This window comes from Ranitomeya imitator, chromosome 2 (genome assembly GCF_032444005.1).
Source record: "Ranitomeya imitator isolate aRanImi1 chromosome 2, aRanImi1.pri, whole genome shotgun sequence".
Taxonomy (NCBI): domain Eukaryota; kingdom Metazoa; phylum Chordata; class Amphibia; order Anura; family Dendrobatidae; genus Ranitomeya; species Ranitomeya imitator.
Window position 1 is genome coordinate 33,845,371 of NC_091283.1, and position 288,358 is coordinate 34,133,728.

The following is a 288,358-nucleotide window of genomic DNA, read 5'->3' on the forward strand; positions in this document are numbered from 1 at the left end:
TACAGCCAACTGTTTCCTAGACCGTGGGCTAGGCAGAACTGTCCCAAAATTGCTGTCCCCTGTGGACCCTGCATCCACCACATTCACCCAGTGTGCCGTGATGGACACGTAACGTCCCTGGCCATGCCTACTGGTCCATGCATCTGTTGTCAGGTGCACCTTTGTACCCACAGATTGCCTGAGTGCATGGACGATGCGCTCTTTAACATGCTGGTGGAGGGCTGGGATGGCTTTTCTCGAAAAGAAGTGTCGACTGGGTAGCTCGTAGCGTGGTACAGCATAGTCCATCAGGGCTTTGAAAGCTTCGCTTTCAACTAACTGGTAGGGCATCATCTCTAACTAGATTAGTCTAGCTATGTGGGTGCTCAAACCCTGTGTACGCGGATGCGAGGCTAAGTACTTCCTTTTTCTAACGAGAGTCTCATGTAGGGTGAGCTGGACTGAAGAGCTGGAGATCGTGGAACTAGCGGGGGTGCAGGTAGACATGGCAGACAGAGAGACGGTTGGAGACGGTATTTTTGCCGGTGCCCTACATGCAGTGTTTCCAACTACGAAACTGGTGATTCCCTGACCCTGACTGCTTTGGCCTGGCAACGAAACCTGCACAGATACTGCAAGTGGTGCGGAAAATGGTGGCCTTACAGTGATGGAAGGGATGTAGCGTTGCTGACTAGCTTCATTGGCCGAGGGTGCTACAACCTTAAGGGACGTTTGGTAGTTAGTCCAGGCTTTCAAATGCATGGTGGTTAAATGTCTATGCATGCAACTTGTATTTAGACTTTTCAGATTCTGACCTCTGCTTAAGGTAGTTGAACATTTTTGACAGATGACTTTGCGCTGATCAATTGGATGTTGTTTAAAAAAATGCCAGACTGCACTCTTTCTAGCATCGGATACCTTTTCAGGCATTGCAGACTGAGCTTTAACCGGATGGCCACGCTGTCCTCCAACAGGTTTTGGCTTTGCCACGCGTTTTGGGCCAGATACGGGCCTGGCAGATGGAACCTGTTGCGATGTTGATGCCTACTGCGGCCCCTCCTCCTCCGCTTCAGAACTACTGCCGCCTGCACCCTGTTCCCCCAATGGCGGCCAATCGGAGTCAACAACTGGGTCATCTATGACCTCCTCTTCTATCTCATGTGCAACTTCGTCTGTGTCACCGTGTAAGCCGGTGGTATAGCGTTCGTGACGGGGCACCATAGTCTCATCAGGGTCTGATTCTGGATCAGTACACTGCGAGGGCAATGTTGTGGTCTGAGTCAAAGGAACAGCATAGTAATCTGGCTGTGGCTGTCCATCTGTGCACTCCATGTCCGATTCAACTTGTAATGGGCATGGCCTGTTAACTGTTTCACTTTCTAACCCAGGAAAGGTATGTGTAAAGAGCGCCATTGAGTAACCCGTTGTGTCGCCTGACGCATCCTTCTCTGTTGTTGTTTTGGCTGAAGAGGACAAGGAAGCGACTTGTCCCTTACCGTGAACATCCACTAACGACACGCTGCTTTTACATTTACCAGTTTCAGAAGAGGAGGCAAAAGAGCTAGAGGCTGAGTCAGCAAGGAAAGCCAAAACTTGCTCTTGCTGCTCCGGCTTTAAAAGCGGTTTTCCTACTCCCAGAAATGGGAGCGTTCGAGGCCTTGTGTAGCCAGACGATGAACCTGGCTCCACAGCTCGAGAATTAGGTGCTATATTGTTTTTCCCACGACCACCTGATGCTCCATCACCACTACCATCATTACCAGCTGGCAATGAACGCCCACGGCCACGACCTCTTCCACCAGACTTCCTCATTGTTTTAAAAACGTAACCAAAGTAACGGTATTTGTTACTGTTAAACAACTTACAAGGTGAACTCAAACTTCTGTAGGATTTAGATATCCCTTTATAGGTGGGTGAGACTGCAAGGAAAATCAGGCACAATGTTACACACTCGGTTTTCTGTGGCACAAAATGAGAGAGATGCCACACACGCAGGACTGTCACTTAAGCACAAATGCCCATATTAATCTCCCACTATTTTTTAATTTTTTCAGGGAGAATTTAAAAACCAAAAAAAAAACAGACACTAGGCTTTCTGTGGCCCACAATTTTAGAGAGATGGCACACAGGACTGGCACAGAAGCACAAAGGCCAATATTAATCTCCCACTATTTATTTTTTTTTCAGGGAGAATTTAAAAACCAAAATAACCAAAAACAGACACTAGGCTTTCTGTGGCCCACAATTTGAGAGAGATGGCACACAGGACTGGCACAGAAGCACAAAGGCCAATATTAATCTCCCACGATTTTTTTTTTTTTCAGGGAGAATTTAAAAACCAAAATAAAAACAAACAAACAGACACTAGGCTTTCTGTGGCCACCAATTTTAGAGAGATGGCACACAGGACTGGCACAGAAGCACAAAGGCCAATATTAATCTCCCACTATTTTTTTTTTTTTCAGGGAGAATTTAAAAACCAAAATAACCAAAAACAGACACTAGGCTTTCTGTGGCCCACAATTTGAGAGAGATGGCACACAGGACTGGCACAGAAGCACAAAGGTCAATATTAATCTCCCACTATTAATTTTTTTTTTTAGGGAGAATTTAAAAACCAAAATAAAAAAAAAACCAGACACTAGGCTTTCTGTGGCCCACAATTTGAGAGAGATGGCACACAGGACTGGCACAGAAGCACACAGGACTGGCACAGAAGCACAAAGGCCAATATTAATCTCCCACTATTTTTTTTTTTTTCAGGGAGAATTTAAAAACCAAAATAACCAAAAACAGACACTAGGCTTTCTGTGGCCCACAATTTGAGAGAGATGGCACACAGGACTGGCACAGAAGCACAAAGGCCAATATTAATCTCCCACTATTTATTTTTTTTTCAGGGAGAATTTAAAAACCAAAATAAAAAAAAAAGACCCTAGGCTTTCCTTTCTCTGGCCCACAATTTGAGAGAGATGGCACACAGGACTGGCACAGAAGCACAAAGGCCAATATTAATCTCCCACTATTTATTTTTTTTTCAGGGAGAATTTAAAAACCAAAATAAAAAAAAAGACCCTAGGCTTTCTGTGGCCCACAATTTGAGAGAGATGGCACACAGGACTGGCACAGACGCACAAAGGCCAATATTAATCTCTCACTATTTTTTTTTTTTTTAGGGAGAATTTAAAAACCAAAATAAAAAAAAAACAGACACTAGGCTTTCTGTGGCGTACAATTTGAGAGAGATGGCACACAGGACTGGCACAGAAGCACAAAGGCCAATATTAATCTCCCACTATTTTTTTTTTCAGGGAGAATTTAAAAACCAAAATAAAAAAAACAGACACTAGGCTTTCTGTGGCCCACAATTTGAGAGAGATGGCACACAGGACTGGCACAGAAGCACAAAGGCCAATATTAATCTCCCACTATTTATTTTTTTTCAGGGAGAATTTAAAAACCAAAATAAAAAAAAAAATAGACACTAGGCTTTCTGTGGCCCACAATTTGAGAGAGATGGCACACAGGACTGGCACAGAAGCACAAAGGCCAATATTAATCTCCCACTATTTATTTTTTTTTCAGGGAGAATTTAAAAACCAAAATAAAAAAAAACAGACACTAGGCTATCTGTGGCCCACAATTTTAGAGAGATGGCACACAGGACTGGCACAGAAGCACAAAGGCCAATATTAATCTCCCACTATTTATTTTTTTTTCAGGGAGAATTTAAAAACCAAAAAAAAAAAAAAAAAAGACACTAGTCTTTCTGTGGCCCACAATTTGAGAGAGATGGCACACAGGACTGGCACAGAAGCACAATGGCCAATATTAATCTCCCACTACTTTTTTTGGTTAGGGAGAATAGCCACGAAATCAGGGCCAGAATTACACACTAGGCTTTCTGTGCCCCAAAATTGGAGAGAGATGGCACACACAGGACTGGCACTCTATCAGAAATGCCAATCTTAATCTCCCACTATTTTTTTTTTAGGGAGAATTAAAAAAAAAAAAAAAAAAAAAAAAGGATTATAGACACTAGGCTTTCTGTGCCCCACAATTGGAGAGAGATGGCACACACGACTAGCACTCAAGCAGAAATGCCAAGATTAATCTCCCACTATTTATTTTTTGTCAGGGAGAGTTTAAAAAAAAAAAAACAGGGACTGTCCTACAATTACTATCTCCCTGCAGTAATCTCAGCCAGGTATGGCAGGCAGCAATAACAAGGAGTGGACTGCTGCACAAATTACAACAAAAGTGTCGACAAACAAACAAGATAGCTGTGCAGAAAGGAAGGAACAACAGGATTTGTGCTTTGAAAAAAGCAGTTGGTTTGCACAGCGGCGTACACACAGCAATGCAGCTATCAGGGAGCCTTCTAGGGCAGCCCAATGAGCTACAGCGCTGAGGAAAAAAAATGTAGCTTCCACTGTCCCTGCAAACAAAAGGTGGTGTTGGACAGTGGAAATCGCTACAGCACAAGCGGTTTGGGGGTTAATGGACCCTGCCTAACGCTATCCCTGCTTCTGACGAAGCGGCAGCAACCTCTCCCTATGCTCAGATCATCAGCAGTAACATGGCGGTCGGCGGGAACGCCCCTTTATAGCCCCTGTGACGCCGCAGACAGCAAGCCAATCACTGCAATGCCCTTCTCTAAGATGGTGGGGACCAGGACCTATGTCATCATGCTGCCCACACTCTGCGTCCACCTTCATTGGCGCTTTTCGCGTCATTGAAACGTGACTTTGGCGCGAAAGTCGCGTACCTCATGGCCGACTCCGCACAGGGATCGGGTCGGGTTTCATGAAACCCGACTGTGGCAAAAGTCGGCGACTATTGAAAATGAACGATCCGTTTCGCTCAACCCTATTGGATACTCTTTACAGATAGCGTATGGCTTCAGGGGAGCGGTTTATAAAGCAAAAGGAGCAAGGCTATTATATTTTTATATATTTAATCCAAAAAGTGGGCAGTAGGAAGGGCTCAGGAATCCCCGTCAAGATGAGCTATCATTATGTTGGCATGGAAGACCTTCTGACTCTTCCTGGCATTGTCAATGGCGACCACATAATTCATGTCATTGAGACGCTGATGCACAAGGTATGAATCTTACCAGGCCGTCTGAAGTTTGTTCTTTGTCATTGGGATTAGGAGGACCCACATCTTCTGACCCACGTTGTACACCTAGTGTACCAGTCATGCCAAAGCTTTTGTCAGGTAAAACAGAGAGATCACACAGATCACACCACTGCCACTAATTTATCAAGGAACCAAGAGAAGGAACCATGCAGATCTCCCGACTGGTATCAATTTGTCAAGTACAAGGCTCCACTACTAGAGATGAGCGAATATGTTTGGAAAACTATCGCCAAACATAAATTCGGCACGGATTTGTGATCGGTAACACAAGCATTTTTCTTAAAATTGGAAAAAGTCTGTAACATTCGTTAAAAGAGAGAATAAAAGCCGGCAATTCATGTGCCGCGTACAGTAAAATCAGTAAGAAATTACAGTAAGGATTGACAATACATCTATATTATAATTGAAAACTGTCTCCAAATTTTCAGGAGGCCTCCAGGTAAAAATGAGATCTGTTGGATTCCTGTAACAGCTGACAAATCTCCCATAGTGGAGCAAGTAGGAGTCTGAGAGTTCACAGTGAGATCTTAGTGCTGTGAAATAGGTCTACCTAACAAGTAAGGCTACTTTCACACTAGCGTTGTTTGCTGTACGTCGCAATGCATCGTTTTGGAGTAAAAACGCCTCCTGCAAAGTTGTCCGCAAGATGCGTTTTTTCTCCGTAGACTTTCTTTAGCGACGCATTGCGACGTATCGCCACACAGATACATGTAACTGTTTTTGTGCGTCGAGTTTGCCATTTCCGACCACGCATGCGCGGCCGAAACTCCACCCCCTTCTCCCCGAACCTTACAATGGGGCAGCGGATGCGTTGTAAACTGCATCCGCTGCCCCGTTGTTCATTTTTTTTGCAGTTTGCGTCGGGAAGCGACGGCCCCGTACCGACGCTAGTGTGAAAGTAGCCTAAGTGGAGCAAAGGCCTGGATGATGTTATGCTGTATACTCGGCACCACCTGGTGCTTGCAGTAAGCTAGAAAACTCTTGTACCAATCCAGATAATCAACATTGGGACATTTAAGCCTTGCCCCATGATTGCCCACTAAATGCCAAGAACAGCGTTTCAAAGAGCCTAGAGATTTGCACAAATTCAATCTGTAATGTAAACATTGTCTTTTTGTCTTGATTGACAGCACCAACGTTGTTCGATATAACTTGAAGATAGTGCAGCGAGGGACAAATGCATGGTAAGGATGAATTCAAGCTAGTTTTCTTCATTTGAGGCAGGCAATCATAGTGGTTACAGTCTATCAATGAGGACACGGGCATAACAGCATGGGAACAATACTAGTTGGTTACACTTTAATATTGAGTCATTGAGATTGGCAGTTGCACGATAACAGGAACAATCTAGGCTTGACGGTTACACTTCAGGACTGGAGTATACAGCTTGGTAGTTGCACACCTAGTAGACATGGAGCTTGGTAGTTAATGGAATATATAAGAACAGTTTATTTAACCCTGGTGGTTTTTCTGCTTGGAATTCAGTTTATCTGCTTGGATATTCAAGCAGCTACCATGTACCACTTTTCAGTATATTACACACCGGGGTCTCGTTCAACAACTGTCCATAGCGAGCTACAGTATTTTAGATGGAGACTGTCCATAGTGAGCTACTATAGCTGGAAAGTAGACCAAGTTTCAGAGATGCACAACATCTTGACGGGTCTTTCAGTGCAAGCCAAATTGACGCTCACCGTCTCAGGAAGGCAAAATATTCATGTCTATGCTTATTAACTGTTAGGATCACCTGGTGAGGTGGATTCTCAAAGTCCAGGGTCTGGGTAGGCACAAAGGCCACAAGCATGGGAAACAGGTAACTGCAGTACCAGGGACAGCAGACAGGCAGGAGACTGGGAACAGGTAGTAGAGGTCATGTAGGGAAACTGTTTGTTCCTGATAGATGGATTAGTAAAGTGATTTCTGAGGTTCATTGTTCTGTGTTGGCTGGCCATCCTGGGATTTTTGGTACCAGAGATTTGGTGGCTAGATCCTTTTGGTGGCCTTCTTTGTCACGGGATGTGCGTTCTTTTGTGCAGTCCTGTGGGATTTGTGCGCGGGCTAAGCCTTGCTGTTCCCGCGCTAGTGGGTTGCTTTTGCCATTGCCGGTCCCTGAGAGACCTTGGATGCATATTTCTATGGATTTTATTTCCGATCTTCCTGTTTCCCAAAGAATGTCGGTTATCTGGGTTCTCTGTGACCGATTTTCTAAGATGGTTCATTTGGTGCCTTTGCCTAAATTGCCTTCTTCTTCTGATTTGGTTCCGTTGTTTTTTCAGCATGTGGTACGTTTGCATGGTATTCCGGAGAATATTGTGTCCGACAGAGGATCCCAGTTTGTTTCTAGGTTTTGGCGGGCCTTTTGTGCCAAGCTGGGCATTGATTTGTCTTTTTCCTCTGCATTTCACCCTCAGACAAATGGCCAGACTGAGCGAACTAATCAGACCTTGGAGACCTATTTGAGATGCTTTGTGTCTGCTGATCAAGATGATTGGGTGGCTTTTTTGCCATTGGCAGAGTTTGCCCTTAATAATCGGGCTAGTTCGGCTACTTTGGTTTCGCCTTTTTTTTGTAATTTTGGTTTTCATCCTCGTTTTTCTTCTGGGCAGGTTGAGCCTTCTGACCTTCCTGGTGTGGATTCTGTGGTCGACAGGTTGCAGCAGATTTGGGCTTATGTGGTGGACAATTTGATGCTGTCTCAGGAGGAGGCTCAGCGTTTTGCTAACCGTCGTCGGTGTGTTGGTTCCCGGCTTCGGGTTGGTGATCTGGTTTGGTTATCTTCCCGTCATGTTCCTATGAAGGTTTCTTCCCCGAAGTTTAAGCCTCGATTTATTGGTCCTTATAGGATTTCTGAGATTATTAATCCGGTGTCCTTTCGCCTGGTGCTTCCGGCCTCGTTTGCTATTCATAATGTCTTCCATAAATCTTTGTTGCGGAAATATGTGGAGCCCGTTGTTCCCTCTGTTGATCCTCCGGCCCCTGTATTGGTCGATGGGGAGTTGGAATATGTTGTTGAGAAGATTTTGGATTCTCGTTTTTCGAGGCGGAAGCTTCAGTACCTTGTCAAGTGGAAGGGTTATGGCCAGGAGGATAATTCTTGGGTTTCTGCCTCTGATGTCCATGCCGTTGATTTGGTTCGTGCCTTTCATCGGGCTCATCCTGATCGGCCTGGGGGCTCTGGTGAGGGTTCGGTGACCCCTCCTCAAGGGGGGGGTACTGTTGTGAATTCAGCTTTTGGGCTCCCTCTGGTGGTTGTAGAGGGTAACATAGTAACATAGTAACATAGTTAGTAAGGCCGAAAAAAGACATTTGTCCATCCAGTTCAGCCTATATTCCATCATAATAAATCCCCAGATCTACGTCCTTCTACAGAACCTAATTGTATGATACAATATTGTTCTGCTCCAGGAAGACATCCAGGCCTCTCTTGAACCCCTCGACTGAGTTCGCCATCACCACCTCCTCAGGCAAGCAATTCCAGATTCTCACTGCCCTAACAGTAAAGAATCCTCTTCTATGTTGGTGGAAAAACCTTCTCTCCTCCAGACGCAAAGAATGCCCCCTTGTGCCCGTCACCTTCCTTGGTATAAACAGATCCTCAGCGAGATATTTGTATTGTCCCCTTATATACTTATACATGGATATTAGATCGCCCCTCAGTCGTCTTTTTTCTAGACTAAATAATCCTAATTTCGCTAATCTATCTGGGTATTGTAGTTCTCCCATCCCCTTTATTAATTTTGTTGCCCTGCTTTGTACTCTCTCTAGTTCCATTATATCCTTCCTGAGCACCGGTGCCCAAAACTGGACACAGTACTCCATGTGCAGTCTAACTAGGGATTTGTACAGAGGCAGTATAATGCTCTCATCATGTGTATCCAGACCTCTTTGAATGCACCCCATGATCCTGTTTGCCTTGGCAGCTGCTGCCTGGCACTGGCTGCTCCAGGTAAGTTTATCATTAACTAGGATCCCCAAGTCCTTCTCCCTGTCAGATTTACCCAGTGGTTTCCCGTTCAGTGTGTAATGGTGATATTGATTCCTTCTTCCCATGTGTATAACCTTACATTTATCATTGTTAAACCTCATCTGCCACCTTTCAGCCCAAGTTTCCAACTTATCCAGATCCATCTGTAGCAGGGTAATGCAGTTGTGCCTGGATTGCAGGAGTGAACATGTGTATCTACTAATTGCAGGACTGACTGGGGTATATAGCTTTGCAGGATCCTTTAGTCAGTGCCAGTTGTCCATTGTTCTTGAAGGATTCACTTCCCTGCTGGTCTCTCCAGTTTGCTGTGTTTTTCTACAAAGATAAGTCCTGGCTTTGTTTTTGCTGTCCACCTGCAGTGGACCTTATAGTTCTGTGCATTTTCATGTTTTTGTCTTGTCCAGCTTGGTCTGTGAAGTATTTTTTGCAGCCTAGCTATTTCTCTGGAGATGCAGATATACCTCCCATGTCTTTAGTCAGATGTGGTGATCCGTATTTTCTGCGGTGGATATTTTCTAGTGTTTGTATACTGACCGCATAGTACTCTGTTCTATTCTTTCTTTTTAGCTAGTATGGCCTCCTATTCTAAAATCTGATTTCATATCTGCATATGTTTGTTCCCTCTCCTCTCACAGTCAATATTTGTGGGGGGCTATCTATCCTTTGGGGATTTTCTCTGAGGCAAGATAGGTTTCCTGTTTCTGTCTTTAGGGGTAGTTAGATCTTTGGCTGTGCCGAGGGGTCTAGGGAGTGTTAGGTACCCCCCACGGCTACTTTTAGTTGTGCTGCTAGGTTCAGGGTTTGCGGTCAGTACAGAGACCACCTTCTCCAGAGTATGTCTCATGCTGCTCCAAGGCCACCAGATCATAACACTGTAGACACCCAATTATTTCATCAGGAAGAGGAGTGGCAAATTCCTGCGAGATCCAGGCCTGGTTCATTTTCAGAAAAGTAAGCCGGTCAACGTTATCGGAGGATAGTCGCATGTGACGGTCTGTTAGTACACCACCTGCGGCACTAAAGACGCGTTCCGATAAGACACTAGCCGCAGGGCAAGCCAGCACCTCCAATGCATACTGGCATAGCTCTGGCCATTTATCCAGCTTAGAGACCCAAAACTTGAAAGGGGAAGAGCCGTCTGGGAGTACAGTAAGAGGGCAAGACATGTAGTCTGTCACCATCTGACGGAACCGTTGCCTCCTGCTGACTGGAGCCGCCGGTGATGGTGTAGACATTCGGGGCGGGCACACAAAACTGTGCCACAATGGGCCATACTGGTCTTGCCTTGGGCAGAGGCACTGCTTCTGCTCCCTCTTTATGCAGAGCCTCCTCCACTGCCTCGACGCACTGAGCTGCTTTGTAAAGCACTAGCAGCACTCCTCTCAGTTGGACTGGAGAAGATGATGGAATTCACCAGTGTGTCTTGGTACTCCCGCATTTTACGCTCCCGGGTCAACGGTGTGATGAGGTTTTGTATGTTGTCCCGGTAGCGAGGATCGAGGAGGGTGTACACCCAATAATCAGCCATGTTGAGAATGTTGTCGATGCGGCGGTCGTTTCTCAGGCACTGCAGCATGAAATCAACCATGTGCTGCAGACTGCCAACTGGCCAAGAAACGCTGTCCCCTGCTTGAGACATGATCTCTGCCCGCTCTTCATCACCCCACCCTTGCTGTACACACTGACTACTGGACAATTGTGTAACTCCCTCCTCTGGACGGATGTCTTCCTCCTCCATTGACTCCTCCTCATCCTCCTCACAAAGTGTCCCCTGCCTATGCTTTTGTGAGGAACCACGTGGCACTGACTGTCCAGAAGCTGATGGAAATGGTGAATCCTCATCCTCCACCTCTTCCACAACATCATCCCTTAGCGCTTGCAGTGCTTGTTGAAGCAGGCAGATAAGGGGGACAGTCATGCTGACTAGTGCATCATCTGCACTCGCCATCCGCGTGGAATAATCGAAGGGATGCAAAACCTGGCAGACGTCCTTCATAGTGGCCCACTCTGTGGTTGTGAAGTCTGAACGGCGCGGATTGCGACTTCTTTGCGCCTGATGCAGCTGGTACTCCATTACTGCTTGCTGCTGCTCACACAACCGCTCCAACATATGTAACGTGGAATTCCAACTGGTAGGTAGGTCACATATGATGCGATGTTCCGGAAGGCGGAATAGGCGCTGCAGAGCTGCAATGCGCGATCTTACCGTGCTGGAACGCCGCAAGTGAGCACACTCTAGGCGGACCTTGTGCAGCAGTGCATCAAGATCCGGATAGTCCCTCAGAAAACTCTGCACAACCAAATTGAGCACATGTGCCAGACATGGGATGTGAGTGAGGTTGCCAAGGGCCAAAGCTGCCACCAGATTTCGGCCATTGTCACACACTACCGCGCCTGGCTGGAGATTCGCTGGCACAAACCACACATCGCTCTCCTGCTTGATGGCATTCCAGAGCTCCTGCGCTGTGTGGCTTCGATTCCCCAAAGAAACTAATTTCAAGACGGCCTGTTGACGTTTGGCCACGGCTGTGCTCATGTCGGTCGTAACAAGTAAACGTTCACGGGTCCATGTGGAGGTGGACTGTGACGGCTCCTGCAGCGATGTTTCTGAGGAACTTGTGTATGAGGAGGAGTCAATGCGTACAGACTGGATTCCTGCAATCCTTGGAGTGGGCAGGACACGTCCTGCGCCACTCGCACGATCTGTACCCGGCTCCACAACATTAACCCAATGGGCAGTGAGGGAAAGGTATCGCCCCTGTCCATGTTGACTGGTCCATGAATCGGTGGTGAGGTGGATCTTGCTACTGACGGCGTTCAGTAGCGCATGTTTTATGTGTCCCTCCACATGCTTGTGCAGGGCAGGGACGGCTTGCCTGCTGAAATAAAAGCGGCTGGGCACATTGTACTGTGGGACTGCCAATGCCATCAAGTCACGGAAGCTGTCAGTCTCCACCAGCCTGAATGAGAGCATTTCCAGTGACAGAAGTTTGGCAATGCCTGTATTCAGAGCCTGTGCTCGGGGGTGGTTTGCCGAGAATGCCCGCCTTTTCTCCCATGCCTGTACTACCGATGGCTGTAGAGTAGACTGGGAGTGTGAGGATGACTGGGAACGTGGTGCTGTGGGTGGAATTACAGTGGGTCTCTGGACAACAGTGCCAGAGGTTCTTCCGTGGCGATCCTGTGAGGAAGCCGAACCAGCTGTGTGTGAGCTGGAGGAAGAGGCAACACGAGCTGAAGAGGTGGTAGCTGCCGCTGTTGGTTGGCCTAGGTCTTCAGTGTGTTTTTGTAACTCCACCGCGTGCCTCCACATATTTGTGGTATTTAGGTTGCTAACACTTTTCCCTCTTTTGACTTTCTGATTACACAGCTTGCATTTGACAAAACAAATGTCATCTGCAACTGTGTCAAAAAAGGACCAGGCACTGCAAGTCTTGGGAGCACCCTTTTTGGCTTTTGGAAGAGACATGCTCCTAACGGGGGCCGAAGTGGAGGCTACAGGCTCCGCAGTCTATCCCCTCCCTCTCCCTCTTTGGCCCGTTTGGGGAATCTCTTCCTCTGAGCTGCTCCCACCACCTTCCTGTACCTCACGCCATGATGGGTCAAGGACCTCATCATCTACACTACCCTCTGCCATCAACTGCTCCTCCTGGGTAGTCTCGGCAGCACAGTACGCACCAGAAAGTGGCACCTGAGTTTCATCATCAGATGCGTACTGCGGTGTGGTGACCGGAGGCACTGGCCCACCCGCCTCTTCAGTGTCAGAGAGACAAAGCTGTTGGGCATCACTGCACACTGCCTCTTCTTCCATTTCTCCAATGCTGCTTGGCTGGCCCCCTGTTTCCAAGCCAAGAGATTCAGAGAACAAAAGTAGAGACGGCTCCTGTCCTAGGCTCTCTGACTGCCTGGGCAATTTGGCAGGTGGTGAAGAGACAGATGGCTGCTCTCCAGTGCTCTCTGCCTGAGAGGATGTGGCACTAATTGAAGTCGATGCGTTAGCTGCCATCCATCCGACAACGGCCTCAATTTGATCTTCACGCAGCAGCGGTGTACGGCGCTCTCCTACAAAGCTGCGCATGAAGGACTGTTCCCTGCTGAAACTGGGTGATGATGAGTCACCAGTGCCCGCAGCAGGCACAGAATCACCACGTCCTCTCCGTGCTCCTCTCCCTGCTCCGCGCCCACGCCCACGTGCCTTACTCCCTGCCCTCTTCATCTTGGTTGACAGATAAAGATAAGCAGAAAAGTACTAAGGCCTTAGTGTGCTTATTCCTGAACAGCTCCTCCTAACAGGTATAAGAAACACTAATTTTCTAAAGTGTGGACTAGACTTTAATATGAGCTAATTTGGCCTACACAAGTGTTAAGTGGTGTGTTTGGTGAACTTTTTTTTTTTTTTTGGGAGGGGGGCAGATCTGACTACAGAGCGAGTTGCACTCACACGGAGACCGGGCAGACATCCGTAAACGGTGCTGCAAGGCCCAAAAACCCTCCTCTATGTTATCCTATGTAGTGTTTTTCCACAATTTAGCTGGATACGGGTGGAAAGCCACTAATAGGAAATATTTGAAAAAAATGTGCAGCAGGCTGCACTATTAGCAAAAAAGGACAATGTATTTTACGGTATGAGTCAGTAACGCACCCTGAGCTGTATACAGCCGGCTGTGGCTGCACACAGACTACAGGGCGAGCTGCACTCACACGGAGACCGTGCAGACAGCCGTAAATGGTGCTGCAAGGCCCAAAAACCCTCCTCTATGTTATCCTATGTAGTGTTTTTCCACAATTTAGCTGGATGCGGGTGGAAAGCCACTAATAGGAAATTTTAAAAAAAATGTGCTGCAGGCTGCACTATTAGCAAAAAAGGACAAGTTTTTTTACGGTATGAGACAGTGACGAACCCTGAGCTAAATACAACCGGCTGTGGCTGCACACAGACTACAGGGCGAGCTGCACTCACACGGAGACCAGACAGACAGCCGTAAACGGCGCTGCAAGGCCCAAAAACCGTCCTCTAGGTTATCCTATGTAGTGTTTTTCCACAATTTAGCTGGATACGGGTGGAAAGCCACTAATAGGAAATATTTGAAAAAAATGTGCAGCAGGATGCACTATTAGCAAAAAAGGACAATGGATAGAACAGTATGAGGCAGTGACGCACCCTGAGCTGAATACAACCGGCTGTGGCTGCACACAGACTACAGAGTGAGCTGCACACACACACACACACACAAGAGAGACCTTGCAGAACGCTGTGAAAACAGCGCTGCAAGGCAAGAGCAAGGTGAACACACAGCGGTTGCTAAATTAGCCTGGGAAAAGCGCAATGAAGCAAATCGCTATCTCAACTGGCCCTCAGTTAGAACACAGCGTTCTGTCCCTAACTGAATTCACAGCAGAGTGAGCGCAAAATGGCGTCAAGCATTTTTTTATAGTGCATCATTTCAGCAGCCAATCACAGCCTTGCCAGTAGTTACATGCCCACCATGCTAAACAGGATGTGCCCACACTTGCAATCATTCCTCAATGGCTGAAATCGTGCAGTTTGAATTCTGGGAACTTCCGATTCCGGTATCAGATATGCGGTAAATATCGGAAATTGGTATCGGAATTCCGATGCCGCAAATATCGGCCGATACCCGATACTTGCGGTATCGGAATGCTCAACACTAGTCATAAATACTCTGAGACCACCCAAGCGTGCTCGGGAAAACGCGAACAACGAGTACACTCGCTCATTACTAATAGATACCTTATAGATAGATAATAGGTAGATAGATAATGGATAGATAATAAATAGACATATAGATAGATAGATAGATAGATAGATAGATAGATAGATAGATAGATAGATAATAGATAGATGATAGATAGATGATAGATAGATGATAGACAAATGATAGATGATAGATAATAGATAGATAGATAGATAGATAGATAGATAGATAGATAGATAGATAGATAGATAAAGAGAAATATTAGAGCAGCACAAAAATACAAAAGAAAAATCGGGTGCAGAGCCCCCCAGGCATAGACCAAACCTCAGTTATAGGAATCCAAAAAATGGAGGCAGCACACCATAGATACAGATAGATAGATAACAGATAGATAGATAGATAGATAGATAGATAGATAGATAATAGATGGATGTATAATAGATAGATGATAGAGAGATAGATAATACATAGATAATAGATGGATGTATAATAGATAGATAGATAAATAGATAGATAATAGATAGATAAATAGATAGATAGATAATAGATGCAGTAAATATATAGGAAATAAGTAGATAATTAGTAAATGAATGAGACTAGTAACATAGTAACATAGTTAGTAAGGCCGAAAAAAGACATTTGTCCATCCAGTTCAGCCTATATTCCATCATAATGATGACTGATGACTGATGATGAAAATACGAGTAGAAACAGATAATGTACAGCATCTCTTTGATCTCCTGTGACATAGTTTCTGAATAAGCCTACAATTAGCAGCTGTGGAAAAATATAAGGAGCTACACTCGGATATTTGGAATGCCGGCATTTATCCTCTGACCCATCATTGTTTGTCATGCATGATGTCATCAACAACAGAAACAATAAAGACTAGGCGGTGAACACCTCATACAGCAGTGCTACCTGAGAGTATAAAACCCCACATGTATCCAGTGTCCTCACTCCAGTCTACAGCAGCCGCACTCCAGCTCATACTCAACCAAGAAGGACTGACTATGGCACCTAAGGCTGTGTCTCGGGGACTGATTCTGCTGGTGTTCCTCACCTTACAAGCAAAAGGTAAGTACAAAATCATTCTAAAAGTTCATTGAAATCTACCACTAAATTGCTTTTCTTTGACATAATGTTTTGAATAGGACAAAATAGTTTTTTATGATATTTCAACTACTAACACTAATATATTTGATTGAAAAAAATGTGCAATTAATCCTGTTTGAAAATCTTGTACCGTTTTGTGCATACAGCTCGTATGCAGACCTAACTATCTTCCTTCTGCCTCCTTTTCTCAGCTAGAACCAGTGATGTTGGATGTAATGATTATTAACAACTGGCTGAAGAGCCCAGTGTTGCCTGGGCATAGTAACTAACTGTGGTTAGTTATAACAAATTATAATGATTATCCTCCATCCCATAGTCCCGTGCCCATATACCCATCATACATATCCTTCATCCCATTGTCCCGTGCCCATACACCCATCATACATAACCTCCATTCCAGAGTCCTGTGCCCATATACCCATCATACACATCCTCCAACCCATAGTCCTGTGCAGGGCTGCCACTAGAAATTTCGGGGCCCCATACTGGCAAAATTTTCGGGGCCCCCTTGAGACTCCGCCCAGGGCTCCACCCCAGCCCCGCCTCCACGCTCCACCCCTCGAACTGTCCACAGTCCCACCGCTCTATCTTGGAAAATCTCCACTTCTCACCTATCACACATTAACAGTTCCCATCACCAGATCACACATATAGCCGGCAGCTTTTGTTTTGGCCAAAAGATTTTTTAAGCCGCCACCATAACATGGTAGACACTTTTGGCCGGGCCCTACTTTGCTGTAAGCTATTAAATATTTGTTAAAATATGCAATACAATTTAGGTATATTTTAATTTATTTTTAATATCACATACAAAGAACAAATACCGCTACACCATGTCAAGACCACATATTACCACCACAGTGATCGAATAATATCACATACAAAGAACAAATACCACTACATCATGACCAGACCGCATATTACCACCACATAGTGATTGAATACTACAATTCTGATCAGTAATAAAAAAAAAGCACCATACTATCACCATAAGTGCCATTATACACAGGAGATCTGTACTTAGTGTGCAGTGTCTGTGTACCCATCACACTTCCTCCATCCCATAGTCCCGTGCCCATATTTCCATCACACATCCTCCATCCCATAGTCCCGTGCCCATTTTCCCATCATACATATCCTCCATCCCGTAGTCCCGTGCCCATATACCCATCAAACATTTCCTCCATCCCATAGTTCTGTGCCCATATACCCATTATGACATCATCTTCGCCATGGCAACCATTATGACATAACCGTCACCACTACAACCTATTATGACATCATCATCACCATGGCAACCATAATGACATAACCGTCACCTTTGCAACCAATTAGGACATCGTCAGAAATGGCAACCATTATGACGTCATCTTCACCATGGCAACCTTTATGATATCATCGTCGCCATAGCAACCATTATGACATCATCGTCGATACACACACATATACACACATACACTCGTTTTTATATATAGATAATTTCAACTTCTGTATGCTAGAGATGATGATATTAATCCCTACAGTGCTGGAGATAGCCCTCCTGCCCAGGAGCTGTGGTGTGATGAGAACATGTTCTTGAATGGTCAGACGACACAGCAGGGGGCACATTTATAAGATTATCTCAGCACAGGAACATTTTATTTACACACATCCAATTGTGGAAATTATTATTATTCCAAGATTTAATGATTAAAATCAACTTTTTGTTCGAGGCAAAACAAACTATAATTGCTATTTAAGTTTTACATTATTACTAAAGTAAATCAGCTTTGTACATGAACTAATGGTTTTCTTGTCCTTCCTTTCTTACAGTGTTTTGTCAAAGTAAGTGCACATTTATAAATTCTTACTGCCACGGAGACTGTGTGTTTAGTTGGGGCAAGTTAGAAAGTAGATCTGAGTTGTTGCAGATGTAATTATTATTATATAAAGGCCTTCGACTCGATCTCGAGCCATGGCGACTTGATGAATGAACGCTCTGTAGGAAGGACAATCTTGTGCGAGCCTAGATAGGTCCACCAGGGTCTTCTCCGCCTTTATCTTGATTCTATTAGGCCATCGAGTTACTGATCTTCCTCTTCGCCTTGTTCCTTCTATTCTTCCTACCGTGTTCTCCTTTTCCAGTGTTTGTTCTCTTCGTATGATGTGTCTAAAGTAAGCAAGTCATAGCTCGGTGATCCTTGATTTGACTGACAGGATGTAATACAGTCCCTAAAATGCGGACAGGGAGAGTCAAGGGAGTAACAAACTGGGTATTTGCCAAGATCTTCCATTTTGTATGGGGTCTCAAAGTTGGAAATGTAAGAAGTAAGCAAGTTATAGTTCCCACTGATTCATTTTTTTATGGTCTGTCTCTCGAAATGGGTCTCAAAGTGTGAAGGGATTGTGCACATTTGCGTTTAAGTTTCCCATCTCCCCAATATGTAGTAGGTGTAATAATGATAATATTAACAAATACCTCAAAATAGGAATGTAGTATAGTTTTTCTGATTTACTTTGCCTCTTTCCTCAGATTGCAGGACCTTAGTTATCCATGGTTACAACCATTAGCAACTAGTTAACTGTCACTTATCAGTGGATGTAACCATGGATACCTAAGGTCCAGCAATGCCCCGCACATGAGGAAAGAGACAGCAAATCAGAAAAACTATACTACATTTCTAATTGTTGGAATTTGCTATTATTATTAAACCTACTACATATTGGGATAGGATCTTGGAGATGGGAACACTCCTTTAAAGCGTCCTGCCATTCAGAATGCAAATGTTGGGTATGTGTATGATGACATGTTATGTGGGAGCTATATGGCAGGAATACATGCACTATTTAGATCTACATATAACACATATTTGTCCCCTAAAACGTTCTAACTTTTTGTATATATTTATATCTATTTTGAAATAACTAATTTTCTATTTTATTTCTTTTTTTATGGACTCAGGTACAACCGGTAAGTATATTTTACCTTACTATTACTCCTCATCCTCTTTTTTTAACACTGGGGTTGAACAATTCTCAGTAGTCAAGTAGCCCATGTGCCTAGAGGTGCAACCTGCTCCGAAAATCTATATGGTACTTTACAGCCATTTGTTCACCCTGTCACCAACCTATACCTTGGTGCTGTACATAAACATTAATCACTCATTAGCTATATCATTGCCTTTTTGCACTCAGCGTACAGACATTTAACGCTTTCATTTATGTTATCCATAGCAGCAGCTACAACAACTACAACAGCAGCTACAACAACTACAACAGCAGCTACAACAACTAGAACAGCAGCTACAACAGCAGCTACAATAGCAGAATGTAAGTATTTAAGCCTGTACCTCTGCAGCCACCATATCATTTTGTCAGAGCGTAGATATTTATCTCATTATTACACTTCCTAACGTTATTAGAATTAATATTGATCTTCCTACGCTTCATGTATCACGCGGCAGTATTATCTCTTTACCGTTTGGCAGTATAATGTTGAAAATGTGCCAGGAGGGCAGGGCTTTATTTTCTACAAAAACATCCATGCGTTGTGATTATCTGTTGTAACTTTTCATCTCTTCTTTCCGCAGCAACTATTACTCCTGCAGAAACCGCCATCATTGTCATGGTGGCGCTTATTCTATTTTTCCTTCTTTTGATGACTTGCATGGTAAGTAAATATGTCATACTTGTATTTTAATGTGAGTTGAATATAACCTATATTTGTCACAAGAGCATCAGTAGTACAAGGGCATGTGGAGGACCTCACTATGGACCACCCTGGAGAGCTACTGCAAAGGCTTAAATATAAGGAGCACCCAGGACTTGGTGCCTAAGGGGATCCAGTCTAATAAATGGCACTTGGTCAGGTTGAGGTTTAATTACCGTTTTTTTCATTGAAGTCCAGAAGTTTTGAGATTCATCTCTGGACATAACACAACCATAAGCTATAGCTGACAACCAGAGGGTTCTTATTTCGGTGTTAAAATAGACTAAATACTAATGCAGAGAAAGGGACTATAGGTATCGCAGGGTTGTAGACATTGAGATCACAACTACGGCCCGGCTTAATCATTGAACCTGTGGATCACAATTATGAGTGATGTATGAAAATTGGTGCACTATAGACCGAAAGCTTAATGTTACATCTTACCCATTTAAGGATTTTTGCTTTTATAGAGTTGGGCCCCCTTCCAAATACCATAAGTGGTGGGATCAACTGCAAAGAGCGTCTCCTTATATTTATTATTATTATTTATTTATATAGCACCATTGATTCCATGGTGCTGTACATGAGAAGGGATTACATCAAAATACAAATATCACTTACAGTAAACAAAACTAACAATGACGGACTGGTACAGAGGGGAGAGGACCCTGCCCTTGTGGGATTACATTCTACAGGATTATGGGGAAGGAGACAGTAGGTTGAGGGTTGCAGTAGCTCCGATGGTGTTGAGGTGGCCGTGTGGTCTTTACAGGCTGTAAGCTTCCTTGAAGAGATGGGTTTTCAGGTTTCTTTTGAAGGATCCAAAAGTAGTGCATAACGGAGATTACGTGAGGGAAGATATTGAGAGATTAGTGTGGAAATATACAGAGGAGAAAGGTTATGGTTGGCTTTGTAGGTCAGTGTTAGTAATTTAAACTGGATACGCTGGGAAATTGAGAGCCAATGAAGGGATTTGCAAAGAGGTGAAGCGGGAGTGTAGCGAGGAGAGAGATTAATTAGTCGGGCAGCAGAGTTAAGGATGGACTGGAGGGGTGCGAGAGTGTTAGAAGGTAGGCCACAGAGGAGGGTGTCGCAGTAGTCGAGGCGGGAGATGATTAGGGCATGCACGAGCATTTTGGTAGAGTGAGGGTTGAGGAAAGGACGGATTCTGGAAATATTTGTGGAGGACATAGAGATTTCAGGAACCCATTGATTAAAAAAAAAAATGCGCACTGCTTCATTTCCAATCATGAATCATATACATCATGAATATGTATATATTACATCATATGTCTCGGCTATATGGACACAATCAATGGAGGTGCCGTGTCCCAGGTGCCAGATTTGTAGAAGTGAATCATCTCTAACCATGAAGATGCATGTTGAAGTCTTGCCATATTTGTTCTGGAGATGTTGAGTTGGCACTGAAGTTATGAAGGGGTCTGGTCATCCACAGACCTTTGATTTGTATTTATTTCTTGTAATTTAAAATGATCCCCTGTGGTGGCGCTGTATCGAAAGTGTACACTTAATACCAAGCAGTGAAGCTGATCACTAGTGGTCTAAGCTTATCATAATGGGACCTTTCTAGAAAATTAGTACAATCCTAGGGAGTAAAACTCCTTATACAGGGACTGTCACATTAATGACAGTTACATATAACATGGCGCCCTACGAAGTCTAAAAATACCTATATAATACATGGTCCTGATAAGTCCTCCAGGGTGTCAGTTACTTTTATGAGTCACTCTTTACCTTGGGAAATACAAAGGGTTCTTGGGTGAGGATGTGTCCCCCATGTCATCTGTATACTCTAATAAAGTATAGTGAATGAGGTTTTACTGAGAGATCAACATGGACACACAACAACACTGTACTTAGTAATTACTATAGTTCACTCCATCAACACTCCAAAAGCCGAATGGTCTAACAATTTTTTTTTTTCAGTTTTTCATTTTTCGACGCAGAAATAATTGAAGACTCTTGTACCAGAAAACCCTCATGAAGAACCCTAACCTTGTACAGTGCATCATGAATATGTGTATATGATATCATATGTCTCGGCAATGTGGGCACAATCAATGGAGGTGCCGTGTCCCAGGTGCCAGATTTGTAGAACTGATTCATCTATAACCATGAAGATGCATGTTGAGGTCTTGCCATGTTGGTTCTGGAGATGTTGAGTTGGCACTGAAGTTATGAAAGGGTCTGCTCATCCACAGACCTTTGATTTGTATTTATTTCTTGTAATTTAAAATGATCTCATAATAAATTATCTAAAACACTTTGATGTGGTGTTTGTTTCTGAAGGTAATCCCCAGTAATATGACCACCACGATAAAACATTACATATAAAGGGTTAATTCTAGAGGTGAAGTTCACAATATAGTGACTACCATGACTCATTGAGGACTATTAAAAATCCACAAAAGTTTAAGTTACCATAGGATGAATCTTATAAAACTTCAATCTGTATTCCAATCTGTCAGAGATAATAGCTGAGAGATAAAGAAGATCCCACCGCTGTCACCAATTTTATCAAGAGATACAACAGGTAAAATCAGGCAGATCTCAAGGCCAATAATTTGTCAAGGAACAAACAAGTCCAATTCCATTGCATGGAATATAATGCATGGAATATATATATGAATATACACTGTTCAAAAAAATAAAAGGAACACTAAAATCCCACATCTTCGATATCACTGAATGAAATATTCCAGTTGTAAAACTTTATTCATTACATAGTGGAATGTGTTGAGAACGCTAAAACCTAAAAATGGTCAACATAAACCACAACAAATATCTCACGGAGGTCTGGAGTTAGAAAATCAAAGTGGAAAATGAAGTTACAGGCTGATCTAACTTCAGTAGAAATGCCTCAAGACAAGGAAATGATGCTCAGTAGTGTGTGTGGCCTTCACGTGGCTGTATGATCTCCGTACAATGCCTGGGCATGCTCCTGAGGAGGAGGCAGATGGGCTCCTGAGGGATCGCCTCCCAGACCTGGAATAAAGCATCCGCCAACTCCTGGACAGTCTGTGGTGCATTTTACAGGGCTCTGGCAGTGTTCCTCCTCTTCCTCGTACAAAGGCTGAGGTAGCGGTCCTGCTGCTGGGTTATTGCCCTCCTATGGCCCTCCTCCACGTCTCCTGATGTACTGGCCTGTCTCCTTGTAGCACCTCCAGCCTCTGGACACTACACTGACAGACACAGCAAACCTTGTTGCCACAGCTCGCATTGATGTGCCATCCTGGATGAGCTGCACTTCCTGAGCCACTTGTGTGGGTTGTGGAGTCCGTCTGATGCTACCACGAGTGTGAAAGCTCAACCAACATTCAAAAGTGACCAAAACATCAGCCAGAAAGCATTGGTACTGAGATGTGGTCTGTGGTCCCCACCTGCAGAACCACTCCTTTATTGAGGGAGTCTTGATAATTGCCAATAATTTCCATCTGTTGTCTATTCCATTTGCACAACAGAATGTGAAATTGATAGTAAAACAGTGTTGCTTCCTAAGTGGACAGTGTGATTTCACAGAAGTTTGATTCAGTTTGAGTTATATTCTGTTGTTTAAGTGTTCCCTTTATTTTTTTGAGCAGTGTATATATATGTACTCAACAAGAAAGTATCTTCAGTGGCAAAACATTTCATTCAGAGACGTGCTGGTAACATTTCCTCACCGCAAGTCTGTGGACTGGAGAAGGTTAATAACTCACTAGTCACTACGTGGTGGAGATGTCAGACACCGACTATTAACCCGAGAAGCCTACTGGATTTATTACCTATGCATCACATTTCCAGACAGACTGAATGGACGCAATGAAATTATGTTTCATTATCAATGAATTTGTCTTTTATTCATTTGCTTTGTATATTGTTTTTTCTAGGAGTGTTTTTATCTCATTTTTGTATATTTTGTATATTCTGTTTGTTCACAATCAATGTTGTAGGACATTATGTGTCATGTGATTTGTGACTCTGAATGGATTGGTTCAGTCTGTATATATATATATCCTTCATTTGTAGCATATAGCAGCTTTGATAAAGATCGCTCTTGCGCTCGAAACGCGTCACCTGCTGTTTCTGTGTGCATATGGTGCGGTCTTGGAGCATGCCTTATGTCAATTTTAATTGATGAAATACATTTTGAAGATTTTATCTAAGGAGCTGGAACAAAGACCCTTTTTTCTTTTCTCTCTCTATATGTACCTCATTATGGTGACTGCCTACTCCACAATAACAAAAGGAACCAGCTGCCACCACCAATTGTTTATACAAGTCGATTGGACACCCTTTACAGATAGTGTATGGCTTCAGGGGAGCGGCTTAGAAAGCAAGAGGAGCAAGGCTATTATAATTTTATATATTTAATCCAAAAAGTGGGCAGTAGGAAGGGCTGAGGAATCCCCGTCATGATGAGCTTTCATTATGTTGGCATGGAAGACCTTCTGCCTCTTCCTGGCATTGTCAATGGCGACCACATAATTCATGTCATTGAGACACTGATGCACAAGGTATGAACCTTACCAGGCCGTCTGAAGTTTGTTCTTTGTCATTAGGATTAGGAGGACCCACATCTTCTGACCCGCGTTGTACACCTAGTGTACCAGTCATGCCAAAGAGAGATCACACAGATCACATCACTGCCATTAATTTATCAAGGAACCAACAGAAGGAACAGAGGCGTAGCTAGGGGTTCAGCTCAGGGGGGGCGAAACATGTGAGTGGGCCCCTAACAGGCGGACATCATTAGTGCAAACTATGCGGCAGCACATGGACCCAAGAGTTAAGGGGGCCCTTTTCTACCTCTAAATAAGGTGCAATTTTGTATTTTTAGAAGTTCTTAGGCTGCAAAGGGCCCATATATTGTTCTTGCACATGGACCCTTTTCTGTCTGTGTCCATCTGTGGCCCTTAACTAGGTAACCATGATTGTAACTACGGTGGTATAGGGGAGCCTCAGGAGATGACCGCACTGTTATTGAAAATAAATCTCTATACAATAACCAGCACTGATATTACCGCCATACGGTAATACCATATAGTGGTAGATACCAGTCCTGCATGACATAGAGAGATCACAGTACAGTTGTAGATGGTGACTTACAGAGGACGTTCTTTCCGGTGGAGCCATTCACTTTTCCCATCTGTGTATACTATTACTTCCACATTTTTCAGTCACCGCTCTGTGTATAGAGAGCGGCGACTGTAACTGATGCCCCGGGACAGACTGACAGCCGGTACAGCACTATCTGCCACCCAGTAGTTAGGCTTCAATGCTTCGTAAGTGCCTACTTAATATTTAGGAGCCCCCCTATGTCCAGTAATAATGGCCCCAACATCGCTGATGAGAGCAGGAGGTCATGTGACGATTTTCTTCTATTGAGAGAAGTCAAACTTGTCTAGTGAACACGTGCAAATAGCAAACGTGGTCGCATGACCGCCTGATCACACCAGTGGTCTTGGCATGAGCGCCTGATCACACCAGTGGTCTTGGCATGAGCGTCTGATCACACCAGTGGTCTTGGCATGAGCGCCTGATCACACCAGTGGTCTTGGCATGAGCGCCTGATCACACCAGTGGTCTTGGCATGAGCGCCTGATCACACCAGTGGTCTTGGCATGAGCGCCTGATCACACCAGTGGTCTTGGCATGAGCGCCTGATCACACCAGTGGTCTTGGCATGAGCGCCTGATCACACCAGTGGTCTTGGCAAGAGCGCCTGATCACACCAGTGGTCTTGGCATGAGCGCCTGATCACACCAGTGGTCTTGGCATGAGCGCCTGATCACACCAGTGGTCTTGGAGTCTCATGACGGCAGGTGCACCCCATCATGGTTTGGCAGTCTGTAGAGTGACTGCAGACAATTATCCCAAGCCTTTAATAACTTAAAGGGAACCTGTCACCCCCCCAGGGCCTATTAAGGTAAAAGAGCCACCTTCTCCAGCACTAAGGCTGCATTCTGTGAAGGTGGCTCTTATGTTTATCCCTTATAATAACGCTGAAATATTCACTTTTATAAATTGTGCGCCAATACCTGTATTGAGTCCGGGGGTACGTTTTCTCCCCCTGACTCAGCCGCCTTGCAGCCGTCCATCATCCCACTGAGCACCGCCTCCTTTCTGTCTTGTGCCGTCACCGGCGCTCTGCAATAATTTCTCGAGCATGCGCCGTGCGCGCTGCCCTGGAACTTATATCAAGTGATGTAAGTAGATCGCACCTGCGCACTGCGACAGATTCCAAGCCCTGCAGTGTGAATAAATCATAACACACTGCGGGGCGGGATCTCGGGCCTCCGCTACACGCAGGCGCAATATCAGTACATCAGCTGATGGGAGTTCCAGGGCAGCGCACAGGGCGCATGCCCGAAAAATGAGAGCCCAGGCATCGGCGCCCGGTGGGATGATGGACGGCTGGGAGGCGGTTGTGTCCGGGGACAAAAGACATATCCCCGAGACTCAATACAGGTATGGCACACAATTTATAAAAGTGAATATTTCAGCGTTATTAGGGAACAAAAACACAAGAGCCACCTTCACAGAATGCAGCCTTAGTGCTGAAGGTGGCTGGCTGTATTACCTTAATAGGCCCTGGGGGGGGTGACAGGTTCCCTTTAATAATTTAATTATAAGCAATGTATTCTTATAACATAGAATGCAGCCCGTGGTTACTGTATTGTTATACTTGTTAGGGGGCAGACAGACGGTCATATTTCTCATGTGAGGATCGCATCGCAATCCTCGGACTGACTGTCGGCTCTCCTGACCTGAGGCTGACAGTTGCATAGTAATCTATCACGCTGTCACACTTATGTCAGGAGAGGTGTCAGGGCCAGTCCGAGGATTGCAATGCGATCGTTGCATGAGTTATACAGTGTCTATCTGCGCCCTTATGTTAATACTTATCCTTGTTATAGTAATATTAACCTTCTTTGCTATGCTTGTTTTACTAATACTTATAAAAGACCCAGCTCACAATAATAAAAAGCCCCCGACCTCCCCATCTCCAGCCCCCAAGACAGCAACTATTAGGGTATGTTGCCAAGGGGTGTATTGCTTGGGGTTTTGCTGGGGATTGGATGCTGTGTACATCCGCAGCATCGAAATTGCAGCTTCCAGATGTTACAGTATAGTGGAGGGGATTTTATGAAATCCCATCTCCACTATGCGTACATAGACGCAGGTGGCAGACCTGCGTAACCGGACATGTGGCGCGTTTTTCTAGACAGCAGCATGTCTATTGATCTTGTGGAGATGCTCCGTCTCCACAAGATAAATAAAACAGTCTATGAATAGGATGCGGTGATTCCACCTGTGTTCAATGAATATATGCGGAATCACCGTGCGTACAACAGGGGGCAGCGCTTTAGGCAGAGCGGGGTATCTGCTGTGTCCAGAGCGCTGCCAATACACCTCGAGGACACATACCCTCAAATATGATGGAGTGAATATCTCATAACATTAAACAGTATAATAATAATCAGCCCCCCAGTGCCCCCTCACCCACGTCAGTGCTCATAATACCCTCAAACTCTCCCATTCACCCCCAGTACCCTGTCCCCCTCCCACAATACCACCACCCTCTCTCATTTACCCCACAGTGCCGTGTCTCCCTCCCACAATACCACCATCCTCTCACATTTACCCCACAGTGCCCTGTCCCCCTGCACACCCACAATAACCCCCATGATCGTTTCACATTTACCCCACAGTGCCCTGTCGCCCTGCACACCCACAATAACCCCCATCGTTTCACATTTACCCCACAGTGCCCTGTCGCCCTGCACACCCACAATAACCCCCATCGTTTCACATTTACCCCACAGTGCCCTGTCCCCCTGCACACCCACAATAACCCCCATCGTTTCACATTTACCCCACAGTGCCCTGTCCCCCTGCACACCCACAATAACCCCCATCGTTTCACATTTACCCCACAGTGCCCTGTCCCCCTGCACACCCACAATAACCCCCATCGTTTCACATTTACCCCACAGTGCCCTGTCCCCCTGTACACCCACAATAACCCCCATCGTTTCACATTTACCCCACAGTGCCCTGTCCCCCTGCACACCCACAATAACCCCCATCGTTTCACATTTACCCCACAGTGCCCTGTCCCCCTACACACCCACAATAACCCCCATCATTTCACATTTACCCCACAGTGCCCTGTCCCCCTGCACACCCACAATAACCCCCATCGTTTCACATTTACCCCACAGTGCCCTGTCCCCCTACACACCCACAATAACCCCCATCGTTTCACATTTACCCCACAGTGCCCTGTCCTCCTCTCCCACTTCAGCCCCTACAATACCACAATCCTCTCACATTCACCCCCACAGTGACCATGATATGCCTAACCCGAATTACTCTAACAAACTCCATCTCCACTTACTGATGACGTTTTCAGGCAGACAGTGAGGAGAACCAGGAAGTGTCCAGAGAGATGCAAGGAGGGCACTAGGACCCAGCGTGCCTCAGCCAAACCAAACATATAAGTAACTGCATCTGCTGCTGCCAGCCAGGAAGAGACTCCTCGGGTGAGACCACATCACACTCTGCACGGAGGGGGGCTCTGCAGCCAGCATTGTGCTGCTCTCTCCCTGACACCTCACACTCAGCAGTGTATCTCCCAGTGGGCCCCTTCAGGTGACTGGGCCCGGGGCAATGGCCCCCTCTGGCCCCCCAGTAGCTATGCTACTGAGAAGGAACCATGCAGATCTCCCGGCTGGTATCAATTTGTCAAGTACAAGGCTCCACTACTAGAGATGAGCGAATATGTTTGGAAAACTATCGCCAAACATAAATTCAATTCGGCACGGATTTGTGATCGGTAACACAAGCATTTTTCTCAAAATTGGAAAAAGTCTGTAACATTCGTTAAACGAGAGAATAAAAGCCGGCAATACATGTGCCGCGTACAGTAAAATCAGTAAGATATTACAGTAAGGATTGACAATACATCTATATTGTGGAGACCAGACTGAACCAAAGGATCCATTTTGTCTCCCAGATGAAATCTGCTTCTGCACAGCAAACTTGACATTTCCTTTTATAGAAGTAATCACGCGCGCATTTCTCCTTGATATTGTAGCCTTTCACCCACATACCAGATATTGTAACTTTTCACTAGTATAGATTTGCTTTGTAAGTGATTATGAAATATGAGCGCTTGTGCGCATGTCTGTAAATGCCTAACTTCTTACTATATAAAGAAGGGGCAGCGCCCAGTGAGGCAGGCGTGCTCCGGGGCTACCCCTGTTTATGAACACACAACCTTTGTGCTGCGTGTCATTTACTTGGATTCCTCAATCCAGGAAGCCAGGGACGGAAGAGGACTCAACATTTCTTGGCGCCCGAAACAGGGACCCGAGGCGAGAGTGTCTACTCGAGATTCACCTACGGATACGGACAACGGAGATCTGGGATAATGGACGGCAAATGAATTGAAAAACCTGGCCAGGTAAGAGACATTATTAGTTCTCTTTTATCTGCCCTGTATTATCCGAAAGATCTCTACGAGCCGTGTCACGCTGGGTTAGTCTAGTAGTGAGTAGATACCTATAAAACTCGGGTTACCATATTGTATAGATTTATGAGTCCTGTCCCTGGCAGTGTGTGAACAAGTGTGAAGGTTGTGGCATGTTATGAAAGAAGGATAAAAGTACGTAGAACAATAAGCCGAAATTGTTAGGACAAGTCTTATTAGTGAAGTCAGCCTAACTGGGTCATGTGGTTGCGTCCTTTCGGGGAGACCTCCGCCCATGCTTGACTCTCTTTGAGAAACTTGTTCCTTCATTTTTGGATAAGAGTTTGATAGAATGAGCCCAGGACACGAGTCCATGAGCCTGGGACAAGTATGATAACAGAGACGGAGAGTTTGGTGATCTGTTTGGTGTTGCTGATCCTGTTTGCGTGCATTGTAGGAATCAAGTTTATTCTGCACATTAGAAAGAACGGAGCAGATCAGCCCTTCAATATCTTAGCTCCCTAGGAGAGAAGGCAACGAGACATCACTCCAGAGAGGTGGTTGTCCAAACGTCACCTAGGGTAGATACAGCTATTATTGAAAAGAAAAATGGGAAATAAACAGACAAAATCCGTCTTAGGACAAGTAGAAGCAAAAGATATCATACAGGAAAGATGTGGAAAGACAGTCAGAAGGCAGATCAGAAGGGTAAGAGAAAAATTGGGAATTTCAGAAGCACTTATGTTTAGCACTGAATGGGAAAGACTGAGTAAAGAACGAGGTGGAATTATCAAAGACAATGGGTGGGAAGAAATCATACACTGTATGATAAAGGTCTCAAAAACAGCTAAAGAGGAGAATTGGAAGTATGATCCAGACACTTCCAAATGGAGTATGGGTACGGGAAAATGTTGTGCCACGACTCATTCAGTTCCTCCTCCTTACCTAGATCCGAATGTTCAACCATTTGTACCTTCTGAAGGAGGACAAACCAAACCAAATTTATATCCTGTGTTAAATGGGGTGGAAGGATGGGTGTGCAAAAATTGTGGCCAGCAGAATCCAGACTGGAGAACTGAATGTTCTGCCTGTGGGGCCCCCAGAGGTCATCAATTGTTAGCTCCTGTTAGGATAGTACCGAAACCCTTCAGAGAAACTGGTGTAGATGGAGCAATGGCAACTAGATATCACCAAACCCGACAATACTTCCCTTGGTCCCCCGCTGAAGGAATGTCTCTTCTACATAATGCACCAGATCCTACCCAGTACCCAGTTAGATTCGCACAGTACAGTATATACAGCAAATTATGCAGACTCATGCAGGAGTCTGGGCAGATGGAGAGGAATTATGTAGAATGAAAATGACTCCTGGTCTCTTCCAGGAACTGCTAACACATCTACAGGGACACAGGCCACAGGTGGGACAGGAGCTACAAGAGGGACAAGCGGGACAAGGTGCCTTACAAACGATAGAATCAGGAACACAATTTGTAGACCATTTAATAGTTTTCATGAGGCAGAAACAGAGGCAGAGAGGAACAACGGGAGTGGTGGCTCAGAGACCTGGACAATCGGTAGATGAATATTATCTAGGGGTAGAGAATAATTTTAGAGATGAAGGAATAGATCTAACCGCTCCAGGAATGATGAGGTTAATTACAAAAACCTTTATAGATGGATTGTCTCCAAAAGTAAAGGAAAAACTTAAGGCTGCAACTCCTGATTGGAGAACCTTGGAAGACCCACACTTGGCCAGGCAAAAAGCCGTAGGGATAGAGTTGGATTTAAGAGAAAATCATAAGCCTGTCAGAATAGCGCAAGCAAACACAACAGGTGGAAGGGCAAGACATAATTTTCCCTGTCATTACTGCAAGAAACCAGGACATTTCCAGAGAGAATGTAGAAAGAAGCAGGCAGACATAAAATCAGGAAAATTTGTACCAAAGAATAAGCCCTCAGACATCCAACAGACATCCATAGTGGATGGTCCCATACCAGACTCAGATTGACTCAATGTGTTACAAACTTCCCTACCAGCTAGAAGACCTATAATACAGGTGAATGTGGGGGGAAGAGAGATTCCATTCTTGATAGATACAGGTGCAACTTCCTCAATTTTGAATCAAGATTTTCTTCCAAACCCGGAAGATATTTCACAACAAACAACTTTTGCTGAGGGTTATGATGGTGTAATTCAAACACTACCATACACTGTGCACCTAGAGGTCTCCTTAGGACCTAAATGTTTTGCATCCAGATTTTTGTATGCCAGAGGTGCCCCAACATGTTTGTTGGGAACTGATGTCTTGAAGAAATTAGAAGCTAACATCAATTTTAGGGAAGATGGCACAGTCATGCTGACTATCCCTGATGATGCAGAAACATTAGAACAATATGTCAGAATTCAGGCTTTTGAGGATTATACTGAAGAAAAAGAGTACACCACAGATCTAGACCTCTCAATGGTCCCAGAAACACTGTGGGCACAGGGTGACACCGATGTGGGACTATTGCATATCTCTCCTGTAAAACTATCTGTGCAACCAGGAACTGTTCTCCCACAGCTCAGACAATACCCTGTGAGTGCCCAGCAGGAACTAGCGATTACAAAACAGATAGAGGGATATAGAGAGAAAGGGGTTTTGGTAGAGATATAATCACCTGCTAACACTCCTCTGTATCCAGTCAAGAAGAGAACTCTTGATAAGGGTTCTATGCCCAAATATCGTATGGTACATGATCTAAGAGAAATAAACAAAGTTCTAGATCCAATCACCCCAGTTGTACCCAATCCTCATACGTTACTATCACAGATACCAGCCAGTTCTCAAGTGTTTACTGTAATAGATCTTTCAAATGCATTTTTCTCGGTTCCTTTACACCAAGATAGTTGGCATTTGTTTGCATTTACATTTAAGGGCAAACAGTTGGCGTGGACACGCCTTCCACAGGGAATGATACACTCCCCTACTCTTTATTCAAATGCCCTACAAACAGTCCTTCAGAGGTTTGAACCCGAACCACAGGTAGTAATTTTGCAGTATGTGGATGACCTACTACTTTGCTGCCCAGATCTAGAAACTGCAGAAAGGTCCACTGTGAGTTTACTATGTTTCCTAGAAAAAGAAGGGTGTAAAGTGAATCGACAAAAGCTACAAGTTTGTCAGACCAAAGTGGTCTTTCTAGGTCATTGCATTTCTCAAGGTAAAAAGCATCTTACACCTCAAAGAACTGAAGCAATAAGACAGATGAATGAGCCTAGAAATCATAAACAGCTACGAGCATTTTTAGGAATAGTGTCTCATTGTAGACAATGGATTATACATGCCAGTCAACTAATGCAACCACTGTATGACTGTGTAAAAAGTGAACCTTATTTGTTGACAAAAGAAGGTCAGATTTCGTTCCAACAATTAAAAGATGCCCTTGTTTCAGCTCCAGCGTTAGGGCTACCAGACTACACCAAACCGTTTCAGCTTATGGCTGCAGAAGTTGATTCCCATGCTACAGGAGTTCTTACCCAGAAGCATGCAGGGAAACAAAGACCAATTGCATATCTTTCAGCAAGGTTAGATCCCGTAGCTAGAGCAGCGCCAACCTGTGTACGTGTAGTTGTTGCTGTCTCACTATTGTTGGACAAAGTATCAGAAATTGTCCTAGAGCATCCACTCACAGTTCAAACTACACATGATGTTTATGGGATATTAAACCAGGTCCAACCAAAACACATTTCCATGGCCAGACATTTGCGGCTACAGTGTTCTTTGTTGCTCCCCTCTACTATCACATTTGCTAGGCTTCAGACTCTCAATATAGCTACACTGCTACCTCTCGAGTCTGAAGGGGGGAATAAGGACACTGATCCATACGCAAATTTTTTCCCTACAGATACACATGATTGTACAGAGCTCATTTTACAAGAAACGGTAGGCTTACCCAATGTATCCGAAACACCACTTCAAAATCCAGATTTAGAGCTGTTTATAGATAGTAGTAGGTTTGCAGATGACACAGGTAACTTCCATACAGGGTATGCAGTTGTGTCAGGATCTGAAACTCTCAAAGCAGAACCGCTTCCACCGAAACAATCTGCACAAGAAGCAGAACTAACAGCATTGATTGAAGCTCTAAAAATAGCTGAGAATCAGACAGCCAATATATACACTGATTCTAGGTATGCACATGGTATTGTGTTTGATTTTGGAGTAATCTGGAGAGCTAGAGGTTACATGACAGCGTCAGGACAACCTGTAAAACATGCTTCTCTGATCAAACAGATCTTAGAGGCTGCACAAGAAACAAAAGAAGTAGCAGTAATCAAGGTAGCTGCACATGTGAGACTCGACACTAGGGAATCTAGGGGAAATGATAGGGCTGATAAAGCAGCCAAAGCAGCAGCAGTCAAACCCTTACAACAGGTTCATACTGTAAATCCCACGGAAAATACTGAAGATAGACTGAGACAAGCACAGGAAGATGCAGGAGAAGAGGAGAGGGACAGGTGGAAAAAGGAAGGGGCAGAAGAACAAGAGGGAATTTGGAAGAAAAATGGACTAATATGTCTACCTAGAGCCTGGTACCCGATAGTAGTTGGTGGATTACATCACCCTACGCATGTGTCTGCAAATGCAATGACACTACTGGCAAAGCAAGTCTGGTTGGCTCCAGGTTTTGGCAACTACGCAAGAGACTATTGTGCTGCATGCGCTATATGCCTGACACATAATCCCGGACAGACAGCAAAGACCCCTATGAAGCACCACGTCCGACCTCTCTACCCGTTTCAACGGTTGCAGATAGACTTTATCCAGCTGCCAAAGAGTAATGGGTATGAGTATGTGTTGGTGTGTGTGGACATGTTCTCGGGGTGGCCAGAGGCCTATCCAGTTCGGAAGGCTTCAGCTAAAAACACTGCTGTAAAGCTAGTTGCCGAACTGATACCCCGTTATGGTCTCCCTGAAGTGATCGAGTCAGATAGGGGTACTCATTTCACTGGAGAAATATTTCAAAATGTACTAAAAATGTTGGGTGTTGAAAGTCAGTTACACACTCCGTATCATCCTCAAAGTTCTGGTAAGGTAGAACGCATGAATGGAACTTTAAAATTAAAAATACAGAAAGCCATGGCTGAAACAGGAAAGCCTTGGACAGAATGCCTTCCACTGGCCCTTTACTCAATACGCAATACCCCAAGGGGTAAGACTAAACTGTCTCCATATGAAATTTTGTTTGGCAGGACTGCCAATTTAGGATGTTATTTTCCACAGCAACTTGTGTTAAATATTGAATCACTGACTTCCTATGTGCAAAATCTTCAGAAACAATTAACTAAGGTGCATGCACAAGTTTTTGCTTCCCTTCCAGATCCTGACAACACTGAAGGAAGTCACAAGTTGGAACCAGGTGATCAAGTCTATATAAAAAGACACACCAGAAAGGCTCTTGAACCAAGATTTGACGGACCCTTCCAAGTCCTGTTGACAACACCTACATCAGTCAAGCTTGAAGGAAAGGCATCATGGATACATGCAAGCCATTGCAAAAAAGCAGTATAAAACTCATGATATTGATGTTAATAATGTTAACCACAACGAAGGCATGGGAAAGACTAAATTCTTTAGCCCCTTTGAACAATAGATTCGTACAACATCATAGAAAATTAGTGCACGACTTGTTAAACAATACACAAACCCTGACAGATTGTTGGATCTGTACCCATTCGCCGGTATCAGCCACAAGTATACCTTTTCTAGCAGTTCCCGTATCAGCAGAAGAAATATTCGCTTGGCCTAATTGTTCAGACAACCTGGCCAACAACCAAACTGGTAATACTAGGCTATGGAATACTACAATCGCCATACCAATTGTGGGATGGGTAGAATTTCCTTGGTGGCAGGGTAATCTCTCAGGGAGTAGTACACATCTACAATATTTGGCCTATAAGGGTGGAGCCTGGGTCCCTAGGAATAAGACTGGATTAACTAATTTAGGACAGGTCCCCACAGAAAATCTACAGCTCAGTTTCAGTACAATCGCCCCTTCCTCTGATGCTTTCAAACCTGTAGTATTGGAAAGATACATACATAATAGAAAATGGGAACATTCTGAGTTGTTCCCCCAAGGTGATGATAACAGTTGTACAAGTAAGCCGGGGAACCTGGTTTGTAATGAATCCAATGAGTATGTCAACGGAATGCATGTATGTGGGAATCCCGCAGCCGGGTACTGTAGCCCCTTGGGACAAAAACCATCTTGGTGTATGCTTCAGAATGTATCTAGATTTGTGGATTTGGCTCACAGATTGGTATTGCAGCACTCAGCTCTATGGGATCTGCCTGAGGGTACATTTTGGATATGCGGAGAAGGAGCATATAAATGGCTTCCCGTAGGTATAAAGGGTACTTGTACATTAGGACGCCTAACGCCAGCTACTTTCATAATTTCAAATAAACAAGTGAATATGCAAGCCGTGCCCAAGCACACACTGTATAAAAGAGCTGCAGATAACTCACCACGTCCCTCGGGGAGGCCGCATATAGTACAAATGGGAATTCCCAACAAAATTGCTAGTACCATTTTTATTTATCCTATGTTAACACAGATGTGGGATAAATTAGTTAGAGCCACGGATTATCTAGATGATCAGATCTGGGATATATTGGATATACTAAACACTAGTATAGCTGTACAGAATCAGCTTATAATAGTCACTAACCAACATACCCTGGTATTGGATTACCTAACTGCCTCACAAGGGGGTATGTGTCAAATCATCGGACCCACCTGCTGTCATTATATAGACCCGAATAGTACTATGAGTATGACATTTAAATTAAAAGACGTACAACGACTCAGAGATCAGTATGACAAAGACAATGACCAGAATAAGGATAGCTGGTGGTCAGATACCTTTTCTTTTCTTAACCCAGCCAACTGGTTCAGAGGGATCGGTGGGTGGGTTGCCGGGATTATGCAGAGCATAATACATATAGTTATGATTATTGTAATCATATATGTGTTATTCAAGATTGTACTCAAGGGTATCTCAGTATGCACAAATAAATTTTGTGTAATAGATGCAAGAGTATAAAGTTTATTATTGCCGTACTAATTTTCTTTTATATTTTAGTATACTGCCGCATAAAGAAGAAAATGCACAAGCTTCATGCAAAAATTTATGACAAATTATAAAAGAATATGTCAAAGGGGGGAATTGTGGAGACCAGACTGAACCAAAGGATCCATTTTGTCTCCCAGATGAAATCTGCTTCTGCACAGCAAACTTGACATTTCCTTTTATAGAAGTAATCACGCGCGCATTTCTCCTTGATATTGTAGCCTTTCACCCACATACCAGATATTGTAACTTTTCACTAGTATAGATTTGCTTTGTAAGTGATTATGAAATATGAGCGCTTGTGCGCATGTCTGTAAATGCCTAACTTCTTACTATATAAAGAAGGGGCAGCGCCCAGTGAGGCAGGCGTGCTCCGGGGCTACCCCTGTTTATGAACACACAACCTTTGTGCTGCGTGTCATTTACTTGGATTCCTCAATCCAGGAAGCCAGGGACGGAAGAGGACTCAACAATATTATAATTGAAAACTGTCTCCAAATGTTCAGGAGGCCTCCAGGTAAAAATGAGATCTGTTGGATTCCTGTAACAGCTGACAAATCTCCCATAGTGGAGCAAGTAAGAGTCTGAGAGTTCACAGTGAGATCTTAGTGCTGTAAAATAGGTCTACAAGTAAGGCTACTTTCACACCAGTGTTGTTTGCTGTACGTCGCAATGCGTCGTTTTGGAGTAAAAACGCCTCCTGCAAAGTTGCCCGCAGGATGCGTTTTTTCTCCATAGACTTTCATTAGCGACGCATTGCGACGTATCGCCACACGTCGTGCGACGGATGCATCGTGTTTTGGCGCACCGTCGGCGCAAAAAAAGTTACATGTAACCTTTTTTGTGCGTCGAGTCCGCCATTTTCGACCGCGCATGCGCGGCCGAAACTCCGCCCCCTCCTCCCCGGACCTTACAATGGGGCAGCGGATGCGTTGTAAAACTGCATCCGCTGCCCCCGTTGTTCATTTTTTTCGCAGTTTGCGTCGGTACGTCACTTTAATATTGTGTCATTGGCAGTTACACGATAACAGAAACAATCTAGGCTTGCCAATTACACTTCAGGACTGGAGTATACAGCTTGGTAGCTGCACACCTAGTAGACACGGAGCTTGGTAGTTAATGGAATCTATAAGAACAGTTTTTTTTAACCCTAGTGGTTTTTCTGCTTGGAATTCAGTTTATCTGCTTGGACTTTCAAGCAGCTACCATGCACCACTTTTCAGTATATTACACACCGGGGTCTCGTTCAACAATTATCCATAGTGAGCTACAGAATTTTAGATGGAGACTGTCCATAGTGAGCTACTATAGCTGGAAAGTAGACCAAGTTTCAGAGATGCACAACGTCTTGACGGGTCTTTCAGTGCAAGCCAAATTGACGCTCACCGTCTCAGGAAGGCAAAATTTTCAGGTCTAAGCTTATTGACTGTTAGGCTCACCTGGTGAGGTGGATTCTCAAAGTCCAGGGTCTGGGTAGGCACAAAGGCCACAAGCATGGGAAAAAGGTAGCTGCAGTACCGGGGACAGCAGACAGGCAGGAGACTGGGAACTGGTAGTAGAGGTCATGTAGACAACAGACAGGTTGGAGAGGTTCTGGAGATCATAGAAAGGTATCAGAGGTTTTGGAGACCACAGAATGGTAGCAGAGGTCCTGGAGACCTCAGGCAGGTTTGAGAGGTTCTGGAGATTGCAGACAGGTATCAGACGTCAAGGAGACCACAGACAGGTAGCAAAGGTCCTCAAGACCACAGGATTCTGGAGCACTTAGAAGCCTTAATATCAAGGTACATGTGAATGCTTTGGTAGCTCTTACGTAGGCCCATGCAGATGACCACATAGGAGCACGCCAGGCGACTTGTAAAGTTCGACATGGAGCACAACAGAGTTCAGCATGCCATTACACAGCTTCCCTTACTGTCTGAGATAACTTGCTTTCCGAAATGCAATTGTGACGCCCGGAGACCGGGATACCCAGCACCGGACCAATGGAGTCTGTCTCTTGAGGGGGATGTCACGGGTGGCTTGACCCGGTGCTGTGGCCTCAGGCAATGCACAGTGTAAGGGGTATCATGAGGGGACAGGCACTTACTTGATCAGCAGCAGGTTCTCCCAGCGGTGACGATCTCGATCCTGGATAGATGGCTATTGTCCAAATGAAAGACTGAGGCACTGAAGCGTTTAACCAGTTTACTTTAACAAAAAAGGATTTACAACCAGTCCTGTCACCGGAGTCTGTATGGGAACTCTGAGTTACTTTGACCCTGCCGGGGTCTTCACCTCTTATTGTGCGCAATTTCTGTGTGGCCCTGCTGCTGTATGTGAACTGGCTGCCGGCCCAATCTGTCCCCTCCGGGTCCTGGTTCGACGGGCAACCCGAGTCCTTTTATCGGTTTACCCCCTCTGGGAGTACCGCTGAACTCTGTGTCTGTTGCTGCATCCGACCCTAGTGAAGCTGATATCACCTCACGTTTTTCCGGTTGCTGTATTATATATAATGAATACAGCCACGGATCCGGTATCCGTCTTTGCGCCTGTTCTGGGTAGTGATTAATGCTACCCGGTTCTCACAATGTCCTTTTTCTCTATCCCTCTTCTCCTCAGGCCGGTGATTTAGGCCTGGTAACAGTCACAGGGCTGTTAGAGATTCAACTGTATGACCTCTCACTATCAGCTCCTTGGCCCAACTGCCATTTCTTCTCTCAGACCAGAATGGATCAAGGGGAGTCTCTGGAGCTCCCCCTTCTGGCCGGAGGTGGTAGTGCAGTCTTGCTATTTTAGTATTTGTACTTACTGTCAGTAACTATTTTTGTGGCAAATACCCCTAGGGGTGCCACATTCCCCCTTAGTTAAGAACAGTACTCCGGGACTGTGGGACAATAACATTTTGAAATAACAATTAATATGTACAGAGTCTTAAAAATGAAAAGTTACAAAAACCACTCAAGGAAACAAAAATAGAGTTCTGTAAAAAGTCACTTCAAATAGCGTCCATTAATACAGTTCTATCCTTGAAGGTATTAGGAACGGCACTGTACTTAGTGTCCAGGAATTTAGTTCCATTTTTCCAACGGAGTTATCAATATAAAGTCTAAAGAAAGTTCAAAAAGAGCAAAAAGCAAAGTTCAAAAAGCAGTCTTTCCGGAGCTTTGATTTAGTGCCTCCGGGCTGATAAAAAGTTCAAGAATATGCAATAAGTTCATACAGACAAGTCTCTGTAGGCACTGGGCTTAAACGTTGCAGACTGATAGCAATGACTATACTACATTTTCTGTTTAACTATATACGGCATAACATATATACAATTCACATTATGAGCTTTATAGTTGGTAATCTGCATACCTGGCCGGTAATTGACCCTGGGTACTACGCTGTGATCTACGTAATAGCGGTGTCTCTTCATGTGGTGTACTACTGTCTACTGCGGATGTAGTATCTGCCCGCTCTGCTAAAGATAATTCCACGACTATGGAGTTGGCAAGTCCACCGTGAATGGGATTACTCTGACCAGGAATCTGTTCTTCCTGGCCTGGAACCTCCTGTAGTACGGGGTCAGCCTCTTCCTGTCTTGGGACTTCTGGTATTGGGTTCGGTGTTGGATAAAAGGCCACCATGGGAACCACTACTGCACCATGGTATGTTAGTAGGGTTTTGGGAAAGTCTCCTATACAGGTGTGATACACTTCCTCTTCTTTTTCCTTTACTGGTTGAACCTGTATGGGTTGAATAACTTCTGGTTCTGGCTGGACAACGTCTGGCTCTTTCAATGCTTCCGGACATAATTTAAGATTGTCTCTTGACACTAGTACAGATGTTAAGCCTCCGTTTTTGCTAATGAGACACATTTTAGGATTATCCACTCTTGTTGGTAAAACTGTGTAGGGTACGGCTTCCCACTGATTGTCCAGTTTATTGGTTCGACGATTTCTCTTGAGCACTTGGTCACCCGGTCTTAATGGGGTCGCTAGAGCATTCTGGTTGAAAGTTCGCTCTTGTCTTTCTCTAGTTTGCTGAAGGCTTCTTTCCACACTCTCTTGCACTTGGCGATACTGCTTTTGCCGTATGATATCCCAATTGGAGTCTTGAACTTCTGCGTCTGGTTTCAGAATTCCCATTTCTAGATCGATTGGTAATTGGCCGGGTCTTGCACGCATAAGGTAAGCTGGGGTGCAGTTGGTGGAGCTCACCGGGACATGATTATACAGATCCACCAAGTCAGGCAATTTCTCTGGCCATTGATTCCTTTCTGTCTCAGGTAAAGTCTTTAGTAGGTCTATTACAATATGGTTCATCTTCTCGCATAAGCCGTTTGTTTGTGGATGATAGGCCGTCGTCCGGATCTTTTTGCAACCATACATATTACAGAATTCTCTGAAGATCTCTGATTCAAAGGCTGTACCTTGGTCGGTGAGAAACTGTTCCGGATATCCATGGGGTCTACAAAAGTACATTTGGAACGCTTTGGCTGCTGTTTTTGCTGTCAGATCTTTTACGGGTACTACTACCAAGAAACGTGAATAATGGTCCACGATGGTCAAGGCATAGACATAGCCGGACCGGCTTGGTGTCAACTTCACGTGGTCCATGGCTACAAGTTCAAGTGGTTGTTTGGTGATTATGGGCTGCAGTGGTGCTCTTTGGTTCTTTTGATCGTTTCTTCTGAGGTTGCACGGGCCACAATTTCTGCACCACTGTTCGATTGATTTTCTCATCCCGACCCAATAAAATCTTCCTCTTAGAAGTACTTCTAACTTTTTCCAACCGAAGTGACCAGCACCATTATGGTAAGCTTCGAGGACCATCTTCACATCTTGTTTAGGCACAATAATCTGCCAAACCAATTCATGTGTTTTCGGATTGGTGTATCTTCTACAGAGCTTCCCTTGATACAGGAACATTTTGCCTCTCTCTTTCCAGAGTTGATGCGTCTCTTCTGGGGCATCCTCATAGGGATATGCACTTTGCTCAGTCAACAGTTCCTTCACCAACTTCACAGCCGGATTGCTGTCTTGGGTGTCAGCCTATCTATGGTGTGCTAACGGATTAAAATTCACCTCTTGTTGTTTCTGATAGGTACTTGACTGATGATGTTTTGCCTTGGGACGATGGAAGGCTGGTAGTTCAATTTCTTCAAGCTCCCCCGTTTCCTCTTCTACATCTCTCAAGTGTGGCATCCGGGATAGGGCATCGGCATTTCCATTCTTGCGACCTGCTCGATACTTGATTATGAAGTTGTAATTAGATAACCGGGCTATCCATCGCTGTTCTAACGCACCTAATTTGGTTGTGTCCAGGTGGGTCAACGGATTGTTGTCAGTATAGACAATAAATTCTGCAGCGGCCAGATAGTGTTTGAAACGCTCCGTCACAGCCCAAACTACTGCCAGTAGTTCCAATTTGAAGGAGCTGTAATTTTCTGAATTTCTTTCAGTAGGCCGGAGCTTTCTACTTGCAAAGGCGATGACTTTCTCCCGACCTTCTTGCTTTTGTGACAGCACCGCTCCTAGTCCCACATTACTGGCATCGGTGTAGAGGATGAAAGGTTTATGGTAATCTGGGTATGCCAGAACCTCTTCTCCGGTTAGTGCCTTCTTTAGTTGTTCAAAGGAGTCTTCCCTTTCGTCGTTCCACTGAAAAGGAGGGTTTCGGTTTGAAGGTTTCTTCGTCTGCCCAACCAAGGTGTCTTGCAAGGGTGCTGCCAACTTGGTAAATCCTTTTATAAATCTGCGATAGTAACCCACCAATCCCAGGAATTGTCTCACTTCTTTTGCGCTGGTAGGTCTTGGCCAATCCCTTATGGCGCTTATTTTCTCGGGATCTGGTGCTACTCCCTCCGAACTCACGATGTGTCCCAGGTACTGTACCTTTGGCTTGAGAAGGTGACATTTGGATGGCTTGACTTTCATGCCATACCTGGATAAGGCTTCGAACACTTCTGCCAGGTCTATTAAGTGTTGTTCGTAAGTCTTTGAGTAGACGATCACATCATCTAGGTACAGGAGGACGGTCTCGAAGTTCTTGTGTCCGAGGCAGCATTCCATCAGCCGCTGGAAGGTACCGGATGCGTTGCAGAGTCCGAACGGCATGCGATTAAATTCACATAGACCCATTGGTGTGGTGAATGCCGTCTTTTCCTTATCTCTCTCAGCCACAGGGACTTGCCAATACCCGCTTGTTAAGTCTAAGGTGGAAAAATAATTAGCAGATTTCAAAGCAGTTAAGGACTCTTCTATCCTAGGCAAGGGGTAGGCATCTTTATGGGTGATGTTATTAATCTTCCGGTAGTCTACGCACATTCTCATGGTTCCGTCCTTTTTTTTGACAATCACTAGAGGGGCCGCCCAGGGGCTACAGCTGTCTCTTATTACCCCGGCCTGTTTCATTTCCCTCAGCATATCTTTTGCACATTGATAGTGAGCGGGCGGTATGGGTCTATATCTTTCTTTTATTGGGGGATGGTCACCTGTGGGGATTGTGTGTTCTACCCCTTCTATCCGTCCGAAGTCCAATGGGTGTTTACTGAAGACTTGTTCATATTCCGTCACTAGCCTATACACCCCTTGTTTTTGATGGGTAGGTGTTGAATTTATGCCCACGTGTAGCTGTTGGCACCAATCCTCCATTTCTCCATCTGAGCCATTGCCTTCCACCTGACAGGTTGGTTCTAAGGGCTCAATGGTTGTGATGGCATTGTTGTCAACAGTATATAGCTTTGCCATTGTAGCATACCTTGGCAAAGTGACCTCTTCCTCTCCACAGTTCAAAAGTCGTACCGGCACTCGTCCCCGGTGTACCTCGACTATCCCTCGTGCTGTGAGTATAGTGGGCCTGCTGTCGGTGTACACTGGTTCTATTAAGGCTTGATAATTTCGTCCCTTAGTACCAATGGCTGCTCTACACCATACCAGCATTTCTGTTTTTGGTGGGATTACAATAGACGTTGGATCACTTACCCTCACACTGCCGATTTCTCCACCTGCAACTTCTACCTGTTGCCTTAACATCAATACTTTTATTTCCCTCCGGAGAACTCTCTGCTGGCAGGATTGGGCAGTTTCAGCAATTTGCTGTAAGACAGAAATGACTTCGGAAAAGCAGTTCTCTAACACATTCATTCCTATCAATACAGTTGGTTCACAGTTCCGCAGGTCAACATCAACAACAATTATACCCTGTTTCTTCAGTTCTAATTTACCAATCTTTATGGTCATCTCCCTGAATCCTAGTTTCGGTACCAACTTACCATTACTGGCCCATATATCTAGTTCAACATCAGAGGGCCCTTTATCAATATCTGCATCAGCCCAGTACCTCTTATAAAGGATATACGGTATAGATGAAATCTGGGAACCTGTGTCCAGCAAAGCGTTGAGGGGCATTCCGTCCAGCACGATAGGGATAATGGGTCGTCCTCCGATGTACCTGTCGTGCCAGGGTGTTGGGCCTTGAAAGTTCATTCCTGCGAAGCGGCCCGCATTCCCAGGGGATTCCCGTATAAATCACAATCTCGTGCAAAGTGGCCCGGCTGCTGGCAACGGCGGCAAATGGGCTGTCCATCCGGTTGGTAGCGGTCGCGGGGTCGTCCTCTCCATGTCGGGTATCTCCGGGGTCTCATCCATGGAACATCCTCTCTACAGTTTGCCAACTCCATCTTGTGTCCTCTCATCTCCTGCATGGTTTTAGCCATTGAAGCAACAACATCAGCTAAAGAGTCAAGCTTTTGTTGAAGAGCCTCATTAGTACTGGGCCCCAGGGGCTTAGCAATGGCCCCAGACATAGCTGATGTCACTGGCACTCCCTGTTGTTGAGGTGCCTCTGCCATGGGTTGCGCAGGATCCTGATCCCGAGGTGCCTCTGCCAGCTGGAGACGTATAGCGCTCTCCTTTAATTGGGCAAATGTCAATTCAGGGTTCTTAAAAACAAGCATGCTCACATGCCCCCGGTGAGAAGGGGTGTAGAGTCCCTCAATAAATTGATCTCTTAGCAGTTTATCCGCTCCGGTGTTAAAAAGGGGTTCAGCCAGTGTAAGTGATTTAAGGGCTTCCTGCAGGTTTAAGGCAAAGTCTTTCACGCCCTCATTAACTTTTTGTTTGCAATTAAAGAATCATACTTTAGCTTTGCTGCTGGCAGTGGTTTCAAATGTAGCTTTTAATCCAGCAAATATGCGTTCAACAGTGCCTTTTAGATCAGCTGCCCATGCTGTGACTTCTCGCTTAGCATGGCCACTTAACTGCATCATCAGGAGACTAACACGCTGAACTTCACCCACAGGGAACATGTCAAAATGGGCCAGCATCTTTTCTCTGAAATCGTCAAGGGTATTAGGCTCACCTTCATACATTGGAAGCCATGGGCCACCCGGGGTATATGGCATCAGCACCGGCATGATGGGCGCCACTCCTTGCACCGCCGCGCTGCCGGACTCTCTATTGACACTCTGTCTTTCAGCTGCATTAGCGTTGCCGAGTGCTGCGGCGTCTCCGTGCTGCGACATACTGTGCCCCCTTAGTTAATCCGGACCCTTCCGGTCCTCCGCTTCCGTCGGGATAGTGTAGATTCGTTCCGCTGTGCAGCAGGATCGATTTTCCCCTTGCTCTGATGTCAGAGCGCTCAGCTTGGTGCCGCCCACAATGACACGCCCCCTGCTGCTCCCACCCACCGCGCTCTGTAATGGCGGATTCTGAAGTTTTTCAGTTAGACTGGGGCTAAGGTGATGGCGTAGCTCAATTAACAGTCTCGTGCCTAACGGTTATGAAGTGATTACCTCAGGGGATGGCGGCCATCTTTACTCCATTATAACCAATGGGGAAAAGTCACTTTCAATAGTTTTCAATGGGGAATGGAATTTTCTTTAATAAAGTCAATTTTCAAGATTTTTCATCCCAGTTTTCACAGTTTTGGGCTCCAATCACGGCACACAATACCTGGTATACGGGCTGGCTAGATCCTGTTCGTGATGCCAATTGTGACGCCCAGGAGACCGGGATACCCAGCACCGGACCAATGGAGTCTGTCTCTTGAGGGGGATGTCACGGGTGGCTTGACCCGGTGCTGTGGCCTCAGGCAATGCACAGTGTAAGGGGTATCATGAGGGGACAGGCACTTACTTGATCAGCAGCAGGTTCTCCCAGCGGTGACGATCTCGATCCTGGATAGATGGCTATTGTCCAAATGAAAGACTGAGGCACTGAAACGTTTAACCAGTTTACTTTAACATAAAAGGATTTACAACCAGTCCTGTCACCGGAGTCTGTATGGGAACTCTGAGTTACTTTGACCCTGCCGGGGTCTTCACCTCTTATTGTGCGCAATTTCTGTGTGGCCCTGCTGCTGTATGTGAACTGGCTGCCGGCCCAATCTGTCCCCTCCGGGTCCTGGTTCGACGGGCAACCCGAGTCCTTTTATCGGTTTACCCCCTCTGGGAGTACCGCTGAACTCTGTGTCTGTTGCTGCGTCCGACCCTAGTGAAGCTGATATCACCTCACGTTTTTCCGGTTGCTGTATTATATATAATGAATACAGCCACGGATCCGGTATCCGTCTTTGCGCCTGTTCTGGGTAGTGATTAATGCTACCCGGTTCTCACAATGTCCTTTTTCTCTATCCCTCTTCTCCTCAGGCCGGTGATTTAGGCCTGGTAACAGTCACAGGGCTGTTAGAGATTCAACTGTATGACCTCTCACTATCAGCTCCTTGGCCCAACTGCCATTTCTTCTCTCAGACCAGAATGGATCAAGGGGAGTCTCTGGAGCTCCCCCTTCTGGCCGGAGGTGGTAGTGCAGTCTTGCTATTTTAGTATTTGTACTTACTGTCAGTAACTATTTTTGTGGCAAATACCCCTAGGGGTGCCACACAGTCTCTATTGCTGCCTTAGGCCAATCTAACCAATCTAATACAAGTTGTCTCTGGGAAAATGGGAGCACCCCATAGCTTCAAATTACTTTAGACCACCTCTTCGAATGTCTCTCATTTGACCTCTGTGATTCGCTGCAGTGGTGATGCACAATGTAGTTGTGACTTTACAGTTGCAGCCCATAATCAAAGGCTTGTATAATGGGGAGAGTCAGTGTTAGTGAGTCGACCGCCTGGGCCGTGGGGTACTCGGTACCGGGTCTGGTCTTAAAGGGGATGTCACGGTGACTGCGACACGATCCGTGGCCCTGTGCGCCCAATAAAAGGGGAAAGGTCATTTAACGGAAATTGTGGATAAAGTCTATTGTTCGTGACGCCACCTGTGGTTCTCAGTCAATAGGGACCGACGCTGCTTAAAGGGGTCCTCTGGGGTGATGTTGTTGCAGCAAGATGGTAACTCTTCCCACAGGTGAAGCGGGGTCCCCAGGGCTTCCCAGGTGTAGGGCACCGATGGTGTTCTGGATGGTGTGGCAAATAACGAGGACACACATGACCTTCGCAGAGGTGGGAAGCAAGGCACACGCACGTGAACAAGAACAGTGGATGACAGTCCCTGCAGCAAAGGTCCGGAGTGGGGAGGTGGCTGTGAATGCAACTGTTGAACCAGGATGGGCGGAAGATTTACGAAAAGAGATCCAATCGATGAGGGAGGATCTGATCAAGACTAAAAGGAAGGTGACTTTGATAAGTACACCCGGAAGCAAAACCCTCTCAATGCCACATAAAGATGAAAGAGGCTCTCATCGGAGAGAGACCCTAATGTGTGATCTTTGTGGAGAATTAGGACATATGGCCTGGGTCTGCCCACAATGTGGGTGGCCCCCAAAACATCACCCGATAAACTAAAGTGCTCCGAGTTACATCAAGTGGCTACAGAGGCACATGAAAAAAGGGCTCAATTCAGTCCAGAAAAAACCTTTCATTCGCTGCAAAAGCTAGTGTACCATCCACTGTTAAAAAATAAAGGTGGAAAAAGTCTGCCGACTCCGTAGGAACAGTGAGCAGGCCAAACCTCCGGAGCAAAGGGCCCCCACACAAACCATCATATCCTCCACTCCGTTAGAAGTATTAATGATCTATTATTTAACAATAGGCCTAGTCCATCAAGGGTATGAATATTGTTTAGTAATGGTCGACCACTTTACTTAGTTTGCGGTAGTGACCCCGACTCGAGGCCAAGCTGTCGAGACTGCAGCTTACGCCATCTGCAAAAATTTCATTCAAGTGTATGGCTGCCTGAAGAGAATTCACTCAGACCAAGGTGCTTGCTTCTTAGGACGAGTTATGGAAGAACTGCATCAATTGCATGTAATTGAGAATTCTCGGATGACCCCTTATTATCCTCAGGGCAATGGAGTGTGTGAACGGTTCAATCGAACCCTCATCCAAAAGTTGAGAACAATAGAAGAGGATCATAAGGCCCGCTAGCCAGACTATGTAACAGAACTAATGTGGGTGTATAACAATTGGGTACAACACACCACCGGATACACACCCCATACTCTGCTTTTCGGCTGGCCAGGAAAAGAGACCCTGAGGAGGACTTCCCAAGGATGGGGGTGTCAACCTGGGTCCGAGAGCGTTGTCATCGACTACAAACTCTACATCGTTTGGTACAGACCTGTTTTCGAGAGTTGGAACATCCAGAGACGGCTCCTCTATGGGGGACAGTTTTACGGGTCAGAGACTGGGTGTTAGTTAGAGAGAAGCGTCCTCGAGACAAATTAGATCATCGATGGGAAAAGACACCGTACCATGTACAGCGACGAGTCAATTCTGAAGGACCTGTTTATGAAGTCCAGCCCAAAGGGCATGACGATACTTCTACTCGTGTTGTACAATGAAACATGTTAGGCCCCTGCATGTCTAGAAACCCCATGCGAATAGAGAAAAAAAAGCATGATGCTTTTGAGGATCCTCTACCCATGGCTAGTGATGAACAAGATGATGAGTACGCTGAACCTATAGGCATAGAATCAGAAAAAGAACAGAAATCTGAGACCCCAGAGACTTCTGAAATTCCTACAAGGGCTGTTCCTCCAGGGCAGAGCGAACCGCCACCTTTGTCTATTCAGCCTAATTCAAGTAGTCATAGATCCCGTGGCCCACTGTGAGTCATCGTAGGTGTTGTGAATTCTGCTCTTGGGCTCCCTCCGGTGATTATGAGTGGTAGTGCTGCGGTAGTTGGATCGCAGCATTTATCAGGTGTATCCATTTTTTGCAATCTGGGCTGGGCTATTTAAGTCCTGCTTTATCCTTTAGTCAGTGCCAGTTGTCCATTGTTTTTGGAGGATTCACATCCATACCTGGTCTCTCCTGGTCTGCTGTTCATTTCTTCATAGATAAGTTCTGGCCTTGTTTTTGCTGTCCACCTGCTGTGGACCATATAGTTCTGTGCATTTTCATGTTTTGTTTTGTCCAGCTTTGTCTGTGAAGGATTTTTTTGCAGCCTAGCTGTGTCTCTGGAGATGCAGATATACCCTCCATGTCTTTAGTCAGATGTGGTGTTTTGTATTTTCTGTGGTGGATATTTTCTAGAGTTTTAATACTGACCGCATAGTACTCTGTCCTATTCTTTCTTTTTAGCTAGTATGGCCTCCTATGCTAAATTCTGATTTCATGTTTGCGTATGTTATTTCCCTCTCCTCTCACAGTCAATATTTGTGGGGGGCTATCTATCCTTTGGGGATTTTCTCTGAGGCAAGATAGGTTTCCGGTTTCTGTCTTTAGGGGAAGTTAGTTCTTAGGCTGTGTCGAGGGGTCTAGGGAGTGTTAGGTACCCCCCATGGCTACTTCTAGTTGCGCTGCTAGGTTCAGGGTTTGCGGTCAGTACAGGCACCACCTTCTCCAGAGTCCGTCTCATGCTGCTCCTAGGCCACCAGATCATAACAAGTAGGTCATTATCCCTCTGGACGGCATCCCTTGGTAGTGCTTGTCCAGGTGACCAATTATTATGTTCTTAGCCCACGAACTGAACCATCTCCTCTCTTTAGTCTTTTGGAAACCCTGAGGTGTAGGCCGCTCCTAACCTTTGGTCCCTGTCTGACTGGTGGAGCCGACTTGTTCCTGACCCTCGCTGCAAGCTCCTGCCTCATCTGTAAGTGAGCTAGCCAGCGCCAAGTCTTTGGCACCTCCTTCCACCATCATGCTTTCATGCTGCCTCCCCATCAACTTACCATCCAAAAATGGCACCGTCTCTTCCACCTCCTGAGGCTCATTATGCCTAAGCCGTTCGTGTGGTGTGGTCCGCTCTGACTCACCATTCCGTTTATTGGTCATATCAGGCCATTTCCATGGGTCATACTTTACTGGGCAGGCCTCTTTCAATTTTACTTTAGGGCAACCATCACTCCACACTGTTTGTCCTGATGATAAACTTTGTAGTACTTCGAAACACGTCAGCTACATGAAGAAACCACCAATACCACCTGTCTAAACGTGGATCTATTACATTGTTGAGCAACAGCGTAGATCATCCACAAATCCCATTTTTCTGTGCACAATACCTTGGTGGAAAGAGAAAACATCCAACATTAGACCATAGATAACATCCTAGATAGATAATAGATAGGTAGAGATACAGATCGATAATAGATAAATAATAGATAGATGGATAGATAGATAAATAGACAAATGATTAATAGATAACAGACAGATAATAGATATAATAGATGATAGATAGAAATATAGATGATAGATAGAAAGATAGATAGATAGATAGATAGATAGATAGATAATAGATATATAATAGATAGATAGATAATAGATAGATAGATAGATAGATAGATAGATAGATAGATAGATAGATAGATAGATAGATAGATAGATAGATAGATAGAAATATAGATGATAGATAGATAATAGATAGATAGATAGATAGATAGATAGATAGATAGATAGATAATAGATAGATAGATAGATAGATAGATAGATAGATAGATAATAGATAGGTAGATAATAGATGCAGTAAATATATAGGAGATAAGTAGATAATTACTTAATGAATGAGACTGATGATGAAAATAGAAACAGATAATGTACATCATATCTATGATCTCCTGTCACATAGTTTCGGAATGAGCCTACAATTAGCAGCTGTGGAGAAATATCAGGCGCTACTTTCGGATATTTGGAATGTCGGTATTTATCCTCTGACCCATCATTGTTTGTCATGCATGATGTCAACAACAACAGAAACAATAAAGACTAGGCGGTGAACACCTCATACAGCAGTGCTACCTGAGAGTATATAAACTCCACATGTATCCAGTGTCTTCACTCCAGTCTACAGCAGCCGCACTCCAGCTCATACTCAACCAAGAAGGACTGACTATGGCACCTAAGGCCGTGTCCCGGGGACTGATTCTGCTGGTGTTCCTCACCTTACAAGCAAAAGGTAAGTACAAAATAATTCTAAAAGTTCATTGAAATCTACCACAAAATTGCTTTTCTTTGACATAATGTTTTTTTAATGATATTTCTACTGCTAACACTGGTATACATTTGATCGAAAATTTTTTTACAATTAATCCCGATTGGAAAATCTTGTACCGTTTTGTGCATGCACCTCCTATGCAGACCTAACTATCTTCCATCTGCCTCCTTTTCTCAGCTAGTAAGAAAAGGTCAGAAATACAAGAACCAGTGATGTTGGATGTAATGATTCTGAATAATAATTTTAACTTCTGTATGCTATAGATGATGATATTAATCCCTACAGTGCTGGAGATAGCCCTCCTGCCCCGGAGCTGTGGTATGATCCCACCATGTTCCTGCACGGTCAGACACAGCCATGACACAGTACACAGCAGGGACACATTTATAAGATTATCTCAGCACAGGAACATTTTATTTACACACATCCAATTGTGGAACTTATTATTATTCCAAGATTTAATGATTAAAATCAACTTTTGTTGGAGGCAAAACAAACTATAATTGCTGTTTAAGTTTTACATTATTACTAAAGTAAATCAACTTTTGACGTGAACTAATGGTTTTCTTGTCCTTCCTTCCTTACAGTGTTTTGTCAAAGTAAGTGCACATTTATAAATTCTTACTGCCATGGAGACTGTGTGTTTAGTTGGGGCAAACTAAAAAGTAGATCTGAGTTGTTGCAGATGTAATTATTGTTATTTAAAGGCCTTTGACTCAGTCGAACCGTGATCATGATTAAGGGTGTGTAGTCACCTGAAACGCGTCGATGTCGCATATCATGTAACTGTCAACGCTGATGTTGTTTTATCCGCTGCTGAGCACCTCTTGGTGAATAAAGAAGGAGTTTATTCACAAGTTCGTTGAGCTGGATTTCTCATGTTTTGACTTGATGAATGAACGCTCTGTAGGAAGGACAATCTTGTGCGAGCCTAGATAGGTCCACCAGGGTCTTCTCCGCCTTTATCTTGATTCTATCAAGCCATCGACTTACTGATCTTCCTCTTCGCCTTGTTCCTTCTATTCTTCCTACCGTGTTCTCCTTTTCCAGTGTTTGTTCTCTTTGTATGATGTGTCTAAAGTAAGCAAGTCACAGCTCGGTGATCCTTGATTTGACTGACAGGATGTAATACAGTCCCTAAAATGCGAACAGGGAGAGTCTAGGGAGTAACAAACTGGGCATTTGCCAAGATCTTCCCATTTTGTATGGTGTCTCAAAGTTGGAATTGTAAGAAGTAAGCTAGTTATAGTTCAGACTGATTCATTTTTTGATGGTCTGTCTCTCGAAATGGGTCTCAAAGTGTGAAGGGATTGTGCACATTTGCTAAAAGTTTCCCATCTCCCCAATATGTAGTAGGTGTAATAATGATAATATTAGCAAATACCTCCAATTAGGAATGTAGTATAGTTTTTCTGATTCGCTTTTGTCTCTTTCCTCATGTTCAGGCATTGCAGGACCTTAGTTATCCATGGTTACAACCATTAGCAACTAGTTAACTGTCACTTTATCAGTGGATGTAACCATGGATACCTAAGGTCCAGCAATGCCCCGCACATGAGCAAAGAGACAGCAAATTAGAAAAACTATACTACATTTCTAATTGTTGGTATTTGCTAATATTATTATTATTAAACCTACTACATAGTGGGATAGGATCTTGGAGATGGGAATACTCCTTTAAAGCGTCCTGCGATTCAGAATGCAAATGTTGGGTATGTGTATGATGACATACTATGTGGGAGCTATATGGCAGGAATACATGGACTATTTAGATCTACATATAACACATATTTGCCTCCTAAAACTTTCTAACATTTTTTTATATATTTATATCTATTTTGAAATAACTAATTTTCTATTTTATTTCTTTTTTGATGGACTCAGATACAACCGGTAAGTATATTTTACCTTACTATTACTCCCATTCCTCTTTTATTGACACTGGGGTTGAACAAATCTCAGTAGTCAAGTAGCCCATGTGCCTAGAGGTGCAACCTGCTCCAAAAATCTATATGGTACTTTACAGCCATTTGTTCACCCTGTCACCAACCTATACCTTGGTGCTGTACATAAACATTAATCACTCATTAGCTATATCATTGCCTTTTTGCACTCAGCATACAGACATTTAACGCTTTCATTTATGTTATCCATAGCAGCAGCTACAACAACTACAACAGCAGCTACAACAACTACAACAGCAGCTACAACAACTACAACAGCAGCTACAACAGCAACTACAACAGCAGCATGTAAGTATTTAAGCCTGTACCTCTGCAGCCACCATATCATTTTGTCAGAGCGTAGATATTTATCCCATTATTACACTTCCTAACGTTATTAGAATTAATATTGATCTTCCTACGCTTCGGGTATCATGCGGCAGTATTATCTCTCTACTGTTTGGCAGTATTATGTTGAAAATGTGCCAGGAGGGCAGGGCTTTATTTTTTACAAAAACATCCATGCGTTGTGATTATCTGTTGTAACTTTTCATCTCTTCTTTCCGCAGCAACTATTACTCCTGCAGAAATCGCCATCATTGTCTTGGCGGCGCTTATTCTATTTTTCCTTCTTTTGATGACTTGCATGGTAAGTAAATATGTCATACTTGTATTTTAATGTGAGTTATTATTATTATTTATTATTATAGCGCCATTTATTCCATGGTGCTTTGCATGTGAGGAGGGGTATACATAATAAAAACAAGTACAATAATCTTAAACAATACAAGTCATAACTGGTACAGGAGGAGAGAGGACCCTGTCCACGAGGGCTCACAATCTACAAGGGATGGGTGAGGATACAGTGGGTGAGGGTAGAGCTGGTCGTGCAGCGGTTTGGTCGATCGGTGGTTACTGCAGATTGTAGGCTTGTTGGAAGAGGTGGGTCTTCAGGTTCTTTTTGAAGGTTTCGATGGTAGGTGAGAGTCTGATATGTTGTGTTAGAGGGTTCCAGAGTAGGGGTGATACGCGAGAGAAATCTTGTATACGATTGTGGGAAGAGGAGATAAGAGGGGAGTAGAGAAGGAGATCTTGTGAGGATCGGAAGTTGCATGCAGGAAAGTACCGGGAGACGAAGTCACAGATGTATGGAGGAGACAGTTTGCGGATGGCTTTGAACGTCATAGTTAGGCTTTTGTACTGGAGTCTCTGGGTAATGGGGAGCCAGTGAAGGGATTGATAGAGGGGAGAGGCCAGGGAATAGCGGGGGGACAGGTGGATTAGTCGGGCAGCTGAGTTTAGAATAGATTGGAGGGGTGCGAGAGTGTTAGAGGGGAGGCCACAGAGCAGGAGGTGGCAGTAGTCAAGGCGAGTGAGTTGAAAATAACCTAGATTTGTCACAAGAGCATCAGTAGTATAAGGGCATGTGGAGGACCTCACTATGGACCACCCTGGAGAGCTACTGCAAAGGCTTAAATAGAAGGAGCAACCTGGACTTGGTGCCTAAGGGGATCCAGTCTAATAAATGGCACTTGGTCAGGTTTAGGTTTAATTACCGTTTTTTTAATTGAAGTCCAGAAGTTTTGAGATTCATCTCTGGACATAACACAACCATAAGCTATAGCTGGCAACCAGAGGGTTCTCATTTCGGTGTTAAAATAGACTAAATACTAATGCAGAGAAAGGGACTATAGGTATCCCAGGGTTGTAGACATTGAGATCACAACTGCAGCCCAGCTTAATCATTGAACCTGTGTATCACAATTATGAGTGATATATGAAAATCGGTGCACTATAGACCGAAAGCTTCATGTTACACCTTACCCATTTAAGGATTTTTGCTTTAATAGAGTGAAGCCCCCTTTCAAATACCATAAGAGGTGGGATCAACTGCAAAGAGCGTCTCCTTATATTTGTGGAGGACCTAGAGATTTCAGGAACCCATTGATTAAAAAAAAAGTGCAGTGCTTCATTTCCCCTGTGGTGGCGCTGTATCGAAAGTGTACACTTAATACCAAGTAGTGAAGCTGATTATCAGTGGTCTAAGCTTATCATAATGGGACCTTTCTAGAAAATTAGTACAATCCTAGGGAGGAAAACTCCTTATACAGGGACTGTCACATTAATGACAGTTACATATAACATGGCGCCCTACGAAGTCTAAAAATACCTATATAATACATGGTCCTGATAAGTCCTCCAGGGCGTCAGTTACATTTATCAGTGACTCTTTACCTTGGGAAATACAAAGGGTTCTTGGGTGAGGATGTGTCCCCCATGTCATCTGTATACTCTAATAAAGTATAGTGAATGAGGTTTTACTGAGAGGTCAACATGGACACACAACAACACTGTACTTAGTAATTACTATAGTTCACTCCATCAACACTCCAAAAGCCGAATGATCTAACAATGTTTTTTTTTTTCAGTACTTAATTTTTCAACGCAGAAATTAGTTGAAGACTCTTGTACCAGAGAACCCTCATGAAGAACCCAAACCTTGTACAGTGCATCATGAATATGTGTATATTATATCATATGTCTCGGCAATATGGGCATCAATGGAGGTGCCGTGTCCCAGGTGCCAGATTTGTAGAACTGAATCATCTCTAACCATGAAGATTCATGTTGAAGTCTTGCCATATTGGTTCTGGAGATGTTGAGTTGGCACTGACGTTATGAAGGGGTCTGGTCATCCACAGACCTTTGATTTGTATTTATTTCTTGTAATTTAACATGATCTCATAATAAATTATCTAAAACACTTTGATGTGGTGTTTGTTTCTGAAGGTAATCCCCACCGCTGTCACCAATTTTGTCAAGAGATACAGCAGGGAAAATGAGGCAGATCTCAATGCCAATAATTTGTCAAGGAACAAACAAGTCCAATTCCATAGCATGGAATATATTGCATGGAATATATATATATATATATATATATATATATACACACTGTTCAAAATAATAAAGGGAGCACTAAAATCCCACATCTTAAATATCACTGAAGGAAATGATGCTCAGTAGTGTGTGTGGCCTCCACGTGGCTGCATGATCTCCCTAAAATGCCTGAGCATGCTACTGATGAGGCGGCGGATGGTCCCCTGAGGGATCTCCTCCCAGACCTGGAATAAAGCATCCGCCAACGCCTGGATAGTCTGTGGTGCAGCGTGACGTTGATGGATGATGCGAGACATGATGTCCCAGATGTGTTCAATCAGATTCATGTCTGGGGAACGGGCGGGCCAGTCCATAGCTTCAATGCCTTCATCTTGCAGGAACTGCTGACACACTCCAGCCACGTGAGGTCTGGCATTGTCCTGCATTAGGAGGAACCCAGGGCCAACCGCACCAGCATATGGTCTCACAAGGGGTCTGAGGGTCTCATCTCGGTACCTAATGGCAGTCAGGCTACCTCTGGCGAGCACATGGAGGGCTGTGCGGCCCTCCAAAGAAATGCCACCCCACACCATTACTGACCCACTGCTAATCCGGTCATGCTGAAGGATGTTGCAGGCAGCAGATCGCTCTCCACAGCGTCTCTAGACTCTGTCACATCTGTCACATGTGCTCAGTGTGAACCTGCTTTCACCTGTGAAGAGCACAGGGTGCCAGTGGTGAAGTTGCCAATCCTGGTGATCTGTGGCAAATGGCAATCATCCTGCAATGTGTTGGGCTGTGATCGGTAACACAAGAATTTTTCTTAAAATTGGAAAAAGTCTGTAACATTCGTTAAAAGAGAGAATAAAAGCCGGCCATTCATGTGCCCCGTACAGTAAAATCAGTAAGAAAGGATTGACAATACATCCAGGTACAAATGAGATCTGTTGGATTCCTGTAACAGCTGACCAATCTCCCATAGTGGTGCAAGTAGGAGTCTGAGAGTTCACAGTCAGATCTTAGTGCTGTGAAATAGGTCTACCCGACAAGTAAGTGGAGCAAAGGCCTGGATGATGTTATGCTGTGTACTCGGCACCACCTGGTGCTTGGGGTAAGCTGGAAAACTCTTGTAAAGGTATTCCACTTACCAATTCAGATAATCAACATTGGGACATTTAAGCCTTGCCCCATGATTGCCCACTAAATGCCAAGAACAGCGTTTCAAAGAGCCTAGAGATTTGCACAAATTCAATGTGTAATGTAAACATTGTCTTTTTGTCTTGATTGACAGCACCAACGTTGTTCGATATAACTTGGGGACAGTTCAGTGGGGGACAAATGCATGGTAAGGATCAATTCAAGCTAGTTTTCTTCATTTGAGGCAGGCAATCATAGTAGTTACAGTCTATCAATGAGGACAAAAGCATAACAGCATGGGAACAATACTAGTTGGTTACACTTTAATATTGAGTCATTGAGCTTGGCAGTTTCACGATAACAGAAACAATCTAGGCTTGACGGTTACACTTCAGGACTGGAGTATACAGCTTGGTAGCTGCACACCTACTAGACACAGAGCTTGGTAGTTAATGAAATCTATAAAAACAGTTTCTTTAACCCTGGTGGTTTTTCTGCTTGGAATTCAGTTTATCTGCTTGGATTTTCAAGCAGCTATCATGTACCACTTTTCAGTATATTACACACCGGGGTCTCGTTCAACAACTGTCCATAGTGAGCTACAGTATTTTAGATGGAGACTGTCCATACTGAGCTACTATAGCTGGAAAGTAGACCAAGTTTCAGAGATGCACAACGTCTTGACGGGTTTTTCAGTGCAAGCCAAATTGACGCTCACCGTCTCAGGAAGGCAAAATATTCTGGTCTAAGTTTATTGACTGTTAGGCTCACCTGGTGAGGTGGATTCTCAAAGTCCAGGGTCTGGGTAGGCACAAAGGCCACAAGCATGGGAAAAAGGTAGCTGCAGTACCGGGGACAGCAGACAGACAGAAGACTGGGAACAGGTAGTAGAGGTCATGTAGACTACAGACAGTTTGGAGAGGTTCTGGAGATCATAGAAAGGTATCAGAGGTTTTGGAGACCGCAGACAGGTAGCAGAGGTCCTGGAGACCTCAGGCAGGTTTGAGAGGTTCTGGTGGTTGCAGACAGGTATCAGACGTCAAAGAGACCACAGACAGGTAGCAAAGGTCCTGAAGACCACAGGATTCTGGAGCACTTAGAAGCCTTAATATCAAGGTACATGTGAATGCCTTGATAACTGTTACGTAAGCCCATGCAGATGACCACATAGGAGTATGCCAGGCGACTTGTAAAGTTCGACATGGAGCACAACAGAGTTCAGCGGACTGGGCCGAAGGCAGTAGAGTCCTGACAGGTGTGTAACAGCATGCCATTACACAGCTTCCCTTACCGTCTGAGATAACTTGCTTCCCGAAACGCAGCTCCTATCACCGCCTTAGGCCAATCTAACACAAGCTGTCCCCGGGAAAATGGGAGCACTCCATAGCTTCAAATTCCTTTAGACCACCTCTCAGAATGTCTCACATTGACCTCTGTGATTGGCTGCAGTGGTGATGCACAATGTAGTTGTGACTTTACAGTTGCAGCCCATAATCAAAGGCTTGTATAAAGGTGGAGAGTCAGTGTTAGTGAGTCGCCCACCTGGGCCGTGGGGTACTCAGTACCGGGTCTGGTCTTAAAGGGGATGTCACGGTGGCTGCGACCCGATCTGTGGCCCTGTGGGCCCAATAAAAGGGGAAAGGTCTTTTAACGGGAATTGTGGATAAAGTCTATTGTTCGGGACGCTACCTGTGGTTCTCAGTCAATAGGGACCGACGCTGCTTAAAGGGGTCTTCTGGGGTGATGTTTTTTCAGCAAGATGGTAACTCTTCCCACAGGTGAAGCGGGCTTCCCAGGTGTAGGGCACCGATGTTGTTCTGGATGGTGTGGCAAATAACGAGGACACAGATTTGCAGTCTTTACCTGGTTTTCTGTAGCTTCAGGCAACCGCAGTCCAGGGCACCAGATCACAGGATAGGCAGGGTTCGGACGGCTTGGAGGCAAGTCCAGAGTTCCCTTCACCAGGCGGAGATCAAAGCCTTCCTCCAAGTGCAGTGGTGATGTAGTCCCTTACTGCCTTAGGCTGCCGCCACACTAGCAGTATTTGGTCAGTATTTTACATCAGTATTTGTGCCAAAACCAGGAGTGGAACAATTAGAGGAAAAGTATAATATAAACATATGCACCATTTCTGCATTTATCACCCACTCCTGGTTTTGGCTTGCAAATACTGATGTAAAATACTGACCAAATACTGCTAGTGTGATGGCAGCCTCAGGCTTCACAGTTCCTCTCTGTGCCCCATGAAGTTTAGGACACAACCCGTATGACAGGTGAACTGGGCCTTTTTACAGGGTCTCTCGGATGATCCGGGCCCTATAATTATCCCTGTGTCTCCCGGGTATCAATACGGACAGGTGATGTACAATCCAGCTGTCCTGCCGGTTTCTGCTATGCCACTATAGAGTTCAGCACGGCCACGGTTTTCCGGCTACCGGAATCTGCACTAACCAGGGAGGTAGCCTCTTCTCAGCTCTGCTCCACTGGTGTCTCTATCCTGTGCTATCTCCCTCCTGTTCTCGTTCTACAAGCTGTCCGTGCTTTCTGTTCTCCAGCTCCAGGAGCAATGGTTCCTCAACCCCACACGGCTCCTTCAGACTTTTCGACCCTGCTCTCTTTCACTGTCTCTCTCAGACTTCCTACTCACTTCCCCTCCAGCCAGAATATAAGGACGTTCCCCTTAATCCGGGTTCAGAGCTCCCACCTTCTGGTCTGGAGTGTGAACGTGTTGTATGTGAGATTTACCTGGTGAAAGATATCCTTCACCGCTCCCAAGCGTGACATCCCTCTCTCCAAAGGGAAAGCAATGCCACTGTGACGACCAGGACCCTTGGGCGCGACATTAGATCCTGGGAAGGTGAATGCCTGCCTTATTTGCAATATTATTTGTAGACTAACAATTGGGGACCTGTTTTTTGAAGATGATAAAAACACCATTAACAGTAATAGCATAATCTTATTCAAGTTATCCAGTTCGTTCACTGGTCCAATTCATTTCATAGCTATGTCTTCTGTGAGGACTTGTGAGGAGATGTCTTGGTTTAGCCTCCTAACAGATTGGCCTCTAAGCCTCTTGTGCAGCATGGTGCATTATATACTGTAGTATATAACAGTATGGTACAGATTATTTACAGTATAGATTATATATTACGGATTAGTTCCATATGTTAATCACACAGGATCACCTTCTTTTGGCCGGAGGTTAGATAAACACAGCCCATTTTGGTCAAGGACAGCCGTGAAATTGTCAGGACTGTGTCCATGCATTTAGGACATTTGGACAATCGTGGTAAAGAGCTGAACTGTGTATTACTGCACAATATATGGTAAAGTACACAGATGCCGGCACCAGGGATGTATCGCGGACTCATCTACATGTGACTCAGCCGGTCTCAATGAAGGATTGCTGAGCATGAGAATAATTACCTGTGGTCGTATAGTGACACCTGATGGAAATAAAATGACATTGAAATCACAGTATCATTAGAGGTATTTACTCATTTAGGAATAGTAGACAAGTAGATGATAGGGCTAGAGGCTGGATCCCGGTATGTTTACATATCGGCATCCATATAATATCCTCTGCAAGCTACATGTATGGGACACGGAATTTCTGTGTGTGAATATAACTTTATTAAAGGCAAGAAAGATCATTGCTTCCTTCAGTGGCAACACTATACTCATTGCCAAAAGATAAACTTATACACAGTTATACACTAGTTATAGACTGCTTTGGGGGTTCAGAGATAGAAGTCACACTTGGTCCTTTATGCCGGACCAGGCTAATGATCTTTAAGTTATTCCCGAGATATAGACCATGTTATACTCAAGAGCTGCACTCACTATTCTGCGGATCGAATCACTGTGTACATACATTACATTACTGATCCTGTACTGATCCTGTGTTACCTCCTGTAGATCTTGTATTATAAAAATGAAAAACATAACATCAATAATAGCAGAAAACATAACAAAAATATTAGCCAGAAAATAATCAGCATACTGAACACTGGTCCAGCCGCTCATTCTCTCCTCTCACACATATTATACAGTATATACAGAATAACTACTTTGACTCTGGTCCGGTCACCAAACAAAATAATAATAACAAATAAAATAAACAATGGCAAACAAAAACTATATACATTAACTTTTTTTTTTTTTTTTTTAAATAAAATAACTACAAATTAAACAAATATATACAATACTAAGCTATCCTCCATTCCCAACCTCCTGCACTGACCTGAGAGCTGGTCCTGCGTCTCATGCCTCAGTCCATGTCCAACGTCCATAGGCCAGATCAGGCAGTGCTAGTTTTCCCCCAAACAACCCAGTGTCCCATAGTCCCACAAGATAATCCCACCTCCCCCCTTTTCCCACAACCCAACCTAACACCTACACCCAAATCTATATCCCTATATACAATATATACATTATATACAGCAGCACACACCCCAATAATTACAAATCACGAAGCCCAAGTTCGGCGCCTGCAGCCCTACATCACTGTATAATGATCAAACAAAACAAAAATCTACAGTGTCAGCATCAGCCCACCACCAGGAAAGGAGATGACCAGACTAGGGCACACTAAAAGAAAAGCCCCTCCAGAGGAGAGCGGCCCTCCGTGCTCCCAGTCTCCCATACTCCAGAGAGCGCACCTTCACCAGGTCACCAAGTATGGTCCTAAACACATCTTCCACTGGGACGATTTTTCGTTGCGTCGATACTAAGCACCGTGCGTTCCACGTGTGATACCTAACCACTAAGCTAACTAGAAATAAGGTGCAGCGGTCCCGACCACCAAGGTCTCCGAATGCTCCATAGGCCCATTCCGCATAGGAGAGACCGGCCAGCTGAGACCAGCCAATGAAGGCGCCCACCCTGTTGTACACCTCTGTGTTGAAGGGACAATGAAGCAGGAAGTGGTCCATGCTTTCCAGCAAGGTACCACAATGCTCCCAAGGACAATTCCTGTCCTCAGAGCACCTACACTTCAGATTGTCCCTCACACACAGTTTCCCATGGAAGCAGCGCCAAGTCCCAAAACTTCGAGGGGATCCTGATGGAATTCAAAAGATGCAAACCCACCCCAAGATCCCGACTTGGGCAGTCCCTGAGCACCAGAGGCCTCTGGAAATGGGTCAACAGAACCCTATTGTCAAGGAGTTTCCTTGGATGAGTCCTGATCTCCCACATTCCCAGACCCCACCGACAAATTACCTTCAGAACCAAGGTAGCGTAAGCCAGAAGATGTCCATGCGGTGTGCGAAGATCCTTCACTTGCCCTCCTGTCTCCCATTCCTGGAAGAAAGGCTGAAACCATCCCCTACAGGAGAATACCTACGGAGGAGCCCTCTCTTTCCGATCTTAATGAAGGTATCCACAAGGAATACCACAGGGTTGACCATACCCAACCCTCCTAGTCTCCTCGTACGGTAAGTAACCTCCCTCTTGACCAGGTTCAGTCTATTCCCCCATAACAGTTGGAAGAACAAACTGTAGACCCGAGTCCAGAGATATTCCGGCAAGATGCATACACTGCCCAGATAAATCAGTAAAGGGAGCAGGTAAGTTTTGATCAGGTTTACCCTTTCCCTTAGGGTCAAAGACCAATCCTTCCATTGGTTCACCTTCTGAATGGCGATCTCTAGCCTGCTGTCCCAATTTTGTTTGGGGTAATCCCCCTGGCCAAATTCGATGCCAAGGACTTTTGCAGAGACTTTGGGTCCTGGAAGGGTGTCCGGGAGATCAAAACCAGGATCTCCTCCTTCCAGCCAGAGACTCTCACACTTATCCCGGTTGATCTTGGACCCAGATGCCTCCGAGTAGCGATCTACCTCTGACATCAGCCACCCTGCCTCCTCATGAGAGGAAACAAACACAGTGACATCATCAGCATACGTCACCACCCTCAGAGTGGCTTCCGATGCTGCCTGGTCCATCCCGATCCCCGCCAACGGTCCATGCTCCACCCTCCTAAGAAGAGGGTCAATCGCAAACATGTACAGCAGCGGGCTCAAGGGACAACCCTGGTGAACATTCACAAGCGGGAAACTCTCTGCCCCACTGTACAAGGTCTTAAGCCAATCAACAACCCCCCCGCAGGCCATATCTCAGAAGGACGGACCAAAGGTACTCAAGATTAACCCGATCAAACGCTTTTGCCTGGTCCAGTGACAGCATGTACCCCTTCCAATGACCAGCCCTACCCTGCTCCACTGCCTCTCGGACACAGAGCACCGCACTAAATGTGCTGCGGCCTGGAACAGAGCAATGCTGGGCCCCCGAAAGGAGTCGGGGTGCAAATTTCACCAGCCGATTAAACAGCACCTTTGCCAGAACCTTCCTGTCTGTATTGAGAAGTTCTATGGGACGCCAATTCTCAATGCAAGATGGGTCCTTACCCTTTGACAAGATGATCAGAACAGATCTCCTCATTGACTTTGGCAGAGTGCCCGAGGAAAGACACTCATTGAATACCTCAGTCAAGAGGGGAACCAAAACGTCCTTAAAGGTCTTATAGAATTCAGATGTTAAGCCATCTGGACCAGGCGATTTTTTGGGGGCAAGCCCTTCAATCGCCAACTGAACTTCCTCTTCCCTGATCATTTCTGTCAAAACGTCAAGAGAGGGGTCTACCCCTGGTTCGGGTACAGCTTCAGCCAGGAAAGCCGACATCTCATCCCATTCAAGATCCCTCTTCCCCAAGAGGAGCGAGTAGAAGGATCTGACAACCTCCAGGATCCCTGATCTGGATTGCCTCAGGGACCCCGTAGTGTCAACCAGTCCTGTAACCACTTTACTATTCACTGACATCTTGCAGTTTCTGTAAGGGTCGGGCGAGCGGTACTTCCCGTAATCCTTCTCAAAAACCAAAGATGCGTGTCTATCGTACTGACACCTCATAAGCAAAGATTTCACTCTGGAGATCTCCTCGCGTCTACCTCCAGTTGAGACAAGATGCTCGAGTTTACTCCTCAGACCCTGATACAGGTGGTACCTGCTCAGACTCCTGAGGCTCGAGAGCTGGCGGAAGAATCTTGCCACCCTTTCCTTGCGCATCTCCCACCACTCTGACTTACTACTACAAAGATCCAGTAATGGTACCTGGCTCTGAAGAAAATCCTCAAAGGACTGTTTTATCTCCGCTTCTTCCAAGAGAGACGAATTGAGCCTCCAAAAGCCTCTCCCCATCTGGAGGGTCTCTGTAACATTCAGAGAAAACAAAATTGAGCAGTGGTCAGAGAACTCCACCTCAATAACAGACACTGCTGAAGAGACAGCTTCCTCCTTTAAATAAAATCTATCTATTCTGGACCTACAGTTACCTCTATGATAGGTGAACCCCTCGTGGCCTGGAGTGTGCCGAATGTGGACATCCACCAGGCGAGCCTCACTAGCTATACTATTAAGGGCGACGCTATCATAAGTCAGCTTGTCTCTGGAACCTCCTCTATCTCGGGGCCTCGTGACAGCATTGAAGTCCCCTCCAAAGACAACCTGCCGACTTGTAAAAAGGTAGGGCTTGATCCTCATAAAGAGACACTTCCGGTCCCACTTAGATTGGGGACCATAGATGTTAATGAGCCGGAGCTCTTGTCCCTTCATGAGGACATCTAAGATCAGGCACCTCCCCATTTCTAACTCAATAACCTGTCGGCATTCTACCGGTGCGGTAAAAAGGACCGCCACTCTGCTATACGGCTCGGCCGCAAGAGACCAATAGGAGGGCCCGAGTCTCCACTCCCTCTTAGCTTTAAACACATCTGCCATGTTTGGCAGCCTGGTCTCTTGCAAAAAGAAAATGTCAGCTTCAACCCGGCTGAGAAAATCAAAGGCCGCAAATCTAGCTGTATTTGACTTTATGCTGGCGACATTAATGGGTGCCAGTGTCAATGGAGTTGGTTCCACCATCATTGGTGATTGAGTTAGATGGCTTTCTTTTTCCCACTCCCCTTATCCTCTGCCTCAGAGGAGGAATCCTTCCCCTCTTTAATGACAATGAGGTATCCATTCCCACGTGTTTTTTATTTTTTTCGTCCTCGTCTCCGGACTCTGGGCCAGTCCTTCCCTCCAAGGATCTTACATTCCCAGAAGGAGGAGACTCGGCGTCCCCTGTGAGCCCCGCCGAAGCCAGAACATCACCCTCAGCTTCCTCCTTAGAGGAAGAGATGTTTTCAAGGGCTTGGAACCAGTTAGAAAGACCAACCAGAGGGGAGTCGGTTTTTCCTTCCTTAGGTACCTTGGTCAGAGCGGGAGAATATTTTTTATCTCCCATCTTTCTCTTCTTTTTGGTGCTGAGCTTACGCTTGTCCTCTATCCACTGCCTATTATCCTCATCCATACTTTCATAATGGGAGGACTCTGAGGCAGTGGCACTTTCCTCCCTGTGGATCCTCCTGACCTCCTCATCCAACTCATCATCCCTTGAAGCCTCAGCAACAAGACTAGCATCCAGGACAGGTGCCGCCGTAGTAGCACGAGGCTCGCCCAGCTCCCTATCCTGTCTGCGCTTGTCTAGACGCCTTAGCTGGGCAGGCGTCTTTTTATTGTTTTTCTTCCTTGGCCCCTCAGCTCCCTCACCCCTGCTAGTCCCTTCCCCAGCAGAATCAGCCTCACGGCTTTCTCCCACCGGGGTCACGACTGCATTAGCGAAGGAGCGAGGACAACGGCTGAATGGGTGACCTAACTCACCACACAGGTGGCACCTCATCTCCACACAAGATGCAGCAAGATGGCCGATATCCCCACACAATGCACACTTCTGCACAGTGCAGTTTGCGCTGAAGTGTGTGGGGTCGCCGCACTTGTGACAGAGCTTTGGTTGCCCCCGGTGGAAGACCTGGATATGATCCCCACCCAGGAAGGCAGATGATGCTATGTGGGCAACCGTACCACCTGAACGCTTAAGTTTTACCATAAACGTCCAGGCCCCTGACCAGATACCAAACTCGTCACGGTTTTTCTTTGGCATCTTCACTACCTCTCCATACCGGCCAAGCCACGTCATTATGTCATAACAAGAAAGCGACTCGTTACATGTCATCACGGTCACTTTCTTGACTTGATTTTGGCGAGACATTGCCTAAACGGCAAAGTCTCGCCAGCCGGGCTCATTTTTTGCCAACTCATAGTTCGACCAGAAAAGTTCAAGCCCCTCTGGCCGAACAAAGCTGACATCAAACTCAGGTGTGGAATAGGGATGTATCAAGGGGTAGATGTCAATCGCCTTGAAGCCCATCCTCAGCAGGAGCTCCACAACCTTCGACCTTGGAGGACATGCATCACTGCCCCTCCACCGAAGACTGACCACATTCCTACGCACACTACCTGGCCCAGCTTTTGGGAGGGACCACACTGTATCCCCCACTCTTTGCTCTCGGAAGGCCCCGAGGCCATGCCTCTCTATCCAGAAAGGATAGATCAACCTCTCGACCCTCTACCATTAGTGATCTCTCACTCTTCTTTAGAGCCTCCAGGAGACGCCGTTGCAACATGCCATCCCCAGAGCCCAGAGACGAGGAGGATGCCCTATTTCCCCCGGAGGTGACAGCAGCATAACTCCTGACAGGTGCTGCCACCACCGGGGGGGTCAACCGGACCAGCGACCAAATCCACACCAACAGCATCACCATTACCCACCTCCATAACCCCCTCACGCTCCACCAAACCAGCAACCACACCACTAGACAAAGAGTTTTCCGTATCCATACCCACCACATTCACTCCTGCTGGACCAGTGAAAACAGGGGGTGACACTTTGGCCTCCGCATCATCAGGCACAAGGTGCTGAGTCTTCTTCACAGAACTGGAGGTGACCTCACCCCTGGTTTTATGTGTGCCCTCCGCATCATCAGTTGATATTTTCCACTGCTTCATGGTTGCTACCAGGCGCCATTGATCTTTAGCTGCTGTGAGGCACCGCTGATTCTTAGCATCAGGATCTTGTTGACCAGCGGCGCCAACACAGAACAGGACTTTGGTGGGAGGACCGGAACTCCCAGCCCCGGTAATCCCCTCACACCGCCGCTGCCCCTTAACTAAGTGATCAGCGGCAACAGTATTCAGGGGCACCGAGGCTACCGAAGCTGCCCCCGACACTGGGCCGCTCCCCCCTCCCACTGAGGAGCGGAGCACAGTATCGTGGCCTGACCGTTCGCCCACCGCTGGGCCGCCCTCACTGTCCAGCCTCTTGGCTGATGCACCTGCTGCTACGTCCCCGCTACTACAAGCAGAGACGGAGCTCTGCGCCTCATTACCGTGCTCTGTAATCTCCCCGCATCTTTGCACTGGATCCACAGCAGAAACCGGGCTGGGCTGGGCAATGGGGCTTATACAGCGAGCTGACCCTGAAGCCGACTCAGGGGGTACAGGGAGGGGGGCATATACATAGCTAACCGCTTCCTGCAGCTTAGGTTTGATCTTCTTTGACTTTTTCTTCTGGCCCCCAAGTGCCTCCTCTGTTAAATCATCACCAAGATGGAAGTTCTGAAGGCACACTGGGGACTCCAGGAGCTTGATCTCTGCCATTAGCGCCCCTCCCTGGCCGATGTCACTGTCCTCCCCAGAGCCAGCAGAACTGCGATCAGATGTCATTGTCGCCTGTCCTGCAGGGACCTCGCTGCACGTGGCCTGTGAGTGACTAAACAGGCTGCCAGGTGGGGCTTTCTGCTGGTCATCCTTCTCCTCATCATTATCATCATCATCCACCTGGCTCTCAGGCTGCAGCCCCATCTGCTTTTGCTCTCTGTTATCTGCCATTTCTCTGAATCGGTCTTCATTTATAAGCTTTTCTTTAAATGGTCCACTTTTTTCTCGAATAAATGCTTTTCTTACCTCCAGGTCGTTAATTTCAAGCTTCAGGATCTTTACCTCTGCCTGGAATTGCGTCTTTCTGGGTCTGGAGGCGCCTGCAGCTTTAGCGCTTGTGCAGCGCAGCTCCACACGGAGCCTTCTCAGGGTATTACTAGCCTGTTCATGCTCACGGAGGTGGCTCATGACCCGGGAGGCATAGGTGGACACAGACTCCCGGGGTCTCTGCAGCGCCCAACCCTCCTCAGTGAGGTCGGCCTCACCTCCATGAGCACTCAGCTCTCCTCCGGAAGGACCGCTATCTTGGACGCTAGCAGGCTTCTCCTCCATGGAAGCCTTGCGGCTTCTCTGGGTCTTTGCAGACCTGGGGGCAGTAGGAGCCACATTGCTGCGACTCCTGGTGGAGCGTCTCACCCCCGAATCTTCTGATGTGCAGGCTGGTTGCTGGTTCCTTCTGCCCCCCGCCAGCCTGGTCCGGGAAGCAGAAGCCTGGGACTTGGCTCCCTCACTCATCCCAGGAAACCCACTCCCTCCCTGGGTAAGAGAGAGAGCAGGTCCTCAGGTGGAGAGGTGGTGGTTCCCAGGAGCTCAGGAGCACACAGCAGGTTCAGCAGCGACCGCACCCACAATCAACACAATGAGCAGCAGCCGAGCAGAGCTGCACCCACTATCCTTCTGGAGCAGTCACTGTGTACATACATTAAATTACTGATCCTGAACTACATCCTGTATTATACCCCAGAGCCCCACTCACTATTCTGCTGGTGCAGTCACTGTGCACATACATTACATTACAGGAGGGGGCAGGAATAAGCACAGCTCAATGTAGGCCCCCCATGACTGTACTTGGCCATAGGCATTTTTCAAAAGCTGGGGCAGGAGAATTATGATTGGGTGGAAGGGGGAGCGTAGGGAGGGACTGTAGTGGGTATAAGGGGAAATATGCGGGAAAGGTGTCACTTGCTATCGAGGCGCCAGAGGTAAGAGAGAGAGGGATGAGAGAGAGCAAACCCCCCGCAGCTTTAGGATTACCTGATGGAGTCGGTGAAGGATCTGGTCAGGCGCCTGAGGGACATCGTCCAGAAGGGGAGGATGGCTTGAGGAGCAGCTCGCTTCTCTGCTTGGAAGTGCTAGAGCACAGGACACCGGCGGCAGGCGGACGAGGCCCCCACAGAAACTTTCGCCGGAGGTGAGCACACGCGGCAGGCGCAGGCTTAGAAGCCCCTCCGGGGACCCTGTGGAGGCCGGGAGCAGCGGTGCGGCATCCCCCCACTGCACCCCCTCCGGCAGGAAACCCACTCGCCGGCCGGCAGGCGTTGGTCGACGGAGAGCAGTGGTGGAGAAGGCCGCACCAGAAGTGAGGGCCGCACCGGAAGTGACGCCTGCAGCACCATGGCAGGTTGCATCGCGGGCCCGGGGCGCTGCGGGGAGATGAGCGGACTCCCGGAGCAGCATAGCTACACCGCTGTTAGGCAGGCGCAGGCCTGGAGCGTCGAACACTGAGCTAACAGGCGCCAGAGCGGTGGCTCCCGGGGTCAGGGATTGCGTCACAACCGGTGCCCGAACCATTTAGACTGGTGGGCAGTCGGTGTCTGGTGTATCCATATCCGTGCAAAGGATCAGGGGGATGCTTTGAAGTTAGATGATAGGGCTATGGGGGAGGTGTACGTAAGTTTTGAAGGGCCGTTGGGGGCTCATTTGAAGAAGTAGGTCAAAGAAAAGATTTGGCGGGACGATTATGTGGAGATTTTTTCCCTACTCCTCTTGGAGAAGTTTAATCTGGACAAGGGAATAAAGGATGACAGTAAGAAAGAGGAGGAGGAAAAGAGGAGGTGGCGGATGATTCCACAGACGTTTGTTAATTGGTTGCAAGCGTTTGCAATCCTAGCGAGTGTAATAGGTGAGAAGCCTCCTGAGAATTGTTTTGGCTTATTTTGTTATCTTGATGCGATTGGGGAAGCGCACCGTACTTATGGAGGGCAGGCATGGTTGCGCTATAATGAACAGTTTAGACAGAGGAAGGCGGCCAGGCCTGAGATACGGTGGGACCAAAAAGACATCGGAGTTTGGTTGAAAGTGATGGCGCCAGTCAGGTACGGGTAGTCCTTTCACGGGAGCGGGGGCAGCGGCACCCAGCCGGCAGGCCATGGGAGTTGTGGGCAGGGGTCACAGGGAGCAAAAAAGAGGGCAGGAACATGCTGGCAATTCAACGAGGGCCAGTGCAAATACGGGAATACCTGCAGGTTTAAACATGTGTGCTCCCACTGCAACGGAAGTTCTCATGGGGCCTCCAAATGCTTTAAGAAAGCAAGAGGGAAGCCGGCGGTGGGTGCCGGTCAAGGGGGAGACGCTGGTGAGGCTTCAAAAGATGGCCCCCCTTCTAAGTAGGTACCCTGATCGGGAGAAGGCTGGAGTCATTAGTAGGGGTTTTGCTGAAGGTTTTCATATCCCCCCCCTAACCACGTGGTTCCTTTTTCGGTTAGGAATTTGAGGTCGGCTGCGTTACATGCAGCAGTAGTCAGTGAAAAGTTGAAAAAGGAGGTGAAATTAGGGAGAATGGCGGGTCCGTTTTCAGGTGTACCTGTTTAGGGGATGATTGTCTCCCCGTTGGGGGTGGTCCCAAAAACGGAACCGAATAAATTTTGTTTAATTCAGCATTTGTCGTACCCGAAGGGGTTGCTATTAATGATGGCATTTCTCAAGAGTTATGTTCCGTGGTCTATACGTCATTCGATATGGCGGTGCACTGGGTGCGCAGTTACGGCACGGGAGCTTTGTTGGCAAAGACAGATGTAGAGTCGGCCTTTAGACTATTTCCGATTCACCCAGACAGTATTCCGTTGTTGGGATGTTTTTGGAATGGCGGTTATTATTTAGATAAATGTTTGCCGATGGGTTGTGCCATTTCATGTTCCTTGTTCGAGACGTTTAGTACCTTTCTAGAATGGGTGGTCAGAGATGTGGCTGGTGTCCCGTCCGTCATTCATTACTTGGATGATTTTTTGTTTATAGGTCCTCCAGATTCTAGTGTGTGTAGAAATACTTTGGCCGCCATGGAATGGGTGGCGGAGCTTTTTGGTGTACGCTTTGCTAAGGAAAGAACTGAGGGCCCTTGCACTGTTTTAAGTTTTCTGGGTATTCTGATTGACTCGGAAAAAATGGAATGTCGGTTACCAGAGGATAAACTGTTATCCCTGAAACAGGAAGTTGATCGAATTGTCAGGCTCAAAAAGGTGACCTTGAAAGAGCTGCAGTCTTTGCTCGGCTGCTTGAATTTTGCATGTAGGATCATGCCCATGGGCCGAATTTTTTGCCGTAGGCTGTCCAGTGCGATGGTGGGGGTGCGGGCTTCGCACCATTTCATTCAATTGCGACAAGATCATAAGGATGACTTGTTGGTGTGGCAGCGTTTTTTGGTGCAGTACAATGGTTGCACTCTGATACAGCAGCAGATGGTGAGTAACTTTGATTGCGAGATTTACATGGACGCAGCAGGCAGCGTTGGTTACGGGGCCTATTGTGCAGGGTGGTGGAGCGCCAGAACGTGGCCTGACTGGTGGCAAAAGAAGGGTCTCACAAAAAATCTCGCTTTGTTGGAATTGTTCCCCATTGTGGCGGCGGTTGTAATTTGGGGTGATGTGTTGGCGAATCGCAGAATTAGGTTTCATTGCGACAATATGAGCGTGGTGACGGTGATCAACACTCTGTCAGCGTCCTCTCCTCCCGTGATAAAGTTGGTGAGAGAACTTGTTTTACAATGCCCTGGCCGTTATTTGTCTTATGTACGGCACTAAGTGTGGTAGCTTTGTTGTGGGTTGGTCGTCATTTAACGATTACTGTTGTTATATATTTCAGGTCGGGATCCATATGTTGCTTGGATTTTTGGACATTCGTTTGTCTATTGGGGGGCGCTCCAGGCGGATGTCAGGCCCGACGGTAGGCAGTTAGGTTTCAGTAGGGAGCAGGTTTTCGTTCGGTGGCTCAGTTTTCGGGGGATAGTTTGGAGCAGGGCAATTTCTTATTTTTTGCAAGCTTCCCGTTTGGATAGAACACCCAATATCTTGGTGTTTCATTTGGAGGGGAACGATTTAGGCTCCAAACCGGTTAGAGATTTGATAAGGGACATTCTATTTGATTTTCTCCGGTTATGGACGTCGTTCCCGGGGGTGTTAACGGTCTGGTCAGATATTGTTCCTCGTCAGAAGCGGAGGTTCGCGCGATCATTTAAGGGGATCAATAGGGCTAGGGTGAAGTTGAACAGGGTAGTTGCGAAGTTTGTATCCAGGAACGGGGGTGTAAGTGTGAGGCATTTTGAGTTGGAATCGGGTGTTGTAATTTTTGGAGGGAAGACGGGGTTCATTTGAATGAGATTGGCATTGACTTGTGGGCCCTGTCAATACAAGAGGGAATTGAGAGAGCTGTGGTGGCGTTGGGGCACTCACGAGCCTGAGGTGTTCAGGGCTGTGAGTGTTGTGGCCGGGGGTGGGGTTCTTGGAGTTGATGCTGATTCAGCGGGGAAGGAATTTTTAAGTAAAATTCCGGACAGTTAAAATGGTGTTTGGTGATCTGGCATTTTGGTTACAGGCTCTGGACGGGGTTTTTACCCTGGGAGCTGGTGGTGGTTAATTTTCCCCGGAACGAGATTTATGGTGCCCTCGAGCTGGTGGAACGGCTGAGGGTAAAATTGAGGTGTTTAAGTTCTTTTTGGTTTTGCCAAAATATTTTAAGGCAGAATTTTTCCGGTGGGGCTCCAAGAACCCTCCCCTCGAATTCTTTGCATAAAAATGTATATTATTGCTGAAAGTAAATGTTTGTTATTATTTGTTAATAAACTGGCCGCTGTGGCCAAAATTATTCAAAAAGAATTATTGTGTCTTGTCTTATGTAAAGTTTGATGTTTTGTATGAGCGGGGTAGCGGGTGGTTGATGTTATGGGAAGTAAGTAGCCATATTGGCCATACAAGGTCATGATCCTGAGTTACATCCTGTATTATACTACAGAGCTGCACTCACTATTCTGCTGTTGCAGTCACTGTGTACATACATTACATTACTGATCCTGAGTTACATCCTGTATTATACCCCAGAGCTGCACTCACTATTCTGCTGGTGCAGTCACTTTGTACATACATTATATTACTGATCCTGAGTTACATCCTGTATTATACTCCAGAGCTGCACTCTCTATTCTGCTGGTGCCGTCACTGTGCACATACATTGCATTACTGATCCTGAGTTACACCCTGTATTATACCCCAGAGCTGCCCTCACTATTTTGCTGGTGCAGTCACTGTGTACATACATTACATTACTGATCCTGAGTTACATCCTGTATTATACCCCAGAGCTGTACTCACTATTTTTGCTGGTGCAGTCACTGTGCACATACATTACATTACTGATCCTGAGTTACATCCTGTATTATACCCCAGAGCTGCACTCACTATTCTGCTGTTGCAGTCACTGTGTACATACATTACATTACTGATCCTGAGTTACCTCCTGTATTATACCCCAGAGCTGCCCTCACTATTTTGCTGGTGCAGTCACTGTGTGCATACATTACATTACTGATCCTGAGTTACATCCTGTATTATACCCCAGAGCTGCACTCACTATTTTTGCTGGTGCAGTCACTGTGCACATACATTACATTACTGATCCTGAGTTACATCCTGTATTATACCCCAGAGCTGCACTCACTATTCTGCTGGTGCAGTCACTTTGTACATACATTATATTACTGATCCTGAGTTACATCCTGTATTATACTCCAGAGCTGCACTCTCTATTCTGCTGGTGCCGTCACTGTGCACATACATTGCATTACTGATCCTGAGTTACACCCTGTATTATACCCCAGAGCTGCCCTCACTATTTTGCTGGTGCAGTCACTGTGTACATACATTACATTACTGATCCTGAGTTACATCCTGTATTATACCCCAGAGCTGCACTCACTATTTTTGCTGGTGCAGTCACTGTGCACATACATTACATTACTGATCCTGAGTTACATCCTGTATTATAACCCAGAGCTGCACTCACTATTCTGCTGTTGCAGTCACTGTGTACATACATTACATTACTGATCCTGAGTTACCTCCTGTATTATACCCCAGAGCTGCCCTCACTATTTTGCTGGTGCAGTCACTGTGTGCATACATTACATTACTGATCCTGAGTTACATCCTGTATTATACCCCAGAGCTGCACTCACTATTTTTGCTGGTGCAGTCACTGTGCACATACATTACATTACTGATCCTGAGTTACATCCTGTATTATACCCCAGAGCTGCACTCACTATTCTGCTGGTGCAGTCACTTTGTACATACATTATATTACTGATCCTGAGTTACATCCTGTATTATACTCCAGAGCTGCACTCTCTATTCTGCTGGTGCCGTCACTGTGCACATACATTGCATTACTGATCCTGAGTTACACCCTGTATTATACCCCAGAGCTGCCCTCACTATTTTGCTGGTGCAGTCACTGTGTACATACATTACATTACTGATCCTGAGTTACATCCTGTATTATACCCCAGAGCTGCACTCACTATTTTTGCTGGTGCAGTCACTGTGCACATACATTACATTACTGATCCTGAGTTACATCCTGTATTATACCCCAGAGCTGCACTCACTATTCTGCTGGTGCAGTCACTGTGTACATACATTATATTACTGATCCTGAGTTACATCCTGTATTATACTCCAGAGCTGCACTCACTATTCTGCTGGTGCAGTCACTGTGTACATACATTACTGATCCTGAGTTACATCCTGTATTATACTCCAGAGCTGCACTCACTATTCTGCTGGTGCAGTCACTGTGCACATACATTACATTACTGATCCTGAGTTACATCCTGTATTATACCCCAGAGCTGCACTCACTATTCTGCTGGTGCAGTCACTGTGTACATACATTACATTACTGATCCTGAGTTACATCCTGCATTACACCCCAGAGCTGCACTCACTATTCTGCTGGTGCAGTCACTGTGCACATACATTACATTACTGGTCCTGAGTTACCTCCTGTATTATACTCCAGAGCTGCACTCACTATTTTCCTGGTGCAGTCACTGTGTACATACATTACATTACTGATCCTGAGTTACATCCTGTATTATACCCCAGAGCTGCACTCACTATTCTGCTGGTGCAGTCACTGTGCACATACATTACATTACTGATCCTGAGTTGCATCCTGTATTATACCCCAGAGCTGCACTCACTATTCTGCTGGTGCAGTCACTGTGTACATACATTACATTACTGATCCTGAGTTACATCCTGCATTATACTCCAGAGCTGCACTCTCTATTCTGCTGGTGCACTCCCTGTGTACATACATTACATTACTGATCCTGAGTTGCATCCTGCATTATACCCCAGAGCTGCACTCACTATTCTGCTGGTGCAGTCACTGTGTACATACATTACATTACTGATCCTGAGTTACATCCTGTATTATACTCCAGAGCTGCACTCACTATTCTGCTGGTACAGTCACTGTGTACATACATTACATTACTGATCCTGAGTTTCATCCTGTATTATACCCCAGAGCTGCACTCACTATTCTGCTGGTGCAATCACTGTGTACATACATTACATTACTGATCCTGAGTTACATCCTGTATTATACTCCAGAGCTGCACTCACTATTCTGCTGGTGCAGTCACTGTGTACATACATTACATTACTGATCCTGAGTTACCTCCTGTATTATACTCCAGAGCTGCACTCACTATTCTGCTGGTGCAGTCACTGTGTACATACATTACTGATCCTGAGTTACATCCTGTATTATACCCCAGAGCTGCACTCACTATTCTGCTGGTGCAGTCACTGTGTACATACATTACATTACTGATCCTGAGTTACATCCTGTATTATACCCCAGAGCTGCACTCACTATTCTGCTGGTGCAGTCACTGTGTACATACATTACATTACTGATCCTGAGTTACATCCTGTATTACACCCCAGAGCTGCACTCACTATACTGCTTGTGCAGTCACTGTGTACATACATTACATTACTGATCCTGAGTTACATCCTGTATTATACTCCAGAGCTGCACTCACTATTCTGCTGGTGCAATCACTGTGTACATACATTACTGATCCTGAGTTGCATCCTGTATTACACCCCAGAGCTGCACTCACTATACTGCTTGTGCAGTCCTTGTGTGCATACATTACATTACTGATCCTGAGTTACATCCTGTATTACACCCCAGAGCTGCACTCACTATACTGCTTGTGCAGTCCTTGTGTGCATACATTACATTACTGATCCTGAGTTACATCCTGTATTACACCCCAGAGCTGCACTCACTATACTGCTTGTGCAGTCCTTGTGTGCATACATTACATTACTGATCCTGAGTTACATCCTGTATTATACTCCAGAGCTGCACTCACTATTCTGCTGGTGCAGTCACTGTGTACATACATTACTGATCCTGAGTTACATCCTGTATTATACCCCAGAGCTGCACTCACTATTCTGCTGGTGCAGTCACTGTGTACATACATTACATTACTGATCCTGAGTTACATCCTGTATTATACCCCAGAGCTGCACTCACTATTCTGCTGGTGCAGTTACTGTGTACATACGTTATATTACTGATCCTGAGTTACATCCTGTATTATACCCCAGAGCTGCACTCACTATTCTGTTGGTGCAGTCACTGTGTACATACATTACATTACTGATCCTGAGTTACATCCTGTATTATACTCCAGAGCTGCACTCACTATTCTGCTGGAGCAGTCACTGTGTACATACATTACATTACTGATCCTGAGTTACATCCTGTATTATACCCCCGAGCTGCACTCACTATTCTGCTGGTGTAGTCACTGTGTACATACATTACATTACTGATCCTGAGTTACATCCTGTATTATACCCCAGAGCTGCACTCACTATTCTGCTGGTGCAGTCACTGTGTGCATACATTACACTACTGATCCTGAGTTACATCCTGTATTACACCCCAGAGCTGCACTCACTATACTGCTTGTGCAGTCACTGTGTACATACATTACATTACTGATCCTGAGTTACATCCTGTATTATACCCCAGAGCTGCACTCACTATTCTGCTGGTGCAGTCACTGTGTACATACATTACATTACTGATCCTGAGTTACATCCTGTATTACACCCCAGAGCTGCACTCACTATACTGCTTGTGCAGTCCTTGTGTGCATACATTACATTACTTATCCCGCACTGATCCTGAGTTAAATAGAGGTATTTCAGATTTTATTGTAACACAAAGTACAATGGCCATTTTTTGGGAGATTAGTGTTTATTAAATATTTTCAAATTATAAAAAAAACTATAAATATATGAAATGTACAACAAAAATATTACGTCAAATACACCAAACAAAAATAAGTCTTTACATGTACAGATTTCAATAAATAAATTAGACATGTTTAAAAGTCTTTAAAATACCCCTAAAGCCCTCTTGTCTCTCCTTTATGTCATATTTGTAGACAGCATTTTCATTTTCTTATTCAAAGTAAAAATGTAAATTTCACTTTAACCCCTTCCCGACCTGTGACACAGCGTATGCGTCATGAAAGTCGGTGCCAATCCGACCTGTGACGCATATGCTGTGTCACAGAAAGATCGCGTCCCTGCAGATCGGGTGAAAGGGTTAACTCCCATTTCACCCGATCTGCAGGGACAGGGGGAGTGGTAGTTTAGCCCAGGGGGGGTGGCTTCACCCCCTCGTGGCTACGATCGCTCTGATTGGCTGTTGAAAGTGAAACTGCCAATCAGAGCGATTTGTAATATTTCACCTAAAAAAATGGTGAAATATTACAATCCAGCCATGGCCGATGCTGCAATATCATCGGCCATGGCTGGAAATACTAATGTGCCCCCACCCCACCCTACCGATCTCCCCCCCAGCCCCCCGATCTGTGGCCCGCTCCCCTCCGTCCTGTGCTCCGCTCCCCCGTCCTCCTGTCCGCTCCCCCGTGCTCCAATCACACCCCCCCGTGCTCCAATCAAACCCCCCCGCACTCCGATCCCCCCCCGTGCTCCGAACCACCCCCCCTGCACACCGATCCCCCCCCCCTGCACACCGATCCACCCGCCCGCACACCGATCACTCTCCCCCTTGCTCCGATCCCTCCCCCCCCGTGCTCCGACGCCCCCCCGTGCCCTGATCTCCCCCCCCTGTGCCCTGATCTCCCCCCCTTATACTTACCGATCCTGGCGGGGTCCGTCAGTCTTCTTCCCCGAGCGCCGCCATGTTCCAAAATGGCGGGCGCATGCGCAGTGCGCCCGCCGAATCTGCCGGCCGGCAGATTCGTTCCAATGTGAATTTTGATCACTGTGATATAATCTATCACAGTGGTCAAAATAAAAAAACAGTAAATGACCCCCCCCATTTGTCCCCCATAGATAGGGACAATAATAAAATAAAGAATTTTTTTTTTTTTTCACTAAGGTTGGAGTTAGAACTAGGGTTAGGGTTATGGTTAGGGGTAGGGTTAGGGGTAGGGGTAGGGGTAGGGTTAGGGTTAGGGTTAGGGTTAGGGTTAGGGGTAGGGTTAGGGTTAGGGGTAGGGTTAGGGGTAGGGTTAGGGTTAGGGGTAGGGTTAGGGTTAGGGTTAGGGTTTCGGTATGTGCACACATATTCTGGTCCTCTGCGGATTTTTCTGCAGCGGATTTGATAAATCCGCAGTGCTAAACCGCTGCGGATTTATGGCAGATTTACCGCGGTTTTTCTGCGCATTTCACTGCGGTTTTACAACTGCGATTTTCTATTGGAGCAGTTGTAAAACCGCTGTGGAATCCGCAGAAAGAAGTGACATGCTGCGGAATGTAAACCGCTGCGTTTCCGTGCAGTTTTTCTGCAGCATGTGTACAGCGATTTTTGTTTCCCATAGGTTTACATTGAAATGTAAACTCATGGGAAACTGCTGCGGATCCGCAGCGTTTTCCAAAGCGTGTGCACATACCTTTAGAATTAGGCTATGTGCACACGGTGCGGATTTGGCTGCGGATCCGCAGCGGATTGGCCGCTGCGGATCCGCAGCAGTGTTCCATCAGGTTTACAGTACCATGTAAACCTATGAAAAACCAAATCCGCTGTGCCCATGGTGCGGAAAATACCGCACGGAAACGCTGCGTTGTATTTTCCGCAGCATGTCAATTCTTTGTGCGGATTCCGCAGCGTTTTACACCTATTCCTCAATAGGAATCCGCAGGTGGAATCCGCAGGTGAAATCCGCAGGTAAAACGCAGTGCCTTTTACCTGCGGATTTTTCAAAAATGGTGCGGAAAAATCTCACACGAATCCGCAACGTGGGTACATAGCCTTAGGGTTAGGGTTGGGTTGGAATTAGGGTTGTGGTTAGGGTTAGGGGTGTGTTGGGGTTAGGGTTGTGGTTAGGGGTGTGTTGCGGTTAGGGTTGTGGTTAGGGTTACGGCTACAGTTGGGATAAGGGTTAGGGGTGTGTTGGCGTAAGAATTGAGGGGTTTCCACTGTTTAGGCACATCAGGGGGTCTCCAAACGCAACATGGCGCCACCATTGATTCCAGCCAATCTTTTATTCAAAAAGTCAAATGGTGCTCCTTCCCTTCCGAGCCCCGACGTGTGCCCAAACAGTGGTTTACCCCCACATATGGGGTATCAGTGTACTCAGGACAAACTGGGCAACAATTACTGGGGTCCAATTTCTCCTGTTACCCTTGAGAAAATAAAAAATTGCTTGCTAAAACATCATTTTTGAGGAAAGTAAAATGATTTTTTATTTTCACGGCTCTGCGTTGTAAACGTCTGTGAAGCACTTGGGGGTTCAAAGTGCTCACCACATATCTAGATAAGTTCCTTGGGGGGTCTAGTTTCCAAAATGGGGTCACTTGTGGGGGGTTTCTACTGTTTAGGCACACCAGGGGCTCTGCAAACGCAACGTGACGCCCGCAGACCATTCCATCAAAGTCTGCATTTCAAAACGTCACTACTTGACTTCCGAGCCCCGACATGTGCCCAAACAGTGGTTTACCCCCACATATGGGGTATCAGCGTACTCAGGACAAACTGGGCAACAATTACTGGGGTCCAATTTCTCCTGTTACCCTTGAGAAAATAAAAAATTGCTTGCTAAAACATCATTTTTGAGGAAAGAAAAATGATTTTTTATTTTCACGGCTCTGCGTTGTAAACGTCTGTGAAGCACTTGGGGGTTCAAAGTGCTCACCACATATCTAGATAAGTTCCTTGGGGGGTCTAGTTTCCAAAATGGGGTCACTTGTGGGGGGTTTCTACTGTTTAGGCACACCAGGGGCTCTGCAAACGCAACGTGACGCCCGCAGACCATTCCATCAAAGTCTGCATTTCAAAAGTCACTACTTCCCTTCTGAGCCCCGACGTGTGCCCAAACAGTGGTTTACCCCCACATATGGGGTATCAGCGTACTCAGGAGAAACTGGACAACAACTTTTGGGGTCCAATTTCTCCTGTAACCCTTGGGAAAATAAAAAATTCTGGGCTAAAAAATTATTTTTGAGGAAAGAAAACGTATTTATTATTTTCACTGCTCTGTGTTATAAACTTCTGTGAAGCACTTGGGGGTTCAAAGTGCTCACCTCACATCTAGATAAGTTCCTTTCGGGGTCTAGTTTCTAAAATGGGGTCACTTGTGGGGGGTTTCTACTGTTTAGCCACATCAGGGGCTCTGCAAACGCAACGTAACGCCCGCAGAGCATTCCATCAAAGTCTGCATTTCAAAATGTCACTACTTGACTTCCGAGCCCCGACATGTGCCCAAACTGTGGTTTACCCCCACATATGGGGTATCAGCGTACTCAGGAGAAACTGTACAACAACTTTTGGGGTCAAATTTCTCCTGTTACCCTTGGGAAAATAATAAATTGCAGGCTAAAAAATCATTTTAGAGAAAATAAAATTTTTATTTTATTTTCATGGCTCTGCGTTATAAACTTCTGTGAAGCACTTGGAAGTTCAAAGTCCTCACCACACATCTAGATTAGTTCCTTTGGGGGTCTAGTTTCCAAAATGGGGTCATATGTGGGGGATCTCCAATGTTTAGGCACACAGGGGCTCTCCAAACGTGACATGGTGTCCGCTAATGATTGGAGCTAATTTTCCATTTAAAAAGCCAATTGGCGTGCCTTCCCTTCCGAGCCCTGCCGTGCGCCCAAACAGTGGTTTACCCCCACATATGGGGTATCAGCGTACTCAGGACAAACTGGACAACAACATTTGCGGTCCAATTTCTCCTATTACCCTTGGCAAAATAGGAAATTCCAGGCTAAAAATCATTTTTGAGGAAAGAAAAATTATTTTTTATTTTCATGGCTCTGCATTATAAACTTCTGTGAAGCACCTGGGGGTTTAAAGTGCTCAATATGCATCTAGATAAGTTCCTTGGGGGGTCTAGTTTCCAAAATGGGGTCACTTGTGGGGGAGATCCAATGCATAGGCACACAGGGGCTCTCTAAACGCGACATGGTGTCCGCTAACAATTGGAGCTAATTTTCCATTCAAAAAGTCAAATGGCGCGCCTTCCCTTCCGAGCCCTGCCGTGTGCCCAAACAGTGGTTTACCCCCACATATGAGGTATCGGCGTACTCGGGAGAAATTGCCCAACAAATTTTAGGATTCATTTTATCCTATTGCCCATGTGAAAATGAAAAACTGAGGCGAAAAGAATTTTTTTGTGAAAAAAAAAGTACTTTTTCATTTTTACAGATCAATTTGTGAAGCACCTGAGGGTTTAAAGTGCTCAATATGCATCTAGATAAGTTCCTTGGGGGGGTCTAGTTTCCAAAATGGGGTCATTTGTGGGGGAGCTCCAATGTTTAGGCACACGGGGGCTCTCCAAACACGACATGGTGTCCGCTAACGATGGAGATAATTTTTCATTCAAAGAGTCAAATGGCGCTCCTTCCCTTCCGAACCTTACCATGTGCCCAAACAGTGGTTTACCTCCACATGTGAGGTATCGGTGTACTCATGAGAAATTGCCCAACAAATTTTAGGATCCATTTTATCCTGTTGCCCATGTGAAAATGAAAAAAATTGAGGCTAAAAGAATTTTTTTGTGAAAAAAAAGTACTTTTTCATTTTTACGGATCAATTTGTGAAGCCCCCGGGGGTTCAAAGTTCTCACTATGCATCTAGATAAGTTCCTTGGGGCGTCTAGTTTCCAAAATGGGGTCACGTGTGGGGGAGCTCCAATTTTTAGGCACACGGGGGCTCTCCAAACGTGACATGGTGTCCGCTAAAGAGTGGAGCCAATTTTTCATTCAAAAAGTCAAATGGCGCTCCTTCCCTTCCAAGCCCTGCCGTGCGCCCAAACAGTGGTTTACCCCCACATATGAGGTATCAGCGTACTCAGGACAAATTGGACAACAACTTTCGTGGTTCAGTTTCTCCTTGTACCATTGGGAAAATAAAAAAAATGTTGCTAAAAGATAATTTTTGTGACTAAAAAGTTAAATGTTCATTTTTTCCTTCCATGTTGCTTCTGCTGCTGTGAAGCACCTGAAGGGTTAAAAAACTTCTTGAATGTGGTTTTGAGCACCTTGAGGGGTGCATTTTTTAGAATGGTGTCACTTTTGGGTATTTTCATCCATATAGACCCCTCAAACTGACTTCAAATGTGAGGTGGTCCCTAAAAAAAATGGTTTTGTAAATTTCGTTGTAAAAATGAGAAATCGCTGGTCAAATTTTAACTCTTATAACTTCCTAGCAAAAAAAAATGTTGTTTCCAAAATTGTGCTGGTGTAAAGTAGACATGTGGGAAATGTTATTTATTAACTATTTTGTGTCACATAACTCTCTGGTTTAACAGAATAAAAATTCAAAATGTGAAAATTGCGAAATTTTCAAAATTTTCGCCAAATTTCCGTTTTTATCACAAATAAACGCAGAATTTATTGACCTAAATTTACCACTAACATGAAGCCCAATATGTCACGAAAAAACAATCTCAGAACCGCTAGGATCCGTTGAAGCGTTCCTGAGTTATTACCTCATAAAGGGACACTGGTCAGAATTGCAAAAAACGGCCAGGTCATTAAGGTCAAAATAGGCTGGGTCATGAAGGGGTTAAACCTTCAATATTCAAGTATCAGTTTCCAGACTATTCATAAATGTAGTGAAAACATTGTATTAATTTTCAGTTCGAGAAGCTTACTAGAGAACGAAAACTTGAAGATGTTGTCTTCTTCCTCCTCCTCTCATTAAAGTTTTCATCCTCTTAATATATTTCACTCACTATATTATATATCACTGTGTACAGTACATACAATTGCTCATTTTTCCTTTCTACCCACTTAATTCTTCTCTTTTCTCTGCTTTACGTAGAAAAAGGAAGTATCTTGCCCCTGCATTTATCATTCACCTCTTCAACTCCTGACCCAGCTGCTCTGCTCCTCCTCCCTGCCAGGGACTTTTGCAGTGACTCTTGACTTATGCAGAGAAGATTAATCTCCTGTTGCTACATAGAGCTTTGAAGGATTCAGGTAGTAAGTTTTAAATAACATGATGTCATAGACTTAATGGAAAAGAGAAGAATTAATCAGGTAGAAAGGCAAAATGAGCAATTGTAAGTACTCTATGCTATATAATATGATGACTGCAATATATTAAGAGGATAACATTTTTGATTGCAGTGCTTCTTTAAGGTCTATGCTTAAAATAAGCCGTCAATATGTGAATGGTGGAAATCTGTCTCCACGGATTAGTAGAGTCAGTGGTCTGGTTTGTGGAGGCTCGGTCAATGATCATTACAATAGTGTCACATCTGAAATCGGCTATGGCTGATACCATAGTTCAGCACTTTCTGATCTGCTAATCATCAAGGTCCTGTGGGTCAAGGCCCCCCTGGTTCTGGAAACCCCTTTGAAGAACCTTTATTTCAGTTTGGACCAGTAGACATGATGATAACGAGGCTATGAAATCTCAATGACTACTTCTTCTCTTGTTGTTCCAATTGTTGTTGGGTCACTCCTGGTCCACATTCTTCCGAACGATTCCCATGTGTCGCTCGGTTGTGTGAAGTAGGCCACCCCATAGCATTTAATACACTTCATGATCTGTGGATTGTAGAGAGAATGTCATTGTCAGGGTATTTCAAGTAATTAATATGGAGCACGTTGTTTCTTACTATATTTCCAAACCAATAGACAGAAGAGTACCATTTCTTCTCGAGGAGATGGCTACCAGATGGTGTAACCGGTAGCACGGGCTAGGCAATAACTGGTGGGATAAAAGTATACTTGTCTCTCCTAAACAAGGAAGAGAAACGTCTCCTGTGGCACCAACGGAGTAACTATAAAGCTGTCCATATATGACATAGCTTTTTTCGAGTTAACAGCTCTCTCTTCCAACTCCCCGATACACTGGAAGGCTGAGCACTCCTGAGTCTTTTTTGAGAGAACCGGTGCCAAACTCCTCTGAAAGCGAGTTATCTTCTCATCAAGCAAAAAGATTTGATAATTGAAATACAACTGGCTTGATCCTTCTCTCCTCAGACATTATCTGTCGGGGGAGAGTCGAGAGACCTCCATATACATTACTGGGCGACCATTCCGATGAAAATCAAAATCAGGGCATTTGGCTGACTTTTCTCGAATGCATATGTGTCTGCCTTAAGTCAGTTTAAGACTCTTGTGACACGACTAAAGATATTGGCCACACCAGAACCCTACGAAAAGGAAATACGTAGCTCATAGTCATGAGACCATCCATACTGACTCTGGATCATGTCACTGCCAACATGTGAATATGGAGAATTGATCAGCTGGGGTATCCTGCAGTCAGAAAGCAGTCAGTCATAGGCTGACTTCCATCTTGAAAAAATTCAATACTTTAGGTTCGTAGGCCATAATTCATCATTTGCGTTTTTTAAGTCACTCTCCATTTCTTTCCCGTGATTTTAGTGCCATTTTTGGCCCAAAATTCAGCAAAATGGCACACACGATTGATGAATTTGGGTCAAGTTGAAAAATGGTCTTTTTTTTCCTGTCTTCAATTAGTTTTTTGAATTTTGACTCCAATAATTGCACCAAAATTATTCCAGCATACTCAATAACATACTGGGGGTGTGAGTCAGGCTGGATGATATTACACCAAATTTTGTGACATTTTAAAAAAGTTGTAATTGACGAATCAAGCAAAACCATCTGGAGTCACTACACTATGCCCAAAAGGCAGAAAAGAAACAAAACAAAATAAAATAAAACAGGTCAGCACACATAAAATAGACTTTAAAAAAGGTATAAATAGTATCATGAATTGGGTCCAAACAAAAAAAAGGGTCAAAACTGGGCAAAAACCAGGTGCGAAGGCAATGATGAATCGTGGACGCAGTGTTTACCGTTCCATCTATTTTTAAGAAAACCAACCATGAAAATTAGAAAAATAAGTACACCTCCTGGACTAGTGATTTTGGGTGAGAACAGGGCAGAGTGACTATGGACTTTAAGAACTGTTATAGGCTTACTATGCAGTACTTGCCATATCTTGTCTATAGTAAAGTTTGACGTAAAGTTTGTAAAAAGACACAACCTACTGCAAAACTTCTACATTTTTGTGGTACATGTTTTAAACCATGCTAATATAAAGTTTTATTGATAAAGTTAATAAAAGACTTACCAGGCAGTATATACAAAGTAGGGCAGGTACAATAATTGAAACAGCCAACGCAATGAGAAGAAATCCATACCATGGCACAATAGGTCCTGTAGGTTCTACATAGAACAAACATGGGTTAGAATTTAAAAATTTGGATGGATTCTTTTCGGCAAATTAGTAGGATCAAATATAAATGATTTTAATTAAATATAATGCAAAATCTTATTTTTTTTTTGTTTGTGCATTGTGAAAATGAATGATTGTCACACTTGGAAATGTTATAAACTCTCACTTCAATCACACCGTTGTTTTTTCATGTACAGCGGTGTGTAAAAGTTTGGGTGCCCCCGGTCAAAATGACTGTTATTGTGAACAGTTAAGCAAGTTGAAGATAATTTCTAAAAGGTCTAAAGGTAAAAATGATTCATATCCTTTGTATTTTAGATCAGAAGCAAATTGGTCATGGGATTAATCTGATGGAATCATGGGATTAATCTGAAGAAAACCTCTCCATTTCGTGTATTTGATACCAAAGAAGTTTTTCAGAAGATTCCTTCCATGATTGTACTGAAAATGCAAGTGCCATTCACAACGTGCCACAACTAACTTTAAGAAGTTTCCTCTTCTATGTGATCTCAAAAAGCTCCTTCATTTAAATTTTTTTTTATAAAAAATTATTTTACGTTCTGAAATATCGCCAACCAACAAGAAGAACATTTTCTCAACATCTCATTTACATGGTTAGTCCCGAAATTCAAGGTTTAGAGAAGGAACCTTAGGTTCTCATGGAGGATTTCTGAGATGCTTTAGCCTTTTTTGCTGAGTTTTTTAGGCAAATTAAAAGCAGCTTTTTACAGTACCAGCAAAAACTGTGAGATTTCAGAAGTCTCATGCACGCTCTTATTTTTTTTTTCCTGATTGAAGTTGTGAACTGAAGCGTGTCTGAATTCGGCATTATGCACGTAGAAAAGCCGCGGAGACACCATCACGTGTTTCTCAACGCAAGCAATAAATCTTTCACCGGGAAGGAACAACCACGGGAAGGGTAGCATCCAAAAAGGAAAACCACCTATGCCAAAACTTGGTGTCCATTCACAGACAGCTGTTTCGGGGTATTTGCCCCTCATCAGTGTGGAGTAGGAAACTGGCTATTAGGAGCAGGAGCTATTATTTGAATTCGGCATTATGTCTGTTCTTTCAGCATTTTTGCAGCATTTTTTTTCACCTAGAAAGCTAGGAACCAATGGAATTATGTAAAAATGCTACAAAAAACTCAACTGAGTTTTTCGTGACATTTTTTAAGCACCTTTGGTGACTAAAACTGACTTTGTTAACCCTTTTACCCCAGAAGGTGGTTTGCACATTAATGACCGGGACAATTTTTACAATTCTGACCACTGTCACTTTATGTCAATAGCTCTGGAACGCTTCAACGGATCCTGGTGATTCTGAGAATGTTTTTTCGTGACATATTGTACTTCATGATAACATTTCTTTGATATGGCCTGCGCTTATTAGTTAAAAAAAAACAAATTTGGTGAAAATTTTGAAAATTTTGCAATTTTCCAACTTTGAATTTTCATGCTCTTAAATCACACAGATGTGTCACACAAAAATACTTAATAAGTAACATTTCCCACATGTCTACTTTACACCAGCACAATTTTGGAAACAATTTTTTTTTGTTAAGAAGTTATAAGGATTATAAGATGACCAGCGATTTTTCATTTTTCCAACACAATTTACAAAACCATTTTTTTAGCGACCATATCACATTTGAAGTCACTCTGAGGGGTCTATATGATAGAAAATACCCAAAAGTGACACCATTCTAAAAACTGCACCCCTCAAGGTGCTCAAAACCACATTCAAGAATTTTTTTTAACCATTTAGGTGCTTCACAGGAATTTTTGGAATGTGGAAAAACAGGGGCAACGGGAAAAATGGACCCCAAAATTTGTTGTGTAATTTCTTCTGAGCATGCCGATACCCCATATAAGGGAGAAAACCACGGTTTGGGTGCAAGGCAGGGCTCGGAAGGGAAGGAGGATCATTTGACTTTTTTAATGTAAAATTTCCTGGAATCATTAGCGGACGTCGTGTCCCGTTTAGAGAGCCCCTGATGTGCCTAAACAGTGCAAACCCCAACAATTTACCCCATTTTGGAAACTAGACCATTCAAGCAATGTATTTAGATGTGTGGTGAGCACCTTAAAGCCCCAGGTGCTTCACAGAAGTTTACAGTGTTGGGCTGTAAAAATACTATCACATTTCCCCCGAAAAAAATATTTTTCCCAAAATTTTGCATTTTCATACTGGTAACAGGAAAAATTGCACCATACAATTTGTTGTGCAATTGAATATGCCAATACCCCATATGTAAGGGAATATTACTTTTGAGGCACAGTGCAAAGCTCAGAAGGGGAGAGGCGCCATATTGGAGTTCAGATTTTGCTGGAATGGTTGATGGTGCCATGTTACATTGTCAGAGCCCCTGAGGTGCCAGAGCAGCAGAATCCCCCTATATGTGAACTCATTTTACAGACTACACTCCCCAATGAATTCGTCTAGGGGTGCAGTGATCATATTAACACCACAGGTGCCTCACAGAACTTTTTAACCACTGAGCAGTGAAGAAAGAATAAATTACATCCTTGGGCCAAACACCCATCATTTGTCCTACAAAGTTTACTATATAGTAGTAAGTGTGATAGTTATGTCTCCCAACTGTCTTCTAGATCCAGCAGGACTGTCCCAAAGTTGGAAAGCTGTCCTGCTTGATGTAGGAGTTACGTCTGTGCTTCAGATTTTAATGTCTCCTCAGGTTAATGATAGAATTTAATATAATGGTGGAGCAGGGATCCAGATGATCCCTCCTCCACTGTTCGGTATATAGGATCTTTGAGTCATGTGACATTCTCAGGTCATGTGACAAGGCAGAAAAGATGCGGAGCATGATGCACATGGAAGGTGTGTGCATGTTCTAATGTAGCAAAGCTGTGTGTGTTGATGTAACGGAGCTGTATGTGTTGAGGTACCAGAGCGGTGAGAACTCTTGGCCACCATACTGTCTGTAATGGGGTCTAGGGGCATCACGCTGTGTTCTCAGCTGTGAGTCAATATGCTGCTTTGTAGGCATCATCCCGAGTGTGCGTGTGTTGGGGTGGGGGTGTCTGTAGGAATCGTGCTGTGTGTGATGGATTGTAATGTGGAGGCATCAATAATGCTGAGGTAAATGCTACTTATGTGGACATTGAAACAGTATAAAAGGACATAGAAAACTATACTGCATATCTGCATTATAATTTCAAGGAAGGCACCAGCATTATTTCATTGCTATGTCGAGAAGGCATGAATATTTTTATCATCATCGTTCTTTATACAGGATGGAGCAAAGGAAGGAGACAAATAGTAAAAGAGGGTAGGTTGTGTCAGCAGCATTGGATTGATATTTCAAAAAGCAAATTTTGGTGGAGAATCCCTTATATTAAAAAGAAGCCAGACAGCGAGGCTGAAGAATCAAAACCTTTGATAAGTGTAGTAAGTTGGGTGATGTACCTTCAGTAGTAGGTGTCTTGGTTGTAGTTGTTGGCCGTTGTGTAGTAATAGGTGGCGTGGCTGTAGCTGGTGGATGTTGTGTAGTAGAACTGACTGGCGCTGGAACAAAACAAAGCAAAAACATACAAAATAGTTAAGATTGTTCATGGTGGTCAGTTGGCACATGACACGTGTGATTTAGACAGTAACATAGAGCAAGTCAACCTTTAATGCAAACACAACCTTAGTAGTGTCAGTGACCTCACCAAAGAAATAGATGGTAATGTGGTAGTAACCAACAGGCCATTTCATAGCACAGTGCAGTTTAGACTTGTCATGTCTTTTAAAATCAAAAAAGTTCAAAAAATTATCCTTCTGTGGCATTTGTGATCAAGTAAACTATTCTGAGCAAGCCACAGACTCTAACTGACTGTGTCACTGCCAGAGGTAACATTATCCTGCTGAGACTGAGAGATTGTAAATTCTATAATGTTCTCCGCTTCTTCCCCACTAAGGCTAGTTTCACACTAGCGTTTTGAGGAGCTGCGGAGGGCTGTGGACTTCCTCTGTGAAGCCCTGCCCTCGACCGCTAGCTCTGCCTACTTCTGTATGCGGCCTGCGTACCTATCTTTAACATTAGGTATGCAGGTCGTGCCGCTGTATGCGGATGCTTCCACATGCGTCGTTTTGACGATGCGAAGAAAAAAAATTGCTACAAGTCAAAACGACGCATGCGGAAGCATCCGCATACAGCGGCACGACCTGCGTACCTAATGTTAAAGATAGGTACGCAGGCCGCATGCAGAAGTAGGCGGAGCTAGTGGCAGAGGCGCGGCCGAGGGCGGGGCTTCACAGAGGAAGTCCGTAGCCGTCCGCAACGCTAATGTGAAACCGGCCTAACTTGCTTACCATACAAAAGAGCAGGCCTAGTGTAGCTTTCATTTGGTTGCACCACTTCCCTGCCTGCAGCTTCTGTCAGTGCTAATGATTATACTTTTGCTGGCACAGGTCGTTCACATATTCTTATCCACAGTAAGTTTTTTTTTTAAATTTCGCTTTTAACCTACCACATCCAAATGCGTTACCGCTTTTCTTTTACCATACAATTTATATAATACTATAATTAACGTTTGACAATCTTTTCAACCCCAACTATTCAAACCTTACCAAATATCACATAAGAAGAAACACTATATGCAAATGTGCACATGCAGAAAGCAAAATATGGCGGTAAGCTGCAGTGTTAGTGTGGCATGTGCTGTTGTCAAATTGGACTAGGAAAATAGGTGGGGAACAGTAGAAATGCACAAATAAAAGGCTACATTTTTTTTCAATTTTTGCTTTTATGTTTTCAAAAAAAATGACAAATTAAGAAATTTTAGGTAGGTGCACATCCAAACATCCATCATCTGCAACAGGGTGCCATCTTGACATTGATGTGGTGTTTAAAAATGTAAAATTTGACTTTGAAAACAGATAGGCAAAAACAAATTGATTAAGACATGCATACATTGAGGCTACACAGTCACAGTTAAATATCTGGATTTTAGGGAATAACATTTTATATATAAAAAAAAAAGTATTTCCTCTTCACATGAAGGACTGCACAAGAAAGGTAAATATTCAGAACAGACTCTTGTGAGCACTTGTAAGTAGATTGTGCTGGCCTGCTTATTAGTTCAAGTACATCTGTCACTAAGATTTTGATTCATGATCAGAAAGAAGCATGAAGGAGGGGAAAAGAGTCTTGTGGTTACCACTTTCTGGGCTGCTGCTGTGGTTCTGATAAAGCTACTCCTCTCTTTCCATCTCCATTGCTGAGCTGTGAGCTTTGACATCTTCTCACGCTCCTAAAATCAACCTCAATCAGCTGCTGCATTCCCTGCCTCAGCTTTTACACAGGCTATGATAGTCTCTCCTGATTGGCTGCTCTGTTCTTTGTAATGTAATAGCTGCAAGGCATTATGGGGAAGCCTGCGCGGGTCGTGCCTGAAGTCATGTCAGCCTTTCATGATTGATATACTCTTCTTCAATGTGTGAAAAGGTGAAGAACATTTTTGGGGGCGTTTCACAGAAATTGATTTGCAAATTTTTTGAATTCTCCGGGACCAACCGGTTTTTATAAAATTTGAATTGAATTTGATTCGAGCAGAATCGATTCCATCATCTCTAGTGGTCCCAAAGAAAAAATATTTGACTTATATTCCTCTTTTCCTCTTTCACTTTCCATTCTGTTCATTGATAACATATACGGTTATACTATTATTTTTGAAGCATTCTCACTTTGCAGCATTTTTTCCACAACTTCCTACACTTTGCACAGTACTGTACAACAATATGTCCAGAAGTGAGTCAGAGCAGATAACTGCACCTATATCGATTCAGTACAACATAAAAATTGTAAAATTCTGCCTTTGAAAAATCACAGAGATAAATAATATTGAGGCAAATCTTACTTACGTGGACATTCACACGGTATCAGAGGACACAGATAACTGTAGTACATTTCTGGGCTGCAGTGTTGAGGAAGGCACCAGCAGTGATTCTTTCCTAAGTTCAGAAGTCATAAATATTATTATCATCATCATTTTTTATGTAGGTGAACATGATCTGTCAACTTGGCCAAGGAAGGAAGCAAATAGAAAAATCAGTTGCATTAGGTTGATTCCAAAATTAATTTTATTAGAAAGCCTCTTCAAATGGAAAAATGCTAGATAGCAAGGCTGAAGAAACAATACCCTATGGTAAGCTTCATAAATTAAGTAACATACCTTCAGGAGTAGATGGTATGGTAGTAGTTGTTGGGCGTTCTGTGGTAGTAGATGGCATGGTTGTAGTTGTTGGGTGTTCTGTTGTAGTAGATGGTATGGTTGTAGTTGTTGAGTATTCTGTGGTAGTAGATGCCATAGTTGTAGTTGTTGGGTGTTCTGTTGTAGTATATGGCATGGTTGTAGTTGTTGGGTGTTCTGTGGTAGCAGATGGTATGGTTGTAGTTGTTGGGTGTTCTGTTGTAGTAGATGGCATGGTTGTAGTTGTTGGGTGTTCTGTGGTAGTAGATGGTATGGTTGTAGTTGTTGAGTATTCTGTGGTAGTAGATGCCATAGTTGTAGTTGTTGGGTGTTCTGTGGTAGTAGATGGCATGGTTGCAGTTGTTGAGCGTTTTGTGGTAGTAGATGGCATGGTTGTAGTTGTTGGGTATTCTGTGGTAATAGATGCCATAGTTGTAGTTGTTGGGTGTTCTGTGGTAGTAGATGGCATGGTTGTAGTTGTTGCGCGTTCTGTGGTAGTAGATGGCATGGTTGTAGTTGTTGGGTATTCTGTGGTAGTAGATGCCATAGTTGTAGTTGTTGGGTGTTCTGTGGTAGTAGATGGCATGGTTGTAGTTGTTGCGCGTTCTGTGGTAGTAGATGGCATGGTTGTAGATGTTGGGTATTCTGTGGTAGTAGATGGTATGGTTGTAGTTGTTGGGTATTCTGTGGTAGTAGATGCCATAGTTGTAGTTGTTGGGTGTTCTGTGGTAGTAGATGGCATAGTTGTAGTTGTTGGGTATTCTGTGGTAGTAGATGCCATAGTTGTAGTTGTTGGGTGTTCTGTGGTAGTAGATGGCATGGTTGTAGATGTTGCGCGTTCTGTGGTAGTAGATAGTATGATAGCAGTTGTTGGAGGTTGTGCAGTAGTACTTACTGGCCCTGGAGCTAAACAAAAATTGGAAAATAAATAAAAATAAAAATTATTCCTAAGAAACAAAACAATGTAACAATGGTCAGTGGGCACATAGCATATATGATGTGGACAGTGACATGTCGAACATAGAGTAAGCCAACCTTTGATGCAATCACAACCTTAGAACAGAATCAGAGCTCCTATTTAGATTCACTACTACATGTAAATTCTAAAATTCTGCCTTAATGTGGTCACAGTTAAATAATATTGAGGTAAATCCTACTTACGTGGACATCCACATGGTATGAGGTGATATAGATGACTGTAGTACATATCTGGGCTGCAGTGTTGAGGAATAGAGATAAGTGAACCTTCCAAGGTTTGGTTCAGTTCTCCGAACGTCTCAATGTTCACCAAACATGTTTGCCAAATTTATACACAACACAATAATGGGTGCCAAAAAGCTTCCGAAACAGCTCAAATTAGGGGCAGACAGGGTCTTGGACCAGCATTTCCAGCTGAAACATTGATCAGGTGGATGTGTGAGGTGTAGGCCTGGTGCTCTGAGAGCCCTGCCAAATTCATGCATCAAACACGAAGGAGACCCAACTTGGATTCCAAACATTTCCAAAAATTATGGGCAGACAACAGGAAAAGTGACATGAATTGACCCACACTAGAAATTTTCTAATGGCATAGCAGCAGTCAACTACGGGCCGTGAATGAGGTATCAGGGTCTGGGCCAGAATTTAGAACTTTGAATTGAAGTTTCAATTAAGACCTGGTGGTTAAGGGATCGGTGTAAACTTATTTATGTTACCTCATGCAACATTTTTTTCAGCCACACTTAGATGGCACAAACATCAGTTTCATAGAGTACTATTGGTAGAAAAATGTAAGGATAGTAACACAAGAAGTTGAGTGAAGGTAAGTGCAGGCCTGCCTGTCTGGGAACTCTACTGCTACAGGCAGCATACACGGAGGAAATCCAACTTGGATTCTCCACATTTCGAAAAATTATTGACATACACCACTGAATTGGCATCAATTTCTACAGAGTACAAACAGTATATTAGGCCTATGACACTCCTTCCACTAGAGGCAAGCCACCAGATGGAGATCCAACTTTGAGTCTTCAAATTAAAAAAAAATTGTCTGTAATATCAGCAGCAGTAGCAGCAGCAGACACAGAAGCTATGACAAAGATGCCACAGACTACAATAACGCAAGATCAATGAGTGACACTAAAAAGGACACCTTAGCCTAGTCTTGCCAGTCTGCAACTGGGACACTAAAGTCATTGGAGATCCATGACTTATTCATTTTAATGAAAGCTATGCAGTCTACACTGTCAGGGGACAGCCGGATATGCTTAATGTTGGCTGCCGGGCATGACAAAACCTCCAAGGTGTAACAGGCGAGCTCAGGTCACGCTTCCATTTTTGAAGACCAAAATGCAAAAGGGTCCAAATTCCCCCTGATGGCACGGATATTGAGCTCAAGATACTCCTGCACCATCCTCTCCATTTGTTCACAAGGAGTCAGACTTGTACTCTGTTCTGCTGGTGCACAGGCTGGTCTAACAAATGTGTGAAACGACTCACAGAAATTGCTTATGCCACTTACAGTGATTCTGCTGCTAAAGTTTTTGCGATTATGCCTTGATGTTCCCAGGGATTTACATCTAGAACTGGGATGCACACTGTGTGCCTCACAGGTGTCTTGGGGAAAACCACTCTTAAGATTGTCTACAAGCGTGTTTTGATACTCCAGCATGCACGGCTCCCTTTCCAGGGAGGAAGCATCAAGCTAAATGTACTCTTGTACCGTAGATCTAACAGAGTGGCAACCCAGTAGTTGGCACTATTTCTAAACTGAAGAATATGGTCATCATGTTGAAGACAGTGCAACAAGAATGTGCTCATGTGTCGGGGCTTCCATGAGGTCCAAGTCCATGGTGTGTTGGTGGCGGGGTAACCATCAAGGTTGCTTTATCCGTCCCCTCCCACAACCATGGAAAACAGAGAGGGGATCTTTATCCTCTTCATCTCCTGACTGCTGCGCGTCCATCACCTCATTCTCCTCCATTTGTTCCTTGGTTCCTGCACATTCACTGACAGTTTGTGTGGTAACATGAGCTTTCCTCAATCACTAGTACACAGTATGGCTTGGTGACCTGTGTACAGGTACCTCGTACAGCGGTGGGGGCACTGCCATCACCATGTGTTGTGGTCAAGAAAAGGATATCCCTCTTGTCCTTGCACTTGACCACTAGCAGGTTGTCTCTACATTGGGCTCTGCTCTTACCCTTTCTGAGCAGCTTCCCAATTAGCATTAGGGAGGTCTCTCTGATTTTTGTGGACAATACCGCAGGCTGCGGTAGCTCACACAGAGAGGGACTTAAAGAGTGGGATGCTGGAATAAAAGTTACCTATGTAGAGGACTGATAACTTTATCCTGAAATGGGTGCTTTTTTTACTCACTCCCAGGACAGAGGGGCATTCAGGGGCTTCAATGTAGCTGTCCTTCCCTTCATAAACTCTAAACCTGTGGGTGTACCCTGAGGTACTACCTCAGAGCTTGCAGAATTTAATTCCATACCTTTCCTGGTGAAGTGTCACTGGATGCGCTGCTGATAATTATATCCAACGAATATTTTTCTTGAAAACTTTATTTTAGCTGGTTTACAAAGTCAACGCGTTTCAAGGGCAACACAGAACCTCTTCGTCAGCTTAACTTTGAGATTACGGTCAAACTTGGGGTCATTTCGGGGAATATGACTTTGTTTCATAGATATCAAAGTATCACTTTATTCCGCTTCCTATGACCTGCATGCCCATATAGACGGAGCAGGAGGGTTGATCCCACTGACAGATTCCCTTTAATTTGTCACCTTATGGCACCTCCATTTTGCACATATTTTCCTTCAAAGCAATGATACTACGGGTAAGTAACTCTAAGTAACTCTGGCACAGAAAGGAACATTTTACATTTAACCACCGACAAGCTCCCTGTAAGCTGCCCGATATGTAATAAAAAACTCAGCAAGATCAGAATTTCACTTTAGTTATTATTCCCCACAGAAAGTAAGAAGAGTTGTAAAATTCTATTTAAAATTGTTGTGCTGAAAAATATGGCTCATTCTCCAAAAATAGAGGACAATCCTTCCTGAGGAAGACAGAAAAAAAGTCATGGCTCTTGGAAAGCAGAGATTAAAAATATGAAACAAAAAAGTCTTCACATATAGGCTGAAATAGATTGTGTCCTTAAAGGGTTAATGTATATGTATTATGCAGTGAGTTTAAACAGAAGCTGAATCTTTGGAGTGAATCTCACTTACGGGGACAGTCACACGGGATGAGGCGGCACTTATAATGGTTGTGGTTGGGCATAGTCGGATTGCAGTGTCGAGGAAGGCACCAGCAGTGTTTCTTTTCTGCATAGTGTTAAGAAAACACGATTGTTATCAACATTATTTTTATATAGTGTTTACCTTTATTATACATTTATTACATAAGCTGAGCTTAACATTTGTCAAGTTTCTCACCGCTAGGAGATATTTTCCTAATGGATATTAGTACACAGAAAGAGGAATATTATGGTACAAGAAAATTGATTTAAATTGCAATCGAAATAGAAAAAAAATAGGGTTTTCAAATAACAATATGCTTAAAATAGGCCGTGTCCTTAGTGGGTTATATATCGGTCATCTCATTATCATCACAGACAGGATTAAAATAAAAAGTTATACCTCAGTATACAGAGAGAACAGATAAACGGAGGCGTATATTGAACAATTCAAGTAAAATACTTTATTCCAAATGTTTAAAATATGACAAACAATTAATTAAAAAAGAGCCAATAGTGCGTGATGATGAGCTAAGGAAAACTAAGTGGCACCACCAGATGGCAGGCAAGAACACTATCTGATAATAATAGACAATGTAATCCACAACATTACAAAGTAAACAGCAGAGCACCAATGACGAATATGTAAATATCCATATAATGTGTATTGTACATTCTGATCACTTAATATAGTTAGGGTGCCTGTAGTATCAACAAGGTACATTGCTCAAACAAGATTAATAATAACCCATAATGTCCTACATTTATGTAAAAACCAGAGTCAACATATCTTACCAAAGTCCATGCGATGGTGCCACTTCCCCACTTTACCTCTATATACAGTAGATAACACAGGATCCTCAATTCACAATAGGTGATGTCACAGCTCACCTCCTCCTCCTGTACAATGACTGATAACACCTCTATATACAGTAGATAACACAGGATCCACCATTCACAATAGGTGATGTCACAGCTCACCTCCTCCTCCTGTACAATGACTGATAACACCTCTATATACAGTAGATAACACTGGATCCACCATTCACAATAGGTGATATCACAGCACACCTCCTCCTCCTGTACAATGACTGATACCACCTCTATATACAGTAGATAACACAGGATTCTCCATTCACAATAGGTGATATCACAGCTCACCTCCTCCCCCTCCTGTACAATGACTGATAACACCTCTATATACAGTAGATAACACAGGATCCTCCATTCACAATAGGTGATGTCACAGCTCACATCCTCCTCCTCCTGTACAATGACTGATAACACCTCTGTATACAGTAGATAACACAGGATCCACCATTCACAATAGGTGATGTCACAGCTCACCTCCTCCTCCTGTACAATGACTGATAACACCTCTATATACAATAGATAACACTGGATCCACCATTCACAATAGGTGATATCACAGCTCACCTCCTCCTCCTGTACAATGACTGATACCACCTCTATATACAGTAGATAACACAGGATCCTCCATTCACAATAGGTGATATCACAGCTCACCTCCTCCTCCTGTACAATGACTGATAACACCTCTATATACAGTAGATAACACAAGATCCACCATTCACAATAGGTGATGTCACAGCTCACCTCCTCCTCCTGTACAATGACTGATAACATCTCTATATACAGTATCCAAGAAGTATCGTTTCTCCTTGTGGAGAGTGACATGATAACCATGTCGAAGTGAGGAGACTTAAAGCCGCAATGCTCCTCTGGGAAATATGCAAATTTTCTCTTCAGAGAGGAAGAGGACTAGAACTCTAGTGCCACCTATTGCAAGTAGCAATCCTAACAGTCAATGTCGACCCTTTAACGAGCCTTGTCACATGACTTAGGATAATAGCCAAACCAGAATCTCAATTTGCAGACACTGTGTTTCGGGGTACTGCCCCTCGTCAGTGCAAAGTCTGCAAATTGAGATTCTGGTTTGGCTATTATCCTAAGTCATGTGACAAGGCTCGTCAAAGGGTCGACATTGACTGTTAGGATTGCTACTTCCAATAGGAAGTTTTTACCCTTCTGTAAACACCGCCTACCTTTTTTGGAGTAAAATATAAAATTACTAGCTTTATCTCTCCTTGCTCTATAAGGAACCGTCACGTCCTCTGAGGTGAATTACGCTAGTAATCTGGGTTGGCTCCGGACCCGTTAATAATTAAGAAATCGGAGCTGGTGGCGGCTGATTTGTCCTGTGCGTTTGGGAGTCTTTGTAGCAACTGGCGGCGTTGATAATTATGATTCCCGCCTGAGTGGAAGTAGTTACATAACCCTTGCTGCAGCTTGCCCATTAGCCAGTACAAAGTAATGCAGCCTTTCTGGCAACTAATTACCTTAGGTGCAGTACCCTGACTGACCTGAAGGTAAGGGGGCACCAGAGAGCTGCAAGTTCAAAACCGGAACTGGGAAGTGGGATATAGATAAATCCCCTTCAGAAAGAACCAGGGGCAACCAAACAACCCCCAGTTCATGACAAATTGGTGTGAGTGGTGGGGATGATAAAGGTATCCCCCCAGTGAACAGTGACAAGAGACATGATGGCTGCTTCCATAAGCATGGACACTGTATAAAAGAAAATTGCAATCTAAATATAAAAACAGATTATAAATATCAGTACTATGAATATTAATTCTTATTAGTGAAAAAAAAGAAAAACTTGTTACATTTCCAGTAAGAAATAAATAAGATTTGTCCATGTTAGATACTCACTCGTAGTCACAGTTGTTGTTGTTGTGCTTGGCTTTTTTGTTGTCATTGTACCTGAGCCAAAATTATCAAACAGATTAGTGGTTTCGTCAGACTAGTGGTGGCGGCCTGTCCCCACTGTCCCCTGCCCTCCCTCTGGAGCTGGTGTCACGGGGCTACCGCGACAGAGAGGTTCCAGAGAACCGCAGCACTTTGGGCCTCGTTCACACACAATGAACAGGAGCTCTTCTCCTGAATTCTGACCTGGCTGCCTTGCGCCAGCAGGGCAGGAGTTAAACCTTGTTACTGAAGTTACTCAGAGCTATGTCTCTCAGCTGATTTGGTTTTGGTAATCTCCGCTCCTATATAGACTCAGCTTTGTCTACAACTGTTGTCAGTGATCAGTTCTGCTGCCTGGCTTGGAGTGTGAAGGAGCGTAGTGTTGGAGTTTGGAGGTTTATTTACAGAGATTGGTGTCTACTGTTTTGGTTGCATGTTAAACCTGTTTTCCTTCCTAATTTTTTCCTTCTCTTCCCTTCTCTGTGTTTCCTCTGTGGTTGTGTGAGCATTTGGTGAGTTTGAGACTTTTAGTTACCTTGTCTGTATACCCTGTCAATTGTTGTATTTATACACTGGTGCAGTCCACCTACCTTTGGGGGAGAGGGGGCCGCTGATAGGGCCTGCACAGGAGACAGGGATACGCTGGCGGCTCAGGCCTCCTAACCATCATAGGTACCCCTGAGATAAGGGAAATCCAGGGCCCCATTATAGTGGCAGGGACAGGTGCGGGTCCCAGTACGCCGTCCTGCCCCTTTATCGCCGTTAACGGCGTGACAGCTGGACTGACCAGTCTCTACCTATACACATAGTACTTCAGACGAGGAGAAGTCCTCACATTCCTCCGTGACTTGTACTCATCAGCATGTTTCCGTCTGTTTAAAGTTCTGCAGCGTTTCAGACTTTTTAGCAGATTAAATTCCCGTGTATAGAGAGGTCACTTCCTTTTTTTAACCTTTCACATATGTTTCTCAACTTTGGTGGGAAAATAAAACCTTTTCAGTGAAGTAACCCGTGATGTGTCAAGAAATGTACCAAAAGTTATCAATACATTAAAATATGTTTCAGTTGAATCTACAGGTTTTCTTCTTTCTTCCCAGACATTATTTTATTAGAAGAATATATAAAAGCATGAAAACAGCGACAAGCAAAGTGATTCTAGTTGGATTCTGCGATCTATTGTAGGTTAAGCTGTGTCACAAAAAGTATAATTACAGCTAAACACAACCTGAATTCTAGTCAAATAATAAAAAAAAAAAATACTTTTTTCTCTATATCAAAAGTATTAAACACTTACTTGTAGTGGAAGCAGTTGGGGTTGATGATGTATCTGGAACTATACCAGAATTAAGGAAAGTTACGAAACAATATAATTTTAAAAAAATTACAATTTTCCCATGATGGAGTACGCAATGTAATGTAAACTGACACCAAAAACGTATTATTAGTAGTTGGAATTGTTGGGCTTAGGTATGTAGATGAAGATGGAGCCATACGAAAAGGAATAGTTTAAAGGGAACCTGTCACCTGAATTTGGCGGGACTGGTTTGGGGTCATATGGGCGGAGTTTTTGGGTGTTTGATTCACCCTTTCCTTACCCGCTGGCTGCATACTGGCCGCAATATTGGATTGAAGTTCATTCTCTGTCCTCCGTAGTAGTGCAAGATTGCCTTGCGCAGGCGTGTACTACGGGGGACAGAGAAAGAACTTCAATCCAATATTGCGGCCAGCATGCAGCCAGCGAGTAAAGAAAAGGTGAATCAAACACCTGAAAACTCCGCCGATATGACCCAAAACCAGTCCCGCCAAATTCAGGTGACAGGTTCCCTTTAAAAACTTGGCAATGTGATCTATATAAATTGGATGTTTTAGATTAATCACATAAAAACATTATTCTCTGTCAAGATATTGGTTAAAGGGGTTGTCCACTACTAGGATAACACCTATACTCACCTCCCGTGCTGTTCTAGCAGTGTCAGCACTCGCGTTCCTGGGACTCACATGAGGTTGTTAAATCGCGCAAGCCATGCGCCCAATGTCAGGATTCGCCGGTGTTGCTACTTTGAGCGGGTTTGAGGTCACCACATGTAGGCGATTTGCATACGCGCAGTTATGTCCTGAGTATACTTGCCGGCCCTCACACCTTTCACTTATATTAAAGCGAGGCTGAAAACGTCTAGTCGGAATGTGACCAGAAGGATCCAAATTGCAAACTTGTGGTCACTTGACCACCAGCTTTTGGCAGCAACACTGAAGAATCCTGACAGTGTGCGGTGTGCATGCTGTAAGGATTCAAAAGTCTGCAGTCACATAGAGTGAGACTATTACTAGAAGACCGGACAACCCCTATAACACAATATGTAGACCATGTCACAAAACTATCGATGAGCAGATCTGACAAAATTCGAGTTATCCAAATTATGAACATTTTCTCAGGAAATTCATTTCTCAGCAAAGTTATTCTCCACAAATTGAATATATTTTATTATACTCTGAGTTCTCATCAAACCCCGAAGCATAGTAAATGTAAGATGGTTAAAAATGATACTCACTGCTCACCTGTCTGGACCCTTCGCTGCCTGCCATCTGTCCCTCAGAGTCGCCTCTTTCCTCCATTGTGCTCCTCATCTATTGCAATGCACAGTGAGGTCGCGGCTTAAAGTCAAAGCCTAAATTGAACAGGCTGTAAAATATGGTGTAGGAAGGCAGTGGAAGAGGCCTTCTTTGACCTATTCACTCTAGGACAGGACTTCAGGCTGAGACCAGGCCCCAGAGGTCACTGCACGTCACTCATCCATGACATCATGTTGTCTGATGCGCAGAGACCTCTGAGGCCTGGTCACCCAGACTAAGCTGGCCGAAGACACAACTGTGGAAAGAAGAGGACCGGACGGTGGGCAGCATGAAGGGGGAAAGAAGAAGCAGATCTGATGGCCAAATGACGGGCAGCCAGTGGTAGAGTAAAAAAATAATTAAATCTTGACATTTTCAAGTCTTACATTTTTTACCAGAAGTATACCAATAGCTTACCAGCAGTGAGATGCGGAGTGGTGGTTGAGCTTTTTGATGTAGTCGGAGCTGAAGAATAGAAGACTGAGTTAACAATAACCGTCATAACTTCTTGCTTTTGATTTTCTTACTTAATTTCTATCCATAAACGCAGACAAGGGGTGGTGGGGGGGCATATATAAAAAAACAAGTTGCTAGTTTCAGTTGCATTAGGTAGATGCCAATATTAATTTTGGTAGATAACGTCTTCAAATTGAAAGATGCTTCCTGTAGATAGCAAGGCTGAAGAACCAATGCCCTATTGGTGAGTTTAGCAAATTGAGTTACATACCTTCAGTAGTAGGTGGCATGGTTATAGCTGTTTTGTGTTCTGTGGTAGTTGGTAGTATGGCTGTAGTTGTTGGTCGTTCTGTGGTAGTTGGTGATATGTTTGTAGTTGTTGGGTATTCTGTGGTAATTGGTGGTATGGCATTACTTGTTCGGCGTTCTGTGGTAGTTGGTGGTATGGTTGTATTTGTTGGGTGTTCTGTGGTAGTTGGTGGTATGGTTTTAGTTGTTGGGTGTTCAGTCATAGTAGGTGGGATAGTTGTAGTGCGTTCTGTGGTAGTTGGTGATATGTTTGTAGTTGTTGGGTGTTCTGTGGTAATTGGTGGTATGGCATTACTTGTTGGGAGTTCGGTGGTAATTGGTGACATGTTTGAAGTTGTTGGGCGTTCTGTGGTAGTTGATGGTATGGTTATAGTTGTTGGGTGTTCTGTGGTAGTTGGTGATATGTTTGTAGTTGTTGGGTGTTCTGTGGTAATTGGTGGTATGGCATTACTTGTTGGGCGTTCTGTGGTAGTTGGTGGTATGGTTATAGTTGTTGGGTGTTCTGTTGTAGTTGGGGGTATGGTTGAAGTTGTTGGGTGTTCTGTTGTAGTTGGTGGTATGGTTGAAGTTGTTGGGTGTTCTGTGGTAGTTGGTGGTATGGTTCTATTTGTTGAGCGCTCTGAGGTAATTGGTGATATTGCTGCAGTTGTTGGGAGTTCTGTTGTAGTTAGTGGTATGGTTGTAGTTGTTGGGATTTCTATGGTTGTAGGTGGCATGGTTGCAGTTGTTGGGCTTTGTGTGGTAGTAGGTGGCATGGTTGTATTTGTTGGGGTTTTTGTGCTAGTAGTCTGCATGGTTGTAGTTCTTGTGCTTTGTGTGGTACTAGTTGGCATAGTTGTAGTTGTTGGGTGTTCCGTGGTAGCCGTTGACATGGTTCTAGTTATTGGGTTTTCTGTGTTAGTGGGTGGCATGGTTGCAGTTGTAGGGCTTTGTGTGGCAGTAGGTGGCATGGTTGTATTTGCTGGGTTTTGCATGGTAGTAGTTGGCATGGTTGTAGTTATTGTGCTTTGTGTGGTAGTAGTTGGCATAGTAGTAGTTGTTTGGTGTTCTGTGGTAGCCGTTGACATGGTTGTAGTTGTTGGGTGTTCTGTTGTAGTAGTTTGCATGGTTATAGTTGTTTGGTGTTCTGTGGTAGCAGGTGGCATGGTTTTAAGTGTTGAGCTTTGTGTGGTAGTAGGTGGCATGGTTGTAGGTTTTGGGCTTTGTGTGGTAGTAGGTGGCATGGTTGTAGCTTTTGGGCTTTGTGTAGTAGTAGTGCCTGGACCGAGAAAAGAAAACACGCCAACCAAAAAGTTATTTCACTCCAATGAAAGATGAGTATGTGATGTTGGGCAATTGGCACAAAGCAAATGTGATATGGACCGTGACATGCCCAACGTAGCTGATGACATGTAACTTTGTTTATCTTGAGTCTGGTACAACTTCTATTACTAACTCTTCCCAGTTACTGCTGTAAGTAACTGTTACTACATAGTTGTAAATGAGACGGACAGAGGGGTACATAAAAATCATGGGGTCCTGAAGCAAAAGTAAAAATTGGATGATACCCCAAAATAATAAAAATACTCGGTGGAGTCTGTAGGATAGTGGTGCTTAGGTGAAGTCACAGAAGGACATACTGTACCTTCCTATTTTTTAAAGACAGGTAGAGGACAGTGCGTGATGCCCATATGGAAGCCTCTTAATGCTCTGTCCCACTGTGACATCCCTTTCATGGCCACCATACAATATTATGTTCTGAAATCCGCCCCCCAACATACACCATATGGTATAAACCACAGTCAATCGTCAGCACAATTTCTCCCCACAGTACCCCACACATGGATTCTTCCACAAGCAGTATGAAGCCCTCGGAGTAATCCCCCTACATAATATGAAACCCAATGAGTTTCTTCTTATGAGGCCTTTCTCACTGATCTCTCCACAATATTATGTCCAATAGTGATCCCCCCACTGTTCCTGACATACTGATATACTGATTGATATCTGCAATCCAATGTCTTATTCCAGAGAAAAACAAGCTTTTCTTAATATGTAAATTATTTGTTAAGATCTATGGGCCAGACATAGATCTCCCTGATAATCTGCCTACAAAGCTTTTTCTGAAATGACAGGGGCGATAATTAGTATGAGACATGTAGATTAGGAGAGCAGACTGTCAGTCATTACATGTCTCACACTGGTGATGCCAATCTCTGAGGGCAGATTGTCAGAGAGATCTAAGTTCGGCCCATAGATCTTATCTACTCATTTGCATATAAGAAAAATGTAAATTCTCTGGGATAAGACAACAGGTCACAGATATCAGGGTATCACTTTATTCCGCTTCCTATGACCTACATGTCCATATAGATGAAGCAGGAGGGTTGATCCCACTGACAGATTCCATTTAATTCGTCACCTTAAGGCACCTCAATTTGGCACATATTTTCCTTCAAAGCAGTGCTACTATGGGTAAGTAATAGTGATGAGCGAATATACTCATTGCTCGGGTTTGCCCGAGTACGCTCGGGTGGTCTCCGAGTATTTCTAGTGCTCATAGATTTAGTTTTTGTTGACTCAACTGCATGATTTAGAGCTGCTAGCCAGGCAACCCCCACATGTGGGGGTTGCCTGGTTGCTAGGGAATCCCCACATGTATTCATGCAGCAGAGGCAACGAAAACTAAATCTCCGAGCACTAACAAATACTCTGAGATCACCCGAGCATCATTAGTAAGTAATAGTGATGAGCACGCTCGGGTGGTCTCCGAGTATTTATGACTGCTCGGAGATTTAGTTTTCATCACCTTAGCTGAATGATTTACAGCTACAATCCAGGCTCATTACATGTGGGGATTCCCTAGCAACCAGGCAACCCCCACATGTACTCAATCTGGATAGTAGCTGTAAACCATTCAACTGAGGTGATGAAAAGTAAATCTGAGCAGTCATAAATACTCGGAGACCACCCGAGCGTGCTCTGGAAAACCCGATCAACGAGTACACTCGCTCATCACTAGTCTTCACATATGGGCTGAAATAGATTGGGTCCTTAAAGGGTTAATGTATATCTATTATGCTGTGAGTTTAAACAGAAGCTGAATCTGTTATCAGTTATCATTACCCACAGAAAGTAGGAAGAGTGGTAAAATTCTATGTAAAATTGTTGTGCTGAAAAATATGGCTCATTCTGCAAAAAAAGAATAATCCCTCCTGAGGAAGACAGAAAAAAAGTCATGGCTCTTGGAAAGCAGAGATTAAAAATATGAAAAAAAGTCTTCACATATAGGCTGAAATAGATTGTGTGCTTAAAGGGTTAATGTATATCTATTATGCAGTGAGTTTAAACAGAAGCTGAATCATTGGAGTGAATCTCACTTACATGGACAGTCACACGGGATGAGGCGGCACTTATAATGGTTGTAGTTGGGCATAGTCGGATTGCAGTGTCGAGGAAGGCACCAGCAGTGTTTCTTTTCTGCATTTTGTTAAGAACACACGATTGGTATCAACATTATTTTTATATAGTGTTTACCTTTATTATACATTTATTATATAAGCTGAGTTTAACATCTGTTAAGTTTCTCATCTCTAGGGGATATTTTCCTAATGGAAATTAGTATACAGAAAGAGGAATATAATGGTTCATAAAAATTAGTTTAAATTGTAATCTAAATAGAAAAAAATAGGGTTTTCAAATGACAATATGCTTAAAATAGGCCGTATCCTTAGTGGGTTAAATATCGGTTACCTCATTATCATCACAGATAGGATTAAAATATAAAGTTATACCTCTATACACAGTAAATAACACAGGATCCACTAATCACAATAGGTAATGTCACAGCTCACCTCCTCCTCCTGTACAATGACTGATAACACCTCTATATACAGTAGATAACACAGGATTCACCATTCACAATAGGTGATGTCACAGCTCACCTCTTCCTCCTGTACAATGACTGATAAACCCTCTATATACAGTAGATAACACAGGAGCCACCATTCACAATAGGTGATATCACAGCTCAACTCCTCCCTCTCCTGTATAATGACTGATAACACCTCTATATACAGTAGATAACTCAGGATCCACCATTCACAATAGGTGATGTCACAGCTCACCTCCTCCTCCTGTACAATGACTGATAACACCTCTATATACAGTAGATAACACAGGGTCCACCATTCACAATAGGTGATGTCACAGCTCACCTCCTCCTCCTGTACAATGACTGATAACACCTCTATATACAGTAGATAACACAGGATTCACCATTCACAATAGGTGATGTCACAGCTCACCTCCTCCTCCTGTATAATGATTGATAACACCTCTATATACAGTAGATAACACAGGATTCACCATTCACAATAGGTGATGTCACAGCTCACCTCCTCCTCCTGTATAATGACTGATAACACCTCTATATACAGTAGATAACACAGGATCCACCATTCACAATAGGTGATGTCACAGCTCACCTCCTCCCTCTGTACAATGACTGATAACACCTCTATATACAGTAGATAACACAGGGTCCACCATTCACAATAGGTGATGTCACAGCTCACCTCGTCCTCCTGTACAATGACTGATAACACCTCTATATACAGTAGATAACACAGGATTCACCATTCACAATAGGTGATGTCACAGCTCACCTCTTCCTCCTGTACAATGACTGATAAACCCTCTTTATACAGTAGATAACACAGGAGCCACCATTCACAATAGGTGATATCACAGCTCAACTCCTCCCTCTCCTGTATAATGACTAATTACATCTATTCATACAGTAGATAACTCAGGATCTGCCATTCATGATATGTGAATCAGTGATTGTCCTAAAAGAGTGGTAATACATGGTTGAACATCCAATTGTAAAAGTGTTTCAAGTTGGGTACTACAAACATCTGTCCTGCCCAGGTGTTGTTTCTTTTTATAAAGGATCTAGATAAGCAAAGTGAAGGTAAAATGATCAGATGTGAGTATAGTAATAGATCACAGACTGAACATGAGTCAACAGTGTGATGCAGAAGCAAAAAAAGGCAAACGCAGTTCTAAGATGTATTAAGAGAAGCATAGAGTCTAGATCACATGAAGTAATTATCGTCCTCTATTCCTTTTTGGTCAGATCCCATCTGGAATACTGTGTCAAGTTCTGGGCACATGTTAAAAAATACATCGAAAAACTGGAGAAAGTTCAGGGAAGAGCTACCAGGATGGTGAATGAACTTCAAAGTATGCCCTACGAGGAATGGTTAAATGATCTGGGAATGTTTAGCTTACAAAAAAGAAGGCTAAGAGGAGACTTAATAACTGTCTATAAATATCTGAAGGGCTGTCACATTGTAGAGCGATTATCATTATTCTCATTTGCACATGCAAACACGAGAAGAAATGGAATGAAACTGAAAGGGAGAAGATCCAGATGAGATATTGGAAAAAACTTTTTGACAGTGAGGGTGGTCAATGAGTAGAACAGGCTGCCAGGAGAGGTGGTGATTTCTCCTTCAATGGAAGTCTTCAAACAGAGGTTGGAAAGAAATATGTCTGAGTTGGCTTAGTGAATCCTGCATTGGACACGGTGACCATGGAGGTCCTTTCCAACTCTAACATTCTATGATTCTATGTCATATTTCACCTCCTCCCTCTCCTATATAATGACTGACAACTAGTGATGAGTGAATAGATTTGGCACTATTCGTTACTCGCATGAATAGTATGCTATTTGGGCTATTCATTACTTAACGAGTAATTAGGTATTCACCTCGGTATAATCGAGTGACCCACCCAGCATGTTTGGTGCTTTATTTGCAGCTAATGAACATGCTGGGCTGGCTTGCCAATCACTGTAATGCCGGCACCATCTTTGGTGCCGACATCACTGTGATTGGCTGGCCTTCCAGCATCATAGAGACTATTTAGAAGCTGTTGGCGCCATCTTGCGCACATTGCAGCTGGAAACAGCGTAGGGAAAGCGTAATTTCACCGTTGGGACAGTGAAAATAGCTTATGGCAATTTATAGGAGTTTACAGTGAGCGTTATTTCTTCCAAAAAGCTCTTTTAAGAGCTGAAGATTGTCAAGATTAGTTGTTTGTTCGGTGGGGATTTAGTAGGGAGAGATTTAAAGGAGGGAGGGTGTTGTTAATTCTGTTGTCGGGCTCCCTCCTATGGTCATGAATGGTACTTCGGCTGGTTCTGTCCATGGACTTCCTCTGGTGGGTGTTTCTGAGTTTCACAGGTGACGAGGTTAATTCGTTAGCTGCTGCTCTATTTAACTCCACTTAGATCTTTGCTCCATGCCACCTGTCAATGTTCCAGTATTGGTCTGTTCACTCCTGGATCGTTCTTGTGACCTGTCTTCCCATCAGACGCTAAGTTCCAGCTTGTATTTCTTTGGTTTGCTATTTTTCTGTCCAGCTTGCTATATAATTTGTTGTCTTGCTTGCTGGAAGCTCTGGGACGCAGAGGGAGCGCCTCCGCACCGTGAGTCGGTGCGGAGGGTCTTTTTGCGCCCTCTGCGTGGTCTTTTTGTAGGTTTTTGTGCTGACCGCAAAGTAACCTTTCCTATCCTCGGTCTGTTCGGTATGTCGGGCCTCACTTTGCTAAATCTATTTCATCTCTGTGTTTGTATTTTCATCTTTACTCACAGTCATTATATGTGGGGGGCTGCCTTTTCCTTTGGGGAATTTATCTGAGGCAAGGTAGGCTTTATTTTTCTATCTTCAGGGCTAGCTAGTTTCTTAGGCTGTGCCGAGTTGCATAGGGAGCGTTAGGCGCAATCCACGGCTATTTCTAGTGTGTTTGATAGGTTAAGGGATTGCGGTCAGCAGAGTTCCCACGTCCCAGAGCTCGTCCTTATTATCAGTAACTATCTGGTCATTCCGTGTGCTCTTAACCACCAGGTCCATTATTGTCCTGACCACCAGGTCATAACAGGAGGGAAGGAGGGAGAGTGGGTGAAAGGCAGGCACCTGGGTGTTATCATCGGAAGTACACGCTTCAGCTCCGTCCTAGTTTCCACTTAAAATATCTAATATTTGTCTAGCAGTTGTGCGACTGGCGCAATCTGGGTAGAGAAAACCGCACGTGATAATTAAGCAGAGGCAAAAATCTTCATTACTCCGCTCTTGGAGTATGTCAGCAAGACGATTGAAAACAAATCTTAATTTTCTATTGTTTTAAAAAAAATAGCGTATCTTTATCTAGCAGTTGTGTGACTGCCGCAATCCTGGTACAGATAATCTTACGTGACAATTTAACAGGGGCAATAATCTTCATTACTCCGCATTTGCAGTGTTATAGCAATCTGATTAAAACAAATCTTAATGTTCTATCGTTCTAAAAAATAGCATATTTTTATCTAGCAGTTGTGTGACTGGCGCAATCCGGGTACAGATAATCTTACGTGACAATTTAGCAGGTGCAATAATCTTCATTACTCCGATATTGGAGTGTGTCAGCAAGAGAATCGATAGAGAGTACAAGTTTCACCATTGCACAATGTGCCAGGTTTTCACAAAGTGCAACACATGAGCCATGTGGGGTATACATACATGATCACAAAGTACTTGTTGCAGAAGCAGGAAGATGAGGAGGAGGTGATTTAGTGAAAAATTGGTTTTGAATGGTAAGGGATGGATGTGTTAAGACAACTTCCCAAACAAAACATTTGGGCTGCTTTTACGTTACGTTTCTTTCATCCATAGGGATAACAAAGTTGCCAGAAATCCAGTCCTTGTTCAATTTTAGAAGAGTCAGCCTTTCTGCATTTTCCGTTGACAGGCATGTGCGCCTATCTGTTATGATTGCATCAGCCAAACTAAAAACCTGCTCAGACAACACATTTACAGCAGGGCAGGGCAGCACCACCAAGGTGTAAAAGGAGAGGTCTGGCCAAATGTGGAGCTGGACAACCAATATTTAATCCTTCAGTTCTGTTTGGGTTTATTGAACCTGGAAAAGTATATATACACAAGTGTGCAGTCAATGTGAACAGAACAGCAGGAATAAGGAAGGACGCTGGTATGGTCACTTAATAAGTAGTCTTTCACCATCTTGGTCAATTTCTCCCTCCTCGTCATATTTACACCCCCTGTAATCCTTGTGGGTGAAAACAGCCAGTACCTCTGCAAGTGTTCCACAACGGCCCTCTAGCATAAATGCACTGAAAGTGGCAGGTCTGACTCCGTCATGATAGAATCAAATATCTACTTATACCGTGGGTCAAGAAAGGTGCACAGCCAGTATTTCATGTTGGTCAAAATGTGTTTCACGCAAGGGTCTTGGGAAAGGCATCTGGACATGAACTCTGCCTTGTGTGGCAGAAAACAAAGAGTCAAATGTTCAGTGTCCCCACCTGATAGAAGGCTAACCATCCTCTCCTCCTCATGATGCATAGCCTTCTCCTCCTTCTCCTCTTCAGGCCAACCATGCTGGACAGGTATGAAGTTGGGATTGGTAGTCCCCTCTGTAGCGCACACCAAAAACTCCTGTTCTGCCTCCTCCTCCTCCTGTTCCTCATCATTACCCAGTGTGGCCTGAGAATATAGTGTTATGCTGGGCTGTGTGGTATCAGCCATTGTAAAATCTTGCTCCATAGCCACCTGATTGGCATTTAAATCTTTCTCTTTGAGATTATTCAGTGAATGTTTTAATAGACAGAGCATCGAGATGGTCACGCTGACAATAGCATCACCAGCGCTCACCATCTTCATGCAGTACTCAATGTTTTGAAGAACCCACTCAGAAGTTGTTATATGTGGGGGCTGAGTATTACTCTGACGGGCATTGAGAAGCTGGAATTCAGACACTGCTCTCTGTTGTCACTAAGCCTTGCCAACATATGAACTGCCTTCCGCCTCAACACATTTATCTAACTATCCCTGTGATCACCATTCAAAATTTTCAATAGCATACCTTCAGTAGTGGTTGGCATGGTTGTAGTTGTTGGGCGTTGTGCGGTAGCAGGTGGTAGAGTTAAAGTTGTTGGATGTTGTGTAGTAGTAATGCCTGTTCCAAGAAAAAAAAAGAAAATTTATTCCATTGAAAAAAGAGAATGTGATGGTGGTCATCGGTGGTGGTCAATGGGCACTTATCATACATGATGTTAAATATCTAATATAGAGTAAGACAGGTAACTTCGTGTCACTCAAGTCTGGTATTAAATTTATGTCTAATCCCTGCATAGTTCCTTTTGCAAGTCACTGTGGGCTACACCCTTCCCATGACCCTTGGGCCAAGTCCACCACACTTTGTTTCTACAGAGAGGAGTCATGCAGCATTTTACTATGTAATAACAAATGTGATGGGACCAACTGGGGATTCCTTCCAAGAACTGAATAGATGTATTTATTATTGGAATGCCCTTACTTGTAGGGGGTGTCGATTATTTAAAGAAACCTATTATATTCCATAACTCACCAGTTCCAGTTCTACCAACCATCTCTCTCGCATCTTTTTTTATTTTTGGTGGAATGCACAGCTGGAACCATTATTACAAGTATACTTTAATGTATGATTAGATAACTATCATGATGCCCATTAAAATCAATACGTCATCAATGTACCTTCTCAGCGAGAGCAACTTTATACAAGATATAAAGGATTTATCATTAGAAATGAGTAAATCGATGTGCCAATCAGGAGGGACTATTACAACCTGTATAAAAGCAGATGTAGGCAATACAGCAGCCATTTTGTTGTGAATCTAGATTGTGAGGGGACTCACAGTTCACATAGCCGCAGAGATAAGGAAACAAAGCCAAAAAACACCTCATAGTGTTATTCATGTCCTTTCAGGGCAATTGGAGGCTTTCGAGGACTTTCATGGTAATTGTATTCACAATGAATGGAATTTCATCTCAAAATTCATCAAATATTTCAAATATACAATTCAAAAGATTTGCTCATCTCTACTGATCACACAATCTCTATAACATTCAGGTAAATCATACTTTGATTGACAATCACATAGTATATGAGAACATACTGTAGACAACTGCAGTAAATTTCTGGGTTGCAGTTTTGTGGAAGAAACCAGCAGTGATTTATTCCTATGTTTAGAAGACATGAATATTATGATTATTTTTCTTTGTACAATGAGAGAGTTATCTGACAAATCAGCCAAGGAAAGAGGTGATTAGGAAAAGCAAGTTTGCACTTTCGACTGCATTGATTTGATTTAGCAAAAAATTAATTTTGGTGGAGAACCACTTCCACTGGAAAGAATCCAGATAGTGGGACTGAAGAGCTCATACCCCTGATAAGTTTAGTAAGTTGAGTAACAAACCTTTGTGAGTAGATGGCATGGTTGTAGTTGTTGAGTGTTCTGTGGTAGTAGATGGCATGGTTGTAGTCCGGCTATGTGTAGAAGTAGGTGGCATGGTTGTAGTTGTTGGGCTTTGTGTGGTAGTAGTTGACATGATTGTTGTTGTTGGGCTTTGTGTGGAAGTAGGTGGCATGGTTGTAGTTTTTGAACTTTCTGTTGTAGTAGTTGACATGATTGTAGTTGTTGGAAGTCTTGTGGCAGCAGTTGACATGGTTGTAGTTGTTGGCATTTGTGTGGTAGTAGTTGGCATGGTTGTAGTTGTTGGGATTTCTGTGGTAGTAGGTGGCATAGTTGTAGTTGTTGGGTGTTCTGTTGTAGTAGTTTGCATGGTTGTAGTTGTTGGGCTTTGTGTGGTAGTAGGTGGCATGGTTGTAGTTTTTGAGCTTTGTGTGGTAGTAGTTGACATGGTTGTAGCTGTTGGGCGTTTTGTGGTGGCAGTTGACATGGTTGTAGTTGTTGGGCTTTGTGTGGTAGTAGTTGGCATGGTTGTAGTTGTTGGGATTTGTGTGGTAGTAGGTGGCATAGTTGTAGTTTTTGAGCTTTGTGTGGTAGTAGTTGGCATAGTTGTAGTTGTTGGGCGTTTTGTAGTAGCAGTTGACATGGTTGTTGTTGGGATTTGTGTGGTAGCCGTTGACATGGTTGTACTTGTTGGGCTTTGTGTGGTAGTAGTTGGCATGGTTGTAGTTGTTGGGATTTCTATGGTAGTATGAGGCATGGTTGCAGTAGTTGGGCTTTCTGTGGTAGTAGTTGAGATGGCTGTTGTTGGAATTTGTGTGGTAGTAGTTGGTATGTTTGTAGTTGTTGGGCGTTCTGTGGTAGAAGGTGGCATGGTTGTAGTTGTTGGGCGTTCTGTGGTAGTAGGTGGCATGGTTGTAGCTTTTGGGCTTTGTGTAGTAGTGCCTGGGCAGAGAAAAGAAAACACGCAAACCAAAAAGTTATTTCACTCCAATGAAAGATGAGGATGTGATGTTGGGCAATGGGCATAAAGGAAATGTGATATGGACAGTGACATACCCAACGTAGGTGATGACATGTTACTTTGTTTAACTTCAGTCTGGTGCAACTTCTATTACTAACTCTTCCCAGTTACTGCTGTAAGTACCTGTTACTACATAGTTGTGACATCCCTTTCATGGCCACCATACAATATTATGTTCTGAAATCCGCCCCCCAACATATACCATATGGTATAAACCACAGTCAATCCCCCGCAGAATTTCTCCCCACAGTATCCCACACATGGATTCTTCCACAAGCAGTATGAAGCCCTCACAGTCATCCCCCTACATAATATGAAACCCAATCAGTTTCTTCACATATATTATGAGGCCTTTCTCACTGATCTATCCACAATACTATGTCCCTTAGTGATCCCCCCACAGTTCCTGAGATACTGATATACTGATTGATATCTGCAATCCAATGTCTTATTCCAGAGAAAAACAAGCCTTCCTTAATATGTAAATTATTTGTTAAGATCTATGGACAAGACATAGATCTCCCTGATAATCTGCCTACAAAGCTTTTTTTGAAATGACAGAGGCCATAATTAGTATGAGACATGTAGATCAGGAAAGCAGACTGTCAGTCATTACATGTCTCACACTGGTGACGCCCCCATTTATTTAAAATAAACCCTGGGGGCAGATTCTAAGGGAGATCTAAGTCCGACCCATAGATCTTAACAACTCATTTGCATATAAGAAAAATGTAAATTCTCTGGAATAAGACAACGGGTCACAGATATCAGGGTATCACTTTATTCCGCTTCCTATGACCTGCATGCCCATATAGACGGAGCGGGAGGGTTGATCCCACAGACAGATTCCCTTTAATTTGTCACCTTATGGCACCTCCATTTGGCACATATTTTCCTTCAAAGCAATGATACTATGGGTAAATAACTCTAAATAACTCTGGCACACAATGGAACATTTTACATTCAGCCATCGACATGCTCCCTTTAAGTTGCCCAATATTTTTCGGACTATAAGACGCACCGGACTATAAGGCGCACCCAGGTTTTAGAGGTGGAAAATAGGGAAAAAAAATATTTGAAGCTAAAAAATGTGGTAAAATATTTAATAACATAAATGACATACTATTATATGTGGTGTTATTATATATAATAGTATGTTATTATGTTGGAAGCTGCGGGACCAGTGTGGTGTCTGTAAAGCACTATATGAAGATGCTGGAGGGTGAGTATAAGAATGGGGGCACAGGGCTTATATTTAAAGCACCACTCCAGCACTGCAAAATAACACTGGAGTGCTGCTTTAAAATCCCATGGGAGAACTATAACTCCCAGCATGTCCTGCAGATCCTATGACATGCTGGGAGTTATAGTTCACCAAAGGAGTGGCAGAGTGCTTTATTGTGTTTTGTAAAGACTAACCTCTTAATTGTGGCAGCCAGCCACACTGTGGTGAGGTTAAAGCTGGACCATGACTGCACCCAGAGCAGCTGCAGATTCTAGTGGAGACTGGAGAGCCTGAAGGACCTGTGATGATGTCAAGAAGAGGGAGGGCTCTGAGCTGCCATGTGATGCTCCAGCCCGCCCACTCCTGACATCATCACAGGTCCTCCTGCACAGAACTCAGCGTCCAGCCCAGGCATGGCAGGCAGGTATGCAGCGATCTCCTCTCTCCCTTGGCCCCTGCTGCTGCCTCCTCTCCCCCAGACACACAGACCTGCCCAGCTGCTGCAGGAATCAGCGCTGGAGAAGCCATGTGTGTCCCTGCTTAAGCATTTGCTGCTCTGGCTCACCACTCAGCTGATAGGTGGGCGGGGAGCAGCTAATGAATATTCACTGCACTTAATCATCGGGAGCACATGGTTTCTCCAGCACTGATTCTGGGCAGTGGGGACATCCTGAAGTGGGATAACAGTGCATCCCACTCACTGCTGCCCCCCTCCCCACATGCTACATCCGTACCATAAGACGCACCCACACTTTCCTCCCAAATTTGGAGGAAAAAAGTGCGTCTTATGGTCGGAAAAATACGGTAATAAAAAACTTGCAAAAACAAGATCAGAATTTCCCTTTAGTTATCATTCCCTATAGAGTTAATAACCTATATGTAAAAAATATGGCTCATTCTGAAAAAAAGTATAAGCCCTAAGACACAGATTAAAAAGAAAAAAAGTCTTCCCATATAGGCTGAAATAGATTGTGTCCTTAAAGGGTTAATGTATATGTATTATGCAGTGAGTTTAAACAGAAGCTGAATCTTTGTATTAGACAACACTGGAGTGAATCTTACTTACGTGGACAGTCACACGGGATGAGGCGGCATTTATAATGGTTGTGGTTGGGCATAGTCGGATTGCAGTGTTGAGGAAGGCACCAGCAGTGTTTCTTTTCTGCATTTTGTTACGAACACACGATTGTTATCAACATTATTTTTATATAGTGTTTACCTTTATTATACATTTATTATATAAGCTGAGTTTAACATCTGTTAAGTTTCTCATCTCTAGGGGATATTTTCCTAATGGAAATTAGTACACAGAAAGAGGAATATAATATTAAAATAATTGGTTTAAATTGTAATCTAAATAGAAAGGAATAGGGTTTTCAAATGACAATAGGCTTAAAATAGGCCATGTCCTTAGTGGGTTAAATATCGGTCACCTCATTATCATCACAAATAGGATTAAAATATAAAGTTATACCTCTATATACAGTAGATAACACAGGATCCACTAATCACAATAGATGATGTCACAGCTCACCTCCTCCCCCTCCTGTACAATGACTGATAACACCTCTATGTACAGTAGATAACACAGGATCCATCATTCACAATAGGTGATGTTACAGCTCACCTCCTCCCCCTCCTGTACAGTGACTGATAACACCTCTATATACAGTAGATAACACAGGATCCACCATTCACAATAGGTGATGTCACAGCTCACCTCCTCCTCCTGTACAATGACTGATAACACCTCTATATACAGTAGATAACACAGGATCCACCATTCACAATAGGTGATGTCACATTTCACCTCTTCCTCCTGTACAATGACTGATAACACCTTTATATACAGTAGATTACACAGGAGCCACCATTCACAATAGGTGATGTCACAGCTCACCTCTTCCTCCTGTACAATGAGTGATAACACCTTTATATACAGTAGATAACACAGGAGCCACCATTCACAATCGGTGATATCACAGCTCACCTCCTCCCCCTCCTATAAAATGATTAATTACATCTATTTATACTGTAGATAACTCAGGATCTGCCATTCGTGATAGGTGAATCAGTGATTGTCCTAAAAGAGGGGTAATAAATGGATGCACATCCAATTGTAAAAGTGTTTGAAGTTGGGTACTACAAAGATCTGTCCTGCCCCAGTGTTGTTTCTGTTTTATAAAGGATCTAGATAAGCAAAGTGAAGGTAAAATGATCAGATGTGAGTATAGTAATAGATCACAGACAGAACATGAGTCAACAGTGTTATGCAGCAGCAAAAAAGGCAAACACAGTTCTAAGATGTATTAAGAGAAGCATAGAGTCTAGATCACATGAAGTAATTATCGTCCTCTATTCTTCTGTGGTCAGATCTCATTCGGAGTACTGTGTCCAGTTCTGGGCACCACATGTTAAAAAATACATTGAAAAAGAGGAGCAAGTTCAGAGAAGAGCTCCCAGGATGGTGAGTGAACTGCAAAGTATGTCCTACGAGCAACGGTTAAATGATCTGGGAATGTTTAGCTTGCAAAAAAGAAGGCTAAGAGGAGACTTAGTAGCTGTCTTCAAATATCTGAAGGGCTGTCACATTGTAAAGGGATCATCATTATTCTCATTTGCATATGGAAACACGAGAAGAAATGGAATGGAACTGAAAGGGAGAAGATCCAGATGAGATATTGGAAAAAACTTTTTGACAGTGAGGGTGATAAATGAGTGGAACAGGCTGCCAGGAAAGGTGGTGATTTCTCCTTCAATGGAAGTCTTCAAACAGAGGTTGGACAGACATATGTCTGAGATAGCTTAGTGAATCCTGCATTGGATACGATGACCATGGAGGTCCTTTCCAACTCTAAAATTCTATGATTCTATGTCATATCTCACCTCCTCCCTCTCCTATATAATGACTGATAACTAGTGATGAGCGAATAAATTTGGCACTATTCATTACTCGCATAAATAGTATGCTATTTGGGCTATTCATTACTTGGCGAGTAATTAGGTATTCACCTCGGTATATTCGAGTGACCCACCCAGGATGTTTGGTGCTTTATTTGCAGCCAATGAACATGCTGGGTTGGCTTGCCAATCACAGTAATGCCGGCACCAGCTTTGGTGTTGCATTACTGTGATTGGCTGGCCTTCCAGCATCATAGAGGCTATTTAAATGCTGCCGAGAGCATAGTTCCAGTGTAGGGACAGTGACAATAGCTTAGGGCGAGTCATAGGAGTTTACAGTGAGTGTTATTTCTTCCAAAAAGCTCTTTTAAGAGCTGAAGATTGTCAAGATTTGTTGTTTGTTCAGTGGGGATTTAGTAGGGAGACATTTAATAGGAGGGAGGGAGGGTAAGTGAAAGGAAGGCGCCTGGGTGTTATCATTGGAAGCACATGCTGCAGCTCCATCCTAGTTTCCACTTAAAATATCTAATATATGTCCAGCAGTTGTGCGACTTGCACAATCTGGGTAGAGAAAACCGCACGTGACAATTTAACAGGGGCAATAATCTTCACTACTCTGATATTGGAGTGTGTTAGCAAGAGAATCGATGAGTACAAGTTTCACCATTGCACAATGTGCCAGGTTTTTACAAAGTGCAACACATTAGCCATGTGGGGTATACATACATGATCACAAAGTACTTGTTGCAGAAGCAGGAAGATGAGGAGGAGGTGATTTCATGAAAAAAAATGGTTTTGAATGCTAAGGAATGGATGTTAAGACAACTTCCCAAACAAAACATTTGGGCTGCTTTTACGTTACGTTGCTTTCATCCGTAGGGCTTTCAAAGTCGCCAGAAATTCAGTCCTTGTTCAATTTTAGAAGAGTCAGCCTTTCTGCATTTTCCCTTGACAGGCATGTGCGCCTATCTGTTATGATTGCATGTGCTAAACTAAAAACCTGCTCAGACAACACACTTACAGCAGGGCAGGGCAGCACCACCAAGGTGTAGAAGGAGAGGTCTGGCCAAATATGGAGCTTGGACAACCAATATTTAATCCTGCAGTTCTGTTTGGGTTTATTTGACCTAAAAAAGTATATATACACAAGTGTGCAGTCAATGTGAACAGAACAGCAGGAATAAGGAAGGACGCTGGTATGGTCACTTAATAAGTAGTCCTTCACTATCTTGGTCAAGTTCTCCCTCCTCGTCATAGTTACACCCACAGATAGCCCTTGCTGATGTGGCGGTCTTCTGAAAGTGTGTCAGTTGGTTGACGTTCCCCCAACCCAGAGTTGCACTTGGTGTGCGTGGCCCTCCCTGTAATCCATGTGGGTGAAAAGAGCCGGTACGTCTGCCACCAGCCTTGTCTGAGGGTAATTCTTTTAGCAAGTCTTCCACAACGGCCCTCTGACATAAATGAACTGAAAATGGCAGGTCTGACTCCGACATGATAGAATCAAATATCTTCTTGTACCGTGGGTCAAGAATGGTTCACAGCCAGTATTTCATGTTGGTCAAAATGTGTTTCACGCAAGGGTCTTGGGAAAGGCATCTGGACATGAACTCTGCCTTGTGTGGCAGACAACAAAGAGTCAGATATTCAGTGTCCTCTCCAGGAAGAATGCTAACCATCCTCTCCTCCTCACGATGCACAGCCTCCTCCTTCTCCTCTTCAGGCCAACCATGCTGGACAGGTATGAAGCTGGGATTGGTAGTCCCCTCTGTAGCGCACACCACAAACTCCTGCTCTGCCTCATCCTCCTCCTGTTCCTCGTCATCACCCAATGTGGCTTGAGAATATAGTGTTATGCTGGGCTGTAATGATCCCTGAAACTAACCCCTACCTACCAGCGGAGGTTGGCAACCTATTGTAAATTACGAGAATGGCGCCTCCGCTCAACGATGGCTGACCCTGATGTCCTGTGCGTCCCTCCTTGTAAGTGATAAATATACACCCAGGATGTCCAAAGGGGACAAACAGTCACACTAATTGCTGAAGGGGCAGCGAAAAAAGGGGGGAAGAAAGATAAATATATGGTCAGGGATAATGACCTGTATTGTACAGTGATGAAAAAAGATAAATATCAAATACAAAAAACCCCTCTGTACTGAACCTACGCTGCGCCCTGCCTACACAGCAGAGGTTGGCACCCTTGAGGTCACATGACATGTATCGGATAAGTACCCCTCTGATTTGATTATTATGTGCTATTTCACATCTCACTGATACATCTAGGCATGGTCTATATTTTATGGACTTGGTTTCTGAATATCATTTAATATCATATTGGAATATCTGGTGATATTTATTGATGTTTAATCAGTGGAGAGTTTGACACTGCATATATTATTTGATCATTGGTATTATATTGGCACCCACATGCCCTCTGTCTCCACATATAGCATTTTTTCAACCCGTGGTTTATTGGTTTACTAGGGCCTTTGAGGGATAGCCATCGTGGAGCGGGGGCACCATATCCGCTGAAAAGTAGGGTGCCAACCTCCGCTGTGTAGGCAGGGTGCAGCGTAGGTTCAGTACAGAGAGGTCTTTTGTTTTTGATATTTATCTTTTTTCAACACTGTGCAATACAGGTCATTATCCCAGACCATATATTTATCTTTCTTCCCCCCTTTTTTTCGCTGCCCTTTCAGCAATTAGTGTGACTGTGTTTGTCCTCTTTGGACACCCTGGGTGTATATTTATCACTTACCAGGAGGGACGCACGGGACATCAGGGTCAGCCATCGTTGAGCGGGGGCGCCATTCTCATAATTTTCAATAGGGTGCCAACCTCCGCTGGTAGGTAGGGGTTAGTTTCAGGGATCATTGTTAGGGTGGACCTAGTATGCACTTTTTGTATGGTGTGTGTTATTATGTGTTGTTTGTCTCCTCTTTATGATTTATTAATAAAGATAAAAAAAAATCTGTATTTAATGAGGTGTTTTTATGATAATTGCAATTAAAATCCTTCATCAGTTTTGAAACCACTTTGTCATTGGTTGATGGGCATGCATGCGTTGGCCAAATTATGTGCTAAGCATCCCATTTTTTTTCCTAGTATCCAGAAGCCGTATTGCTATTCATGCTTCATATAGTTCACATTGACATGATTTAGCACTACAGTGTGCAACTTTTTTTGTTTATTGTATTTGGAGGTAGCTGCTCCTAGTTGGCACCTGTTCACATGAGCTTGGAAGTGCCAGTCAGTCTTTTTGTCATTGTATATTAACTTTCTGACCGAACACGCCACCTTTCAGCATGTGGTGGATTTTAATTGCAGCAAGGTCCTACCTACCCATAAAATCAGACTTGGAAGAGAGGTTTTCACAACTACCCAGGAATTCACACTTCAGTCTTAGAGAGGTATTCACACATTAGGACTAGTGATGAGCGAATATACTCGTTACTCTAGATTTCCTGAGCACGCTCGGGTGTCCTACGAGTATTTTTTAGTGCTCGAAGATTTAGTTTTCATCGCCGCAGCTGAATGCTTTACTTCTGTTAGCCAGCATAAGTCCATGTGGGGGTTGCCTGGTTGTTAGGGAATCCCCACATGTTATCAAGCTGGCTAAGAGATGTAAATCATTCAGCTGAGGTGAGGAAAACTAAATTTCCGAGCACTAAAAAATACTCGGAGGACACCCGAGCGTGCTCGGGATATTTCGAGTAACGAGTATATTCGCTCATCACTAATTAGGACCCATCAGTTTTGAGACCACCTTGTCGTTGGTTGATGACCATGCATGAATTGGCCAAATTATGTGGTAAGCGTCTCATTTTTTTCCTAGTATCAAGAAGCCGTATTGCTATTCATATTTCATATGTTTCACATTGACATGCTTTAGGACTACAGTGTGCAACATTTTTTGTTTATTGTATATGGAGGTAGCTGCTCCTAGTTGACACCCGTTCACATTAGCTTGGAAGTGCCAGTCAGTCTTTTTGCTATTTTTAAGCTGTGTCGCAAAAAGTATAATTACAACTAAATACAACCTAAATTCTAGTGAAATAATAAAAGACATAACTTTTTTCTCTATATCAAAAGTATTAAACACTTACTTGTAGTGGAAGCAGTTGGGGTTGATGACGTATCTGGAACTATACCAGAATTAAGGAAAGTTACTAAACAATATAATTTTTAAAAAAATACAGCGTTCCCTTGATGCAGAAATAATAGTTTGCTTTTATTTTCATGTTTATTTTAAAGCAAATTGACACCAAAAACTTATTGTTAGTAGTATGTTGATATAGATGGAGATATATAAAAAGAATGAGTCTGTGACCAGAAGCATCCAAATTGCAAACTTGTGGTTACTCGACCACCAGCTTTCGGCAGTAACATGGAAGAATCCTGACAGTGTGCGGTGTGCATGCTGTGAGGATTGAAAAGTCTGCAGTCTCATAGAGTGACTGCTGACATTTGGTAGAAGACCGGACAACCCCTTTATCACATTACACAACATTTAAACCATGTCACAAAACTATCGATGAGCAGATCTGACAAAATTTGATTTCTCCAAATTACGTAAATTTTCTCAGGAAATTAATTTCTCAGCAAAGTTATTCTCCATAAATTCAGTTTCTTTTATTGTACTCTGAGGTCTCATCAGACTCAAGAGCATGGTAAATGTAACTAGTGATGAGCAAGTACGCTCGTTACTCGAGTTTTCCTAGCAAGCTCGGGTGTTTTCCGAGTATTTTGGGCAGGCTCATAGATTATGTTTATGTCCCCGCAGCTGCATGATTTTCGGCTGTTAGACAACCTGAACACATGCAGGAAATGCCTGTTTGTTAGGGAATCCCCACATGTATTCAGGCTATCTAGCAGCCGCAAATCACGCAGCTGCGGGGATTCAAACATTATCTACGAGCACGCCCAAGATACTCGGAAAACACCCGAGCATGCTAGGAAAACTCGAGTAACGAGCACACTTGCTCATTACTAAATGTAATATGTTGAAAAATGATACCCACTGCTCACCTGTCTGGCCCCTCTGCTGTCTGCTATCTGTTCCTTAGAGCCGACTCTTTCCTCCGTTGTGTGCGCACTATCTCTTCAAATGCATAATGAGGCTATGGCTTAAAGTCCCAGGCTAAATTGAACAGGCTGGAAAATGTGGTATACGAAGGCAGTAGACAAGGCCCAGAGAACAGTGCACCATCCAGTTCTATGCATTTTGCTATAGCATCTTTGACCTATTCACTCTAGGACAGGACTTCAGGCTGAGACCAGGACCAAGAGATCATTGCGCGTCGCTCGTCCATGACACTATGTTGACTTATGAGTAGTGACCTCTAAGGACTGGTCACCCAGAGTAAACTGGTCAAAGATGCAACTGTGGAAAGAAGAGGACCGGATGGTGGGCAGCATGAAGGAGGAAAGAAGAATCATCTCTGAAGAACACATGACGGGCAGCCAGTGGCAGAGAGGTTGGGCAGATTAGGTTCAGCAATATAGCTGAACGGTTCCACAGTTCAGCAATATAGCAACCAGCTGGAAGCCATTTTTCTGAATTCGTTCAAATTTACAAAAATCCATATTCTCAAATATGCAGATTTTGTTTTGTATATTCCAGTAGATTGAATTTCACTCTAAAAAAATAATTAAATCTTGACATTTTCAAGTCTTACAATTTTTACTACAAGTATACCAATAGCTTACCAGCAGTGAGACGTGAAGTGGTTGTTAAGCTTGTTGATGTAGTTGGAGCTGAAGAAAAGAAGACTGAGATAAGAATATCAATCATAACTTCTTGCTTTTGATTTTCTTACATCATTTCTATCCACAAACGCAGAAAAGGATGGAGAAATGTATAAAAAGCAAGTTGTTAGTTTCAGTTGCATTAGGCAGAAGCCAAAATTAATTTGGCTAGCCTCTTCAATTTCAAATATGTTTCCCATAGATAGCAAGGCTGAAGAGCAATTTTAGTAAATTGAGTATCATACCTTCAGTAGCAGGTGGCATGGTTGTAGTTCTTGGGCGTTCTGTGGCAGTTGGTGGTATGGATGTAGTTGTTGATTGTTCTGTCGTAGTTGATGGAATAGTTGTAGTTGTTATGTGTTCTGTGGTAGTTGGTGGTATAGTTGTAATTGTTGTGTGTTCTGTGTTAGTTGGTGGCATGGTTGTAGTTGTTGGGTGTTCTGTGGTAGTTGGTGGTATGGTTTTAGTTGTTGGGTGTTCTGTCATAGTAGGTGGGATAGTTGTAGTTGTTGGACGTTCTGTGGTAGTTGGTGGTATAATTTTAGCTGTTGGGCGTTCTGTTGTAGTTGATGGTATAGTTGTAGTTGTTAAGTGTTCTGTGGTAGTTGATGGCATGGTTGTAGTTGTTGGGTGTCCTGTGATAGTTGATGGTATGGTTGTAGTTGTTGGGTGTCCTGTCATAGTTTGTGGAATGGTTGTAGTTGTTGAGTGTTCTGTTGTAGTTGTTGATATGGTTGTAGTTGATGAGCTTTCAGTTGTAGTTGGTGGTATGGTTGTAGTTGTTGAGCGTTCTGTGGTAGGTGGTGGTATGGTAGTAGTGGTTGGGTGTTGTGTCATAGTTCGTGGTATAGTTGTAGTTGTTGGGTGTTCTGCGGTAGTTGGTGGTTTGGTTGTAGTTGTTGGGCAATCTGTGGTAGCTGGTGGTATAATTGCAGTTGTTGGGCGTTGTGTGGCAGTTGGTGATATGGTTGTATTTGTTTGGCGTTGTGTCATAGTTGGTGGCATGGTTGTAGTTTTTGGGCATTCTGTCATAGTTGGTGGTATATTTGTAGTTGTTGGGTGTTCTGTCATATTTGGCAAAATACTTGTAGATGTTGGGCGTTCTGTTGTAGTTGGTGGTATGGTTGTAGTTGTTAAGTGTTCTTGGGTAGTTGTTGGTATGGTTGTAGTTGTTGGGTGTTCTGTGGTAGTTGGTGCTATGGTTTTAGATGTTGGGTGTTCTGTGGTAGGTGGTAGCATGGTTGTAGTTGCTGGGAGCTGTGTAGTAGTGTTGTCTGACACCCGGAAAAAAACCCAATTATTTTATTCCAAAGAAAAAGGGGAATGTGGTGGTGGGCAATTGGCATATAGCATATGAGATGTGGACATTGGCATGCCTAACATAGTACAAGGGATGAAATGCTTTGTCCCTGGAGTCTCGTTCTACAGCTTTAGTCACCTCACCCAGTTCCTGCTGCAAATCCATGTGGGTTCCATCATTTCAATGACCTTTGGGCCAAATACCCCACACTTTATTTGCTGCTTCTCTAAATGGAAATCTTACCGAATTTTAATATATATTAGCAAGATGAATGAGGCCAACTGGAGCTGGAGTCCTTTCTTCTTAACAGAGATGGTCTACAAAAAGTATAGCTATGTCTAAAGTTGGTGGTGTCAATTGTTTAAAGAAGTATAATTCTTTAAAGGTTGGGCCAGTTCTTCCAGCTACCTCTCTCACATCACTTAAATTTTTGGTGGAATGTAAAGCTTGGACCATTATTAGAGGTATTCTTTAATGTATGGCTGGACTACTATTATTTGGACAGGTATAATCGGTGTGTCAAAGTCCTCCTATAACTAGAGCTGCTTTATGCAGAGAAATGATTGATGTAAGCAATTCTATCTTCACATTGTTTGTCATGAACGCATCCCAGTAGTTAGGATTTATTATTTGAGAACAAATAGGTAACTGTATAGTTATTAAAAATAACCTAGCCAGAAAAAATACCAGTGTAGTTTCATATAGTGCTTTATCATAGAAAAAATACCCAAAATAATATTTATTAGATATGCCTTAAAACGATGATATCACTCAAAAACAGACATATATACACATAGGAGATGAAAAATAAAGAGAAAAGTGCTTGCTACCTATGTCCTACACTATAACATATACTCTCGCCTACCTACCAGTGGAAGATGGCAGCCTAGGGGACATGATAGTGGGGCACTCCCACTCCTCAGCAACTCTCCCTGTTAACCCTAGATGACCCTAATAAAGGGAAGAGATAAAGAAGTAGGTGGAAATAGGGATCCTATGTATATCAACCGGACCACCTGTATAACCTACCTATGAACCCATGCCGGAAACACATGTGGCAACCAATTTCATGGAAACTGGCAGGTCTGTCTAGGCAGCTTTAGGATGAGGGGTAACCTGTTGATGGTAGGCGTATGCCAATGTTAGTGAACCCCCAGTACAATACTCAACTATTTTAACCCTATATGCACCCTGAGGTTTATACCTGCCTATCAGCAGAGGTTGGCACCCTAGCCTAAGCGTCAGTGGTTTCATCGCTCCTCAACGGCTGCCCCTACTGTCACTTTCAAAGCTCTGGTTTCTTAAAGAGTAAGGACCCAACAATGTCTAAGCAGGTGGCAGAGGTTAATGAGATATTATGGCTCCCGAAACCATCATTGATTGTGGAAACTTCACACTAGTCATTGTGCAGGAGGAGGAGGACAAGGTGAGCTGTGATATCATCTTTTTGTGAATGGTGACAGGGCCAGCATTAGGGGAAGTACCTGGCAATTGCTCAGTGCACACACTCCCTCAAGGGCCCCCAGAGCCTACAGCAATTAGATTGATAATAATTCTGCATTATCAATCCAATAATCTAATTTCCAATGTTGAGACTGCTTACGGACCTTCGGGGACATCACAGTCATGTGCCCATGATGTAACCATAGGCCCCCTACTGTGCTGGAGTTTAAAAGAATGGAAGAAGAGGAGACTAGTAAGTGTTATATTGTGTATGTATGTGTATGTGTGTGCATACATGTCTCTGTCTCTGTGTACGTGCCTCTATGTACATGCATGCATGTCTCTCTATGTATATGCCTGTGCATGCATATTTCTGTATGTTTGTGCATGCAGGCATCTTAATTTGTGCCTTTGTATACATGTAAATGTATGTATGTGCATGCAAGTCTCTGTATGTATGAGCCTGTGTATACATGTCTCTGCATGTATGTGCTTTGTGTATGTATGTGCTTTGTGTATGTTCTTCGTGTATGTATGTGCTCCATGCACGAATTTATTTGTATGTAGGAGCTTGGGTTTTCATGTACCTGCTCTGTGCATACAGTACATGTATGTGTGCATGTGCTCTGTGCATACATGTGTGTGTGGCACCCCAGGAGTTCAGGTACCATAGGGATGTTGCCTTCCTCTTGGGGAAGGTAGTGTCATGCCTGGAGACAGAAGGGATCACTTTTGCAGGTAAGCTTTACATGCAACACATTCTGACTCCAGGCCAGAAGGGGGAGCTCTAAACCGGGTTTTAAGGGAGAGCTTCCCTCCATTTACTGTACATCCTGGTCTGGAGGAGGAGTTAATTAGTTGTTCCAGGGAGACCAGAGAGAGCACGTGTGTGGTGCAGACGAGAGAGTGAGGGAGCACAGAGGAGTGATTAGAAGCTTGAGGAGGACTGTGATTGAGCCCCTCAGAGCTGAAGCCCAGAGGCCAGGCACCAGGAGCCTGAGGCTGTGTGGAACTGCAAGTCCCACAGCAGAACCAGAGGGCATTGGACTATACGTAAATTGCCCACACCACACCTGAGGTACATCAGCATTCTAGAGCCTGAAGTCACCATGAAAAGAGACCCCAGAGAACGAGGACCTTGTTAGGACACTACAGACAGCAAGGCACCAATAGACCAGTGCAAAGTGGAAGGCTCCAAATTGACCTGTCAAGGTGGTTTCCACCTGTCTTCAGGCTGCCTGGACTCCATCTACACCTGTTGCCGGTACCCTGGACTGTGACCTGCTACCATCAGTAAACCAGGTAAAAACTGCAACCCTGTGTCCTTCGTTTATTTACTGGCAACCCACCATCCTTGTCCACTATACTGGGAGCCCTGTGGACCCCACTTCACCTGTGGGAAGCGCCACCATCTAAGCTGCAGTAACATCACCCCAGAGGACCCCTTTAAGTCCCCTCTGACTGAGAACCACAGGTGGCGTCACGAATACAGACTTTATTCACCAAACCCTTAAAAGACTATCCCCCTTTTAGCTTGAATGCCCAGGGAACGGACCGGGTCGCAGCCACCGTGAGATCCCCATGAAGTGCGACTGGCCCCGGTACTGAGTACCCCAAGCCCTGGCGGGCGACTCATGTGCTACATGTATATACATATATGTGTGTGTAACATGCAATGTTTGTGCCACATACAGTGTGCGTTTATGTAGCATTTATAAATACTGGTAATGAAGATGAGAGTTCATAGGTGTAAACATCGCCCAACAAACGAGCGAAATTCTGCTTATTCAAAGGATTGTTTATGCCGGAATAAAAATCACTGCCCTCAGCAGCACATCACCGGCGTAAACTGCAGATACTGTATGGGGACAGATTGGTCTACTAGTGATTGTTCTGTGCCCATCATTCTACGTAATCTTCTGTGAAAAGTGAGGTAAATAAGCACCTAACTACTTCAATATTGTCCATCATACTTGTTTATTGGCTGGATAAACCGAAATGTTTCCTTGTGATGATGCAACATGTTAGTATTTGGTGCCGCACTTTAAACTTTTTTCTAGGGCCTCACATTGTCTAAAACTTGCACTGATGGTGAATCATGTTATATCTACTGAATATAGAGGTGTTGTCAGTATTGATGAGCAAGTGGATTTAATGCAAATCAAATGTGTGCTCCAATCAAGTAATCAAGTACTTTCGATTAGCAGTAAAACTAATTTCTTGTGAAAATTTAGCAAAGGTGGTGACTTCAAATTTCAAAAGATTTTCTCATCTCACCACATGTGCGCCATAATATTGAGGTAAATCTTACTTACGTGGACATTCACATGGTTGTTTTCTGGTAAGTTTTAGTAAGTTCAATAATCAATAGCATACCTTCAGTAGTAGTTGGCATAGTTGTAGTTGTTGAGCGTTGTGTGGTTGTAGGCTTCAGGGTTGTTGTTGTTGGACGTTGCGTGGTAGCAGGCGGCAGGGTTGTAGTTGTTGGATGTTGTGTGGTTGTAGGCTTCAGGGTTGTTGTTGTTGGACCTTGCGTGGTAGCAGGCGGCAGGGTTGTAGTTGTTGAGCGTTGTGTGGTTGTAGGCTTCAGGGTTGTTGTTTTTGAACTTTGTGTAGTAGTAAGGTCTGTCAACAGAAAAGAAAAGTAAATGTATTCCAATAGGTGTCTCTAGTGATCACATGTGCTCCATAATATTGAGGTAAATCTTACTTACGTGGACATTCACACGGTATAAGAGGACATAGATTACTGTAGTACATTTCTGGGCTGCAGTGTTGAGGAAGGCACCAGCACTGATCATTTCCTGTATTTAGAAGACATGAATATTATTATCAAATTGTTCTGTATACATGATCAACATAATGCTACATGTAGCTAAAGAAGTAGGCGAATAGGAAAAGCAGGTCGGTAGCTTTGGCTGTGTTGGGTTATTTTTTTGGTAATTCAGTAAGTTCATTATCATACCTTCAGTAGTAGTTGGCATAGTTGTAGTTGTTGGGCGTTGTGTGGTAGCAGGCGGTAGAGTTATAGTTGATGGACGTTGTGTAGTAGTAATCTCTGACACCAGAATAAAAAGTAAACGTATTTCAATGAAAGAAGAGAATGTGATGGTGGTCATCGGTGGTGGTCATCGGTGGTGGGCAACGGGCACATAGCATACATGATGACACATGTCTAACATAGAGTAAGACATTTAACTTTGTGTCACTCAAGTCTGGTATTTAATCTATTTCTAATCCACATACATGTCCCGCTGCACCTGCCTGTGGCCTACATCCTTCTCGTGACTCTTGGCCTAAGTCCACCACACTCTGTTTTACCAGGGAGGAGTCATGAAACGTTTAACTATGTAGTAACAAATGTGATGGAACCAACTGAGGATTCCAAGAACTGAATAGATATCTTTAAGGTCTGTATGCTCTTACTTGTAGCTGGTATTGATTATTTAAGGAAACCTATTATTTTCCATAGCCCTCCAGTTCTACCAACCATCACTCTCGCATCATTTTTTAAATTTTTTTGGAATGCACAGCTGGAATCATTATTAGAAATATAATTTAATGTATGAGATTAGATAATTATCATGGTGCCCACTAAAATGATTATATGATTACTAGATTGTGGCCCGATTCTAACGCATCGGGTATTCTAGAATATGCATGTCCCCGTAGTATATGGACAATGATGATTCCAGAATTCATGGCAGAATGTGCCCGCCGCTGATTGGTCGAGGCAACCTTTATGACATCATCATCGCCATGGCAACCATTATGACATCTATGTTGATACTGTGCCCGTCGCTGAATCAGAAACGTGGGATTTCTACGTCCTTTATGACATCATCGTCGCTGTGCCCGTTGCTGATTGGTCGAGGCCTGGTGGCCTCGACCAATCACAGACGCGGGATGTCTACGTCCTTTATGACATTATCGTCGCTGTGCCGGTCGCTGATTGGTCGAGGCCTGGCGGCCTCGACCAATCAGAGACGCGGGATTTCTACGTCGATACTGTGCCCGTTGCTGATTGGTCGAGGCCTGGCGGCCTCGACCAATCAGAGACGTGGGATTTCCAGGACAGACAGACAGACAGAAAGACAAACAGACAGACAGAAAGACAGACAGACGGAAAAACCCTTAGTGATTATATGACTACTAGATTGCGGCCTCGACCAATCAGAGGCGCGGGATTTCTACGTCGATACTGTGCCCGTTGCTGATTGGTCGAGGCCTGGCGGCCTCGACCAATCAGAGACGTGGGATTTCCAGGACAGACAGACAGACAGACAGAAAGACAAACAGACAGACAGAAAGACAGACAGACGGAAAAACCCTTAGTGATTATATGACTACTAGATTGCGGCCTCGACCAATCAGAGGCGCGAGATTTCTACGTCGATACTGTGCCCGTTGCTGATTGGTCGAGGCCTGGCGGCCTCGACCAATCAGAGACGTGGGATTTCCAGGACAGACAGACAGACAGACAGAAAGACAAACAGACAGACAGAAAGACAGACAGACGGAAAAACCCTTAGTGATTATATGACTACTAGATTGCGGCCTCGACCAATCAGAGACGCGGGATTTCCAGGACAGACAGACAGACAGACAGACAGAAAGACAGACAGACAGACAGAAAGACAGACAGACAGACGGAAAAACCCTTAGACAATTATATATATAGACTAGATTGTGACCCGATTCTAACGCATCGGGTATTCTAGAATATGCATGTCCCCGTAGTATATGGACAATGATGATTCCAGAATTCGCGGTAGACTGTGCCCGTCGCTGATTGGTCGAGGCAACCTTTATGACATCATCGTCGCCATGGCAACCATTATGACATCTACGTCGATACTGTGCCCGTCGCTGAATCAGAAATGTGGAATTTCTACATCCTTTATGACATCATCGTCGCTATGCCCGTTGCTGATTGGTCGAGGCCTGGCGGCCTCGACCAATCAGAGATGCGGGATGTCTACGTCCTTTATGACATCATCGTCGCTGTGCCGGTCGCTGATTGGTCGAGGCCTGGCGGCCTCGACCAATCAGAGACGCGGAATTTCTACGTCGATACTGTGCCCGTCGCTGATTGGTCGAGGCCTGGCGGCCTCGACCAATCAGAGACGTGGGATTTCCAGGACAGACAGACAGAAAGACAGACAGGCAGACAGACGGAAAAACCCTTAGAGCAGGAGCGGGTATTCTAGAATATGCATGTCCCCGTAGTATATGGACAATGATGATTCCAGAATTCGCAGCAGACTGTGCCCGTCGCTGATTGGTCGAGGCAACCTTTAGGACATCATCGTCGCCATGGCAACCATTATGACATCTACGTCGATACTGTGCCCGTTGCTGATTGGTCGAGGCCTGGCGGCCTCGACCAATCAGACGCGGGATTTCTACGTCCTTTATGACATCATCGTCGCTGTGCCCGTTGCTGATTGGTCGAGGCCTGGCGGCCTCGACCAATCAGAGACGCGAGATTTCTACGTCGATGCTGTGCCGGTCTCTGATTGGTCGAGGCCTGGCGGCCTCGACCAATCAGAGAGCCGGGATTTCCAGGACAGACAGACAGACAGACAGACAGACAGAAAGACAGACAGACGGAAAAACCCTTAGGCAATTATATATATAGATGATTCTATGATTATACTCCATGATTATAAAATCAATATGTCATCAATGTACCTTTTCAACAAGAGCGGCTTTATGTAATATATAAAGGTTTTATCACTAGAGATTAGTTAATTGATACAATGCAAATTGAATTCATATAAACATTTTTGAAATTTTTTGAACCAGGCGAATTCAAACAATTTTGGATTTGGATTTGTTGAATCAACAAAATTGGCCACAAACATTTCACATATTGCAGAAGAATGCATCAGCCAGAGATGGATCAAAAGACCTTAGACACAGCTGGGTTAGTTTTCCCCATAATGTCTCATAGATATCACATTACATGGTATAACACAGCCAATCAGGAGGGACTATTGCAGCCTGTATAAAAGCAGAGGTAGGAAATACAGCAGCCATTTTGTGGAGGATCTAGGAAAGGAAAGAGGTGATTAGGAAAATTAAATTGATAGTTTCGGCTGCATGGGTTTGATTTAGCACAAAATTATTTTTGGTGGAGAACCTCTTCCATTGAAAAGAAGCAAGATAGTGAGACTGAAGAGGCAATGCCCCTGGTAAGTTAGTAAGTTAAGTAATGTACCATTAGCAGTAGGTGTCATGATTGTAGTTGTTGGGTGTTCTGTGGTAGAAGGTGGCATGGTTGTAGTTATCGGTCGTTGTGTGGTAGTAGATGGCATGGTAGTAGTTGTTGGGCTTCCTGTGGTAGTAGGTGCAATGGTTGTAGTTGTTGGGCTTTGTGTGGTAGTAAGTGGCATGGTTATAGTTGTTGGGATTCCTGTGGTAGTAGATTGCATGGTTGTAGTTATTGGGCTTTGTGTAGTAGTTGGTGGTATGGTTGTAGTTATTGGGCTTTGTGTAGTAGTTGGTGGTATGGTTGTAGTTATTGGTATTTCTGTGGTAGTAGATCGTATGGTTGTAGTTGTTGGGCTTCCTGTGGTAGTAAGTGGCATGGTTGTAGTTGTTGGGCTTTGTATGGTAGTAAGTGGCATGGTTGTAGTTGTTGGGCTTTCTGTGGTAGTTGATGGCATGGTTGTAGTTGTTGTGCTTTGTGTGGTAGTAGATGTCATGGTTGTAGTTATTGGTATTTCTGTGGTATTAGATGGCATGGTTGAAGTTGTTGGGCTTTCTGTGGTAGTTGATGGCATGGTTGTAGTTGTTGTGCTTTGTGTGGTAGTAGATGTCATGGTTGTAGTTATTGGTATTTCTGTGGTAGTAGATGGCATGGTTTTTGTTGTTGGGCTTTGCGTAGTACTAGTGCCTAAACCCAGAAAAACAACCCAAAACAAACAAAAATGTTATTTTATTCCAATCAAAGATGAGAATGTGGTGGTGGGCAATGGGGACATAGCAAAAGTGATATGGACAGTGACATGCCCAACATAGGTGATGATGATGACATGTAACTTTGCTGAACTTGGTTCTGGTACAACAGCTATTACTAACTCTACCCAGTTACTGTTGTAGGTACGTGTTACCACATAGTAGATGGGTAGAGGGGTACATAAAAATAATGGATCCCGGAAGACAAAGTCATAATTGGACCATACTGTAAAAAAGGAAAATGTTCGGTGAAGTCGGTAGGGTAATAGTGCATCATTTTTGCAGTCACAGAAGGGCCTACTGTACCTTCCTATTTTTTTTTAAAGAAAGGGGAGGATAGTGAATCATGTTCCAATTAAAGCCTCTTATGCTCTCTTCCACTGTGATATCCCTTTCATGGCTTCTGTACAATATTATGTTCTGAAATCCGCCCCCCCCCAAAACATGCACCATATGATGCAATCCACAGGCAATCCCCCGCACAATTTCTCCCCACAGTATCCCACACATGGATTTTCCCACAAACAATATGGTGGATCCTGTGTTATCTACTGTATAAAGAGGTGTTATTGATTGTATTGTACAGGAGGATCACATGTGCTCCGTATTATTGAGGTAAATCTTACTTACGTGGACATTCACATGCATAAAGAGGACATAGATAACTGTAGTACATTTCTGGGCTGCAGTGTTGAGGAAGGCACCAGCACTGATCATTTCCTATGTTCAGAAGACATGAATATTATTATCTTCATTGTTCTCTATACAAGATCAATATACAGTGGGTACGGAACGTATTCAGACCCCTTTAAATTTTTCCCTCTTTGTTTCATTGCAGCCACTTGGTAAATTCAAAAAAGTTCATTTTTTTCACATTAATGTACACTCTGCACCCCATCTTGACTGAAAAAAACAAATGTTGAAATTTTGCTAATTTATTAAAAAGAAAAACTGAAATATCACATGGTCATAAATATTCAGACCCTTTGCTCAGACACTCATATTTAGGTCACATGCTGTCCATTTCCTTGTGATCCTCCTTGAGATGGTTCTACTCCTTTATTGGAGTCCAGCTGTGTTTGGTTAAACTGATAGGACTTGATTTGGAAAGGCGCACACCTGTCTATATAAGCCCTCACAGCTCACAGTGCATGTCAGACCAAATGAGAATCATGAGGTCAAAGCAACTGGCCAAAGAGCTCAGAGGCAGAATTGTGGCAAGGCACAGATCTGGCCAATGTTACAAAAAAATTTCTGCAATACTCAAGGTTTCTAAAAGCACAGTGGCCTCCATAATCCTTAAATGGAAAAGGTTTCTGACCACCAGAAGTCTTCGTAGACCTGGCCGTCCAGCCAATCTGAGCAATCTTGGGAGAAGAGCTTTGGTGAGAGAGGTAAAGAAGAACCTCAAGATCAATGTGGCTGAGCTCCAGAGATGCAGTAGGGAGATGTGAGAAAGTTCCACAAAGTCAACTATCACTGCAGCCCTCCACCAGTCGGGCCTTTATGGCAGAATGGATTGACAGAAGCCTCTCTTCAGTGCAAGACATATGAAAGTCCGCATTGAGTTTGCTAAAAACACATGAAGGACTCCCAGACTATGAGAAATAAGATTCTCTTGTCTGATGAGACGAAGATAGACCTTTTGGTGATAATTCGAAGTGGTAAGTGTGGAGAAAAGCAGGCACTGCTCATCACCTGACCAATACAATTCCAACAATGAAACATGGTGGTGGCAGCATCATGCTATGGGGGTGTTTTTCAGCTGCAGGGACAGGACAACTGGTTGTCATTGAAGGAAACATGAATGTGGCCAAGTGCAGAGATATCCTGGAGGAAAATCTCTTCCATTGTGCTTTGGACCTCAGACTTGGCCGAAGGTTCACCTTCCAACAAGACAATGACCCTAAGCACACAGCTAAAATAACAAAAGAGTGGCTTCAGAACAACTCTGTGACCATTCTTGACTGGCCCAGCCAGAGCCGTGACCTAAACCAAATTGAGCATCTCTGGAGAGACCTGAAAATGGCATCCACCAACGTTCACCATCCAACCTGACGGAACTGAAGAGGATCTGCAAGGAAGAATGGCAGAGGATCCCCAAATCCAGGTGTCAAAAACTTGTTGCATCATTCCCAAGAAGACTCATGGCTGTACTAGTTCAAAAGGTGCTTCTACTCAATACTGAATACTTATGATCATGGGATATTTCAGTTTTTCTTTTTTAATACATTTGTAAAAATTTCAACATTTCTGTGTTTATTTAGTCAAGATGGGGTGCAGATTGTACATTATTGAGAAAAAAAAGAACTTTTTTGAATTTACCAAATGGCTGCAATGAAACAAAGAGTGAAACATTTAAAGGGGTCTGAATACTTTCCATAACAACTGTAATGTTTCAACGCAGCAAATGAAGAAGGAGAATAGGAATAGCAGGTTGGTAGCTTTGGCTGCATTGGGTTATTTTCTGTTAAGATTTAGTAAGTTCAATAATCAATAGCATACCTTCAGTAGTAGTTGGCATAGTTGTAGTTGTTGGATGTTGTGTGGTTGTAGGCTTCAGGGTTGTTGTTGTTGGATGTTGCGTGGTAGCAGGTGGCAGGGTTGCAGTTGTTGGGTGTTGTGTGGTTGTAGGCTTCAGGGTTGTTGTTGAACTTTGTGTAGTTGTAAGGTCTGTTCCCAGAAAAATAGTAAATGTATTCCAATAGATATCTCTAGTGATCACATGTGCTCCATAATATTGAGGTAAATCTTACTTACATGGACATTCACACGGTATAAGAGGACATAGATAACTGTAGTACATTTCTGGGCTGCAGTGTTGAGGAAGGCACCAGCACTGATTATTTCCTATGTTTAGAAGACATGAATATTATTATCATCATTGTTCTGTATGCAAGTTCAACATAATGTTCCAACGCAGCAAATGAAGGAGGCAAATAGGAATAGCAGGTTGGTAGCTTTGGCTGCGTTGGGTTGTTTTTTGGTAAGTTTAGTAAGTTCAACAACCATTAGCATACCTTCAGTAGTAGTTGTCATAGTTGTAGTTGTTGGGCGTTGTGTGGTGGCAGGCGGTAGAGTTATAGTTGTTGGATGTTGTGTAGTAGTAATGTCTGTCCCAAGATAAGAAAGTAAATTTATTCCAATTGATGAAGAGAATGTGATGGTGGTCATCGGTGGTGGTCAATGGGCACAACATAGCATGCATGACGTTACATGCCTAACAGAGTAAGACGGGTAACTTTCTGTGACTCAAGTCTAGTATTCCATCTATGGCTAATCTCTACACTGTTCCTGCTGAACCTCACTGCGGGCTACACCCTTCCCATGACCCTTGTGCCAAGTCCACCACACTTTATTTCTACAGAGAGGAGTCATGTAACATTTTACTATGTAATAACAAACGTGATGGGACCAACTGGGGATTCCAAGAGATGAATAGATGTCTGTAAGGTTGGTATGCCCATAATTATAGGGGTGTAGATTCATTAAAGATACCTGTTACATGCCATAACCCATCAGTTCTATAAACCACTTCTATTGCATCATCTTTAAATTTTTGGTGGATGCACAGCTGGAATTAGAAGTATACTTTAATGTATGATTAGATAACTATCATGGTGTCCACTAAAATCAATATGTCATCAATGTACCTTCTCAACGAGAGCGGCTTTATGTAAGATATAAAGGTTTTATCAGTAGAGATTAGTTAATCGATGCGATGCAAATTGAATTTATGTAAACATTTTTTAAATTTGTTGAACGAGGTGAATTCAAACAATTTTGGATTTGGGTTTGTTGAATCAATTAAATTGGTCACAAACACTTCAAATACTGCAGAAGAATGCATCAGCCAGAGATACAGTGGGGCAAAAAAGTATTTAGTCAGTCAGCAATAGTGCAAGTTCCACCACTTAAAAAGATGAGAGGCGTCTGTAATTTACATCATAGGTAGACCTCAACTATGGGAGACAAACTGAGAAAAAAAAATCCAGAAAATCACATTGTCTGTTTTTTTAACATTTTATTTGCATATTATGGTGGAAAATAAGTATTTGGTCAGAAACAAACAATCAAGATTTCTGGCTCTCACAGACCTGTAACTTCTTCTTTAAGAGTCTCCTCTTTCCTCCACTCATTACCTGTAGTAATGGCACCTGTTTAAACTTGTTATCAGTATAAAAAGACACCTGTGCACACCCTCAAACAGTCTGACTCCAAACTCCACTATGGTGAAGACCAAAGAGCTGTCAAAGGACACCAGAAACAAAATTGTAGCCCTGCACCAGGCTGGGAAGGCTGAATCTGCAATAGCCAACCAGCTTGGAGTGAAGAAATCAACAGTGGGAGCAATAATTAGAAAATGGAAGACATACAAGACCACTGATAATCTCCCTCGATCTGGGGCTCCACGCAAAATCCCACCCCGTGGGGTCAGAATGATCACAAGAACGGTGAGCAAAAATCCCAGAACCACGCGGGGGGACCTAGTGAATGAACTGCAGAGAGCTGGGACCAATGTCACAAGGCCTACCATAAGTAACACACTACGCCACCATGGACTCAGATCCTGCAGTGCCAGACGTGTCCCACTGCTTAAGCCAGTACATGTCCGGGCCTGTCTGAAGTTTGCTAGAGAGCATTTGGATGATCCAGAGGAGTTTTGGGAGAATGTCCTATGGTCTGATGAAACCAAACTGAAACTGTTTGGTAGAAACACAACTTGTCGTGTTTGGAGGAAAAAGAATACTGAGTTGCATCCATCAAACACCATACCTACTGTAAAGCATGGTGGTGGAAACATCATGCTTTGGGGCTGTTTCTCTGCAAAGGGGCCAGGACGACTGATCCGGGTACATGAAAGAATGAATGGGGCCATGTATCGTGAGATTTTGAGTGCAAACCTCCTTCCATCAGCAAGGGCATTGAAGATGAAACGTGGCTGGGTCTTTCAACATGACAATGATCCAAAGCACACCGCCAGGGCAACGAAGGAGTGGCTTCGTAAGAAGCATTTCAAGGTCCTGGAGTGGCCTAGCCAGTCTCCAGATCTCAACCCTATAGAAAACCTTTGGAGGGAGTTGAAAGTCCGTGTTGCCAAGCGAAAAGCCAAAAACATCACTGCTCTAGAGGAGATCTGCATGGAGGAATGGGCCAACATACCAACAACAGTGTGTGGCAACCTTGTGAAGACTTACAGAAAACGTTTGACCTCTGTCATTGCCAACAAAGGATATATTACAAAGTATTGAGATGAAATTTTGTTTCTGACCAAATACTTATTTTCCACCATAATATGCAAATAAAATGTTAAAAAAACAGACAATGTGATTTTCTGGATTTTTTTTTCTCAGTTTGTCTCCCATAGTTGAGGTCTACCTATGATGTAAATTACAGACGCCTCTCATCTTTTTAAGTGGTGGAACTTGCACTATTGCTGACTGACTAAATACTTTTTTGCCCCACTGTATATCAAAAGACTTCAGACACAGTTGGGTTGTTTTTCCCCATAATGTCTCACAGATATGACATTACAACCAATCAGAAGGCACTATTGCAGCCAAAATGGGGAGAGAAAAGTTCCAGCGATAGGCGGAGGTGGCTAAAAAATTACTTTTATTACAAAGTTATAAAAACAATGAAAGACACATATTGTCGGGCACTGTACACATATAGGCAGATCAATGCATTTTGACAAGTCTTCCACATGAGATCATGATTTTTTAGCCACCTCCGCCTATCGCTGGATCCTTTCTCTCCCCATTTTTTCATTGCATCTTGTGGCTGCTCAACCGGATCCATCGAGGCGTTGGCTGATAGCAGGGAGTCTTTACACAGATCAAGTTAAGCTGACTACACCCATTTTCCTTCCGGACTATTGCAGCCTGTTTAAAAGCAAAAGTAGGAAATACAGCAGCCATTTTGTGGTGAATCTAGATTGTTAGGGGACGTCACAGTTCACAGCTCAGCCACAAAGATAAGGAGACAAAGCCATAAAACACTGAAGAAATTGTTCAAATAGAATATGACAGCACAGCAGTGAAGAATGGTTGCCATCTATTTACCAATAGCCTTATACTGTATAGAGGTCACTTTGACATTACTTAGGCTGTGTTTGCATTAAATATCCTTAAATCGGTTAAATACAATCCTAGGAGGCTTGATAGAGCTATTTATGTCCTTTCAGGGCGATTGGAGGCTTTCGAGGACTTTCACAACTATTCTATTGACAAATGGAATTTCATCTCAAAATTAATCAAATCTTTCAAAAATGTATAATTCAAAAGACTCGCTAATCTCTACTGATCACACGATCTCCATAACATGCATATTTACATTGACATTCACAGAGTATAAGAGAGCATAGATAACTGTAGTATATTTCTGGGCTGCAGTTTGGAGGAAGGCACCAGCACTGATCATTTCCTATATTTAGGCAAAATGGATATTATTATTATTGTTCCTTGTACATCGCTCCACGCTCTGTGGTGGGAATACCCCTTGCATATGATGGACAGAAATGATGCACACAAGATGGCGCCGATACTTCCGGTTAGTGTGCGTTCCAGTTACTGAAGCGCGGTAGTCGGGTGGTGACACATGTGCTGTCGTGTGCGGTAGGTATACACTTCCCCATCTCCACCTTCTTTTGCTAATATTGGGGACAATCGTAGGCATAACGTCACACGTGGGGGGCGGACCCCAATTTTTGGGCACAATTTAAAAGGAGATCATTTTGAGACGGCATTGAGGACTTACTTTGGGCTACAGACACAGACAGCCATTCTGACCTATGGGTACCTAGCCACTGCAGGACCCATGATATACATGGACTTTTTGCTGGATTTTTTGCTGTGCCTATTGGCACCTATTTCTATTTGAACTCCTATGATGATTCTCTATTATTGTAGCTGAAACGCGTAGGGAGAAGAGAGACATTGGGTATATACATTATATGGTGGCTGTCCACAGTAGGGCTCACTTGGGGCCTGTCCTTCCTAGGACAGGAGGTCTGCAGGGGCACAACAGGAAAGATAGTGGAATCAAACCTACCCCCACCCCTTGCCCATACTTCTGGACCACCACTCTCCAGCTTTGGAGACCGAGAAGCAAAACTGCTATATCGATACGTCCATCCATATTGGTGAGACCGATCCAATTTTTATCTTTGAGCACTGATTCACTTGAGCACTTTGGTTTATGTTGGTGTTTTGTTGGTATCCAAGAATTTTAATTTAATAATATTAAAGGTTAAGTTTTAATATTGGGATATCCTCCATAGCTATATCGTGTTGTCATCCCTGAGGGTACAGGAATGGTGTTGCTTATTGCACGCCATAGCTATCTTGTACAGGGTGGGCATTATCTGCGAACTCAGAGACTGAAGAGCCAATACCCTCCGGTTAAGTTTAGTAAGTTGAGAAACGTACCTTTAGGAGTAGATGGTATGGTTGTAATTGTTGGGCTTTGTGTGGTGGTAGTTGGCATGGTTGTTGTTGTTGGGCTTCCTATGGTAGTAGGTGTCATGGTTGTTGTTGTTGTTGGGCTTCGTGTGGTAGTAGGTGTCATGGTTGTTGTTGTTGGGCTTCCTATGGTAGTAGGTGTCATGATTGTTGTTGTTGGGCTTCCTATGGTAGTAGGTGTCATGATTGTTGTTGTTGGGCTTCCTATGGTAGTAGGTGTCATGGTTGTTGTTGTTGGGCTTCCTATGGTAGTAGATGTCATGGTTGTTGTTGTTGGGCTTCCTATGGTAGTAGGTGTCATGATTGTTGTTGTTGGGCTTCCTATGGTAGTAGGTGTCATTGTTGTTGTTGTTGGGCTTCCTATGGTAGTAGGTGTCATGGTTGTTGTTGTTGGGCTTCCTATGGTAGTAGGTGTCATGGTTGTTGTTGTTGGGCTTCCTATGGTAGTAGGTGTCATGGTTGTTGTTGTTGGGCTTCCTATGGTAGTAGGTGTCATGGTTGTTGTTGTTGGGCTTCCTATGGTAGTAGGTGTCATGGTTGTTGTTGTTGGGCTTCCTATGGTAGTAGGTGTCATGGTTGTTGTTGTTGGGCTTCCTATGGTAGTAGGTGTCATGGTTGTTGTTGTTGGGCTTCGTGTGGTAGTAGGTGTCATGGTTGTTGTTGTTGGGCTTCCTATGGTAGTAGGTGTCATGGTTGTTTTTGTTGGGCTTCCTATGGTAGTAGGTGTCATGATTGTTGTTGGGCTTCCTATGGTAGTAGGTGTCATGGTTGTTGTTGTTGGGCTTCCTGTGGTAGTAGGTGTCATGGTTGTTGTTGTTGGGCTTCCTGTGGTAGTAGGTGTCATGGTTGTTGTTGTTGGGCCTCCTATGGTAGTAGGTGTCATGGTTGTTGTTGTTGGGCTTCCTATGGTAGTAGGTGTCATGGTTGTTGTTGTTGGGCTTCCTATGGTAGTAGGTGTCATGGTTGTTGTTGTTGGGCTTCCTATGGTAGTAGGTGTCATGGTTGTTGTTGTTGGGCTTCCTATGGTAGTAGGTGTCATGGTTGTTGTTGTTGGGCTTCCTATGGTAGTAGGTGTCATGGTTGTTGTTGTTGGGCTTCCTATGGTAGTAGGTGTCATGGTTGTTGTTGTTGGGCTTCCTATGGTAGTAGGTAGCATGGTGGTAGTTGTTGGATTTTGTGTAGTAGTAGACGGCATGGTTGTTGGTTGTTCTGTGGTAGAGGGTGGCATGATTGTAGTTGTTGGCCTTTCTATAGTGGTAGGTGGCATGGTTGTAATTTTTGGGCTTTGTGTTGTAGTAGTAGTGACTAAATCGAGAAAAGAAAACAAGTTAACAAAAAGTTATTTGACTCCAATTAAAGATAAGGATGTGATGATGGGCAATGGGAACATAACAAATGTAATATGGACAATGACATGCCCAATATATAGCTGTGCTCAAAAGTTCACATACCCTGGCAGAATTTTTGCTTTCTTGGCCTTTTTTTCAGAGGATATGAGTGATAGCACCAAAACTTTTTCTCCACTCATGGTTAGTGATTGGGGAAAGCCATTTATTGTCAAACTACTGTGGTTTCTCTTTTTAAATCCTCTTTGTTAGGAGCTTTTTACTTATTTCCAATGTTGATCAATAAAGTCAGATAAGAATTTTTTAAGAAGCTGGACCACCCTCCTATTTTTTCTACTCATCCCTTGAGGCTGCCGTCACACTGGCAGTATTTGGTCAGTATTTTACATCAGTATTTCTCAGCCAAAACCAGGAGTGGGTGATAATACAGAAGTGGTGCAGATGTTTCTATTATACTTTTCCTCTAATTGTTCCACTTCTGGTTTTGGCACAAATACTGATGTAAAATACTGACCACATACTGCTAGTGTGACGGCAGCCTTAAGCTGCCCGATATGTAATAAAAAACTCACAAGCCAAATTTCCTTTTAGTTATCATTCCCCACAGAAAGTAGTAAGAATTAATAATCTACAGTGGGGCAAAAAAGTATTTAGTCAGTCAGCAATAGTGCAAGTTCCACCACTTAAAAAGATGAGGCGTCTGTAATTTACATCATAGGTAGACCTCAACTATGGGCGACAAACTGAGAAAAAAAAATCCAGAAAATCACATTGTCTGTTTTTTTATCATTTTTTTTGCATATTATGGTGGAAAATAAGTATTTGGTCAGAAACAAACAATCAAGATTTCTGGCTCTCACAGACCTGTAACTTCTTCTTTAAGAGTCTCCTCTGTCCTCCACTCATTACCTGTAGTAATGGCACCTGTTTAAACTTGTTATCAGTATAAAAAGACACCTGTGCACACCCTCAAACAGTCTGACTCCAAACTCCACTATGGTGAAGACCAAAGAGCTGTCAAAGGACACCAGAAACAAAATTGTAGCCCTGCACCAGGCTGGGAAGACTGAATCTGCAATAGCCAACCAGCTTGGAGTGAAGAAATCAACAGTGGGAGCAATAATTAGAAAATGGAAGACATACAAGACCACTGATAATCTCCCTCGATCTGGGGCTCCACGCAAAATCCCACCCCGTGGGGTCAGAATGATCACAAGAACGGTGAGCAAAAATCCCAGAACCACGCGGGGGGACCTAGTGAATGAACTGCAGAGAGCTGGGACCAATGTAACAAGGCCTACCATAAGTAACACACTACGCCACCATGGACTCAGATCCTGCAATGCCAGACGTGTCCCACTGCTTAAGCCAGTACATGTCCGGGCCCGTCTGAAGTTTGCTAGAGAGCATTTGGATGATCCAGAGGAGTTTTGGGAGAATGTCCTATGGTCTGATGAAACCAAACTGGAACTGTTTGGTAGAAACACAACTTGTCGTGTTTGGAGGAAAAAGAATACTGAGTTGCATCCATCAAACACCATACCTACTGTAAAGCATGGTGGTGGAAACATCATGCTTTGGGGCTGTTTCTCTGCAGAGGGGCCAGGACGACTGATCCGGGTACATGAAAGAATGAATGGGGCCATGTATCGTGAGATTTTGAGTGCAAACCTCCTTCCATCAGCAAGGGCATTGAAGATGAAACGTGGCTGGGTCTTTCAACATGACAATGATCCAAAGCACACCGCCAGGGCAACGAAGGAGTGGCTTCGTAAGAAGCATTTCAAGGTCCTGGAGTGGCCTAGCCAGTCTCCAGATCTCAACCCTATAGAAAACCTTTGGAGGGAGTTGAAAGTCCGTGTTGCCAAGCGAAAAGCCAAAAACATCACTGCTCTAAAGGAGATCTGCATGGAGGAATGGGCCAACATACCAACAACAGTGTGTGGCAACCTTGTGAAGACTTACAGAAAACGTTTGACCTCTGTCATTGCCAACAAAGGATATATTACAAAGTATTGAGATGAAATTTTGTTTCTGACCAAATACTTATTTTCCACCATAATATGCAAATAAAATGTTAAAAAAACAGACAATGTGATTTTCTGGATTTTTTTTTCTCAGTTTGTCTCCCATAGTTGAGGTCTTCCTATGATGTAAATTACAGACGCCTCTCATCTTTTTAAGTGGTGGAACTTGCACTATTGCTGACTGACTAAATACTTTTTTGCCCCACTGTATATGAAAAATTGTTGTGATAAAAAATATGGCTGATAAAAAAAGTAATAAGCCCTAAGACAGAGATTAAAAAAAAAGAAAAAAGTGTTCACATATAGGCTGAAATAGATTGTGTCCTTAAAGGGTTAATGTATATCTATTATGCAGTGAGTTTAAACAGAAGCTGAATCATTGGAGAGAATCTCACTTACGTGGACAGTCACACGGGATGAGGCGGCATTTATAATGGTTGTGGTTGGGCATAGTCGGATTGCAGTGTTGAGGAAGGCACCAGCAGTGTTTCTTTTCTGCATTTTGTTAAGAAAACACGATTGTTATCAACATTATTATCGTACAGTGTTTACCTTTATTATACATTTATTATTTAAGCTGAGCTTAACATCTGTTAAGTTTCTCATCTCTAGGGGATATTTTCCTAATGGAAATTAGTATACAGAAAGAGGAATATTATGGTGCAAGAAAATTGGTTTAAATTGTAATCTAAATAGAAAAAAATAGGGTTTTGAAATGACAATATGCATAATATAATAGGCCATGTCCTTAGTGGGTGAAATATTGGTCATCTCATTATCATCACAAACAGGATTAAAATAAAAAGTTATACATCAATATACAGTAGATAACACAGGATCCACTAATCAATAAAGGTGATGTCATAGCTCACCTCCTCCTCCTGTGCAATGACTGATAACACCTCTATATACAGTAGATAACACAGGATCCACCATTCACAATCAGTGATGTTACAGCTCACCTCCTCCTCCTGTACAATGACTTATAACACCTCTATATACAGTAGATAACACAGGATCCACCATTCACAATAGGTGATATCACAGCTCACCTCCTCCTCCTGTACAATGACTGATAACACCTCTATATACAGTAGATAACACAGGATCCACCACACACAATAGGTGATATCACAGCTCTCCTCCTCCCTCTCCTGTACAATGACTGATAACACCTCTATATACAGTAGATAACACATGATCCACCATTCACAATAGGTGGTGTCACAGCTCACCTCCTCCTCCTGTACAATGACTGATAACACCTCTATATACAGTAGATAACACAGGATCCACCATTCACAATAGGTGGTGTCACAGCTCACCTCCTCCTCCTGTACAATGACTGATAACACCTCTATATACAGTAGATAACACAGGATCCACCATACACAATAGGTGATATCACAGCTCACCCCCTCCTCCTGTACAATGACTGATAACACCTCTATATACAGTAGATAACACAGGATCCACCATTCACAATAGGTGATATCACAGCTCTCCTCCTCCCTCTCCTGTACAATGACTGATAACACCTCTATATACAGTAGATAACACAGGATCCACCATTCACAATAGGTGATATCACAGCTCTCCTCCTCCCTCTCCTGTACAATGACTGATAACACCTCTATATACAGTAGATAACACAGGATCCACCATTCACAATAGGTGGTGTCACAGCTCACCTCCTTTACCTACTGTACAATGACTGATACAATCTCTATATACTGTAGAAATGACACTGAATCCACAAGTTAAAATGGATGATGTGACAGTTCACCTCCTCCCCCACCCTGCTCGGTGACCTCTGCACAGGTTATAGAGCATGCCTCCTACACTCTCCTACAGAATCTATATGTTGTTTACTGAGATTTAGCTGCTGTACAGTAAACGGTAACAGAGCAGGCATGATGGCTGCTTCCATAATCATGGACACCGTATGAATGAAAAAACTACAATGTGATTATAAAAACAGGTTATAAATATTAGTACGGTTAATATTCATTCCTGTTAGTGAAAAAAAGAAAAACTTGTTACATTTCCTGTAATAAATAAATAAGATTTGTCCATGTTAGATACTGTACTTGCTCGTAGTCACAGTCGTTGTTGTTGTACTTGAAATTTTTGTCGGCATTGTACCTGAGCCAAAATTATCAAACAGATTAGTGGTTTCGTCAGATTTTTTTTTTTTGATAGATGAATATTTAAAAAACTATGAAAACAATTACAATTAAACTGATTCTAGTTGGATTTGGTGATCTATGGGAAAACCTCTTTTAATGCTTCTATGGATGTACTTAGGAAGGAGGAGAGGCGGCCTCGGTGTACCTTCTCCGGGACGACAAGGTACACCGAGAACCACTGGAACTACCGATGCTGTCACCCAGGCTGCAGGGGGAGAGTTTGGTTCTCTGGATTGACCTTTGAACTTGAGACCAGGGGGCGTGGAGGACATAAAAGAGGAACAGTGCGCAGGAACAGGTTCAGTGTTGGCAGGAAGCTGTAGTGGGCAGGGGCTGAGTGTGTGCCCTCCTGCGCTGTACAGTCAGGATAGAGTGGGCCCAAGCCATAGTGGCCTACGGAAGCTTATCAGAGACTCCAGGCGGAGACGCTTCCAGAGATCGCTGACAGTGCTGACTCCCGTAATACCACTAAGCATGAGTGATCCCTCCTTGCAACCAGACCGTAGAGGACACACTCCCAGATGAGACGACCAGGCCGCAAAGTGCGGCTGCCTGATTTATCCACTCCCGCACACTCCTGTGCTGTATCGGCGCTTAAAAGAAAGGACTGTTCCTCCTCCAATGGATCTCCCCTTGGACCCAGGACCCATTACCTGCGACCGGACCACCGACGACACCAGAATCCAATGCCCCTTCTGTACCAGGACAACACTGGATTTTTCAAGTATTCAGGCCGGGATGCCACCGCTATCATCTCAGAGACTGCTCATGATGATCAACGCCGGATCAATAAGTTTGATGCCTTTGAACTCTCCCCTACTTTATTATACACCTATTGCCCCTAAGTTTATCATACACAGTTTTCTCATCTTATCTTCCATTTACCCTCTCTCTGTGTGGCGTAACGCTGTTATATTAAATCCCTCTGTTAACCCTTGCTCTGCCTCCAACCATTACCTCATCCGTGTACCTACTCTTACTTGGCGTAGTCGGCAGGATGCAGTCTTCAAGTTCGGAAGGGGCAGATCGAGCGTCTGGAGCACTCCCCAGGTCCAATATCTCCTTAGGGGCTATGCAAACTAACTTGCCAAATTTTAATGGGAACAATACCATGCTGTGGAGCTGGACTGAATGTATTAGGGGGATGATGAACATGCACCCTATGGTACTTGCACTGCAGGCGAAGATCGCCATAATAGCACTGGAGGGAGGGGCCAAAGATTCCATAATGTTGAGATCCCCCGACAGCATGACATGTTTGACAAGGTCTTACATATACTAGAGGAGACACATGGGGACCCCACAGATGTAGGAGAGTTGAGGTCACGCCGGTGTAGTCAGATTCAAAGGGAGGGGGAGACAGTGAACCAGTACATGAACTTGTTACAGGAGATTCACACAGTCGTGATCAGAAAAGGAGGGGTGGGGATAGGCCCCATTGACGTAGTAGTCCGGGATCAGTTGGTGACCGGGCTGAGAGACACTCTGCTTAAACAGGCTCTACGAGAGAGCTTGAGAGTGAACCCAAACATGACATTTGCAGAGGTGGTTGGTGAAGCGCGGGTATGAGAGCAGGAGCAGCGGGTGGCAGTACCAGTGGCGAAGATTTGGAGTGGAGAGGTAGCTGTGAGCTCAGCGACTGAAACAGGTTGGGCCGAAGATCTGCAAAGAGAAATCTTAGCCATGAGAGAGGATCTGACGGAAACTAAGAGGAAAGTGTCTTCTTTGAGTACCCCTGGGACCAAAACCTACTCAGAGTCGAGACTGGGAGGAAGTGCTGCTCGGCTGAAAGAACTCCCTACCTGTTTTCTATGTGGTGAGCTCGGGCATATGGGTTGGGCCTGCCCACAATAGAGACGGCCTCCACAGCGCCCCCTGTTAAACTAGGAGGCTCTGAGGCTTCCTCCAGAAAAGGGAAAGTGCTGGGAAAAGTAATCACCCCAGCTGCAGGCAGAATGGAGATACCCCTTGGGTAGACTGTGCTATCCTTGCCTGTCCAGGCCTGCACGCCCCTGGAAGGGGTAGAGATACAACTGGAGCCAGCCGTCATGGAGAATTTTCCACCAGGTTTCTTAGTCACACGAACGTTGGCTACTGTGTGCAAAGGAAAAGTACAAGTACACTGTATAAATCGGAGAAAAGAACCGCTTACCTTGCCTCCCAAGAGTGAGATAGCCCAAGTCATCGGCATGCCAGAAGAATTGATGTTACCCCAGACCGTCCAATTGACCGCAAAAAAGGAAGATCCTTGGATTGTAGTCATAGAAGCTCTGTCCATGTCAGAGACATTACAGCAAAAAGAGGGACGAAAAATCCTTGATCAACTGAACTTTCCGGGCTTACATCTAGTCAGATACAACAAGTGGAAATCCTATTAGGATGCTATCGGGATGTGTTCGCTCAGCATGAAGATGACTTTGGCTGTACCACCGCCATAACCCACGAGATCCCAACAGGGCAAGCAGCACCTATATGAGAACGCTATCAGCAGATGCCTCCACAACTATATCAGGAAGTGAAAGAGATGCTCTCCCAGATGTTGCAGAACAGCGTGATCCGGGAAAGCCAGAGCCCTGTGGACTGTTCCAATTGTCCTTGTCCGAAAGAAAGATGGAACCCTCTGATTCTGCATAGACTACTGCAAGTTAAATAACTGTACCGTTCGAAACTCATATCCGCTGCCCCATGTAGAAGAGTCTCTCTCTGCCCTGGGACATGCAAAGAATTTCTCCACACTGGATTTAGCAAGTAGCTACTGGCAGGTACCAATGTCGGAGCATGACCGAGCAAAGACGGCCTTTATACAGTATTACCAATGGGGCTGTTTGTATTTAACCGAATGCTGTTCGGGCTGGCGAATGCTCTGGGAACTTTTCAACGGCTCATAGAGAAGTGTCTGGGGGACGTGAATTTCGAAGCCATGCTGATCTATCTGGATGACATAATCGTCTGTGCTGGCACATTTGATGATCATCTCCAACGATTAGTGCAAGTATTGAGCCGGCTCTAAGGACACGGCCTAAACGTGAAACCTTCCAAATGCCATCTGTTCCATACCCAGATTGAATACCTGGGGCATATGGTTTCGGCTGAAGGGGTGAGACCATCGTCAAAAAAGATTGCAGCGGTACTAGACTGGCCCACCCCAAAGACAGTAATGGACGTAAGGACCTTCTTGGAACTAACTGGCTACTACCGACAGTTTGTGAAGAATTTCACACACATCGTGAATCCACTGCAGGAACTGTTGATGCATCCCATCCAGGGCAAAGAATCGGGAGATACAGTTGGGAGAACAGCAAGATCAGGCATTCCAAACTCTAAAAACTGCCCTGACGGAAGCACCAGTGTTGGCCTATGCTAACTTTTCACAGCCCTTCATTCTGCATATGGATGGCAGCCTTCAAGGACTATGAGCGGTGTTGTCACAAATCCTAGATCGAAAAGAATGGGTGATTGCATATGCAAGTTGCTCCCTCCATGACTCCGAACGAAATCCCAACAATTACAGCTCATTCAAGTTGAAGCTACTGGCACTGGTGTAGGTTATGACCGAGAAATTTGCAGAATGCTTGGCAGGGTCCAAAGTGCTTGTACGTACTGACAATAACCCATTGGCTCATCTTGAGAATGTGAAATTAGGGGCCCTAGAGCAATACTGGGTAGCAAGGATGGCAAAATATCAATATAAAATCATTTACCGTCGAGGAGCCGAAAATGCCCATGCAGACGCATTGTCCAGAGTCACACACGAAAAGCCTGGTCCCAATAGGGATATAGGACTTGAGGATGAGGAAATTCCTGTCTTCCGGGGTACTGTCTGGACATTGGCAGCAACGCAGGACCAAGGGCAGGTGGATGTCAAAAAAAGTATACTGAGACAGTCTCGTGATGAATGGGTAAGGATTAGTGTTGAGCATTCCGATACCGCAAGTATCGGGTATCGGCCGATATTTGCGGTATCGGAATTCCGATACCGAGATCCGATATTTTTGTGATATCGGGTATCGGTATCGAATCAATAGGGATGTGTAAAATAAAGAATTAAAATAAAAAATATTGATATGCTCACCTCTCCGGCGGCCCCTGGACATCACGCTGCTATCCGGGAGGCTTCTTTGTTTAAAAAGCGCGCCTTTCGGACCGGTGAATGACGTCCCGGCTTCTGATTGGCCGCGTGCCGCCCATGTGACCGGCACGCGGCCAATCAGAAGCCGCGACGTCATTCTCATTCACAAAACTGCTAATTATAGGAATTGAGGACCTGCGAATGACGTCGCGGCCTCTGATTGGTCGCGTGCCGGTCACATGGGCGGCACGCGACCAATCAGAAGCCGGGACGTCATTCACAGGTCCGAAAGGCGCGCTTTTTAAACAAAGAAGCCTCCCGGTTAGCAGTGTGAAGTCCAGGGGCCGCCGGAGAGGTGAGCATATCAATATTTTTTATTTTAATTCTTTATTTTACACATCCCTATGGATCCCAGGGCCTGAAGGAGAGTTTCCTCTCCTTCAGACCCTGGGAACCATGAGAATACCTTCCGATACTTGATGTCCCATTGACTTGTATTGGTATCGGATATCGGTATCGGCGATATCCGATATTTTTCGGGTATCGGCCGATACTATCCGATACCGATACTTTCAAGTATGGGACGGTATCGCTCAACACTAGTAAGGATCCAAAAAGAAGATGGTTAACTCGCACAGATCTGGCTTTGGGTCGGCCAACAACAATTGCCCAGCAAGAACGAGAGAGAAGTCCTGTGAGCTGTCCAAGCCCCCAGAACAGAGAACCCCTATCCAGACTGTGGTGATCTCAGCCCCGATGGACATACTGATGATCGACTATGTAACGATTGGACCAGCCTGCCAAGGATAAAATCATTTTCTGGTGATGGTGGTTCATTTTACTAAATTTGCAGTAGTGACCCCAACTCGAGACAAAACTGCAGCTCATGCCATCTGTAAAAATTTCATCCAAGTATACGGTTGTCCGAAGAGGATACATTCAGATCAGGGAGCCTGCTTCCTGGAGAAAGTGATGGAAGAGCTGCATCGCTTATACCAGATTGAAAAGTTGCAGACAACCCCTTACCATCCTCAGGGCAACGGAGCCTGTGAACATTTCAAACGCACCCTCATTCAAATGTTAAGGACTCTGGAGGAGGATCGTAAGGCCCGTTGGCCGGAATTTATGCCAGAGCTGGTGTGGGTATGTAACAAGTGATGTTATGAGTCCATAACACTATGGGACACACACCTTACTCCCTACTTTTTGGCAGGTCGGGCTAGGAGATTACTGAGCTGGAACTGGACCCAGAGGAGGACTACCCACGGACGGGGGTGTCTAACTGGTTGTGAGAACATCAGCATTGATTTCAAGAGTTGGAACATATTGCAGTGGCCTCACTGAGAGGGACAGCTCTACAGGCCAGAGATTGGGTGCTGGTGAGAGACAAACATCCGCGAAACAAGCTCGGCTATCAGTGGGATGAAACGCCACTCCCGGTTGTACGTCGGGTCCCCCGTGGAGGGCCAGTCTACGAAATTTGACCCGAAGAAGAAGAAGGTGCCCCTTCCCGTATGGTGCATTGAAACATGCTCTGGCCTTGTGTATCCCATGATCCAATTGTAAAAGAAAAAGAAGAGATTCCTACTGCTGGAAGCCCTCCATTAATTCAGGTCAAGGAAGAGGAATATGCCAGTGGGAGAGAAAGAAGAACAGACACCTGAGACACCTGAGACTCCTGAGGCTCCTGTAATTCCAGAAATGACTGTTCTACCTGAATTGGGCATGTCCCCAGCCCTGTCGGTCTAACCAAATCCAACCACTTCCCAGGACTTGACAGAGACTCCCAGTTTATGTTGCTCTGAATGCTCAACCACAGGAAGACCCCCTAACTGTTTTGATCAGCATAATTTCATCTGGAGACAAATTGTGAAAGGAATAAAAGAATGCAAACACCTGCTGCAAGAAATCTCACCCGTGGAATGGCAAGCACACATAAAGGGAGAATGTAAGGTGGAGAGGTGGCCTCGGTGTGCCTTGTCCAGGATGAGTCCAGAACCACCGATGCTGTCACCCGAGTTGCAGGGGGGAGAGTTTAGTTCTTCGGACCGACCTTTGAACTTGAGACCAGGGAGCGTGGAGGACATAAAAGGGTAACAGTCTGCCGGAACAGGTCCAGTTTTGGCGGGAAGCTGTAGTATGCAGGGGCTGAGTGTGAGCCCTCCTGCGCTGCATGGTCAGGACAAAGTAGGCCCAAGCCAGAGTGGCCTACGGAAGCTTACCAGAGACTCCAGGTGTAGATGCTTCCAGAGATCGCTGACAGTGCTGACTCCCGTAATACCACTGAGCATGAGAGATCTCTCCTTGCGACTAGACCGTAGAGGACACACTCCCAGATGGGACTACCAGGCCGCAAAGTGCGGCTGCCTGATTTATCCGCTCCCGCATACTCCCGTGCTATGTCGACCCTCAAAAGAAAGGACTGTTCCTCCTCAAAAGGATCTCCCCTTGGACCCAGGACCCAGGACCTGCGACCGGACATCACAGGACCACCGACAACACCGGAATCCAGTTCCCCTTCTGAACCAGGACAACACTGGATTCTTCAAGCATTCAGGCTGGGACACCACTGCTATCATCTCATTGACTGCTCCTGATCAACGCCGGATCGATAAGTTTGATACCTTTGAACTCTCGCTTACCTTATTATACACCTGTTGCCCCTAAGTTTATTATACACAGTTTTATCATCCTATCTTTCATTTACCCTCTCCCTGTGTGGAGTAACGCTGTTATATTAAATCCCTTTGTTAACCCTTGCTTTTCTTCTGACCGTTACTGCGTCCGTTTACCTGCTTTCAGTACAGTACAAGCACAAGGGATGGGATGAATAGAAATCCTACCCCCACTGTGTTCTATAGTCTGCTGCATAAACTCATCTGTGGTGCAGGTTTCCAAGCTTCAGCATGTCAATTTCTCTTATGAGAACAATCTATCTATCGATTATCTATCTATCTATCTATCTATCTATCTATCTATATATCTATCTATCATCTTTTATTATTTAATTATCATCTATCACCGATCTATCTACTATATCTATTATCTATCTATCATCTATCTATATATCATCTATCTATTATCTATCTTTATATATATTATCTATCTATCTATCTATTATCTATCTATCTATCTATCTACTCAAAAAAGAGGCAGCACTCCATTGTTAAGGTGAAAAAATGTGGAAGGTTTAATCGACCCACATAGCCGGGCGACGTTTCAGCTCCATCTGAGCCTTTATCAAGCAGTGCTTGATAAAGGCTCAGATGGAGCTGAAACGTCGCCCGGCTATGTGGGTCGATTAAACCTTCCACATTTTTTCACCTTAACAATGGAGTGCTGCCTCTTTTTTGAGTATCTGTGAATTTGGAGCAATCGTTGGACTGGTTACTTGAGGCCCTGCACATAAAGATAAGTAAAAGTTGTGCTGTTCCTTTTTTTCTACTATCTATCTATCTATCTATCTATCTATCTATCTATCTATCTATCTATCTATCTATCTATCTATTATCTTTCCATTTATATATCTATTAATCTATCATTTATCTATTTATTTTCTAGTATATATCTATTATCCATCTATCTATTTATCTATGATTTAGCAGAAAAATAATTTTGGTGGAGAACCTCTTCCATTGGAAATAATCCAGATAGTAAGATTGAAGAGCTAATACCCTTCTGGCAAGTTTAGTAAGTTGAGTAAATTACCTTTAGGAGTAGATGGCATGGTTGTAGTTGTTGGCCTTAGTGTGGAAGTTGATGCCATGGTTGTAGTTGTTGAGCGTTCTGTGGTAGTAGATTGCATGGTTGTAGTTGTTGGGCTTTGTGTGGTAGTAGATTGCATGGTTGTAGTTGTTGGTTGTTCTTTGGTAGTAGATGACATGATTGTAGTTCTTTGGCTTTGTGTGGTAGTAGATTGCATGGTTGTAGTTGTCGGGCGTTCTGTGGTAGTAGATGGTATGGTTGTAGTTGTTGGGCTTTGTGTGGTAGTAGATTGCATGGTTGTAGTTGTCGGGCGTTCTTTGGTAGTAGATGACATGATTGTAGTTCTTTGGCTTTGTGTGGTAGTAGGTTGCATGGTTGTAATTCTTGGTTGTTCTGTGGTAGTAGATAGCATGGTTATAGTTATTGGGCTTTGTATGGTAGTTGATGGCATGGTTGTACTTGTTGGTTGTTCTGTGGCAGTAGTTGACATGGTTATAGTTGTTGGGCTTTGTATGGTAGTAGATTGCATGGTTGTAGTTGTCGGGCGTTCTGTGGTAGTAGGTGGCATGGTTGTAGTTGTTGGTTGTTCTGTGGTAGTAATTGGCATGGTTATAGTTGTTGGCCGTTCTGTGGTGGTAGAGGACACGGTTGTAGTTTTTGGGCTTAGTGTAGTAGTAGTGCCTAAATCGAGAAAAGAAAACAAGCAAACAAAAAAGTTATTTGACGCCAATCAAAAATGAGGATGTGATGTTGGGCAATGAGCACAAAGCAAATGTGACATGGACAGTGACATGCTCAACATAGGTGATGATGACATGTAACTTTGCTTAACTTGAGTCTGGTACAAGATCTATTACTAACTCTACTCAGTTACTGCTGAAAGTACCTGTTACTCACTGATCTTTCTACAATCTTATGTACCATAGTGATCCCCCCACAGTTCTTGACATACTGATATACTGATTGATATATGCAATCTAATGTCTTTTTCCAGAGAAAAGCAAGCTTTTCTTAATATGTAAATTATTGGAAAAGATCTATGTGCCAGACATAGATCTCCCTGATAATCTGCCTCCAACATTTTTTTTGAAATGACAGGGGCCATAATTAGTATGAGACATGTAGATCAGGAGGGCAGACTGTCAGTCATCACATGTCTCACACTGGAGATGCCACCATTCATTTAAAATGAGCTCTGGGGGCAGATTACCAGGGAAATCTAAGTCAGGCTCATAGATCCCAATGCTACTACCGGTAAATTACTCTAAGTAACTCTGGCACACAATGGAACATTTTACATTTAACCACCGCCAAGTTCGCTTTAAGCTGCCCGATATGTAATAAATAACTCACAAAAAGCAAGAGCCGAAATTCCTTTTAGTTATCATTTCCCACAGAAAGTAGTAAGAGTTAAGGATCTGTATGTAAAATTGTTGTGATAAAAAATATGGCTCATTCTGCAAAAAAAAGTATGAGCCCTAAAACAGAGATTAAAAAAAAAAGGAAAAAAAGGTCTTCACATATAGCCTGAAATTGATTGTGTCCTTAAAGGGTTAATGTATATCTATTATGCAGTGAGTTTAAACAGAAGCTGAATCTTTGGAGAGAATCTCACTTACGTGGACAGTCACACGGGATGAGGCGGCACTTATAATGGTTGTGGTTGGGCATAGTCGGATTGCAGTGTCGAGGAAGGCACCAGCAGTGTTTCTTTTCTGCATTTTGTTAAGAACACAGGATTGTTATCAGCATTAATTTTGTATAATGTTTACCTTTATTATACATTTATTATTTAACCCCTTAGTGACAGAGCCAATTTGGTACTTAATGACCGGGCCAATTTTTGCAATTCTGACCACTGTCACTTTATGAGGTTATAACTCTGGAACGCTTTAAAGGATCCCGCTGATTCTGAGAATGTTTTTTCGTGACATATTGTACTTCATGTTAGTGGTAACATTTCTTCGATATTACTTGCGATTATTTATGAAAAAAATGGAAATATGGCGAAAATTTTTAAAATTTTGCAATTTTCAAACTTTGTATTCTTATGCCCTTAAATCAGAGAGATATGTCACGAAAAATAGTTAATAAATAACATTTCCCACATGTCTACTTTACATCAGCACAATTTTGGAAACAAATTTTTTTTTTTTGTTAGGGAGTTATAAGGGTTAAAAGTTGACCAGCAATTTCTCATTTTTACAACGCCATTGTTTTTTAGGGACCACATCACATTTGAAGTCATTTTGAGGGGTCTATGTGATAGAAAATAATGAAGTGTGACACCATTCTAAAAACTACACCCCTCAAGGTTCTCAAAACCACATTCAAGAAGTTTATTAACCCTTTACATGCTTCACAGGAACTGAAACAATGTGGAAGGAAAAAATGAACATTTAACTTTTTTTTGCAAACATCTTAATTCAGAACCATTTTTTTTATTTTCACAAGTGTAAAAACAGAAATGTAACCATAAATTTTGTTACGCGATTTCTCCTGAATACGCCAATACCCCATATGTGGGGGTAAACCACTTTTTGGGCGCACCGCAGAACTTAGAAGTGAAGGAGCGCCGTTTGACTTTTTCAATGCAGAATTGGCTGGAATTGAGATCGGACGCCATGTCACGTTTAGAGAGCCCCTGATGTGCCTAAACAGTGGAAACTCCCCACAAGTGACACCATTTTGGAAACTAGACCCCTTAAGGAACTTATCTAGATGTGTGGTGAGCACTTTGAACCCCCAAGTGCTTCACAGAAGTTTATAACGTAGAGCCGTGAAAATAAAAAATCACTTTTCTTTACACAAAAATGATCTTTTCGCCCACAAATTCTTATTTTCACAAGGGTAACAGGAGAAATTAGACCACAAAAGTTGTTGTGCGATTTCTCCTGAATACGTCGATACCCCATATGTGAGGGTAAACCACTGTTTGGGCGCACCGCAGAGCTTGGAGGTGAAGGAGCGCCGTTTTACTTTTTCAATGTAGAATTGGCTGGAATTGAGATTGGACGCCATGTCGCGTTTGGAGAGCCCCTGATGTGCCTAAACAGTGGAAACCCCCCACAAGTGACCCCATTTTGGAAACTAGACCCCTTAAGGAACTTATCTAGATGTGTGGTGAGCACTTTGAACCCCCATGTGCTTCACAGAAGTTTATAATGTAGAGCCGTGAAAAAAAAAATCGCATTTTTTCTACAAAAATGATTTTTTGCCCACAAATTTTTATTTTCACAAGGGTAACAGGAAAAATTAGACCACAAAAGTTGTTGTGCAATTTCTCCTGAGTACGCTGATACCCAATATGTGGGGGTAAACCACTGTTTGGGCGCACCGCAGAGCTTGGAAGAGAAGGAGTGCCGTTTTACTTTTTCAATGTAGAATTGGCTGGAATTGAGATCGGACGCCATGTCGCGTTTGGAGAGCCCCTGATGTGCCTAAACAGTAGAAATCCCCCACAAGTGACCCCATTTTGGAAACTAGACCCCCCATGGAACTTATCTAGATGTGTGGTGAGAACTTTGAATGCCCAAGTGCTTCACAGAAGTTTATAATGCAGAGTCATAAAAAAATATATATATTTTTCCACAAAAAGGATTTTGTAGCCCCCAAGTTTTTATTTTCACAAGGGTAACAAGAGAAATTGGACCCCAGAAGTTGTTGTCCAATTTATCCCGAGTATGCTGATGCCCCATATGTGGGGTTAACCCACTGTTTGGGCACACGGCAGAGCTCAGAAGGGAGGGAGCACCATTTGACTTTTTGAGCGCAAAATTGGCTGTCGTGTTTGGAGACCCCCTGATGTACCTAAACAGTGGAAACCCCCCAATTCTAGCTCCAACCCTAACCCCAACACACCCCTAACCCTAATCCCAACCTGATCCATAATCCTAATCACTAACCCTAACCATAATCACAACCCTTACCCCAAAACAACCCTAATGTCAACCCTAACCATAACCCTAATCAAAACCCTAAATCCAACACACCCCTAATCCTAATCTCAACCCTAACCTCAAACCTAACCCTAATCACAATACAACCCTAATCACAACTCTAACCTTAACCCTAATCCCAAACCTAACCCTAATCCCAAGCGTAACCCTAATGCCAACCCTAACCCTAATACCAACCCTAATCCAAACCCTAACCCTAATCCCAACTCTAACCCTAACTTTAGCCCCAACCCTAGCCCTAACTTTAGCCCCAACCCTAACCCTAGCCATAAGGCTACTTTCACACTTGCATCCGTCGCAATCCGTCGTTTTGGACAAGAAACGGATCCTGCAAATGTGCCTGCAGAATGCGTTTTTTGCCCATAGACTTGTATTGCTGACAGATCGTGACGGATGGCCACACGTCGCGTCCGTCGTGCACTGGATCAGTGTTTTGGCGGACCGTCAGCACAAAAAAACGTTCAATGTAACTTTTTTTGTACGTCGCATCCGCCATTTCTCACCGCCCCCTCCTCCTCAGGACATAGATTGGGCAGCGGATGCGTTGAAAAACTACATCCGCTGCCCACGTTGTGCACAATTTTCACAACGTGCGTCGGTATGTCGGGCCGATGCATTGCGACGGCCCCGTACCGACGTAAGTATGAAAGATGCCTAACCCTAAATTTAGCGCCAACCCTAACTTTAAATTTAGCCCCAACCCTAACCCTAAATTTAGCCCTAACCCTAACCCTAATCCTAGCCCTAACCCTACCCCTAACCCTACCCCTAACCCTACCCCTAGCCCTAACCCTACCCCTAACCCTAGCCCTAACCCTACCCCTAACCCTAACCCTAGCCCTAACCCTGCCCCTAACCCTACCCCTAACCCTACCCCTAACCCTAGCCCTACCCCTAACCCTACCCCTAACCCTACCCCTAACCCTACCCCTAACCCTAACCCTAGCCCTAACCCTAATTTTAGCCCCAACTGCTCTTCTCCTGCCGGCCGGCATATGGAGACAGATGGCGGGCGCACTGCGCATGTGCCCGCCATTTTCTTTTCCCCAGAAGACGCCGGCGGCCAGGAGGAGCAGCAGGAGGACCCAGGGACACCGGTAAGTATGATAGGGTCCCCGAATCCCCCTATTTCTCAGAATTACACTTATCTTTCTTTTTTTTTTTTTGCGGTCGCCGGTAAACAGTTAATTACCGGCGATTGCAAAACAGGGGTCGCTAAAACCGACCCCGATCATGCTCTTTGGGGTCTCGGCTACCCCCGGCAGCCGAGACCTCAAAGATTCTCACGGGGCCGGCCGGCGGGCGGACTGCGCATGCGCCCGCCATTTTGAAGATGGCGGCGCCCACCGGGAGCCACGAGGAGCATCGGGGGAGACAGGTGAGTATCGGGGGGCTATCTGGGACCCCTTTTCTCCCCTTTTCTCTGTCCTCTGATGTGCCATCACATCAGAGGACAGAGAAATGAAAAAGAAATTGCGTTTTCTTTTTTTTGCGATCGCCGGTAAACGGTTAATTACCGGCGATCGCAAAAGCGGGGTGGGTAAAAAACCCCCCGAATCATATTCTCTGGGGTCTCGGCAACCCCTGGCAGCCGAGACCCCGGAGAAAATCTGACTCTGGGGGGCGCTATTTACTTTTTCCACAGCGCCGTTAACGGCGCTGTGGTTTAAGTACCCTTAGCGGCCGCCGTTAAAAGGCGTATCGGTGGTCGCTAAGGGGTTAAGCTGAGTTTAACATCTGTTAAAGGGAACCTGTCACCCCCCTCAGGTGTTTGTCACTAAAAGAGCCACCTTGTGCAGCACTAATGCTGCATTCTGACAAGGTGGCTCTTTTAGTTATGATCCCTGCAAACGCTGAAATAAACACTTATAAAATGTGTCCCCTCATACCGTGAAATGGTCCCGGGGATGGGTCTTTCCCTCCTAATCAGATGCAGCACAGCCGTCGCTCCAGGCCTGTGTGCGCCGGGCGCCGCCTCCTCTTCCTTCATTAGCATTCCTGGCGCCTGTGCTGTAAGTATTTTTCTGGGTATGCGCAGTTGCGCTGCCCTTTGAACTTACAGCGCAGGTTCCAGGGACGCTAATGAAGCAAGAGGAGGCGGAAGCCTGGGCTTCCATAACACCTCAGCAGCGCCACAGGCTGATCGCCTCCATGCCTCACTGTATTGATGCAGTAATTGATGCAAAAAAAGCCCCGACCAAGTTTGAGTGCATTTACTGAACAAACATTTCAGTAGACCAACATTTCAGATTTTAAAATCATTTTTTATGCTGGTGTTATGAAGTATTCCAATGTACTGAGATAATCTGCACTCGATGTCAGCGAGTTACATGTTTGGAAGCCCAGGTAATGGATCTAAATTGTAGCTTCTAATACTCAGGAGTATTGCAAACCTGGAATAGAGTTTAGAGGTCACTAAGCTTGCGCTGGTTGGGGCCATTGATATGGAGGAGGGTGGAGGTGGAGAAGTTCATGTCCTAGAAGTGCTTAGCTGGGTAACAGTTAGAAGAAGAGGTAGGGAAAAAAGTGCCAGGAAGCCTAGTCCTGATCTGACACAGCCTAGTAAATATGCCTGTTTGGCTCATATTGGGAATGCAAGCCCAGGACTGGAATCACTACAGTAGGACATTGCTCATGTACACATCAGTACCAATGACAACGTTAAAGGGAGGTAGAGTGTCCTTAAAAATGATTACAGGGAACTAGGAGAGAAGCTGAAGTTCAGGACCTCAAAGGTGGTGTTTTAAGGAATACTGTCGGTACCACGAGTGTCACTAGCAAGACAACGAGAGTTTAGGGAGATAAATAATTGGCTTAGAATTTGGTGCAGGAAGTAACTGTTTGGGTTCTTGGAGAATTGGGCTGACATCTCTGTCGGCTACAGGCTCTTTGGTAGAAATGGTCTGCACCTGAATGGGAGGGTGCAGCTGTACTTGGGGAAAAATGGTCAGATGGATTTAAACTAGGATCTGGGGGGAGGGAAGGAAGTTGTGCCAATAAGGGGATAGAGAGTGAGGCAATAGGGATCAATTATGACTTAGAGGGGCTGATGTATGCAATAAAAGTAGGGAGGTAATAATAAATGTCTAATAGTATTAAATGTCTACTGGCAAACGCAAGAAGTGTTGCAAACAAAATGAATGAATTGGAGACTCTTAAGTGGGCGACAGAATACGATGTAGTGGGCATTACGGAAACCTGACTGGATGAAAGCCATGACTGGGTGACAAACATAAACGGTTACACTATACTGTATTTCAAAAAGACAGGAATTACAGAAAAGGTGGAGGAGTGTAGTCATTAAATCAAACTTAAGACCTGTGCCCAATTACAACATTGGGGGAGCTGCAACAATGTAGAGTCACTGTGGGTAAATGTACATGGGGATGGCAATATTGGAAAGCTGCTAATTGGAGTTTGCTACAAGCCTCCTAATATAACTGAACACGTAGAGGATGAAGTGCTGCAACAAATTAAAAAGGTAGCAAATAATAATGGGATCCTTACTAAAGGGGATTTTAACTATCCAGACATTCAATGGGACATAGAATCTTCAAGTTGTGCTGAAAACTGCATGTTCTTATCCACAAATCAAGACAATGACCTCTTTCAGCTGGTAGATGAACCAACCAGGGGACATAATCTGCTGTAGCTGGTTCTGTCAAATAGACCAGATGCAATTTCAGATCTACAGGTCTGGAAGCATTTGAGATGCAGTTACCATTATATAGTAAGTTTCAATGTAATATTAAACAAAACCTTTCAAAAGGGTAATGCAAAAACCTGGAAGATTAGGAAAGCTGATTTAAATAAATTAAGGAAAGAGCTTAATTGTGCAGACTGGAACCATGTCATGGTAACTGAGGATACCGAACAAAAATGGGGCAAGTTTTAGGAAATAGTACTAGAATTCTGTAGAAAATTTATACCCTCTGGTAATAAAATGCAAAGTTTTAATAAGACAAAAACAAATGGCATTCAGAATCCTGAAGGCTGGGAATACAGAAATAGCATTTCACGAGTATAAAAATCTCAATAATAAATGTTAAAAAGAGACCAAGCTGGCAAAGTTATCTACAGAGAAACAAATCACCAACGACAGAAAAATAAATCCACCAAAATTTCATAAATGCATCAATGCCAAAAAGAAAAAAGCAGATGGCAACAACCCAGTGAAAGACGATAATAACAAGATAATTATAGAGGACAAAGAAAAGGCTGATATATTAAACAGGAACCTTTCATCCGTGGGCACCAATTAACTAACTGTTCAAGGGATCATTCAACAAGGCAAAAATGAAAGTTTACCACCTGATATAACTAATTTAGCACAAAAAGAAGTACTCCCGCGCCTGTGCAAATTAAACATTGACAAATCCCCTGGCCCAGATGGCATTCATCCTCGGATATTGTGGCACCTAAGCTCAGTAATTGACAGACCGCTGTATCTCATGTTCTTAGACTCTTTTGTAACAGGGTTGGTGCCAAAGAATTGGAGAATGGTTGATGTGGAACTGATATTTAGGAAAGGTAAGAAGGTGGATCTGCGCAACTATCACCCGATAAGTCTGACATCAGCAGTGTGCAAAGTTTTTGTGGGCATAATAACAGATCACCTGCAAAAATATATTGCAGAGAATAATATAATAATTGTCAGCCAGCATGGCTTCATGAACGATAAGTCGTGTTTAACCAACATGTTGGGTTTCTACGAGGAGGTAAGTGCAAATCTGGATGTTGGTAATGCAGCTGTTGTGATTAGTTTGAATTTTGCAAAGGCTCTTGATATTGTACTACATAACAGCCTTACACTGCAGCTTTGGGAAACTATATGCATAGGGGTAAGCAATTGGTTAAATGTCAGGAATCAAAGAGTTGTCATAAACGGTACGTTCTCTAAATGGGATATAGTCAGCAGTGGCGGCCACAAGAATCAGTACTGGGAGCAGGAGGCACTGCAAGGATGTGTACTGGAAGCAGTGCGGACCACAGAGATCTGTTCTAGGACTAATTATTTTTAATGTCTTTACTAATGACCTGATGGATTGGATTGAGAGTAAAGTGTTAGCCTTTGCTGATGACACCAAACTAGGTAGGATATTAAAATCTGAACTTGAGATTAAAATATAGCAAAATGATCTGGATAACATGTTTGAATGGGCAAACACTTGGCAGATGAGGTTTAATGTAGATAAATGTAGAGTAATGCGCCTAGGACTGAGTAATCCTATTGCGGCATATACTGTACATTAAATGGGAATGTACTTGAGACTGCAGAATAGAAGGACTTGGGTATTCTGGCTACAACTAAGCTGAGCAGCAGTACACAATGTCAAGCAGCAGGCGGAAAGGCAAACAAGATTTTAGGGTGTGTAAAAAGTGAGGTAACATCCCGCGATCCAAACGTATTGTAACCACTTTATGAATCACTTATGAGCTCGCAACTAGAACGCGGGATTAAGTTTTAGTATCCACATTTTAAGAAGAATATTCAGAAGTTAGAGTCAGCTCGAAGGTGGGCAACTAGATTATTACAAGGGAAGGAAAGTCTCTCGTATGATGAGAGGTTCGAAAAGTTGGTTTTGTTTAGCTTAGAAAAAGATACCTCACAGGAGATCTCATTTATATGTATAAATAAAATAGTGATCAATACAAAGGACAACACATGACTTATTCCTTCCAAAGACCATACTGAGGATTAGGGGGCACTCATTATGGGTGGAAGAATGGCGATACCATCAGCTAAATAGGAAAGGGTTCTTTACAGTTAGAGCAGCTAGACTGTGGAATGCATTACCACAACAGGTAGTAATGACAGACACTATAACAGCTTTTAAAAAAGGGCTAGATGATTTCCTTAATACACATAACATTGCTGGTTATAGTTAAATTAGTGACGAAATGTACAATTGGTCGAGAAAGGTTGGACTTGATGGACCATGGGCTTTTTGCAACTAATATAACTATGGTGATATGTGGTTAATGAACACAAGAAATGTTGACATATGTGATAGATTGTGACATGTCGAACATAGAGGAAGTCAACCTTTGATGCAATAACAACGTTAGAACTGAATCAGAGCGGATATTTGCACCCATTTAGAGTCAATACTAGTCATGAATTGTAAAATTTTGCCATAAAGTGATCACAGTAAATAGTATTAAGATAAATCTTATTTATGTGGACATGCACATGGTATAAGGGGACATAGATGACTGTAGTACATATCTGGGCTACATTGTTGAGGAAGGCACCAGCGCTGATTCTTTCCTTTGTTTAAAAGACATGGATATTAATATCAACATCAATATTTACACATGGTGGACATAATCTGGCAACTCGGCCAAAGAAGGAGGCGAATATGAAAATCAGGTTGCTAGTTTCAGTTGCATTATGTTGATTCCAAAATTTATTTTGCTGGAAAGACCCTTAACTTGGAAAACTGGAAGATAGCAAGGCTGAAGAATGAATAACATATGGTAAGTTTAATAAATTAAGTAAGATACCTTCAGGAGTAGATGGTATGTTTGTACTTGTTGAGCGTTCTGTGGTAGTGGATGCAAAGGTTGTAGTTGTTGGGATTTCTGTGGTAGAAGGTGGCATTGTTTTAGTTGATGGGCTTTCTGTGGTTGTAGATGGCATGGCTGTAGTTGTTGGGCTTTCCGTGCTAGTGGATGGCAAGGTTGTAGTTGTTGGGCTTTCCGTGGTAGTAGGTGGCATGGTTGAAGATGTTGAGTGTTCTGTGGTAGTAGATGGCATGGTTATAGTTGAATGGCGTACTGTGGTAGTAGATGGCATGGTTGTAGTTTTTGGGCTCTCTGTTGTAGTAGATGCCATGGTTGTAGTTGTTGTGCTCCCTGTGCTAGTAGATGGCATGGTTGTAGTTTTTAGGCTGTGTGTGCTAGTAGACGGCATGGTTGTATTTGTTGGGTGTTCTGTGGTAGTAGGTGGTAAGGTTGAAGTTCTTGAGCGTTCTGTGGTAGTAGATGCCATGGTTTTAGTTGCTGGGCTTTCTGTGGTAGTAGATGCCATAGTTGTAGTTGTTGAGTGTTCTGTGGTAGGAGATCGCATAGCTGTAGTTTTTTGGCTTTGTGTGCTAATTGATGTCATTGTTGTAGTTGTTGGGCGTTCTGTCGTAGTATATGGCATGGTTGTCGTTGTTTGTCTTTCTGTGGTAGTTGATGGCATGGTTGCAGTCGTTGGGTGTTCTGTGGTAGTAGAAGGCCTGGTTGTAGTTTTTGGTCTCTCTGTGGTAGTAGATGGCATAGTTGTAGTTGTTGAGCTTTCTGTGGTAGTAGGTGGCTTGGTTGTAGTTGTTTGGCTTTCTGTGGTAGTAGATTGCATGGTTGTAGTTTTTTGGATTAGTGTGCTAGTAGATGGAATAGTAGTAGTTGTTGGACGTTCTGTGGTAGTAGATAGCATGGTTGTAGTTTTTGGGCTCTCTCTGGTAGTAGATGGCATGGTTGTAGTTGTTGAGCTTTCTGTGGTAGTAGGTGTCATGGTTGCAGTTGTTGGGTGTTCTGTGGTAGTAGATGCCATAGTTGTAGTTGCTGGGTTTTCTGTAGTAGTAGATGGCATGGTTGTAGTTGGGAGTTCTGTGGTAGAAGACAGCATGGTTGTAGTTGCTTTTCTCTTTGTGGTGGAATATGGCATTGTAGTTATAGGGCGTTCTGTCGTAGTAGATGGCATGGTTGTCGTTGTTTGTCTTTCTGTGGTAGTTGATGGCATGGTTGCAGTCGTTGGGTGTTCTGTGGTAGTGGATGGCCTGGTTGTAGTTTTTGGTCTCTCTGTGGTAGTAGATGGCATAGTTGTAGTTGTTGAGCTTTCTGTGGTAGTATGTGTCATGGTTGCAGTTGTTGAACTTTCTGTTGTAGTAGATGGCATGATTGTACTTTTTAGGCTTTGTGTGCTAGTAGATGTCATGGTTGTAGTTGTTGGGCGTTCTGTGGTGGTAGATGCCATGGTTGTAGTTGTTGGGCGTTCTGTGGTAGTAGATGGCATGGTTGTAGTTATTGGGTGTTCTGTGGTAGTAGATGACATGGTTGTAGTTGGACTTTCTGTGCTAGTAGATGGCATGGTTGCAGTTGTTGAGCGTTTTGTGGTAGTAGATGGCATGATTGTAATTGTTGGGATTTCTGTGCTAGTAGATGGCATAGTTGTAGTTGTTGGCCATTCTGTGGTAGTAGATGGCATGGTTGTAGTTGGGCTTTCTGTGGTAGTAGATGTTATGGTTGCAATTATTAAGCTTTCTGTGGTAGTAGAAGGCATGGTTGTAGTTTTTGGGCTTTCTGTGGTAGAAGGTGGCATGGTTTTAGTTGTTTGGCCTTCTGTGTTAGTAGATGGCATGGTTGTAGTTGTTGGGCTTTCTGTGGTAGTAGATGACATGATTGTTGTCGTTGGGCTTTCTGAGGTAGTAAGTGTCATGATTGTAGTTTTTGGGCTTTCTGTGGTAGATTGAATGTTTGAAGTTGTTGGGCGTTCTGTGGTAGTAGATGGTATGGTTGTAGTTGGACTTTCTGTGCTAGTAGATGGCATGGTTGCAGTTGTTGAGCGTTTTGTGGTAGTAGATGGCATGATTGTGGTTGTTAGGATTTCTGTACTAGTAGATGGCATAGTTGTAGTTGTTGGCCATTCTGTGGTAGTAGATGGCATGGTTGTAGTTGGGCTTTTTATTGTAGTAGATGGCATGGTTGTAGTTGCAGGGCTTTCTGTGGTAGTAGGTGGCATTTTTGCAGTTGTTGGGCGTTCTGTCATTGAAGATAGCATTGTCATAGTTGTTGGGTATTCTGTAGTAGTAGATGGCATTGTTGTAGTTGTTGGATGATCTGTGGTAGTATATGGCATAGTTATAGTTGTTAGGTGTTCTGTGACAGTAGATGGCATGGTTGTAGTTGTTGAGTTTTCTGTGGTAGTAGATGGCATGATTGTAGTTTTTAGGCTTTGTGTGCTAGTAGATGTCGTGGTTGTAGTTGTTGGGCGTTCTGTGGTAGTTGATGGCATGGTTGTAGTTGTTGGGCGTTCTGTAGTAGTAGATGGCATGGCTGTAGTTGTTGGGCGCTCTGTGGTAGTAGATGGCATGGTTGTAGTTGTTGAGCTTTCTGTGGTAGTAGATGGCATGATTGTAGTTTTTGGGCTTTCTGTGGTAGAAGGTGGCATGGTTTTAGTTGTTTTGCCTTCTGTGTTAGTAGATGGCATGGCTGCAGTTGTTGGGCTTTCTGTGGTAGTAGATGACATGGTTGTAGTTGTTGGGCTTTCTGAGGTAGTAGATGCCATGATTGTAGTTGTTGGGCTTTCTGATGTAGTAGGTGGCATGATTGTAGTTTTTGGGCTTTCTGTGGTAGATTGCATGGTTGAAGTTGTTGGGCGTCCTGTGGTAGTAGATGGTATGGTTGTAGTTGGACTTTCTGTGCTAGTAGATGGCATGGTTGCAGTTGTTGAGCGTTTTGTGGTAGTAGATGGCATGATTGTAGTTGTTGGGATTTCTGTGCTAGTAAGTGGCATGGTTGTAGTTGTTGGCAGTTCTGTGGTAGTAGATGGCATGGCTGTAGTTGGGCTTTTTGTAGTAGTAGATGGCATGGTTGTAGTTGTAGGGGTTTCTGTGGTAGTAGGTGGCATTTTTGCAGTTGTTGGGCGTTCTGTCATTGAAGATAGCATTGTCATAGTTGTTGGGTAGTCTGTAGTAGTAGATAGCATTGTTGCAGTTGTTGGATGATCTGTGGTAGTATATGGCATGGTTATAGTTGTTAGGTGTTCTGTGGCAGTAGATGGCATGGTTGTAGTTGTTGAGTTTTCTGTGGTAGTAGATGACATGATTGTAGTTTTTAGGCTTTGTGTGCTAGTAGATGTCGTGGTTGTAGTTGTTGGGTGTAATGTGGTAGTAGATGTCATGGTTGTAGTTGTTGGGCGTTCTGTGGTAGTAGATGGCATGGATGTAGTTGTTGGGCGCTCTGTGGTAGTAGATGTCATGGTTGTAGTTGTTGGGCGTTCTGTGGTAGTAGATGGCATAGCTGTAGTTGTTGGGCGCTCTGTGGTAGTAGATGGCATGGTTGTAGTTGTTGAACTTTCTGTGGTAGTAGATGGCATGATTGTAGTTTTTAGGCTTTGTGTGCTACTAGATGTCGTGGTTGTAGTGGTTGGGTGTTCTGTGGTAGTATATGCCATGGTTGTAGTTATTGGGCGTTCTGTGGTAGTAGATGGCATTGTTGTAGTTGTTGGGCGTTCTGTGGTAGTTAAAGGCATGGTTGAAGTTGGGCGTTCTATGGTAGTAGATGCTATGGTTGTAGTTGATGAGTGTTCAGTGGTAGTAGATGGCATGGTTGTAGTTGGACGTTCTGTGGTAGTAGATGCCATGGTTGTAGTTGTTGGGCGTTCTGTGGTAGTAGATGTTATGGTTGTAATTATTAGGCTTTCTGTGGTAGTAGAAGGCATGGTTGTAGTTCTTGGGCTTTCTGTGGTAGTAGATGACATGGTTGTTGTTGTTGGGCTTTCTGAAGTAGTAGATGCCATGATTGTAGTTGTTGGGCTTTCTGAGGTAGTAAGTGGCATGGTTGTAGTTTTTGGGCTTTCTGTGGTAGATTGCATGGTTGAAGTTGTTGGGCGTTCTGTGGTAGTAGATTGCATGATTGTAGTTGTTGGGATTTCTGTGCTAGTAGGTAGCATGGTTGCAGTTGTTGGCCGTTCTGTGGTAGTAGATGGCATGGTTGTAGTTGGGCTTTTTGTGGTAGTAGATGGCATGGTTGTAGTTGTAGGGCTTTCTGTGGTAGTAGGTGGCATTTTTGTAGTTGTTGGGCGTTTTGTGGTAGTATTTGGCATGGTTATAGTTGTTGAGCTTTCTGTGGTAGTAGATGGCATGGTTGTAGTTGTTGGGCTTTCTGTGGTAGTAGATGACATGGTTGTAGTTGTTGAGCGTTCTGTGGTAGTAGATTGCATGATTGTAGTTGTTGGGATTTCTGTGCTAGTAGGTGGCATGGTTGCAGTTGTTGGCCGTTCTGTGGTAGTAGATGGCATGGTTGTAGTTGGGCTTTTTGTGGTAGTAGATGGCATGGTTGTAGTTGTAGGGCTTTCTGTGGTAGTAGGTGGCATTTTTGTATTTGTTGGGCGTTTTGTGGTAGTATTTGGCATGGTTATAGTTGTTGAGCTTTCTGTGGTAGTAGATGGCATGGTTGTAGTTGTTGGGCTTTCTGTGGTAGTAGATGACATGGTTGTAGTTGTTTGGTATTCTGTGCTAGCTGATGGCATGGTTGTAGTTGTTTGGTATTCTGTGCTAGTTGATGGCATGGTTGTAGTTGTTGGGTGTTGTGTGGTTGTAAATGTCACGGTTTTAGTTGTTAGAAGTTGTGTAGTAGCACTGACTGGCCATGAAAGAAAAAAAGAAAGAGAAAAGTAAAATGATTAGTTAGATAAAAGACAATATAACTGTGGTCAATGGACACCTAAAATATGTGATGTGGGCAGTGACATTTCGAACATAGAACAAACTAACCTTTGATGCAATGATAAACTTAGAAATGAATCAGAGCGGATAATTGCACCTAGTTAGATTCAATACTTTATCTAATTCATAGAATTCTACCTGAAAGTGATCACACTTAAATATTATTGAGGTAAATATTGTTTATGTGGACATTCACATGGTGTAAAGGGACATAAATGTCTGAAGCCAATATATGGTCTGCAGTTTTGAGGGAGGCAACAGTAGTGATCCTTTCCTATGTTCAGAAGACATGAATATTATTATCATCATCATTCTCCAAGGAATGTGGTGAAGAGAAAACTAGGTTGCCAGTTTCATTTGCTTTAGGTTAATTCCAAAATTAATTTTGTTGGAGAGACTCTTCAAATGGGAAACTGCCAGATAGAATGAATAAACTATGGTGAGTTTAAAAACTTAGGTAAGATACCTTCAGGAATAGATGGTATGGTTCTAGCTATTAGGTATTTTGTGGTAGTAGATGGCATGGTTGTAGCATTTGGGATTTGTGTGGTAGTAGATATCATGGTTGTAGTTGTTGGGTGTTCTGTGCTAGTATATGGCATGGCTGTAGCATTTGGGGTTTGTGTAGTAGTAGATACCATGGTTGTAGTTGTTGGGTGTTCTGTGGAAGTAGACGGCATGGTTGTGGTTGTTGGGATTTGTGTGATAAGAGATGACACAAGAGTTAGGCGGTGTGTGGTAGTAGTTGGCATGGTTGTAGTTGCGTGTTCTGTGCTAGTATATGGCATGGCTGTAGCATTTGGGGTTTGTGTAGTAGTAGATATCATGGTTGTAGTTGTTGAGTGTTCTGTGGAAGTAGATGGCATGGTTGTGGTTGTTGGGATTTGTGTGATAAGAAATGACACAAGAGTTAAGGTACCTTCACACTAAATGACGCTGCAGCGATCCAGACAACGATCCGGATCGCTGCAGCGTTGCTGTTTGGTCGCTGGAGAGCTGTCACACAGACAGCTCTCCAGCGACCAACGATGCCAGTAACCAGGGTAAACATCGGGTTACTAAGCGCAGTAGTAGTAGATGATATGGTTGTAGTTTTTGGTTGCTTTTTAGTAGTAGATAGCATGGTTGTACTATACTTACTAAACTAAACTAAGTAAGATACCTTCAGGAGTAGATGGTATGGTTCTTAATGTTGGAATTTCTGTGGTAGTAGATGGAATGGTTGTAGTTGTTGGGTGTTCTGTGGTAGCAGATGACATGGTTGTAGTTGTTTGGTATTCTGCGGTAGTGGATGAAACAGTTGTATTTGTTGGGTGTTTTGTGGTAGTAGATGACATGTCTATAGATGTTGATTGTTCTGTGGTAGTAGATGGCATGGTTGTAGCTGTTGGGTGTTCTCTAATAGTAGATGGCATGGATGTAGTTTTTGGGTGTTCTCTAGTAGTAGATGGCATGGTTGTAGTTGTTGGTTGTTCTGTGGTAGTAGATGACATGGTTGTAATTGTTGGGTAATCTGTTGTAGTAGATAGCATGGTTGTAGATTTTGGGTGTTCTCTAGTAGTAGATAGCATGTTTGTAGTGGTTGGGTGTTCTGTGGTAGTAGATGACATAGTTGTAGATGTTAGGTGTTCTTTGGTAGTAGATAGCATGGTTGTAGTTGTTAGGTGTTCCGTTGTAGTAGATTGCATGCTTGCAGTTGTTGGTTGTTCTGTGGTAGATGATGGCATGGTTGTAGTTGCTCGGTGTTCTGTGTTGGTAGATTGCATGATTGTAGTTGTTGAGAGCTCAGTGATAGTAGATGGCATGGTTGCAGTTGTTGGATGTCCTGTGGCAGTAGATGACATGGCTGTAGTTGTTGAGTGTTCTGTAGTAGTAGATGGCAAGGTTATAGTTGTTGGGTGTTCTGTGGCAGTAAATAGCATAGTTGTAGTTGTAGGGTATTCTGTGGTAGTAGATGGCATCGTTGTAGTAGATGGCATTATTGAAGTTGTTGGGTGTTCTGTCGTTGAAGATAGCATTGTCATAGTTGTTGGGTGTTCTGTAGTAGTAGATAGCATGGCTGCAGTTGTTGGTTGATCTGTGGTAGTATATGGCATGGTTATAGTTCTTAGGTGTTCTGTGCCAGTAGAAGGCATGGTTGTAGTTGTTGAGTTTTCTGTGGTAGTAGATGGAATCATTGTAGATGTTGGTTGTTTTGTGATAGTAGAGGGCATGGTTGCAGTTGTTGGGTGTGCTGTGGTAGTAAATGGCATGGTTGCAGTTGTTGGGTGTTCTGTAGTAGTAGATGATATGGTTGTAGTTTTTGGTTGCTTTTTAGTAGTAGATAGCATGGTTGTACTTGTTGGGTTTTCTGCTGTAGTAGATGGCATGGTTATAGTTTTTGGATGTTGTGTAGTGTTAGGAGGCATAGTTGTAGTTGTTTGGTGTTCTGAGGTAGTAGATGGCAAGGTTGTAGTTGTTGGATGTTCTGTGGTAGTAGATGACATGGCTATAGATGTTGACTGTTCTGTGGTAGTAGATGGCATGGTTGTAGCTGTTGGGTGTTCTGTAGTAGATGACAAGGTTATAGTTGTTGGGTGTTCTGTGGCAGTAAATAGCATAGATGTAGTTGTTGGGTATTCTGTGGTAGTAGATGGCATTGTTGTAGTTGTTAGGGGTTCTGTAGTAGTAGATGGCATTATTGAAGTTGTTCGGTGTTCTGTCGTTGAAGATAGCATTGTCATAGTTGTTGGATGTTCTGTAGTAGTAGATAGCATGGTTGTAGTTGATGGTTGATCTGTGGTAGTATATGGCATGGTTATAGTTGTTAGGTGTTCTGTGCCAGTAATAGGCATGGTTGTAGTTGTTGAGTTTTCTGTGGTAGTAGATGGAATCATTGTAGTTGTTGGTTGTTTTGTGATAGTAGAGGGCATGGTTGTAGTTGTTGGGTGTTCTGTAGTAGTAGATGACATGGTTGTAGTTGTTGGGTGCTTTTTAGTAGTAGATAGCATGGTTGTAGTTGTTGGGTTTTCTGCTGTAGTAGATGGCATGGTTATAGTCTTTGGATGTTGTGTAGTATTAGATGGCATAGTTGTAGTTGTTTGGTGCTCTGAGGTAGTAGATGGCAAGGTTGTAGTTGTTGGATGTTCTGTGGTAGTAGATGACATGGCTATAGATGTTGACTGTTCTGTGGCAGTAGATGGCATGGTTGTAGTTGTTGGGTGTTCTCTAGTAGTAGATGGCATGGATGTAGTTTTTGGGTGTTCTCTAGTAGTAGATGGCATGGTTGTAGATGTTAGGTGTTCCTTGGTAGTAGATAGCATGGTTGTATTTGTTAAGTGTTCCATTGTAGTAGATTGCATGGTTGCAGTTGTTGGTTGTTCTGTGGTAGTAGATGACATGGTTGTAATTGTTGGGTAATCTGTTGTAGTAGATAGGATGGTTGTAGATGTTGGGTGTTCTCTAGTAGTAGATAGCATGTTCGTAGTGGTTGGGTGTTCTGTGGTAGTAGATAGCATAGTTGTAGATTTTAGGTGTTCTTTGGTAGTAGATAGCATGGTTGTAGTTGTTAGGTGTTCCGTTTTAGTAGATTGCATGCTTGCAGTTGTTGGTTGTTCTGTGGTAGATGATGGCATGGTTGTAGTTGCTCGGTGTTCTGTGTTGCTAGATGGCATGATTGTCGTTTTTGAGAGATCAGTGATAGTAGCTGGCATGGTTGCAGTTGTTGGATGTCCTGTGGCAGTAGATGACATGGCTGTAGTTGTTGGGTATTCTGTGGTAGTAGATGGCATGGTTGTAGTTGTTATGGGTTCTGTAGCAGAAGATGGCATTATTGAAGTTGTTGGGTGTTCTGTCGTTGAAGATAGCATTGTCATAGTTGTTGGGTGCTCTGTAGTAGTAGAAAGCATGGTTGTAGTTGTTGGTTGATCTGTGGTAGTATATGGCATGGTTATAGTTGTTAGGTGTTCTGTGCCAGTAGAAGGCATGGTTGTAGTTGTTGAGTTTTCTGTGGTAGTAGATGGAATCATTGTAGTTGGTTTTTTTGTGATAGTAGAGGGCATGGTTGTAGTTGTTGGGTATTCTGTGCTAGTAGATGGCATGGTTGCAGCTATTGGGTGTTCTGTACTAGTAGATGACATGGTTGTAGTTGTTGGGTGCTTTTTAGTAGTAGATAGCATGGTTGTAGTTGTTGGGTTTTCTGCTGTGGTAGATGACATGGTTATAGTTTTTGAATGTTGTGTAGTATTAGATGGCATAGTTGTAGTTGTTTGGTGTTCTGAGGTAGTAGATGGCAAGGTTGTAGTTGTTGGATGTTCTGTGGTAGTAGATGACATAGTTGTAGTTGTTGGGTATTCTTTTGTAGTAGATGGACTGGTTGTAGTTTTTGGGTGTTCTGTAGTAGTAGATGACATGGTTGTAGTTGTTGGGTGCTTTTTAGTAGTAGATAGCATTGTTGTAGTTGTTGGGTGTTTTGTGGTAGTAGATGGCATGGTTGTAGTTGTTGGGTGCTTTTTAGTAGTAGATAGCATGGTTGTAGTTGTTGGGTTTTCTGCTGTAGTAGATGGCATGGTTATAGTCTTTGGATGTTGTGTAGTATTAGATGGCATAGTTGTAGTTGTTTGGTGCTCTGAGGTAGTAGATGGCAAGGTTGTAGTTGTTGGATGTTCTGTGGTAGTAGATGACATGGCTATAGATGTTGACTGTTCTGTGGCAGTAGATGGCATGGTTGTAGCTGTTGGGTGTTCTCTAGTAGTAGATGGCATGGATGTAGTTTTTGGGTGTTCTCTAGTAGTAGATGGCATGGTTGTAGATGTTAGGTGTTCCTTGGTAGTAGATAGCATGGTTGTATTTGTTAAGTGTTCCATTGTAGTAGATTGCATGATTGCAGTTGTTGGTTGTTCTGTGGTAGTAGATGACATGGTTGTAATTGTTGGGTAATCTGTTGTAGTAGATAGCATGGTTGTAGATGTTGGGTGTTCTCTAGTAGTAGATAGCATGTTCGTAGTGGTTGGGTGTTCTGTGGTAGTAGATAGCATAGTTGTAGATTTTAGGTGTTCTTTGGTAGTAGATAGCATGGTTGTAGTTGTTAGGTGTTCCGTTGTAGTAGATTGCATGGTTGCAGTTGTTGGTTGTTCTGTGGTAGATGATGGCATGGTTGTAGTTGCTCGGTGTTCTGTGTTGCTAGATGGCATGATTGTCATTTTTGAGAGATCAGTGATAGTAGATGGCATGGTTGCAGTTGGATGTCCTGTGGCAGTAGATGACATGGCTGTAGTTGTTGGGTATTCTGTGGTAGTAGATGGCATGGTTGTAGTTGTTATGGGTTCTGTAGCAGTAGATGGCATTATTGAAGTTTTTGGGTGTTCTGTCGTTGAAGATAGCATTGTCATAGTTGTTGGGTGTTCTGTAGCAGTAGAAAGCATGGTTGTAGTTGTTGGTTGATCTGTGGTAGTATATGGCATGGTTATAGTTGTTAGGTGTTCTGTGCCAGTAGAAGGCATGGTTGTAGCTGTTGAGTTTTCTGTGGTAGTAGATGGAATCATTGTAGTTGGTTTTTTTGTGATAGTGGAGGGCATGGTTGTAGTTGTTGGGTATTCTGTGCTAGTAGATGGCATGGTTGCAGTTGTTCGGTGTTCTGTAGCAGTAGATGACATGGTTGTAGTTGTTGGGTGCTTTTTAGTAGTAGATAGCATGGTTGTAGTTGTTGGGTTTTCTGCTGTAGTAGATGGCATGGTTATAGTCTTTGGATGTTGTGTAGTATTAGATGGCATAGTTGTAGTTGTTGGGTGTTCTGAGGTAGTAGATGGCAAGGTTGTAGTTGTTGGATGTTCTGTGGTAGTAGATGACATGGTTGTAGTTGTTGGGTATTCTTTTGAAGTAGATGGATTGGTTGTAGTTGTTGGTTTTTTTTTTGTAGTTGATGGCATGGTTAAAGTTGTTGGGTGTTCTGTAGTAGTAGAAGTCATGGTTGTAGTTGGGTTTTCTTTGGTAGTAGATGGCGTAGTTGAAGAGGTTGGGTATTCTGTGGTAGAATATAGCATTGTTGTAGTTGTTAAGTGATCCTTAGTAGTAGATAGCATGGTTCTAGTTGTTAGGCTTTCCAAGGTAGTAGATAGCATGGTTGCAGTTATTGGGTGTTTTGTGCTAGTTGATGGTACAGTTGTATTTGTTGAGTGTTCTAAAGTAGTAGATGGCATTGTTGCAGTTGTTGTATGTTCTGTAGTAGTAGATGACATGGTTGTACTTGTTGGGTGTTTTGTGGTAGTAGATGGCATGATTGTGGTTGTTGGAAGTTCAGTTGTAGTAGATGGCATGGTTGTAGTTGTTGGGTGTTCTGTAGTAGTAGATAGCACTGTTGCAGTTGTGTATTCTGTTGTAGTAGATTGCATGATTGTAGTTGTTGGGTGTTCTGTGGTTGAATTTGGCATGGTTGTTGTTGAGTGTTCTGTGGTAGTAGATTGCATGGTTGAAGTTGTTGGGTGTTCTGTCATAGAAGATAGCAATGTTGAACAGTGACATGTTGAACATAAAGCAAGTCAACCTTTGATGCAATCACAATTTTAGAACTGAACAAAGCAGATATTTGCAACTATTTAGATTAGTTACTACAAGTAAATTGTAAAATTCTGCCTTATAGTAACTTAATTTTAATAATATTGAAGTAAATCTTATTTATGTGGATATTCACATGGTACATAGATGACTGTAGTACATATCTGGGCTGAAATTTTGAGGAAGACCTGCAGCAGCGATCATTTCCTATGTACAAAAGACATTAATTTTATCATCATCATTCTTTATACACAATGGACATGATCTGCTTACTCGGACAAGGAAGGAGGCGAATTGGAAAAGCAAATTTCTTAGTTTCAGTTGCATTAGGTTGATTCCAAAATTAACTTTGTTGGAATGACTCTTCAATTGTAATACTGCCTGGTAGCAAGGCTGAAGAAACAATACCCTATTTTAAATTGGATAAATTAAGTAAGATACCTTCAGTAGTAGATGGTATGGTTGTAGTTGTTGGGCCTTCTGTGGTAGTAGATGGCATAGTTGTAGCTATTGGGCGTGCTGTGGAAGTAGATATCATGGTTATAGTTGTTGGTCTTTGTGTGCTAGTAGATGGAATGGTTGTAGCTGTTGGGCGCTGTGTGGTAGTCGGAGGCATGCTATTAGTTGTTGGGCGTTGAGTGGTAGTACTGACTGGAACAGGAACAAAATGAAAAGCAAAAATAAAGAAAAAATGAAAAACTATTCCTAAGAAACAATGTAATCCATGTGAACATCTTTGTAAGGTTTGCCGGAATAAAGCTTGACTTTACTATTGACTCCCATTATAGTCGTTGCTCGAAATGAGCATGCGAGTATTAGGATTTGCTCGGTCCGAGCAACGAGCATTTTAGTGCTCGCTCATTCCTAGTAGAGACCTTTTATCCAAATCTTATTGATAGTCACAAGTGAAGTGTGATCGGTGATGTTGTATTTGCAGATGTTAGAAAAAAACCCAAAGCTGTTAAAGTAGTTGTCTACCTCTTGGCAACTCCTTGTCATATCCCATGCTTTGCCCCAATAAAATAAAAAAGATTATACTCACCTCCCATGCGGGCGCTGTTCCCGCAGTGCCGGCACTCGCTCTCCTTGGGGCTCCTGTGTGGTTGTTGTGACACGTGACCCCGGTGCCCAATGAGAGCTGTGCTACTGTGCCCGCCTTCAGACAAAATCAACATGAAGAGGAAGTAAAAAATCAGCTGCATTCTGGACTTCCTCTTCATGTTCAATTTTTCCAAAGGTGGGGACAGTAACGTCAGCTCTGATGATTGGGCGCCGGTGGCATGTGTTCCAACAGCTGCAAAAGAGCCCCGGTGAGAACAAGTGCCTACGCTGCGGGAATGGCGCGAAACACGAGAGGTGAGTATAAGCTTTTCTATTTTATTGTAACCAAGCGTGGGGTTTGAAAAGGTGGACAACCCCTTTAACATCAATAATAATAATTATGGCATCAACGCACAAAACGTGTTTCTCCTCTTTGTTTCACTTAGAATTTATTTATAACTTTCTTGGTTCACTTTGATGAAAAATAAATTATTCGAAACTTACCAGTGGTAGTAGGTGAAGTAGTTGTAGCTGAGGTTGTGGATGTGGTCGTAGCTGAAACAAAAAGGCAAAGTTGTTAATCCACATGATCCGAAATAGTAACAAACATGTTTCTTCATTATGTTTGTCTCATATTTATGTCTTATTTAGAAAGTTCTGCTACATTTGTAAAAGAGAACACAGATGAGCAAAAAACTTACTAATGGTCTCCGGAGAGGAAGTCACAGTTGGGTTTGATGATGTAGATGGAGCTGTAACAGGAAGAGAACAGCTTTTAGATTACTCAGTTATCTAATTTTTTGCCAAAAAATATCTTCAAAGTTATTTTCCCCTTTGATTTTTTTGTCTTTTGTCATAAAAATTTCAAAAACTTTCTTGTAGGTAACAGTGAGGGAGTTGTAGTCGCCGGGGTTGTGGATGAGGCAGGAATGGGAGCAAAACAATAAATAACTTATGTGATACATTAAAGTAAATGATTTTTATAAGGGGATTTTTTGGATTGTTTTATTGTCTTGCTTTTTAATCATAAAATACCCAGAACTGACCAGTCGGTCGTCACAGAAGCGGTTGTGGTTGGGGTTGTCGATGTCATCAGAACTGTAGTAAAAAGCTACTTTATCAATATCAAACATAGCGGCACCAATGTCCGCTTTGTCCCCATCTGTACGTCTCACTAAGGATTTCATTGTATTTCATTTATTTTTCTATTTTTTTATTCTTGACAAATTTTCCAAGATCTCACCAGTGGTAAGAATTGACGTAATTGTAGTCGGAGCTGCACCAAAAAGGAAAAAGTTATTAAGCAAAATAAATCAAACTCTATCCGGTCATAAAGTCTCATTCTAAACATATGGGGCGTTTAGGTTTTCAAGTTTTTAGGAGAAAAAATACCTAAAACTTACCAGTGGTAATAGGTGGAGTAGTCGCAGCTGAGGTTGCTGATGTGGTCGTAGCTGGAGCAAAAAGGCAAAGTTATTAATCTACAGATATCGGAATAGTAACAAATGTTTCTGCTTTTATTTGTCTTATATTTGTGATTAAATTTAGAATGTAGTCACTTTTGTTTTCGTTTCTTTCATTTTTAGGCTTCTTAATAATGACAAAAAAAAATAAACAAACACCAAATAATAAAAAGTAAGGAAAAAATTAGAGTTTTTTTTTTTTTTTACGAATTTAGGATTTCCCTTTATGCTGGTCAATCACCCACACTTAGAAGTCCAGGACCTTATAACTATTCTATCTGTGCTTTATTTATATATCCATAGTAATTAAAGCTCCTTTTTTTTTCCAGACAGAGAGCTGCAAATCCCCTGCTCGGAAATAAATTTAAAGAATTTTTTATCAAAGTTAAGAAATTTATAGCAAGCATAGGACATTACTGTATACCGTATATAACCTCACGTACATGGACAGCCGCTGCACCAGGGGAGATAGCATTTATTCTGTATCAGTAAAAGCACGGGACATTCGTCAAGGGAACAAATACACAAGAGAGACACGAGATTAGTATCATCATTAATTTATGGGATATTTTGGATTATTCTGCTCTTTCTATCCCAGATCATAGCTAAAGATCACAGCTAATAAGACTGTTCCAAATAGCAGGTGTCATTGAAAAAACCTAGAGCGAGAAAGTGTAAAGGTCATGAATGAAAAGGTTTGTTCAGGATAACAAGAACATTGGCAGCTTCCTTTTCCATGAACAGTGCCAACAGTGCGAGAAAACAAAAAGGGTGGCACATGGACCTAACAAAAGCCATTCGAGTCAAACTTGCCAGATTAAAGAATATCTGCAAAAATTTAATCTCAGGAGATTCTATAATCTCAATGAGACCGGGATCACACTTGCGAGTGTAATTCGAGAAACTTGCGCGAGTCTCTCGCCTCAATACCCGGCACTGCCGCCGGCACTCGGGACCGGAACGTTCAACTGCATAGAAATACATGCAGCCGCATGCTCCGGTCCCGAATACCGGCGGCAGTGCCGGGTATTGAGGCGAGAGACTCACGGGAGTTTCTAGCATTGCACTCGCAAGTGTGACCCCGGCCTTAGATTAGGCTTAATGTTTGCATTTTATGTGAAATGTAATGGCCATTTTGATGTTTTTGGAGTTCAACTCTTGGTTGTACTGTCGCAATGTTATTTATGTGATAACTAGCTTTTGCTCTTGAGTTACTGTACGTGGTGTGTTTGGTTGTGAAAATTTGTAAAAGGGAAATACTCTCAATCAAGCCAGCACAGTTCTTCCATTGGGCAGGGTCTATGTGCATGGGTTGTAGTAAAAGAACATTGGGTGTACCGCACACATACTTGGGGACCTCTAGTTACACCCAGGTGCATAGCATCGATTATTGTAGGCCCTGACTTCCCATGCTAGTGGTCAGTTGCAGAGGACAAGTGAGAAGGTCTAAGTTAACCACTCGTGAGCGCTTGTGACATATGGGGGACAGATGTGTTCATTATTGGTGCGCCATCATAGGTTACAAGGTCAAGGATTGGGTCAGGGTCACACTTGCGAGTGCAATGCGAGAAACTCAAGCGAGTTTCTCGCCTCAATACCCGACACTGCCGCCGACACTTGGGACCGGAGCGATCTGCTGCATAGAAATAGATGCAGCCTCACACTCCGGTCACGACTGCCGGCGGCAGTGCCAGGTATTGAGGCGAGAGACTCACGTGAGCTTCTTGCATTGCACTCGCAAGTGTAACCCCTGCCTTACACATATTGTCAGAGACAGAGGAACTGCCCGTAGCCAAAGAGGAAATAAAGGCTTGCCGTCAGATAGAGATGTTACCGCAAGGTGATCCCCGAGGCCTGAGTTGTGCACCCAGTTTTTGCAAAGTCGTTGAAACTCCATTTCCTTATGTTGCTTCCTTTTTTCTGAAATTCCATGCTAAAAGGGCTGTTTCAACTTCCTTCGAGCAGCTGTTTTGAACTGCAGGTGTAGCAAATATCCAAAATCCTGTGTGGTCATCTCTGCCTCCCTCACCCAAGCTCAGACAGTGAGACAGTTTGGGAATAATGACTGAACACGGCTTGATTTCTTAGCTCTGGCACATCACTGCAAGTCATGGCTAATTGTTATCGTCGTTCCAGGACCTGTACAGCTGTACCATTAGTATCAGTAGTAATATCGTTTAAATTAAACCACTAGATGGCGCAGAACACTCTGCAATTAATTTACTATAACTAAGTAAACTACACGGTATAAAGTGTTAACTGTAAAATACACCTGGATACGCGTTCGGTGTTTTACAAGAAATTCTTGACAAAAAAAGTTATTATATTCAGAAGATTAAGTGTTTTTTATACGATTGTTTGTCCTTTGTGCCCAAATTAAAACATATTTTCCAGAAATGTAAAAAGGAATTGTCTGTAAAAAATATAAAATATGTATAACTCAACTAACTCAACTATTATATCCCCCAACTGCGTAGACAGTGAAGCCAACACTGATTAGCTGCAGGGATTGCATGACATAACAATGTCATACAATCCCCGGGAGAGCCCATGCCGACATCACGGGAATGGCGCTGACAGGGGAGGCAAGTATAAGTTTTATTATTTTATAAAGGGGACATAGTGATTGAGAAGGGATTTTCCAAGAAGTGGACAACCCCTTTAAAATAGGTTGCGGAGGTAAGTTTTCAGCGAGTTATAAAATTTCATTTTAAATGTAATTCTCTAATTTAATCATATTATGCAGGTCTTCAAATTTTGTGTTATTTTATGCCTGATGAAGAGACCTGAGTAGTCTTGAAAGCTGTAATTTGTTACCATCTTTTCAATTAGCCATTAAAAGGTATCAACCATTGAGGACTCTCAAATTTTAATATTCTCCTATCTACTGGATAGCATGGTCTAAGGTAGGTGAGGGGTGCATCAAACTGTCCCTGGAACTGGGACCCTGACTATCCCTGTCCTGCAGGTACTCTTGATGGTAACGAGGCCCGAGTCTTGACCTCATTATGCTCCTGCTAATCCCTTGTCTCTCCCCTCCAACACTCCATGGAGCCTTGGACAGAAATGTAATGTGAACAAGACACATAAGACAAAACAGAGATAACAGAAACCCTCTATAATACAAAAGCGCCAACCAACAATAGCGAGGAGGATAGGGACAGGGAGGAATAAACTAAACAGGGACCGGAAGATAAGCACTCACGTACTACAGAACACCAAAGAGGGTCAGGCCAGGTCATATAGGAAGAGTTAATGACCCGATCAGAAACAGCTGGAAATGGTGCTGCAAGGTTCTGACCAACTTAGAAAGGGTCATTAACCTCTTCAGCACCAAAGGAAACCAAATTCATTTAATATAGGACCCAAACACACAGGCTAAATGGAAGATCTGCGATTCACAATACGTAGAGATCTTCTATCCCCAGATTTCCCAGGTTTACGTGACACACTCGTCACAGCAGTGCAAAGATATATATTTTTCTTGTATCACAGTTTTACCGTAAAATTCACCAAACAACTTACGCTTAGTCAGAGTTGTAGTAGTTGTAGTACTCAGCTGTGAAGAAGCTGCAAAAAAAGTCAATGTTGTCAAGCCACAAAGATAAAAGCACCAATGTAGTCCAAAAATGTACATGCAAGGTCTCATGAATTAGAGATACACCCAACCTATGAGTAAGTCATCAATACTGATACAATTAAAAATCACAATTGTTATTTCAAAACTACGGTATATATGCATAAAACAACATATGAAAAAGAGATTAAAATGAATCCACACAATGACGAAAAAGAAGTAGATAATGGAAAACCAATATTGAGTGCAGGGAATAGCTGAGTATATACCAATTTAAAAAGGTTTATTCAATCTCTGCTATTGTTAGAAATTTGTTTCTTGTAGTCACAGGTAAAATATTTGTAGTTGTCATATGTGAAATAGAAGAAAAACAAAAAGTCACCATGAATAAATGCAATACTTGGATAGATAGAGAACCACTACTAGTCAGCTGCGTCCCCTCTGGATTCAGATCTTAATACTGGCACCCTATGCACTGTCCATATACTCTAACTGGGCATTAGGTTACATAAGAAAATAATTTATAAGATTGAAAAAAGATATTGGTTCATTATATTGAATGCATAATAATTAGTGATGGGCGACTATGCTCGTTACTCGAGATTTCCGAGCATGCTCGGGTGTTCTCCGACTATTTTGGGTGTGCTCGGAGATTTAGTTTGTGTCGCCACAGAAGCATGATTTGCGGGCGGCTGCTAGATAGCCTGAATACATGTGGGCATTCCCTAACAAACAGACAATCCCCACATATATTCAGGCTGTCAAGCAGCCGCAAATCATGCAGCTGCGGCGACACAAACGAAATCTCCGAGCACGCCCAAATACTCAGAAAACACTCCAGCATGGAAATCTCGAGTAACGAGCTCACTTGCCCATCACTAATAATAATGTGCAATATAATTAAACTATGGCAGCTGCTCTAATTCTTAAATGTATTATGTGGATCTGATGCTTGTTTCCAATATGTTGCCTTAGACAGAGAAACATACTATTGGTAGCTCTGCACTCTGGAGGGGAGTCCAAATATTGGGTCATTATGCTCTGCACCTTGATAGGACAACTTTCCTTGACCTCCGCCACTGTTAGACGACACTTACTTGTAGTCGCAGATGAAGTGGTTGTAGTTATTAGTTGTGATGTAGAAGTTGCATAGAAAAATTTAATAAGTCACCAAGAATAAATGCAATGTTTGGATGGCAAGAGTCTTGGAGAGAGAGAACTGCTGCCTGCTAGTAGCTATCTGCTCTAAGTCATGGATGTGTGGCCTAAAAGTGGGTCTTTGTGCACTGTCCATACACCCTAGTAGGACAAGATTCATAGTTACATGGCTAATTTGGTTGCAAAACACGCAAGTCTACTCAGAGGAAGGCAAAAACACATGTGAGTTGCCAATTGACCAATATAGATCAAAATCCCTCATCCTTTTCCAATACGGCAATCAGGACAAATCACTGAATCATCAATTTCCACAAATCTAAAAGAATACACAACTTATAATATTATATTTAAATAGAAAGAGAACGGGGTTCTTTTTAAAATTGTTGAATTTATCAGCCATCAAAACATTGTGAGAGTTTCTTAGTCTCACTGCTCCTACAGTAAAGAACCCCCATCTGTGATGATGATGGAGAAACTCTCTTTCTTCTGGACATTGTGGTTGCATCCTTGTCAATGTTGCAAGCATAGTTGTTAAAGGATCATTCATTATGACATACCGTTTAGATCCCCGCTATTCTGAAAGGTTTTAATACTGAATATTCATCAGTTTGATAATTTTCTTGACACTGCAGTCAACCCATTCTCTTAATATCTTTGGTTGCTCTTCTTTACATCACCTCTAGTTCAGCTATGTTCTTCTTCGACACTGGTGCCCAAAATTATACACAGTTTAAGGGTGGCCACAGTAGTAGCAAAAATATTGAGCATCTCAGCCTCTTTTAAAGCATGTTGTCTTGATGATAGAACCCCTTTAATAGAAAAATATTAAAATTTTAGAGCCCTCATTGATACCTTTTAATGGCTATCTGAAAAGATGGTAACAACTTGCAGGCTTTCGAGACTACTCAGGTCTCGTCTTCACGCATAGATGAAAGCTTGAAAATTGTTACCATCTTTTCAGATAGCCATTAAAAGGTATCAACCACTGAGGATTCCCAAATTTAAATATTTTCCTATCTACTGGCTAACACGATACAGAGATATATATATAACCTCTTAAATAGGTTTTCATGTAAGGAAGATTCAATCTATATGGACAAAATTTAATCATAAAACTAAAAATAAAGATATCTTTGACCTCCATCATTTCTAGGAGACACTTACTTGTTGTCGCAGATGAAGTGGTTGAAGTTGTCAAGTATGATGTAGAAGGAGCTGTAAAGAAAAGTCAATGTATGAATTCCCAACCCATAGACACAATACTTTAACGACACCTGCCCAAAATGACCAACCTGTTCTGAGTGTGAATACGTATTTATTTCACATAACAAGCCATCTTTATAAGGAATATTACATTTGTGATCAGAAGTGACTGATGTAGACTTATGAATGTTCTTACCTGTAGATGGAGGAGCAGCAGTTGTAGACATCGATGTTTCTGTTGTTGTTCCTACTTGTAAAATGTAAATGGTGCAAGAAATTTAGAAAACAGATTGGCCCGCAACTTCATTTTAACAGAGAGCTCAAGATGAGAGAAGCAGTCTTGGCACTACATCACTTATCTTAAACATAATGGCCCAGAGTCATCAAGACTGCAATTTTTTATACTGGCCTTGATGAGGAGGTGGGGAGGAGTGCACATGCCTCTTCATGAATCAGACGAGGTGTGAAGTGGAATGTATGCCTCTGTGAGCACCTTATCATAAATATTACTCCATGCAGGGATTTGAGTACAATTTGTGGTCTAAGGAATGCTGAAGCTGACCAGACACCAACAGAATCAATGTTTTAAGTCAGTATGATTGATATTTCTTTTCTCATTATGTTGTACTAGATGGTGGCCCGATTCTAACGCATCGGGTATAGCGGGTACTGACTGTGGGGAGGAAAGAGCGGCCATATTGCCACCGGACTGTGGCCGTTGCTGATTGGTCATGGGCGTTTTGCCACAACCAATCAGCGACTTGGATTCCATGAGAGACAGATGCCGCGACCAATGAATATCTGTGACAGAAAGACAGACGGAAGTGACCCTTAGACAATTATATAGTCGATGTCAGGTTTTCAGAGCCCTATTCATACTAGATGATCAGCTGGTCCAGTCAAAATCAGCTAATATGGCTGGCTTTAATCAATTGTATATGAGGGCTTTGAAGGGCTTGTCTGGGACTTTAAAATTGATAGCCTAGCCTTAGGATAGGTTATCTAATTGGCCGGGAGGGGTGTGTGCGGGGTACAACATCTGGTGCCCTCGCTGATCAGATAAGTTATGGAGATGCACAGTTCCATCAATGGAATCATGGCTGCAGTTGTGTAATGCTCATCCACCCTTTATTAATTTGAATAGGAGGGGATGTGCAGTACCCGGCCATGGCCACTATGCAATCGACAGAGCAGGAATGTGCAGCTCTGAAGCTGAGCAGCTCCGGCTGCCACCGACATTGGGAACATCTTATTGGTGAAGGTGCCAGTGTTACATCCAAACGATCAGACATTGATGACCTATGCTAAGGGTAGGCCATCAATGTTAAAGTCCCGGACAACCACTTTAAATTACACTTTTCTGTAAAAAGCACATTTTAAATTTTTTTAAAGTACAATAACTGATATAAAGCAGTTGATATCCTTGTAAATGAAACAACTTGTACAATAGATATTTAAAAAAAAATTAAATTTACAAAAACATTTTTAAGCTGATAATAAGAAACCTACGAGTAGTCCGGCGTGGAGTTATTGTAGTTGGTGATGTTGTAGTAGCTGCAAAAAAAAAATCAAATAGCAATTTCATGAGCTGTAACCATAATATAATATATCATTACTGTCAAAAATATCCTAAATTACTTAATCAACAGTTTTAGAATATACAACTCCCCCATGGTAACATGGAATTTGGTTCTTTTCTTCTACCAACATTTTATAAGTTTATAAGAGATACTAGATGGTGGCCCGATTCTAATGCATCGGGTATTCTAGAATATGCATGTCCACATAGTATATTGCCCAGTCCACGTAGTATATTGGTCAGACACGTAGTATATTGCCCAGTGACGTAGTATATTGCCCAGCCACGTAGTATATTGCCCAGCCTCGTAGTATATTGGCCAGCCATGTAGTATATTGGCCAGCCACGTAGTATATTGTCCAGCCACGTAGTATATTGGCCAGTCATGTAGTATATTGGCCAGCCACGTAGTATATGGCCAGCCATGTAGTATATTGCCCAGCCATGTAGTATATTGCCCAGCCACATGGTATATTGCCCAGCCACGTAGTATATTGCCCAGTGACGTAGTATATTGCCCAGTGACGTAGTATATTGCCCAGTGACATAGTATATTGCCCAGTGAAGTAGTATACAGCACAGAGCCACATAGTATATTGCTTAGCCACATAGTATATTGCCCAGTGATGTAGTATATTGCCCAGCCACGTAGTATATTGCAGCGACGTAGTATATTGCCCAGCGACGTAGTATATTGCCCAGCGACGTAGTATATTGCCCAGCCATGTAGTATATTGCCCAGTGACGTAGTATATTGCCCAGCGACGTAGTATATTGCCCAGCCACGTAGTATATTGCCCAGCCACGTAGTATATTGCACAGCCACGTAGTATATTGCCTAGCCATGTAGTATATTGCCCAGCCACGTAGTATATTGCCCAGTGACGTAGCATACAGCACAGAGCCACGTAGTATATTGCCCAGCAACATAGTATATTGCCCAGCCACATAGTATATTGCCCAGCCACGTATGTCACAGGTTAAAAAATAAAAAATAAACATACTCACCTTCCGATCCGAGGGCCCCTTGTAGTTCTAACATACTCACCATACTTGTAGTTCTGTCACCTGTGCGAGGTACAGGCGGCAGCTTCCTGTCCCAGCCTGCTCATGCAGGCGCGCAGGGCCTGTGATGACATCATGGTCACATGACCATGACGTCATGGCAGGCCCGGCTCGCCCAGGCACACAGGGCCTGTGGTGACTTCACAGTCACATGACCAATGCATCACGGCACATCCTGCTTGCGCAGGCGCGCAGGGCCTGTGATGATGTCGCGGTCACATGACCATGAAGTCACGGCAGGTCCTTCTGCCAGACCATCTGTGCCAACGGAATGTGGCGGTTGCATCGCGAGGAGCGGGAAAGGTGGCGTAGGTGGGTATATAATTGTTTTTTATTTTTTTTATTATTTTGAACATTAGATGTTTTTACTATTGGTGCTGCAAAGGCCGCGTCAATAGTAAAAAGCTTGGCCACACAGGGTTAATAGCAGCGGTAACAGAGTGCGTTACCCGCGGCATAACGCGGTCCGTTACCACCGGCATTAACCCTGTGTGAGCGGTGAGCGGAGGGGTGTATGCGGGCGCCGGGCAGTGAGTGCGGGGAGTAAGGAGCGGCCATTTTCTTCCTGACTGTGTGCGTCGCTGATTGGTCGCGGCAGCCATGACAGGCAGCTGCTGAGACCAATCAGTGAACGAATAACCGTTACAGACAGAAGGACAGACAGACGGAAGTGACCCTTAGACAATTATATAGTAGATTAGTAAATGTACATATATTTATATATATATATACATCAACATAGATATTGTAATGCCCAACACCAAGATGGAAAAGTATTGGAAGTATGGAAATGCCGGAATGGAGATGTTATTGATCTGCAAATGTTTAAAAATAAAAATAATTGCAAAATAAAAACATTTATTCAGACTTCCAACCTCGCCTACAGTCTCTGAGGTTATTAATGGTCGTCTGAGGAAGGTTCTGCTGCTGAATGCACTTGGGAAAATCATCAAGATCCTCGGCTGGCAGCTCCTGTGTAATCACTGACCAATGACGTCCCTGATGTGCTCGATGGGAGACAAGTCTGGAGACGCTGCAGCCAAGGGAGCAGATTTAGGCCACGCATGCGGCTCATTATAAAACAGTTTCTTGCAATAAGGAACCACCATCTCTGGATTGAACTCAACTTTGGGCATCATAAAATGACTGATGGCTTACTTTTAACAGTAGTCAAACCATATATCAGGCTACATTAGTATTCAGATTTTGAAAGTAAATTTAATGCATTTGTTTTAAAGCTGAGAGTAAGAAACTTACTTGTGGCCTGACGCGAAGTTGTTGTGGTCCGAGATGTTGTAGTAGCTGCATAGAAAAAAAAGTTATTTTGAAGAGTTATTAAGATGTGATTTAAAAAAAAAACGTAGTTGCTGCTCCTGCCAGTTTTCCCATGTTGGGCTCCACTTCCCTGGTCTCCTCTTGCACTACTTGAACAGTCACTTTTACAATACAGCATGCTGTCTGACAGTCTCTAATAGGGCCAGCTGCCCTAGCTGACCAAAGATATTTAAAATGCCTTTCCCCAATCACTTATTGCCTAAGAAAATAGGTTCAAGTTTGAGATAAGATTTTCTTCTAGATCCCAACTCAACTTGTATCCTAACTTTGCTTCCTATCTTTTGTATTTTCGGCCAATCTGACTCCAGTCTTAGTTTTTCTTTTAGCATTAAAAATTGGAATCCAACTCTCCGATGTTCGATGGAGACTTCTCTGTGGTTTTAACTTAGGGATTGCCTGCAGTGAAGTCCAGATCCCTGTATTGGGGTTAAGAGATCAAAAAAGAGAGAATCTCATAGATTCAATCATTTAGCCTCAACTTAAGTCCATTTCATCCCAAGGGGTCCAAACTTCTCAAGAAGGACAACCTCAAAGGTGCTTTCTGTGTAAAGCTTTTTTTTTGCATTCTTTTCTTTTTCGTTTTGCTGCCCCATGTGCAGCCTTGAAAGGTAAATTCATCATTATCACGAATATCATATTTCTGAGATCATTGCTCAGTAACTGTGTGAGTACTGCCTTAAAGACATATTGATGTTTATGGTCCATTATTTTAAAATTTAAGGAAAGTTCCCCTGGATCATATCTTGTCTTTCTCTGATAAATACATAGTTGCCTTATTTTCCTTGAAGTTGCAGTCAATGCACTTACTTGCAGGATTGGAGGAAAACTCAACATATGCACTTGTTACCCCTACAATTTTTTAGCCAGTGGCTTACTGGTCCATCAGAACATCTTAGAATCCACTGGTGAGCCCACCAAAGGTCATTCAGAAGACGAGTCAACTATGACAGACATGTGCTTTCCATAATTCTAAAAAGTTGATTTACAAACTAAAAGTTTTTCAATGGTATTTCACATGTCCTATATGGTGGGCTCATAAAAACAATTTATTCTAGTGGGTCAGAGACGCATTAAACAAAGATTTAACTTTTTATTATGGTATTCAGAATTCTGAAACTAAAAATTGGAATTTGTAAGATGTGAAAAAGTTAAGGCTTTTTATCTGAAAAGTGTGTTGTTATTGTGTTTCCGAAATTATCCAAAGGCTTTTCTTTAGTTTTAAGTTTACATTTTCATCTAACGTCTTTGATTTTTTGACTTTAGGGAAAGTTAGTTGTACCCTCAAAAATTGAACTGTATCTATTTTATATAGATAGAATGTTATATAAAGAAAATGGAACTCATAAGTAATGTATTATTGTGTATGTTATATGAAACATTTTACTTACAAGGGCAGCTGCACGACAGAGGTTGATCGCAAAGTCCAAGAATCGAGAGTAATAAAGGGCAATCTTTCGTTGGACACTGACATTCATTTTTTTCTGTAAAATGTAGAAATTATTACTTCTGGTAGCAGTAGTGTTTTCATCTTTCTTGAAAATATCATTACCCTGTATTTCTGCCATATACTGTAGCTATTGCCTCTACAAATAGTTCTACTTCCGTAAAAAATTTTTAGTGCTTATGCATATTTCAAGAAATTTAGATGAACTAGCTTCAATTAAAAATGACCAGATCGAGCAAAATTTGCATGGTTTTTCGTGGGAAATTCAATTCACGGAGAAGTTATTATCCAAAAAGCTAATGTCACTTATCCCCTTTACAACCTTTGACATACATTAACAGTGGGCACGGAAAGTATTCAGACCCCTTTAAATTTTTCACTCTTTGTTTCATTGCAGTGATATGTTAAATTAAAAAAAGTTCATTTTTTTCACATTAATGTACATTCTGCACCCCATCTTGACCAAAAAAAAACAGAAATGTAGAGATTTTTGCAATCATAAACTGTTGTTTGAAATACTGACTCATCTTGTAGTCAATCAAAAAAATTTTTTATTACCGCGCACCACCTTGGACGTGACAATAGCATTGACCTCAAAATCATTTGAGGATGTTTCCGAACCCTCAGCAGGAGTTCCAGAAAATCGAGCCATATACACAGGTTTTAAAAGAGACACATGAAAAGTGTCGATGATATTCAAGTGCAGTGGAAAATGGAGGCGATAAATTACAAGATTCACCTGCTCAAGAACCTTGAAAGGATCTAAGTAGCGGGGAGCAAATTTAGTGCTCTACATGCAGCTTGATGTTACGAGCAGACAGCCACAGTAAATCTCCTGGGGCAAGGACTGGAGCAGGACAACGATGCACATCGGCGGAATCCCTTATTCTCTCCTTTGACAGTTTTTTTTTAAATCAAATACTTTTTATTAATTCATACATCCAAAATGTAATAGAGTCTGACACAAACTCCAGACAGATACCAAAATTACAAAGCACATTGATACATTTTCATTTAACATGAACTAGCCCCTTTACACAAATTCTCCCTGATTTATTCAGACATAGCCTCAGTCTCCAAGATAGACAAGGGTAAACACTCCCATGAGGAGGCTCTGCCTCCGCCTTTAGCCACTAGACACGGCCATTTCCTGATGCCTGGGGACATTTAATGGCGTAATGGCTGACCTGCTTACAGACATAGCAGGTTGGTCGTGAACATACAGGACAGAAGTTAGCTTCCGCCTGTGAGACCTCCATGGGCTCCTCATGATCGCTCATCAGAGCCGGAGCTTTCAAAGGATTGACAAAGTTTGAGGCTAACCGAATCCTTTGTCTAAAGTGGAATCGCACTAATCTTCGTTCAGCGTGTCAAAGATCAATGTGAGTGAACACAGATATTAAGTCCTACAGACTCAGTAGTTGGAATCTCCCTAGTGGCCAAAGAAGCCTTCACATGGTCAGCTAGGCCCCTCTAGAATACGAGGATCAGGACCATATCTGGCCACTCCAACTCAGAAGCTAAAGTCCGGAACTGGACGGCAAACAGACTGACCGTGGAAGAGCCCTGAATTAATGCCAAGAGTTGGAGTGCGGCATCATGAGTAATCCGAGGTCCCAAAAAGACCTGTCTCAGAGTGTCCAGAAAATGGGAGGAGCTCTGGACTACCTGATTGTTATGCTCCCATAATGGTGTAGCCCACTCCAATACCCTGTTGGTTAAAATATACATCAAAAATCACACCTTGTCCTGCTCGGATGGAAATTGTGAGGCCAGTAGCTCCACTTGAATTGAGCACTTGTTTACGAAGCCCCTGCAAGCCTTGCTGTCCCCCGAGAACTTATCAGGCAGCAAATAGCAAGAAAAAGGTGGGTCAAAGGGCGAAGCAAAAACCATAGTAACGGCTTTGCTGGCTGCTTGCGAGGCCACTGCGGTAAGATCCACAGCTGAATTTGCCTGCTCGAGAGTGGACAACCTGTCCTCTAGCTGCTGAATGTACCACTGAAGTTACTTCTCGTCTACCATTACTAGCCAGATCTTGGGGCTAGTGTACTGTTAGGGTTGGCAGATTGCGCTAAATAAAATATAAATGAAGTGCAATCGCAACCCAGGATGCACCGTGCAGAGAGAAACTGTGCTGCTAGTGAACAATGATGGAACACAACAGTAAGTGTTACCTAAAACACACTGTGTTAACACCACACAGTGTGAACAGAACACAGAGTACCAAGCTCAGTTACTTCACCGAGAGGTACAGCACGAGTATGCAAAAGCTATACCCTGTTAATGTCACAGGGATAATAGCACGTGGAAAGGTCTAGCTCTGCAACTAAATGGTGCTAGCCTCACACATGAATGAAGCAGATTCTGAGACAAAAGTGAGAGCTCTTTGACGCTAGGTACAATGCCCAGCCATTTTCACAAAGAAGTATAGCTGAAGGGTTGAGCTTGCTCTGTAACTGAACTGTGCTAACCGTACACAAGAAATAAACAGATGCCAAGCCAAGCGGCTTGTTACCCCAGTCCTGTCACTACTGAACCTGTGCCTGACTGGCGCTGAGCCAAGGGAATGATACTGCATGAGTGTGCAACCTGCCTGCCAATGTGTACAGTCTCAGAGCAAAAAATTCAATAAAGCAAAAAAAGAAAACAGTGCGGCACTCACCCTTAGAAGCTGTGAAATCGTGCTCTTTATTGGAGAAAGTTATTTAAAACATCCGTTAGGACATAAGGTCTACAGGAGGGTGCGGAGGTGGACGATGGCCGTTTCGCACGATATGTCCTGGACCCGTTGAAGCACATATCGTGCGAAATGGCCGTCGTCCACACTCCACCTCCGCACCCTCCTGTAGACCTTATGTCCTAACGGATGTTTTAAATAACTTTCTCCAATAAAGAGCACGATTTCACAGCTTCTAAGGGTGAGTGCCGCACTGTTTTCTTTTCTTGCTTTATTGAATTTACTGCTGGTTGTCTATCAGTGCAGAGCACCTCATACCCAGAGCGTTCGTGCCACCTGTATTTTTCGGACATTCTCCAAGGAGTCAAGGTCTATACTAATTTGTGCTCCTCTAGTGCCGTCCATTGTTCATTCTTTATCCGTGTTGAGTCTCAGAGCAAAGACACACACAAATTTGCAGACAGAGTTTTAGAGATGCCACCCACACACACCAAACAAATGACACTAGCGCGCCCACGTGGGCCGCTGAGAGCCTTTCATATGCTGGGTTCCACCGCAAACACTCATGCCCAGTCGACAAAGACATCGCGCTGGGACCAATCCAGAGTTACTACATCTTCAGAGGAGCTGACATCCGACGACCAATGAGAAGCCACCACCATACAGAGATGCTCAGTAAGGTGATCTCTGGACTTTGACTCCAGAGCACAAGACTGCACCTGTGTATCACCGGTTACCATAGATTTGGCTGAAGAGCCAGCAGTAACCAAACATATAACATGAGCCTGAGCAAGACGCTGGGACCGATGTCTGTGCTGAGCAGCAGTAGCAGCAGCTGGGAGACCAGAGGATCAGAAAATGCTTGGGATCTATCCCACGGAATGGGAGAATCCCAACGCCTAACAGCCAGAATTACAGTTTTTGGCTTTGGCAACATTGCAATAAAATGCAATAACGGGTGTGACGACACAGCATTTCTTCTTAATTATGCCAGATGTAAATTCAGTTGGCCTATATTCATAAACTGTTGTTTGAAGTATTGACTCATCTTGTAGGTTGAAATGATATTTGCAAAATGGAGGACTGGTTATTTACTTCCTATGTCAGCTCCTACAAATTATTGTACTGCTATCTTTGCAAAATAGGGATGCAAGATAACTGAACAATGATGTTTGCTGATATGTTGATTACCCATGTTATGGAAATTTGATTTGGATGAATCTATCCCTGTGTGTGCTGCGTTGGCTGGTATAGTGACTCAAAAGGAAACCTTCACCTAGCAGGGGAAGTACTTACTACAAGCGTTCTGTACCCCAAAAGTCTAGTCCCTTTTTTTTTGGGGGGGGGAGTTCTCCATTGTACTATGCAAACAAAACAGGACATATCTTCTATAACAGATACTCACTAGTGGTTGTTTTCAATGTCGTTGCTTTACAAAAAAAAGAAGTTAGATATCATTAGATACATTTCTTAACAATTATATTCAATAATACGTGTCGTTACCATAAATTAGCTTTTGCATAGCTGCAGAGGTTGCACATATTGTGCAGTATGTCCAGCCTCGATTAAGGGTCTTGAAGAAGGGACTAACATCTAATAGCACCGAATACTTTAAAAGGGTTTTAGAAAAAAGTTGCACACCTTCATATAAATGGTATATGGTTATGGGTAGTTGTATGAAACCAGTTGAAACTAACAGCCTGGTCTTCACACTCTAATCTCTTTCACTGCTGTGCTGTCACACATCATCTGTAATTTTTGTTTGTGTTCTTTGGCTTTCTTTCTTTATCTCAGTGGCTAAGCTGTGAGCTGTGACACCCTCTCCGTATCCATATTCTTCACAAGATGGCTGCTGCATTTCCTGCTTCTGCTTTCATACTGGCTACCATATTCTCCCCAGATTGTCTGTGCTATACTAAGTGACCTAATTACCGCAAAGCATTATGGGAAAGCCCGTCCTGCTTCACCCAATGTCATGTGATCATTCACATGAGAATATAGAATCTGATTGTATACTGTACCAACAAAGCAAGGAGTACTCACTGGTTGTCGTTGGTGTTGTGGTTGTTTTTAACGTCGTCGCTTATAAAATAAAAAAAGAAAACAGAAATTAAACATGGTGTATATCACCGATTAATCATTCTCAGTGTGTAGTGACTGATCGTCATAAATGAGTTGGGATCAATATTATGGTTTATTTAAAATATTGCAGTTTCTGGTTGGAAGATCAGTATCTGTTTTTTGAGGGTGTTGTCCAGAACCCCATGTAATACCCAATTCCTGGGGGGGGGGGTTACTAATCCATATGGTGCTGTATGTATCGGTCACTGGGTCACAAAATCTGCCCTTTTACTATAGAAATTGTACTCACGAGGACACTTGCACCTCCGACCGCATAGAATTGGCAATAGTAAAGGACATTCTTCAGGGGTGCAAAAACAAAGAGCTGCAGAATTGAAAGAAAAAAAATTATTAACATTTTATATAGTTGATATATAACTTATCATTTATTTAATATTAGGAAGAAATGGTAATGATTGCAGCGTCTATATATTGTCATGTTTTTTATTGTACTGAAACGCCTATCTTTGAGCCCAAAGATAATATTTTCACAGTCAGGGTTTCATTTCGCACCATTTGTTTTTTAAGGAGCTCTTTGTTTCCTTGCGCAGAATGAGCTGAGTGAGAATTAAGGTACCGTCACATTAAGCGACGCTGCAGCGATATAGACAACGAGCCGATCGCTGCAGCGCCGCTGTTTAGGTCGCTAGGAGACGTCAAACACCGGCAACAGCAGAACGATGCAGGAGCGATACAGTGACGTACTTATCGTTCTCGCTGGTTGTTCACTACATGAAAAACCATTGCTGGCATCGTTGCTTTTGCTGTCAAACATGACGAATCACGCCGACCTGATGACCAAATAAAGTTACGGACTTCTAGCTACGACCAGCAATGGCACAGCGGGATCCTGATCGCTGCTGCGTGTCAAACACAATGAGATCGCTATCCAGGACGCTGCAACGTCACAGATCGCTGTCATTCTCGTTGGAAAGTTGCTCAGTGTGAAGGTACCGTCACATTAAGCGACGCTGCAGCGATATAGACAACGATGCCGATCGCTGCAGCGTCGCTGTTTAGTCGTTGCGTGGTCGCTGGAGAGCTGTCACACAGACAGCTCTCCAGCGACCAACGATGCCGAAGTCCCCGGGTAACCAGGGTAAACATCGGGTTACTAAGCGCAGGGCCGCGCTTAGTAACCCGATGTTTACCCTGGTTACCAGTGTAAATGTAAAAAAAAAAAACACTACATACTTACATTCCAGTGTCTGTCGCGTCCCCCAGCGTCAGCTTCCCTGCACTGTGTAAGCGCCGACGTCACCGCTGTGCTCTGCTTTACGGCCAGCCGGCGCTGACACAGGATGCAGGAGGAGTGCAGGGAAGCGGACGCCGGGGGACGCGACAGACACTGGAATGTAAGTATGTAGTGTTTTTTTTTTTTTACATTTACACTGGTAACCAGGGTAAATATCGGGTTACTAAGCGCGGCCCTTCGCTTAGTAACCTAATGTTTACCCTGGTTACAAGTGAAGACATCGCTGGATCGGCGTCACACACGCCGATTCAGCGATGTCAGCGGGTGATCCAGCGACCAAATAAAGTTCTGGCCTTCTAGCTCCGACCAACGATGTCACAGCAGGATCCTGATCGCTGCTGCATGTCAAACACAACGATATCGCTATCCAGGACGCTGCAACGTCACGGATCGCTAGCGATATCGTTTAGTGTGAAGGTACCTTTAGTCTGTGAGCTCATTCCCATGGGGAGTTTGTGTCTCTTATCTGTCTTCTTTTCAGCTCTTATCAGCTGATTGATGATGAAATCAAAGTTCAACTAAAGGTACTTTCACACTCAGCGACGCTGCAGCGATACCGACAACGATGTCGATCACTGCAGTGTTGCTGTTTGGTCGCTGGAGAGCTGTCACACAGACAGCTCTCCAGCGAGCAAACGATCCCGAGGTCCCCGGTAACCAGGGTAAACATCGGGTTACTAAGCGCAGGGCCGCGCTTAGTAACCCGATGTTTACCCTGGTTACCAGCGTAAAAGTAAAAAAAACAAACACTACATACTTACCTACCGCTGTTTGTCCCCGGCGCTCAGCTTCTCTGCACTCCTCCTGCACTGACTGTGAGCACAGCGGCCGGAAAGCAGAGCGGTGACGTTACCGCTCTGCTTTCCGGCTGACCGACGCTCACAGCCAGTGCAGGAGGAGTGCAGAGAAGCTGAGCGCCGGGGACAAACAGCGGTAGGTAAGTATGTAGTGTTTGTTTTTTTTACTTTTACGCTGGTAACCAGGGTAAACATCGGGTTACTAAGCGCGGCCCTGCGCTTAGTAACCCGATGTTTACCCTGGTTACCAGTGAAGACATCACTGGATCGGTGTCACACACGCCGATCCAGCGATGTCAGCGGGTGATCCAGCGACGAAATAAAGTTCTGGACTTTCCTCAGCGACCAACGATCTCCCAGCAGGGGCCTGATCGTTGGTCGCTGTCACACACAACGATTTCCTTAACGATATCGTTGCTACGTCACAAAAAGCACCGATATCATTAACGATATCGTTATGTGTGAAGGTACCTTAAACCTTGATGTGGTCTGTGTGGTCATAAATCATCACAGGGTACTTCAGAATAAAGAAAGATAAATGAGGTAAGCTGCATTCACAGTGGAAGATCAGCGTGGTTCTCGGTGGTGCAGCGTCCTATATAAGTTTTGACAGCAACATGATGTAGGGGCAGAAACCTTGATTCCAGAATATGTTATTTACTGGTCTTTTTGGAGTAGTTTCAAAACAATCCGTTTCTTATCAGCAGGTGATTATCATAAGATGACTAGTTGTCTCATGCCATGTAGTCCTACTGCTTTGTGTAACCAAGCCTCCACCACTGATTAGCCGCTTTCGGCTTATGCACAGTATACACTGAAAGCTGTCAATCAGTGGTGTGGCTGGAGCAGAGGCGTAGCTAGGGTTTTGGTTCAGGCGGGCGAAGCTTCTGAGTGGGCCCCTAACCAGGTAACCTTGATTACAGCTGGGTGATGCACCCTAATAATGGAGGAGAACCTCAGCAGATGACTGCGCTATTACCAAAGATAATCTCTATACAAAGACCAACATGGATATTACCGCCATATGGTCAATGGTAGATACCAGTCCTACAGAACATATGAGATCACAGCACATCACTTTTCCCATCTGGCCCAGAATGACATGACAGCTTCTCTAGCCAGGACTCGGCTGCAGAGAATACAACATTTCACATATCACATTCCAGCCCCATCACCATCTATTCCAAACCTGCACAAACTCCTCATCCTGCTGATACCCCAATACTGAGCCGCTGCTGCCGTATGTGACCCTATTACTGCCCCTGATAGCCCAATACTGAGCTGCCGCTGCTGCCATATGTGACCCTATTACTGCACCTGATAGCCCAATACTGAGCCGCTGCTGCCGTATGTGACCCTATTACTGCACCTGATACCACAATACTGAGCCGCTGCTGCCGTATGTGTCCCTATTACTGCCCCTAATACCCCAATACTGAGCCGCTGCTGCCGTATGTGTCCCTATTACTGCACCCGATACCCCAATACTGAGCTGCTGCTGCCGTATGTGTCCCTATTACTGCCCCTGATACCCCAATACTGAGCCGCTGCTGCCGTATGTGTCCCTATTACTGCACCTGATACCCCAATACTGAGCCGCTGCTGCCGTATGTGTCCCTATTACTGCACCTGATACCCCAATACTGAGCTGCTGCTGCTATATGTGTCCCTTTTACTGCTCCTGATACCCCAATACTGAGCCGCTGCTGCCATATGTGTCCCTATTACTGCACCTGATACCCCAATACTGAGCCGCTGCTGCCATATGTGTCCCTATTACTGCACCTGATACCCCAATACTGAGCCGCTGCTGCCGTATGTGACCCTATTACTGCAACTGATAGCCCAATACTGAGCCACTGCTGCCGTATGTAACCCTATTACTGCACCTGATACCCCAATACTGAGCCGCTGCTGCCGTATGTGTCCCTATTACTGCCCCTGATACCCCAATACTGAGCCGCTGCTGCCATATGTGTCCCTATTACTGCACCTGATACCCCAATACTGAGCCGCTGCTGCCGTATGTGTCCCTATTACTGCAACTGATAGCCCAATACTGAGCCACTGCTGCCGTATGTGTCCCTATTACTGCACCTGATACCCCAATACTGAGCCGCTGCTGCCGTATGTGTCCTTATTACTGCACCTGATACCCCAGTACTGAGCCGCTGCTGCCGTATGTGTCCGTATTACTGCCCCTGATACCCCAATACTGAGCCGCTGCTGCCGTATATGTCCCTATTACTGCCCCTGATACCCCAATACTGAGCCGCTGCTGCCGTATGTGTCCCTATTACTGCACCTGATACCCCAATACTGAGCTGCTGCTGCCATATGTGACCCTATTACTGCACCTAATACCCCAATACTGAGCCGCTGCTGCCGTATGTGTCCCTATTACTGCTCCTGATACCCCAATACTGAGCCGCTGCTGCCGTACGTGACCCTATTACTGCACCTGATACCCCAATACTGAGCCGCTGCTGCCATATGTGTCCCTATTACTGCACCTGATACCCCAATACTGAGCCGCTGCTGCCGTATGTGACCCTATTACTGCCCCTGATACCCCAATACTGAGCCGCTGCTGCCGTATGTGTCCCTATTACTGCTCCTGATACCCCAATACTGAGCCGCTGCTGCCGTACGTGACCCTATTACTGCACCTGATACCCCAATACTGAGCCACTGCTGCCGTATGTGTCCCTATTACTGCACCTGATACCCCAATACTGAGCCGCTGCTGCCGTATGTGTCCCTATTACTGCACCTGATACCCCAATACTGAGCCGCTGCTGCCATATGTGTCCCTATTACTGCACCTGATACCCCAATACTGAGCCACTGCTGCCGTATGTGTCCCTATTACTGCACCTGATACCCCAATACTGAGCCGCTGCTGCCATATGTGTCCCTATTACTGCACCTGATATCCCAATACTGAGCCGCTGCTGCCATATGTGTCCCTATTACTGCCCCTGATACCCCAATACTGAGCCGCTGCTGCCGTACGTGACCCTATTACTGCACCTGATACCCCAATACTGAGCCGCTGCTGCCATATTGGACCCTATTACTGCACCTGATACCCCAATACTGAGCCGCTGCTGCCATATATGTCCCTATTACTTCACCTGCTGTGTGGTTCTCTTTGCCCTCTAAATTCTAAAGCAACCCTCTATAATATAGTAATGCTGAGCATAAGTGTCCTAGAAAACAGTGCCCATATTTTGTAACCCTAGAAAGTAATATTGCCCTGTGTGCCCCTTTGACAGTCACAGTAACCTGAATTCCCCTATAACAATGAGTGCCCACTTTACATTTAATAATGTCCCGAGTCTGCCCCATGCACAGCTCTCCTATACACAGTATGATGCTCTCTTATACACAGTATACTGACCCCTTAGTAGCCTCCAAACTGTTTGATGGCTCCAACACTGTAATCCCCACACTGTATGATGCCCCTCTAGATAGCCTCCATATAGTAAAATGCACCAGATAGCCTCTTTATAGTATAATGTACCAGATAGTCCTCAATATAGTATAATGTACCAGATAGTCCTCAATATAGTATAATGCACTCCCCATAGGCCTACTCGTTATTGTATAACGCACTCACCACAGGCAGACTCTGTAGTATAAGGCAGCACCCCATAGGCAGAACCTTTAGTATAAATCAGCACCCATATATGCAGACCCTGTAGTAAGACAGCACCCCTATAGGCAGACCCTGTACTATAAGGCAGCAGCCATATAGGCAGACTCTGTATTATAAGGCAGCACCCCCATAGGCAGACCTGGTACTATAAGGCAGCACCCCCATAGACAGACCCTGTACTATAAGGCAGCACCACTATAGGCAGACCCTGTAGTATAAAACAGTACCCCCATTGGCAGATCCTGTGGTATAAGACAGCACCCCCATAGGCAGACCGTGTAGTATAAGGCAGACCCCTCATAGGCAGACCCTTAGAAAGAAAAACCACTGAAATGTGCAGAAATATATCCAAAGGGCAAACTGCCACATTGATAGACTGCTGATAGATATCACAGGACACTCCAGATTAACATAAATCTTACACAAGACCAAAAAGGAGTAAATGTCCAACTAATTTTCGTCCAAAATATAAATATTTTATTAATACATCCAAATTTTAAAACAATGTACAACAGACATGAAAGGTGAAAGCAATAACTCATGAGGGGAAGGAGCAACACAACTGAGGTAACAGACCAGGCGAGTGAGCATACCTAACAGGGATATTATCCAAATTCACAAGTATCCCTTGCAGTACATATAAGCCACAAAAATAGAGCTGGGAACTGATGAAAATACCATGGCCACCATATCCACATATAAGATGCTAATCTCAAATCCTCTATGGAGCCTTATGGAAAGCAAATATTTAATGGACCCCTAAACAGTACGCTACAACTCACCCATAATAGTATCTGTCAGTGTGCGCTCCACAGCAGCCCCCGGAAGAAGCCCACGCGAAACGCGCGTTGGGGCTGCTGTGGAGCGCACACTGACAGATACTATTATGGGTGAGTTGTAGCGTCCTGTTTAGGGGTCCATTAAATATTTGCTTTCCATTAGGCTCCATAGAGGATTTGAGATTAGCATCTTATATGTGGATATGGTGGCCATGGTATTTTCATCAGTTCCCAGCTCTATTTTTGTGGCTTATATGTACTGCAAGGGATACTTGTGAATTTGGATGATATCCCTGTTAGGTATGCTCACTCGCCTGGTCTGTTACCTCAGTTGTGTTGCTCCTTCCCCTCATGAGTTATTGTTTTCACCTTTCATGTCTGTTGTACATTGTTTTAAATTTTGGATGTATTAATAAAATATTTATATTGGACGAAAATTAGTTGGACATTTACTCCTTTTTGGTCTTGTGTAGGATTTATCATAGGCAGACCCTGTAGTATAAGGCAGACCCCCCATACACAGACCCTGTAGTATAAGGCAGACCCTGTAGTATAAGGCAGACCCCCATAGGCAGACCCTATAGTATAAGGCAGACCCCCCACAGGCAGACCCTGTAGTATTAGACAGACTCCCTATAGGCAGACACTGTAGTATTAGGCAGACCTCCCCCTATAGGCAGACCCTGTAGTATTAGGCAGACCCCCATAGGCAAACTCTGCAGTTTTAGGCAGACCCTGTAGTATTAGGCAGACCCCTCATAGGCAAACCAGGTAGTATTAGGCAGACCCCCATAAGCAGACCAGGTAGTATTAGGCAGACCCCTTGAAAGGCAGACCCTGTAGTATTAGGCAGACCCCCCATAGGCAGATCCCGTATTATAAGGCAACACTCCTTAAAAAAATAAATACTCACCTCTGTTCTTCCTGGTTCCTGTGCTGCTCTGAGCTCTCGCTTGTCTCCTGACAGCCGGCGCCGGGCAGTGACATCATCGCGCCCCCTGTCTGCGTCGGATGATGGGATGAAGTGGGATGATGGGGGAAGGAGTGCAGCGCAGCGCTCCTTCCCTCATCATTACGGTCAGCTGTATTGGCTAAATGCCGGTACAGCTGACCCTGCGATGAGAGGCGGGGGACCCACTGCTGGCACCGGGGCCCCCCCGCCTGCTCAGGGGCCACATAGCAGAGCAGGGAGATCGATTCTCCCTGCTCTGACGCAGAAAGTAACTGTATCCGCACGCGCAGACCGATTCTTGGCACAGGAGACACACGCACGAATATAATCCCCGAAGTCACGAGCCATATGCGGCCACCAGTATGTCCTCGCCAGAAGCTCAAATGTCCTCTTGATCCCAAAATGTCCACCCACCCTGGACGAATGAGCCCAAGAGAGAACCTCCGGTCGCAAATTAGATGGTACAAAAGTCTTGCCCGGGGGCACAGACTCTAGTGAAACCGGAGCCACGGTTCTCAGGCTCTCAGAAGGGACAATAAGCTGAGGCTCCTCCTCTGATGACACTACGGAATGGGAGAGAGCATCAGATCGAATGTTCTTCTCCCCGGAAAGAAAATGGAGGGTTAAATGGAACCAGGAGAAGAACAGGGACCATCTGGCCTGGCGAAAATTTAGCCGCTGGGCTGTCTATAAGTACACCAAATTTTTGTGGTCTGTAAAAAGTTGGAAGGGAAAGCGAGCCCTCTCCAGGAGGTGTCTCCACTCTGAGAAAGCCAACTTCATGGCTAGCAACTCCCTGTCCCCAATGGAATAATTCCTCTCTGCTGGTGAGAAGGTCTTGGAAAAGAAGAAGCAAGGATGCTTTTGACCTTGAGCATCCTTTTGGAAGAGGACTGCTCCAGCACCAACGGATGAGGCATCCACCTCCATTATAAACGGCTTATCTACATCGGAGCAATGTAGGATGGGAGCGCTAGCGAAGTGTGACTTAATAGCGAGAAAGGCCTTGGAGACCTCCTCCGACCACAGTTTGGGGTTTGCTCCCTTCTTGGTGAGGGCAACCAAGTGAGCTACCAAAGTTGAGAAGTGGGGAATGAACTGGCTACAGTAATTAATGAACCCAATAAAGCGCTGCACCGCTTTAAGAGAATGGGGTTCCTGCCAGTCCATCACAGCCTGTAGCTTGGCAGGATCCATAGCCAATCTCTGGGCAGAGATGATATAACCCAGGAAAGGCAAGGACTCCTGCTCAAACACAAACTTCTCCAACTTGGCATAGAGGGAGTTTGCCCATAAGAGGTCGAAGACCTTGCAAACATCTCTCCGGTAGGAGTGAATATCTGGAGAGTAGATGAGAATATCATCCAGATAGACTACTACCGAGGTGGTGAGCATATCCCGGAAGATGTCGTTCACAAAGTCTTGGAAAACAACAGGGGCATTACAGAGCCCGAAGGGCATCACCAGATATTCATAGTGCCCATCCCTGGTGTTAAAACCCGTCTTCCATTCGTCCCCCTCACGGATGCGAATCAGGTTGTAAGCTGTTGTGAATTCTGTGGCTGAATTCACTCCTGTAGTCACAAGTGGTACTGCAGCTTCTGAGCTTCCTCCCTCAGGTGTTCTGGTGAGCTCGTTAACTGCTTCATTACTTAACTCCGCCTGATGCTGCTATCCTTGCTCCTTGTCAATGTTTCAGTGTTGGATCTGAGCTTCTCCTGATTGTTCCTGTGACCTGCTGCTCTGTATAGCTAAGTGCCTTTTGCTTTTTTGTTGCTTTTTTTTCTGTCCAGCTTGTCTTTTGTTTTGCTGGAAGCTCTGAGACGCAAAGGGTGTACCGCCGTGCCGTTAGTTCGGCACGGTGGGTTTTTTTTTTGCCCCCTTTGCGTGGTTTTGCTTTAGGGTTTTTTGTAGACTGCAAAGTTCGCTTTACTGTCCTCGCTCTGTCCTAGAATATCGGGCCCCACTTTGCTGAATCTATTTCATCCCTACGTTTTGTCTTTTCATCTTACTCACAGTCATTATATGTGGGGGGCTGCCTTTTCCTTTGGGGAATTTCTCTGGGGCAAGTCAGGTCTATTTTTCTATCTTCAGGCTAGCTAGTTTCTTAGGCTGTGCCGAGTTGCCTAGGTAGTTGTTAGGCGCAATCCACAGCCGCTTTTAGTTGTGTTTAGGATAGGATCAGGTGTGCAGTCTACAGAGTTTCCACGTCTCAGAGCTCGTTCTTGTATTTTTGGGTATTTGTCAGATCACTGTGTGCGCTCTGATCGCTAAGCACACTGTGTTTCTGGATTGCCTTCATAACACCTGTCATTAGCAAACATAACAGTACAAGGAGCCAAACTAATGATTCTCAATAGAGGGAAAGAAAAAGTTCTGACATCATTTTTTTTTTTTTTTTTTCTGTGTTCACTTTTTTTTTTTTTCCCCTAGACATTTGGGTGATTCTGGACACAGGTGTGGACATGGATATTCAGGGTCTGTGCTCTTCAATGGATAATCTCGTTATAAATGTACAAAAAATTCAAGATACTATTGATCAGAAATCTATGTTAGAACCAAGAATTCCTATTCCTGATTTGTTTTTTGGAGATAGAACTAAGTTTCTAAGTTTCAAAAATAATTGTAAGCTATTTCTGGCCTTGAAACCTCATTCTTCTGGTAATCCTATTCAACAGGTTTTGATTATTATTTCTTTTTTGCGCGGCGACCCTCAAGACTGGGCATTTTCTCTTGCGCCAGGAGACCCTGCATTGAGTAGTGTCGATGCGTTTTTCCTGGCGCTCGGATTGCTGTACGATGAGCCTAATTCAGTGGATCAGGCTGAGAAAAATTTGCTGGCTTTGTGCCAGGGTCAGGATGATATAGAAGTATATTGTCAGAAATTTAGGAAATGGTCAGTACTCACTCAGTGGAATGAATCTGCGCTGGCAGCTTTGTTCAGAAAGGGTCTCTCTGAGGCTCTTAAGGATGTCATGGTGGGATTTCCTATGCCTGCTGGTTTGAATGAGTCTTTGTCTTTGGCCATTCAGATCGGTCGACGCTTGCGCGAGCGTAAATCTGTGCACCATTTGGCGGTACTGCCTGAGGTTAAACCTGAGCCTATGCAGTGCGATAGGACTATGACTAGAGTTGAACGGCAGGAATACAGACGTCTGAATGGTCTGTGTTTCTACTGTGGTGATTCCACTCATGCTATTTCTGATTGTCCTAAGCGCACTAAGCGGTCCGCTAGGTCTGCCGTCATTGGTACTGTACAGTCCAAATTCCTTCTGTCCATTACCTTGATATGCTCTTTGTCGTCGTTTTCTGTCATGGCGTTTGTGGATTCGGGCGCTGCCCTGAATCTGATGGATTTGGATTATGCTAAACGTTGTGGGTTTTTCTTGGAGCCTTTGCGGTGTCCTATTCCATTGAGAGGAATTGATGCTACACCTTTGGCCAAGAATAAACCTCAATACTGGGCCCAGCTGACCATGTGCATGGCTCCTGCACATCAGGAAGTTATTCGCTTTCTGGTGTTGCATAATCTGCATGATGTGGTCGTGTTGGGGTTGGCATGGCTACAAACCCATAATCCAGTATTGGATTGGAATTCCATGTCGGTATCCAGCTGGGGTTGTCAGGGGGTACATGGTGAGGTTCCATTTTTGTCGATTTCGTCATCCACCCCTTCTGAGGTCCCAGAGTTCTTGTCTGATTATCAGGATGTATTTGAAGAGCCCAAGTCCGATGCTCTACCTCCGCATAGGGATTGTGATTGTGCTATCAATTTGATTCCTGGTAGTAAATTCCCTAAAGGTCGATTATTTAATTTATCCGTGCCCGAACACGCCGCTATGCGCAGTTATGTGAAGGAATCCCTGGTGAAGGGACATATTCGCCCATCGTCATCACCACTGGGAGCAGGGTTCTTCTTTGTAGCCAAGAAGGATGGTTCGCTGAGACCGTGTATTGATTACCGCCTTCTTAATAAGATCACTGTTAAATTTCAGTATCCCTTGCCATTGTTATCTGACTTGTTTGCTCAGATTAAGGGGGCTAGTTGGTTCACTAAGATAGATCTTCGTGGTGCGTATAATCTGGTGAGAATCAGGCAAGGAGATGAATGGAAAACTGCATTCAATACGCCCGAGGGTCATTTTGAGTATCTAGTGATGCCGTTCGGACTTGCCAATGCTCCATCTGTGTTTCAGTCTTTTATGCATGACATCTTCCGTGAGTATCTGGATAAATTCCTGATTGTTTACTTGGATGACATTTTGATCTTCTCAGATGATTGGGAGTCTCATGTGAAGCAGGTCAGAATGGTTTTTCAGGTCCTGCGTGCTAACTCTTTGTTTGTGAAGGGATCAAAGTGTCTCTTCGGTGTGCAGAAAGTTTCATTTTTAGGGTTCATCTTTACCCCTTCTACTATCGAGATGGATCCAGTTAAGGTCCAAGCCATCCAGGATTGGATTCAGCCGACATCTCTGAAAAGTCTGCAAAAGTTCCTGGACTTTGCTAATTTTTATCGTCGCTTCATCTGTAATTTTTCTAGCATTGCCAAACCATTGACCGATTTGATCAAGAAGGGTGCTGATTTGGTTAATTGGTCTTCTGCTACTGTGGAAGCTTTTCAGGAGTTGAAGCGTCGTTTTTGTTCTGCCCCTGTGTTGTGTCAGCCAGATGTTTCTCTTCCGTTCCAGGTCGAGGTTGATGATTCTGAGATTGGAGCAGGGGCGGTTTTGTCACAGAGAGGTTCTGATTGCTCAGTGATGAAACCATGTGCTTTCTTTTCCAGGAAGTTTTCGCCCGCTGAGCGTAATTATGATGTGGGCAATCGAGAGTTGCTGGCTATGAAGTGGGCATTCGAGGAGTGGCGTCATTGGCTTGAAGGAGCTAAGCATCGCGTGGTGGTATTGACTGATCATAAGAACTTGACTTATCTCAAGTCTGCCAAGCGCTTGAATCCTAGACAGGCCCGTTGGTCGTTATTTTTTGCCCGCTTCGACTTTGTGATTTCGTACCTTCCGGGCTCTAAAAATGTGAAGGCGGATGCTCTGTCTAGGAGTTTTGTGCCCGACTCTCCGGGTTTATCTGAGCCAGCGGGTATCCTCAAGGAAGGAGTCATTGTGTCTGCCATCTCCCCTGATTTGCGGCGGGTGCTGCAAAAATTTCAGGCGAATAAACCTGATCGTTGTCCAGCAGAGAAACTGTTCGTCCCTGATAGGTGGAGTAATAAACTTATCTCTGAACTTCATTGTTCGGTGTTGGCTGGTCATCCTGGAATCTTTGGTACCAGAGAGTTAGTGGCTAGATCCTTTTGGTGGCCATCTCTGTCACGGGATGTACGTACTTTTGTGCAGTCCTGTGGGATTTGTGCTAGGGCTAAGCCCTGCTGTTCTCGTGCCAGTGGGTTGCTTTTGCCCTTGCCGGTCCCAAAGAGGCCTTGGACACATATTTCGATGGATTTCATTTCTGACCTTCCCGTTTCTCAAAAGATGTCAGTCATTTGGGTGGTCTGTGATCGCTTTTCTAAAATGGTCCATCTGGTGCCCTTGGCTAAATTGCCTTCCTCCTCTGATTTGGTACCTTTGTTCTTTCAGCATGTGGTTCGGTTGCATGGCATTCCTGAGAATATTGTTTCTGACAGAGGTTCCCAGTTTGTTTCAAGGTTTTGGCGAGCCTTTTGTGGTAGGATGGGCATTGACCTATCCTTTTCCTCGGCTTTCCATCCTCAGACTAATGGCCAGACCGAACGAACCAATCAGACCTTGGAAACATATCTGAGATGTTTTGTTTCTGCAGACCAGGATGATTGGGTGTCCTTTTTGCCGTTGGCTGAGTTCGCCCTTAATAATCGGGCCAGCTCGGCTACCTTGGTTTCTCCATTTTTTTGCAATTCTGGGTTCCATCCTCGTTTCTCTTCAGGACAGGTTGAGTCTTCGGACTGTCCTGGTGTGGATACTGTGGTGGACAGGTTGCAGCAGATCTGGACTCGTGTAGTGGACAATTTGACCTTGTCCCAGGAGAAGGCTCAACGTTTCGCTAATCGCAGACGCCGTGTGGGTCCCCGACTTCGTGTTGGGGATCTGGTTTGGTTATCTTCTCGTCATATTCCTATGAAGGTTTCCTCTCCTAAATTTAAACCTCGTTTTATTGGTCCGTATAGGATTTCTGAGGTTCTCAATCCTGTGTCTTTTCGTTTGACCCTCCCAGACTCCTTTTCCATACATAATGTATTCCATAGGTCGTTGTTGCGGAGATACGTGGCACCTATGGTTCCATCTGTTGAGCCTCCTGCCCTGGTTTTGGTGGAGGGGGAATTGGAGTATATTGTGGAGAAGATTTTGGATTCTCGTGTTTCTAGACGGAAACTCCAGTATCTGGTTAAATGGAAGGGTTATGCTCAGGAAGATAATTCCTGGGTTTTTGCCTCTGATGTTCATGCTTCCGATCTTGTTCGTGCCTTTCATGCGGCTCATCCTGGTCGGCCTGGGGGCTCTGGTGAGGGTTCGGTGACCCCTCTTCAAGGGGGGGGGGGTACTGTTGTGAATTCTGTGGCTGAATTCACTCCTGTGGTCACAAGTGGTACTGCAGCTTCTGAGCTTCCTCCCTCAGGTGTTCTGGTGAGCTCGTTAACTGCTTCATTACTTAACTCCGCCTGATGCTGCTATCCTTGCTCCTTGTCAATGTTTCAGTGTTGGATCTGAGCTTCTCCTGATTGTTCCTGTGACCTGCTGCTCTGTATAGCTAAGTGCCTTTTGCTTTTTTGTTGCTTTTTTTTCTGTCCAGCTTGTCTTTTGTTTTGCTGGAAGCTCTGAGACGCAAAGGGTGTACCGCCGTGCCGTTAGTTCGGCACGGTGGGTTTTTTTTTGCCCCCTTTGCGTGGTTTTGCTTTAGGGTTTTTTGTAGACTGCAAAGTTCGCTTTACTGTCCTCGCTCTGTCCTAGAATATCGGGCCCCACTTTGCTGAATCTATTTCATCCCTACGTTTTGTCTTTTCATCTTACTCACAGTCATTATATGTGGGGGGCTGCCTTTTCCTTTGGGGAATTTCTCTGGGGCAAGTCAGGTCTATTTTTCTATCTTCAGGCTAGCTGGTTTCTTAGGCTGTGCCGAGTTGCCTAGGTAGTTGTTAGGCGCAATCCACAGCCGCTTTTAGTTGTGTTTAGGATAGGATCAGGTGTGCAGTCTACAGAGTTTCCACGTCTCAGAGCTCGTTCTTGTATTTTTGGGTATTTGTCAGATCACTGTGTGCGCTCTGATCGCTAAGCACACTGTGTTTCTGGATTGCCTTCATAACACCTGTCATTAGCAAACATAACAGTAAGCACCCCGCAGATCTGATTTAGTAAATACCCTTGCTCCCCGTAGCCTTTCAAAGAGCTCAGATATCGGGGTAGTGGGTACTTATTCTTAATAGTGATGGCGTTAAGAACCCTGTAGTCTATGCATGGACGTAGTTCTCCACTCTTCTTTTTTCCAGCCTCAGCAGATGACACTGACTTCCTAATGAATCCTTTTGCCAGATTCTCTTGGATGTATTGGGACATTGCCTCCGTCTCCAGAATTCATAACGGATAGACTCGACCCTGAGGAGGCTCTGCACCAGGCAAGAGGTCACTAGGACAGTCATAGGGGCGGTGAGGCGGAAGGGTCTCCACAGCCCTTTTGGAGAACATGTCCACATAGGGCCAATATTGCTTGGAAAGAGAGGAAAGATTGGCGGGTACCTCAGTTGTAGCAACCTGAACGCACTCCCTCTGACATCTACCATCACAGGATTTACTCCATCCCAGAATTTTCCCTGAGGACAACTCTATATGAGGAGAGTGGTAGCATAGCCATGGTATCCCCAACAAGACCTCATCAATTCCCTCGGGAATGACTAGTAGGGAAATAATCTCCTGATGAGATGGGGACATGGAAAGAGTGAATGGAATGGTTTGGTGTGTAATCTGTGAAGGGCAGTGTAGACCCATTTACCACTCGAACAGTCACAGGTTTGGCGAGCATCACCGGGGGTATTGCGTGTCATTGGGCGAAAGCAGATGACATAAAATTGCCCTCCACCCTGGAGTCCACGTATAGCTCTACCATAAGCGTGGAAGGGCCAATGGTAATTGTCCCCTTGAAGGACAATTTGGAGGAAAACATTGCCGTGTCAAGTGCACCTCCTCTGACTACCACTAGACGCTCACGTTTTCCCAACCATTGAGAACACTTCGAGGCAAGGTGTCCTGACTGCCGGCAAACATGACAGACCTTAAGTGCACGAGCAGTCCGAGACTTAGATCCTGCTTGTGACACCACCATGGACTCATGTGACTGAGACGCCTGGACCGGAGATTCTAGAGGTTTGGCGAAGGTTGGAGCCAGTCGAAACCTCTGCCTACACTGGGCTCGCTCCAACCTTCACTCGTTAAAACGAAAGTCGATGCAAGTTGATACTGCTATGAGCTCCTCCAGTGTGGCGGGAATCTCCCTAGTGGCCAAAGTGTCCTTCACATGGTCAGCCAGCCCCCTCCAAAATACAGGGATGACGGCTTTATCCGGCCACTCCAGCTTGGATGCTAAAGTCCGGAAGTGGACGGCAAAATGGCTGACCATGGACGAACCCTGAGTCAATGCCAGCAGTTGGAGCGCCGTATCATGGGTGACTCGAGGTCCTAAAAAGACCTGTTTCAGAGTACTCAAAAACCAAGGAGCACTCTGCACCACATGATCACCGCGCTCCCACAGCGGTGTAGCCCACTCCAACGTCCTGTCCGACAGAAGAGAAATAATGAATCCCACCTTTGCCCGCTCTGTGGGAAAACGTGCAGCCAGGAGCTCGAGATGTATACTGCACTGGCTCACGAAACCCCTACAGGATTTACTGTCACCAGAGTATTTCTCTGGCAGCGGGAGGTGAGATAAGGTCGGAACAGGGGTGGCAGTGGTTAAAGTTGCTGCAGCCACTCTAGCAGCCTGAACAGCTATTGCGGTAACATCCACAGCTGAGGTTGCATGCTCGAGAGCAATCAACCTGCCCTCCAGCTGTTGGATGTACCCCTGCAATCGCTGTTTGTCCGCCATTACTTAGCCAGACCCTGGTGCTAGTATAGCAGAACGTACCGAGTATAGATAGGTAGCTACAAGGTGCGTTCGCAGCCCGGGATCCACCGTGCCGAGATATCTGCTGCAAAGTAACGGCGGATAATCTCTGAGCTCACACATGGGTTAAGCTTCACCCCGTGTGAACTGGAAGTGATCTCTGTTGCCTTACAGAGTCGTGCTGTACACAAAACTATCACCCTAACTAGGGTTGTGCTTGCTCTGGAACTCTTCTGTGCTAACCGCACACAGGAAGGAACCAGATGCTAAGCCAAGCGACTAATTGCCCCCACTGATGCTAGCTGCCTGCCTGAGTATACAGTCCCAAAGCTACAGCCTCACACCACATATGTAAAGAGTGGTATAGTATCAACTGGCATAAGCCAAACACATTTGATACTAGCGCATGGCCGTGCGGCCATGCAAACCTTTTATAGTTGCAGCTCTTTCAGGACCTTCCTGGTGGACCAATAGGAGCTGCTACAGGGTTTGAGTGTGTGACCCCCGACCTCCAATGAGAGGTCCTCCTGTGGGCTTGCTCAGTGTGAGAAAAGCAGGACTTAGTCCCAGAAAAGCCTGCTTGCCGCTGACCAGTGCTGGCTACAAGGGCAGAGCCTGGAAAGGCAACAGTAACCATTTGCACAGTATCAGGCTGACGTCTCCACTGCAGCTGGAGGAGAATGGGACTCCGAAGCAGACATGGTTTGAGATTCCCCCTGTGCAGCGGCGGGAACTCGAAACCTAACAGCTTGTTTCTGGAAAACACCCATCAAGTTAAAATCGTCACTACATCTGTAGATAAATTCCCAGTGGGGTGTAATTTCCTAAATGTGGTCACTTGAGGGAGGATTGTGCTCTTTTGACACTTAGGTGCTCTGAATATGGAGTCTACAAAACTGTACTAAGATCATTTGCTCTCCAATAGTCAAATATCGCTCTGTCCTTCCCGAGTCTCGCCAAGTTGCTAAGAAGTACTGTACAGGCACATATGGAGTATTTAAACACTGATATCCAATAATATTTGTAGTGGCGCTTCCAAAATTTTGAACCAACAACAAAACCTCTAACCCAAAATAAGGATCGAGTGGAGAAGAGATCAATGATGAAAAGTTATCTTTATTGAGTCACAAATGATTAAAAACCAATAATAAAAAAAGCAAAAAATGTCATATAGGGAATGCTAATAGGTGAGAAAATGTAAAGTAAGGAAAAAATAGACAAACTGGTATGAATAGAGTAATTCAACAGTACCGTGAACAATCCAATGACTCTAAATATTCTTTTATTACACCTGGTATTATCAATAGTTAAAGATTAATAACTCCAAGGAGTATGCATGGAGAAATAAATGCTGTATATTACTCTTATGAAAAAAGCCTGTTGATAATAAAGAATATAAACAGCAGGCTTTTTGAAATCTGAACTCCATTGTGGTCCACTTTTCCATCCAGCTTTCCACTGTGCCTTAAAAATAGTTTTTGACCACATATGGAGCTTTAGCGTACTCAGGAGATAATGGACCATACAATTTGTACACAATTATTCCTATTAGCCTTTTCGAAAATTAAAAACTTGGGGCCATAACAACATTTTAGAAGGAAAAATTATAATTTTCCATTGACTCCACCCAATGTTATACAACTCTGTGAGGACTAAAAATAATCACTACACCCCTAAATGAATTCCTCTACACGTGTAGTTTGCAAAAACTAGTCCCTTGTGGAGGTTTCTGCTGTTTTGGCATGTCAGGGGCGTTTCATATATGACATGGCACCTGCAATCTATTTCAGCCAAATTTGCACTCCAGTATTCAAATGACGGCCCTTCTCATCTGAGCCGTGTCTTGTGCCCACCATTAGCTTTCCATCTCATATAATGAAGGGCACTTCGTGTTTTCAAGAGAAATTACACAACATATTTTTGGGGGATAAATTCTCCTCTGTTAGCATTTTGAATAGGAAAAACCTGTGGCTCAAACAACATTTTTCCAGGAAAAATACAATTTTTCATTTTCACGACTCAGCGTTTTAAAATTTTGTGAAGCACCTGTGAGTTCAAGATGCTCACCACACTTCTAGACAAGTTACTTGAGGGGTATAGTTTACAAAATTGGGTCACTTGTGCTGGGTTTCCACTGTTTAGGCGCATTAGTTGCTCTCCAAATGCGACATGATGTATATCTATTCCAGACAATTTTGTGCTCCAAAAGTCAAATTGTTCTTCTTACTTGTGAGCCCTGTCGTCTACCCAACCAGTAGTTTTCACCACACGTGAGGTATCACTGAACTCAGGAGAAACTGTACAACAAATTTTGTGGTTCATTTTCTCCTGTTACATTTTTGAAAATGCAAAATTTGGGACAAAATCAATATTTTCATAAGTAAAAGTGAAAATTTTCATTTTTTCCTTCCACATTGCTTTAATTCGGGAGAAGCCCGTTAAGGGTTAACTTCTTGAATGTAATTTTGAGCTCTTTGAGAAGCGTTGTGTTTAAAATGGTGCCTCTTTCGAGTATTTTATGTCACATAGGACCCTTAAAGTCAATTAAAAAAGGGATGTAGTCCCTAAAAATATTGTTTTCTTAAATTTTGTTGGAAAATTAGAAATAGCTTTTAACTCTTCTAACTTCCTAAGAAAACAAATGATGTTTCAAAAATGAATGAATAAAATTATTTTTTATTTATTATCTATTTTGTGTGGCATAACTCTTTTTTATGGGCATAAAACGTCCAAATTTAAAATTTGCAAAATGTTCACATTTTTTGTCAAATTTTCAATATTTTCATAAATGAACACAATTCCAGAATCACTGGGATATATTGAAGCTTTCCAGAGTTATAACTTCATAAAATGACACTGGTTAGAATTCAAAAAATTGGCTTGGTCAGGAAGGTAAAAACAGGCTGAGGGACGGAGTGGTTTACCGCAAAGGGCCCAGGGTCATGTAAGAAATAACAAAACCCATAGTCACCTAACAGATTAGTGCTGCTCGTTTACACTCTGAACTATGTCTCCCGAAGGTCTCCAGTCATCATGATCTGGCGGGAGGTGACATGTGACAGGTGCATCCAATAAGCAGCTACTTATCAGCCACACCCCAACATTCTGTCTGGAAGTGAACAGAGTCCTCAAATGGAATATTGATGCTAGGAGACCAGTACAGGACCAGTACTGAGTGCGGAGGATCAGTCTGGTAAGAGAGAATATATATTTTTATTTCTTTCACCACATTAGACCCATTAAATGTGGACAGTCCATTTAACATTCTGACCTAAAAACATAGTGAAGGCATAGAATTATTTACTATAGTTATTCTCTAATTTAGAAAATAGTGGTACTTACCGGTAGTCGGAGGGTCCGCTGTAAGTCCTAAAACAAAGAAGCCAAATAATTGTGACTCTTGGGTTTGTTTGAGATAAAGTCAATCATCACAGGTTCATAGACAAATCAAACCTTTCCTACGCAGTGATACAATCCTTTAATTTAATCCAATTATCCATTGTGTCAATTTTTTGAAATTTTTATTTTTTCTTTGGAGAAGGGGTATACCCATAGGATGTTCCATAAACGTCTAACAGATAAGAGTTCTGTGTCCGGGATTTGGAATTATCTTGTCATCAGAACTCCATATCGCTCTGCTGTGAACGGAGAGGTTGCCTCACATAGACAGCTCTCTCCATTACTTTCTATGAAATTTCAGAAAATAGCCAAGCAGCATATTTGCTCTGTTTTTTGTTTCTGAGCTCCTATTGAAGTCAGTGAGAGAGTTGCACATAACAGCCACTACGCTTTACTGGCAGCAGCAGGAGATGGAGCTGAATTCTCAAGATAGTTAGGTGGAACCTATATCTAGGAGACATAAAACTTATAATCAGAAAACAATGTTCTTGGAATCAGACTGGCCTTGAGAACATTGCAAAGGACAATTATTGCAAGACGTTTGGGGAGAAAAATAAATTAAAGAGTTGACTAAATTATTCCAAGAAGAGCCTGATACCTCACAATATCTCCTATCAGTTCTGCTTGGCTTTTTTCCAGACGTAATCGTTGGCAATTTATTATCTTAAGAAAATTACGAGGCCTTTGATAGAAGCAAAATGGAGCTAACAGGAGCTGCTAGTGCTCAAATGTGTTGCAGGAATCAAACCACTTCTAGCTGACATTATGACATCAACGTCTTGTTAGGTGAGTCATGACAAAACGTAAAGTATGGACCCCAGTACTACTTCTACTATTATTGTCAAGAACATGATGAACCTTATCATGGCAGATTGAAAATTAGAGAAAAAGGATGAGGTACGTTGTATGCTGAACAAGAAGTAAGAGAGTGATTACTAAGGATGGTCAACGGGGCAAAGCATTGCCTGGGGAGGATGCCTGAAATGTCTAGTGCATGCAGATTTGACCTCTGGGATCTATACTATTCTTCAGAAAGAGGGTTCCTCTATTCTCAGTTTCGACTGGTGTCCCTCTGCAGTGACAAAGAAGTGGCAAACCCCTTTAAAAATAACTCCTTTAAAGACAATCTCTTCCTTTATAGAAAAAAATAATTCATACGATTCATGACCTTTTATGATAAATCAATAGATCAGCTATGAAAGCAGAGATGACTCAAGTTTTCTAAGCTGCGCTTTGAAAAAGTGAATACCGTTCCATCCCTATCTGGGGCTGGGCTAGTCCCTGCTCTATTGAGCATGCGACAGTTATCAATTCTGATGTATATTAAGTAGTATCTTCTCACTGAGCTAACAGTGACAGTGCACTCCCTCACTGGCTCTGATCTGAAGTGAAAAGCTGGCAGCAGAGAGCACTGTCAGTGTGTGTTGTAATAAGATTAGTCAGTGTGGAGGAAAAGCAGAGATTATTGCCGCCCCCGCAAATTACATCATGCAAGGGGACTCTCAAACAAAGCGTTATCAAAGAGGAAATAGTAAAAAAAAAAAGAAGTTGCGAACTAAAGGGAATTTTTAATTAAGGTGTATTATAAAATAGATTTAGTAATCACATTAAATAGATAAAGACTTAGTATTCAAATAAATGTTAGTTTTGGACCACTCCTTTAATTATAATGCACAAAAGTTGGCTAAAATATTGGCCCCAAATAATATGAATATGCATAACTGTCCACAGGCTGCAACTGGTAGTGAAGTTTGGCCCTATTCACGTCAATTGAATACAGTGACGATGACAATGTTTATTAAGAAGAAGTTTTTTTTTCCATGCAACTAGAGATGAGCAAGCACTAAAATGATCATTACTTAAACCAAGCAATTTCTAATGCTCGAATGGGAGACAACGGGAAATTCATGCATTTTTGCGGCAGACCTTAAAAGGAGATCTGGGGAGTCAGTGAAAATGTTGAAATGGATGGAAAAAGTGCAGAATGGAAGGAGAACAACATGTGGAAGATGCATGGAAGCAATTCTGACTCCCAGATTGCTGCTGCGAACAAAGGTGGAAAACATTTACTCCACTTTAAGGTCTGAAAATAAAACATTCAAAATCAACAAAACATTGTAGTTTACAGTAAAAAAAAGTTAAGAAACACTCTTTATTGTTTAATGAGTTGTATATAAGGCAACATTTAAAAATATATATATTTTGTGTAAGCAAAAATTAAATTTGTCATTAAAAAATTGCAAATTTCAGTGTCCTTTATGAAGGAAGCAAGAAATGACAAAAATTAGGAACTTAGTGGGACTTAGATACACGCTCTATTGAGCATAAAGGAGGGCCTCATACACAATCTGTTCAAATTGTCATGTAATGGTACTACTAGAAATATAAAGGCTATGCACTAAGTGCAAAGCAAATCCTGCCAAAAATTACAAGCAGGGTCATACATACACCCTTAATGTCACAAACTCCAATGACTCATTCAAATATTCTGAACAAAGTGTACTTGTGGTTCTCCTACACTCATAACATTTCTGCACACAGTATAAAGCCTACCAACAATTGCAAGCCAAGTCATCCATACATACTTGGAGGCACCAACTGTAGTGGTATGGAACTTTTACACTCATAAAACCAGGAAAAAATTGGAAGGAGGGTCATCCACTCACCCATAAAGGCAACAACTGGTGGGCCTCATTCAAATATTGAACATTAAAAACACTTTATGTGCTGCTGCCATCTGATGGTGTGGAAAAGTCAGGTGTAATTCAGTCTTTGGGCAGCACGGTGGCGCAGTGGATAGCACTGCAGCCTTGCAGCGCTGGAGTCCTGGGTTCAAACCCCACCTTGGACAACATCTGCAAAGAGTTTGTATGTTCTCTCCGTGTTTGCGTGGGTTTCCTCCGGGCACTCCGGTTTCCTCCCACATTCCAAAGACATACTGATAGGGAATTTAGATTGTGAGCCCAATCAGGGACAGTGATGATAATGTGTGCAAAATGTAAAGCGCTGCGGAATATGTTAGCGCTATATAAAAATAAAGATTAATAAAAAAAAGTCTTTGTTCATTTTTATCAGAGTGAGCCATTCAGCAGTTTATGTTGACAGGCGAGAGCACCTATTTGTTATGACCTTCCCGTGGCATGAAAAGCTGAATGTAACGTGAGGGTCATGGGAAAGGCAGTGGTACATAAAGTCAGCCATAAGTGTCAAGATCCCTACAGCCAACACTTCCCTGTCTCCACCATGATGACAATTCTCCATCTCCTTCTCCTCCATCTCTTCCTTCTCAGCCCATCCATGTAGGAGAGACAGTACTAAGCTTGTTTCGATGCTAGCCTCTACTGCTCTTCAGCCAGCGGGTTAAAACCAGGGCGCGTCCGAGGGTGAGTATATTCCTATTAGGGATATACTCACCCTCGGACGCGCTCTGGTTTTAACCCGCAGCCTTCCTTCCTAAGAATGAGCGCGTGAAGGACCTTAGATGACGTCGCGGCTTGTGATTGGTCGCGTGACCGCCCATGTGACCGCTCACGCGACCAATCACAAGCCGCGACATCATCGAAGGTCCTTCACTTGCTCATTTTTAGGAACGCAGGCTGCCGGTTAGAACCAGGGTGCGTCCGAGGGTGAGTATATCCCTATTATTTATTTTTATTCTTTATTTTACACATTAATATGGATCCCAGGGCCTGAAGGAGAGTTTCCTCTCCTTCAGACCCTGGAAACCATTAGTATCCCATTGCCCTGCATTGGGTTTCGTGTTTCGGCCGACCCCGACCCCGACTTTTCTATAGGATCGGCCGATTTCACTCGACCCGACTTTTGAGAAAGTCGGGTTTCGTGAAACCCGACCCGATCCTAAAAAAAGAAAAGTCGCTCAACCCTAGTGCTGACCTTGACCACTAGCTCTGGTAAATCTGGTTAGGTTTTCTGAAACCGCTGAACTACCAAGTTGAGCACTTAATAATAATAATAATCTTTATTTATATAGCACCAACATATTCCGCAGCGCTTTACAGTTTAACAGTTTCAAACACAAAAGTCATAAGTAACAACGTTAACAATACAATAATTAAAGCAAAATAAGACGACCCTGCTTGTGAGAGCTTACAATCTACAATGAGGTGGGGGAGATGCAAAGTACAGGTGTGTATTTACAATGATGTATTTACAATCATGGTCCAGCCATCTTCAGGGGTTGGGGAATAGATGGGGATAGTGAATGGGCTACACACACACAAACATAACATAACTTTGATTAGTGAACGTGATAGGCCGCTCTGAACAAATGTGTTTTGATCGAGCGCCTAAAACTATGCAAATTATGGATGGTCCTAATATCTTGGGGTAGAGCATTCCAGAGGATTGGCGCAGCACAGGAGAAATCTTGGAGTCGGGAGTGGGAGGTACGGATTAGTGCAGAGGTTAATCGAAAGTCATTTGCAGAGCGCAGTGGTCTGTTAGGCTGATAGACAGAAATGAGGGAGGAGATGTAAGGGGGTGCCGCACTGTGGAGAGCTTTGTGGGTGAGAACAAGTACTTTGAATTGTATCTTGTAATGAATGGGTAGCCAGTGTAACGACTGGCGAAGAGCGAACGTGTCCGAGTAACGATTAGCCAGATGGATGACCCTGGCTGCTGCATTAAGGATGGACTGGAGAGGGGAAAGTCGAGTGAGGGGGAGGCCAATTAATAGAGCGTTACAGTAGTCCAGGCGGGAGCGGATCATGGCGACAGTGAGGGTTTTAGCTGTCTCCATGGTGAGAAAAGGGCGGATTCTAGAGATGTTCTTTAGGTGTAAGCGGCACGAGCGGGCAAGAGATTGTATATGGGAGGTGAAGGAGAGATCGGAGTCAAACATAACACCCAGACAGCGCGCCTGCTGCCGGGGTGTTATTATGGTGCCACCCACGGAGAGGGAAATGTCAGATTTAGGGAGGTTAGTAGATGGTGGGAGCAGAAGAAGTTCAGTTTTGGAGAGGTTGAGTTTCAGATAGAGAGCGGACATGATGTTGGAGACTGCGGACAGACAGTCAGTGGCGTTCTGTAGTGCAGCGGGGGTAAGGTCAGGGGATGACGTATATAGTTGTGTGTCGTCGGCATAAAGATGGTACTGAAAGCCAAATCTGCTGATGGTCTGTCCAATTGGGGCCGTGTAGAGAGAGAACAGAAGGGGGCCAAGGACTGAGCCCTGAGGTACCCCAACAGTGAAAGGAAGAGGAGATGAAGTGGAGCCAGAGAACAGAACACTGAAGGAGCGGTCAGAAAGGTAGGAGGAGAACCAGGAGAGAGCAGTGTCCTTAATGCCTAGTGACTGGAGCCTAGAGAGAAGGAGAGGGTGGTCAACAGTGTCAAAAGCTGCAGAAAGGTTGAGAAGAATGAGCAGAGTGGTCACCATTACGTTTTGCTGTCAGAAGGTCACTGGTCACTTTGATGAGTGCAGTTTCTGTCGAATGTAGGGGGCGGAAACCGGACTGTGAAGGGTCTAGGAGGGAGTGAGTGGAGAGGTAACGGGTAAGGCGGGAGTATATCAGGCGCTCCAAGAGTTTAGAGATGAAGGGGAGATTGGAGACCGGTCTGTAGTTGTTTGTGCAGGATGGGTCGAGGGTGGGTTTCTTTAGTAATGGAGTAATGATAGAGTGTTTGAAGGAAGAGGGGAAAATGCCAGAGGAGAGGGAGAGGTTAAAGATTGTAGTTAGGTGACTTGTGACAACTGGAGAGAGAGACTGGAGGAGATGTGAGGGAATGGGGTCGGTAGTGCATGTAGTCGGACGAGAAGAGGAGAGGAGCTTGGAGACTTCTTCTTCTGTGATGGGATCGAATGTGGAGAGTGAGCCAGGGGCAATGAGGGGAGGGATGGGAGTCACTGAACTTAGTTGTTGGGAGCGGATTTCCTGACGGATATTGTCTATTTTCTCTATAAAGTGGGAGGCCAGGTCACCAGCACAAATATCTGTGATAGGGGCTTGTGCTTTTGGCCTGAGGAGGGAGTGAAAGGTGTCAAAAAGTTTCTTGGGGTTGTTGGATAGTGAGGAGATCAGAGTGGTAAAGTAGGTCTGTTTAGCGAAGTGAAGGGCAGAGTTATAGGTCCTTAACATAAATTTGAAGTATATGAAGTCTTCTGGTATGCGTGTTTTCCTCCATAAGCGTTCAGCACACCTAGAGCATCGCTGGAGAAATCGGGTTTGCGATGTAAACCAGGGCTGTTTTATTCTGTGTTTGGAGGTTCTGAGGGTGAGGGGAGCTACTTGGTCAAGGGTGCTTCTAAGAGTGTCATTGAAGTGATGTACAGCCAGATCAGGACAGGAAAAGGAAGAGATTGGGGACAATGATGAGCGTAGGGAGTCTGAAAGTGTAAGAGGGTTAATGGCTTGTAGATTTCTGACTGAATGGTGTGTAGGAGGGTGCTTGGGTGAGCGAGGATATGTGAGTGTGAAGGAGAGAATGTTGTGGTCAGAGAGGGGAAGCGGTGAGTTATCTAGGTAGGAGATTGAGCAGAGCCAGGCAAAAACCAGGTCCAGGGTGTTACCGTCTTTGTGTGTTTCAGAGGTTGAGAGCTGTGAGAGGCCGAGAGAAGTGGTTAGTGACAGAAGCTGGGATGCAGATGTGGAAGTGGGGCTGTTAATGGGGATATTGAAGTCTCCCAGGATAAGGGTTGGTAGTTCTGAGGACATGAAGTGCAGCAGCCAGGCAGAGAAATGGTCCAGGAAGCGGGTGGGTGAGCCTGGGGGCCGGTATATGACCGCTACTCTGAGGGAGAGGGGACGAAAGAGCCTGATTGTGTGGACCTCAAAAGAAGGGAATGAGAGTGATGGAACTGAGGGGATGACCTGGAAAGTGCATTGTGAGGACAGGAGTATGCCAACTCCACCACCAGGTCTGTTTGTTGGTCTCGGGGAATGGGAGAATTGTAAGCCACCATGGGTAATGGCAGCAGGAGAGACAGTGTCAGAATCCTGAATCCAGGTTTCCGTGAGGGCCAGCAGATTCAGAGAGTTTTTCAGAAAGTAATTGTGCAGGAAAGGAAGCTTGTTACATACAGACCGTGGATTCCAAAGGGCACAATTAAAAGAAGGAGGAGATGAAGGAGTGCAAATAATATTAGTAAGATTATTAAGGTTTCGATGTGAGGTAGGGTAGGGGTTGAGGTTGGTGGATGGTGGACCGGGGTTTGGGGAGATGTCTCCTGATATCAGCAGGAGTAGGAAGATAAAAAGCAGGTAGCTTTTGGGATTGTATGAAGTTTTTTTTTTTATGCAGTCTGTTTGGGTAAGATGGACTGAGGTTTTTCAGGAAGGTGAGAAGTGCATGGGAGCTGTACATGGGAGAGTGAAGTATAGAGGGGCTGATGTATATGAGTCGTGGTGGAGGGGGGATTGGGCGTTGAAACTGGACTGCAAGGGAACACAGGAGGATAGGAATAAAGCACATGGATAGAAGGGAGAGCAGAGTGTTAGTTACCTGACTCCTGCCCTGACTAACTGCCATGGAATAACTGCGGTATCACGACGCTTATCTTCTGTGACGCTTTGCTTATGGGACGCTAGCGTGCACCCCCACTTGCGTGCACCCCTAAGGAAGGTTCTAAATTTATAGCCCAGAAGAGATGGATTGTGGGAACTGGTTGAGGATAATTTGGCAGCTGGCTTGCACACCAGGGGCTTTTTTTTCTTTTAAAAGATGATCAAAGACACTCAGCCTGGTAAAATCTACTTTCACACCTTCCACCAGATAAGATCTACACTGATCCCAGTCATGGATAGTAAGTGGACAGTAAGTTTTAAGTGCAATGCAACAAATGAATTATACCAATGAATTAGCAAACACATTAAATTATGTTTCTAGATGGTAAAGCAGCAGATGACAGACAGCAAGCAGAGGAGGGAGTTAATACCATTAGAGTCTATTGCACTTGGCCAGGCATGGTTCGTGTCACGTGGCCAAACTTCATAGCCGCCACCAGGTTGGGTCCATTATCACACACGACCATGCCTTGTTGTGCCAGATCTGTCTAGTCTGTTATTCCTTTCAGTAACTCTGCCATGGTGTGCGGTATGTCTCCTGGACAAATTAGATTCAGCAGAGCCTGTCGGCACTTCATTGAGGCAGTGAGTATTGCAGAACTTACACTTTCCCAGCTGATGAAGATAACAACATGCTCTGAGATAGCACATCGGAGAGAGAGGAGGAGAAGGAGGGGGTGCAGGAACTGGTGTAGGAGATGGAGGAAATACTGAAAGTAGTAAGCCCAGCAATTCTCTGCATTTGTAGCACATGTGCCATGCCAGGGTGGGTCTCAGCTCCAGCCTCCACAATGTTCACCCAGTTTGCCATCAGGGAAATGTAGCATCTCTGGCCACAAGTTCTTGTCCAAGTGTCGGATGTTAAGTGGACAATCCCAGTAAGTGTGTTGGTAAGGGCTTGGGTGATGTTCCTGCACACATGCTGGTAAAAGGCAGGGACACCACAATGGGAGAAATGGTTTTGGCTGAGGAACGAGTACTGAGGGATCAAATTTGTACACTTATAGCAGGACAAATTTTGTTTTTTATTTCATGCCAATGAAATTTCACACAAACAAGTTTTACAGTAGATATGAGAATAGTCATTTATTAAATAAACACATTTCTACACCTATAGCAGGCCAATTTAGGCTTTTATTGCAAATCAACAAAATTTTACACAAACCATGTACTACAGTATTTATGACGGTAGTTTGTTTTTGAACAACCATATTTGTTCACCTTTCAACGAATTTTTGGTTTATATTTCAAACCAACAAAATTCCACACTAAGCAGATTTTACAGTTTGTACTGTATGACAATAGTCAATTTTTGGAACAAAAATATTTTTTGAACTGTACCAGGCCAAACAGTTTTTAAAGTTTTTAACCCAACTAAAATGTCACACAAAGCACAATAACCTGTATGGATGACTAATTGAATGCACAAAAAAAGATTTTTGGGGGGAAGATAACACTGTAATGTAACAATAACCATGTTAAACTTTATGGATAAGTAGTTGAATGCAGATACATTTTTAAAGCTTTTTTTGGAGTCTAATATACCCCCGAAATTTAGCAGAAGGTACCTAATATTCTATGGATGACTAATTGAATCCATAATTCTGATTGAAATGAAAAATGTCACAGAAAGCACCTAATAATGCATGGATGACTAGTTGAATCCAGACAAATTTTTAAACGCTTTCTGTAGTGTGGGTAAGCCAGGCTTTGTTCATGTTTATTAGAGTGAGTCTGTCAGCATTCTCTGTTGACAAGCAAAAGCACCTGTCTGTTATGACCCCCTAAGTAGCCTAAAGACCCACTCACACAAGACTCTTGCGGCAGAGCAACACAACATCTCCAAGGCATAGATGGACAGCTCATACCAGAAGAGATGGGCGCATCCGAATAGTAACATTTGGGTTCAGCTCCAAGCACCTCGTGTCCGTACACAGACCTAGAACACTGACTTCTCCAGTTTTAGCTGATAATAATGAAAGCAGCTGCAGCTGATGGGAGTATTCATCAACCAGCTCATGTGCTATAAATAATAATAAAAAAGTGACATGGTGTCTCTTCTATTTTTGATAACCTGCATCAGCTGTAACCCAGCCAGGAACTGCCTGCTTTAGCTTGGCTGTCAAAAATAGAAGGACCCTAAGCCGTTTTTTTAAATTATTTATATAAATCATTTTTCAAAGCGACATAGGACCCCTCTATTCTTGATAACCAACTATGCTAAAGGTGACAACTGAGGGCTGCAGCCCACAGCTGTCGGATTTGCCTGCGCTTGTCATCAAAAATAGAAGAGACCTCAGGTTTTTTTTTTTCATGTATTTATTGAAACCACAGGAGCTGGCTGATTAATATTCAAATCAGCTGCTCCTTCTGTCGATGTTATCAGCAACAACAGGTATAGGTTCACGAGAGTAGTACACTCATATCAGCAGACACCTGTAAGGAGCGGTAACCTTTTTACTGACGGTCACTGCTGCTGGCTCACGCTGTCATCTGACAGTGTGGGAACAGCAGCCCTCTGACTGATGTTAATGATCTTACCGCCAATCAGAGCCCATGTTTGCCACGCTGTCACACAGATGACAGCGTGGCAAACAATGGATGTTCGGGCCCCCATTCATCTGAATAGGGTCCAAGTTCGGGTGCAGTTCTGGTACCCAAACCCAAAAATGTTCAGCAGAACCTGCCGGACCTGAACATCCACAGGTTCACCTATCACTACATGCCAGGTGTCCAACCTTGAGACCCAATATACGAAAGTCACAGAGGAATTAACAAGTATGCTGCCAGGTATTGTTTGACCATCTTTAAAAACTTTTGCCCGCCTTTTCAAAAATACCCGGTCATCAGGCCCTGGATGCTGGGATGGTGTCATGCTGCTTGCATTGTCTGGTGAAATTTTTTTCAGCATATTTTCCACAATGTCCTTCTGGTATAGCACCAGTTTAGAAGACCTCTCTGCCTCAAGAAGAAATGAAAAGTTCTCCTTGTAGCATGGGTCTAGCAGGGTGAACAACCAGTACACTTTCTTTGGCCAAGATGAATGTAACGTGAGGATCATGGAAAAGGCAGTGGTACATAAAATCAGCCATATGTGCCAAACTCCCTACAGCCAACACTTCTCTGTGTCATCCATGATGATGACTCTCCATATCCTACTCCTTCCTCTCTTCCTCCTCGGAGAGACTGGACAAAGGTTGTGTGGGTGCTAGCCTCTGTTCCACTAGCCAACAGCTCCGGTTCCCCTCCTTTTCCTCATTCTCAAGGTCCTCATTGTTACCCAATCCATTGTGAGAAAATGAGATGAGGCTGGGTAGTATCTCCCTGTTTCATGTCTTCCTCTGCCTCTACCAGGTCTACATGCACAGCTTCATGTTTAATTGTGAGCAGTGACTGTTTAAGTAGGCACAGAAGCAGTATCGCTATGGCGTCATCGCTGATCACCATCTTTGTGGAGTCCTCAAAGTTTTCAAGAACCACAGAAATGTCAGACATCCATGCCCACTCTTCGGTTTTTATGTGTGGAGGCAGACCAGAATATTGATGGGCGTGTTGAAGCTGGTACTCAACAACTGGCCTCTGCTGCTCACAAAGCCCTGCCAGCATGTGCACTGTGGAGTTTGTAGTGCACCGGTAGCAGTGAATAGGCAGTGACCCACAAAGTTCAAACATAAAAGTCTTTTTTTTAATGTGTTATCTTCACACAGAAAAGGTTCCACTCCACACAAATGAATATAACTTCAGTGTTCAATTCACACAGTTCATAACAGCATCCTTTAGATTGCAGTCACTACACACGCTAGTCCTCCTCTGACTAGTTCCGTGGGTGTCCTGCACCGCTGTATCACAGTGTCTACCCACAGCCATACACAAACCTTGACATCCTCCTGTCTGCAGCTGTGACACATGCCAGTACCTCCTTCGGGCACAGGACAGTCTATCTCTGGTTCACCTCCGGGCACAAGTCTTGTCCACATCTGTGACCAGTCACCTGAGACTCCTCAGACTCAATTCTAACATCTCTCTATACTACAGGGCTTTTAACAATTGTAATCACAGCTACACCTGCGACTACAATGCCCCCTCATGACCTAACTACAGCTCTGTGCACATCCTGGGGAGAACAAACAGCGCCCCTTAGCTGTAACAGGGGTCACTGCCTCACAAGTTCCAGCAAGTAGGCTCGTCCCACACCAGTTGGTGAGCTGGCACTTGCATGCGCTGCTACAGCACTGTCAGAATGGGGGCAGCTGTAACTGACTTGCAGAAATGGGTGGTGATGCAGCATACCTTGACCAGAAGCTCTAACAAATCTGGGTATGCTTCACAGCTGACACCAGGTTATACCCATTATCACACATGACTATGCCTGGTTGGAGCTTTATCAGCAAAAGCCACAGATCTGTCTGTTCTGTTATTCTTTTACGTAACTGTGCTGCAGTGAGCGTTTTTTCTCTTAGACAAATTAGATTCAGCAGAGCCTGTTGACGCTTCACTGAGGCAGTGCTGCAGAGTTTCCAGCTGATGTGGACGACATGATCTGGGTAAACACATTGGAGAAAGTGGATGAAGAGGAGCAGGAGTGGTTGCAAGAACTGATGCATTAAGTGGAGCAGAGGAAACACTGATTGAAGTAGGGCCAGAAATCCTGGGCATCGGGAGCACATGTGACGCGCCATGGGTGGGACTCAACTCCATCCTCCACAATGTTTATCCAATGTTGTGTCAGGGAAATGTAGCATCCCTGGCCACAAGCACTTGTCCACATGTTGGTCGTTAAGTGGACAATTCCAGTAAGTGCATGGGTGATGTTCCTGGATGACTTGGGTCTGAGTCCCCGAGGGAGGGCTTCCACCATGAGTCAGCAGATATCCTTGTCAACAAGCCTAAATGTCAACATTTCCACAGAAAGCAACCTGGAAATGTGCAGTTTAGCCTTTGGGTCTGTGGGTGGGTGGCTGGAAATTTTCTCTTTCATTCCAGGGTCTGGAGTAGGGACTTGTTATGACCTGGTGGTTAGGAGCACCCGGAATGACCTGATAATTAAACCTCATACAGGACGAGCTCTGGGATGTGGGAGCTCTGCTGACCGCAAGCCCTAATCCTATCACACACACTAAAAATAGCCGTGGAGTGCTCCTGACCAGACCTAGGCGCCTCGTCACAGCCTAAGAACTATCTAGCCCTAGAGATAGAAAATAAAGCCTACCTTGCCTCAGAGAAATTCCCCAAAGGTAAAGGAAGCCCCCCACATATAATGACGGTGAGTAAAGATGAAAGTCACAAACGCAGAAATCAAACAGGTTTCAGCAAAGGGAGGCCAGACTTACTAAATAGACAGAGGATAGGAAAGGTAACTTTGCGATCAGCACAAAAACCTACAAAAGACCACGCAGAGTGTGCAAAAAAGACCTCCGCACCGATTCACGGTGCGGAGGGGCCACTCTGCATCCCAGAGCTTCCAGCTAGCAAGACAAAATCATGAAAACCAGCTGGACAAGAAAACAGAGAACAAAATAAGACAATAAGGAACTTAGCTTCTGCAGGAGAAGGCAGGTCACCAGAGAGATCCAGGAGCGAACTGAACGAATGCAAAAACATTGACAGCTGGCATGGAGTAACGATCTGAGAGGAGTTAAATAGAGCAGCCAACCAAAGGATAAACCACGTCACCTGTGTAAGGAACCTCAGAAGCAGCAGCTTCACTCATAGCCACCAGAGGGAGCCCATAGACAGAACTTGCCAAAGTACCATTCATGACCACAGGAGGGAGTTCAACAACAGAATTCACAACAGTACCCCCCCTTGAGGAGGGGTCAACAAACCCTCACCAGAGCCCCCAGGCCGATCAGGATGAGCAAAATGAAAGGCACGAACCAGATCGGCAGCATGAACATCAGAGGCAAAAACCCAGGAATTATCTTCCTGACCATAACCCTTCCACTTGACCAGGTACTGGAGTTTCCGTCTCGAAACATGAGAATCCAAAATCTTCTCCACCACATACTCCAACTCCCCCTCGACCAACACCGGGGCAGGAGGATCAACGGAGGGAACCATAGGCACCACGTATCTCCGCAACAACGACCTATGGAACACATCATGGATGGCAAAAGAAGCTGGAAGGTCCAAACGAAATGACACAGGATTAAGAACTTCAGAAATCGTGTATGGCCCAATGAAACGAGGCTTAAACTTAGGAGACGAAACCTTCATAGGAACGTGACGAGATGACAACCAAACCAAATCCCCAACACGAAGCGAAGCGTTGAGCCTTCTCCTGGGACAATGTCAAATTGTCCACCACATGAGTCCAAATCTGCTGCAACCTGTCCACCACCGCATCCACACCAGGACAGTCCGAAGGCTCAACCTGCCCTGAAGAGAAACGAGGATGGAAACCAGAAATACAGAAAAAAGGAGAAAGTAAAGTAGCCGAGCTGGCCCGATTATTAAGGGCGAACTCAGCCAAAGGCAAGAAGGACACCCAATCATCCTGATCAGCAGAAACAAAGCATCTCAGATATGTCTCCAAAGTCTGATTAGTTCGTTTGGTTTGGCCATTAGTCTGAGGATGGAAAGCCGAAGAAAAAGACAAATCAATGCCCATCTTAGCGCAAAAGGACCGCCAAAACCTCGAAACAAACTGGGAACCTCTGTCCGAGACGATGTTCTCTGGAATGCCATGCAAACGAACCACATGCTGGAAAAACAATGGCACCAAATCAGAGGAGGAAGGCAATTTGGACAAGGGTACCAAATGGACCATCTTAGAGAAGCGATCACAAACCACACAAATGAACGACATCTTTTGAGAAACAGGGAGATCAGAAATAAAATCCATGGAAATATGCGTCCAGGGCCTCTTCCGGATCGGCAAGGGCAAAAGCAACCCACTGGCACGAGAACAGCAGGGCTTAGCCCGAGCACAAGTCCCACAGGACTGCACAAAAGAACGCACATCCCATGACAAAGAAGGCCACCAAAAGGATCTAGCCACCAAATCTCTGGTACCAAAGATTCCAGGATGACCAGTCAACACTGAACAATGAATCTCAGAGATAACTCTACTAGTCCATCTATCAGGGACAAACAGTTTCTCCGTAGGACAACGGTCAGGTCTATCAGCCTGAAACTTTTGCAGCACACGCCGTAAATCAGGGGAAATGGCAGACAAAATTACCCCTTCTTTAAGAATACCCGCCGGCTCCGGAACACCCGGAGAGTCAGGCACAAAACTCCTTGACAGGGCGTCAGCCTTCACATTCTTAGATCCCGGAAGGTATGAAACCACAAAATCAAAACGGGAGAAAAAGAGCGACCATCGAGCCTGTCTAGGATTCAACCGTTTGGCAGACTCGAGATAAGTCAAATTCTTTTGATCCGTCAAGACCACCACATGATTTTTAGCTCCTTCAAGCCAATGTCGCCACTCCTCGAATGCCCACTTCATGGCCAACAACTCCCAATTGCCCACATCATAATTGCGCTCAGCAGGCGAGAATTTTCTAGAAAAGAAGGCACAGGGTTTCATCACCGAGCCATCAGAACTTCTTTGCGACAAAACAGCCCCTGCTCCAATTTCAGAAGCATCAACCTCAACCTGAAAAGGGAGCGAAACATCTGGCTGGCACAACACAGGGGCAGAAGCAAAACGACGCTTCAACTCCTGAAAAGCCTCTATAGCCGCAGAGGACCAATTGACCACATCAGCACCTTTCTTGGTCAAATCAGTCAACGGTTTAGCAATACTGGAAAAATTAGCGATGAAGCGACGATAAAAATTAGCAAAGCCCAGGAACTTCTGTAAGCTCTTCACAGATGTCGGCTGAGTCCAATCGTAAATGGCCTGAACTTTAACAGGGTCCATCTCGATAGTAGAAGGGGAAAAAATGAAACCCAAAAATGAAACCTTCTGAACTCCAAAGAGACACTTTGACCCCTTCACAAACAAGGAATTCACACGAAGGACCTGGAACACCATTCTGACCTGCTTCACATGAGACTCCCAATCATCCGAAAAGACCAAAATGTCATCCAAATATACAATCATGAATCTATCCAGGTACTCTCGGAAGATGTCATGCATAAAGGACTGAAACACAGATGGAGCATTAGAAAGCCCGAATGGCATAACCAGGTACTCAAAATGGCCCTCGGGCGTATTAAATGCCGTTTTCCATTCATCACCCTGTTTAATTCGCACAAGATTATACGCACCACGAAGATCTACCTTGGTGAACCAACTAGCCCCCTTAATCCGAGCAAATAAATCAGACAGCAGCAGCAAAGGATACTGAAATTTGACTGTGATCTTATTAAGAAGGCTGTAATCAATACAAGGTCTCAAAGAACCATCCTTCTTGGCCACAAAAAAGAAACCTGCTCCCAATGGTGACGACGACGGACGAATATGACCCTTCTCCAAGGATTCCTTTATATAACTCCGCATAGTGGCGTGCTCTGGCACAGATAAATTAAACAGACGGCCCTTAGGAAACTTACTACCAGGAATCAAATTAATAGCACAGTCGCAATCCCTATGAGGAGGTAGGGCACCAGATTTCGGCTCTTCAAATACATCCCGGTAATCTGATAAAAACTCAGGGACTTCAGAAGGAGTGGATGGCGAAATTGACAGCAATGGAACATCACCATGTACCCCCTGACAACCCCAGCTGGACACAGACATAGATTTCTAATCCAACACTGGATTATGGACCTGTAGCCATGGCAACCCCAAAACGACCACATCATGCAGATTATGCAACACCAAAAAGCGAATATCCTCCTGATGTGCAGGAGCCATGCACATGGTCAATTGAGTCCAGTACTGAGGCTTATTCTTGGCCAAAGGCGTAGCATCAATTCCTCTCAATGAAATAGGATACTGCAAGGGCTCCAAGAAAAAACCACAGCGCCTGGCAAACTCCAAGTCCATCAAATTCAGGGCAGCGCCTGAATCCACAAATGCCATTACAGAATAGGACGACAGAGAGCAAATCAGAGTAACGGACAGAAGAAATTTAGACTGTACCGTACCAATGGTGGCAGACCTAGCGAACCGCTTAGTGCGCCTAGGACAATCGGAGATAGCATGAATGGATTCACCACAGTAAAAACACAGCCCATTCCGACGTCTGTGTTCTTGCCGTTCAGCTCTGGTCAAAGTCCTATCACACTGCATAGGCTCAGGCCCATGCTCAGAGAATACCGCCATATGGTGCACAGCTTTGCGCTCACGCATGCGCCGATCGATCTGAATGGCCAAAGACATAGACTCATTCAGACCAGCATGCGTGGGAAATCCCACCATGACATCCTTAAGGGCTTCAGAAAGACCCTTTCTGAAAATTGCCGCCAGGGCACATTCATTCCACTGAGTAAGCACAGACCACTTTCTAAACTTCTGACAGTACACCTCCGCTTCATCCTGACCCTGACACAAAGCCAGCAAGATTTTCTCTGCCTGATCCACTGAATTTGGTTCATCATAAAGCAATCCAAGTGCCAGAAAAAACGCATCAACATCACGCAATGCAGGATCTCCTGGCGCAAGGGAAAATGTCCAGTCTTGAGGGTCACCACGTAACAAAGAAATAATGATTTTTACCTGTTGAACGGGGTCACCAGAGGAGAGGGGTTTCAAAGCTAGAAACAGTTTACAATTATTTTTGAAATTCAAAAACCTAGATCTATCTCCAGAAAATAAGTCAGGAATAGGAATTCTACGCTCTAACATAGGATTCTGAACCACAAAATCTTGAATGTTTTGTACCCTTGCAGTGAGATGATCCATACAAGAGGACAGACCTTGAATGTCCATATCTACACCTGTGTCCAGAACCACCCAAAGGTCTAGGGGAAAAGAAAGACAAAACACAATGCAAAGAAAAAAAATGGTCTCAGAAGTTCTCTTATCCCTCTATTGAGATGCATTAATACTTTTGGCCAGCTGTACTGTTATGACCTGGTGGTTAGGAGCACCCGGAATGACCTGATAATTAAACCTCATACAGGACGAGCTCTGGGATGTGGGAGCTCTGCTGACCGCAAGCCCTAATCCTATCACACACACTAAAAATAGCCGTGGAGTGCTCCTGACCAGACCTAGGCGCCTCGTCACAGCCTAAGAACTATCTAGCCCTAGAGATAGAAAATAAAGCCTACCTTGCCTCAGAAAAATTCCCCAAAGGTAAAGGAAGCCCCCCACATATATTGACGGTGAGTAAAGATGAAAGTCACAAACGCAGAAATGAAACAGGTTTCAGCAAAGGGAGGCCAGACTTACTAAATGGACAGAGGATAGGAAAGGTAACTTTGCGATCAACACAAAAACCTACAAAAGACCACGCAGAGTGTGCAAAAAAGACCTCCGCACCAACTCACGGTGCGGAGGGGCCACTCTGCATCCCAGAGCTTCCAGCTAGCAAGACAAAATCATGAAAACCAGCTGGACAAGAAAACAGAGAACAAAATAAGACAATAAGGAACTTAGCTTCTGCAGGAGAAGGCAGGTCACCAGAGAGATCCAGGAGCGAACTGAACGAATGCAAAAACATTGACAGCTGGCATGGAGTAACGATCTGAGAGGAGTTAAATAGAGCAGCCATTCACGACCACAGGAGGGAGTTCGACAACAGAATTCACAACAGGGACTATGAAAAAAATGGAAAAATCCAGCACCCGCAAAAGTCATTAAAAAATCACATTTATTAGTAGATTAAAACATGAAAAGGAAAAATTAAAATAACAACATGATAACAGTCAACGCGTTTCGAGCTACACCAGCTCTTAATCATTATCAGCTTGATTAAGAGCTAGTGTAGCTCAAAATGCGTTGACCATTATCATGTTTTTTAAATTTTTCCTTTTCATGCTTTAATTTACTAATAAATGTGATTTTTCATGACTTTTGTGGTTGCTGGATTTTCCCATTTTTTTCACTGTTCATTTACTCAGGAAACCAGCCTGAAGTCACCCCTATTATAGGAATTTTGTCAACCCGGTGAGCTGATGCTTGCTCCATTCTACTTTTCTACTCTGGGGTAGGGACAGCTGAACGCTCTGCTAGGACAAGGATTTGATGATGGTGCATCAGAATGTGCAAGGACAGGCATCTGCCCCATTGACATTGACACATGACTGGGAAGTGTCAGATGCTACAGACATCTGGCTGCAGAAGATCTTTGCGTTTGGCATTGCAGATGCCTTCTTAATTAGGGTTGAGCGAAACGGGTCGGCCATTTTCAGAAGTCGCCGACTTTTGGCAAAGTCGGGTTTCATGAAACCCGACCCGACCCCTGTGTGGGGTCGGCCATGAGGTCGGCGATCTTCTGAATCTGGTATCGGAATTCCGATACCGAGTTCCGATACGTTTGCAATATCGGAAATCGGTATCAGAATCCATATTTAAGTGTAAAATAAAGAATTAAAATAAAAAATATTGCTATACTCACCCTCTGACGCGCCCTGGTACTAACCGGCAGCCTTCCTTCCTTAAAATCAGCGCGTGAAGGGCCTTAGATGACGTCGCGGCTTGTGATTGGTTGCGCGACCGCCCATGTGACCGCTTGCGCAACCAATCACAAGCCGCGACGTCACTGAAGGTCCTTCAAGCGCTGATTCTTAGGAAGGAAGGCTGCCGGAAAGAAGCAGGGCACGTCCGAGGGTGCGTATATACCCTTTCTATAGCTTTTAGGCTTTCTTCCCCTCTTCTCCTCATGTTGCACTTAGTCTTCCCACACTGTGCATGACAGGAAGCACTTAGCACAGGGAAATAGGCAATGGTGTTGTCCGATGGCAGTTCTGGCACCAATCGTGGACCCAGGTACTCGGCCCACCGAATTGGGTGCTCAGATGACATGTGCCTGACCATGCATGATGCCTCGCTCTGCATGGCAGATTCCCAGGTTGGGTCAGTGACTTCTTCATCCACCACTTTGTCTTCCACCTGCCGAACCCTGGTCATCCTGACTTGATGATTTAACAACAACATGACTTATTGGCAACTGTGTCTCATCATCATCTTCCACCTTAGACATAATTTGCCGCTCCCTACCATAATTTCCTTTGGCTGTGGCTACTTTAAAAATTTTGTGCATCACTAAACAGGATCTCCTCCTGTCCCTCTTGGAACATGCAGTGCCATAGATGACAATAAAGAAGTGATGTTGTAATGAGCTCCTCGGAGTGCCCTAGTGTGGGATCACTAATTTCCTGGGACTCAACATGGTGGGAGGAAGGGGGATCAGGGTGGAGATTAAGTGATCCAGATTGTTGGCTGGTGAAACTGGACTGTGTGTGAGACTGGGTGGTGCTGGCAAGCATGCAGGAAGCATTATCTGCTATCCAATCAACCACCTGTTCACAAAGTTGTGGCTTCAGAAGTGGTGTCTTGTGCCTCCCTGCAAAGTGGTAGAGGAAGCTATGTGTCATGGATGGGCTTGTTTCTTGTTCTTCAGCACAACATTTTCAAATTTTTTTGGAGTATCATATAACACAGAAATGTACTACAGAGCATGCAAAAGTATATGGATGAGTAATTGCATACAGAAAAATGTTGCAAGGGTTTTTTGGAGTGTTATATAACACAAAAATATTCCACAAAGCACCTAATACTCTAAGAACGACAATGCAGTTTTTTTCCCAGAAAAAATAAAAATGTGGTCAACTGCTGCAGCTATATATTTAGCAATGAACTGCAAAGCCCTAATCCCTGCCAAGAGACTGTATTCATCCACTCTCCCTGCTCCTGCAACTCTCTCTCCCTCCCTACACTAAATGTAGATTGTATGTGATACAAACAGCAAAGCACAAAATTATCCCTTAGGTTGAGTTCACATTTGCGTTCGGGGGCCTGCCATCTGCGCAAAACTCAACTTGTTGCTTTCCCATGCAGTCGGCGGGAGCATCAAAACAACGCATCCACATGCATCCGCATGTCCAGCCCAGGCGGGGCTTAACAGAGGACGTACACAGCCCTCCATAAAGCCCCCCGAACACTAATGTGAACTTAGCCTTACAAGGACTGTTAGTATGGTGGTCCAGCTTTAGCACCAGTATCAACATTATTGGACATGCCTGAACAAGCACTCTCTACCTCCAATAACAACTGACAGGGAGCTGTTCAATGGTGTGAGTGTGCCAAGCCTGGCGGCGCCTGTCCTTTTACATCCCCTTATAATATCACATGGCCGCCAGCCAATCACAGTAATGCTACTACCAAGATAGCTATGGCATTACAGTGACACACAGATTATCTGTGTATGCTTATTGGCTGTGTAACATGTGGGGCAGGGATTCGATTTTGAAATCGAGCACCAGCTAATGCTCATCAAGTAACGGACCACATCCGAGCACCGAGATACTCAAGTGATATTCGACTATCACCAAGCACATTTGCTCATCCCTACAAATAACCAATGTAAGAAAACAAATGTGCAGAGATTGAAATGAAGTCTGCAATATCCTTTTTTTCCTCTGGAAGTCCAAAGATGTGTTCTACAAGATTTTTTTCAGAATTCATGATAAAAAAAATTACCTGCACCCCTTCACCATTCCCAGAGAAACTTCAAAGTCATGAGCATCTATTCCCAGTGCTGAGTGGAGTTTAAGGAGAAACCTAATCCCCCAAAATGTTTACCCTAATCACAAGAAACATTGTACAAAGATTTAATAGGGACCTATTTGGATTAAAAAAATGGAGTAAAAGTGCAAAACACTCTCTGTTTTTCCTCCCTAGCCCTCAATAAGATATGCTGTATATTTTTTACATAAGTTCACGATGATATCTTCTTAACCACAGCACCAAAATGAGGTAGATTAGTGTGATAGCAGCCTCAGGGCACCATGAGCTGGGAATTTAGGATTATCTTCTGCTCCTTAACCTTTAGCCCTCAATATTGGATGAAGATATCTGAAATAGCATGTTCTTAAAACCAAAGATTAATATTTTGGGCTGTAGAGCAAAAAAGAACTGAGGTTGTAAAAATAAAACCTGACACAAAATCTGGACACTTTGAAGATAAGAAAAATGTCACCTTGACTGAAGAATCTCGATTTCTTTACCAGGTACATAGCAAGGTTTAAGTTTAGCAAACCCTCGAAGAACATGGATCCATCCTGCCTTTTGTCAATGCTCAACTTCTGGATTGGCAGGAGGACTGTTTTCGTGATACTTATTAGACTTGGCAAAGCAATTGTCAGTTTTGTTACGTGTTTACGCCCGTTCTCCTTTTCAGCTGCCCATATTCTTATGGGTATTTTAGGGGACAGGATCACCACAACTCGAAAATAAATAGTTTCAACGTGGTTCCATGAAAATGATGAAGACTTCAATGTTATTCAATGACTCAATGATTTCAGTCCGTTTTGTGCTCAAGAGATTCTACCCAGAACCAGACCTACTTAACAATACTGCAGCCGATATTTTTTTTTTGTGTATCGGATTTTATGAGACAGAGCTGGAATTAAAGCAGCTCTCCAGGATCCTCCCTGCATGTATGTGTGGCAGTGACCCAAAAATTGTGTTTATTTTATTGTTGATTTAATTTCCTTACGTTTATAGTCTTTCTACCTTCGCATCTGTTACAAGTCCCGACCCCGACCATGTGTTATTTATCCTGTTTGTATCTACCAACATAGTAGATGGGTCATTAAGTCACCTTAGCACCAATACCAAAATCATTAATGCCTTTTAGATGTGGGTTGTCATGGACTCTCAGCTATCTAGACAACAGAGCACCGTGATAAAAGTGATCCAACAATTCAATGTTGCCAAAGTCCTTATGGAATTTAATATCTTTGTGGATATACTATAAATGTTTAAGTTTCTTTTCCCTTGAAAAATGGTGTTGAAAGACGTTGTGAATAAATAGCCTTTTCCTCATCATTTGTGAAGAATTTATTCACTCCAGCAGAACAGCCCACCTACGTGTTCATCCAACCGGGTCCAATACCTCCTGGAGGATTCATCCACTGGCCATGGGGCAGAAGCTATTTTTCGTCAAGGATGGAAGGGGGAGAAGGTGAGCACAGTCATCCAGGTATTGTAAAAAAAAGACTTTATTTAATTCTCAAAACATAAAAAGATGAAAATTAAAAACCACTTGACGTGATTCTGGCACGTCAGTGCCCTTAGTCATAGGTATATTTTTCATCATACCTACATAGGAGTTCTGCCTGTCACAACTCCGTAAGATGAGCGTAACCATCACTCTCCTACTCTCCCTCCATAGGGTACTGCTTTAACACAAGTGTTTCTAGTTATTTGTAGGCACCTGCGTATTATGAGAGGTTCAGGTTTTACGAGATTGTTAACTGATATCTGTGTCCTTCATTCCATAGTAGGCTGCCTACATTTTGATATGGAGCTGGAGGTTCTGGGCTCAGTTGGCTTTCACACCGAAGCTGCTCCCTCATTCCATCTATTTCCTTTTACTTTCACTTATTGCTTCAACTTCGTGTTTCTTAGTCTTCTTCTCTAACATTGATCTAGTTATGTAAGCTATGAAAATCCATCTCTGATGTATTTTCAAAAATATAATGTAGGAGAACATGGTCAAATTCTGCGCTGCTGAATCATGTAGTCCAAAGGTATTGTTAAAAAGTGTTTTTTATTCAACGCGTTTCTGAGTTTCAAAGACCTCCTTCATCAGGACACACCAGAGGACTAGAACGCTAGCTGTCATGTATTAGAAGTAGCAACCCGAAAAATCAATATCAACCCTTGTCACATGACTAAGGGTGCTGTCTCACAGTGGCACTTTGGTCGCTACGACGGCACGATCCGTGACGCTCCAGCATCGCACCATTATCGCTCCAGCGTCGTAGACTGCTGTCACACTTCGCAATGCACGACACTGGAGCGATAATTTCATGACGTATGTGCGATGTAGAAGCCGTTGGTTACTATGCGCACATCGTATACAATACCGTGCACACCTTTGTTACACCATGCGATCATGCCGCCACAGCGGGACACTTGACGACGAAAGAAAGTTTCAAACGATCTGCTACGACGTACGATTCTCAGCGGGGTCCCTGATCGCAGGAGCGTGTCAGACACAGCGAGATCGTAAGTATATCGCTGGAACGTCACGAATCGTGCTGTTGTAGCGATCAAAATGCCACTGTGTGACGGTACCCTTAGGATGAAAGCCAAACCATAATCTCAATTTGCAGACGCTGTATTTCTGGGTATTGCCCTTTATCAGTGCAAAGTATGAGATCTGGTTTGGCTGGTTGAGATGCATCTGACCGGGATCCAAGTGGCAACGTTTTATCTTACAGAGAGTGGCATGTCAAGCCTGCTATTTCATGGTGAAGAGACCAAGAAAAGAAGTGAAGAGGTGGCACACTGATTTCCGGTAAAAAAAAAATCTTCTTTATTCAATACATCAAGATTAAAATTGTGGAGGCAGCAGAGTCAGTTCTGCGGTGGACAACTGCTGTTTCTTACGCTTTAACGGGTCCATGTGTCCAGACTTCTAAGCCTTGCAATGCTCCTCTGAGAAATAAGATATGCTAATTGTCTCTTCAGAGGCTCTTTGGAGGGTCGATATTGACTTTTAGGATTGCTACATCCAATAGGTGGCACTAGAGTTCTAGTCCTCTTCTTCTTTGAAGAGACAATTTGTATATTTACTCTTCTTGTCTAACACTGACTTAAGGTACCGTCACACATAACGATTTTGTTAACGATATCGTTGCTTTTTGTGACGTAGCAACGATATCGTTAACGAAATCGTTATGCGTGACAGCGACCAACGATCAGGCCCCTGCTGGGAGATCGTTGGTCGCTGCAAATGATCAAGACCTTTATTTGGTCGCTGATCATCCGCTGTCATTGCTGGATCGGCGTGTGTGACGCCGATCCAGCGATGTCTTCACTTGTAACCAGGGTAAATATCGGGTTACCAAGCGCAGGGCCGCGCTTAGTAACCCGATGTTTACCCTGGTTACCATTGTAAATGTAAAAAAAAAAAAACACTACATACTTACATTCTGGTGTCTGTCGCGTCCCCCGGCGTCAGCTTCCCTGCACTGTGTCAGCGCCGGCCAGCCATAAAGCAGAGCACAGCGGTGACGTCACCGCTCTGCTTTACGGCCGGCGCTTACACAGTGCAGGGAAGCTGACGCCGAGGGACGCGACATACACCGGAATGTAAGTATGTAGTGTTTTTTTTTTTTTACATTTACAATGGTAACCAGGGTAAACATCGGGTTACTAAGCGCGGCCCTGCGCTTAGTAACCCGATGTTTACCCTGGTTACCCGGGGACTTCGGCATCATTGGTCGCTGGAGAGCTGTCTGTGTGACAGCTCCCCAGCGACCACACAATGACTTACCAACGATCACGGCCAGGTCGTATCGCTGGTCGTGATCGTTGGTAAATCATTTAGTGTAACGCTACCTTTAGTGAAAAAACACATCTCCCATATGTTCTCAGGAATTTATCACATCCTAAATAACATTTGCCTGTTTTGACCACAGACATGTGCTCAGGAGTAGCGGAACGATGCAGCATTGCAGACTTAGGCCGAGTGTACATGTTCAGTATTTGGTCAGTATTTTATATCAGTATTTGTAAGCCAAAATAAGGGGTGGAACTATCAGCGGGAATATGTAATAGAGACACGTCATCACTTCTGTATTTATCACCCACTCCTGGTTTTGGCTAATAGATACTGATGTAAAATACTGACCAAATACTGACCGTGTGAACATGGCCTTATTTCTATAAACTAATGGAAACGGCCTTATTTCTAGTCTATTATCATGTCATGGAGACACAAATTTCGGCATAGGAGCTGCCTACACAAAACAATACTATATGCATTAAAGCTATTTAGCTAAAGTAGTGGACAGAAATCAGCCCTTTGTGCATAAAGTGATGGAAGACGCTGCAGTGATCATCTAGAAGCAATATCTGATTTGCAGAGTATAATATGTATTCACATGCAAATCATGATGCAAATTCCTGGCAAACATATGCAGCTACATTTGAAAATATGTCGATAGTTTGATTCCACCTTGTTCCTGTGATAGACCACACAAGGGTGTGAACCAGCATATAGCGAGTCACTTCTCGGCTCCCTACTTCCCTATGTTGTGTTGGACCCAACAGAGGTGAGTGCGCTGAGTCTTTCCTTATTGTAATGGTTTATTGAGTCTTTTTGCTCAAAGTGCCCCCACCCTTCTCTCGCCTCCCCCTATGTTTCCCTGCCATTTTTCATGTTTTCTCTTTTACAGGAATTTTAAAAAGACATACACCTAGAAATGTTCTTTTTCACTCTTTCTGTTTTCTTGTCTCACTTTCTGCGTGTGCTCTATGGAGTTAATTATCCTTCCAATGCTTTCCCCCCCTTAGGGAGAAATAAGCTTCCAAAAATGTAAAATATATGGTTAATTTTCTTGTTCTAAACAGCTCTGTACACGCACCAACCCTGTCAACCGTGTTTCATCTCACCTCTGGCACTCGTCCTACACATTTCTTCATTTTACCTTTTCATTTACATATTGTTTATAGTATTATTTTTTTTCGCTTCTCCCATACATAGTAATTGTATTCCATTTAATGAATTTCGCAGTAAATTCTCCGCAATACAAGTATCAATCATCAGATAAATTCGACCTCGGCTCCGTCCATTTCACACATTTTTCTGTGTATCAGAATTCGCGAAACCTTTACTTCACATTACGTCTTTCTGGGGTCTCTGCCAGTAGAGAATTATCACCCTGGGGGACTTTAGAGGAGCAGCTTGAATTAGATTCTTTTAATATCATGCTTAGATTTTTTTTTCTATCAGCAGTCAGAGAGAGTTTAAAGCAATTACCACATTGTTAAAACCAATTTGCGTTCTTTACTAATGTACCTAATTTAGTTCCCATTCATTTTTTTTTTCCTTTGCTTTTTTTCAATTACACTCTTTAAATTAAACCCTATTTTATATTAAGTTTAGATGTTCTAATCTGGAAACAAAAAATAGAGAACTCATCAATAACTTCTTCTACTCTTTTTTTTCTTCTATTTTTTTGCATTCTCCTCTAATTCTCCTCTTTTCATTTCTCTCTCCTCCTTTGTCTCCGGTCTCTTCTGTTCCATCCTTGACTCTTTTTTTCTCTCCTCTCTTTTTTTTTTTAATTCAGTCAATCTTTTCTTTGATTTTCCCCTTTTCTATTACCTCTATCTTCCTTCTGTCTTCATCTAATTCTTTTTGTCTTTGTCTGTGAATTCTTTATGTCAGATTCTCTTATTTGTCCTTTTCCTCTCTCTTCTTTGTTGTTTTCCATTACCAATCTCCAATTTTTTATTCTCCTTTTTCACCTTTCTTTTTTTCATTCTCTGTCTCCTTTTCCGACAGTCATTTTTTCATTCCTTTCTCTCTGATTTTCTTCCTTTCTCCCTCTCTGGTTCTGTTTTCCATTCCCTCTTTCACAGTCTGATTCTCTTTTCATTTTCTTATCCTCTCTCCCATTTTCTCTCTTTTCTTTGTGGTTTTGTATTTGATTATCTCTACTTTTTCTCTTTTTTTTCTGCTCTTCTCTAATTGCCCTCTGTTCCCAATATGTCTTCCTTTAGGTCTCACTTTCTACAAATGTCTTTATTTCTCCCTTTCTTTGACTCAGTTAGTTTTTTTCCTTGCTTCCTTTCCATCTCTGTTTTTTCATCCTCTGTATTAATTTTTATTTTATCTCCCCATCTCTCATTTCTTTTCAGCTACCTCTATAATTTGTCTACCGAGTTTCCTCTCTGTCTCCGCTTTTATACATTTCCTCTTCATTTATCCAGTCCTTCTTGTTGTTTTTTTTATTATACTCTTCCTCCTTTTGATTCACCCCCAAGCACCACCCATCTCACATTTCATCTCTGTTTTTACATTTGCTCTCTTCCTTTATTATTTCTTTTTTCTGTCTTTATGTTTCTGATTTTTCAATTACATCCTTTCCTCCTCTCTGATTTTCCTTCCTCCATCCTCAGCACTCTTCCCCTGCTTTTCCATTTTTTGGGGTTTATTCTCTCTGAATTTCCTATTTCCCATTCTCTCCCTTTCCCAGTGCTTGATCTTTCTTGTACTTTTCTTCCTTTCTTCTCTCAGGTTCCAGTTTCTTTTTTATTATTTCACCATTCATTACTTATTTATCTTCTGTGCAAATTTCTGTACTGTATATTTCACATAATTACAGCAATTGGGAAATCGATAAGAATAACTTTATTGCATGCCTAACTAATAATTTGGTTTAATGTCTTTTTATATTCTATTTGAAGAATTTTATATATTTGAAAATCATTTTTTTTACCTAATTCATGGATTTCCTTAATTTTTTTTAAAGGTTTTCTAACAATTTTATCTATTTATTTATCCTATGCACACATTGTTTAAATTGCCATCCTTATTCCATACATCCATATTTTCCAATAAAAATTTGAAAAAAATGATTGTTTATTAAGGCCAACATGTCTTAACTTACTGCAGCTTTAATATGGCTTATTCATGTGACCATACAGAGATTTACATTTTTCATTTTTGTCCATCTTTGGACAATTACAGAAAAACTTTATTAAAAAAAAACTAAAAATACACAGTAAGTTATAAAAGTCTACAATTACTTTAGATAAAAATGGTAGCCAGGATAGAAATGTACTTTTGGAATTTACGAGATGCCTCATGAGTAAATGTGTGATGGCTTTCTCATCAATTTAGTGATAAATAGAAAAATGCTAAAATTGGCCAATTTTTTTTAACTTTATAATAAAAAAGATACAGTATACAACAGTCTAGTAAAAGTGTAATGAGGATGATCTTACCATCTCTGAGGAGATATGTAGCTATCAGAAGGATCAACGATGTCTGCTGGTCAAAAGTCATACTAGTACCATTGATGTTCCTAGTTGGTGCCAAAGACTTAGAGCAAATAGTAAAAGCGTAATCAGCACTTTGCCCTTTCTGGCTTTATGGTCTCGGTCAGAGGTGTTGACACCATTCCAAGGAAGAGGGAGGAATCATAAATAAGGTAATTTTTGCCCTCCGCCATTTTCAATGACCAATGTTGGAAAAATGCAGGGCCTGGTGAGTTTAAAATGCATTATGAAATCTAGATTTTTATTTTAGGAGTATGTAGAGGGTGTAGCTGGATAAATTATAATAGATCTGCATCCAGCGCTAATAGCTCCTTGAGCCAAGGAAGGTCACGTAGGTGTTTTGAAGAAAAGCTTTTATTTTGACTTGTGGTGTTTGCAATGAACATAATGTACTGTATTATACAAATATACTTCCTTCTCACCCCCCGCTGGGGGTGGTCTTTGTTGTCCTTTCTCATTCTCTGGTCCTCTACCAGGGACCTGGGAGTTTGAGGGTTCTGTGCAGGATCTTAGTTGTTCCCAGCATTGCGCTTTTCTGGGCAGAGAGTTCAGCTGTTGCTCATGGGATTTGTTGTAGCCATTTTCCCAACTTAGGGGTCACTGTTATAAAAACTTAATTAGAGCTCACCCAGTTGCTCATTACTCATCCACCTGGGGCTCAGACACCGGCCTTGCCCTGGCCTCACATCAGGGATAATAGAGAAAATTGGAGTCCGGCTCAACAGGACTGGATTTTCCTTTTCTTTTTCTTTTTCAAAAGAAATTATAGTGCATACAAAAGAAAAATGTAGAAGTTCGACATAACTAAGTCGACGCGTTTCGACTGCACTAAGCAGTCTTACTCATGACTAGGGGTCACTGCTCCAAGTGCTCCTATCACCACTGGAATCACTGTTGCCTTCACCTTCCACATCTACACATGTGGTCAAAATTGTTGGTACCCCTCTTTTAATGACAGAAAAACCCACAATGGTCACAGAAATAACTTGAATCTGATAAAAGTAATAATAAATAACAGATCTATGACAATGAACAAATGAAAGTCAGACATTGCTTTTCAGCCATGCTTCCATAGAATTAAAAAAAAATATAAAACTCATGAAATAGACCTGGACAGAAATGATGTTACCTCTGAAAATAATTTGACAAAAGAGACATGTTAAATGAAGGTGTGTCCACTAACTAGCATCACAGGTGTCTACAGTCTTGGAATCAGTGAGTGTGGCCGGTATATAGGGCTACATAAACTCACTGTGCTGTTTGGTGACACGGTGGGTATCACACTCAACATGGACAAGAGGAAGCGAAGGAAAGAGTTGTCTCAGGAGATTAGAAAGAAAATTATAGACAAACATGTTAGAGGTAAAAGTTATAAGACCATCTCCAAGCAGTTTGATGTTCCTGTGACTACAGCTGCACATATTATTCAGAAATTTAAGATCCGTGGGACTGTAGCCGACCTCACTGGACGTGGCCGCAGGAGGAAAATTGATGACAAATCAAAGAGACAGATAATACGAATAATAACAAAAGAGATCAGAAAAACTTCTAAACAGATTAAACGTGAACTTCAAGCTCAAGGAACATCAGTTTCAGATTGCACCATCTGTCATTGTATGAGCCAAAGTGCACTTCATGGGAGACGACCAAGGAAGACACCATTTAAAAAAAATATATCATACAAAAGCCAGACTGGAATTTGCCAAACTACATGTTGACAAGCACAAAGCTTCTGGGAGAATGTCCTATGGACAGATGAGACAAAAATGGAACTTTCTGGCAAGGCACATCAGCTCTATGGTTCACAGATGGAAAAATGAAGCATATCGAGAAAACAACACTGTCCCTACTGTGAAACATGGAGGAGGCTCTGTTATGTTCTGGGGCTGCTTTGCTGCATCTGGCACATGGTGTCTAGAATCTGTGCAGGGTACAATGAAATCTCAAGACTATCAATGGATTCTAGAGAGAAATGTGCTGTCCAGTGTAAGAAAGCTTGGTCTCCGTCGCATTTCAGGGGTCTTGCAAAAGGATAATAGTGCAAAACACACAGCTAAAAACACCCAAGAAAGGCTAAGAGTAAAACATTGGACTATTCTGAAGTGGCCTTTTATGAGCCCTGACCTAAATCCTATTGTGCATCTTTGGAAAGAGCTGAAACATGGCATCTGGAAAAGACAACCATCAAGCATGAGACAACTGGAGCAGTTTGCTCTTGAGGAGTGGGCCAAAATGCCTGTTGAGAGGTGCAGAAGTCTCAATGACAGTTACAGGAATCATTTGATTGCAGTGAAGGCCTCAAAAGGTTGTGCAACAAATGATTAAGTTATGGATACCATTAGTTATGAGCAAGTGTACTCACTGCTCGGGTTTTCCCGAGCATGCTCGGATGGTCTCCGAGTATTTATGACTGCTCGGAGATTTAGTTTTCATAGCGGCAGCTGAATGATTTACAGCTATTAGCCAGGCTGAGTACATGTGGGGATTCTCTAGCAACCAGGCAACCCCACACATGTACTCAGCCTGGCTAGTAGCTGTAAATCATTCAGCTGCAGTGATGAAAACTAAATCTCTGAACACTAACAAATACTCGGAGACCACCCAAGCTTGCTCGGGAGCAACGAGTACACTCGCTTATCACTAGATACCATCAATTCTGTCCAGGCCTATTTCATGAGTTTTATGGGTTTTTTTTTTAATTCTGTGGAAGCATGGTTGAAAAGCAATGTCTGACTTTCATTTGTTCATTTTCATAGATTTTTTAGTCATTATTACTTTTGTCAGATTCAAGTTATTTCTTGATAGGGATCAGGGAACCATACATACCAGGATAGGGAAGAGGGGGTCATGTGTATCAGGATGGGGATGAGGGGACCATATATACCAGGATAGAGGATGTTAAGTACAGAATTGACCACAGTTTTTGCTTCAATATTTTTATCCTAATTTCCTCCTCTAAAATCTAGGTGCGTCTTATGGTCTGATGCATCTTATGGTCCAAAAAATATGGTATATATTTATTATAATGTGCATGAGCTATGCACAGTATGGAATTTTACCGCCACTAAATAACAAGGTGAGATATGGCATGGTGAATCACGCTAGCAGCTGCCCCCCCAAAAATTTCTTCATGCATAACAGCTCAAATCACAGAACTATGTCACCACAGCACTAAATGACAAAGTGGGATATGGCATGCTGTTTCAGATTTAGATAATGAAAAAATAATATTTAGGACACTATACTCGTACATGGAGCACAAAAAAAGCAGTGGATGACACACTTGTATGACGTGCACTATTGTCTTTGGCTGTGAACCTCAGTAATGGCAAAAAAATGCTGGAAAGTTGATTTCACAGCCACACAGGACACTACCTAGCTAAAGTATCTGAGTAAGAAGCCAAGCTAACTAGCTAAAATCTAGCTTGTAACACTGCCACCATCTCAGGAGTAGCCTCTCTACGTTATTACAGTGTTAAAATGGATCTAAAATAAGATGTCCATTTTTATATGGAAAGGGACATTTGATTTCAGCAGCCAATGACACAGCCGTTGTATCAGGACATTGTGGATGTTTCCTGTGCCCTAATTAGCTAACCGCAATGTACATAAAGTTAGGAAAAAAGAAAAATTACAGTTTGCAATCATGCCGTGTCTCTGAGCTCTGCAAACCCGCTCTCCTCATCAAACATGTGCCAAACACTCATGATACACCACCATTATCATTGCAAGAGAGCCAATAAACAAGCTCTCCATGCATGTGTCATGACTGTTGCACAGCCGTGACACATGCAGCTGCGGATCTAAAAGCTGATGAGTCGTGCAGCTTATTCATTGAGCTCTAAAGCTTGCTGAATAAGCCCTGACCCAATCAAATTTGCTAATCTCTACTGCTGAGAACAATGGGGTCACACTTTTACTCCACTTTAAAAACAGGCAATACAAAATTCAAAATGAATGGAATTTACAGGAAAAAGATATTTTGGAAACATTCTTTCCTGTTTGATTTGCAAAATTTAATAAGGAATTTAATAAGGAGTAGAAAAACTAATTTCAGCAAACCAAAATCTTTATTTTAAAAAATTGGAAATGTCAGTGTAATTTATGAAGAAAGCAAGAAATGACAACAATTTGATGGAAGAGTGGCTTATACATTCATGAAAGGTCTGCTCTGAGTGCAAAGCCTGACAAAAAATACAAGAAGGGACACCCTTGAAAGCACCAACTGTAGCATCTTATTCAAATATTGTGAGGAAAGCTTAGTTTTGTTACTCCCATACTCATATAACATCTGCAGTAAGTGCAAAGGCTGACAAAAATTACAAGCAGGGTCAACTATGCACCCTTGAAGGCACCAACTCTAATGCCTCATTCAAATATTGCAAAGTGCAGTTGTGGTACTCCTACACTCATTAAAGCTCTGCACACAATGCAAAGTCTGTAAAAAAACTATAAGCAGGGTCAAACATAGACCATTAAAGCCACCAAATCTAGTGCCTCATTCAAATAAGAAAGTGTAGTTTTGGAACCACTACACTAATAAAGGCTTTGCACACAGTGCAAAGCCAGGAAAAAATGATAAGGAGGGTAATACAATATACAAACAAAGGTTGCACTCTATCATGCTAAAGCATGTCAATGTGAAATATGTGAAATTTGAATAGCAATAAGGCTTTGGAGTATTAGGACAAAATATGAGATGCTGAGCATAAAGTTTGGCCAAATTTTATGTGCCCATCGTCAAGGTGGTCTCAATCTGATGGGTCCCTGACCTATGTGAATACCTCTCTAAGGCTGATGTCAGAATTCCTGGCTGAATGTGGACACCTCTGTCAGCAATTCCTGCATTTATGGGTATGTATTGACCTGCTGTAATTAAAATCACCACCTGGTGGAGGGCTCTCTTAAGGAGGGTAATACAGTGATCATTAGACCCTTAAAGGCAACAACTGGGGCGCCTTTTTCAAATATTAAAGACTAAAAACACTTTATGTGCTGCTTTCATCTGGTGGTGTGGAAAGGTTGTCGCTAGTCCAGTCTTTTTTCATTTTTATCAGAGTGCACCTGTCAGCATTTTCTGTTGACAGTCAAAAGTGCCTGTCTATTATGACCCCGGCAGCACTTAAAATCCACTCAGACAATACACTAGTGGCAGGGCAGCACAACACCTTCAAGGCATAAGGAGACAGCTCATGCCAGGTGTCCGGTTTTGAGACCCAATATTTGAAGGTCACAGAGGAATTAGGGAGTACACTGGTTTTGTTGGCCAGATATTGCTTGACCATCTTTAACCCCTTAGTGACCGAGCCAAATTTTTGAAATCTGACCAGTGTCACTTTATGTGGTAATAACTCTGCAACGCTTCAACAAATCCCAGTGATTTTGAGATTGTTTTTTCGTGACACATTATACTTTATGATAATGGTAAATTTAGTTCAACATTTTTTGTGTTTATTTATAAAAAATATAAAAAATTTGAGAAAAATGTTAAAAAATTAGCAATTTTCTAAATTTGAATGATTATCCCATTAATCCAGATAGTCATACAACAGCAAACCATTAATAAATAACATTTCCCTCATGTCTGCTTTACATCAGCACCATTTGTAAAATGTTATTTTATTTTGTTAGCATTTTAGGAGGTTTAAAAATGTAGCAGCAATTTTTCATTTTTTCAAAGAAATTTACTACATTTATTTTTTTAGGGACTTATCCATGTTTGAAGTGACTTTAGGGGTCCCATATATTGGGAAACCCCCAAACGTGATACCATTTTAAAAACAGCACCCCTAAACATATTGAAAACTGCTGTCAGGTAGTTTATTAACCCTTCAGGTGCTTTACAGGAATTAATGCAAAGTGGTATGACAGAAGTGAAAATGTGTATTTTTACCACCTAAATGTTGCTAACTTCTAAACAGATTACTACAGCCGTCAGACTCTAAGGCCGCTATTTGGTCATGAATTGCCATCGCAAACTTCAGGACAATAAAATCATGATCTGAGGGCACCAATTGGGATAACGAAGAAGCCCCCACACTCTGTTAACCATTTATAATGATGTAGTCACTATTGACAGCAGCATCTAAGGGGTTAAACAGATTTAGAAGGTGCAAATACTGATCGTGGCTGATACAGCAAGTTGTCAGCTATAGTGTACAACCAACCGATGCTGGATTGTCATCTGTATGGGGAGGCTATTCTCTTATATCTCAGGTCAGTTAAAAGACGTATTGGCGGTCATTAAGGGGTTAAAAACAATTTCCCTCCTTGTCAGAAGAAGGCCCAGGCCTCCTCCTCCTTAGCTGTTATGGCTGGCAATCAGGCAACACAGCGTGCAGTAATCAGCGCACATACAGAGATCTGGCAATAACCCAAAACAATAGGACGAGCTCTGAGACGTGGAATCTCTGTAGACTGCAGTACCTGATCTATCCTCACACAACTGGAAGCAGCAGTGGATTGCGCCTATCCACTACCTATGCAACTCGACACTGCCTGAGGAGCTGACTAGCCTGAAGATAGAAATACAAGCCTGACTTACCTCAGAGAAATACCCCAAAGGAATAGGCAGCCCCCACATATAATGACTGTTAGCAAGATGAAAAGACAAACGTAGGAATGAAATAGATTCAGCAAAGTGAGGCCCGATATTCTAGACAGAGCGAGGATAGCAAAGAGAACTATGCAGTCTACAAAAAACCCTAAAACGAAAACCACGCAAAGGGGCAAAAAGACCCACCGTGCCGAACTAACAGCACGGCGGTGCACCCCTCTGCTTCTCAGAGCTTCCAGCAAAAGACAATAGCAAGCTGCACAGAAAAAAAACAGAAAACAAACTAGAAGCACTTATCTAGCAGAGCAGCAGGCCCAAGGAAAGATGCAGTAGCTCAGATCCAACACTGGAACATTGACAAGGAGCAAGGAAGACAGACTCAGGTGGAGCTAAATAGCAAGGCAGCCAACGAGCTCACCAAAACACCTGAGGGAGGAAGCCCAGAGACTGCAATACCACTTGTGACCACAGAAGTGAACTCAGCCACAGAATTCACAACACTTAGCCTCCACTTCCTCATTGTACCCAATCTGCGCTGAGCAGATGACGAGATGACGCTGGGCTTGGTAATATCTCCCTGTCTCATGTCTTATTCCATCTCCACCAGGTCCATATGCAAAGGCTTCCATTTTAATTGTGAGCAATGACTGTTTAAGTGGGCACAGAAGCCGGATCATTGCACTGGTGTCATTGCCGCTCCCCATGTATTTGTAATCCTCAAAGTCTTGGAGAACCACACAAATGTCAACCATCCATGCCCAGAATGCCGACAGGCATGTTGGAGCTGGTATTCGACATCTGGCCTTTGCTGCTCACAAAGCCTTGCTAGCATGTGTACTGTGGAGCTCCAGCACTCGGTGACATTGCACACCAGTCGGTGAGCTGGCACTACTTGCATGTGCTGCTGTAGCAGAGTGAGAACGTCAGTAGCTGTAGCTGACTTGTGGAATCGCCACTGATGTGTTGTACTTTGACCTGAATCTCTGGCAAATCTTGGTAGGCAGGTTTTCAGAAACTGATGAACTACCAAGTTTGAGAAAGTGGGCCTAGCGTGGAACGTGAATGTGAAATTGCCAAGCTTCACAGCTGCCACTAAGTTACAGCCATTATCACAGATGACCATGCTTGGTTGGAAGTTCTGTGGCAAAAACTACAGATCTGTCTGGTCTGTTATTCCTTTCAGTAACTTTGCCGCTGTGTGCGTTGTTTCTCCTAGACAAATTAGCTTCAGCTGAGCCTGTTGCTGCTTTGCTGAGGCAGTTCTGGAGAGCTTCCAGCTTCAGATTGAAGTGGTTGATGTGTTCTGAGACACCAATTCAGAGATGGAGGATGAGGAGGAGCAGGAGTGGGTGCAGGAACTGTTACAGGAGAAGGAGGAAACCATGATAAAAGTAGGGTCAGCAATCCTCGGCATCGGGAACACATGAGCCATGCCGGGCCGTGTGACTCAGCCCCGGCAACCCCAATCTTCACCTAGTGTGTGGTTGGGGAAATGTAGCATCTCCGGCCACAAACGCTTGTACGCGCTTCGGTTATTAAGTGTACAATCCCATTAACTGTGTTGGTATGGTCATGGGTGATGTTCATGGACACTTGCTTTTACAAGGTATAGATGCCACACTGGTAGAAATCATGGCGGATGAGGACCGGATGAGTCGGTGAAAATCCTCCTTGTGTACAGGCCTAAATGACAACATTTCCATGGCATGCAGCCTGGAAATGTGCCCATTTACTGTTTGAGACTGTGGATGGGTAGCTGGGAGCTTTCTTTTTCATTCCAAGGCGTGGGATAGGGACAGCTGAACACAGTGCAGGTTCAAGTTTTTGGAAGTGCCTGATGATAGTGCCTCAGAATATGTAAGAAGAGGAGCAAGGTTGGAGAGATCTGCACCATTGTCTAAGGCTGGTTTCACATTTGCGTTTTTTTTTTGCGTTTTTGCGCAAAAAAACGCATGCGCTTTTTTTCCCTATACTTAACATTAAAAACGCATGCATTTTTTTGCATGCGTTTTGACGAGTTTTGACAACACATGCGTTTTTTCTCTGCATGCGTTGTGTTGCAGAAATGCAACATGTAGTAATTTTAGCAGCGTTTTTTTGCCGCAAAAAAACGTATTGATGTCTATGTAAACGCATGCGTTTTTAAGCACATGCGTTTGCATGCATTTTAAACGCATGCGTTTTTATAGAAAAACACAAGAATACACACTGAAAAGCCACCCCCTAACCCTAACCCTAAGGGATCCTAACCCTAACCCTAAGGGTAAGGGTTAGGATCCCTAGGGTTAGGGTTAGGGTTAGGATCCCTAGGGTTAGGGTTAAGGTCCCTAGGGTTAGGGTTAGGGTCCCTAGGGTTAGGGTTAGGGTTAGGGTCCCTAGGGTTAGGGTTATGGTCCCTAGGGTTAGTGTTAGGGTCCCTAGGGTTAGGATCCCTACGGTTAGGGTTAGGCCTAGGATTGGGGATAGGGTTAGAGTTTGTGTTTTAGGGTTAGTGTTAGGGACCCTAGGGTTAGGATTAGGGTTAGGGTCCCTAGGGTTAGGGTTAGGGTCCCTAGGGTTAGGGTTAGGGTCCCTAGGGTTAGGGTTAGGATTCCTAGGGTTAGGGTTAGGGCTAGGGTTAGGGTTAGAGTTTGTGTTTTAGGGTTAGGGTTAGGATTAGGGTTGAGGGACCTTGACCTTTTTAGAGTCGAGTCGTGTTTCGCGAAACCCGACTATCTTAGAAGTCGAGTCGAGTGGAATCGGCCGATTATGGCGAAAAGTCGGGTATCGCCCGAAACACGAAACCCAATGCAAGTCAATGGGGGAGCATAGTCGGCAGTGAGTGGAGGCCAGGAAAACACCTACACTGCCCATTTTAATGGCAAAAACATCCATTCTTATTACAGAAGCTTGTCAATCGTAATTTAGCTTATAATAATTGGAAGGCATTTGAAATTGGGGGTCATTTGGCTAAAGTTGTGGGGGGTAGGGCTGGTTCAAGTAATTAGTGGGCCCAGTAAATCTGGACCACGTCACGGCAGTGGAGCAGGGAGAGGTAAGTATTTAAACTTTGCAAGTGCTGTGATCCTGAGCAAGCAGGGGGGCCCACTCGTTGGCATTGGCACTGGCACAGGGCCCCTCAAAGTACAGCGGTGTGTTTGCACGGCGGGGGCGCCTCCCACCGGCAGCAACACTTTTGCGTACTATGAGAGGCCCTGTGCCAGTGACGTCGCCAACTAGTATTCCTCCCCCCACCTGATGAAGGAACCTGCACTTTCATCTGCACCTTCCTCTTTGTCCCCGTGTAAGGTTGTATGGTATGCGGGAAGAGGAACCTGACTTTCAGCAGGGTCACAATCTTGCTGTGTAGCGTGCACAGGGAATTTTGCGTTATGGGTCAATGTACCAGCAGGCTGGGCAATGGGCAGGATGAGGAGGAAACACAGATATAGGCCCAAAGAATAAAGTGGGCTAAATGCAGTTAAAAATTGGTAACACAGGACTAACCAGGGGGCATTGCAGTGGAGGACAACTGGAATGAGAGGCTGACACAGAGAGTAGGCCCAAATCAGTAAGTAGTCGACATGCAGTTCAAAATTGGCAACCGTAGTAAACAGGCGGCACAGCTTTGTTCAGTGGAGGAGAACAGCAAGGAGTGGCAGACACCGATAGTAGGCCCTAACCCAACTAGTAGGCCAAATGCAGTCTAACATTAACAACTACTTAACGAGAGCCTGAAAATGGAATTTCAGGACAGGAAACCAGGAGAACAGCAAGGAGTGGCAGACACCGATAGTAGGCCCCAAACCAACTAGTACGCCAAATGCAGTTGTTCCATTTAACCACAATTTAATGAGAGCCTGAAGATAGAAGTTCAGGAAAGGCAACCTGGAGAACACCTTGGAGTGTAGCACACCATCTCTCTACACCCCATACCCAATTTGTAGGCCTAATGCAGCGTAGTTTCCAACAACTACTAAACGAGAGCCGGAAGAGCGAAGCTCAGGAAAGGCAACCTGGAGAACACCTTGGAGTGGAACACACCATCTCTCTACACCCCATACCCCATTTGTAGGCCTAATGCAGTGTAGTTTCCAACAACTACTAAACGAGAGCATGAAGATCGAAGCATTGGCGAGGAAACCTGGGGAACACCTTGGAGTGGAACACACCATCTCTCTACACCCCATACCCAATTTGTAGGCCTAATGCAGCGTAGTTTCCAACAACTACTAAACGAGAGCCAGAAGATCGAAGCTCAGGAAAGGCAACCTGGAGAACACCTTGGAGTGGAACACACCATCTCTCTACACCCCATACCCAATTTGTAGGCCTAATGCAGTGTAGTTTTCTACAACTACTAAACGAGAGTAGGAAGACCGAAGCAATGTGGACAAAACCTGGGGAACACCTTGGAGTGGAACACACCATCTCTTTACACCCCATACCCAATTTGTAGGCCTAATGCAGCGTAGTTTCCAACAACTACTAAACGAGAGCCGGAAGATCGAAGCTCAGGAAAGGCAACCTGGAGAACACCTTGGAGTGGAACACACCATCTCTCTACACCCCATACCCAATTTGTAGGCCTAATGCAGTGTAGTTTCCAACAACTACTAAACGAGAGCATGAAGATCGAAGCATTGGCGAGGAAACCTGGGGAACACCTTGGAGTGGAACACACCATCTCTCTACACCCCATACCCAATTTGTAGGCCTAATGCAGCGTAGTTTCCAACAACTACTAAACGAGAGCCGGAAGATCGAAGCTCAGGAAAGGCAACCTGGAGAACACATTGGAGTGGAACACACCATCTCTCTACACCCCATACCCAATTTGTAGGCCTAATGCAGTGTAGTTTTCTACAACTACTAAACGAGAGTAGGAAGACCGAAGCAATGTGGACAAAACCTGGGGAACACCTTGGAGTGGAACACACCATCTCTCTACACCCCATACCCAATTTGTAGGCCTAATGCAGCGTAGTTTCCAACAACTACTAAACGAGAGCCGGAAGATCGAAGCTCAGGAAAGGCAACCTGGAGAACACCTTGGAGTGGAACACACCATCTCTCTGCACCCAATACCCAATTTGTAGGCCTAATGCAGTGTAGTTTCCAAGAACTACTAAACGAGAGCCGGAAGATCGAAGCTCAGGAAAGGCAACCTGGGGAACACCTTGGAGTGGAACACACCATCTCTCTACACCCCATACCCAATTTGTAGGTCTAATGCAGCGTAGTTTCCAACAACTACTAAACGAGAGCATGAAGATCGAAGCATTGGCGAGGAAACCTGGGGAACACCTTGGAGTGGAACACACCATCTCTCTACACCCCATACCCAATTTGTAGGCCTAATGCAGCGTAGTTTCCAACAACTACTAAACGAGAGCCAGAAGATTGAAGCTCAGGAAAGGCAACCTGGAGAACACCTTGGAGTGGAACACACTATCTCTCTACACCCCATACCCAATTTGTAGGCCTAATGCAGTGTAGGTTCCAACAACTACTAAACGAGAGCATGAAGATCGAAGCAATGGAGAGGAAACCTGGGGAACACCTTGGAGTGGAACACACCATCTCTCTACACCCCATACCCAATTTGTAGTCCTAATGCAGTGTAGTTTCCAACAACTACTAAATGAGAGCCGGAAGATCAAAGCTCAGGAAAGGCAACCTGGAGAACACCTTGGAGTGGAACACACCATCTCTCTACACCCCATACCCAATTTGTAGGCCTAATGCAGTGTAGTTTCCAACAACTACTAAACGAGAGCATGAAGATCGAAGCATTGGCGAGGAAACCTGGGGAACACCTTGGAGTGGAACACACCATCTCTCTACACCCCATACCCAATTTGTAGGCCTAATGCAGTGTAGTTTTCTACAACTACTAAACGAGAGTCGGAAGACCGAAGCAATGTGGACGAAACCTGGGGAACACCTTGGAGTGGAACACACCATCTCTCTACACCCCATACCCAATTTGTAGGCCTAATGCAGCGTAGTTTCCAAGAACTACTAAACGAGAGCCGGAAGATCGAAGCTCAGGAAAGGCAACCTGGAGAACACCTTGGAGTGGAACACACCATCTCTCTACACCCCATACCCAATTTGTAGGTCTAATGCAGCGTAGTTTCCAACAACTACTAAACTAGAGCATGAAGATCGAAGCAATGGAGAGGAAACCTGGGGAACACCTTGGAGTGGAACACACCATCTCTCTACACCCCATACCCAATTTGTAGGCCTAATGCAGTGTAGTTTCCAACAACTACTAAACGAGAGCCGGAAGATCGAAGCTCAGGAAAGGCAACCTGGAGAACACCTTGGAGTGGAACACACCATCTCGCTACACCCCATACCCAATTTGTAGGCCTAATGCAGTGTAGTTTCCAACAACTACTAAACGAGAGCATGAAGATCGAAGCAATGGAGAGGAAACCTGGGGAACACCTTGGAGTGGAACACACCATCTCTCTACACCCCATACCCAATTTGTAGGCCTAATGCAGTGTAGTTTCCAACAACTACTAAACGAGAGCATTAAGATTGAAGCAATGGCGAGGAAACCTGGGGCACACCTTGGGGAGGCAGACACCGTTAGTAGGCCCTACCAAAGTTGTACCCCCAATGCAGTTTTAAAATTCCTAGAGGCTGAAAACAAGACTATTGACGCTCAGCTTTTTTCAAAGGAACACAGCTGAATTGAGTGGCGCAGACAGACACAGGTAGTAGGACTTAAACCAAAAATGTGGCTCACTGCAGCTTAAAAAAGTTACAGGGGTACACAAGCAGCAGTGCTCTGGGCAGTGGAGGACAATTTCAATAGTGGACCGCAGACAGACTTTGTACGCCTACTATTAAAAACAGGATGCTCTATGCAATTAAAAATAGGTTCCAGGGGTCCACGGGCAGCAGTGGTGTGGTCAGTGGACGAGTATTGGAAGGAGGGACCGCAGACAGGCGTAGTAGGCCTAACATAACAAAATTAGGCTGTAGACACTGTAAAATTGGTTCCAGGGGTACACGGGCAGCAGTGGTGTGGTCAGCGGAGGAAAATTGGAATTAGGGACTGCAGACAGACTTTGTAGGCTGTCCCCTGTGGACCATGCATCCAACACATTAACCCAGTGCGCCGTAATGGACACGTAACTTTTTGTGGACATGCCTACTGGTCCATGCGTCTCTTGTCAGGTGCACCTTTCTACTGTTTGATTGCCTGAGTGCTATGACAATGCAGACTTTTTCATGCCGGTGGAGGGCTGGGATGGCTTTTCTCGCAAAAGAAATGTCGACTGGGTAGCTTGAACCGTTGCACAGCGTAGTTCATCTGGGCTTTCTAAATATAAAACAAAGAAAAAAAGGAGGCTACATGCACTTTCAGCTGGGTTCCAGGGGTACACGGCCAGCATTGGTCTGGTCAGTGGAGAACTATTGGAAGGAAGGACCGCAGACACGCTTCTAAGGCCTAACATAATAACAGATGGCTGTAGGCAATTTTAAATTGGTTCCAGGGGTACACGGGCAGCAGTGGTGTGGTCAGTGGAGGTCTAGTGGAAGGAGTGACCGCAGACAGGCATCGAAGGCCTAACATAATAACTAGTGTTGAGCGATACCGTCCGATACTTGAAAGTATCGGTATCGGATAGTATCGGCCGATACCCGAAAAATATCGGATATCGCCGATACCGATATCCGATACCAATACAAGTCAATGGGACATCAAGTACCGGAAGGTATTCTCATGGTTCCCAGGGTCTGAAGGAGAGGAAACTCTCCTTCAGGCCCTGGGATCCATAGGGATGTGTAAAATAAAGAATTAAAATAAAAAATATTGATATATTTACCTCTCCGGCGGCCCCTGAACTCAGCGCGGGTAACCGGCAGGCTTCTTTGTTCAAAATCAGCGCTTTTAGGACCTGAGAATCACGTCCCGGCTTCTGATTGGTCGCGGGCCGCCCATGTGACCGCCACGCGACCAATCACAAGCCGCGACGTCACCGCAAGCTATTAACGCGCTCATTTTTAAAAATGAGCGCGTTAATGACTTTCAAAGACGTAGCGGCTTGTGATTGGTCGCGTGGCCGCGACCAATCACAACCCGCTACGTCTTTGAAAGCCATTAACGCGCTCATTTTTAAAAATGAGCTCGTTAATTGCTTGCGGTGACGTCGCGGCTTGTGATTGGTCACTGCCGCGACCAATCACAACCCGCTACATCTTTGAAAGCCATTAACGCGCTCATTTTTAAAAATGAGCGCGTTAATAGCTTGCGGTGACGTCGCGGCCGCGACCAATCACAACCCGCTACGTCTTTGAAAGCCATTAACGCGCTCATTTTTGAAAATGAGCGCGTTAATAGCTTGCGGTGACGTCGCGGCTTGTGATTGGTCGCGTGGCCGCGACCAATCACAAGCCGCTACGTCTTTGAAAGTCATTAACGCGCTAATTTTTCAAAAATGAGCGCGCTAATAGCTCGCGGTGACGTCGCGGCTTGTGATTGGTCGCGTGGCGGTCACATGGGCGGCCCGCGACCAATCAGAAGCCGGGACGTGATTCTCAGGTCCTAAAAGCGCTGATTTTGAACAACGAAGCCTGCCGGTTACCCGCGGACTCACCAGGGGCCGCCGGAGAGGTAAATATATCAATATTTTTTATTTTAATTCTTTATTTTACACATCTCTATGTATCCGATACCGATACCCGATACCACAAAAGTATCGGATCTCGGTATCGGAATTCCGATACCGCAAGTATCGGCCGATACCCGATACTTGCGGTATCGGAATGCTCAACACTAATAATAACACATTGCTGTTGGCAATTTTAAATTGGTTCCAGGGGAACACGGGCAGCAGTGGCCTAGACAGTGTAGTAGTAGTAGAAAGAACGGACCGCAGACAGGCATCGAAGGCCTAAAATAAAAAAATTGGGCTGGCTGTAGGCAATGTTAAATTGGTTCCGTGGGTACACGGGCAGCAGTGGTGTGGTCAGTGGAGGCCTAGTGGAAGGAGTGACCGCAGACAGGCATCGAAGGCCTAACATAATAACACATGGCTGTAGGCAATTTAAAATTGGTTCCAGGGGTACACGGGCAGCAGTGGTGTGGTCAGTGGAGGCCTAGTGGAAGGAGTGACCGCAAACAGGCATCGAAGGCCTAACATAATAACACATTGCTGTTGGCAATTTTAAATTGGTTCCAGGGGAACACGGGCAGCAGTGGCCTGGTCAGTGTAGTAGTAGTAGAAAGAACGGACCGCAGACAGGCATCGAAGGCCTAAAATAAAAAAATTGGGCTGGCTGTAGGCAATTTTAAATTGGTTCCGTGGGTACACGGGCAGCAGTGGTGTGGTCAGTGGAGGCCTAGTGGAAGGAGTGACCGCAAACAGGCATCGAAGGCCTAACATAATAACACATTGCTGTTGGCAATTTTAAATTGGTTCCAGGGGAACACGGGCAGCAGTGGCCTGGTCAGTGTAGTAGTAGTAGAAAGAACGGACCGCAGACAGGCATCGAAGGCCTAAAATAAAAAAATTGGGCTGGCTGTAGGCAATTTTAAATTGGTTCCGTGGGTACACGGGCAGCAGTGGTGTGGTCAGTGGAGGCCTAGTGGAAGGAGTAACCGCAAACAGGCATCGAAGGCCTAACATAATAACACATTGCTGTTGGCAATTTTAAATTGGTTCCAGGGGAACACGGGCAGCAGTGGCCTGGTCAGTGTAGTAGTAGCAGAAAGAAGGGACTGCAGACAGGCTTCGAAGGCCTAACATAACAAAATTGGGCTGTTGGCAATTTAAAATTGGTTCCAGGGGTACACGGGCAGCAGTACAATGGTCAGTGGAGGCCTAGTGGAAGGAGGGACCGCAGACAGGCTTCGAAGGCCTAACATAACAAAAATGTCAATACAATGGTATTGTCAGTGCCAGGCATTGAAGGATGTCAGCGCATAGACTAAACATTGGTGGAGCTGTGAGAAATAATTTTGCAAGTGGTAGAGCACTGTTTGAGCTGGGGGGGGAACTGTCTTGTGGCCGGCGGTACAGGCCCAGGGCCCCTCATATTACAACGGTGTGTCTGACGTTGGGTGCGCACCACCACCGCCAGAGACACTTTATTGTACTATGAGGGACCCAGTGGCAGTGCCGTCGACCAAAAGCGGGCACACCCACCTCTTCAGAAAAAAAACAGCACTCTCACGGGTGCTGGCGCCAAGTGGCGATACCACGGCCCCGTGTGGGGAGTTTGGCCATTTAGGGAGGTGTAAACATGTCGTATGCTGGACAATCAGGTGCAGAAAATTACGAGATTGGAAAAGGCATTCAGAATAGTCCACAGGCAAGACCTTTTCATAGGAAAGCTAGGTGTCAGCCGGGCAAGGTGGGGCAAAAGATTTCGAAATCCAGTTGTGGTTCATTTTAATGAAGGTTAGATCATCTACATTTTGGGTAGCCAGACGAGTCCTTTTTTCTGTTAGTATTGAACCTGCAGCACTGAATACTCTTTCTGATAGGACACTAGCTTCCGGGCAAGCAAGCTCCTGCAATGCATATTCTGCCAATTCTGGCCAGGTGTCTAATTTGGATGCCCAGTAATCAAATGGGAATGACGGTTGAGGGAGAACGTCGATAAGGGATGAAAAATAGTTTGTAACCATACTGGACAAATGTTGTCTCCTGTCACTTTGAATTGATGCTGCAGTACCTGTCCTGTCTGTGGTCATAGCAAAATCACTCCACAACCTGGTCAGAAAACCCCTCTGGCCAACGCCACTTCTGATTTCTGCCCCTCTAACACCTCTGGTCTGCTGGCCCCTGCAGCTCGTGTGAGAACGATCACGGGCGCTGTGTGCAGGGAATGCCAGAAGCAAACGGTCAACAAGAGTTGATTGTTTGGTTGCTAATATTAGTTCCAAGTTCTCATGTGGCATTATATTTTGCAATTTGCCTTTATAGCGAGGATCAAGGAGGCAGGCCAACCAGTAATCGTCATCGTTCATCATTTTAGTAATGCGTGTGTCCCTTTTGAGGATACGTAAGGCATAATCCGCCATGTGGGCCAAAGTTCCAGTTCTCAAATCTGCGGTTGTGCTTGGTTGAGGGGCAGTTTCAGGCAAATCCACGTCACTTGTGTCCCTCCAAAAACCAGAACCCGGCCTTGCCGCGCCAACAATTTCCAGTGGCCCCGGAAAAGCTTCCTCATGAAAAATATAATCATCCCCATCATCCTCCTCGTTCTCCTCCTCCTCTTCGCCCGCTACCTCGTCCTGTACACTGCCCTGGCCAGACAATGGATGACTGTCATCAAGGCTTTCCTCTTCCTCAGCTGCAGACGCCTGATCCTTTATGTGCGTCAAACTTTGCATCAGCAGACGCATTAGGGGGATGCTCATGCTTATTATGGCGTTGTCTGCACTAACCAGCCGTTTGCATTCCTCAAAACACTGAAGGACTTGACACATGTCTTGAATCTTCGACCACTGCACACCTGACAACTCCATGTCTGCCATCCTACTGCCTGCCCGTGTATGTGTATCCTCCCACAAAAACATAACAGCCCGCCTCTGTTCGCACAGTCTCTGAAGTATGTGCAGTGTTGAGTTCCACCTTGTTGCAACGTCTATGATTAGGCGATGCTGGGGAAGGTTCAAAGAACGCTGATAGGTCTGCATACGGCTGGAGTGTACGGGCGAACGGCGGATATGTGAGCAAAGTCCACGCACTTTGAGGAGCAGGTCGGATAACCCCGGATAACTTTTCAGGAAGCACTGCACCACCAGGTTTAAGGTGTGAGCCAGGCAAGGAATGTGTTTCAGTTGGGAAAGGGAGATGGCAGCCATGAAATTCCTTCCGTTATCACTCACTACCTTGCCTGCCTCAAGATCTACAGTGCCCAGCCACGACTGCGTTTCTTTCTGCAAGAACTCGGACAGAACTTCCGCGGTGTGTCTGTTGTCGCCCAAACACTTCATAGCCAATACAGCCTGCTGACGTTTGCCAGTAGCTGCCCCATAATGGGAGACCTGGTGTGCAACAGTGGCAGCTGCGGATGGAGTGGTTGTGCGACTGCGGTCTGTGGACGAGCTCTCGCTTCTGCAGGAGGACGAGGAGGAGGAGGAGGGGGTGCGAACGGCTACAGCCAACTGTTTCCTAGACCGTGGGCTAGGCAGAAATGTCCCAAAATTGCTGTACCCTGTGGACCCTGCATCCACAACATTCACCCAGTGTGCCGTGATGGACACGTAACGTCCCTGGCCATGCCTACTGGTCCATGCATCTGTTGTCAGGTGCACCTTTGTGCTCACAGATTGCCTGAGTGCATGGACGATGCGCTCTTTAACATGCTGGTGGAGGGCTGGGATGGCTTTTCTGGAAAAAAAGTGTCGACTGGGTAGCTCGTAGCGTGGTACAGCGTAGTCCATCAGGGCTTTGAATGCTTCGCTTTCAACTAACCGGTAGGGCATCATCTCTAACGAGATTAGTCTTGCTATGTGGGCATTCAAACCCTGTGTACGCGGATGCGAGGCTAAGTACTTCCTTTTTCTAACCATAGTCTCATGTAGGGTGAGCTGGACTGGAGAGCTGGAGATCGTGGAACTAGCGGGGGTGCCGGTGGACATGGCAGACTGAGAGACGGTGGGAGATGGTATTGTTGCCGCCGGTGCCCTAGATGCAGTGTTTCCTACTACGAAACTGGTGATTCCCTGACCCTGACTGCTTTGGCCTGGCAAAGAAACCTGCACAGATACTGCAGGTGGTGCGGAAAATGGTGGCCCTACACTGCCGGAAGGGATGTTGCGTTGATGACTAGCTTCATTGGCCGAGGGTGCTACAACCTTAAGGGACGTTTGGTAGTTAGTCCAAGCTTGCAAATGCATGGTGATTAAATGTCTATGCATGCAACTTGTATTGAGACTTTTCAGATTCTACCCTCTGCTTAAGGTAGTTGAACATTTTTGACAGATGACTTTGCGCTGATCAATTGGATGTTGTTTAAAAAAATGCCAGACTGCACTCTTTCTAGCATCGGATACCTTTTCAGGCATTGCAGACTGAGCTTTAACCGGATGGCCACGCTGTCCTCCAACAGGTTTTGGCTTTGCCACGCGTTTTGGGCAAGATACGGGCCCGGCAGATGGAACCTGTTGCGATTTTGATGCCTGCTGCGGCCCCTCCTCCTCCGCTTCAGAACTGCTGCCGCCTGCACCCTGTTCCCCCAATGGCTGCCAATCGGGGTCAAGAACTGGGTCATCTATTACCTCTTCTTGTAGCTCGTGTGCAACTTCGTCTGTGTCACCGTGTCGGTCGGTGGTATAGTGTTCGTGATGGGGCAACATAGTCTCATCAGGGTCTGATTCTTGATCATTACCCTGCGAGGGCAATGTTGTGGTCTGAGTCAAAGGACCAGCATAGTAGTCTGGCTGTGGCTGTGCATCAGTGCACTCCATGTCAGATTCAACTTGTAATGGGCATGGACTGTTAACTGCTTCACTTTCTAAGCCAGGGACGGTATGTGTAAAGAGCTCCATGGAGTAACCCATTGTGTCGCCTGCTGCATTCTTCTCTGTTGTTGTTTTTGCTGAAGAGGACAAGGAAGCGACTTGTCCCTGACCGTGAACATCCACTAACGACGCGCTGCTTTTACATTTACCAGTTTCACGAGAGGAGGCAAAAGAGCTAGAGGCTGAGTCAGCAAGATAAGCCAAAACTTGCTCTTGCTGCTCCGGCTTTAAAAGCGGTTTTCCTACTCCCAGAAAAGGGAGCGTTCGAGGCCTTGTGTAGCCAGACGACGAACCTGGCTCCACAGCTCCAGACTTAGGTGCAATATTTTTTTTCCCACGACCACCTGATGCTCCACCACTACCACTACCCTCATTACCAGCTGACAATGAATGCTCCCGGCCACGACCTCTTCCACCAGACTTCCTCATTGTTTTAAAAACGTAACCAAACTAACGGTATTTGTTGCTGTCACACAACTTACACGGTGAGCTATAACTTCAGTATGATTTAGCTACCCCTTTACAGGTGGGTGAGACCGCAAGGAAAATCAGGCACAATGTTACACACTCTGTTTTTGGTGGCAACAAATGAGAGAGATGCCACACACGCAGGACTGTCACTGAAGCACAAATGTAAATATTAATCTCCCACTGATTTGTTTTTTTTTTTTTTTTTTTCAGGGAGACTTTAGAAAAAAAAATAATAGAATAAAATGATTTTTTAAGGAAGAATTTAGAAACCAAATAAAATAAAATGATTTCTTCAGGGAGAATTTAGAAAACAAATAAAACAAAAAATAGGCTTTCTATGGCCCACTGAGTGAGAGATGACGCACACAGGAGTCAGGAGTGGCACACAAGCCCAGAGGCCAATATTGTTCTCCCAATGATTGATGTAGTGATTTTTTCAGGTAGATTTTGGAACCCAAATCAAGCTAAAAAAATAATAGGCTTTCTATGGCCCACAATTGGAGAGAGAGAGAGAGAGAGATGGCACACCCAGGAGTCAAGACTGGCACACAAGCAGAAAGGGCAATATTAATCTCCCACTGATTTGATTTTTTTTTTTTTTCAGGGAGACTTTAGAAAAAAAAAATAATAAAAAAAAATGATTTTTTCCGGAAGAATTTAGAAATCAAATAAAATAAAATGATTTCTTCAGGGAGAATTTAGAAAACAAATAAAACAAAAAATAGGCTTTCTATGGCCCACTGAGTGAGAGATGACGCACACAGGAGTCAGGAGTGGCACACAAGCCCAGAGGCCAATATTGTTCTCCCAATGATTGATGTAGTGATTTTTTCAGGTAGATTTTGGAACCCAAATCAAGCTAAAAAAATAATAGGCTTTCTATGGCCCACAATTGGAGAGAGAGAGAGAGATGGCACACCCAGGAGTCAAGACTGGCACACAAGCAGAAAGGGCAATATTAATATCCCACTGATTTGATTTTTTTTTTTTTTTCAGGGAGACTTTAGAAAAAAAAAACAATAAAAAAAAATGATTTTTTCCGGAAGAATTTAGAAACCAAATAAAATAAAATGATTTTTTCAGGGAGAATTTAGAAAACAAATAAAGCAAAAAATAGGCTTTCTATGGCCCACTGAGTGAGAGATGACGCACACAGGAGTCAGGAGTGGCACACAAGCCCAGAGGCCAATATTGTTCTCCCAATGATTGATGTAGTGATTTTTTCAGGTAGATTTTGGAACCCAAATCAAGCAAAAAAAATAATAGGCTTTCTATGGCCCACAATTGGAGAGAGAGAGAGAGATGGCACACCCAGGAGTCAAGACTGGCACACAAGCAGAAAGGGCAATATTAATCTCCCACTGATTTTTTTTTTTTTTTTCAGGGAGACTTTAGAAAAAAAAAATAATAAAAAAAAATGATTTTTTCAGGAAGAATTTAGAAACCAAATAAAATAAAACGATTTTTTCAGGGAGAATTTAGAAAACAAATAAAACAAAAAATAGGCTTTCTATGGCCCACTGAGTGAGAGATGACGCACACAGGAGTCAGGAGTGGCACACAAGCCCAGAGGCCAATATTTATCTCCCACTGATTGATTTAGTGATTTTTTCAGGTAGATTTTGAAACCCAAATCAAGCAAAAAAAATAATAGGCTTTCTATGGCCCACAATTGGAGAGAGAGAGACAGATGGCACACCCAGGAGTCAAGACTGGCACACAAGCAGAAAGGGCAATATTAGGCTTTCTATGGCCCACAATTGGAGAGAGAGAGAGAGAGATGGCACATCCAGGAGTCAAGACTGGCACACAAGCAGAAAGGGCAATATTAATCTCCCACTGATTTGATTTTTTTTTTTTTTTCAGGGAGACTTTAGAAAAAAAAAAATAATTAAAAAAATGATTTTTTCAGGAAGAATTTAGAAACCAAATAAAATAAAACGATTTTTTCAGGGAGAATTTAGAAAACAAATAAAACAAAAAATAGGCTTTCTATGGCCCACTGAGTGAGAGATGACGCACACAGGAGTCAGGAGTGGCACACAAGCCCAGAGGCCAATATTTATCTCCCACTGATTGATTTATTGATTTTTTCAGGTAGAATTTAGAACCCAAATCAACCAAAAAAATAAATAGGCTTTCTATGGCCCACTATTTGTGAGAGAGATGGCACGCTCAGGACTGGCACACAAGCCCAGAGGCCAATATTAATCTCCCACTTTTTTTTTTTTTCAGGGAAAATTTATAAACCCAATAAAAAAAATAAAAAGGCTTTCTATGGCCCACTATCTGAGAGAGAGAGATGGCACGCTTAGGACTGGCACACAAGCCCAAAGGCCAATATTAATCTCCCACTGATTGATTTATTGATTTTTTCAGGTAGAATTTAGAACCCAAATAAAGCAAAAAAAAAAATAAATAGGCTTTCTATGGCCCACTGAGTGAGTGATGATGCACACAGGAGTCAGGAGTGGCACACAAGCCCTGAGGCCAATATTTTTCTCCCACTGATTGATGTAGTGATTTTTTCAGGTAGATTTTGGAACCCAAATCAAGCAAAAAAATAAATAGGCTTTCTATGGCCCACTGAGTGAGAGATGGCACAGACAGGGATGGCACTCTAGCAGAAATGCCAATCTTAATCTCCCACAAAAAAAAAAAAGGAACTGTCCTTCAATTACTATCTCCCTGCAGTAATCTCAGCCAGGTATGGCAGGCAGCAATAAGGAGTGGACTGATGCACAAATTAAATAAAAAGTGTGGACAAACAAAAAAGATAGCTGTGCAGAAAGGAAGGAACAAGAGGATTTGTGCTTTGAAAAAAGCAGTTGGTTTGCACAGCGGCGTACACACAGCAATGCAGCTATCAGGGAGCCTTCTAGGGCAGCCCAATGAGCTACAGCGCTGAGGGGAAAAAAAAAAAAATGTAGCTTCCACTGTCCCTGCACACCGAAGGTGGTGTTGGACAGTGCAAATCGCTACAGCACAAGCGGTTTGGTGGTTAATGGACCCTGCCTAACACTATCCCTGCTTCTGACGAAGCGGCAGCAACCTCTCCCTAAGCTCAGATCAGCAGCAGTAACATGGCGGTCGGCGGGAACGCCTCTTTATAGCCCCTGTGACGCCGCAGACAGCAAGCCAATCACTGCAATGCCCTTCTCTAAGATGGTGGGGACCAGGACCTATGTCATCACGCTGCCCACACTCTGCGTTTACCTTCATTGGCTGAGAAATGGCGCTTTTCGCATCATTGAAACGCGACTTTGGCGCGAAAGTCGCGTACCGCATGGCCGACCCCGCACAGGGGTCGGATCGGGTTTCATGAAACCCGACTTTGCCAAAAGTCGGCGACTTTTGAAAATGAACGACCCGTTTCGCTCAACCCTAGTTAGGATCCCTAGGGTTACTAGGGTTCCTAACCCTAACCCTAGGTATTTCTGTTTATAGTGGGTTTTCTAGTTAATTTTGATGATTGGCAGCTGTCACACACTTCTCATCATGCGTTTCAAAAACGCAAACGCAGGAAAAAACGCATGTAAACGCGTCAAAACGCTGCGTTTGTGTTAAAACATGCAAAAACGCATGCGCCTAAAAAACGCAGCGTTTAAACGCGTTTAAACGCGTTTTTTCACCAAATGCGTTTGCATTTAAAACGCTGCGTTTTTAAATGCAAACGTGAAACCAGCCTTAGACAGAGGATTGGGATCACCTAGCACAAGGGAAGAGGCAGTGGTGTCACCCACTGGCACCATTTGTGGACCCAGGTGTTCAGCCCACCGATGATGGTTCTTAGATAACATGTGCCTGATCCTGCTCGTGGTGGTTAGGCTCTTAGTGGTCAGGCCCCTGCTGATCTTGGTATGTCACAGTTTGCAAATGACAATATTCTCAGAACGCTCTTTAAAAAAGTCCTAGACTGGGGAACACTTAATGCTTTTAGGGAGAAATTCATGAGTGCCGGTGCTCTGCAGAACAGTTGCTTGCCTTCTCTCTCTGGTCACCCCACTGCCATTTCCTGCCTGTTTAAGTGTTGCTGATTACTCACCCTCAGCACTACTGGACTCGCTTTTCATGCAAGCTTCCTAGTTTGGGTCAGTGACTTTGTCATCTACTGCCTCGTCTTCCATCCCCGGACCATGGTCCAACTGACTTGGTGACTTAACAACAACCTGACTTATCGACAACTGTGTCTCATCATCATCTACGACCTGAGACAAAATTTGCTTTCCCCAAAGTCATCTTCTTGCCACTGTGGCTGCTCTAAGGTTTGCACATCACTACACAGCATCTCCTCCTGTCCCTTTTGGAACATGGTGAGAGGCCACAATCAAGAAAATAATTTGTATAGCGCTCCTTGGAGTGTTGTTGTGTGGGATCACTGGTCTCCTAGGACTCAACATGGTAGGAGGAAGGAGGATCAGGGAGAGTATTTAATGATCCTGACTGTTGGCTGGTGAGACCGAAGACTGGGTGGTGCTGGGAAATATGATTAGAAGCGCTATCTGCAATCCAACCTACCACTTGTGTGAAATGGTGTGGCTTCAGAAGTGGTGCCCTGTGCCTTACTGTAAAGTGGAACAGGAAGCTATGTGTCATGGATGGGCGTGTTTCTTGTGCTCCAGCAACCGGAGCAGTTGCACCTGCCATACGTCCTTGGCGTCTACATGCACAATTATCAGCCATTCCAATTCCCCACCCCTTACCATAAGCCTTACGCTTTTTCTAATAGCTAGGTCACTGGAAAAAAAGTTTCCTCTCTGAGGATCTATTTATACCTAGGATTGTGATGGTCACAAGGGGGCATTCTTTACATCTAGAGGAAAGAAGATTTTTCCACCAACATATAAGAAGATTCTTTACTGTTAGGGCAGTGAGAATCTGGAATTGCTTGCCTGAGGAGGTGGTGATGGCGAACTCAGTCGAGGGGTCCAAGAGAGGCCTGGATGTCTTCCTGGAGCAGAACAATATTGTATCATACAATTATTAGGTTCTGTAGAAGGACGTAGATCTGGGGATTTATTATGATGGAATATAGGCTGAACTGGATGGACAAATGTCTTTTTTCGGCCTTGCTAGCTATGTTACTATGTTATGTTACTATGTAACACCAAGGAATGCGATAAAGTCTGTTGATGACTAATTGAATCCACAAAAAATGTGTGAACTTTGCTTTGAGTTTTATATACCACCATAATGAAACACTAACCACGTTAAACTATATGAATGACTAATTCAATCCAGAAAAAGTTTTGAATGTTTTTTTGAAGTTTAATATACCAGAGTAATGTAACACAAAGGCTGCTGTCACACCAGCAGTATTTGGCCAGTATTTTACATCAGTATTTGTGCCAAAACCAGGAGTGGAATAAATAGAGGAAAAGTATAATAGAAACATATGCACCACTTCTGTATTTATCACCCACTCCTGGTGTTCGCCTACTTTATAAACGTTAGTGACTAATGTGTAAACTACAATATTTCAAAATGCTTACTAGTAAATTAAAAACAAACAAACCTCAATCTAAAAAAAAAAAAATAACCAAAAACAAACAGAAGTGAAAACCACTCTGAAAAAGAAAATATAAAAAATATCAATTAACAAATACCGTATATACTCGAGTATAAGCCGACCCGAGTGTAAGCCGACCCCCCTAATTTTGCCACAAAAAACTGGGAAAATTTAATGACTCGAGTGTAAGCCTAGGGTGGAAAATGCAGCAGCTATCGGTAAATGTCAAAAGTAAAAATAGATGCCAATAAAAGTAAAATTAATTGAGACATCAGTAGGTTAAGTGTTTTTGAATATCCATATTGAATCAGGAGCATCATATAATGCTCCATAAAGTTTGATGGGCCCCATTAAATGCTCCATATTAAAATATGCCCCATATAATCCTGCATAAAGAGTAATAAGGGCCCCAAAAGATGCCCCATAGACACATTTGCTCAATATAATGCTGCACAAATGTTATGGCCCCATAAGATGATCCATACAGACACTTGCCCCATATAATGCTGCACAAACGTTATGGCCCCATAAGATGCTCCACACAGTCACTGCCCCATATAATGCTGCACAATCATTATGGCCCCATAAGATTCTCCATACAGACACTGCCCCTTATAGTGTTGCACAATCGTTATGGCCCCATAAGATGCTCCATACAGTCACTTGCCCCATATGCTTTGGCTGCGATAAAAAAAAATATCATATACTCACCTCTCCGTCGCTCAGGACCCCGGCACTTTCACCTGCTCCTCTTTCGGGTGCGGCTCCGTCTAGCACTGACATTCAGCACAGGGCGCGCACTGACAACGTCATCGCGCCCTCTGACCTGAGCGTCACAGCCAGAGGACGCTGATGACGGAGCCTCACCGGAACGAGGAGCGGTAAATATTGCGCAGCGCTGCGCTCCCCCTCCCCGTATACTTACCTGCTCCTAGCGTGGTCCCTGCGCGTCCCTGCTTCTCCCGGCACCGCATATTCTTCCTGTACTGAGCAGTCACCGTTACCGCTCGTTACAGTAATGAATATGCAGCTCCACTCCTATGGGAGGTGGAGCTGCATATTTATTACTGTAATGAGCAGTACCATGTGACCGCTCAGTACAGGAAGAATATGCAGCACTGGAAGAAGTAGGGACGCGCAGGGACCGCGCCAGGAGCAGGTAAGTATAATTAGACAGCCCCCGTTCCCCCTCACCTGCCGACCCCCAGGTATGACACGAGTATAAGCCGAGAGGGGGACTTTCAGCCCCAAAAAATGGGCTGGAAATCTCGGCTTATACTCAAGTATATACGGTACCTGATAAAATAATACCTTTGAGATCCAATACAATACATTATGGAAATTATAGTTTGACTGATAGGCTGTAAAGTTTCATAAAGACTAATATTTTAATTCTATTCAATCTATGACTCTCTTATATAGGAGCTAAAACATTTTAATTATATCAATTAATACAAATTTCTGATCATACTATGCTGTAATACTATAGTGTAAATGAGTGTCGTAATTATTATTTGTTTTGTTAATTGTTTAACCTGATTATATGAAACCACTTATAGCCGATGAGTCACCTTCATTGGCCCAATACGCATCTGAGCCGAGGTCTGTATGTAGATTGTGTTTACGGCTGAATTTACCAAGAGACATCTAGTGCCTAGGGTGGAGTTTCAACCAGTTTCCTATATTGGATCATGGTTTTTTGATTGCTGGAACAACAGTCAGTAAGTAAGGACTATTTTCTGTTGCTCCACCAATCTGTCAAGTTTACACATACCGCAGCATTGGCAAAAATGTATGACCTCACCTGCAAGACTGATCAGTCACTAACTGCTGATATAGACTAAAGCACAGGGGTATCTGGGTAAGGTCAGGCAGGGCATTCTTTCTGGGTGCAACAGTCAGGGGGTGCTGTGTCTCCCCCGCAGCTGCATTTTACTGCCCCGTGGATGGCAGAATACAGATGTATTTCTGTACTGCTGGGCGTTCTGATTATGTATTCCTGTACTGATGGTGGTCCTAGTAATGTATTAATGTAGAGAAAAAAACAACAACAGGCAGAGATGCTTATATACTGTGTGTATATATGTATATATATATATGTGTGTGTTAGGGGTCAAGTTCCCGCTTCTGCACAGGGGGAATCTCGAGCCGTCTCCGCTGCGGTCTCCCATTCTTGTCCAGCCGCAGTGGAGTCTGCTCAGCAAAGACGTCGGTCCCAGCGTCTTGCTCATTCTCACTCTGTTCTGAGAGTTACTGCTGCTTCTCCAGTCTCTGCCATTAAAGTCAGTGCTGGTCAGCAGCGAGCGGACTTCTCTGGGACTAAGTCCTTGTCTGCACGTACTGAGCATGTCCAGGGTAAGATCTCCCGTTGGAGATCGAGGGTCATGTGCTCTGGCTCTGCAGCACATTCCATTGGTCCTTTTGGCAGGTCTTGGAAGGGCAAAGGTACTGTAGCCACTTCCTGTGCTGCTGCTATATAAACTGCGCATGACCGCACGGCCATGCGCTAGTATTGTCTTACAATTGAATATGTGTGTTTGTTGTGAGTGCAAGTCGTTCATTAAATACCCCTACCCTATTGAATGACTGTTCGCGTATGGAGTATGGCTGCTATCTAGCGCCCGACTAATCACTCAACGTGTCACACACGTATCAGCGTCTATTGCTGTGACCGCCAGTGCGGCGCCACGCGCCAGTAGTGCGCTTCCTGACCCACGTCTGGGTGCTTAGTGGTGCCTGCCAGCACGGCACAGTTCGCACTTCGGTGCTCTAATTATAAGAGTTGCCTAACACACCCTGTTGCGGTGTTGTGTCAGCAAGTGATCTAATCGGACTTCAATCCTGTGTCTTGGGGTTGTGTTCGCTGACTCCTTGCTTGCACTCTTTAGTGCGGTATTGCGGACCTGTGGTTTTACCGGGTTCGCTTCCACCGCCATATTACGCTGCCATTTACTAGCAGCAGGTTTTTACCTGCACGGTGGACCCCGGACTGCGAACGCATCTATTACATCTTTCTTGGTGCGTTCCGCCAGTCCTAACAGAATACTAGCGCCAGGGTCTGGCTAGTAAATGGCAGACGATCAGCGTTTACAGCGGTACATCCAGCAGCTGGAGGGAAGGTTGGCGGCTCTAGAGCGTTCAACCTCAGCTGTGGATGTCACTGCTGTCGCTGTTCAGGCTGCAAGTGTAGCCGCAGCCAGTTTGTCCGCTGCCACCTCTGCCCCGACTTTATCCCGTCTCCCGCTTCCTGACAAGTTTGCTGGTGACAGTAAACAATGTCGCGGATTCGTAAGCCAGTGCTCCATACACCTTGAGCTCCTGGCGGCGCGTTTCCCTACGGAACGGGCGAAAGTGGGATTTATTTTATCTCTCTTGTCGGGCAGGGCGTTGGAGTGGGCAACGCCACTTTGGGAGCGTGATGACCGTGTGGTACAGAGTGCTCCGCTCTTTCTGGACGCTCTGAAGCAGGTCTTTTTGGGACCCCGTATTACACACGATTACACACGCTCCAGTTATTGACAATCACTCAGGGTTCGTCCGTGGTCAGTCAGTTTGCCATCCAGTTCCGGACTCTAGCCTCGGAGTTAGAGTGGTCGGATAAAGTTCTAATTCCGGTGTTCTGGAGGGGACTGGCAGACCACGTGAAGGACGCCTTAGCCACCAGGGAGATACCCGCCACACTGGAGGAGCTTATTTCTCTATCTACCCACATCGACCTCCGTTTTCACGAACGAAGGTTAGAGCAGACCCAGTGTAGGCAGAGGTTTAAACTGGCTCCCACCTTCGCCAGACCTCTTGAATCTTCCATTTTGGCGTCCGACTCCCATGAGCCCATGGAGGTTTCTCGAGCGGGACCTAAGTCTCAGGCCGCTTGAGTACCCATGGTTTGTAAAAATTGTCACCAACGAGGACATTACACTAATAAATGTCCACGGCGGTCGGGAAAACGATCGCGTCTAGTAACCTTAGGGGGAGGTTCACTAGACACAGCGGCTTTTTCCTCCAAACTGTCCTTTAAAGGGACAATCCTGTTTGACTCATCCACTCTACCAGTCGAGCTTTGTGTGGATTCAGGAGCAGAGGGAAATTTCATGTCCTCTGCTTTTGCTTTGCACCACGCTGTACCACTTGTTATGCTCGCCAAACCTGTAACTGTTAGAGTTGTGAATGGGTCGACACTTCCACAACAAATCACACACCAGACTGTTCCATTCTCGTTGTCCATGTCCCCTTCCCACCAGGAGATTATTTCCCTTCTAGTCCTACCCGAGGGAATGGATGAGATTTTACTGGGAATACCCTGGCTCCATTACCACTCCCCACATATTGAGTGGTCCTCTGGGAGAATATTGGGTTGGAGTAAGTCTTGTATGGGCAGGTGTGTGAGTGAGTGTGTACAGGTCTCTACTACCGAGGTACCCGCAGACCTTTCATCTCTTCCAAGGTACTATTGGTGCTATGCAGATGTATTCTCTAAAAAGGCAGCAGAGACTCTACCGCCTCATCGCCCTTATGACTGTCCTATTGACCTCTTGCCTGGAGCTGAACCTCCTCGGGGAAGGGTATATCCCCTCTCTCTCCCTGAGACGGAGGCTATGTCTCAATACATCCAGGAGAATTTGGCAAGAGGATTCATTAGGAAGTCAGTGTCTCCTGCAGGGGCGGGATTCTTCTTCATACAGAAGAAGAACGGGGAATTACGTCCTTGCATTGATTACAGGGGTCTCAATGCTATCACCATTAAAAATAAGTACCCGTTGCCCCTGATATCGGAGCTCTTTGACAGGCTAAGGGGAGCAAAGATATTCACCAAACTAGATCTGCGGGGTGCCTACAACTTAATTCGCATCCGTGAGGGGGACGAATGGAAAACGGCATGGCTTTCAATACCAGGGATGGGCACTATGAGTACCTGGTGATGCCCTTCGGGCTCTGTAATGCCCCAGCCGTTTTTCAGGACTTTGTCAACGATATCTTCCGGGATATGCTTTCCACCTCGGTTGTAGTCTATCTGGATGATATTCTCATCTTCTCTCCAGATATTGACTCCCACCGGAGAGATGTTGGCAGAGTCTTCGAACTCTTACGGGCGAATTCCTTATATGCAAAGTTGGAGAAGTGTGTGTTTGAACAGGAGTCCTTGCCTTTCCTGGGCTATATCATCTCGGCCCAGGGATTGGCTATGGATCCTGCCAAACTACAAGCAGTGATGGACTGGCAGGAACCCCATTCTCTTAAAGCGGTGCAGCGCTTTATGGGGTTCATAAATTACTATCGCCAGTTCATTCCCCACTTCTCAACTTTGGTAGCTCCCTTGGTATCCCTCACCAAGAAGGGAGCGAATCTCAAATCGTGGTCCGAAGGGGTCTCCAAGGCCTTCTCTTCTATAAAGTCCCATTTTGCCAGTGCTCCTATCTTACATCGTCCCAATGTGGGTAAGCCATTCCTTTTGGAAGTGCATGCCTCATCCGTTGGTGCTGGAGAAGTCCTCTATCAAAAGGATGCTCAGGGTCGGAAGCACCCATGCTTCTTTTTCTCAAAGACCTTCACACCAGCGGAGAGAAATTACTCCATCGGGGATAGAGAGTTGCTGGCAATGAAGTTGGCCTTTTCGGAGTGGAGACTTCTCTTGGAGGGTGCTCGGTTCCCATTCCAAGTTTTCACGGATCACAAGAATTTGGTCTATTTACAAACAGCCCAGCGGCTGAATTCTCGTCAGGCCAGATGGTCCTTGTTTTTCTCCCGGTTCCACTTTACCCTACATTATCTCGCCGGGGAGAAGAACATTCGTGCTGACGCTCTCTCTCGCTCCTTCGTGTCAGCTGAGGAGGAGGAGGACGAGCCTCGGCTCATTGTCCCTTCGGAGAGTCTGAGAACTGTAGCTCCGGTTTCGCTGGAGTCTGTGCCCCCGGGCAAGACTTTTGTTCCCATCAATTTGCGTCCGGAGGTTCTCGCTTGGGTTCATTCATCCAGAGTGGGTGGACACTTTGGGGCAAAAAGGACATCTGAGCTACTGGCGAGGACGTACTGGTGGCCACATATGGTTCGTGACGTCGGAGACTATGTTCAGGCATGTGTCTCTTGTGCCAAGAATAAGTCTTCCCGACAACGGCCAGCTGGTTTGGTATACCCTCTGCCGGTGGCAGACAGGCCCTGGGAGATGGTCGGGATGGATTTTGTTGTGGGTCTGCCCAAGTCTCGTGGCTGTACCATTATTTGGGTAATCACCGACCATTTTTCTAAAATGGTGCATTTGGTGCCGCTTCCCCGGTTACCTTCTGCACGGGCCTTGGCATCGTTGTTTGTCAAACACATCTTTCGTCTTCACGGTATGCCAGACAAAATTGTCAGTGACCGAGGTCCCCAGTTTGCGTCTCGGTTCTGGAGAGAGCTTTGTCGTCTTCTCAGTATCGAGTTGAATCTCTCTTCGGCTTATCATCCCGAGACGAATGGGTTGGTAGAGAGAGCCAACCAGACCTTGGTCACATATCTGCGACATTTTGTTTCGGCTAAGCAGGAGGACTGGGCATCTTTGCTACCGTGGGCGGAGTTTGCTCTTAACAATGCCGTCGCTGATTCCACTGGACAGACTCCATTCCTCCTTAACTATGGTCAGCATCCGCGGGTACCTGTGCCCATGCCCGTGTCTTCCGCCGATTCCAGGGTGGCAGACTGGGCTGTGGAGGCACGGGACATTTGGGATCGCACTCAGGATGCCATTCAGGCTTCCAAGGAGAGAATGAGGTCCTCCGCCGACGCACATCGGCGCCACGCTCCAACCTTTGCTCCTGGCGACTTAGTGTGGCTCTCCGCCCGTAACATCAGGCTGCGAGTTGAGTCTACCAAGTTTGCACCTCGTTACTTAGGTCCTTTTAAGGTCCTCGAACAGGTTAATCCTGTGGTTTACCGTCTGGCCCTTCCTCCACGCCTAGGTATCACCGACACCTTTCACGTGTCCCTCCTTAAGCCCGTCTACATGTCCCGGTTTTCTGAGTCATCTACTGGGACGTCGGGTTCGTCTACGGACGATTACGAGGTGAACGCTATCTTGGGGTACAAGGTGGTTCGTGGCAAAAAATTTTATTTGGTGGATTGGAGGGGTTACGGTCCTGAGGATAGATCCTGGGAGCCTGCTGAGCACATTCAGGCTCCGCAGCACATTGCTGCCTTCGAACGTAGCGAGGCCCAAGGAGGGGGGGGGCCATGTTAGGGGTCGAGTTCCCGCTTCTGCACAGGGGGAATCTCGAGCCACCTCCGCTGTGGTCTCCCATTCTTGTCCAGCCGCAGTGGAGTCTGCTCAGCAAAGACGTCGGTCCCAGCGTCTTGCTCATTCTCACTCTGTTCTGAGAGTTACTGCTGCTTCTCCAGTCTCTGCCATTAAAGTTAGTGCTGGTCAGCAGCGAGCGGACTTCTCTGGGACTAAGTCCTTGTCTGCACGTACTGAGCATGTCCAGGGTAAGATCTCCCGTTGGAGATCGAGGGTCATGTGCTCTGGCTCTGCAGCACATTCCATTGGTCCTTTTGGCAGGTCTTGGAAGGGCAAAGGTACTGTAGCCACTTCCTGTGCTGCTGCTATATAAACTGCGCATGACCGCACGGCCATGCGCTAGTATTGTCTTACAATTGAATACGTGTGTTTGTTGTGAGTGCAAGTCGTTCATTAAATACCCCTACCCTATTGTATGACTGTTCGCGTATGGAGTATGGCTGCTATCTAGCGCCCGACTAATCACTCAACGTGTCACACACGTATCAGCGTCTATTGCTGTGACCGCCAGTGCGGCGCCACGCGCCACTAGTGCGCTTCCTGACCCACATCTGGGTGCTTAGTGGTGCCTGCCAGCACGGCACAGTTCGCACTTCGGTGCTCTAATTATAAGAGTTGCCTAACACACCCTGTTGCGGTGTTGTGTCAGCAAGTGGTCTAATCGGACTTCAATCCTGTGTCTTGGGGTTGTGTTCGCTGACTCCTTGCTTGCACTCTTTAGTGCGGTATTGCGGACCTGTGGTTTTACCAGGTTCGCTTCCACCGCCATATTACGCTGCCATTTACTAGCAGCAGGTTTTTACCTGCACGGTGGACCCCGGACTGCGAACGCATCTATTACATCTTTCTTGGTGCGTTCCGCCAGTCCTTACAGTGTGTGTGTGTGTATATATACATTTAGGGCCAGAAATATTTGGACAGTGACACAAGTTTTGTTATTTTAGCTGTTTACAAAAACATGTTCAGAAATACAATTATATATATAATATGGGCTGAAAGTGCACAATCCCAGCTGCAATATGATAGTTTCCACATCCAAATCGGAGAAAGGGTTTAGGAATCATAGCTCTGTAATGCATAGCGTCCTCTTTTTCAAGGGACCAAAAGTAATTGGACAATGGACTCTAAGGGCTGCAATTAACTCTGAAGGCGTCTCCCTCGTTAACCTGTAATCAATGAAGTAGTTAAAAGGTCAGGGGTGGATTCCAGGTGTGTGGTTTTGCATTTGGAAGCTGTTGCTGTGAGCAGACAACATGCGGTCAAAGGAACTCTCAATTGAGGTGAAGCAGAACATCCTGAGGCTGAAAAAAAGAAAAAATCCATCAGAGAGATAGCAGACATGCTTGGAGTAGCAAAATCAACAGTTGGGTACATTCTGACAAAAAAGGAAGTGATTGGTGAGCTTGGGAACTCAAAAAGGCCTGGGCGCCACGGATGACAACAGTGGTGGATGATTGCCGCATACTTAATTTGGTGAAGAAGAACCCGTTCACAACATCAACTGAAGTCCAGAACACTCTCAGTGAAGTAGGTGTATCTGTCTCTAAGTCAACAGTAAAGAGAAGACTCCATGACAGTAAATACAAAGGGTTCACATCTAAAAAAGAGAGAAAAAGAAGCCACCCAAAAAAATCCGCACACCACCTATATAATATATCCAAAAGGAACAACTTTATTGGTAACAAACACATTTAAAACCAGTTAAAACCAATACAAAAAAACAGCTCCCCCATAAGGTCTGTTTCAAAAGCAATCACTGCATAAATGGCATAAGTAATACACAAGGTGATGCTCCCCTGAACCATATAACATAACACTGCTGAAATAACCAACATGCACATATATTTTCAGTATGGATATATATACCTACACATGTAGAAAACACCTACTGATGTAAACCTATGAGTCATGAATGTAACAGGGCATAGATCCTACTGCCCCCAGTAATGCATGCTAACCATGGAAAGTATATATACAAAAGAAGAGAGGACCCCACACAAGAGGATCCTCCAGCAGCATATACGCAGCAAACCAATACTACCTAAAATAGGAGGGGCAGCACAGCACCAGACGTGCAGAACAAGACCAGATGGTGGGAGATCCCAACGCGTATCGCGGTGACAAAGGACCGCTTCGTCAGGGGAAGTAGCTTACCGCAAAAGGTGCCATCCTTTTATATCCAGCAGTACAGCCATAAGTGGACGCCGCTGTGTGTACTGATGAAGACCGGAAGCAAGAGACCGGAAATAGGAGGTGGAGGTCAGGTGGACACAACAATTACTAGCGCCTGCGCAAAAGAGGAAGGACGCTAGAAGTGGGCAGACGTCTCTGCCCATATAGTTCCAATGCGCACGCGCCGATGACACTGCCGGCGGTCCGCATAGAAACAAGGGAGGGGAGGAGCCTAATTGAGAAGGAAACCTCCCCAAGATAACAGTGACAGATATAGCGATCCCGATGGGCACGAATGCATACCAAGGGCGGAAAAGAGAAAAAGGGGGAAGGGAAAAGGAAAAAAGAGGGGAGGAAGGAAGGGGAACAAAAATATATATTTAAATATTCTCAGGAACAGTTAAGGCTGATATAGAAAAATACGGATAGTACAGCCCAACTGATTGGGGGAGTGATCCTAAAAGCAAAAATATCCATATGATTAAATATAACAAATATTCCAAATTTATAATAGATATACACATTAATATAGATACTGAACTTTAAGTATATAACGACGCAACAAAATAATCACCAGGCAAAGCCTAACGTCCCCAATAAGCCCCCCCCCCTTCCGCATCATAATCAATGCCCACAGGGATCCCCACAAGTCCATGTCTTAGCATAAAGTCCAAGTACACCGAATAAAGGAACTGCATAAGCCATCCATTATGTCCCACGACGAAGATGAATCCTCATATCTTCGTCATATATAGCCGAGATCTTGTCCAAAATGCCATTTGTCATGATGAACCGCACAAACGATCAATTCCGCCTTGCGGTAAGAATAAGTCCTCGCATTATAGCCGTATGTGCCCAGGATCTTGTTTAGAAGGTCCCTCCTCATAATGAACACAGAAACAGGTCCAGAATTTCATCCGTCATAATGAATCCAGAAGTATGACTTTCAGTCAGGAAACTTAGCCCAGGAAGCCCGTAAAGAGGAGATCCTCATTAATACCCTGAGGTGCTATAGAGTGGAGTTGATAAATCCATCGAGACTCTACTTGTAAAAGCCTCTTGTATCGAGAGCCACCCCGACCCGAGCTCTTGACCTGCTCCAAGCCAACAATCCTGGTATTGGCATAACTGCCCCCATGATGGAGAAGGAAATGCGAAGCCACCGTGGTAAGTGTCTTACCCTTCCGACTATCCGCAGCCGCTGTCTTAATGGTGGAAAAGTGGGCCTGCATCCTCCGTCGCAGCTCTTGTGAGGTTTGACCTACGTAAATACAAGGGCATGGACAGATCAAGGCATAAATTACATGAGTAGTTTTGCAATTAATATATGCCTTTAACTCATGTGACGTCCGGTCGACAGGATTACAAAAAACATCACGAACCGGACGCATGTATGGACATATGCTACAATCCCCACAAGGGAACGAGCCCCTCAGAAGTATACCACGATTAAGCCTTTGTGTAGGTCTCCTATAATGGCTCTGGGTGAGTATGTCCCTAAAGTTCGGCGCCCTCCTTGCCGTCAATAGTGGCCTGGTACTAACAACCTGGGATGTATGTGTGTCAGTAGTAAGGATCCTCCAATGGTTATTCAGAATCTTGCTCACCTGAGGCCATTGGGTATGAAATCCCGTAATGAAGCGCACATAGTTGTCTGATATCCTTCTGTTGTTAGCTAATAGAGAGTCCTGTGTCTGCCGGCTAGCCCTCTGATAGGCCCGAGAGATGCATTTCCTAGGATAACTCCTACTTTTGAATCTGTTCGTGAGTTCCTGGGCTTCTCTTCTAAAGTCCGAATCCTGTGTACAGTTCCGCCTGGCCCTAAGGAACTGGCCAATTGGAACCCCATCCCTCGTGTGTTTAGGATGAAAGCTCCGATATTCTAAAAGACCATTAGCCGCTGTAGGCTTCCGATACAGGCATGTGGACAGCACACCGTTCTGACATCTGACCTCCAAATCCAAAAAGTTAACTGTAACAGAAGAAAAATGGTGAGTCAAGAAAATGTGGAAGGGGTTATCATTCAGGAAGTCCAGAAATTTGAGAAGTTCCTCCAATGGTCCTGACCAGATGAAAAATATATCGTCTATAAAGCGCGACCATTGTCGCACTCGATTCTTAAAAATATCAGATGTAAAGACGATAGTAGACTCCCACCACCCTAAAAAAAGATTTGCAAAAGCGGGGGCACAACGCGCCCCCATGGCCACTCCAGATATCTGTAAAAAATGTACCCTGTCAAATAAAAAGAAATTGTGCCTCAAAGCAAAATTAAGCAAATCAATGATAAAGGAGTCATGTAGTCTATCCGAATTTACCTGTTGGTCAAGGAAGAACAGGACTGCCCGCATACCATCATCATGGTTGATGTTTGAGTATAGCGACTCAACGTCGCAGGTAACCATGACCTCATCTGGTGCTAGCGTAGCTCCTTTATATATGCTGATAAAGTGCGAAGAATCTCTCACATACGACGGAAGAGTGATGACAAGCGGCTGCAAGAAAAAGTCAACATAGGAACAGGCCTTCTCACATAAGCTTCCGATACTAGAAACTATGGGACGACCGGGGGGCTTGGTAGTACTCTTGTGAACCTTGGGGAGCATATAGAAAGTTGGCGTAATTGGTTGCTCCACCCAAATAAAGTCCCGCTCATGCACATTAATAATTCCTAGTTCGAAGGCTCTATCAATAAGTGTTCTTCTCAATTTGACAGAGAAGACCCCAGTGGGATCAGAGGGCAACCTGCGGTAAAAACGTGTATCGTCCAATTGCCTGAAGGCCTCTTCTTGATACATGTTATGGGGCCATAGGACGATGTTGCCCCCCTTGTCCGCTTCCCTAATCACAAATTCCTGATTGTTCTTAAGATTGAATAGAGCCTTGCGTTCCTGGGTCGAAAGGTTCATACTGGCCCCTGTTTTATCTGGCAAGGCCTCTATATCTTGTTTAACCATTTCAAAAAAAATTTTTACAGCTGGAACTGTAGAAAGGGGGGGACATACCAAGGACCTGTTTTTATGTGGAAATCGTGGCCTACCTGTGGGGCCACTGTCCTCTTGCAATAAATCCATAAGATCCTGAAATACGCTCTGTTCCGTATGCTCCGAGATAGACGTGGATTGTGGATGGCTATGCAGGACCTGTAAAATAATCTTCCTACAAAAAAGAAAAAGATCCTTGATCAATGTAAACTTGTCCATTGATTGTGAGGGTGAAAAAGTCAATCCCCTCTTAAGTACAGATGTTTCAGATGCACTGAGCTGATGTTCTGATAAATTAATAATTTGCAAGACGTCAGTATCAGTAGAATCCTCATACTCACTGGATTGTGTGGTCAGTTGCGGTGTTTCCTCCGTTGGTTGTGAAATACTGGCCTGTAGTTCTTGTTCCTGGTGACACGAGAGAAGAGACCTATGTCTCCTTCGCCCTCGCCTGGTCCTGGTCCTGCTTCTGACCCGCTTTCCGCGGAAGATAAAAAATCACTTGATACATGACCGTCCGAGACCAGGCTGTTCTGTACTGGCTCATTAGGATTAGATCTGACTTTAATCCCCCGACGTTGATTCCCCTGATGTCTCCAATTGAACGCCATTTTTCGATCAAAATCTGATTTATCTCTTAAAAATTTAGATCTCTTTTTGTCCATGATTTCTTTGTCATATTTATCCAAGACCTCCTTTAATTTAGTCTTAAAAGGTTGTATCTGTGATACCTCATCAAATTTACTGAGATCATTCTCCAACCCTTTGATTTCGGATTTGACATGACACAGAAGCTCTCTGTCATGTGTGATCAATAAATTAATCAAAATATGTGAGCACTGTATCAAACCCTCCTCCCAGATGATACGGAAGGCATCGGAGGGTTCCCAAGCGGGAAAAATGGGGATTCTGAGCCCCCTCGGTACCAATTTCAATTTGAGGTACTCCTCCAGACAGCGGATATTCCATAACAATTTGATACCCTGCTTCTGTGCCGCCATTAGCTTTGTCGTCACCTGTGCCAAATCCGAGTCTGGACAGGTATGAACATTGTCCGTAAACGCAGCAGAGGCAGAGGCCCTCCATACGGCCTCTCTAGTGTCCCAATCCATCACACAGTACTGAGTAAACGCCCACCTAAAGACCGTAAGTATAAAAAATGTTCAAAATCAAATAAACAACAAGATCCTAATAAACCGTGTGCTGCCAAGCTAAGAAAAACATCAATAAGATGTTTCAAAGAACCAATGGACTACAATATTGTAGCTGGCGCACTACTATGTAAATCAATCAATATCAAAATAGCGGGGGTGCAAGAAAAGTGGCTGATAACACCATAAAAAAGAGAGAAAAAGAAGCCACCCAAAAAAATCCGCACACCACCTATATAATATATCCAAAAGGAACAACTTTATTGGTAACAAACACATTTAAAACCAGTTAAAACCAATACAAAAAAACAGCTCCCCCATAAGGTCTGTTTCAAAAGCAATCACTGCATAAATGGCATAAGTAATACACAAGGTGATGCTCCCCTGAACCATATAACATAACACTGCTGAAATAACCAACATGCACATATATTTTCACAGGTAATGTACAGATGATCAGGTTTTTAAATACATCAGATAGGGATTGCATACATTAGTTAGGACTGCTCTGATATGGGTATACCGTGAAGATTGGTAGAGCAGCTTAGTATACATTTTTTGCAAAAAACGTATCAACTAAAAACCCTGTTATTTACATCTTTTACTAGCACTTGCGGATTACTGCAAACATTTTTTCAAACTGAGTGTTTTTGGTTTTACCATTCTCTTTTGTGTCTTCACATATATTTTCAGTATGGATATATATACCTACACATGTAGAAAACACCTACTGATGTAAACCTATGAGTCATGAATGTAACAGGGCATAGATCCTACTGCCCCCAGTAATGCATGCTAACCATGGAAAGTATATATACAAAAGAAGAGAGGACCCCACACAAGAGGATCCTCCAGCAGCATATACGCAGCAAACCAATACTACCTAAAATAGGAGGGGCAGCACAGCACCAGACGTGCAGAACAAGACCAGATGGTGGGAGATCCCAACGCGTATCGCGGTGACAAAGGACCGCTTCGTCAGGGGAAGTAGCTTACCGCAAAAGGTGCCATCCTTTTATATCCAGCAGTACAGCCATAAGTGGACGCCGCTGTGTGTACTGATGAAGACCGGAAGCAAGAGACCGGAAATAGGAGGTGGAGGTCAGGTGGACACAACAATTACTAGCGCCTGCGCAAAAGAGGAAGGACGCTAGAAGTGGGCAGACGTGTCTGCCCATATAGTTCCAATGCGCACGCGCCGATGACACTGCCGGCGGTCCGCATAGAAACAAAGGGTTCACATCTAGATGCAAACCATTCATCAATACCAAAAATAGACAGGCCAGAGTTAAATTTGCAGAAAAACACCTCAAGAAGCCAGCTCAGTTCTGGAAAAGTATTCTATGGACAGATGAGACAAAGATCAACCTGTACCAGAATGATGGGAAGAAAAAAGTTTGGAGAAGAAAGGGAACGGCACATGATCCAAGGCACACCACATCCTCTGTAAAACATGGTGGAGGCAACGTGATGGCATGGGCATGCATGGCTTTCAATGGCACTGGGTCACTTGTGTTTATTGATGACATAAGAGCAGACAAGAGTAGCCGGATGAATTCTGAAGTGTACCGGGATATACTTTCAGCCCAGATTCAGCCAAATGCTGCAAAGTTGATTGGACGGCGCTTCATAGTACAGATGGACAATGACCCCAAGCATACAGCCAAAGCTACCCAGGAGTTCATGAGTGCCAAAAAGTGGAACATTCTGCAATGGCCAAGTCAATCTCCAGATCTAAACCCAATTGAGCATGCATTTCACTTGCTCAAATCCAGACTTAAGACGGAAAAGACCCACAAACAAGCAAGACCTGAAGGCTGCGGCTGTAAAGGCCTGGCAAAGCATTAAGAAGGAGGAAACCCAGCGTTTGGTGATGTCCATGGGTTCCAGACTTAAGGAAGTGATTGCCTCCAAAGGATTTGCAACAAAATATTGAAAATAAAAATATTTTGTTTGGGTTATGTTTATTTGTCCAATTACTTTTGACCTCCTAAAATGTGGAGTGTTTGTAAAGAAATGTGTACAATTCCTACATTTTCTATCAGATATTTTTGTTCAACCCTTCAAATTAAACGTTACAATCTGCACTTGAATTCTGTTGTAGAGGTTTCATTTCAAATCCAATGTGGTGGCATGCAGAGCCCAACTCGCGAAAATTGTGTCACTGTCCAAATATTTCTGGCCCTAACAGTATATGAATGTTCGAGGTAGGCCTCTAAAAATTGATAATGGGGGCATCATAAACAACCTTATAAAATTTATTATGAGGATAGTGTGATCATCCTGTTGATATGGTGGTGGAGGAGGTGGAGGATGACACATAAAGACAATATCCTAAAGCGTATACCCATGTTTGGGTTGGAAGGGGTGCATAGGAATAGACCAGAAAAAAAAAACAACACTGGATTTGAGTTGATGTTCCGCTGTAGTCATCAGGTGGTGTACAGAAGTCTGGCCCAATCCAGCCCTTGTTCATCTTGACAAGAGTCAATCTGTCAGCATTTTCAGCTAAAAAACCATCTATGACAAAATGCTAGCGGCAGCGTAGGCCAGGACCTCCAAGGCATAGAGACAGTTCATGCCACATGTCTATCTTAGATACCCAATAGTGGTAAGACACAAAGAAATCTTGGAGGATGCTGGTACAGTCTGCAATGTACTCCAGCATCTTCCAAAATATTTCCCTCCTTGTCAGAGGTCCCCGCACATCAGGGTGTGGGCGACGAGAGGGTCTGAGATAACTGTCCAAAACTTTTGAGAGTGTTCCCCTGCTTCTGCTTTAACTGATGTATGTGTCCCTCGTATCCACTCCTTTGTTGTCCAAGGAAGTGTGACTTCTGCCACCAGCGTTGTCACATGGAAGTATTTTTTGATAATTCTTCAACTAGGGTCTTTGGTACAGGAACATTTTATTAGACCTTTCCACCACGGAAAAGAGAGCTATTAAGTTCTCCTTGTAGTGTGGGTCTAGAAGGGTGACCCATCAGTAACTAGTTTTGGCCAAAATGTGTACATTGCAAGGGTCATGGGAAAGGCAGCAGAAGATAAACTGAGCTACTGTATGTGTGCCAGACTTGCATGTGCCTGAGCATGCTGGTATTTGTGCTGCCTCTGCTGATGCTGGAGTTGCAGATGTTGCAAATGGCTTTTTTTGAGTTAACTGGACTGTCTTTAAAAGCTCCAGACTCGGGAACACCTAACCCTTGGCTTGAGAACTTCACTCGCATTGGTGCTCTGGGTATCAGTTGCCCACCTTGTGACTCAGCCACCCCACTGCCTCTTCCTGCCAGTTGTGGCATTGCAAATTCATCCCATTGTACGTTACTGTCCTCACTAAGCATGTCACATTTCCAGGTTGGGTGAGTGGCTTCATCGTCCACCACCTCGTCTTCCACTTCTGCACCCTGGTCCTCCTCCTGATTTGCTGATGTAACAACACCACTTGCTGGCAATTGTGTCTCATAATCATATTGCTCATTAATTACATTTTCCCATCATCACTGTCTTGTGAGCGTGCTACATGCGATCTCCTCATGTCCCAGTTGAAATGGGCAGGACGATAGTCCAGAATTTATAACTGGAAATGTGAACAGCTCTTGGGAATCTCCAAGCGTGGGATCACTTGTCTCCGGGAACTTGACAAGGTGGGATGAAGGAGGATCAGGGTGAAGATTATGTGGTCCGGAGTCACGGCTACTGAGACTGGACCATGTGGTAGAAAGGGTGATGCTGGCAAAGTGACTGCAAGCATTATCTGCTATCCATCCAACAACCTTTTCACAATGGTCTCGCTTCAAGAGTGATGTTCCTTGCCCCCCCACAAACTGGGAAAGGAAGACAAATCGACATGATGTGTATGTTTGTTATGCTCCCGCAGCAGGCACAGTTTCACCTTGCCCACAGCCTCAACCTCTTCGCTTAACATCAGCATTACGTTCACTTTGCTGTCCCTTATCACATGCTTTGCACATTTTTTATTACGTATTATATATCCCTGTTGAGAAAATGTTACAGATAGTATAATTAAAGAGCTTGTCCAAGTTTGAGATGAAAGTCTGCAGTCACTTTAGGTGACACTGTGCACTCACTGCACACTTTTAGGATTCTCCCTTGCCGGTGGTAAGAGTGGACAGACATGTGAGCACAGTCAGGTGATTTGCATACTTCTGTCCACATTCCGACTAAACATATCCAGCCTCAATTCATTTTCATCGAGTGAGGCTATGCATGTCTAGTTGACACATTACCGCATGTATGCAAATCACATACTTGTGGTTTCATGACCTCCCACTCTCACCACGGCACCAAAGAATCCTGACAGAATGCAGCTTGTGCTGTGAGAATTCAGAAGTCTGCAGTCACATAGAAGTGCAGTCACAGACTCATCACAAACTTGGACAACCTCATTACTGTTCCTAACATAAATAGAAACATGGTAGCCCTTAACTTGTCAGACAGCAAAACACTTTATTAACATATCCATGTATCACATAATCTTACAATTTATAAATTGTTCCATGTGTACAGGATCAGAACCAATAACAGCACAAGAATCCATCACCAGAACCACCAGCTGTACACAAAAGCATCACTAGAACCCCTATCAGTACAGAAATTCATAATCAGGACCACCAGCAGTACAGAAATACATTCGTATAATCACTATCAGTATAGAAACACAGCATCAAGTTCATCATCAGTACAGAAATACATCACCAGAACCACTAGGAGTACATTAATACATTGAAAACCACAAAAAGAGGAAAAAATCCTCCAATATTCAAGAAAAAAACAAAACAGGCAGAGATGCTTACCTGTATAACTGGGCCTCAATACAATTGCACTGACAGGGTGCAGCGGACCCAAGTAAACTGGCAACTGCACAGGTGCAATACCAAATGAAACAGCCAGCCTTCAATCAGGGATTGGCCCTGTGGCACACAATGCAAAAAATATATACTCTGTATGTGGCAATGTTCACAAAAGGAATGCAGAGCATCTGGTTCCCTCTTTTTGTGGTTTTCATGTTAGAGTAGGACTGGCAAACATAAGGACCCTTGACGCGGATTGCCAGCATACATATTATGGCCAGAATATCAACCAATACCTTACATATATTGATATTTTTTTGCAAGTTGTTTTTTTTTCGGGGTGTAGTTGGGCCCATCAGAATTTTTTTTCCCATTATTAAGGAGTGGGTATCCTAGACTGGTAAACATTTACCCCTGGGGTATATAAATACAGTAAAGGAAATAATTATTTGATCCCTTGCAGATTTTGTAACTTTTCCCACTGACAAAGACATGAATAGTCAATAATTTTAAGGGTAGGTTAACTGTAACATTGAGAGATAGAATATCGAAAATAAAATCCAGAAAATCACATTGTTTAAATTATATAAATTTATTTGCATTTTGCAATGAGAAATAAGCATTTGATCCTCTACCAACCATTAGGAGTCCTGGCTCCTACAGACCACTTAGAAGCTCCTAATCAATTTGTTACCTGCATTAAAGACAGCCTGTCTTACATAGTCACCTTTATAAAAGACTCCTGTCCACAGACTCAATTAATCAGTCAGACTCTAACCTCTACAACATGGGCAAGACCAAAGAGCTTTATAAGGATGTCAGGGACAAGATCATAGACCTACAAGAAGCTGGAATGGGCTACAAAACCATAAGTAAGGCGCTGGGTGGGAAGGAGACAACTGTTGGTGCAATAGTAAGAAAATGGAAGAAAAACATCTCTCGCCTTGACTACTGCAACCTCCTGCTCTGTGGCCTCCCCTCGAACACTCTCACACCCCTCCAATCTATTCTAAACTCTGCTGCCTGACTAATCCACCTGTCCCCCTGCTATTCCCCAGCCTCTCCCCTCTATCAATACCTTCACTGGCTCCCCATTGCCCAGAGACTCCAGTACAAAACCCTAACCATGACATACAAAGCCATCCACAACCTGTCTCCTCCATACATCTGTGACCTCGTCTCCCGGTACTTACCTACACGCAACCTCCGATCCTCACAAGATCTCCTTCTCTACTCCCCTCTTATCTCCTCTTCCCACAATCGTATACAAGATTTCTCTCGCGTATCACCCCTACTCTGGAACCCTCTACCACAACACATCAGACTCTCGCCTACCATCGAAACATTCAAAAAGAGCCTGAAGACCTACCACTTCCGACAAGCCTACAACCTGCAGTAACCACCGATCGACCAAACCACTGCACAACCAGCTCTACCCTCGCCTACTGTATTCTCACCCATCCCTTGTAGATTGTGAGCCTTCGCGGGCAGGGTCCTCTCTTCTCCTGTACCAGTTATGACGTGTATTGCTTAAGATTATTGTACTTGTTTTTATTATGTATATCCCTCCTTACATGTAAAGCGCCAAGGAATAAATGGCGCTGTAACAATAAATAATAATAATAATAATAAATACAAAACGAATGTCAATCGTCATCGATCTGGGGCACCATGCAAAATCTCAT

General features: G+C 44.0%; 2 protein-coding genes and 2 long non-coding RNA genes across 4 annotated transcripts; 1 reads left to right on the forward strand and 3 right to left on the reverse strand.

Annotated features, from left to right (window-relative positions):
* Positions 1 to 19,040: 19,040 nt before the first annotated feature.
* Positions 19,041 to 21,912, forward strand: LOC138667134 (uncharacterized). Its single transcript, XR_011318609.1, has 3 exons — positions 19,041 to 19,248; positions 19,509 to 19,588; positions 21,575 to 21,912. It is a non-coding gene; the product is annotated as an uncharacterized lncRNA (long non-coding RNA).
* A 60,561-nt stretch (positions 21,913 to 82,473) lies between these two features.
* LOC138661611 (uncharacterized) lies at positions 82,474 to 135,676 on the reverse strand. Its single transcript, XM_069746434.1, has 21 exons — positions 135,587 to 135,676; positions 135,327 to 135,416; positions 135,072 to 135,239; positions 133,197 to 133,286; positions 128,569 to 128,661; positions 128,318 to 128,407; positions 127,980 to 128,228; positions 122,822 to 122,869; positions 121,219 to 121,257; positions 115,281 to 115,376; positions 110,600 to 110,692; positions 105,055 to 105,150; positions 101,344 to 101,391; positions 99,611 to 99,649; positions 98,281 to 98,331; positions 95,537 to 95,632; positions 91,305 to 92,228; positions 90,994 to 91,083; positions 88,555 to 88,653; positions 85,018 to 85,112; positions 82,474 to 83,456 (listed from the first exon to the last, which is right to left on the reverse strand). The coding sequence occupies exons 1-21, from the start codon at positions 135,603 to 135,605 to the stop codon at positions 83,313 to 83,315; spliced, it is 2,757 nt and encodes a 918-aa protein (XP_069602535.1). The 5' UTR covers positions 135,606 to 135,676; the 3' UTR covers positions 82,474 to 83,312.
* A 4,141-nt stretch (positions 135,677 to 139,817) lies between these two features.
* On the reverse strand, positions 139,818 to 177,518 carry LOC138666196 (mucin-2-like). The gene is made up of 9 exons (XM_069754436.1): positions 177,392 to 177,518; positions 177,033 to 177,083; positions 176,836 to 176,886; positions 175,732 to 175,941; positions 154,985 to 155,080; positions 153,369 to 154,046; positions 143,802 to 143,897; positions 139,997 to 141,334; positions 139,818 to 139,867 (listed from the first exon to the last, which is right to left on the reverse strand). The coding sequence occupies exons 1-9, from the start codon at positions 177,516 to 177,518 to the stop codon at positions 139,818 to 139,820; spliced, it is 2,697 nt and encodes an 898-aa protein (XP_069610537.1).
* A 213-nt stretch (positions 177,519 to 177,731) lies between these two features.
* LOC138667135 (uncharacterized) lies at positions 177,732 to 183,749 on the reverse strand. Its single transcript, XR_011318610.1, has 3 exons — positions 183,694 to 183,749; positions 181,320 to 181,364; positions 177,732 to 177,785 (listed from the first exon to the last, which is right to left on the reverse strand). It is a non-coding gene; the product is annotated as an uncharacterized lncRNA (long non-coding RNA).
* Between the last annotated feature and the right edge of the window lie 104,609 nt (positions 183,750 to 288,358).

What these genes read in the sequence shown, in the direction of transcription:
- LOC138661611 (XM_069746434.1), bottom strand. An exon ending in TATGCCAACTACTACTGAAG is followed by an intron (nt 133,287 to 135,071) that starts GTATGCTATTGA and finishes TTCTGAACATAG; the next exon opens with GAAATGATCAGTGCTGGTGC. An exon ending in CATCCCGTGTGACTGTCCAC is followed by an intron (nt 110,693 to 115,280) that starts GTAAGTAAGATT and finishes TTCTTGGAACAG; the next exon opens with GCATTACTACTACACAACAT.
- LOC138666196 (XM_069754436.1), bottom strand. Translation starts at nt 177,518, where the DNA reads ATGAAATCCTTAGTGAGACGTACAGATGGGGACAAAGCGGACATTGGT. An exon ending in TACTTCACCTACTACCACTG is followed by an intron (nt 175,942 to 176,835) that starts GTAAGTTTCGAA and finishes TTCCTGTTCCAG; the next exon opens with TCAGTACTACCACTCAACGC. An exon ending in CATACCATCTACTCCTAAAG is followed by an intron (nt 139,868 to 139,996) that starts GTACGTTTCTCA and finishes CTGTACCCTCAG; the next exon opens with GGATGACAACACGATATAGC.